Source organism: Pygocentrus nattereri, chromosome 5, assembly GCF_015220715.1.
Source record: "Pygocentrus nattereri isolate fPygNat1 chromosome 5, fPygNat1.pri, whole genome shotgun sequence".
In the NCBI taxonomy this organism is placed as follows: Eukaryota; Metazoa; Chordata; class Actinopteri; order Characiformes; family Serrasalmidae; genus Pygocentrus; species Pygocentrus nattereri.
Genome location: NC_051215.1, coordinates 45279253 through 45567610, shown reverse-complemented (window position 1 = coordinate 45567610; position 288358 = coordinate 45279253). Strand labels below are relative to the sequence as shown.

Below are 288358 nucleotides of genomic sequence, written 5' to 3'. Positions count from 1 at the left end.
AGTAATGAAACCATCGCCAATGGCAACAAGGTCGACTTGCAGGCTGCCAAACGGCTGGCCAAACGCCTCTATAACCTGGACGGCTTCAGGAGGTCTGACGTTGCGCGGCACCTCAGCAAAAAGTGAGAATACCTTTACACCAAATTTCTGTTATATATTTTGTTTATACCTTTAAGATGAATTCTTAAAATCATTCAGATCTACTTTTTTGCTGTTAATAGCTTGATGCACATAAAAGCAAGTAAAAACACACAGGATAGAAACAATAAAGAAGTAATTAAAACTAAGTAACATAACGGAAAATAGTGTGAGAAGATAAATAAAATTAAGACTTACTTTGATTTATTTATCTTCTGATTATAAGTCTGAAGACCTTGTGGTTACTGAATAATAAACCTCAGTATGCAATAAGCCTGCAATTTTTTTTTACCCAGTTTTATCCCCAATTTAGTTGTTTCCAATTCCACCTGCTAGTTAGGACTCCCCACAATCACACAATGCTATCAACGCTAGAAGGGTGAAGGCTAACGCAGGCTTCCTCCGAAACCTGCGAAACCAGCAACCCCTTCTTTTTGAACTACCAACTACACAACGTCATTGGACTGTAACCAACCGCCACTTCTGTTACGTCACTTGAGTGATGGGGGGAGAAGGCGGGCCATCCTACCCACCCAGAAAGAGTGAGGCCAATTGTGCTCTCTTGGACTCCCGGCTACGGACGGCTTTAGCATCACCAGGGTCATCGAACTCACGATCATCGAACTCACAATCTCCTAATGATAAGGCCAACGCTTAGACGGTTGCGCCACTTGGGAGCCCAGCCTGTGACTTTAAGTAGTGAAACCAATCAATAATGAATGCTTACTGATTTGGGAAGCAGTTCCACATGCTTATACGCTTTACTTTCCCCTGTGTGAACATGCAAATGGCTAACATCTACTCTGGGAGCAGGTTTTAATGAGGTTTGATTTAATTTTAAATTACTAAAAGTATCACCAGTGAAGCATTAGGTTTGATAGGGTAAATATGATTTCTGGATGCCCTGATGTCCAACACTCATTCGCTTCACTGGGAAAGGAGCTATTATTATTGATAAATGACAGGTGCATAAACATTTCACTTTATGTTTTCTTTTCCCATGCAGTAATGAGTTTAGCCAGATGGTGGCAGAAGAATATCTGAGTTACTTCAACTTCTCGGGGCTGACTGTGGATCAGGCACTGAGGTGAGAACGCCCACAGTCTTCTTTAATCTATTTATAAGCAGTAAATCACTAAAAACAGCAGCAGCCATCATGAACCCATACTTTTCTCTGTGTCTTTGTTCAACTTTATAAATAACAGTTTGTCTAGTAAAGTCAGAAATAACATTATTTTCATTTGATATAAAGGGTAAAGTATGTAAATTAAATGCAAATTAAGTTAGCAGACAGGTGTCCTCTTACCTAACTTACAGAAGAACACTGTACATAAATCTGATTTATTTCAGAGCCAAAAGTAAATGCATCATAATGAAGTAACACGCCTTTACTTTTTTATCTCTCTCTTTTCTGGTTGTTTCCTTCCCTTTGTTTATACCTTTTTAATATTGCCCCAGTATGGCTATGGTATTTCAAAAATAAAGGGCATAAATATTACTGTATATAAGAGTTATTGACTCTGAAGATGTCCTGCTCTCAACTAAAGTCAGTTAATCTCTGAATATTCCAATTTTAGGGCTGTGTAGTCAAGTGAATGTGCTAGTATAGATATTGATCAGTGTCTCTTCTTCAGAGTCTTCCTGAGAGAGTTTGCGCTCATGGGAGAGACGCAGGAAAGGGAACGAGTGCTGTCCCATTTCTCCAGGCGGTACCTGCAGTGCAACCCCAACACTATTCCCAATGAAGGTAAATCATACTTTCTGAGTCTATGAGGTATTTGTGTGTTTGTGATAAAGGGGAGGGCAGAATGAGGGCTTTACTTCAGAATATTGAACAGGGTGATCAGATATTCAATGGTCCAGTACGAGAAAGGATGGTCATAAGGATGATGGAGGTTGTGCAAATATGTGCACATTTAATAAATGATATTTAAAAGTGTATATATTTTTCATCCTACACTTTTATTTGGCATACAAACACTTAAGAGTATACAAAGCCTTCAAGAAAGCCTAGCTGATCTGGCAACTTAGGCTAAACTTGAGTAAGCTTAGCTGCATTATAGTATCTTTCTGGCTCACCCTCCTGTCTGTCAAGATAGATTATATTTACCTAATTAACTCCACTTACCCTATCGAGTTGATCTGATCATTGATCATGAGTTTGTACAATGCATATACACAATGCAAAGTACAATATGCAGTTTTCCAACAATGAAAAAAGCCATGCATTGTTAGGATCTGGCACCAGGTGGCACTCTTTCTTTGCATTTCAGACAGCGTCCACACTCTGACCTGTGCTCTGATGCTGCTGAACACAGACCTTCATGGCCATGTGAGTATGAGAGTACGACAAAGTGAATAACAGGCACAGATATACTTTCATAATAAAATGCTGATCCACCCTGAAGAACATGTCAGATTTGCAGGTGAAAGTATTTTAAAGCTTCCCATTCTGTCTGTGTCCTGTTCAGAATGTGGGGAAGAGGATGTCCTGTGTCCAGTTCATAGGCAATCTGGAGGGGTTAAACGACGGCCAGGACTTCCCCAAAGACCTGCTCAAGGTGTGAAAATAAACAACACACAAATACACAATTCCACAGAAACGTGTCCTCTTCCTCTTTTCAGGATCTCTCTTCTTCAGTGCGGGGATCTTTATTCATCATTTTCATATTAGCAAAATTAGATGCTTTGACAGCTTCCCACACTTATGCTGCACTTCACAAGTTCACAATTAGAGTCACTGCACGCGCCTGTCATGCATGCAAATTACGTGCAAGATCAGGCATGGGCAACATGTTTTAAATGCATTTCACATAATTAATACTGCTAATTAATACCACTAATACATATGAGTAATGCAAGTAATGGAATACTGTATAGTGCATTCCCCCCAACACTGCTAATAACAATAGATATAGATAGAATGATAAATTTGTCAGAAATATTCTCTTTCTGGCATAATGACTTATTCCGAAAGATTAGCTGTACTATGAGAGAAATGCAGTAAACAAATGCTCACAAATATAATATAATCTTTAAGTGCAACAATATAGCACAGTATACACTGCAGTATGTGAGGAACAGGTAACGCTTAGAAGACTGAAACTATGTAGCTCTGACATGTAGCAGACGTCTAATGAGGATGCAGGTATAATTGCTCTACTAGAAGCAGAGAGTTGAGTCAATGTGGGGCTGGAGGAGTTTCGTTTCATCCCTCAGGGAAGCACTAATGACAAGTACTGGACATCAAAAATGAGCTTTGATTTGATGACCAGAGCCAGATTATTATTCTTCCCCATCCTCATTTCTGTGTGTAGTTTTATTTTTGTTGTTAATTATTCCTGCAGGGGCTCAAGGTGCCAGCAATTGAGGAAAAACTGTTTACCACATTGGCTCAGTTAACCTTTAAGGTTTCTTGTCTTCTATATGGCCTTCTTGACCTGTTCTACTATTGGGAACTGGGAACACATAAGCACACACCCTTTTTTGGAGGTTAAGGGCCAGGGTGTTATTTCTCGGCATATTCTGTCTGTCCTCATTTTCTCTTTTTGTTATTAATTTGTCTAGTTATGGTGGCATCATTAGCAAATAGAGGGTGGCAGGCTGTTACTGTGTTTAACAGTGTAGGTACGTGTTAAAAAAAAAGGATGAATGTGATGATAAGTGAGGTGATGTAACTGTGCAGTCTGGTGATTCCCACTTCTTACGAGCTGCACAGGCTAATTATAAATGTGCTATCATAGTGTGAAATGTAGGGAGAGAGCAGAGGCAGTTCAGTCAGTGAGGATTTGTTTAGTATGTCGCTGAACTTCCTGTGTTTCAGCGTGTTGGTGAAGAGGCTGTCTATTTTTACCAATGCTGCTGGATTACTGGGCTCACTGCACAAGAAGAATGGCCACATCATGACCGCACCTGAACTGCTCTGGTCATGCAGGGCTTTAAATCACTTAGAGACTTTCAAGTATTGTCCTTCCACTCCCCCACTCTCTCTCTCTCTCTCTCTCTCTCTCTCTCTCTCTCTATATATATATATATATATATATATATATATATATATATATATATATATATATATATGTATATGAGAGAGAGAGAGAGAGATATATATGTAGAGAGAGAGAGAGAGAGTGATATATATATGTAGAGAGAGAGAGAGCGAGAGAGAGAGAGAGAGAGAGAGAGAAAGAGAGAGAGAGAGAGAGAGAGTGATATATATATGTAGAGAGAGAGAGAGAGAGATATATGTAGAGAGAGAGAGAGAGAGAGAAAGAGAGAGAGAGAGAGAGAGAGAGAGTGATATATATATGTAGAGAGAGAGAGAGAGAGAGAGAAAGAGAGAGAGAGAGAGAGAGAGAGAGAGTGATATATATATGTAGAGAGAGAGAGAGAGAGAGTGATATATATATGTTGAGAGAGAGAGAGAGAGAGAGAGAGAAAGAGAGAGAGAGAGTGATATATATATGTAGAGAGAGAGAGAGAGAGAGAGAGTGATATATATATGTAGAGAGAGAGAGAGAGAGAGATATATGTAGAGAGAGAGAGAGAGAGAGAGAGAAAGAGAGAGAGAGAGAGAGAGAGAGAGAGAGAGAGAGTGATATATATATGTAGAGAGAGATAGAGAGAGAGAGAGAAAGAGAGAGAGAGAGAGAGTGATATATATATGTAGAGAGAGAGAGAGAGAGAGAGAGAGTGATATATATATGTAGAGAGAGATAGAGAGAGAGAGAGAAAGAGAGAGAGAGAGAGAGTGATATATATATGTAGAGAGAGAGAGAGAGAGAGAGAGAGTGATATATATATGTAGAGAGAGAGAGAGAGAGAGAGAGAGAGAGAAAGAGAGAGAGAGAGTGATATATATATGTAGAGAGAGAGAGAGAGAGAGAGAGAGAGAGAGAGAGATGTAGACTCTGGCTGGCACTGCTTTGAAGCTTGGGTTGCACGTTCTTCCTCTGTCTCTGAGTCTCTCTCTCTCTCTCACATTCTTATCTCTGTCTCTTGCTCTGAATCACTCTCTCTCATCTCTCTCTCTTTCTCCTTTCTCTCCCCTCATTCTCTTTCTGTTTCTTACTCTTTCCTCTTTCTGCTTCTCTATCTTTGTATTTCTGTCTCTGTTTCTTTCTCTCACTGCGACCCTGTCTGGACTCTCTCTCTTGCAGTCTCTCCCTCTTTCTTTATATCTCTCCCTCTCTTTCTGCTTCTCTTTCTTTTTTTTCATGCTTTCTGTAAACATTTCTTTGTCTCTTTCTCAATTTCTCTGTCTTTCTTTATGTCTTTTTCTGCATCTCTCTCTGGCTTTCTTTTTGTCTTTTTTTCTTTCTGTCTCTCTCCCGCCCTCTCACTCTCTGTGCCTCGCTCTATTCCTCTGAACACCATCACCTTCCACCCCCTCATTCTCTTTTCTATTGCTTCTCTTTCTAACTTACTCTCTCCTTATATCTCTCTTTTTCTCCCTTGCTATCTATTTCTCTCTCTCTCTCCCTCTCTCTCTCTTTCTCTCTCTCTCTCTCTCTCTCTCTCTTTCTCTCTCTCTCTCTCTCTCTCTCAACCCCTCAGCCTCTTAAACTATCTGCCATCTTCCACATTGTTTCACCCTATAATCTGTAGAAACGCTCTCTGTTGAACTGTACTTAGGCCGTCTCTGTAATCCTCCGGACTACGCCACTTTCTCTCTCCTCCGCTGCCTTGGCCTCCTTTTACCTCCATGCTCTTCTTTTCCACTCCTCTATTTGTGGGTGTGAGTGTGTGTGTGGGGGCGTGTGTATGCGTGACCTGTCTTTGTCCCCAGGCTGAGCCAGTGATGCAGTCGCGTCAGCTCTGAGTGCTCACTGAAACGTTCCTCTCCTCAGTGAGACACCTCAGTCCTCAATCTATCTATGCTCTCTCTATTCTTCTCTCTCTCTCTTTCTCTCTGTTTCTCTCAGTATCTCTCTCTCTCTCTTTCTCTCTGTTTCTCTCAGTATCTCTCTCTCTCTCTTTCTGTTTTTCTCTCTTTCTATTTCTGTCACTCTCTCTCTCTCTCTCTCTCTCTCTCTCTCTCTCTTTTCCCCATTACATATAACTACTAACCTCTTCTGGGTCTGGTGCACAGATCTGTGTCATGTGCTGTTCTTTGAACTTAAAAAAGCTTCTTTACATGCATGCATGTAATTTACATCATGCTTAAGAAATTGACAGCTTTGATGTTGTATAAAGTGTGACAAGATCAAATAATGCTTGGTCTCTAGGCTATAGGCCCACTCAGATAATCTCTCTCGCTCTAAGGCTAAAGATTCATAGAAGTAGCTCAAATATATTTTGTTACAGATCCAGGGTTCTTAATTATTCATAATTTCTCATTTATAAATTACAATTTTTTTAAGATTCAAAATTCCTATCTAAAATATTTCACACAGTTATCTTCTGCTGTCACTCAATGCACACGTGTTTCTGTGAGAGCATCAGGATCTACTGCTCCTCAGGCTGTAAATTATGGTACGTTAGGCTTCATTAACTTTTGTTCGATTAACTTTTGTTGACGATTATCTCAAAAAAGTCTAAGTTAGCCTAATGAGCTAACCAACTAACCAGTTAGCAAGCTAATGTTAGAAACTTTTGAAAAGGTGTTTGAAGCATTCAGAGCTCCTGTAAAAAACATTTTAAGAGTTCCATGTAGAGCATTAATTGATTCTTCACGTCACAAAGCAAAACACATCCATTCAAAGGTTTTTTAGGGAACCAAAAATGATAATAGCAATTTTTTGTGTCTTGGGGTTCGAGGTACGTTTGAGGTGGCCAAGGCGCCAAAAGAGATACAAATAAAAGATTTCAAATTAAGTTTTTAAAAATGTATTTTTATTACAGTACACTGCATTATATTATGTAAATACTTCACAAACATAAGCTAAAAAATAAATAAAAATTTAGGTTACATGTAGTATAAAATATGTTGTTATCTCATAGGGTCATTTTATGGCAGGCTGAATCATACATCCCCGTGGGCCACACTTGGAGCCACTTTGATCTGTGGCATTGGTCCAAAGAGCCCTTTTTGGTTCCACTTGGCACCTTTACTTTTAAGAGTGTATCGTGTAGGACGGAGAGATGTTGAGATGTTTGGGAGGCAACAGGTGAAGCTTTGCGTTGGTGTGCAGCTCAGCAGCAGAAAGGACTGCCAGCCTTCTGAGCTCAGTAAAAGCTGAGTGTGGAGAGGGAGGGAGGACAGAGGCTTGCAGCAGATGGGAATTTGGCTGCCATGCAGCCTCCTGCTGAGATGAGCCTTTTGTCATGGTGTTATCATAAAGGCGTTGCAAAGCTCTCTCTCTCTTTCTCTCTTTCCCCTTCTTCCCCTCTCCCTATCTCTCTCTCGTTTTTCTTTCTCTCTCTTTCTGTCTCTCCCTCTCTCTCTCTCTTCCTCTCCTCCACCCTCTCCCTTCTCCTCTCCCCCTCCCACAATGTTTTATCACCTCTCTTGATTTATAAATTGTTTTCCTGTCCTGATATATTGTGAGTGGAGTGTAATTTCTCTTTGTCTCCTGGGTTGAGATTATGGAGGATATGCAAATCTGAGCAGAGAGCTCCACATACGTTACCATGCTGCACCCATTGGCCGCAAAGCAGCTCGCCATCACACTGACTTTCATTTGAGCGATAAAAACATGTCTGTGTGTATACGCTGGGTTCAGTTCTAAAGGAAGATTGAGAGTCAGCGTCCCTATGTTAAAGACACTAGAGCTTTTTTTTCTTCTTGAATGGATGTTACGCGGTTTACAATTGAGCTTCATTCTTATTAACCTCAGCAGGGCCTTGTTTATCAGCCGCGTGAATGCACAGTGTGTGTGTGTGTGTGTGTGTGCGTAAATCATGCATATGAAAATTTTGAGCGTAGGCTGTGATTTACCATTTTTTTCTATTTCATGAGAATGTGTTTATATCTATAACCAGTCCTGATCATGCATATGCACAAACCCCCAGTGGTAGAAAAGTGTGATCGTGAGTAAAATCCTATAAATTTTCAGCCACTTCAACATAATTGATGGAATGATTGGCGACTATTGTGTTCATACACTGTAAAAAAGTTTCGTTAGTTCAACCTAATTATGACACTTATGGTGACAAGCAGTTAAATAAATACTCTGTTTGAAATAAAGCAAATGAAAGTAATATTTCAGATGATCAGCAGCGGGATTTTTCATCAATGCAAATTTCAAAAACACTTCAAATTAACTGCGCTATTGTACATTTTGCAGTGTTTAGATGAGGTGCAAGCAGATGACACAGATGACAGTTGATTGAAGCTCATAGTAAGTTGAAAATAAAATCTCATAAATGCACATCTGTGGATTGATTGTAATGACTGTAGACTGTGGCTGGCATTGCTTTGGAGCTTGGGTTGCACTGGGAGCATGTTATCCATTCCTTTACATGTTTCATGGAAAGGAGCCTGGCTGTGCACGAGCAGTGTAGGGTTTATCATTCACTGAGTACTGCTGTGTGTTTGGTAAATACCCATTTTCTAGTGAATAGTAGCGGTTCTTTTGCAGTGTTGTGGAACACGTTCTACATGCACTGATAAATAAATGTCACTGTCCTGATTTGTTTGATATTCCCCTAATCAGCTTCTTAACAAACCCTTAGTGTAAAATTATGATATAAATTTTTATTTTTCACCTGTCATTCCAAGTTAGGGCCTTTCACAAATAAGTGTGGCTTTGATTTGCATAATGCTGTTTGATGGCCGTTAATTTTTTATACGTTGTTTGCAGTGTTATCTTTCTTCACTAAACTATTTCTTCAGCATGTCTCTGATTCATGCTTTGTTTGAGTAGGACGTCCCAAGAGCCGCTAGGCTGGGCAGCAGACAGCGCCAGACAGGGCAGGCTGGTCACAGAGAACAGAGAGAAGCAGGTCACAGTTGAATGAGGAGAGACGCACAGTGTCCCCAAGCTGTCAGAGAGAGAGAGAGAGAGAGGGAGGGAGGGAGACGGGGAGAAGGGGAGAAGAAGGGCAGGTATACAGAGTACAGAGGGGGAGAGAGGGAGAAGGGAGAGAGAAGAAAAGGAGAGAGCAAGTAAGGCAGGACATGTGGAAAGAGAGAGAAGGGAGGATGGGTAGAGAGAGACAGAAAGAGAGAAAGATGAAGAGAGGGGGAGGGAGAGAGAGGCAGGGAAAGAGGAGAGAGAAAGGATGAGAGGAGAGAGAGAGAGAGAGAGAGAGAGAGAAGATACGTAAGACACAAAAAGAAAAAGCAGACAGGAGAGTTCGAAGGAAAGGACCAACATGTGGAAATATATGCCTTATCTCTATTTATGTCAGTGCTGTGGACCTATTGACCTAATTAATTCATGAACCTGCTGCTGTGTTTTATTCCTGTTCGTGTACGCGCAGCACAGCTGCAGGCTTCTAGAGCTTGCAGAGGTTTGAGTTGCTATGAATGAAAGATTTGTTTGCTGCGTTCTGATTCATAGCCTGTTCTGAGAGCTGCTTGGTACAGCCTCTTCATATTAACATGTCTGTTACTCATGAGGGCAGAGCAACAGGTTAAGCCCTTAAACTGCTAGCTGTGGTATGTCGGCTCCTCAGTCTCACAACTGCTTTCATATCGGGTTCATTGTAGTTAAGCTTTAAGATTAATAAGCAAATAGTAATCGTAGAGTTTAAAGGGTTAAGGCAGAGCTCCCCACTTGGTTATCAGGTTATAGGTGAATTGATTTATGAAGTATGTGTGGATTTGTTGCTGTGAGAGGACACCGTCATCCAGGAGCAGGTGGGCAGGACCGGAGTGATTCGAGGCCTGTGATTGGTCAGCTGTGCACAGCTGAGAGAGGAATCGAGGAATAGAGCAATAGAGGGAGGGTGGGCACTCCTCCCTCATCACATCTCCTCCTCCGATTCAGTCCCTGTTCTGTTCAGCACCGAGGAGGAGGTGAGGGAGCGGGAGGAACGGAAAGATAAAAAGATCAGCCAGCTGAGCCTGCTTTTGTTTTTCTGTCCTTCTATCTGTGATGCGTGTGGAGCGAACAATGACAAGATACTGTGAAACGAAGAGCAGCGACGACTTTGATAAAAGAAACGCATAAGGGACGGGAAAGGACACACAGAGGAGCAGAGCAATACAGAGAAAAGGAAAGAGAGAGGGGGATATAAGGAGAAGTGGAATGCCTCCTAAGACTATCATCTTATAGCAATAAGGAGATAACACTTGCACGGAGCAACAGGATCCACTCTGTGTGCCAGTTTACCAGCAGTGCTGTAATAAGAAGAGAACACTGAATGATACCATTGGCTTATAGATGCAATTTTAAGCTAATATTTTTTGTGGAACTTTGGTTTTACATGTTAGCTTTGCTCAGGGCTCAGGATTTCTACAATATTGTTATGTCCAGTTTAGGACAGCGCATTTTGTGTTACTTTCAACCCGGTCAGTGTATATTCTAATTAAGTTTTTAGTGCTATGATGTGCCAGAGATGTGCTGTGACACAAAATATGTTAAAATAACGTAGGTTAATTTTTCATTGTGTATCTGTGCACTCCAGCTGCGCTTGACTGCCTCTCTTTTGATGCCTGCATCCCCGTCCCGAAGGGGGATTGACCTGAGACGTCACAGTGAAAGGGAGTTTTGGGATGCCGATGTGAGAGCAGGTGGGGGCCGAAGACCCCTCTATCTCTATAGCAGTGTTTTGTTTTTTTTTACCTCGACATGTACAAATCTCTCTCCTCCTGCCTCTGCCTGTCTCCCCTGTCTATGATTTATCTGCCATCTGCAGCACACCTGCGAGCGTGGTGTCAGTGCGCACGTCCGCGTGCGTACTGTAGGCGGCATAAATAGGAGGATGAGCGCTCGTAAACAACAGCAGGAGGCTGGCAGGAGAGCCGCAGCACCACTGTTTCCTCCCTCATCCTCATGCTCTCACTCGGGCAGGGGAGTTTGATGCGTGTTGGACAAATGTTGTTTATCCATGCGGAACGCAGAGGATCCATAATGAAAAAGCTGGAGGCGGGGCTCTGAGGCCTCCGCGACTCTCTTTGGGGTTTTGGGAGACCCAGATAGTGTAAGAGAGAAAAACTGAGGCATTGAAATTGTTTTGAAGCCTGAATAATGTAGGTGACAACAACATATTTAGGGTAGCTTTAGTTGTTTGTTTTGTTACTCCAAAGAAAACCCACAGACAAAACAGATGGAACTGACCTCAGCAAATATACTGTAGATGCTAAAAAAAAAATCCATAAGAAATAGTACACTGTGGAGGCACAAGGGCTCTGAACAGGGGGCGTCATTTACAACAACTTATTGCTACAGCTGTCTTTAAGCCATCCTAAAGCCTCCCTTAAGAGTTTCCTCCACTCTCTCAGACTTTTGAGTTCTTTCTCAAAGCCTCTAGTGCTCCTTTCTGAAGGTTCACCATGATCGGCGTGAACAGTATCCACTCAGCGGGCCGCCTGCGCTCACGCTCGCTCTGCTCAGTCAGGTGTGGCCGGGATTTTAGTGTCATGGACCCTTTCCGTTACACCAAAGCACCCCGCTCACGCTCCCTCAGACCTCTCGCCTTCCCTGACCTTTTGGGCAAAGTGCAGGATGGCCAGAATCACCCACAGACTCGGAAGAAGAAGGAGAAGGTACTGAGAGAGCAGTAGCAGGCCTGACTAAGGGCCCCTGACCAACATTACCTCACATTCTCAGTACTCTACCTGGTGGGAGAATCTTCATGTTTACCTGGGGGCTTTACTCTGACTTCTCGTGATAAAGCTTTTAAACTCTAGGCCAGTTACTCTTAGCTTGTACTTATAGATATTAAGCTTAGTCTCAAGTTTGGTCCCACCTACAGGTTATTACAGCATAAGGGGTTTCGTAATGTGTTGTTGCGGATCTGAATATGTTTTGGCGTCTGGTTAGACAGTAAAGTTGATGTTTCATAGATAAATTATTGTGGTTATTTTATAATGCCAGTCAATGCCATCTTCCAAACACATATCTATGTTTATCTCTGTTTTTGTTCTTTGCAGGCGCTCTACAACTCCATCAAGAATGAGAAGCTGCAGTGGACCATGTGAGTTTGACCTTTTGTTACCTTTGCCAGTGAGCTCCATAAAAATAAGAGCATGGGCGCTCATCTCTGAACCTCATTCTTAATATTTCTGACTATTAATGCACAACAACGGCACAGTAGCTCTGGTAAAACAAGGCTGGCCTGTAAGGAGTCAGTTCAGATGCAGTTATGTGGCTGATTGCAATGTGGGAGTTGGTGGTGTTATTCTGAGGCGTTGCATCTCTAACCTAGGCAAAGCTGTGTGATGCCCCTGATTTACACTTTGGCTTTCCAGATTTTGTTGCCATGGCTACAGCTCCCAAGTTGCCTCACTGTAATTACAGGTTGAAATCTCTCACTGGCTAATACACACTCTTACACTCACGCAAAGAGAGAGAGGGAGAAAGAGAGAAAAAAAGAGAGAGTCCCTGCTGCGTGGTGTGGATGCTTGAGGGCTCCGGAGGGGTTTTGGTTGTCTGTGTGCTGTGAATGAGGGAGGAGAGAGCTAGCTTTCTTCTAGTTAGTCTCTTCTCTTATTCTCTTTCATTCAGCAATATTCCTTTCATCTCTTTCTCTCTCTCCCTATATCCCCACACTGTTCTCTTTTTATGCTCCCTTTTTATGCTTTCTCTCTCTTCCCTTAGCCTGTCTCTGTCTCTCTCTCTCTCTCTCTCTCTCTCTCTCTTTCCAACTCTCAGTCTCTTGTACTGGCTCTCTTAGATACTGGCAGGGAGTCCAGCAGTTACTAAGCAACAGATGAGAGCATTACCATTTGGAGGCAAAGGCTACAGTATATGTACCAGTTAGAGAGAGAGAGAGAGAGAGAGAGAGAGAGAGAGAGAGAAAGAGAGAGAGAGAGATAGCAATTTAAAGGAACAGGCCTCAGGGGCCCTTAAGGCTGTAAGGTTGCTGTACCTGCAGAGCTGTCATGCAGTGAGGGGCAGTTGGAGTTCAGCTTCAGCTGTTTGGAACAGGATGAGGAAAAACCATAGGGAGCCATTTCACATCTCTGCCCTTTACCTATAACAAGATCCTTCTATTTCACCTGCAGTTTGACTCCACGCTCACAGAGCAGTCCTACAGTTTGCTCCAGTGAGCTCGTGTGCAGCATCTGGATGCATAATTCATATATGAGTGATATGCGTATAAATGCTGCTCTCACATGCTGTGCTGAGAGATGATGTACAGATCTTTGCCATGTGCTGGATGTGCGTGGGCTATGTACACACTGAAAAATGTTGGAAATCACTCTTTTATGTTTCTATAACTGCCTCTAGCATGTGAAATAATTTGAAGTAGAGGAAGATGTAGACTCTCTTTTCTGTTCTGACTGAAAACAAATAACTAACAAATAATACATTTAACAGTTAATTATCAAATAAATGAATGTGTATACAATTACTGAATAAGAAGTGAGAACTGAGTAATTACTGTGTACTTGTAGGGGTTAAACTCGGTGGTAAACTGGTACTGTTAGAGCTAATGAAACACAGACATTTGAAGCCTCTAAAAGAAGTTTCATTTTGAGCTTGTAACAGACATATTAACATTTTACCTTGGAGCAGTTCAGTAAAGAGACCTGGCAAGAGCTGCCGCTGTTTTCCATTTCTAACACATTACTCAAGCAGCCGCTCATATTCACACTCAGTGACGTATCTAGTACTATCAGAAGACATGGAGTGATGTTTTTCTCACATAATCGATCCCACCCAGTGGAAATCAAAATGTAATTGATTCAACTTTCAGTTCTTAATTATATTAGTGGTTTATCTGACGCATTAGGCCTTCAGTTCAGCTCCTGAAGTCCTAACCTGCGGTTTTATGTACCTCAATATCATTGGATTGGATGACCTTCTGTTGGGTATTTCAAGAATGTCCAACCAAAACTGATGAATTTCAAGAATTACTACAACACTTTCACAGGCTAAATACAACAAGCATGATGGTTATATTAAATTAAAATGAACTAAAATTATAACCATGTTTACATGTATATGTATTTTGTAAATGTATATGTAAGTAAATGAGTAAATGAGGCTTTTATTCTTGCTAGAGTTGTTTCTCTGTACAAACAGACAAATATATTTAAATGTCTAGGCTTGTGGCCTGTGAAATGCCACATGTAAATGTTGTCCAGAGGACTGTATTGGGGCATTTGACCTCATTAAAGTTGGGGTGTCTGGCTGTTAGTGAACTGCCAGCACGCTGCCGGCTGGAGGAGTTTGAGCTGGGCGCTGTGCCAAAGACTCAGAGAGAAAAACATTTCAGCTTACAGGGGAGATCCATGCTGAGAGAGAGAGCTTTCAAAAGGGCAGAGATGTTTCTGTGTAGCACTGAGAGGAAAGAGAGACTGAGAGAGAGAGAGAGAGAGCGAGAGCGAGAGAGAGAGAGAGAGAGAGAGAGAGAGAGAGAGAGAGAGAGAGAGAGAGCGAGCGAGAGAGAGAGAGAGAGAGAGAGAGAGAAAGAGAGAGAGAGAGAGAGAGAGAGAGAGAGAGAGAGAGAGAGAGCGAGAGAGAGAGAGAGAGAGAGAGAGAGAGAGAGAGAGAGAGAGAACCTCTACCTGGATGATCCAGTCCAATCCAGTGGTGGAGCCCCCCGCTTCTGTTATGAATATGATGAATATGAATATGAATATGAACATGAATATATAAAGTGGACAACATTTTTTTTATCTTTACTTAATATACTTTAGTATTTGGAATAAATTTTGGAATTAAACAATATATTTTAGTTTATTTTAGGTTTGAAATACATTTCAAATATATTGTTTTATTCCAAAACATATTTTAAATTGGTATATGAAACAAAAAATACATTTTTGGCCATTTTCATAAACTTTACACACATACATATATATATATATATATATATATATATATATATATATATATATATATATATATATATATATAAAATATGTGTGTGTGTGTGTGTGTGTGTGTGTGTGTGTGGATAAACAGACTTTTCATATATTTCTTTACCGTATGGGCAATTGAAGATCTAATAGTACAAATTACAAAAGTACAAAGTAGAAAACAAAAAAGAAAATTTCATAATTGATAAATTATTAATAATAAAATAATAAAAAATGTTTCAAGTGGCAAATCTGTGCTTTTACTGTTGTGACATAATAATAAATATACGGGGTCTTTGATTAAAGCTACAGCTACAAGCATCAGGGTGACCAGTGTAGCCGTCGCAGAGAGCTCTGTAAAACATTAAAGGCAGATGGAGGCCTCCAAAGGTTTTGAATCTTTGATTAAGTCTTTAAATTTTGATTTAAAGAACATGTTATACAAGATGTGCAAGCTCAGAGTGGTTTGCTTAAATTTGCATTGTTCACAAGCAGCGAACACAAGCAGCTTGTATGGCTTTTGATGTGATTGAACAGCCTTATGTAGAAACTGTACGTATTTAAAACAATGAATTTGATACAACTAAAACAAATTCCTGCTTGTGACTTTAAACATTCTTAATGACTCTTTCACAGGAATTTGCTGTTTGCTGTTTGATGTGTGTATTTGATTTGACATACGAGTTCCCAACATTTAGAACATATTCAGGAATTGGGTGTGTGATTCTAGAGAACATCCCTGTGACAGGTGCAGTGTGAAAGAAGAGAGACGTGCTGTATTTGTGTTCTATCATCAGGACTACAGTAGGTCCTGAAGGTGATGACAGTTGTGTTGTATGTGTTTATATGTGCATGTTTTTTCACAGTGATGAAGAGGAGCTGCGTAAGTCTTTCTCAGAGCTGGCCGACAGCAGGACGGACTCCGCGTCTCACACTATGAAGCGGATCAGCAGTGGAGGAAACCCTCTAGTGAGTCTGGCTCAGCAGTCCAGCGCTCAGGTCTATAAGAACGGCTTCCTCGTTCGCAAAGTTCACGCCGACCCTGACGGCAAGAAAAGTATGTTTTACTCCTCCTGTCATTTCTCAGACCATCACAGATCTGACACCAGGCCATGCACCACTTTCAATCATGCGTTAATGTGCATTCATTATTCTAAAGTAATGTAAATTATGAACCTCTGACCTTCAATTCAGTAATAATTCTTTAGGAAAGGATTCAGTTCATCATGACATCTTGAATTGTTTTTAAGATTCATTTGCTGGTTTTTAAAGCTTTTAATGGTTTAGCATATTTATTTGTTTCAGAATGCTGGACAGAATAAAAGACAAAGTTTTAGGATAATCCTAAAAAGATCCTTAAGAAGCTAAAACATTTTTCTTTAGATTGGCTTTTCATTAGTATTGGGTACTTCATCTTAAATCTATTGTGTTTGTTTTGATAATGTATTGATAAATGGACCATTCTACCGAATTACTTCAGGCTACAGCCTCACAGTAGAAAAAAAAGCTATAAAAAACAACTCCAGATACCAACTGAGATATTTTATTGAATATCATTAAAATAAATGATTATTGATTCCGCTTTTCCCAGATTGATGCTGTTAAATTTCCACTTTTAGATCAATGGTATTATGATTTATTGTTATACTTATTTAATTTTAGTTTAATCACATTAATCACATTTTCTTTCTTACAGCCCCTCGAGGTAAGAGAGGGTGGAAGTCATTTTATGCCATCCTGAAAGGACTGGTCCTCTACCTGCAGAAGGTACGTTTACATTTACATTTACAGCATGTAGCAGACGCTCTTATCCAGAGCGACTTACAAAAAGTGCTTTGTCTATCTAAAGAAAGTATCTTTGCTAGTTACAAAGAAAGCCCGTCCTGAGCTCAGATACTGCTAGAAACAAAAATCCATGTTGATACCTAGAGAAAAAGGAAGTAAGGAGTTAAACACAACACAGTGCAATACAATACATTTCAATAAGTGCAGTACAATACATTACAATGAATGCTTAACTCAGTGCTCAGTTAAGTGCTGTATAAGGAGATGAGTCTCCGGTCTGCGTTTGAATGCCATGAGAGACTCAGCTGTTTGGACAGCCAGTGGGAGTTAATTCAACCGCCTGGGTGCCAGTACAGAGAAGAGTCTTGATGCTTTATACCTTTATACCTGTCCATGGCCTGCACTCGATTACTACACAGGCATGACCCTGCCCTCCCCTGAGCAAAGTGTCCCTCCTGTCCGCCTGCAGGGTGAATATCGAGCAGATAAGCAGTTGTCTGATGAGGATTTGAAGAACGCTGTGTCCATCCACCACTCGCTGGCTATGAGAGCAGCAGACTACAGCAAGAGACCTAATGTTTTTTACCTGCGCACTGCCGACTGGAGGGTCTTCCTCTTTCAGGCCCCGTAAGTCTACCTTTCCTTCCATCAGTCCATTCAGTGAATCTGATATTTTGTCATTTTTGTCCTGCACAAATATGATTTCCAGTTAAGGGTGCTGGTAGGAATTTTGGGCCTTGTGAAAACTTTATTTGTTGGCTCACCTCATTTCCTTCAGTGGAATCTGAAAAAAGTTTTCAACCCAGCTTTATATTTTCTTCTAGACCTAACTAATAAGAAATAAGAACTCTTTGACCAGATTAAACCACTGAACGTTTACACTGGAGGGGTGGCAGAATCTAAGGTGCTTTGCTGTCAGCACTGTATTTAAAATCATAATTATTATTTAATTCAGCAGCTCTAAATGCCTAAAATAACACCACATGCATAAAGGTCTTCCTAATTTTCCACCCCCTTATGGTGCCCCTGTAACCAGTAAAGGGATGATTCAAAGAGGGCATCATCCTTTGCATATACCCTAGTGTGATGCAGTTAAATGCTTCAGATTTCTCTGACACCGGTTTAAGGTTATACAACATCTGGGAGAGAAGATAGGGCAGTAGAACAAAGGGCATTATTTCTGAACATGATTATGAGCAAGATATTGTTAGCTCAAGTTGCTGGGTCATCAGAAAGACCTATATCCAGAATACACACACTTTCATCCACACTTACGCACACACACTTACTTGTTTTTCTGCAATGTCAGGACATGGGGACTCAACCTTAAACCTAACTTTAATCTTAGTAACATTGTAGTTTTTTTCAGGGCATCTTGTCCTGAAAATGTACAAAAACAAGCTTATGCGCACACATTGCCCTGGCTCAGTCCTGACTTGTTGATAAAGTGCATGGCTGGTAGTGCCCTTGTCACAGGTCTCCATTCAGGTGGTAGTTTGATCATGTGGCTCTCTGGAGGACAGATCCTCGCAGTGTGGCCTAGATTAATCTACTGAAACACTTGCTCAGAGTCATGCTGAGAGACATATTAATGTGCATGCAGAAATACACACTCACTGCCGTTCCTCCACACCAAACCCATCAAACCACGTTGTTTTACACCTCACTTTGTGCACAGGAGATCAATCATGCTGGAACAGGAAAGGGTCTTCTCCAAACTGTTGCCACAAAGTTGGAAGCACATAATAGTCTGAATTGTCTTTGTATGATGTAGATTAACATTTAATTTCACTGGAACTAAGGGGCCCTAACCCTGAACAACCCCAGACCATTATCCCTCTTCCACCAAACTTTACTGTTGGCACTATGTATTCTGATAGGTAGTATTTTTCTGACATCTGCCAAACCAGGAATTGTCTATCAGACTGCCAGACAGTGAAGCATGCTTCAACTCTGCAGAGAACACATTCCCACTCTTCCAGAGCTCAGTGGCGGTGTGCTTTTTGCCAATCCAGCCCTGGATTTAGTGAACTTATTGGCGCTGTGTTTAGTGAACTGAAGCTTGTGTGCAGCTGCACGGCCAGTAAAACTCACTTCATAAAGCTCTTGATGCACAGTTCTTGTGATGATGTTGTTTCAAGAGGCAGTTTGGAATTGGGTAATGAGTGATGCAAGAAAAGACAGGTGAAGTTAACATGCTACACGTTTTAGCATTTGGTGGCCCCACTCTTTTTTGTGGTCAACCGCTTCGTGATGTTGCTCCCAAATGCTTCCATTTCTCAAAAACAGCACTTGCAGTTGACTGGGGCAGATTTAGCAGGGCAAATATTTCAGCATGATGCTCGCCAGTGTGGCCGTCTGCTGACTAAAGTAACAGAGTAGGCAGTTTGCGTTCTCCTCCAAGCATGTTGAGTTGTCCAATAATGTTGCATAAGCAACAGTTTGAAAAGATGAGGTGACTGAAGTGTGTGTCTGCATCAGGAAGCCTGTGATGAGGATAGTTAATTATCAGGTGGAAATTGGCTACTACAAAACTGGGAAAATTGGATAAAATGCAAACAAACAGACAAATTAATCAATTAAAATAGAATTTCCTAAATTTTGAGTTTCTGTCACTTGGTAGGAAAGCGGGGTGGGTGGGGGGATGAAGTCACAAGTCACAAGCAACTTGAGATCAGCATTTAAGAGTTACTAAAACACAACCATGCAGCATAAGCTGTCTATCAGTGGGACCTAGGATGGCAAATGGGTTATGCACATCCTCGGGAGTAGTTAAATGAAGAATCCTTAGCTGTGTTGTTCAGTGCAGTCTTTGATTTCATGCTCAGTCTGAGCTCTTGCTTTTTCTTTTTCAGTAATGCGGAGCAGATGCAGTCATGGATCACCCGCATCAACACGGTGGCAGCCATGTTCTCCGCCCCTCCCTTCCCAGCAGCCATCGGCTCCCAGAAGAGGTTCAGCAGGCCTCTCCTGCCAGGCTCCAGCACCAAGCTCTCCCAGGTACCCAACAGCCCCCTCTCCCTCATCCAGGTACATATCAGCTCCCACTGATGCTCGTTAACTTCGTCCGGTAGTTCCTAATCCTGGCCCTGGAGAATCTCTTCACTGCAGACTTTAGTGTGTTTTCCTGCTCTAACACTCCTGATCTAACTACTCAGTTGAGCCCTTCCTGCATCAAACCAGACCAAGGAAAACACTTGAGTGTGCTGGGCAGGGACACTCCAGGACCAAATTTGGGTCCATTAACTTAGTGCCTTCAACCACCTGCCCAACAAATACCCAAACGCCTTACCCTGTCAACATCTAACCACCCAGTAGATCTCCACCCAGCTGATCCTACCCCACTATACTAAGTCCCTATTCATGAACCTCATTCAACACCGGCTGTGTCTGAGCAGCATTTGGTCTTGTTTTGTTCTTTGTGTTCAGGAGGAGCAGCTGCAGGCTCATGAGGCGCGCTTCAGAGCTGTGTCCTCTGAGCTGCAGGAGCTGCGCTCTGTTCCTCAAGAGCGGAAGACTAAAGGGAAGGATCAGGACGAGGGCAAGCAGAGAGAGGAGTACCTGGATTTTGAGGTGAGGTCTCTAATGTCTGAAACCACGACTTCTCTGAGAGTCATTTTTCCAAAGCCACAGTCATTTTTCTGTGGTTTCTTTGGTGTTGAACCACTATTGATTGAATAACAAATATTAATTTACAATAAATTCAGCAGTTTTTTCACAATTCTATCTTCAGAGATTCCGACATGCTATAATTTTTATATAGATCCTGTATTTCCTCTACTGTTGAATGAACATATGCGATTTTATGTTTATGAAATACAAGGTCTAAAACCATAGTAAACATTAATCTTCATAAGTATATCTCTTTGTAGCAACCACACTGGCAAATTGCTCACAGGCTTATATTACTAATTATCTAGTAATATTCTGAGATAAAGCTGCACTATGTGAGATTTTTTTATCTTGAGATTGAAAGAAGTAGCACTACTGAGTCAGGGGGGGAAAAAACACTAATATATGATGTGTATGTGCTGCTGTGAGTCATCCTCTAAAGCCTGAAATAATGAATAGTTATTTAAAAGTCAGCAAGGTCAGATTTGATGGGAATAAATTTCACACAGACAAAAAAATGTTTAGGTCTCAGCTGCAAAATTGGCATTATACTGATGAAGACATAATTCACTCACATCCTCAGAAGATTGGTCCTTTACCAAGTTGTGACTGAGTTGTCTATGAGCACTATTTGAACGTGCTTGCAAATGTCATTCATCTACCTGGGGAAGGGGTCCGAAGCACAACCAACGTTACAAAACCAGGGATGTAGTCAAGGAGTGGCCAGACCTGTGAAGCATGGCCAGTGAGCTATCAGTGAAGTACTCACCACAGAAATATATATGCTACATTGTGTGAATGGTTTTACAGTGAAAATTTACCGTCAGGGCAGCTACCAATCAGTTATGATCTGGCGCCGCATTCAGTAATCATCATATCTCAAGGCAAGTGACCTCTGCTCAAAACCTTAACATTACTCTTGTGCATTTAGCTGAAGAAAGCAGCTAACATTGGCTTTCTACATTAGAAAAACATTTAAAAGCACTTAAATAAAGCTCTGCTTCAGTTTATTACAGTATTTTTTGTTTATTCGTTTGTTCGCACTTTGTGGATTACTGCAACATTGATGATTACTGCAGCATAACTGAAGATTTTAACAATGTTCAGGACGGAGTAGAAATAGTACAAACAACAAAACATCCAAACATCCACATGACATGATGGAAAACAGGATAAATCGTTTGCATGTTTTCAGAGTGGCACTCTATGGTTAAACATTTAATAACACTATTATTTTGTTATTGTATTGTTAAATTATGACCACATTAATTATTTTAACTATACACTTCAGCATACTGCTCTGAGAACCACAATATATGAAGTAGAGTCAAACGATGGTAAGATGAGGTAACTATCAGAGATTTGTAGCTACCAATATTTACTACCATATAATAACAGCCATTGTTTATGATGCTGTAAACCCGTTCAAAATGTTCGTACATGCATTGCATGCAGTTTGCAGTTACACATTTCCATCAGAGAGGTCCCCAAAATAGCATAATGCAGCCTTATGTTAAGCAAAACTGCTACATACAAAGTAAGAAATGCACTCACCGGCCACTTTATTAGGTTTATCAGTTGCTTGTTAACACAAATAGCTAATCAGCCAATCACATGGCTGCAGCTCAATGCATTTAGGCATGTAGAGGTGGTCAAGACAACTTGCTGAAGTGCAGGCCGAGCATCAGAACGGGGAAGAAAGGGGATTTAAGGGACTTTGAACGTGGCGTGGTTGTTGGTGCCAGACGGGCTGGTCTGAGTATTTCAGAAACTGCTGATCTACTGGGATTTTCACACACAACCATCTCTAGGGTTTACAGAGAACGGTCCGAAAAAGAGAAAATATCCAGTGAGCGGTCAGTTGTGTGGGCGACAATGATGTGAGAGGTCAGAGGAGAATGGGCAGCCTGGTTCCAGATGATAGAAAGGCAACAGTAACTCAAATAACCAACCAGAATCTCTGAGGAACGTTTCCAACACCTTGTTGAAAGTCTGCCATGAAGAATTAAGGCAGTTCTGAAGGCAAAAGGGGGTCCAACCTTTTACTAGCAAGGTACCTAATAAAGTGGCCAGTAAGTGTATTTTACCTTAATATCTGTTATGAGCTTACAATATTTTACCACTCTGCATAAGTCAAGGTGCAGCAGTGTTAGCTTGGTGCTACCATAACTTGAATTCATAAATTGAAAGCCTCATTCAAGCACTACTGAAAGCTATCAGTAGTATATCGCTGTTATTTGGGTAAAAAGCTTTCCTTTAGGTTTAATTCTGTATGAAACACTGCTGTATATGCATGTGTGTACAATTATAATATTATTTTTAATTATAATATAACAAAAAGAGTAAAACGCAGATAGAATGACTGGAATATCCCATGAATTACTGTTTTAGTGTGCTCTCTAGCAGAGGTTCTCAAGTTCAGTCATTGTTTTTTCTTTGTTAAATAAAGTTTTTTTTTTCATTTTTTAAAATGTTATTTTATTTAACGTATTAGGTGGTCAAATAGGCCCACAGACTTAACAAAGGTGTTTTAGCTACATTCAGTCAACTAAGATAGTACTACTTGTTAGTGATAAATACTGTAAAAAAAATCATAACATAGGCTATAGAAATAAAACATTTAGGTGCATCGAGAATCATTTTTCGTACCTTGGTATGCTGACACAAAATAGAGATTCCCACCTTTAGTAGTCTTTACACTAAGCCACCACTTTTACTGCTATGCTTGTCTATCAGAGGTGTAACTGACCTGCACCACTAGATGGCTACCTTATACAACTAATCACCTGGTCTGTGCAGCCACTAAAGTGCTCGTAAATCACTGATCAGTATTGGTGCTTTTGCAGTTCTTTTGACTTATGCTGTCCAAGAGGTTCTGTATAGTACCAAAAAAACATTTGTTAACTTGTATCAACAGTAGAGTCCTTTTTGGTGCTAATTTGAAACAATTTTTGGGCAGTTCTTTAAAGAACCAGCTACAACAGATTCTCCATTACAGAGAAGAACCATTTAACCATGCAAAAAACACTTAAACATGGTTCTATATAATATAAGAGCCTTTTTTACACAGTGTATTGAAATCAAATAGCTTTTAACAAATCTGTCTGTCTAACAGAAAACGCGCTATGGGACATACGCCATGCTACTGAGAGCCAAGATCCGCACAGGAGAGTCAGACCTGGCCGCATTCGAGTCTCGCCTGTTTGCAGACGGGGGTCTGCAGAGAGCCCACTCCAGCCCCACGTTGCCCCAGGACAGCAGCCATGCGAGCAGCAGCGGCGGCAGCAGCAGCAGTGGAAAGAAGAGCAAGCGCAGTGAAGGCCAGAGACTCAGCTACAAACAAGCTGTCAAACAGTGAACCCAACACACAGGACGCTTCGTCACCTGCTTTAGGGTAGATCAGGTCCAGACTGAGGGGCTGAGGTCAGCGTCGAGCACAGAGATGAGGAAACCTTAGCGGTTTGCATCATTATGCTGCACCTTGTCCAGTCAGCCCCCCCTTGATGGGGCTCGGCCAGTGCTGGAGGACGTGGTTGCTGCTGGAGGAGTTTAATATGATCAGTTCTCTTTCTCCTGTCAAACGCAGATTTTCCTGCTCAGTGACTACAGCCCTAAACCTTCAGAGGGCAGATGAGATGCTTCTTTGCATTTGCATTCCTCTCTTTAGGTCCGCTTCACCCTCTCTCAGTCCAACATATATGCTGTACACTTGGCACTGACTGCTTACACCTTTTTTGTGCATATTTGTGGCATTTTGTTTAATCAAACAAGACGCCTGTGTAAGCCAAGTACAAGACTGCGACAAAACACATTTCGATGCTATTAGCGCTGTATTTATTACCACTAATCTCAGTCTTGGAGCTGGAGACGAGGATCAGATTGATCAGTGTTCAGTGCGAAATGTTTTCGCATTTTGGTCAGCTGGATTATATTTGTGCTCTCTTTTATCTTCTGCACATCTGAATGGATAATTCCCTTCCTTTGATTTCTAGTTTTTCAAAGAAACGAACCATTCCTGTTTTCTCCTTTCGTCTTCTTACTCAAACACGTCTTTGGAAGTTGTAGGAAAATGAAAGTTTATAGTCCTTGAAAGCCTTTGAACTCTTGTTTCAGAGCATGCTTGTGATGTAAAGACAATCAATTCCCTCATTGGGTCCTTGCATTACAATTCCCATTATATGTATTGTACATGTTTTGTATGTTGGTTTGTTTTCACCATAAAAAAACTGTATGGTAAGGTTGGCTTTGAGCTGACGTTGCGAATTCAAAAGGAAGGTGCATTGAAATCACAGCTCAGCAGGAGAGTACACCAGCCAATGGAGTGCAGGTAAAAGAGCCAGGTGAACTGTATTGCTTTAGTGTCCATGTTCAGTTTGTGTACAGGTGTATGCTGCATTGGTGAATAAGGATGTATGAATTAAGGGACGTAAGGATGTTTCAGATTAGGGGATGTAAGACATGGAAAAAAAAAGACCCTCTAATCGTGGCAAAGCCATTTTCTTCTCAGGCATCTGTGTTCCAAGTACTGCAGCAATGCCACATTTCTGCCACCCGAGGGGGCAATAGAGGCAAATCAGTTTAGAAAGACAACCTATATTACCTCAGCTGCATTTGGAGATGATCTATTTATTTCAGACTGACAGGAATAATACCACCAGTTGATGGGTAGACATTAAAATGTGACTGAAGTTCTGTGAAGTGTTTCTCAATGGTATGAAGTTGCACAACTTTCATAACCTCATGAAATCAGACACTAAAGCTAAGAATCCAATATATTGTAAAATCCATTAACTAGCATTGCAATGCACATATGAGTCATAAAGATCTAACCTGACTGTTAGCACTGCCATCTTATGAATGAACGTTTACGGAGTAAATGCATACATGCAGTTCGGATGTATGTAAATCATTACTTCACATTTAAAACTATGTAGAGCCTAAATCCCATCACTAGCACTTCAATCTTGCAATGCCCTATTGCACTTTGGGTAATACTTGTGTAGATTTTATTGAATGAGGTGAGTTATTTATATATTTTGGACATTTATAATTCATGTCTCTTGTTGAGTATTTGTTTATGATTAAAACTTATTGACGACAAATTTTACGTACTGTTTTTACAGGGTTATATATATATATACACATTACAATACTGTTACTTTTTGTTAGCTGTGTTGCTTTTAGTTGTACATACTGTGGATATTATGTTGAATTTGCTCTGTAAGAAAAAAATGCCCTATTGTTTGTATGTTTCAATGGCATAGATATACAATAAAATGTTAAAATGACAGCTGGTGCATGTCAAGTATCTGGAAAAGTTAGTCTGAGAGTCTCCCAAAATATCAAACAAAAGGTAAATGTTATTTTTCAAAATATATTTAATCTTTTGACAGCAATAACAGCAAACACATAGATGTACAATGTCAATATCAAAAACGCAAACAAAAAGCACAGATTTATTGCACAGGCGAATAGCTGACATCTCATAAATACACAGTATTAGTAATGTACTAATTCAAAACATTGGCAATCCATAAACAAACAAAATCTTATTCTGCAATCGACACAATTTCAGACTCGCACAGATACATCAGCATCTCCCCTCAAGACTTTTCCAGAAACTGACAGACAAAAACCAGTTTATCTGGCGATTTCCAGCACAGAAATGAGTGCTAATGTTTCCTCTCACACTTTGAGAATGCATTAGAGAGAGCAGTGAGAGCACCTTTCCTAACAATGTCCTCATTTCGACTTATTGGGTCTCTCACAGCATAAAAAGCCTGTGAGCAAAGACAGGTCACCAAATGGGCACTGTGACATCAGCCGAGGAAGACAAATGCCCTATGCTGGCACTTCAAAACATCAACCAGAAGCAGTTGAAGGCTTGAAATCATGCTGATCAGTGGTTGGCTATAGCGGGACTCTCTGCCTCCTGACTACCGAAGCCGCTGTCCACTGTTGCGTCTAAGAGAAAAGATAACACAGTCAGTCTTGCAGAAGCTTATATATCATATATCCAGAGGTGACTAGGGCTGAACAAGATTTTGTCTGTTATTCTTTATAGCAGTACTGACCTTTGTAATACGAATAAGGCTGTAATTAAATGAGCCCATACTATGTTTTTACTGAGTGCTTCACTCATCACAGTCCCTTCCTTCACTAAATTACTGTTTAATCAATGTTACCACGTGACAATGATTCAACACCACATTCTTACTATATTTTGAGCATATCCACTCAATACATTCAGAATTCTAGTATTTTGTTTATACTGGGCAGCCAATACAATAGCAGTCAAAAGTTTATTTAAATTATTTATATCATTTATAAACATACACATATGTTAACACACTCTCTACAGGAAACATCTCAATATCTGCATCAAGACAAAGGATGGGCTACTTTCTATTGAATATTCTATAGATTCTGAAACTCATTTTTGATCTCACCATAATTCCACACACATTATATATATATATATATATATATACACACACACAAAATATACTTTGATGTCTTCACTGTTATTCTAAAACATGGAAAACATCTAAAATGTCAAAATAAGGAACCTTTCTATAACTAGGTCAAACAGCATACTGTTAGCTTAATACTTTCAGACACAGCTGATGATTTATCTAGTACGTAAGTTCCTATACTTGGAGCTGTGATGTCAAAACCCAAAACAAAACACATCAATTGTTAATGGTAACAGAACTGCATACCTGTGCTCTGTTTATCCTCTCTGGGTTGGCTTGCTCTAAGCAGTTGGACCCCTTCACTCAATCCAAGAGACTGCAGTGCATCCACCAGCCCCTCCAATGGACCACCACTGATCTGGAGTCATACACATACAGAGAAAGGTAAGAAACAGTCACACACAACTCACACTGAAAAAGCAATCAGCAAAAAAGGGTTCCTAAAACATTTATTCTCTATAATACATAATACATTCACATATATAATACATTTAAATTTAAGCAGAGAGCACACATCAGCCAGAATCTCTCACCTTGTAGTTTTCTAGAAGTTTCTGACAGGGGGAGGAGCTCCTTTGGTACAAATCTGCCAACGTGAGCATGCCCAGTTTCTCTGCCAGATCTCTCCAGGGCACTTGGCTTTGAGTGAGGATCCCACACAGTTTGCTGACCATCTCATCATCCAGAGACTGGCCCACTGCGCACAGAAGTGGACATAAGAGGCTTGGATTAAACAACTGATCAGTTAAGAATACTATCAACAGAAATAAGGTCAAAGATGATCTTTAAGAGGCTGGTGGAAACCTTGCGTACCATCTTCAGTGCTCTTTTTTGTCTTCTTGGTTAAATGATGACTAGGCTTTGGACTCATTCTGCCGTCCAACAGATCTTTAACCTGTACAGGAGAGCAGATCGGTTTCATTACAATCACACTCACACTGTACACAGTATAACTACTATGTACTGCACCCAGTATACAGAGTTTTCAGTGAGGTGTCTAACCTTTTGGCAGTTAGCCAGGTCGAAGGGGGTGTGTCCAGCTGCTGGTCTCTTGCGTGGGTTAACTCTGCATCTCTCAGACGATATCGTCATTTCTTGTACTTGCTCAATCATATCTTTCTGGATTGGCCCTTTTTCTTCATTGTCTCTCCTTTCACCCAGCTCTTCTTCATCAGAGGAGGATGAGGAGCAGAAGAGAGGCTCGTCGTTCTCCAGGCGTTTATCGGCACCTGAGGAGAGAACAGTGATTTGGGATGCCGTCAAATACTACACAAACTCCACAGCTTCAGGGATGGGATGGTATAAAAAATGTCCAACATCAATGACCACAAAATAAAAATCAACTACAGTTTAAATAAATAGGATATTTACTTCCACTTTGACTTTTTCAAAGACAGTAATCATTTACTGTAATCAGAATTATTCGACTTTTAAAGGGTATGATTATTGTTTTTTTACTGCAGCACACCATGAAAACCAGTAACCGTCTTATCTGTAAACTCTTTGGCTATGAAGTTCTAATAAACTCCCTATTAAGGAGGACATGAAAGGAAGGCATCTCCTTTTACCTGCTGCTATGAGCATGGAGCAGAGAGGTGGAGAACCCAGACTGGCTGCCAGGTGGAGTGGACTGTTCCCTCCAAACGTGCACGCATTAACATCTGCCTTTAGCTGCAAGAGAAAGAGGGTTAGGCAACCAGGCTAAAGCTGCAGCTGCTCCATGCTGAATGATACATGAACTGTCAGTCAAATGTTTGGGGGTTTTTATACATGTATATTAAGGACATGTTTAACTGAACTGAACTGAAATTATTTCAGTGACATAGCTGTGAGCTACTGTAGAGGCTGGTGTGAGCCTCTTACCTCAGTGATGAGAGTGCAGGCCACTTTGAAGAGGTTGTCCTTCACGGCGAGGTGCAGCGCTGTGCAGCCGCTCTTCTGCTCAGGCATGTTGATTTTAGCCCCAGCCTCAACCAGAACACGCGAACACCGCTCTCCTCCCTTTCTTATAGCCAGATGCAGAGGATACAGGCCTGGCAGAAAGAGAAAGAGAGGGATTTTAATGGATGCCTTAATTATAGATAACATCCAGTGCCTTGTGAAAAAGTATTTAACCCCTTTATAGGTTTACAATACAAATCTTTTGATAGCACTCTACAATAAGACTACCTTTATATAGGGTGAATGTTTCAAATTTGTTCATTAATGGTTATTAATCAGATCATAAACGCTTTCAAAATTAATAAGCGCTTATAACACATGCAGAAAAAAGGCAAAAATGATCTCTTGCTTGCCAAACAGTGAGCCCACAACTGTCTATCCAGTGAAACTTCAGATATTGCTGGTTATATATATATATATATATATATATATATATATATATATATATATATATATATATATATATATATATATATATATATATATATCTTACTTTGCCTTCTCCATTGGTCGGCATTCATTTTCACAATTAATGATTATTAATAACGATTTTTAAGATGTTTATCACCTACTTAAAACAAACAATTCATTTTAAACCATTCCTATTCTTTTTGTAAAGTAGTACAAATCTATAGATCTCAATCTACAGAAGCAAGTAAGCTCACCCAAGAAGTCTGCGGTATTGATTAGATGGGCGTGGCGTTCTCCCAGCAGGCCCAGGAGCACTCTCAATATACTGTCATCTCCGGTATAAGCAGCCAGGTGCACAGCTGTACGCCCATCTCTGTCCAGCAAACTTGGGTCTGCCCCCACTTTCAACAAGACTTCCACCAACTTCGGCTGCTTTGTGATAACAGCCAAATGCAGTGGAGCCTGGACAGAAGAGAGTTGGCATTTGGAAATATTTAGATAATTATGAAGTAAACAGAAAAGACTTTTTGTTTTTAAATCTGCCCATTAACTAATGTGCATGATGCGGTTAGACGTGCTGCCTACCTGGCTGAGCTTGTTCAACTTGTTGATGACTTTGCTTTGAGGGGTGTTCACGATAGTCTGGATGAGCTGAAGGGCCACCGCTGGCTGCTGGTGGATAATGGCCAAATGTAAGGGCCTACAAAACAGCATCAACAAAAACAAGGAGATTAATCATGGCTCGATCAGTCACTCGTTCCTGTTTCCTGTGGCGAGGTTAAGAAACGGATTAAAGAAACAGACAGAGTGGCATATAAAAGAAAACAGAATGTGCAGTTAATTATAACTTTTAAAACGGTTTTATTTTCAGGTAACTGAGCGCTTGGGTCACTACAAATTCACTACAGTCTGTGAGAATAATTTAGAAGCTAATCAAGAGACTCACGTGTCTCCATTCTCGTCCTGCACTCCGCACAGCTGTCTCTGCATGGCAAGAAGGAGACGCACATCCCCTGTACTGCAGTACTCCAGCAGGACCCTGGCGCTGTGCTTGGCTGCTACAGTGGTTCGGTTTTGCAGGACTGTGGCTGAACAGGAGTAGGCAGTGTATGTTAGCAAGTGCAACTGGATTATGCACTGTGGAGCTTTCTCACCACTACAGTCAAGGGACTTCTCTGGGCCCAAACCCAGTTGTTGTTCCTTACCAATCTGAAGAAGTCGCTGCTGCTCGGGTGAGCCAGCGGGCTGCTCCTGAGCTTTTGATGATTGTGGAGAAGATCCTGACATCTGTGCCCCTCCTCCAAAGCCTCCACAGCCTCCAGTATAGTAACCTGTCCCATCTAATTGATTATTAAACAGGAAACCTGCAGGAAAATGAACTAGTTCAGTCTAATGAACTTTTGAACAGCATAATTGAACAAAGCTACATGGTCGTTCAGTGGAATCAATGTTATCAATAATACAGAATGAACTGGGTACAGATCAATTTGTAAAACTATTTTACATTTTAAAACACAACAACAGCTTTTACTAGTAGGAAACTAGGAGGCTATAAAAATGTCCAGAATGATAAAGTTGATTCTAAAATGACCAGGAAAGTGAAAAACAGTACGAAGAAGAGCATAAAGCATGAAGAGTTGCATTAAAATGAATATCCAAAATGGCTTATATTCCAAAAATGGTGATCAAAATGTGTATAAATGGATGTTTAATCTACCTAAAATATAAAATAAGCCAAAAAAAAAAAAAAAAAAAAAAAACAATCAATCAATGTGGAAACAGTGGTTACCAACCATTGTGTACAATAAGCATAGTTCAAGCCATTTATGTATAGAAATGAAGTATTGAAAACCCAAATGAGGTCCCTTACCTCCTCCCATTCCTCCTCCACCTGCTCCTGCTCCAGGACCTCCAAAGCCCCCTGTACCTCTCCCCAAACCCCCAGCTCCTCCCTGCAGACCCCGCCAGTGGTCGTAAGGATGGGGAAGGGGTTTCATTCTCTTCCTCTGAACTTCCTCTTTATCTGAAGAGAAAACCAGCAAAACACGATCAACTCCACATGCTCCGTACATGCACTACAGTCAAGGGACTTCTCTGGGCCCAAACCCAGTTGTTGTTCCTTACCAATCTGAAGAAGTCGCTGCTGCTCGGGTGAGCCAGCGGGCTGCTCCTGAGCTTTTGATGATTGTGGAGAAGATCCTGACATCTGTGCCCCTCCTCCAAAGCCTCCACAGCCTCCAGTATAGTAACCTGTCCCATCTAATTGATTATTAAACAGGAAACCTGCAGGAAAATGAACTAGTTCAGTCTAATGAACTTTTGAACAGCATAATTGAACAAAGCTACATGGTCGTTCAGTGGAATCAATGTTATCAATAATACAGAATGAACTGGGTACAGATCAATTTGTAAAACTATTTTACATTTTAAAACACAACAACAGCTTTTACTAGTAGGAAACTAGGAGGCTATAAAAATGTCCAGAATGATAAAGTTGATTCTAAAATGACCAGGAAAGTGAAAAACAGTACGAAGAAGAGCATAAAGCATGAAGAGTTGCATTAAAATGAATATCCAAAATGGCTTATATTCCAAAAATGGTGATCAAAATGTGTATAAATGGATGTTTAATCTACCTAAAATATAAAATAAGCCAAAAAAAAAAAAAAAAAAAAAAATCAATCAATCAATGTGGAAACAGTGGTTACCAACCATTGTGTACAATAAGCATAGTTCAAGCCATTTATGTATAGAAATGAAGTATTGAAAACCCAAATGAGGTCCCTTACCTCCTCCCATTCCTCCTCCACCTGCTCCTGCTCCAGGACCTCCAAAGCCCCCTGTACCTCTCCCCAAACCCCCAGCTCCTCCCTGCGGACCCCGCCAGTGGTCGTAAGGATGGGGAAGGGGTTTCATTCTCTTCCTCTGAACTTCCTCTTTATCTGAAGAGAAAACCAGCAAAACACGATCAACTCCACATGCTCCGTATGGAGAGTTAAAAGAAAAGAGAAACAGAAAAGGGAAAAGAAACTGTTAAGTGGATCAAATGACTTAAGAATGCTACGTAATGGCATGCCTTACAGTTACATGCCATAAAACAGTATTGAAAGTGTTAGATGGAACAGCAACTCGTAACTTCTGCCGTTCTCTGGAGCACTGTGACTGACCTAGAATCTGTGGGATGTAGGTGAACTGTTTGGGTTCACTGCAGTCGCCACCCTTCTTCCTCTTGAGCTGCAGAAACACTGTGACCGGACGCTCAATCTCCGTTTTGTGGTATGGAGGTGTCTTAAAAACGATGGCATACTGGAAGAGGGCGGAGACCAATATTGTGTCAGTTCTCAGGTTCACGTACTAGACTAGATAATCCTCTGTACTTTCCAACATGACGTTAAAAAATACCAAAAAGTACATCTAGGTCACAACTGGGTTTGGCTTTTTAGTACTAATTAACTCCATTAAAAGTTCCTACTTACTCACCTGTTTATGAACATCGGTGGGAGAGAAATCCCCAAACGCTTCCCAGCCTCCTTCTTCCTCCTCCTCATAGAAACGAATATCAATATCATCTGGAAACAGAATTTACTTTTAACCTTCTGTTCACAACCATATCATAAAGGGCCTTCATTTCGAGAGGTTTGCCACAGAGATTAATTTTTATACTTTTTTTTTTATACCACATGGTGAGCGAAAGAGTTCTCCCCATTGTTTTTGTCATTTTTGAACAGAAAGTCGATACCCCCTTTTAGTTGCCCTTCATGCTAATTGCGTCTTTATAGTATTACCTTTTTGAACTTTGTCACATAGCAAGAAGATCTCGTCTCCTCCCATCACTGTGCCGCAGGTTTTGTCCATGCGCGAGATCTTTAGATTGGACGCGTTGGGAGATTCTAGAAATAAAGTGTTTCAGTATTACTTCAGTGGGCTGTGTCCAACAGCGTAATCAGTTTCTATGACAGTCTATGAATAAGCTAAAGAACACAGAAACATACTGCTGTCATAGATGGGGTTGGAGACCACTGGTTTCAAAGCTCTGGTGAATCCTCCGTTGCTGTCCTGAAGGTAAGCGGTGAACTTTAGCCTCACAATATTAAGGTCCATGTTTTTGCCCAAGTCTTTTGCTTCTCGCAGGATAGCCTGCTCCTCCGTATCTGCATGATTTAAGATTCAGTTAAGTTTCATTAAATGTAAATTTGTCTTTGGTCAGAAATGACTTGATAAGACAGATGCTACATCCTATGCATTATAGAGTAAAGTAAAAATATAGACATCCACTCAAGTATACACACACCAACACGCAGTAATATTCTTTTAACAGTCGCTAAAAAACATTACATTACATAATAAGAAAATAAAGAGGGAGATAAGGGAGATAAAGAAAGAAAGGCTGAATTTCAAACGGTTTCCTCCAATTTTCTTCTAAACCCAAATAGTCCACCATTTGTCCTGTATGGGGTTTGTGCACACATAGCTAAATTCCAAATAAGAAATCTCTTAGAAATATTACGCACTGTTCGGGTGCACTAAGCAGGGAGTAGGGAGCCGTCTGAGTTTCAGCCAATGATTTTGAAAGTGGAAGAGACACGGCTGAGTGCTCACGCTTGACCATGAGCAGACCCTGCACCTACAAAGAACCCCCATCTCACCAGAAAAATGATATCCAGGCTCTTTCAGTCTCCTTTTCTCTTCACGCAATCTTCTTGTCAAAACATCAACAACTCCTCTTTTAGTCACATGAAGGATCCCCAAATTGCTGAACCTGCAATTACACAAAAACACAAAAATCATGAGGACATTTTTAATGCTTTATTTATAAAACTATTTCATCACCTCACAAACCTTCAAATTACAAATTTCCTCAGTTAAAACTACATATTATTTGCAAATAAACACGGAAAAAGGTAAAAACATGGCTTATTCTAAGTTATTCTAATTTAACGTAGGGTAAAAAAAGCTATAAAATCCCCCTATATTTATATGCTTCCCCTTTACACTATGCAGAATTTTCTCTGGAGTTCTATAAGGCACAGGCTCATTTGACCATTTATTCTTGAAGGTAAATATTAAGGTTTCCAATTTGCTAATGTACACTTCTTGGCAGCTGTTCTGGCTGGCTTCATGAAATGAGGTAAGAATTATTTTGAACCAAACAAGACTTTTTTACACTAGAAATGTCACTACATCATTCTTTCTCTGTAATGTAATGTGTGATTAGTTTTGACTTTTCTGTGGAAGTGTTGACTCACTGGGCTGTGAGGTCGTTAGGGCCGACATCAATACTGCACGTTCCATTCTCATTGCACTGTTTTCCCACGAGACTGTGTGCATGTACACGAGGGGGGTCAATGTGCGTTACGAGCTGCACCTCCACACGAGCGTGACCCACATAGTTACACACCTGAAGATGGAGACAGGCCACCTCAGCATTTCTTCACAACACACAGTTAATTGTCTTTATTGAAAGTAGGCTGCTGGCTGGCTGACAGAGTTTACTATAAGAGAGTATGGTCAATTTTATTAAGAATACTATTCAAGCTATTACTGACTCATAATTATTGCTGATGTTTCATAAATAATTTTTTTTTTACCTTATAAAAAATTGCCTGGGAGCTCAAGTGAGGCCCGACAGGTAACAAGTATTCTCCTTCAACTAACAATACTGTACCTAGCCAGTCACAGCTCTAACTCAAAGTAAGCTTTTACCTAAATATTTCAGTCTGGCAGCTCATGCCGAAGCACTACTGTTTCTGATGCTATTGAGCGCTGTGCAAACGGACCTTAACAGTTGGATATGTCCTCCTGTTCCTTTCACTGGAGGCTCCTGGTAGACCACCATGAGAAGGTCCTTCACACTCATAACGAAAACGAAAGCCTCTCTGACAACACAGAACATGCATGCACATGTAGTTAGCATTATAGTGATGCCCACATTTTATGATTAACCACTTAAAGTATAGGCGTACTATTCAGTCATTAATCCCAATTTATTCATTATTCATTATGACTTATTCAGTAACCACCATGATATTAATGTCTAGCCGTATGTAACTGTGAGCAAGGAAAGTATTTAGGGGTTAAAGGTGATGCCCAGGACTCATACAAAGAAAGCACTGGAATTTCCCCAAACGTATGCCCTTATGGATCCTTGTATTATATCACAAGACAAATACTGTAAGACTGTTGATCAGTCACATGGTTTGCTGCAAGAGCTTAGTCACACAGGTCCCAGATTAGTTATTCCTGTTCGGCCAACAGAAATGTTAAGTGTAGATGATGATGAGTTTAAATACTTAAATACAAAAATAGACTGATCATTTAAGGTCTTAACAGCAAAGCAAAGACATCAGGCGTGGTAAACTCTTTGCTCCAGATCAATTTGGCCATTACAGTCCCTGCAGACCCGACCTGTTAACATTAAAGGGGAATTCCATCTTTTTTCCAAAAATTCGATATTATTAAACGGTTCAGATGGAACAAAGTTACACAGAGTTGTTTGATGTAAAATGTTTCATTCTAGAAAAATAAACTAGATCTACATCATTGCTCATTTAAATATGCATATATTTTTAAAGATTCTCCTCCAAGAAAACCAATCTCTCCATACTTACTTGTTTAGGCTCCTCGATTATTTGCAAGTAAGGTCCATGAACTGAAATCAAGAGAGAGTGTGTCATCACTGACAGTTCAGGCCATCAGACTGACTCAATGCACTGCTAAAGAATTACAGCATGGCATAATGCTCACACACTCACACAGCAGACACTAATGAGGTAAACTCACCTGTTTCTGGAACATAGGGCTCACTCTTAATCTCAAAAGACGGCATTAAGGGTTGATAGGAGATGTCCATCATAAACTGTAAGAGAGTAGTTGAATTTAGATCAACACTTGATTTTGTTTCTTCAGCATGAACACTGACTAACTGTGATATAGCTCATTCTTCATAAACTGCAGACCACTGTCACCTAGACTAAAGCAAACGGAGAGCCACGAAGCATAAAAGCTTGACCATTAAAATCTCTGAAGTCTAACAGCACCAGCTTAAACAACAAACAAAATGTTCTCAACTTGTGCAAGCTGCCTTGAGGCTTTTTGTCCAACTTCCTTTCACTGCACATGATTAACAACCATCAGTACATGGGCTCTTGTTTATGTGATGCAAAGATCAGTCTACGCAACGAACACGCAGTTTAGGTCTTAACAGCTGTAAAGGTCAGATCTGAAATCCAGTTTGTCACATTCTGAGCAACGTTCTGGCTTAGATGCTTCAGAAGACGCCACAGGAAGTCATCTTAGCTAAACACAAAGGCAGCTTCTAAATAAAACGTCTTACCTCACTGTCGAAAATTTTCATGGGGTACTGCGTCTCGTCCATGCTGCAATGTGAGAGAAGAAGATTTGACGGTTAAACAGATACTAGACTGAGAGTCTGAAAACCCCTTGAGATCATGAGGCTGATACAGTCATCGCAGTGAATCAGAAAACACTGAGTGAGCCCTAGCAACACTTAGACCAGCCTAAAATTCCTGCTGCCTTTCCCCATCTTACTATTCTACACTATGACACAAAAAGAGCCCCACAGTGTACCTGACAAACAAAATGGAGAGAAGTTTTCAGGTTCACAAAGGACTTGAACGAGGTTAGTTTCACTTTCAAAAGGCAGAACAAGGATATGCGGTTGTGGTGGTAAGGTTCTTTTTCTTTCTCTCTGTCTCTCTCTCTCTCCCTCTCTCTGGCTCTCGCTCGCTTTCGTTACTTCCAGGAAGTAGGGCAGTGAACAAACAGCGAGGAAAGCCCCAAGAATACCAGCTCTCTGCTGCCTCTGATGTCAGAAGCAGTAAGTTACACAGAGAGCCATAACACTACTCAACCCAACTTTCCAGACGCTGCGTTTTACATTCCCGCAACATCCGTAGCCGCGGATTTAATTTCCCGAAAATTCCTGAAGGGATTTTTGGCTACAGTTCATGCAAAGCCTGCAGCAAACCTATAGCAGTAATCATGTTATAGCAGACCCTCCTCACCCCGCACACGGACTATTTGATCCACTCCCCTCGGGCAGGAGGCTTCGGTCCATTCGGACCAGAACCTCCCGCCACAGGAACAGTTTCTTCCCCTCTGCCATTGGACTCAAGAACAATATATAATCACGTCACTTACCTCTTTATAACCCTGCCCTGGTCACTTTACTTGAATTGCACTACTCCACCTGCACTGTTGTATATAGTACTGTTGCACATGCCTTTTGTATTTTTATTTTTATTCATTCTATCTATATTTTATATTTGCTTAGAGTATTTATTTATGTGGACTTAATTTTGCATGCCTATTACTACTTGTTTTTATGTTGCACCTTCATGGCGAAGCAAATTCCTAGTCTGTGAATCCTGTTCATTGGCAATGGCAATAAAACTTCTTCTGATGACTTACACTTCAACAGGAAGTATTGTAAAAAATTTTCACTCAGGTGGAATTTATTCAAATGAATCGCTCTCTGAATGAAAGACAGTCTCTGTCGCTGTATTAGTCAATGTACGACTCAGATCTGTCAATACGCAACTTCGTGTAGAGTACAGAATACACAAGAAAAGCCGAGGGGATTGTCCCCCAAATTTTGGCGGCTTACTTACTCACTTACTCAACCCCAAATCCCCGAATCATTTTTTTGTTGCTTTTAATGGACACCATGACTCAAACGATTCTTGTAATGTTTGTCATTGATTTGAAATATCACTATCTGAATTCGCTCAAGGTTTCCCAAAACACAGTGCTGCAGTAGCTATAGCCTTATGTCCTTTGGGGTTCAGTACACCGAGTACACCGAGCTGATGATACGCCACAGGAAGGTGGGATTGCATAAAGTTTATTCTCAGCTGCCACGGACAAGAATGGGGAAGTCTCTACATTCAGGATGAGTTCAGCGCTAAATAACGCCGTCCTACCTCCAGACACTACAGGTGATTTACCCTATGAATGTCTATGCATCACTGATTACGTTCTTAATGTTTTATACATGAATTCATTTTTATATATTAATGATTTAAATTGTTTTTTATGTGAATTTATTCTCTGCACGCATGCAGACAGCTGAATGAAATGCCCACCTAAACCAACAAATCATCACCACCTTGCCTGTATATCTGATAAAAGCAGGCCAACGTCTGAGTGACAATGAGTGTTTATTTTTCCATCTAGATCACCATCACATCCTGTTCCACTTCTCTGAAGTTACACTTTCTTGACCTGAATTTACGCACCTGAAGCTGTCAAACAACGCTGAACCAAAGAAGAGCATGAACCTCCTTTTCAAACAGATGCCAGGGCACGAACGCAGATTCATATATTCACAAATAAAGCCCTCCAGGTGGTCAATTACAGCGAGTTTTAGGCGAATAATCACAAGAAATTCATACTCAGGTAGCTTTCTGTAACACCTAACAGGTCTGCTGCAGGTCTGATAGATGTGAGCAGAAAAGAAAAAAAAACAACAGAACCGATTTTCTCTAAAGGTACAAAGGTAACTATGATCATGACACAATCCATACATTACACTTCAAAACTTCAAGAGTTGGTTCTTCAAGAGTTCCTTGGTAAAGGCAGTGGTTACATAACCAAGACAATTTGAAAAGCCATTTGGAGGGCAAATAGGAAAAGGGCCCTTCTCTATGATGAAAAACCTGCGGTATATATTTCTTTTAAAATCCCCTACAATAGTTTCAAGCCACAGAACCCCTTGTGTTGGTACTCTATAAAACTTTCTGCTTACAGGTAAAGTTTCTGAAAAGTTTATGTCAGATGTAACGAGCACCATAGCCTACCTCAAAGCTCCGGCCATCCTGCAAGCCGCACGGTCATCCGAAATGAGCCTGTGCAGTCCAAGCTGGCTGAAATAAAAGGAAACGTTAAGAAGCCACTCATGCTTCTTCCTGTGGATGTGATTCCCCCTCAGCCCCACAAGTAAGAGCAAAACACACAGTGCGTTAACTCCAAGAAGTGCAGAAGATTTTCTACGGGAAATTCCAGCCTTCACCTACCGACAGCTCCCCACGGGTTGCCTGAAAACATCACACTACTTACTCTGCAGGCGAGAGCCAGAAAGCCCAAAAACGCTACTTCACAACATCTCCACGTCAGCTCTGAGACATCAAGGTGTGCTTTGAGAATGCAGATGAGCAGCATCTAACCTGAGCTGAGTAGCAGCTATTGGCACTTTTCAGTGGTACTTTGTGTTTTTTATGAATCCGTTAGTGCTGAAAACTTAAGTGTTTTCAAATGATAAGACTCACTTTGTGACCTGCTGTTTCAATTCAATTCGCAAGTTCGAGTTCAGTCGTTCGCACTGAATTCTAAGGCCCCTCTAAATAACGCTGCACTTCAGAAAAGAGCTAAAACTGACCACACACAGGCTAACTGACCAACCTAACTAACCTACATGCTCGACAGATAAATAATCGTGACCATCCTCGACTCTGTGCAGTAAAGCTGCTGCTCTTACCTGTGAGACAGTTACAGGCCGAGATCTCAGCCACCCGGACAGAAAGCGAGCAGAAAGGTCCAAAAATGAATGATAGGCACAACTGATAAAAAATACAGACTATAAAAGCTGAATTTCGTCGTTCATTCTGACCGTCTCTGCGTCTGCCTTAGATGCAGCCATAGGCGCTGGAAAGCCCCGCACTCTGGGGGAATTCCGCAGTCACCTGAGTCGCAGCACGCTGCTGATTGGCTGGAGAGGCGCCTGGATCTCGATGTGCTTCTGGGTCTAAACGTGCGTCAGAGTTTTACTTTTATGGGTTGAAGTAGCTGCGTTAGAGCATCGAGCTCAGATCTGTTCTCATCAGATGTGTTATTTTATCTAGTGTCATGGCACAACAGACAAACTGACCCCAGATCAACACTATTCTAATATACTCTGAGAATTAGGTAAGAATGAGTCCGGGATTTAGAAATGCTGTTGTTCAGATGACGTTTAGAGCTTGTTACCTCATCCCATGTAGGCTCATATCACTGTAAGAGCATTAGAGGTGAGCACAAGAGCCTAAAAGCACTCTCAAAAAAAAGTGATGCCTCTTTAGTGAAATGTTGGCTTTATAATGTGGGTATCATGTGGGTTCGATCAAGTCTAAAAACTCCACAAGTATTCCCTACAGAACTGCAATGGAATGTAGTACAACTAGCACCTATCAGCAGAGGAACTGAAGTTTCCCATATAGAAATCTGATATATGGCAATACATTGGTTGTAAATGCATGCCATCTATTATCATACATGGATTTCCCTTATAATCTAACTTGTTTTTGTCACATACGGACAAATATTTCAGCCATTTATCAACATATACAAACAAAGGGGTAACATGTAGTTAACAATATAATAGAAATGCACACATGGAATGCATACTCATATATGCTATCTTCGTGTTATATAAGGTTTTTATGCATATTCTTTGTTTCTTCCACAAACGTCCCAATTAAGTGAACTTTAGTGTAATAACTACATAACTGAACTCTAAATACACGCACATTATAAGGTAGAAGCATTAAAAACGTGAAATTCATGAAAATACTGTCACATGACACATAATTAAATTACAGCCCCATTTCCAAAAAAGTTGGGACCCTGTGCAAAATGTAAATAAAAGCAAAGTTCAAAGACGTGCAAATCATATAACCCCTACATTTCATTGAAAATAGTGAAATGACAACTAATCAAATGTTGAAATTTTGAAAAATGTATGTCCATTTTGAATTTGATGCCAACTTTTCCAAAAAGCTGGGATGGTGGCGTGTTTACCACTGTGTTTCATCACCTCCTCTTTTAACAACACTCTGTAAGTGTTTGGGAACTGAGGAGACACTGCTGTAGTTTTGAAAGTGAAATGTTTTCACATTCTTTTTTGATATAGGATTTCAGCAGCTCAACAGGCCTGGACTGCAGGAAGGTCAGGTTAGCACCCCGACTCATTTACTATGGAGCCATGCTATTGTAACACACAAAGGATGTCTTCCTGAAGTAATCAAGGTCTTTCCTGAAAAAGACGTCATCTGGATTGCAGCATACGTTTCCAAAACATGTATATAATGTTCAGCATTAATGGTGCTTTCACAGATGCCATGTGCACTAATGCACCCCTATACCATCATGAATACTGGCTTTTGAACTGTGCACTGATAACAAGCTGTGTTGTTTTTATCCCAGAGGACACAGTGTCCATGATTTCCAAAAAGAATTTCTAATGTTGATTCGCCAGACCACAGGACACTTCTCCCCTTCCCCTTAGTCCATTTAAATGAGCTCAGGCCCAGAGAAGGTGGCAGCATTCCTGGATCCTGTTTATATCATTTCTTCTTTACGTTGAAGAGTTTTAATCAGCATGTGGAAGCAGCGCAGAACTGTTTTCATAGACAGTGTTTTTCAGAAGTGTTCCTGAGCCCATGCAGTGATTTCCTCTACAGAATCGTGTTTGTTTTTAATGCAGGGCCACCTGAGGGCCCAAAAATCACAGCCAGCAAATACTGGGTTTTGGCCTTGAATCCTTGCATACAGAGAATTCTCCAGATTCTCAGAATCTTGTAATGTTATTATGCATCATAGATGATGAAAAGCAAAAGTTCTTCGCTATTTTATGTTCAGAAACATTCTTGAATTGTTGCACTCTTTCACAGAGTGGTCAACCCCTCCTCATCTTTACTTCTGAGATGCTCTGGGATACTCATTTTATACCCAATCATGTAACTGACCTGTTTCCAATTAACCACCAGGTGTTTTTAAGCATTACACAACTTTACCAGCCTTTTGTTGCCTCTATCCCAGGTTTTTTGGAATGTGTTGCTGGCATCATATTCAAAATAGGCATATATATTAAAAATATATATATTCATTTAAAAAATTTCTCAGTTTCAACATTTGATACGTTGTCATTTTCAACTAAATATAGGGTTTAAATGATTTGCACATTATTGCATTTTGTTTTTATTTAGATTTTCCACAGCATCCCAACTTTTTAGGAAAAGGGCTTGTATTAAAAAATGTAATAAATTATAATTTCATATTCAAAAGCAAACAGATAACATAGTGACAATGAATACTCTACTGGTATGTATTCAAATATGTATCAGACACAGATATATGATCCATATATTATGCACATATATCCAATTTTTGATACATATGTACACATATTTTGAAATATGTGCCTTACCCTTTATGATACTGTTCTCATGGAAATATTTTTGAGCTGATGGGGCCACACGAGTGAGCAGTAAAACATTTTTTAGATTTTACTACTACTCTGTTTGCCTTGAGTTACTGCGACTAGACACATGCACGAGAGCAGTCTGTGTCACATTAGCAGAAGCTGCAGGTCTATCCAAGATCCTTTAATTCCCCTAATGTTTGCTGAAAGAAATTTGACAATATTTTTGACTAAAACTTAAAGAAATCCCATGGTAGTAATCACGACTTCAATTTAAGCATGCCACATCAACTAAAAACTCAACTGAGGCGGAATCCATTCAGATAAATATTGCATCATCACAGTCTATGCAGAACTGAGCTGCAAAGTCTGTTTTTAAATAATAGTTGTTTTTGCATGAAAATCAACATATTTACACATATCCCTCTAACCTACTTTGTTGTTTAATGGGCTTTTTACACTGATTCACAAGCAAATGGTGGTGTTCAGTCCTGCAGCTTTGTGCTAATGTAAGTGTTTCCCACTGTCCTGTGCTTTTTAGTGTTTTCCATGCTGTCGAATATTCAAATAGCACAAGCACTCTAGGGCACTTATGTTACATTGGCACACAACTGCAAGACTGAAACAACACTGTTTGTTTGTGAATCATCGTAACAAGCACATTAAACAACAAAGCAGGTTTATATTGTGGAAAAAAAAATATATATATAAACATATACACAGGCCCAATATATATACAATTTAAGAGCACATGAAACGATACTGATTGCTGGTCTGTGTCCAGCTGGTCTGTGTTGCTTCTGTTCCTGATGCAAGTCACAGCTTTGAGGGCACAATGTCGTCATGCTTCCTGTGAATTAAAATCCAACAGCAAGAAGTTCTGAGCGATTGGAATGCTGTTTTCATCACAGTCGAAATGACTGCGGATGGTCAGATGATACGAGGTCCGCAGAGTGGACAGCATGGAGTGGATCCTCTTACTTACAACATGGAAAAACCTCTCTTCTGATGCAGGAGCTGAGGGATGACAGTAGCAGGGACAGAAAACTTTAACCCTAAGTCGGTTTAAATGTATTGAAGTAATTACATAGCTACAATTTGAACTACATTTATATATTTATACACAAATGACACATTGATTTGATTAAAACTCTGTACTGACAGGTTCATTAAGTTCCAATCCTAATAAAACAATAAAACACTTCTCTTACAAACATAAATCGTTTGACAGTTTAGAATCTGCACTTGTAACATAATTTCTCTACTTGTTTGACTGAGTGAGAAATTATGAGTATCAAACTACAATATGATTTTCTTATCGCTGGCTATTTCTAATGGTTAAACAACATTAAGTACAGTGTGCAGATATGGCAAAGATGCTAGAAGATGAGTAAAAGGAAGAAGAGCTCTTTGTTGCCTCACCTACAGGTTTGTTCAGCTTGTCTGGTGGGGTGTTCATCAGGATCTTCTGCACGAGAGTGGGTGGAACCTGCACGCACACTCGACACTCTCCTTCTCTCACAGTCAGAACAGCTGGCCTGCAAAAATAAACAGCTGGTAAAAGGACTGTAGAGAGGGAGAAATATGTCAGTGTAAAGTATGAGTGAAAGCAAGAAATTAAATGAGAGAAAATAAATACTTCTCCACGCTTTTGCATGTAGCACTGCACAATCTTTCCCATTTAAGCAGGGCCAGGATAAGAACTGTTTTTTAGCAAAGTGACCTACATCACACAGTGATAGTTTATCACTGTATGATCTGAATTAAATCTGAATTGGAATATAGTCAAATTATGAATTGCGAGATTTTCACCAATAATAGACAGACAGACAGACAGACAGAAAATCAGGGAGACAGAGAAAGACTGGTAGAGACAGATGTTCAGAGTAAGCGAGAGCGACTTTGATGTGACTTTGAGTGAAGTTGATACCTGTAATAGCGACGTACTCCAGTGTGAGGCAGGCAGGGGTAGCAAGGTCTGTAGATTCCATTCTCGTCTGTGTCCAGTTCAGCACAGCACAAGCCACAGCCGGGGAAAGTGATGTCACCACACACAACCTCCAGGATCCTCTCTAGAGGCGTCTCTCTGTTCATGGGCTGCATTGCTTCTTGGGACGGGCTGCTCTGGAACTGGAATGCTGCGATTTGAACTCTCAGCTCCACTTCACCTAACAAGCAGAGAGAGCAAAGTTGTTGGTTGAGTGCCAGTCAAAAAAGTCAAAGAACCATTTGTGATATTTATCTGTGTGGACTCCTCCGCACCTGTGTACTTCTGGGACAGGAGTGTGTGCAGGTCAATCTCAAAGCTATTGCTGCCTCTGTGTGAGCAGGCTTTGTTGTAGAACTCTCTGCATCGCGTGTCATCCGGGAACAGAGGCTGACAGGAGCTCCATGGAGTGGAGTGAAGCTCCAGCAGACCAGAGGTCACATCCTGCTTCACCAGCAGCAGACGGAACTCCCAAACAGCATCTAAATTAAATGTGGGTATTGTTTAAATTGCTTAAGTACAACGAAGCACATTTTAAAGAAAATATTCCTTTGGAAAATATACACAAATGTCAAAAGTTAAAAAAAAAATTAGTTGAGCTAAAGTTCATTACATTATAGCTGCTCAGCCAAAAGTAAAAAATTCCCTTTGCCTTAGTGGATCAGCCAAGACGTGTTCTAATTTTGCTTATTTAGTTTCGCACTGGAGGATAACGTTAATAAGCAAAGGAAGCTAAAAGCCAGTGTGCAAACAGTATACTTTTTAAGTAGGTTAAATTATATTGCATTCTCAAAAAAAAACTTGATATGATTTGATACTGTATGACATACTGTTAACTTTAAAATCTATAGTAATGTGTAAAAGTCCAAAGCCACCTTCATTTATTTTTTGTGAGACTAATAACTCCAAAATCCGACAGACCACTAAAACTGTCATGTCAACCATCAGTCTGTCACGTCTTTGCGAGGCAGTAAAAAAAAAAAATCATGCTCCACAGATCTGAAAATAATTATGTGTTTCTGTCCAGCCTTCCACTGGCAGAAGACAACTCAATACTGAGATGTGTAGCTGTCAAGCAGCCATTGCTGAGAAAAGGAAACACACAAAAAAGAGAAATTTAGTAAATCAAACAAAGAAGCTGCTGGTGTTCTCAGAACAATGAAGGGACCATCCCAGTCCAGACCTCAACACCACTGAACGTGTTCGGTATTACTCGGATCAGGAGAAGCAGAAAATGCAACCAACTTCTAAGACTGAACTTTGTATGTGTTGAAAAACAACCCTGCAGATTTCTTACAAAAACTAAAGCGAGTCTCCTGAAAAGAATGGAAGCTGTAATAAATACAAAGGTCACACTAAAGACTGAAGGGTTTGGTATTGTATTTAGCTGTTGAGGCTTCTGTATAAGCTTTTATTAAAATATGTTTCCTGCTTTATTTCCTGATGCTGAAGAATGAATCACTTGTATTTAATGGCTGTCATGACCAGCAATTAAATAAATGAAATGTTGTCATCTCTGACTTTCGCACAGTACTGTATGAAATGAAAAAAAGTTGTATTGCATGGCAGCCGTCTTGAAGCCTGTATTTTTCTATACATTTCTCCATGTATGGATACTAAACATGACTTGGCTGATTCACTTTATTTTATTTAGGTGAAAGTTGTGTAAATTAGATATTTGGTTCAATCACTGTTTTTGCTGTCTGATACGACCAAAAGCCATTTATACAGTCAAATCCAGTAGAATTCAATGACGCATTCCTCACCCTTGTTCTTGTGCAAGCGCTGTAGCCAGGCTAGGGCAGATCCCCAAAGAACCACAGCACCCTGTTTGCCGTCTCCCTGATCAACGATCAACACAGCCTTCAGCACACTGCCTGTCCGGGCTACTCCTTCTGCTTCATCACGCCAGGCTAAAGCAACAAACACACACACACAGTTACACAACCTTAAAACATATCATTACCTTGGTTTGAAGCACTGACGACTTCTGCCAGCAACTGGTGTGAGCACACAATTAATGTGATAGAAGTTTACAAGCATACTGTGAAGTTAATGCCATCGTATACAGTATCCACCAAGAATACAGTAGTCTGTGAAACACTAATGTATAATGCAATACAGTATATAGTATATAATATGTTTTCTGTGATAAATTTTTATTGAGATTTGTTTATATGTGAAAATAACTGACCAGTAATAGTTTACTGTCTGGAACATATCAGGCAGTCGTGGTCTGGAGGTTAGAGAGCTGGCCCTGCGACTGGAAGGTTGCCGGTTCAATCCCCAGTGCCGACAGCACATGACTGAGGTGTCCTTGAGCAAGACACCCAACCCCCAACTGCTCCCCGGGTGCCGTGGATAGCGTTGCCCACCGCTCTGGGCAAATGTGCTCACTGCCCCCTAGTGTTTGTCTATTCACTAGTGTGTATGTGGTGTTTCACTTCACGGATGGGTTAAATGCAGAGGTGGAATTTCCCCGTTTGTGGGATTAAAAAAGTAAAAGAGGTGGAAGTAGGGGATAGATGGCAGATGGTTTTTTAGCTCAAATGCCATGTTGTATTTTCTTAATTGATGTTTTTTCCCCAACATTGTATTCATATCTTTAGGGGTCACAAAAAATTTTTGTGTGTGTGTGTGTGTTTGCGTGTATATATATATATATATATATATATATATATATATATATATATACATACATACATACATATACATATATATACATATATACACACATATATATATATATACACACACACACACACACATACATACATACACACACACACAACCCCAATGTTCAAAAGGATACTTTAATGTTTTTGCAAATATTCAAGCATTTTGAATTTGATGCCTGCAACACGTTCCAAAGAAGTTGGGACAGGGGCGTGTTTACCACTGTGTTACATCACCTTTCTTTTTAACTACACTTAATAAGCATTTGGGAACTGAGGACACTAATTGTTGATTAACTTTGTGTCAGTCCATCTCAGATGAGCTCGGGCCAAGAGAAGCCGGCGGTGTTTCTGGGTGGTGTTGATATGTGGCTTTTGCTTTGCATGGCAGAGTTTTAACTTGCACTTTTAGATGGAGCGACGAACTGAGTTCACTGACAGTGGTTTTCTGAAGTGTTCCTGAGCCCATGTGGGAATATCCGTTACAGAATGATGTCGGTTTTTAATGCAGTGCCGCCTGAGGGATCGAAGGTCACGGGCGTTCAGTGTTGGTTTTCTGCCTTGCTGCTTACCTGCAGAGATTTCTCCAGATTCTCTGAATCTTTTGATGATATTATGGACTGTAGATGATGAAATCCCTAAATTGCTTGCAACTGCATATTTAGAAACGTTCTTAAATTGTTGGACTATAGAAAGTGGTGAACCTCGCCCCGTCCTTGCTTGTGAACGACTGAGCCTTTCAGGGATGCTCCCTTTATGCCCAATCATGACACTCACCTGTTTCCAATTAACCTGTTCACCTGTGGAATATTCCAAACAGGTTTTTTTTAGCATTCCTCAACTTTCCCAGTCTTTTGTTGCCCCTGTCCCAACTTCTTTGGGACATGTTGCAGGGATCAAATTCAAAATAAGTGAATATTTACAAAAAACAATAAAGTTTATCTATGTGAACATTAAATATCTTGTCTTTCTAGTGTATTCCATTGAATATAGGTTGAAAAGATATAAATAAATAAACAGATAAATAAAAAACCCAATCCCAATGAAGTTGTAAAATCAGGAGTAAACCAAAATTGAATTGTTGCTTTTTTGCAGCAGTAAAGCCAGATAATAACATTAATATTTAATGCATTAATAAACTGTAAAATTCAATCTTTTCCGTAAACAAAAAGTAACAGTTTCCTAACGTAATAGGCTCACATTCCCAGAACATATGTAAAAATGTTCATGGAAATGTCTATTTGCTCTTGAAAAAAGTTTCAAAGATTTTACTTAGAAAAAATCTATATAACATACTGATATACTGGACACTAAGGCACAGTGCTCTCATACGGTCAGATCCTGGACATTAAGCTTGTACTGCCACTAATAAGATCTTTTCTACTTCAAACAGACATTTGCTACATCCAAACATCATGAAAATAATAACAGCTGGGACAGATTTATGGAACGCAGCTTGTATCTATATGAGAAAATTACCTGCAATTGTCCTGGCATGTTTGACTCTCAGCAGTGCATGAACGAGTGTATCAGGCCGTAGAGAGCCGAGCCGGATGAAGGGGATGGAGTGCATGTTCTGAACAGTGCGAGGAGGCAGAGACACCAGCAGAGGGCGCTTCTCATTCAGATGAGTACACAAAGCTCTCAGAGTATGAATATTTACATTGTGTGGGGCTGGAGATCGTCATGGAAACAAGCATTAAAAGGACTGAACAAACATATCTGACATATTTAAGAGAAATTAACACTGACAAAAACTGCAGAAATGTAAAAAACAAAAAAAATCAAACAACCACATAGCACTTCACAATCAAGGAAACCAACTTTTCTGTTTGGTTAAAATATATCTGTGTGTCCTCCTAGGTAACTCACTCTTCCGCTTAATGTGCAGAGCAAAATAGAACGGAACTCATAAGTAAAGACAAGGGAAAAAAATGGCTTTTCTCAAGCTTTGCACTAAAACTGAAAGGGCATTGTCCTCCCCTTCTTTAAGTTGTAAGGGAGAATGACCAAACGCCTCCTGTAGTTCAAGCCTATGCTCACAGTAAAGGGATAATACCTATTTAAATAGCGCAGTATCGATAAGTCATTAGTTGTGTTACTTTATGTTACCTTGTGGAGTATGGTCTTGAGTGATCTGGCCCAGGTTTAGTAGCTGGCTGATATAAGAAGACTGTAGTACTGTTTCTCCTCGCCATTTGTCCTCATGCAACATCACACCTGAAAAAAGTAATACATAATGCTAACAGGGACCGAGTACCACAGGAACATAACAGTAACAGCAGTAACAAAAGCTACTGTTACAACAGTAACTGTAGCAATGTAATGTAACTGCAGTTTTAGCATGGAAAGTCTCATATCCTACATTTTTCTTGTATTTTCACTGAGGTACGGTTATTTTCACATGGCCAGTTTCCAAACTCTCTCTCTATCCTTTAGAATTAAACTGAATGTTTTTTGTTGCTGTGTCTTTAAGGCAAATATATCGCTGCTGTCTGAAGAAAACCTTGTATCTCCAAAATAGTAACTTTGAAAGTGAAGTAAGTTTTTTCTTTCTCCTGTAATGTAAGTCAATGGAACCAGAATTTTTCCCATATCATTTTGGGTAATTTCTTTTAGGCCACTCAAAATTTACAAACAATGTAAAGAGTAACAGATACTTTCAAATTATGTCAAAAACTGAAAAATGCCAAAAATGGAGATACAAGATTTTCTTCCAACAGCAATGATATGTAAAAGAACTCTGTTCTGATATGCTGCCCTGTATTGTGCCCAATTCTTATAACTTAAATATGAATGGGTGGGCGAAACTCCTGGGGGCTGAATGAAACATAACATACAAAAGAGTTTTAACTTAGTTTTCAGTCAGGGAGTATATGGACAACGTTCACATACCACATCGGTCTTTATTACTTCATAGAACTGAAGAAAATTTGGTTTTCCATGATATAGACCCCTTAAAGAGCACAATGACGATGCTGCAGAATTTACACACCTCTTGTTTTACATATAAGATTATATGATTACATGACTCCCATCAGAAATTTTAACTACTTTCAGAAAAAAACTAAGTCGTATTTCTTATTGTTTAGATGCATTTTTGCAAAGCATTTTTCTTGTGTGTTGATCTAGAATCTCCGATTATGGTTTTGATACTACTCTCCCTGAACTGCTTTTTTTTTCCCCAAATAATCATGTCATAAATCTGACCTGTGACAAGCAGTATGTCTCCTGGATATACTGACAGGGCCCAGAATGCTGCTGTCCTCCACAGCACCACCTTCATCTCCACTCCTGACTGGTCAGTAACAATCAATGACGCCAGGGCAACGCAGGATCCCGCTGATGCTCCCGACTTCACTTTGATCTCCCTCAGGTGGCAGGGGTGCACCACAGCGACCAAGATGGAGTAATGCACACCATGATTCCTGCACCTAGAGAGAAGAGTGGTGGGACCATCGAGTGGCAGTCCACTTTTCTGTCCCATCCGCTGATGACACTTGGTTGCGGCTGGAGATAGCTTTGCTCGTTTAGGGGTGCTGGGAGCAGGTGAGCTTTCTACAGATGAGTTTGGTGAGCCACCAAGCAGTCCAGGACCCTCCGGCTCCATGGCTACCTCAGCACGGCTTGGAGGGCTTGCCTGAGAGCACAGAATCCCATCGGGTGTGCACTCCAAAACCACACCTCCTTCCTGGTGCCTCTGGCTCAGAGTCCCATAAAAAAGCTCAACTGAACCTTGCAGGGTTCCCCCCAGGCCCCTCAGCCCTGGGCTGACCTCTGGACTATAGAGCTCTGGGGAGCCCACAGAAGCTAAAGGTGTTTGCTTTGGTGAAGTCAGGGGAGGTGTGGGTGTCCCCTGTGAGCCAGCTTCAGGTTGCTTAACCACTCTTCCTCTCAGGAGCAACCCTTGGCTCTTGGTCCAAATGGTTAGATATTCAGTCTCCACAGACATGGCAGGACTTGGCTGAGGATGTCTGATCACATAGTCAGAACTTGGGCCAGGTTGTGGGGAAGGGAAGCAGATGTCCAGGTATTCAGTAACCACCCCAGGACAAAAGTCATCCTTTTCTGGATGTGCATGCTTTGATAGATAAGACTGGCTAATTGAAGGAGTGGAGTCATCTTCAGACACTGCCCTGTTAGCCTCAGGAGATGTTGACAAGCTATGCTTCTCATGATCACTGGTTGGGATTAGTTTACCAATGACTTCTTCAGCAATATCAGTCCTTATACGACTAGACAGGTCAACTGAGGACGTGAAGTCATCTTCAGACACTGTCTTGTGACCTTCTTTAGAACCTAAAGAACTAAGCTTCTCATGAACTATGGCTGGTTTCAACTTACTAATGGTGTCTACAGCATCATCAGTGCCTACACCACCTGAATCTTTTGCCGTGGTGTCTTCATTATGTTCAGATTGTGTTTGGACGTCATTAGACTCTGTCCTAGGTCTCAGTCTACCCTGACTCCAGCAAAGCTCCAAAGTATTCCACTGCAAGGACTCTCTGCCTGGAGCCTTGTCAGTCAGCGATGAGGGATGAGGTGCGCCCAAAAACACATGGATTTTCGGTTTATCCGTCATATTCCTTCACACTGTTCATCTTTCTAATATTCAGTTATGCTCAGCTTTACAGCCCTTATATCTTCAGTTTTTTCTTTAGGAAGAAGCATTTCTTGGCTGAAAAATAAAAACACATCATTACAAAATGATCTAAGAGCTCATGTGGCTGCTTGTTCAAACACAATCGAGCCAACTTAAGCCTAATTACTCCATCAGGATTCACAGATGAAAATCCACTGTTAGTCAATAAGTAGGCTAGTTTAGGCTGGAAAAATATCATCTTATAAGTCCCAATAATTATATTTTATCCTGAATAATCCACATACAAATATAAATGCATTTATTAGCAAATTTACCATTACGACGACAGCATTTTGTGTATTGTGTATTTGTGTAAGTCTCAGAAATTATGATAAAAAAGGTTTACTATAACAAATGTAGTTTTAGTACACATTCTGTCAGTGTTCTGTTGGAAAATTGTTAATTGTATAACTTTTATGAGCTTATCTCTCTATCAGAATAGTCGTTTTGTCTCTCAATGCCTCATCCTCTAAGGTCATCTTAGGATGTTCTGTACTGCTCTATGCCTCTCTATCATGGGAACATAACTTTGAGACTTACGGGGGCAAGTTTGTTTGGGCCAGTTAAGGGTGATAACACTCTCTACAATAGCTGTTTGCTTCTGCTCTCTGTTTGAAGAATGAACCAAAAATGGTGATTTGTTAACATCTCTATATGAAGACATCTTGAAATAAACCTGTTTTTCTTCATTATCACAAGTTCATGACTCCATCTAGTTTATTCTCATCAACTTCTAGGACTCCGTAAGTCAATGGTCCAGAAAAACAGGTCAGGAATTATTCAGCTGCAGCTCTAGTACAGAATCCCACAGCTGGCAATAATCATGAAAACAACTTCACTGTACAAAAAAATCACCAATCAGGTGGTGGGTGTTGGCTCATTTGAGCCAATGACATAACAGAGTCCAATAGATGTTGAAAGCGCAAGAGATTTACTGCATAAAGGCATACAGGAAACTCATGGGGCGGAGGACTGGGGTGGCATGTAGGGAGGAAGAAGGAGGAGAAACAGAATGAAGATCACTGATTCGTCTATTTTCTAAAGAACTCCAGCTGCAGCAAAGCTAAGAGTGTGAATTTTAGTTTAACTGTGGACACTGAATTATGCTCTACTTGCTTAATTACTGGTACACACCTTGCTACAGTCTATACATCAGACATTTTCAATGAACAGGCAGTCATTATTTTCCCCAAGGCTGAAAATGTTACAATCCAGTGACTGGACAATAGTAAAAGACACTGCAATATCACTTCACACATAATTTGTGATGCTTTTAACTGCCCAGATGACCTTCACTTCAGCCATTGTTTATGGTGACAACTTGCATTAATGCCGATGCTTCTACCTTGAAAAATCTGAACTCTGTCTACTACAGTGCCCTCAGACCTGTCACTGATGACCCTTACAGCACTCATCAGCAGGATATTCATTATTAATTATTTTCATGCACAAGACCTTTTTAACAAAACATCACCCTCCACATTTTTGTCTACAGCTTGTACAGCTCTACATGTTTCCTGGCATAAATGAAGGCCTTTGAATTGCACTAAATTTATTTTAAAAGGTATCTTGTACTGAGTAACATCTCTGGCGAATATTTCCTGGAGCAGTACAAACTGACCAGCATTTCCAAAGATGATAAAGAGCCACTGTTTGTATAACTACCAACAGATTACTTCAGACTCAGGAAAGACGTGACAAACCTCATGCTATGTCCTCACGTGTAAAGCATTTGGGTGGATCATTATGTGTGGCCTTCACTCACTTTTGGACCCTGCTGACCAAAGAATTACCCAGCAAGGGTTGGTTTACTACAGCAGTGCAGAGCAAAGGGTCAGTGGTTGAACCTTGCTTTATACGACCTCAGTCTGCAAGATAGACGATCCTCTGCTTGAAAGACCAAAGGACTTTAAATATAGCGTGACTGACCTATAGGACAGCAATGACCTCACAAGCCTAAAGCGTGATAAACATGGGTGGATCACTAACGTCACTGCCAGTACTTGATCACTGGTTGGGCAAATAACAAAACAGTGATGCAAGGATCATTTTGACTTTTTGTCACTCTGTGCATTTTGTAATTGAAAACAATCTGTATACATTTTCACACCATTTGCTTTATTTGTGAAGATGATTCTTTTTAAGATGCCTCAAGAAGTCAAAACCTGTTTAACCTTCCTGTCGTGTTCGGGTCAAATCTGACAGGATTTACAACTTAAAACACTCATAAATATTGTGTTTTACATCTGATTGCCTCAAGGCCTTATGATATCCTCCACACTGTGCACTTGAACATATAAAAGTGATGATCACCTCTTTCATAGAATTTTGAGTGAGAATCAATCGTTGCACCTGTGGTGTTCCCGGTCAAAAGTGACCGCCATAGGAAATGAATGGGTATCCAGACTATATTCATCCATCAGACAGAAAACATCCTCATACACACACCCCCCCCAACTCACTCACTCATCCTCATACACCCCCCCCCCAACTCACTCACTCATCCTCATACACACCCCCCCAACTCACTCACTCATCCTCATACACCCCCCCCCCAACTCACTCACTCATCCTCATACACCCCCCCCCCAACTCACTCACTCATCCTCATACACCCCCCCCCCAACTCACTCACTCATCCTCATACACACACCCCCAACTCACTCACTCATCCTCATACACACCCCCCCAACTCACTCACTCATCCTCATACACACCCCCCCCAACTCACTCACTCATCCTCATACACCCCCCCCCCAACTCACTCACTCATCCTCATACACACCCCCCCAACTCACTCACTCATCCTCATACACACCCCCCCAACTCACTCACTCATCCTCATACACACCCCCCCAACTCACTCACTCATCCTCATACACACCCCCCCAACTCACTCACTCATCCTCATACACACCCCCAACTCACTCACTCATCCTCATACACACCCCCCCAACTCACTCACTCATCCTCATACACACCCCCCCCAACTCACTCACTCATCCTCATACACCCCCCCCAACTCACTCACTCATCCTCATACACACCCCCCCCAACTCACTCACTCATCCTCATACACCCCCCCAACTCACTCACTCATCCTCATACACCCCCCCAACTCACTCACTCATCCTCATACACACCCCCCCAACTCACTCACTCATCCTCATACACACCCCCCCCAACTCACTCACTCATCCTCATACACACCCCCCCCAACTCACTCACTCATCCTCATACACACCCCCCCCAACTCACTCACTCATCTTCATACACCCCCCCCAACTCACTCACTCATCCTCATACACCCCCCCAACTCACTCACTCATCCTCATACACCCCCCCCCAACTCACTCACTCATCCTCATACACCCCCCCCCCAACTCACTCACTCATCCTCATACACCCCCCCCCCAACTCACTCACTCGTCCTCATACACACACCCCCCAACTCACTCACTCGTCCTCATACACACCCCCCCAACTCACTCACTCGTCCTCATACACACCCCCCCAACTCACTCACTCATCTTCATACACCCCCCCCCAACTCACTCACTCACTCATCCTCATACACACCCCCCAACTCACTCACTCTATTTGTATTTTCACTGCAGTTATTTTACGTCTAATTCTTTAAATTCAGGTTAAAACACTACTTTAAAACATTGTTCACAGCTAAAGAATGTTGAATAAAAAATACGGTGGTGAAAAATGGTTTTTGTGCTAATTTAAGAGTAGTTAAAACAGGCCGGTCAGTTTTGACCAGGAACACTAAAGTAAGGGATGGGAGGTGAAGAGGGCAGGAGGGTTAAGAAGGTTACTGTTTCTGCAAGTTACTAAGCTAGAGCTCAGCAAATAAATTGGGGTGGGACAACAGCTGTCAAAGCCCCACCTTCACCTTTACTGCAAAATATACAGCATTTCAAAAAGTGCAGAGCATACAGAATCAGCTCTCTACGACAAACCTAAAATAGCATTTACGAATCACTAGTACAGAAAGGTGGGGATGCTAGGCGACCTCTAATAATCCAAACGAGAGTTAGGCTCTCCTGGAGTGACTGACCTCCCAGTGACCGCTTTCTGATCAAAGTGTCCAAAAGGCAGGCGACTTTTTCAACGTATCATTCGGTTTCTCTTACCGCTTTAGTACAGCACAAAACAACGTCCTTGCGTGTTTGGTAGTGAATCCTAGTGATTCGGGGTGTGCTGTTTGTTTTGGAGGTTTGTTATTCAGCTCACAGACCACCTCCCAGAGTGAGGTGGGGACTCGGCACTGCTCGCTTTTTAACAGCCACTCTTTACAGATGGTGCGTGTCAGTTCAGCGCTGAACAGAGAAGGCGAAGGAAGAAGACCATCATTTCTTCTCCCTATCACGCCGGGAAACACCAAACACAGAGAGATTTCCCCAACTATCTAGCCTCTCTGTGCATTGAGACATGTACAGGTATCTGGGGGAGCTGCTTACCCGGGCAGCCGGCAGTGGCGCCGTGGCCTCGGCCTACGCCGACGCGGGACTGCCGGCCTCAGCCTCCCTGCTTCGGCTTCAGCGCTACAGCCAGGTCGTGGACAAAGAGGATGACCCGAACTTCTTCAGGATGGTGGAGGGCTTCTTCGACCGAGGTGCGGCGATAGTCGAGGACAAACTCGTGGAGAGTTTGAAGACCAGAGAGACGCCGGAGCAGAAGAGGCACCGAGTGAGGGGAATCCTGAAGATCATCAAACCGTGCAACCACGTCCTGGCCGTCTCCTTCCCCCTGAAGCGCGATAACGGGGAGTGGGAGATTGTAGAGGGCTACAGGGCCCAGCACAGCCAGCACAGGACTCCCTGCAAAGGGGGTAAGTTAGATAAGCAAACGAGCTCATGACATCGCAGAACTGGGAGGATTTTAGCTAGCGCACCGTGCTAACACGCTAGCTAACGTTGGCTAGCGTTAGTTAGCTGTAAACAGCTCTGAGTTGGGGGGGGAGAGGGGGGTTCAGGGGGCTGACGGTGTAACGTTAGTTATAATGTTCAACAGTCTTAACACCAAACGTTGCTTGAGAGGTCACATTTGGTTCAAATAATCCATGTTTAAAACCTCTCGGCGCTGGTTTTGGTTTAGGTTTCGCTGTTGCCCGTCCCTCTATCCGCATCCTCACTGCTGCGGAGCGGAGCTGGAGTCTGTCAACAGCTGAAGAAGTTAAATCGAAACTTCTGCTAGTGCAGTTCAGCTTATGGCCGATAGTCCAGCAGCTACTTTAGCTTTACCTCAGCAAAATGACCAGCGTCTGCAGGGTGCTAATAGTCAGTGGTGGACAGTAACTAAGTAAATGTAATGAGTTTCTGTACTTAAGTAGTTTTTTCCTGTATCTGTACTTTACTTAAGTATTTCCACTTTGGGCGACTTTTTATTTCACTCCACTACATTTCAGAGTCTAATATCTGACTTTTCACTCCACTACATTGTGAGAAATCTGTCGTTCCTTTTGTTTTTTGTGTCTATAAAAACGTAACATGTCAAAACAAAAGAAGCGCAAAGCCAGAGCGCCAGTGATGAACTAACCTAACCTGTAAATAGACCACAATATAGAAATATTTCCACATATGCAGTCGTGACTGGCCTGTTTCTTTTTTTCTGAGTTCATACAAACACTTTCATTTTATAGTAAATCAGTTTGGGTTAGTTTATGTTTATGAACAGAGGCCTACAGATCAACACAGTAAAGGAGCTCATCTGTGATCCTGAGTTTAAAGCCAGTTTTTATTCAGCTTGTAACTAATTTACAAAGTAATCTTAAACTGAAACTTTGCTTGTGTGTAAAAAGTGATTTCAGAGCCACTCGGTTCTCCCTGATGGAAACTGTTTACCTTCAGTGTTTTGTGCTTATGATCATTTTAAAAGACGTCAGCATCACTAATTAATGACGTTCTATTAAAAGACTGGTTTACCAAGAGAGACGCTGGAGGACTTTCACCTGAAATGAGTTCATGAAGCCAGTCTGGTTATAAAAATGATAAAAGGACCAGATCAGAGCCAGAATTACTCTTTTAGTACTTTTACTTTCGATACTTAAGTACATTTGCAGGCAAATACTTTAGTACTTTTACTCAAGTGGAGGTCTAGAGTAAGGACTTCTACTTTTACTGGAGTAATATTTTACTTCGTGTAAGTCCATTTAGTTACGAGATTGGAATATGTTCTGCTCAAGTGTCTAAAGCAGGATTCAGACAGAACCATCAGCCTGTCCTTTGGAAATGCTGTCCTGGTTGTTCTGTTCTTTATGTTGCTCTTTGGACCTACTCACTCCTCCATGTCTGAGGTATGGGTTCCCTTTGAATATGAAGCTTGAACTGGACAGCATGTTATTCAGCAGCTTGTGATATTTTTCTTTGGTTAGTCAGGGAATGAATATCCTGACCTTTTCCACGGATTGACATTTGAGTACAAAGGCCATCTTATGTCTGTCATAAAGTGGAAGCATATTCCACCTTAACTTGAACATCTTTATTTGTTTGCATATCATTCATTTCTCTAATGCACTAGATACTAATCACTTTACATGTGGACAGTGGAACAACTTTTAACTCCTCCAGCCGGTTTCCAACTTTTGTTCATGTAGTTAGATTTCCAGTTTTTCTGGAAGACAGTGGCCTTGTAGGAAGCAAACTGCCTCAGTTACTGCAGTACAGCACTACTACTTATTATACTTGTGCCAGTGATAGCTTGTAAAACAGTAGCTTAAGTAGGAGTTCAGTGGTTGTAGGAAGGGCTGGACGTCTGCAGTGTTGTTTGAGTTGTACTCTGCTGCATTACTCACAGAACCAGATGCTGAGCCTTAGCTGATGAAGTGCATCTCTTTTCGTGTGATCTGTGTAGTTCATTGTATCATGAACACACCCTGTTTCACTGCTGAAGAGAAACCAACCTTTCCTGATGTCTCACTCACCAGCTAACTGAAGATGGAGGTTATTTTGTTCATCGTGCATGCGTTGACTTATCAGCCTCATTCACAGAGGCTGGAGAATGCTGTTTGTGATTGTATGACTGAAAAGATCACTCTAATAGAGTGAGTTGTCCTGCTGCTGTGTAATCCTTCAAAAGTGTTTTTTTCCCAGTTAATAATGAAGCTTTTTACATCCTCAGAGTTATACTTTTTATATCAGATCATTGTTTAACAAGTGCTTGTAGCTGAAGGCAAGTCTGGGATAGTTATTCTTCAGCCACACCCAGATTGAGGCGCTTCCTGACTTACTTTTTCCAAATAGCAGAGGGACTGAGTCATCATGTCGGCTGGTTTTCTGCCTGCTCTGCCCAACTTTGTTTCCCTTCTTTTGTGGTTCTTTTTTAATGTCCAGCAGCTGAAACCATTTAAAATCTTCCACTGCAACCAAACAACATGCTGCATGAAGCGATGCATGAGTCACAAAATTCAGAGCTTTATTTGAAACAGTACAGTGGTGTCTTTTTTCTAAATTTTATTTTTAAAGATTCGGCGCCTGGAAATGTGCCTTATGTTAATGTTGTTAGTTTATCAGAGCATTCAGCATTATAAAAGTACAATATTTGAAACAAAAGCCATAATCTAATAGCCTCAAACTAACATGCTAGATAGGTCCATATGATCCAGTACATAATGCTGCTGTACAGTTGTGTTCAATATTACATGCATTGTTTCATTCCTAAAAAATGTATTTGCTCTGTGTAAGGCAGTGTTTATCAGTGAAAGTGGAGGATGATCTTAAAATACTATACTTTCTGATTAATAGGATTACAGTGCAGCCAGTGTATTTGTAGGGATCTGACTAATATGGCTAATGTGAGGGGACTTTCACATTGCCCGTAGTTTCCATAATGACCAAAGTGATGGAGCTGTGCTCTGCTTGTGAGCAAAGTGCATACAGAGAAAACATGTATAATGTGCATAAAAGTTGGTCACATTCATATTTTGCACCTGTTTCCAGGTATTCGTTACAGCACAGAGGTGTCTGTTGACGAAGTGAAGGCTTTGGCTTCTTTGATGACGTACAAATGTGCTGTTGTTGGTGAGTGAGGTTTTATTATTATTATTATTATTATTATTATTATTATTATTATTATTATTTAGCTACTGTCTTCAGCTTGAATATCTTAATGTGAACAGGCATGACTAATTAAATTGCTCATCTATAGATGTACCTTTTGGAGGAGCAAAGGCTGGAGTGAAGATCAACCCCAAGGATTACTCTGTAAGTTGTTATTTTTTGTGATATCCATTGCGTTTTGAGTTTTAAAAATTGGGGATATGGTCATGTAGTTGTAAAGGTAATGCAGCTTACTAGTTCATTTATCATGTGCCACCATGGAATGTTAACAGGGCTAACTTCATGTAATACATTTCATGATGTACTTTTGAAGTGAAGGATTGAAGACTTGTGATTTTTACTGTTTTTACTTGTGATTTGGACTGGTTTTCCAGATTTCCTCACTTCCAGGTGCCCGTGCAGCGTATAATTGCCTGTTTGGCATGATTTATTTTTGGCAGCAAGTGCTTGGATGTATTGAGTTGTGGAGTCATCAGTTGGCACTTAATGCAGCTGAGAAAGCCCCCTGACTTAGAGTTGGCACAGCGGATCAAGTGAAGGCCCTATAGCTGGATCTGTTCTTGGCTTTTGTTGATTTATTTTGAAGCAAATCTAATTGTCATATTCGTCAAGTTTACATTTTTTTGGATATCACATGGTAAGTAAAGAACACGACTCCTGTCCCAAAAGATGGTCAGCAAGTCTAGCATTTCTCAAATGATCGTGAAACTATGGGAAAATAATAACTAATTAACTTATAATTTATGGAAATATAAGCATTGATTTAGCACACATCATCTTTTTACAACAACCTGTTAATGTCTGCATGTAAATAGGATAGGAATGGATTGCATATAGTACCTTTTATAAATTTAGGCTGTTTTGTTTTTCATATATATGTTATATTTTTCATAAACAAACAAAAGAACATATTCTTTATCCATTGCATGATGGTCCCTCTTTTCCAGAACAAAGCTATCAGCATTTTGCCTCTGTAATACATATGTCAAATAAGAAAATTAATTGATTAATTAAATAATTAAAGCTTCCCATAATATACTTTTTAGGGAAAATACCCAAAATAAAAAGTTTCAGAGGTAGCTCTATAGACAAAAATAGATTGAGACACTTCTTTCCAGAACTCCTAGACTACATTGCAACCCCACCTGCAATGCAACAGTAGATTTTTCAGCATCAGAAAAAAATCAGGAAACATGTATTTAATGGAAAATTACACAGAACCCTTCAATACTAAGTAAAATATGAAGTTTGGCAGTACTTAATATGTTCACCCTTTACTGATGTGCACCCTGCTGCTGCTTCTATCCTAACCTAATCTGTCCTTCCAATCTTAAAACCAGTCATTTGTAACTGTGTCCTCCTGACACAACCTGTTTCCAAAGGAGTCACTGACATTGTTTGCTTTAAAAGAGACACTAATATTCACACAAGCAACTATTGTTTTGCTTTAACTAGAACTGGCCATTATTTATTCAAAATGCAGCAAAACAGCATCAGTGCACCAGGAGGTCTTTTAAACCAAGACACCTGGCAATAAAACTAATTTCTCAGTAATAGGAGTTAAATGATGATTGCATCTTTATAATCATTGTCTTTTTTTGTCATTTAGGACAATGAGCTGGAGAAAATCACAAGACGGTTCACCATTGAGCTGGCAAAGAAGGGATTTATCGGTAAGTAAATTCGACTTTTGCTTCTTTGCCAGAAGCAGAGAGTGGAGTGCTCTTAAATGAACAGCTTCCGAAGCCTGAAGTGGGTGGAAAAATCAACTGATCATTAGAAAAGAAGTGCTGTGGGGAGAGTTTGTTCCAAAAGTGATGCAGTTTGCTGAGTATGCTTTGGTTTATATGCTTAAAGAAGTTTTATGCTGTATATGCAACCTTGGCAACAGTATCAGTACAACATTGTGGTGTTCATGCCATCACAGTGCAGTATAACGCTGAGTGAATGTGGTTTTGCTGCCCTTTGTTTTTGCTTCTTGGACATTATTAACAAGCTTTAAAGAACATTGGCAAAAATGCCATTTATTCTAATGAGATTGCCATGCACAAAAGTTTTAAGTATGACATTTAATTGCGCTTTATTGATTTCAAGTGATCCTTATTTTGTTGTGTAACTAAACATGCTAGATATACGTGTAGCTAAGGCATCATTTGCTTGGTGGCAAATGAATTGTCCTTTCCAGCCTGCCTACGTTCTGTTAGCTATATCAACACAATCAATCAGGTAAGAAGGGAGGTGGTCTAGCTGTGGTCTAGTGGTTGTTTTTTCCAATATTTTTAATTGCAAAAATATTTCAATTGAAACGGTTTCTTCTTTGAATATCTTGCCGTTCTGCTTAAAGGTCAGAAACCAGTCTTACTGGCGGCTGTTTGTCCACCCAAATATGCATCATCCTTACTAGAATTTTCTGAACTACTGTCTGTCTTGGTAACTAATCATGATGGAATTCTTCTGACTGGTGATTTTAAATTTTCATGTTGATGAGAAAAAAAGCAGAATTCATGCAGTTTTCAACACATTTGAGACGCGTTCATGGTAGCACTAGACTTAGTCATGGAACAAGGTTTATTTATTAACATATGGAATTTTGGATATCAGATCACTAATGTGTTTTTTTTTAGTACGTCTGCTTCTGTTGATGTGATAGAAGAAAAATGGTATTTTAACACAGCGGCTGCTTTTAGTAACACTCAACATTCCACACCTGCTCTACAACTCAACAGTGCATAAAATGGTCATCAGTTTTAACTGTAAGCTAAGATCTGTTCTAGATAGTGTTGCACAGAAAAGACTAGAGTCCACAAAAATGCCATGGAAAAATGAAAAGATAAACCAGTTGAAAAGGGACTGCCACAAAGCAGAGTGGAAATAGAGGAAAACTAAACTAACTTCACTGTAACCTTCTTAAAAAGTGTATTAATATTAATAGCAATGCGGTGCGAACAGAGAGACAGAAATACCACTCGCAACGTATTAATGTCAACGGACGCAGTTTTTTCAGTAATTAATTGCCTGTTAAATCCTTAATTAACCAGTTATTTTCAGTGAGGCTTCTCTGTCAAAATGTATCGATTTTGCAACATTTAGTCACTCCAGAACTTCCAGTAATAGACTCTATTTTTATTCATCAGTAAAACACTATAACTAGTTTTAAGAAGATTAATGAGACAAAACTTCAACAGAAGTTGTCGTGCAAATGTATCGACCTGTATTTCAGATTCAATTCTGACAGCCTGTGTGTTGGACACTGAATTTCTTTGGAAACAAGCACTTTTTTCAGACAACTCAAAACGGCAGTTGTAAGACCTTTTGGGAAGCGTAAACTTGATTTCTCCGTTTTTAACAACTACAGATCTCTAACTTATATTTTTAGTAAAATAATTGAAAAAATCATTAAAATTGTTGTATTTTATTGATATTTTTATCTTGTGCATTTAAATTTGCATTTTCTGCTATTGCTTTTATTTGTTACATTTTTATTATTTGTTCATTTTATGTTTATCTTTTTTCTGTTCTTGCTGTTGTTTTTACTTTGTACTGTAAAGCATGAGCTGAAATTTTAATGTATGAAAGTTGCTATATTCAAAGTAGATTATTTTTATTATTATTATTATTAATAATAATAATAATAATAATAATAATATTTGGTAGCTTACTGTTAGGGGTGAAATAGATTGTAAATTAATAACCCACTCTAAATTTAGATGTTGGGTATTTTCAATCTTAACAGGAGTTCCTTATTAGAGTGTGTTTGTTTTATTGTGTGGTTGTTTTTCCCCCCAAAGTTTTGTAAAGCTTTTTGAACTTCACAACTGTTGCTGCAAAAAATGCATTTGTGGGCAATTCATGAATCATTTGCATTTTTAAAAAGGCTTGGCGTGTCCTTACTTACAAAGGCTTTATACTGCTTTTATTTATTTATTTATTTATTTATTAACTCTGGCCAGTGGTGGATCAATGGTACATTTTAAAGCTCCCTTCTCTTCTTATCTCAGGGCCTGGCATTGATGTCCCTGCTCCTGACATGAGCACTGGAGAGAGGGAAATGTCTTGGATTGCTGACACTTACGCAAACACTATGGGTCACCACGTAAGTCTGCTGTCTTGCTGATTAGTTTGAGCTCACTAAGATATGGGATGAGGTCTGTTCTGTTGACTTTGCTGATAGTAAGTTTCAAATCCTTTGTACAGGGGCTAATTTGTTAACATAGTCACATAAACCATAGCTTGTATCTCTAGAGGAGCAGGTATTTTTTCCATGATGTATGATATGACAATATTTGCCTTCCTGAAATGGTTACCACTGCCTGCTCTCCTTACAATAGAATAAAAAAAAAAACCTTTTAGTTCCACTCATGGCCCCTCCTCTGTTGTCACCCTGATTTAGAGCAGTGATTGACTCTTTGACCTGTTCTCAGGCTTTGAACTCTGTGAACTCTGTGTTACTGTGGTGATGGGAAGGCTTGATGACAATTACCGCTCTGAAACTGTTGTTCTCTGTGCTTTGTAAGTGGAGTAGGTGGGAAAATACCAGGTCAAATCGGTGAAACCTAAACGTAGGTGTAGAAACGGCGCCTAAGTGTTTTGGAATATTGTGATTCTGTGGAACACAGATGACCCAAAATATTTGCTTTTTGTGAACGTGACTGTTTCCCAGCAGTGCACAATATCTTTCAGCCTTTATTAATTCAAAGCCACACAGTGCAGAGTACACAGTCCTGTCCCATGCCTGACTATGTGCAAGGCTCTGCTTTTCACTGTGCTGTTAAGAATAGAAGAATAGAGTAGAATTTACAACCATTTGTCTCAGTGGTTGCACACTGTGAAATTAGACCTCTGCATTTAACCCATCCATGCAGTGAAACACCCACATACATGCACACTAGTGAGAACACACACTAGGGGGCAGTGAGAACACTTGCCCAGAGCAGTGGGCAGCCCTATCCACGGCGCCCGGGGAGCAATTGGGGGTTAGGTGCCTTGCTCAAGGACACTTCAGTCATGAACTGTCAGCCGAGGGGATCGGACCGGCAACCTTCCGGTCACAGGGCTGGTTCCCTAACCTCCAGCCCACGACTGCCCCGTGACTAGATGTCTGCTTATACTGTAATGGGTGTAAATGTATACAGTATTCTGTTTTGGTTAGTAGGGCAAGCTGAAAATTATGGATGGTGTAACTCTCTCCAGTCGTCCATTCATAAAAAGACAGCAAAAAAGCAGCAGTCCGGTATGAATCTTGGATCAAATATCAGCTGTGTATTTTCACCTATTTACACAGTGATGGTACTGCTCAGATTTTTGAGTTGTCATTAAAGCTTAATGTTCAGTTTTATCATTAAAATTACACAAAATGTAAAACTTAAAATAATAAACCATAAACCAAAAGTTCTGCAAGAACTTTTTTATTTAAAAATTACAGGTCTGCAAAAATGAATGGAGGCGTAGGTATTGTAACTGTTGGGGTATACAGTCAGATATCGACAATGATTTCTGAATTATTATTTGTGTCTGTCTCATGATTCATGTCTGTTCTATTTACCTAGCAAATGACCTTGATTTACTAAGATACAAAAGGCATCTTAAGGGTGTTTAAAAATGTGATCTGCTTTTTAATTAGCTTTCTCAAATGCTCTGCTTTCATAGAAAAGCTCCTTTTCTGCTTTTTTTGTGAACGCTTTCTTTTTTTTGATGATTCTTTTGTACCTTTTGTTGCTTATTCACCTACCCAGGACATCAACGCTCATGCTTGTGTGACAGGAAAGCCCATCAGCCAGGGTGGAATCCACGGCAGAATCTCAGCCACCGGCCGAGGAGTCTTTCACGGCATTGAGAACTTTGTCAATGAGGCTGCTTACATGAGTCAGCTGGGCTTATCTCCTGGCTTTGGAGACAAGACCTTTGTTATTCAGGTATGAGGAAACCGTGCAGTAACAATGCCACATCGTGTGCACTGCAGTAACATTTGCGGGGGAGGATTGCGTGTGCTGTATTAATTAGAGCAAATTAGATTAACATATTTCATTAGTGATGAGACGGCTTTGTAAATCTATATGGGCATTAAGGAGCTGGTGACAGGACACATCCTTTTAATTAAAACTCATCAGGGCTGATGTGTGACAGAAGGATAGCAGCAAGAGTGAAAGGGAAGGTTTACAAGACAGTAGTGCGTCCTGCTATGATGTCTGGTTTGGAGACTGTGGCTCTGTCTAAAAGACAGGAGGCTGAGCTGGAGGTGGCGGAGATGAAGATGCTGAGATTTTCGTTGGGAGTGACGAGGCTGGACAAGATTAGAAATGAGCAGATCAGAGGGACGGTGAAGGTGGAGCAGTTTGGAGATAAAGCCAGAGAGGCCAGGTTGAGATGGTTTGGACATGTGTTGAGGAGGAATAGTGGATATATTGGGCAAAGAATGTTGGAGATGGAGCTGCCGGGTAGAAGAAGAACAGGTAGACCTCAGAGAAGGTTTATGGATGTAGGAGGTGGGCATGGAGATGGTTGGTGTGAAAGTAGAGGAGGCAATGGATAGGGCAAGATGGTGGCAGCTGTGGCGACCCCTAAAGGGAGCAGCCGGAAGAAAGAAGAATGTTCTATAGGCCTACTTGTTCTTAAAGGGAGAAGAAGCATATGATGTATAGCAGTAGTGCATTAGTGACGTGATGCAGCTCACGAGCCAGGTTTATGCTTAAATGCTGACTCTGCTGCTGGCTTTGATTACTCAACGTTTGAGAATGCTGCAGCTTACTCTTGATGCACAGTGTACACTGATCAGGTCTTACTCCATTCATCTAGATTTCTGATTTCTCTGTTAAAGTCAGCCTGAAATCGAAATTGATTTTTTTGGCATTATTAGCTCATGTCTGTGGTTATGTTAAACACAACGTATGATTTAAAAGACAAATGAGAAGATTTGCTAAGAGATGCACTAAATACTGACAGTGTGCCGACACTTTGCGCTGGTTGGGGTGGCCAGTTCAAAGTAGTTCATTTGACTTGCATGATTTTTTTATATAGAACTTTAATCCTTGTCTAATTAAGGTTCAAACTGTGACCCATTACATTAAATTTCGACTTAAAATTAGTTATTAGTTTTTGAAAAAGTTTTATTTCAACATGAGTCATTATTTAGGAGGGAAAGATATTATTTTGATATAATACAGCAAAAAAAAATGATGCAATAATCTTGACTTTTGGCTGGTGATATGAGTTGATGTTTCATGCCACGTGCCTTTGGAAAACACATGATACTGTAAAATCCCTGTTTGATGTCACTGGTTTCACTGAGTGTGATCAAAGGCTGACATTTCTGCTAAAGAAGCCACAGTGTGACTAAAATAACAAGTATCTTCAGGAAATCAGGGGTTACAGAGCCAAAAGAGTTTAAATATTTGCTTTTGCAATCCTTTAGAAAAACGGTCCATTTGTTATTTAGGCAAAAGCTTCTCCTCAGACACTGATAATTGTGGTAAAATATATCCAGTGTTAGGACTTATCAGTTGAAAATAGTTTTTCTGAGACTTTTTTGTTTTTTTTTCTTCATAAAATTAAGAATGATGTAACATGGTACCCATTTACAGATGGTTTTCTCATAAAAATAATTAAATGTCTTTTTTTTTGAGCATGGACAATGGCAGCTTTGTTGGCACCAAAACGAAGATGAGTTTTTCTCAGGCGTTAAACGGTGCACAGTCAGTATTTACTCTACGTTTTGGTAAATCAGAGTAGGTGCTTTGTTACATTAATTTCCTCCCAGTATTTTACACTTTAAAAGGAAACACCGCAATAAGGCAAAAGCGGTGGCATAAAAAGGCATAAAAATCTCTTTATGGGTGCCAAAAGTTGCAATAGCCACTTTTCTTTTTTCTTTTATATACACTGCTCAAAAAAATAAAGGGAACACTCAAATAACACATCCTAGATCTGAATGAGTGAAATATTCTCATTGAATACTTTGTTCTGTACAAAGTTGAATGTGCTGACAACAAAATCACACAAAAATCATCAATGGAAATCCAATTTATTAACCAATGGAGGCCTGGATTTGGAGTCACACACAAAATTAAAGTGGAAAAACACACGACAGGCTGATCCAACTTTGATGTAATGTCTTTAAAACAAGTCAAAATGAGGCTCAGTATTGTGTGTGGCCTCCACGTGCCTGTATGACCTCCCTACAACGCCTGGGCAGCTCCTGATGAGGTGGCGGGTGGTCTCCTGAGGGATCTCCTCCCAGACCTGGACTAAAGCATCCGCCAACTCCTGGACAGTCTGTGGTGCAACGTGGCGTTGGTGGATGGAGCGAGACATGATGTCCCAGATGTGCTCAATCGGATTCAGGTCTGGGGAACGGGCGGGCCAGTCCATTGCTTCAATGCCTTGCAGGAACTGCTGACACACTCCAGCCACATGAGGTCTAGCATTGTCCTGCATTAACCCAGGGCCGACCGCACCAGCATATGGTCTCACAAGGGGTCTGAGGATCTCATCTCGGTACCTAATGGCAGTCAGGCTACCTCTGGCGAGCACATGGAGGGCTCTGCGGCCCTCCAAAGAAATGCCACCCCACACCATTACTGACCCACTGCCAAACCGGTCATGCTGAAGGAGATACCTAACTAATACCTGAGAGGTATCCGTGTGGGTGTAATAAGAACAGTTAAATCAGTTTTTATTTCTTTTATGCTTTACTGTCGTCATCCATGTCGTGTTGACAGCAGCTAACTTGATGATGGGTCACCAACACGAATGTGGACAGTCAAGGCAAATTTGTGAGAGTAACTGTGCATTTAGGCTTTACCAGGTACACTGAGAGCTCAATAAAGCTATAGTTCGCTGTGATGGCAGCCAAACAGACATGCAACCTGTGAGTGATTGTATTGTTTTAGGACTGTTTGACCTTTTATGAATTTTTGAGTCACATCTCAAACTTTGCCACAAGGTGGCATTAGTAAATTATAATGCAGAGGTACAAAACGGTTGGAAATTTGACTTGATTTTAACTGCCTGTTTGATATTAGACAGTGTTTTATAAGAGAATGTTATATTCTGAGATTTAAGGACTGGAACATACATGGATGATTTTTTTTTTTTTTTTTTTTTTTTTTTTTTTTTTTTTTTTTTGAGAAGGAGTTGTATTATCTGACCTTGACGTGTTTGATGTAATCCTGTGCCCTTCTATTTTGTCTTTGTCTATGCGGGATCATCGATTATCAAGCATTTTACGTGCTAAGGCAGGTGCATTAGAGCAAAGAAAACCTGAAAATGTGCCATGAATAAGATCTTGGATTCATTACCACTGCTTTGAATGATGAATGTTTAATTTGACCATGACTGATAAAGTCTTGCTGTTTTGATGTTCTGGCGTAGGGCTTTGGTAACGTGGGCCTGCACTCCATGCGCTACCTGCACCGCTTTGGGGCCAAATGTGTGGGAGTAGGAGAGCTGGATGGAAGTATCTGGAACCCTAATGGCATTGACCCCAAAGAGCTGGAGGACTACAAACTGGTGAGTCTATGAAGTTTCAATGAACTAACTAGTTATGCAATCATTACATTTGATTTATATTTTGTGTTGACAAGTTTGAGTCTGCACCTTAGAGATTTCCTTTTGTTTTGATTGTAAGAAATGACAAAATGTGAGAAACAAAAAATGTTTCTATCTATAAAACAAGATGCACAGTGCTGGCTTTCCTAATAAAATATCTTCTACTTAAAAACCCAATCATGGTATGGATTGAAAATTTAGAGCGCTTTGTCTCATTGTGAATCTTTTGGCAAATCAGAATTGCAGGTTGAGCTGATGTGTTTCTCAATAACAGTCAAAGGTTGCCATCTAGTGGTTATACAGTCGCATAAGGACAAGAGTGTGCGTGAAGATATCACTGTATCGATGTATTGTGTTCTCTTTCTGACATAAAATGACAGCTGACCTGTCTGTCTTCAGGCTCATGGTACTATTGTAGGCTTTCCCAATGCCACACCCTACGAGGGCAGCATCTTGGAGGCAGACTGTGATATTTTGATCCCTGCTGCCAGCGAGAAACAGCTGACCAAAAACAATGCCAGCAGCGTCAAAGCTAAGGTTGGATGCCAGTTTTGCTACCTGCGCCGCATCAGTTATGATATTATTTTGAGTTAATGTTCTGCAAGTGGTGGTTTAACTTTTTTTTTTTTTTTTTTTTTTTTTTTTTTTTTTTTGTAGCTCCACATCAAGAGCTTGCCAAGATTAATATAAACATTTATTTAATTCATGCTTGGGTCTGTTAATGTTAAATTTTGTTACGCTCTTCCAGCTGAAGTTTAGTTGTATGAAGAGTGCCAGGCAATAAAGTTGCTGCTACCGTTTTCTTACAGATCATTGCTGAAGGAGCCAACGGCCCCACCACCCCTGAAGCTGATAAGATATTCCTTGAAAGGAACATTATGGTTATTCCTGTAAGTTTAGCATTCATTGCAGCTTTTCTCATCAGTGCCTTTTTTTATTAAGTTGTGCGCTTGTGTGGTTCATTAGAGCCTAGCAATCCTCCTGTAGATCTACCATCCTAAAGACTATTTAGAACATTCTCAAGATGTAGAGTAGCTGGATTGCGTGTGTTAAAGTGTTGGATGATGGGTCTCCTGGTGCAGAGTTGGGTATCCCAAGCTTGGTGTGGTTGTTCATTAAGCTATTATATTTAACAGGATATGTACCTGAATGCTGGTGGTGTGACTGTCTCCTACTTCGAGTGGCTTAAGAACCTGAACCACGTCAGCTATGGAAGACTGACCTTCAAATATGAGAGAGACTCCAATTACCACCTGCTCAGTAAGTCGTGTGTGTGTGTGTGTGTGTGTGTGTGTGTTATAAAGTGGGGTGCTGAAGTTTGAAAGCACAGAAAATGTGGGGTTTTTTTCATTTCAGCCTAGACATAATTGACCAAAAGTTTTAGAATTCAGAAAAAAAATGAAAACAAAAACTTATCACAAATGAGGCAATATTTAAACATTTTGAAGTTTCTAGGTCACTCTTCAAATTAAGCAAATTTGTGATGCTGTGCATAGTAAGTTCTTTGTGAGGAAAAGGGTCAGGGTTTTTTGTTTTTGTTTTTTCGTTAACTTTTTCTGTCCATTGACGCATGTGTTTAAATGACTCTCGGGTGGATTTGATCTACTCATCAGAGGCACTTTTCCGCTCTCAAGCTTGAGCACACACTGTTGCTTAACCATCTTGTTATGTTCAGCTGTGTAGAACATTGGTTGGTTAGTGTAGTGGTTAACACCTTTGCCTTCTGCGCTGGGTAAGCACCCTACTCTATTCATGATTAGAGTGGATCTCAAGACCATCTTCATTTTCAGACTTCTCCTCGTCTCCTTTTCTATTGTGATCAAGGATGTGTTCCAGACCCTCCTGGGCTGTCTGATTTCTGCTCATATTGCTCATCTTTTCAACTTCTCAGAGTACAGATGCATACTGTAGGTGGGTCTATAGGGCTGTATAGGACATTATGTGTGTACTGCAAGTGGAAAATAATGTAAAACCTTTGTGCTTTCACAAGTGGTCTCAGACTTTTGATCCCCATTGTATGTAACTACCCAATAAGATTTTTCTAAACCTAACCCTAACCTTAAATTGAGTTTTTAAATATAAAATAAAAAACACTTTACAAAGCTATGTTTATTTTGCTTTTCTTGACCCTGTAGATTTCCCCTGTTTTCCTTTATTTTTCCTTCAAAGTCTGAACATTTTTATTTTGAAATTGCATAAAAACAAACACACACACTACCCTGTCCTGCTTTTCTGTGCTGGTGGTGCTGGCATTATTACTGATCACATGATGGAGCTGTTCCAGGAAGAGTAGGCACAGAGGGGCGGCTGCTGTCTGCAGTCTGTCTAGCCTATTTATCTGCATCTCTGTGCTGCGGCCTGTGGCCCAATCTCTAAACGCTCCTTTGCCTGCTCTGTAATCCTTGGGGCTCTTTCAGTGAGAGTGTAGGGGTGGTCGAGAACTGTGAGCTTTTGAAAGCTGAAGCTCTGACTGTGTGAGTCTTCTGGTGCTCATTAGGCAGCATCCAAAGGAAAGATTTTCGCTGTGGCTGTTGTTGCTGCCTGGGTCACATTGCTTAATTTGTGTCAGATGGTTTTAAATATTTTGGATGTGTGTGTGGGTTTTTTTTTTTTTTTTTTTTTTTTTGGTTTTTTTTTTTTTTCCTGCATGCTGTGAATCATTTCTTGAAATAAGCTTTGGAATGAGTTCCTAAACATTTTTTCTCTAACTGAAATTTCTCATTATTAAATTTCTAGCCTCTTTCTTGAGATTGTGAATGACCTGTCTGATTTTAAAAGCACAGACAGACAGACATTTAAATATTTCTCTTCAGTGTCCGTGCAGGAGAGTCTGGAGAGGAAGTTTGGGAAGCATGGTGGATCCATACCTGTCGTCCCCACCTCTGAATTCCAGGACAGGATTGCTGTGAGTGCACAAACGTACTTTATACATGCACGCACATTGCATGAGGTTATTATAGTTTTTATTATAGTTTGTCCTCCACTTCTCTACCTTCACATTAGAACTGTGTTTGAATAGCTCATGTGTGTCCAGTGCATCCTTGGGCTGGAACAGGAGCTAGATATGCAACACAGTTCTGGGATTGCAGTGGTTTTCCTTGCTCCAACCCTGTGGATCCATCCATCCATCCATCCATCCATCCATCCATCCATCCATCTATCCATCCATTATCTTCCGCTTCTCCGGGGTTCAGGTCGCGGGGGCAGCATCCTAAGCAATGAGGCCCAGACCTCCCTTTCCCCAGCCACTTCCACTAGCTCCCCGGGGGGATTCCGAGGTGCTCCCAGACCAGCTGGGCAATATAGTCACGTCAGCGTGTCCTGGGTCTTCCCCGGGGTCTCCTCCCAGGTGGACTTGCCTGTGACACCTCCCGAGGGAGGCGTCCAGGAGGCATCCTAACCAGATGCTTGAACCACCTCAGCTGGCTCCTCTCGACGTGGAGAAGCAGCGGCTCTAGTCCCTCCCGGATGACCGAACTTGTCACCCTATCTCTAAGGGAGAGTCCAGACACCCTGCGGAGGAAACTCATTTCGGCTGCTTGCATTCGCGATCTCATTCTTTCGGTCATTACCCAAAGCTCATGACCATAGGTGAGGGTGGGAACGTAGATCGACTGGTAAATCGAGAGCCTCACCCCTGTGGATTCAACTAATCAGTTATTTAACAAGTTTGAACTGAAGGTTTCCACAGATCCTTTAAGGGTCTTGTAAAGTTTAAAATTATGTTGAAAATTTAAAGTCATAACATTTCTGGAAAATGTCCTCTTTTTACCTGATATAGACATTAAATATAGGCATGTCTCGTCCCAACACGTTTTAAGGGAACAGATATTGGCAAAAATAAGCTCAGGAGCGTAGACGGGCATCATCTACAACCTGCAGCTGTGTCACTTAGTAGTAGGCATGGTAATCTGTTTAGGAAAACCTTTTATGAAACTGAGCAAAACCAGTCTATGGTCACTGAGCATTTTTTAGGAACACTTATAAATCTACTCTGTGCAAGTATTTAATCAGCCAGTCGTGTGGCAGCGGTGCAGTGCATAAAATCATGCAGGGGAATTATCTTGGTGATTTAGACCATGGCATGATTGGTGTCAGATGGGCTGGTATGATTATTTCCATCACTGCTGATCTCCTGAGATTTTCACACAACTAGATTTTCACCCTTGTTGATGAGAGAGGTCAACAGAGAATGCCCAGACTGGTTCAGGCTAACAGAAAGGCAACAATAACTCCGATCACTACTCGGTACAATGGTGGTGAGCAGAAAAGTATCTCAGAATGCAGAAAACGTCAAACTGTGAGGTGGATGGGCTACAACAGCTGGAGATCGGGCTCAGCTTCTATCGGCCAAGAACAGAAATCTGAGGCTGCAGTGGGCACAGGCTCCCCAAAACTGGACAATTGAGGACTGGGAAAAATGTAACCCAGTCCATGAATCTTGATTTCTGCTGAGACACACAGATAGAGGGATCAGAATTTGGCGCCAACTGTGTGAATCCCTAGACCCAACTTGCCTTGTATCAACAGTCCAGGCTGGTGGAGGTGGTGTAATGGTGTAGGGAATGATACTCACTTTGGGTCTGTTAATACAAATCAGGCATCACCACAGCCTACTTGAGTATTGCTGCTGACCATGTGCATCCCTTCATGGCTAGTTTACCCATCTGTCATATGTATATGTCATTTATTAGACACTGTAACATATTGAATCTTGACCTCAGAATTGAAAAATAAAATTGAACAAGGAAATGTGTGAATTACATCTTTAGTGTGCACACACTGTAAGTTGTGCACATGGTGCGAACATTATATTAACATATAAACACAAGACACATAATTAGGTACTCATTTTACTGTATAAAATGCATTGTGTTGAGACGCTACAATACCGTTTTGAATTGAATTTTTAATTTTGTGGATCATTACACACCTACTGAGTACTGCATCAGTCAGTATTATCCAACATTAATGCCTGATTTATTATGGTAATTTGTTTTTTTTGTTTTTTTTTCCCCTTCTCACTGTTGTGTTTGAAATTGGTTACAGGGAGCGTCTGAGAAGGACATTGTGCATTCTGGACTGGCATATACCATGGAGCGCTCTGCCAGGGTTAGTAGATAATGTTGTTTTGACATTTATTGTGCTTTCTTTAAGCTCATAGTCATACCAGTGTCTTGGGTCTTCGTGCGTCGTTTTGTGACTTTAAGCCATTTGATTTGCCTTAGTTATTCATTTATTGAAAGAAGTAAGAAGACATGTTGAGTTATATACAAAGTTTAATTTTATTTTTTTCTTTCTACCAGCAAATCATGCGCACTGCCAACAAGTACAACCTGGGGCTGGACCTGCGGACAGCAGCCTACGTCAACGCCATTGAGAAAGTCTTTAAAGTGTACAACGAGGCCGGCCTCACTTTCACATAAGCAGCTGTCTCAGGGCATCTGCATGTCTGTATGTCTGTCTATCCATATGTACAAACTCTATACATCTCACGTAACTCTTCCCAAGCCAAATGCCACCTTCACATCTTAAGTTTACATGACCTATATTAGTATGTACCGTTTATATACGCACACAGCTTTAGCCTCATTTACTTATTTTATTATTGAAAGTTACTCATGGCTTTTATCCAAGCCATAAAGTCAGAGTTGCTTCTCTCTCTCATGATGCTGTCACCACTGCCCTAGTATGACTGTAATACCTTGATAAACATACCAAAAATGGCTAGTTTTTGTACCTTATTAAGCATGTTTTGATTTTACGCTGTACTCTGTGGGGTTATATTAACACCTTAGTGTTAGTATAGTCTTAACACCAGCTGTTTGAGCATATCAGATACAAAGACCTGTTAAGCCTTAATGTCGCAGCAGCACTCTGTAAAGCACCAGTGCTTTTGTTTTCCATGTCTTTGTTTTTAGCACTCAACCAAAACGTGTCATGCAAATGGTCAACAAGGAGGACAAACGCACGAAAGATGACTTACTCAGGCTTTTCATATGTTACTGAAGTTGCACAGAAACATTTACCTTTGCTGCACTTCACCCTGATGGCTTAATCACTTTATTATTAGAATGAAATGGAATTATGGTGCTCTTTTGCCTAACAGGGTCATTTCTTTATCGGAATGCTTCTGTTCCTAATGGTGTGGACAAGGTCTTAATGATTAAAATGCTGAATTTATGCAACTTCTATGTATATGGAAGGGACTATATTTGGGTACAAAGGGTTTATTTCTGTGTCAGGTCACTTCTGAGTATGAAAGAGTTCTTGCATTAATTTGGATGGAGGGGGAGAATTTGTATGGCCTTGTTTAAGATAAAATAAAATACAATTTAAACACAACCGTTTTGTGTTTTATCTGAAATGAGGATGCATATTAAACAGGAAGAAACTGGCCAAAGCAGCCACATACATACATACATACATACATACATACATACATACATACATACATACATTTATATATATAACCACCAGCCACTTTATTAGGTACATATAGGTATTATTGTTCAGTTGCTTGTTAACACAAATAGCTAATCAGCCAATCACACGGCCACAACTCAATGCATTTAGGCTGTAGAGGTGGTCAAGACAACTTGCTGAAGTGCAGACCGAGCATCAGAACGGGGAAGAAAGGTGATTTAAGTTACTTTGAACGTGGCGTGGTTGTTGGTGCCAGACGGGCTGGTCTGAGTATTTCAGAAACTGCTGATCTACTGGGATTTTCACACACAACCATCTCTAGGGTTTACAGAGAACGGTCAGAAAAAGAGGAAATATCCAGTGAGCGGTCAGTTGTGTGGACGAAAATGCCTTGTTGATGTGAGAGGTCAGAGGAGAACGGGCAGACTGGTTCCAGATGATAGAAAGGCAGCAGGAACTCAAATAACCAACCAAAATCTCTGAGGAATGTTTCCAACACCGTGTTGAAAGTGTGCCATGAAGAATTAAGGCAGGCAAAAGGGTGTCCAACCTTTTACTAGCAAGGTGTACCTAATAAAGTGTATTGTGTGTGTGTGTGTGTGTGTGTGTGTGTGTGTGTGTGTCATATGTAAGTCAATCCATTCTTAATGAAATTTACACACAATGTAAAGAGTAACAGGCATGTTCAAATGATGATATGAGATTTTGTTACAACAGCAGTGACGTGTGTGTGTGTGTGTGTGTGTTTCAGTGTGAGATTAAGTTAAATCATGAAAATGTGTGTTTCTTTAAACCTTTTTTTATTTTTTACCAGTGGTGATGATAATTGTGGAGTGGACTGCATAATTGTATGTTAAAATGAATAATTTCACTTAATGTCCATGTTGACTGCAAATGAAAGCTGACTTTGCACAGTTAAATGGAAAAAACCACAGAACTAGTACACTTTTGAACATGTTTTGCAGTGTTTATTAAGGTTTTTAATATTTAGACTATATACAAAAATATATTATATATTATATTTTTCCTTGTATCATTGTTGACATGGCATTATTATAAGTGACCTGTTAAAATTGGCAGATCGTGATATATTTTTTAATTAGCTTATCTTCATTTTTCATACATACAACAACCCACATACCATTCTGCCACATGTTGCACTGTGAAACAGAAATACAAAAAAGGCTCTTTGTTATATGTATATTTTTTTTTCAAAAAAGCTGAGGTTGAATAAAGGCAGTAGTTGGTGACAGGTGGACGTGCGGATGAGTGACTGTCTTCCGTTACTTCCCTCTTCTGCTTATAAACCAGAGAGCTCATCTATAGCCGAATTGAAATCTGTGTCTGAAAGTAACACACACATTTGTGTTATGATTAAACAGCTCTGTAAACAGAACAACTGCAAACACTGACTGAAGTGACTCAGTGAGGCTGAATATGGATACAGTGGTGGACGACTGATATTAAGCAGTGTGTGGTCATGTTTCTTCCAGTGAGATGGATGGCATACACTGTTCTTTTTGAGTCTCTGTGTGACGTAATACGCATGACACAATTTGCAAAACTGCAAATCTGCCCTGATGCCTCTGACATTTACATCATTATATCAGGATTTACATACTAAGAGCAGCTCACGTTCCTAATGTTAATGCTTTTTTTCCTCCTGATTCAGTAATGCTACCAACAAAACCACTACATAGTGCTGCTTTAAGCTAAGCAATGATTCGCCATCACAACTACTGACATCTATCTTTTCTCACTCTACTTGTTTCAGGCACGCCTGGTCCAGATCCAGAGTCAGATGAGTTATACACAGAAATATGCGGCGTCGCGTCACTGTCACGTCTTCAGTTAATGCCATAAACTGCAGGCCTTTTATTCAGTTGTTAGTCTTAAAGGGGAACTCCACCCATTTTTTAAACAAATTAATATTATTAAACGGTTGAGATGAAAACAAAGTCATTTAAAGTGGTTTGGTGTTAAATGCTCTGCTCTACAGGAACTTACTGAAATAGAATCGTCCACAGTGGTGGTGATAAGAACCAGACGTCTGACTGGTTTAATGCCTCTGAAACCTCCCTCAAAGAATGAGTATGCTGTAAGCTATGAATATGCTGCCAGATGTCTGAGACATTGTTTTATGATAGTTTTGTGATTCCGAGTGGAGAGCTCAGAGTGGACATGTTCACACAGAATGTTGTAAGGCAAATAAAACATTTTTTTTTTCATTTTACCATCACAAACATTACATGTAAAATTCAGAAAATACATGTAATTTCTCTGATGGGTCTGGATAGTAAATAAAACGGCCATATTTCAGTTGTAGACGTTGTGACCCCTGGTTCCTATCATCACCACTGTAAATAATTCTGAGTATAAGTTTCTCTATAACGGACCACTTCACATCAAACCACTGAATTTGTTTACATCCCAAGGACTACATTATCCAGACATTTTGAAAAATTGGTGGAATTCCCCTTACAGCAACTACTGCGAATACGATGACAGTGAGGAACTGAAGAGTGGAGCCACCTACAGGTAGTTGGAGTTTGAGGTATGAATGTAATGCGTGTATATGTGATTAAGAGGTAAAGCAGCTTACTTTCTGCTCCTCCGCTGGCTTTGTCTTTTGGCTCCTCCATTGGTGGAGATTTGAGTACATCAAACAGTCCTCCTTTTGCCTTTTCTCCCTTGTTGCTCTTGTCACCTCCATCTCCTGAAGAGGGGAAGAGGCCTCCTATTCCTCCCCCAGACTTGCCTCCCCCAGACTTGCTCTTTCCATCTCCTCCTCCAAACATAGATTTTACCTTCACTTTAGCTACCGAAGCTAAAGAAAGAAGAACATTTCTCAGCTGCTTTCTTTTAGTCAAGAACATGACATTACAAATTAATATTATGATCTGTTATTATACGCAGCATCTTTGATTTACATTCTTTCACGTTTGTTATTAGACATTGGCATTATTCTCTGAAGACTTGGTGTGAAAGACTTAAAACAAAAGGTTAACCAAAGCAACGCTGAGGTCTATTTTTTTTTCTTCAAGGCTGGTTGCACCAACAGTTCTTAACTAAGACGGTCTTCACTGCTAAGTTGGTTGTCGCTATTTTACACCCGAAACAAAGAATGAAAGAAACAAAAAAGGCAAGCAAATTCTTTGAAATATAAAAATCCTCATGGACACCAGCCCAGCGTCCTTTCTCCCTGTCTGGGGGCGTAAAGCACTAATCACACAAACACAGGCTTAAGTTAAGTTTTAGAGTTATTTCTGTTCCTCTGCTCTGATATCAATCTGCACAATCACTCACCCGCTTTGTCAACGGCAGCATCAACAAAGTGATTCAGAGACATGCTGTTTATAGACGCTCAGTCCTCAGCGTGTTGGTCAGAGTGTGAGATGGGCGCACAGGTGACCACAGACACTTAAGTAGGCTTACGCTTGCACCTAGAGCTGTGAGCTTATTGGCTGGTTTGCTGAGGGGCGGAGTGGAAACTGTGCCTTAGTGGGACCAGCTGGACTGGTTTCACAGGTTACTTCTGTCTCAGTATGAAGCTATTCATGATGTTCACTTTTGTTTAAAACCATAGCAAGAGTCATCACAGCGAGAAACCTGTAGCCCCAGTGCTGTCACGAGTGAAGGCGAGGACATTTTTCACTCCTGAACATCCACCCATCTGGAGACTGAGCTGTAATATACCATAAATAATACATGGAAAGGTTTCTTGTATTGTTTGTTAACACTGGAGTCAAGAAGCCTTTGTTCATGGGTTTCAATACGTGTAAATGGCCTAGTAACCTTCAAAATGGCTCTGCTTTTAGTATTAATGGGCGTCAATATAAACCCAAACCAAACTAGTTTTAGTGTGTTCCTAATGGTAGATTTTCGATGAGAGGATTTGAACATTGTCATGATTTGTCAATCACTCAGATCCATTCATAAAATCAGTCACATGGTATCATCAAAAATAACCAGGATTGTTGTGCTTGTTGCCCAGTTTACGGTTTTGTTTTGTTTGTATTTTGGTGAGTGTGTATCTGGCGCTGCTCCAGCTGGGCGTCTGTTTCCTCCCTTAGCTGGAATGTTTAGATTTTCCTTTTCAGATCAAACACCACCCTGTAAAGCGCACATCGCACATCTCAACACGTCAGCAGTCTTAATACTAAGAAACTATTTAGAAACCTACAGGTTCGCGCTAAGTGTACCGTATAGACTTACTATATGAATACATAAACCATTATGCTTTTTTTTGCGTGACATGTTCAGCGGTAAAAACAGAACAGTAAATCATCAGGTGTGTGAGATCATCATGAGCGAGAGAGAGAGAAAGTAGTAAAGTAGCCCTGTGGGCAGGGAGTCTCTACGCTCTAGTTTTCAGCATTTATAGGTCGCTCCTCCTTCAGGTTTCAGTGAATTAAAGTGAAACTGAACTCTATCACTCCTCATTCTTTACAGGCGAAGACTCAGTACACAATGTATAGACACCCAGTTTGAGTTTAGTGTTGGTGTGGTCTTCGGTTAATTGGTTTTCTTTGACAGGGATGCAGATATTTACACACGCTCTCCGTTCTTTGGCCACGAGGCAAGCAACTCATAAACATGAGGCATGAAGATCTATTGGTCAACTACAGTTCTCTTCAAGAGTTTAGATCAAAACCTTCTCTAAACTACCGTGCACTAACATTTCAGACATCAGACAATGTATTCATAAGCATTTTATGTAACAACTTTCTCTGAGAGGGCTTTTAGAGGCAGGCATCCGGTTCCTATCACCACCACTGTGAAGCATTCTGACTTGACACGTTTCTTAAAAGTGGAGCATTTCACATTTCACCAACCTCTCGGAATGACTTTGTATACATTTTAATCATATAGCTGTTGTGAACATTTTTGAAAACTTGTTGGAATTCCCCTGTAAGTGCTTTTGAACATCTACTTTTTCTCTTCACTTTGTTGTGAGCATCTTTTAAAGCAAGCTTTAATGAATTATATGAATGTTTCCTTTCTGTGGGTTTATTATGATTTATTATTTAAAGGGAAAAAAAGACTGGAGGGCATTTTGGTTTTTAACAAAACATTTATTCGAGCCGCAGAATTCATAGAAAACAAAAAGACAGCCTCAAGGTGAGTTTACAGATGGTGAGTCACTGCAGTCATGATCAGTTTGTGTGTGGTGTCTAAGGCAACATGCATGGCTTCTGCACAACTCGCTCATTCTCACTATTTCATCTCTTTCTGTCTCCAGAAGCAGAAGGGCTAGCGGGCTGTTTAGTCATTTAGTAAGTTGAGTAGCTTAGGGAGCCAGAGTAAAATTGTACTTAAAAAAAAAAAACAGACAGGAATTACAGATAATACTGATCATTGTCAACCCAACTCAATAGCATCACTTGTTCTAGGGCAGCTACAACAGACGGAGCCCATCATTATCAGTGTTTTACACACTCTCCCCATTGTTCCGGTCCAGTCTCAGGGTCTGTGCAGTCAGAAAAACACTGTGAGTGTATTAGTTACTTCAAAGGAGAAGACTGCGATGCCATTATAACTGGAATGTTTCTGTACCTTCATTTAGGCTTCGGTCCAAAAGCCTGATGTCATATTTTGGTAGCTGTTTACTTGAACTCTGCTGCATAAAACTGACATAACCATGCTATTAACATGTGATTTCAGATGCAATATGCTGTCATAAAATGAGATTATGTTCAGTAACAGACCAGTTTTCTGTTATCATTAAAGGGAATTTCTACTGATTTTTAAAATTTTCTGTGTAATTCAAGCACTGAGATGTGAACAGAGTCATTCGGAGAGGTTTGATATGAAGAGTGTAGTTGTAGACAAGCTTACAGACTCAGTGGTGCTAATAGGAACCAGGTGTCACATTGACTTTATCACAAATACAGACATTTTATTTACTATCCAAAACCACCCGTGAACTCAGATGTGTCGTAGGTTTTTATGTGATGCTGATAATGGTAAAATAGTGGCAAATCTGAAAAAAGGAAATTTTCTTTGGGGAGTATTTTGCCTTAGAATGCCTAAAACAATGTCTCAGGCATCAGGCAGCGTATTCATAACCCTACCATTCAAAAGCTGTCTGTGAGGGAGCATTTACAGGCATTAAACAATGTCCTCAGACGTCCGGTTCCTCTTACTACCACTGTGAACAATTCTGCCTCACTAAGTTTCTCTAGAGCGGAGAATTTCACATCAAACCACTCTGAATGACTTTGTTTACATCTCAGTAACTTACTTATGCAGACATTTTTGGAAAAACCAATAGAATCCCCCTCTTGATGGCTTACACATATTTGGCTAACTAGAGTACACAGTAAAAATCTGCATGTGACACAAGTTGTCATGGCAACAGACATTATGGCATTGGCTGAGACAGTTACAAGTAATGACAACATTACACTGTTATGTTACTGAACGAAGTCATGGCAGCATTACCATCACTGTTTTAAAAAAAAATAAAAAATTGATCAAACTGCCCAATAGAAATGCTCCAAAACTGCTTGGAATAAAATTAACCTCATCTTTCTCTATGGTGTCAGGCTCTAGAACACAGAGTTAGTACAACACACAGGCTCTTAAGCTTAAGCTAATAATAAACACAGGTGTTATAATAATGCACGAATCAGTAGGAAAGTTAGTCTTTTTGTGTGTGGTGTGTGTGTGTGTGTCTATGTTGATACATGAGTATGAAGGACAGATCTCTAAGAGTTGGTCATTTAAGACCACACTTTCACATAAGATGAAGTGGGACAGGTAGAGGCCTCAGAGCTAGTTTGGTTTGGAGATCTTGGTTGTGTCTTGCTGTAGTTCAATTATCAACATCTGTATATGACTGACAACTGAAGAGGACGAGACAGGGACACGGAGGGTGCACACAACAGACCTGCAAAGGTGGCCAAATGCAAAAGTCCTCACCTACACATTGATCTTTATAGGGCAATACTTCTCACAAACTCCAAAGGCATAACACTCTTTACAGATCACTTTTAGAACGGTGTCTTTCAAGTCACATTAAAAAGCTTCAGAACGGACTATTGGCTCTGCTGTTGGAGGGGTCAGAATACAGGTAATGGTAAAGTGTGGACAGCAGTTAATATGGACACTCATATTGAACAGCCAGCAGACCACGTTTAGGAGGCATGGATTCTAGAGGCAACAACCCTGAAAAGAGAGACAACAGTGAAAATGAGAACGAGACAACATGGCTCCTCCTAATTCAGCTCCATTAAGAGTGAGGAGCTTGCTTCCTCTCTTCTATGGTTGTCCACTTCTGCTATTTTGTCATTCTTTCTCTTTATTTTCATCTCTGACCCTTCCTCCATCATCTTTCCTGACAAACACCCCTCTCCCTCTCTTTGCTCTCTTGCCTAGATCTTCCCACCTCTCTGTCTGTCTCTCTTTCTTTGCTTTTATCTTTCTCCCCAATTGCTTCTCCTTTACATCTCCCTTACCTACTGTCCTGGGTCTGTGGGCTGCTCTGCCGCTCCTTCGGTCTTGGAGAGTTCTGCCTAGAAAGACACAAAGAACAAAAAATTAAATGTCCAGTTGCTTCTCGCCTCGTCACAGCCTGTAGCCCATTTAGGACCAGGTAGGCACATCCCCAGCTTTCAAGAAGAAGGAATGCTATGAGGTCTTGATGGTCATTTTACATTTGTTAACCAGAAATACAGCCGAATGCAGAAGTTTGGGTGCATCTGGTCAAATTCTATGTGTTGTTGATGACGCACTTCACATATTGTAATGCACAATTACTGTTTGTTTGCTGAATTTAACATATTGAAAGAAATTAAACAAACTGTGGTTTATAAAAAGTTATGGTGCAATTTATATTTTATGCCCCCCCCCCCGCCACCAGTAAGTTAAACTCAGCAAATAAATAGCAATTATACACTAGAAGTTGACAAATAATGGCATATTTAAAGGATGTGTTAACTTATTTAAAAAATATCTGACCAGTTCAAACTTATGATGAAAGATGAAAGACAAAAAATGAAAGTCATTCTTTAGGTTGCACATAAATCTAGTCAAAATATCTAATGTTTCTCAGATCATAAGAATCTCATAATAAGAATTATTAGAAATGATTAGCTGTACAATGTTTTCACTTGCCAAGAGAGCATTTTGTGCATTGTATTAATATATTTTACATGTGTGTGCACCTGATTGGAAGAGAGACAATGTGCAAAGAAAATATGCAATGCAATATAGTCGTGAAGTTACAGTGTCCATGGGCAGTTTGGTGTTATTTGGATGAATATGCATGAGTATGGAAATAGGCAACCATTAGAAATATGAATGCATTTCATATGGATAGGCATACAGGTGAGATCTTTGATGCGAATATAGTAAGACCCTAAAGAAACACACAGGTAGGCAACAACATAATAATAAACACACTTAAAATGAAGGTTCCTAATTGGTTCATAGCCTGAACATACAGTTCTAGGAAGAACCTTCAACTGGAATAGATTCTTTATGTGGTGAGGTTCCTTGGTTATTCGCACTTCCATTTCATTTACAAATAACAGTTGCTTATCCATTGGAAAACTCTTTACGGAATTGGCATTGCACAAAGAGTCCTGTTTGGTGCCTTTAATTTTAGAAATAAAATCCCTGATCTGTTTGGAAAATGCGATTCTCTTGAACTTACTAGTCTCAGTGAATGAACATCCCTTACTGTTTATTTTATTCTCCTTCTCTCTGGCTCTGATCCCATAAAGACATATTTTTGCTTCATCACAGTGGATGGATTCCTGGATTCCTTTCATCGTAATCCTGTACTGATCACTGATACCAAACCACCAAACTGGATCTCACAAAATCAGAGCAAGATTCATGAAACACGGCTTTCTTCAGTGCTGGCAGGACTCCCTTTAATTACACTGCCAATAGTCACCCTTGTCCCAGTAATCTTGTCAGGTCAGACTGAGAACCCAGACTGCAGGCTGGGAGACCCGAGGGGAATTTTAAAATAGGCCTCGTTGCTCCATGAGTGAGATCATCCGACTAAAATCACAACATTTTATTGGAAAAAATTGGTCTTCATTGCTCAACAGCCTGGTACAAACTCTGGGCAGATTTGGACGTTAGCATATGTCAGTTCAGGCCTTTATGTCTTCATTTAAATGTGTGAAATGGTTTTATGTTTGAAATATATCAGAGCAAGCGTAAAAAGTCATGCTTGATATTTGAGTTCATGCTAGCACCTCAGTGTCCAGCTGTTCATCCTGTCCACATTCCTCACATGAAGAAAACAAGTCAATATTAGAGCATTGTCATTAACATTGAGCCTTCATAATACTAAAGAAAATGCAACATATTTATAGTTTCCCAAACTTTTGACTGAATTATGGTTATTAGATTCCAGTTTTAATCTTCTGTAACAGAGAAATAGGGTTATTATGTGTGTCTTTACCGGGTTGACCAGTCCAGACGACGCTACCACGCTCTCCAGACCCTCCACGGCCTTCTCTGATACCTGGTTCGCTCCGGCTACTGCTGACTCCCCAACGAGATTGGCCTGCTCAGTTGTCTTCTGGGCAACTAGAGACATTGCATATTTTCTGTGTTTAGAATTCAAAACAAAAAGCTACATGTACGATTTCATAAAGGTGTGCTGCTTTAGGTTGTCTTCTTCACCTGTGTTCACACTTGAGACCATGCCTTCCTTTGTCTTTGTACCTATGAGAAAGGTTAAAAAAGGTTAAACTGGTAAATCCTAGGAAAGCATGTTAACTTAGACAGAACCTTCAAAATGACCAAACTTCTCAGCTGTTCACTTAAGCACTTTGCTTGTGTTTTGCCTTAAACTCAGATGTACTTTGGTTTTTTTTGGGTAATGTATTAAGGTTTTTTATCCTATTAGCTACGCTCTACTACAGCCCTCTGCTCTAGAGTTCAGCCCAGGCTGGCTTACAAAGGCACCTACAGGTGAGAAGGATCAGTCATGCTCTTCCTTCACCTCCAGAGCCTCAGTTGTGCACCCCCATATTGGTTCAACTGCATTAAGATAATATATAGAATATCTATTATTTAGAATAAATAATAGAATAAATAATTCAATTACTATTTTAAAAATAACTCTGAATCTGACAAAAATATGTCAAATCAAACTATGGCTTCCTAAAATCTTAACTGCATTGACTCGCCTTTAGGTTAGAAAGAGGTTTAAATCCCTGATCTGGTCCACTCTGAACAAATCCCACTCTGAACAGCCCCCTTGGCATTTCAAGCATGGTCCATCTGTCAGACACACTCCTCAAGTAAAGCTTTGTCCTCGTTCACTGGAACAATGGGCTGATTTAACATCAAAACATGCGCATTCCTGAGAGCCTGGAGAGAAACATGGCAGCTTGGACTTCTATGTGGTTTCTAGAAACAAACCATGATATTGCAGGATAGTCCACTGGAGCTGCAGCAGAGTGATGTCACTTCTGAAGCTCTCTGAGGACTCATTAATTCAGACGGCACAACACTGTGAGCCATAGCCCACCTAAAAGATAAAATGGAGGGGAAGGTATCTTGCTATATATAGTTCATCCTCAAGGAGGCCTTGAGCCTGGTCAGTATAACTATTTTGAACAAATCCATTTTTTTTACTGAATCAGAGCAAATTTAAGAGAAATGAAGCGTTGTTTTATAGAGAAAAACAATGTCAACTCTGAATCTTTGACTTTCTAACTAAATTAGCTCTTTTTGGCACCAGCCATAAAATGTGTGATTTGCACCTGTTTGGGAGTTTAATAGTTGAACTATGCAATTTTTTTCTTTTTGAAATAACATTTTATTGTGTATGAAATGTGTATGATTTACAAAATCTACAGCCTCTGTTACCTCAGGTAAGCAAGCAAGTCAACCTGTTTTAAATGAAAAACAGTACAAAGACAAGACAATTAATATTGTACTTTATCATCATTGTTTGTTTTCTGTAAATATTGCTCATTCTGAAATTGGTTGGGACAGGGGGAATGTTGGACTAGGAGTTTGTCAAAATGGGAAAAACAAAAATAACAAACAAACAAAAAAAAAACCATCTTAAACAGGTGATGCACTCATTATGAAATCCAGGAAAGGCCTGGTTCTTTATGAGCAAGGATGGTCGAGGCTTGCATAAAAATAGAAATAAGCAGAATAATACAACTATTTAAGAACACTGTTCCTCAACAAGCAATTTTAAGTCTTTTAGGTATTCCACCCTTTGTAGTGCATAATATCATTAAAAGATTTGGGAAATCTGGAGAAATCTGTTTGCAAAGAGGTGCCACTGAATGTTCGCAACCTTCGGTCATTAAATCTGGTGCAAAAACCGATATGCTTCTGTGATTGTTATCACCGTGTGGGCTCGGGAATACTTTAATATAAGCACTTTGTCAGTAAATACAGTTCGTCTCTGTAGGTTAATGTAGGTTAAGACTATGCTATGCACAGTGGAAGCCACACACTGTAAAAAATGGCTCGTCAGATCTACCTAAAAAAAATGACTTCATGTGATAACAAGTAAATTAAATAGCTTTATTCAACCTAAATAAATACTTTGAGTTAATAATTGTTTCAATTAAAGGTGAATAAAACTAGATCAACTAAATCTACAACATGAAGTCATTTTTTTAGGTAGAACTGATGAGCCATTTTTACAGTGTAGATCAACGACATCCAAAAATGCTACTGAAATCTCTGGGATCGAGCTCATTTGAAATGGCCTGATGCACAGTAGAAACGTGCACTGTCAGATTATTTATGGAAATAATGGACATCATGTTCTCCAAAGAAGAAAGGGATCATTCAAAAAAAAAAAAAAAAAAGGCGTCAAATCAACCCAAAAAAATTACTTCATGTAGTAATAAACAATTAAACTCATTTTCTCCAACTGAAATTGAAAAAAGTCATTTGAAATTTTCATTCGAGTTCATTCAACGTATTTATTTAGGTTGAATAAAGCTGGTTCATTTCTGTGTTTAGATTGATCTGACGAAGCATTTTTACAGTGTATGGGAGTGTATTGATGTCCATAGCAGGGTCAATAATGCTGAAGCACATATACACATTTAGAATCAACATACGGGACTCAACCTAGGGATGTCCATGCTTATTTCAACATGACAACAGCAATCCATATACTGTACATATTATAACAGCATGGCTGTGTAATTAGAGAGTGCAGGTGCTTGACCTGCTTGCAGTCCAGACCTGTTTGCTTATTAACAATGAAGTGCAAAATACAGCAGTGAAGGCTTTGCACGGTTGTGCAGCGCTCAGCAAATTACAATTTCAAAACGAGGCCAGTTGGTGTCTTCACTCCCAACATGATTATGATTTGGAGAGCTAGTTAAGTGGTGAAAGGAAAGGTGATGTAACACAGTGGTAAACATGCTCCTCTGCCAACTTGGATTGGAATGTGTGGCAGCCATCAAATTAGGAATAAGACAAATACAAATACAAACAAAAAATTTCACAAGGTGAAACATCAGAGCTCTTTTGAAGGCCGTGCCTTCAACGTATGGTGGTAGTATGAGGGAAGACTGGTTGAGGGAGGGGAGACAACTCTGAGAACTTTCTGGGACGTTCTGGGAGGCCTCTGCCTGAAGCCAGAAAGCTGGACCCCTTTTTGAACTGTGGTAGTATTGATTTAGGCCTGAGGAAATGAGGGGATGGGCTGGGGGTGGGGATTGTGAAAGTTTTGTCAGTGTACAGATCGTTACATTGGAAGGAGAAAGGGGTTCGTCCCTTTTCACACTTCACTGCTCACTAGCAGCTCAACACAGGGCCTCAACATTTCACACAGAGATCCAGCAGTGTCCTAATTCATCTGAAAACATCTTATTTTTTTGATTTGGGGGCAGTCGTGGGCTGGAGGTTAGGGACCTGGCCCTGTGACCAGAAGGTTGCTGGTTCAATTCCCAGTGCCGACAGCACATGATTGAGGTGTCCTTGAGCAAGACACCTAACCCCCAATTGGTCCCCAGGCGCCGTAGATAGGGCTGCCCACCGCTCCGGGCAAGTGTCCTCACTGCCCCCTAGTGTGTGTATGTGGTGTTTCACTTCACGGATGGGTTAAATGCGGAGGTGGAATTTCCCCGTTTGTGGGATTTAAAAAGTATCACATAACTTCATTAAATAAATGAAAAACATCCATGTTGATTTCCATTGCACTACTAGGGGGGCTGCAGAAAGAGATGTGTGCATTTAAAAAAAACAGCATGTGTTGGCTCATCTTGATATTACTCAAGTATAATGTGTATGAGTATGCATGTCATGCATGTAATCAGGGATGTTTAGAGGCACACGGTCTGAATTGTGGTAAACAGAAGCATTATATGATGTTTCTATCACTGCACATTACTGTCTGACCTCTGTTCTTTGATTGGGTAAAGCATGATGTGTGTGTGCATGGTCTAAAGATTTTACTGCTTGCTCTAATGTACTCTTGGCACCACCCACCCCTCTCTTCCTTACGACCATCCCATCAGCCTACAGTTCTCTGCCCTCTGCTGCAACTGCTGGCTTTATGAAAGTGGCTGGGAAGCCGCACGCAAACAAACAATCAGATCAATAACCTGGGTGGGGTTAACAACGTGCAGACACATGTGCCCCCGCAGGAACATGTGGTGCACAAACACGTTGTGTGTTTGCAGCTGTAAGTGGACATTATCCTTGACCTGAATCATGGCAATACAGCAACAAACAAGCTCATATTCTACACTGCTGGACAAAACACCCTCAGCTCTGCCCATAAGCACTTCTCATATTGGAGTCAGAGGCAAGAATCAATGAAACTCTCTCTCTCTTATTCTCTCTCAGCGCATAGACAGCATGTTCCTAAGCTGTTATGGGCATCGTGTGTCGTCACTTCTGCCCTTTCTGCTCATTCCTTTCATGTCCCAAGGCTGGGCAAAAGGCACAATGAGACTTGGGCGTTTCATCACCACTCGCGATGTCCTGCACACTGTTTTGACCTCAACATTCTAGGTGTAAAATAAATACAGAATGCTTAAAGCTTAATCACCAGATCTCAACACAGGAGCACCTATGCAAGATGAAAAACATTGAATACATATACATCCATCCATCCATCCATCCATTATCTTCCGCTTCTCCGGGGTTCGGGTCGCGGGGGCAGCATCCTAAGCAATGAAGCCCAGACCTCCCTTTCCCCAGCCACTTCCACAAGCTCTCCAAGGGGGATTCCGAGGCGCTCCCAGGCCAGCTGGGCGATATAGTCGCGCCAGCGTGTCCTGGGTCTTCCCCGGGGTCTCCTCCCGGGTGGACTCGCCTGTGACACCTCCCGAGGGAGGCGTCCAGGAGGCATCCTAACCAGATGCCCGAACCACCTCAGCTGGCTCCTCTCGACGTGAAGAAGCAGCGGCTCTACTCCGAGTCCCTCCCGGATGACTGAACTTCTCACCCTATCTCTCAGGGAGAGTCCAGACACCCTGCGGAGGAAACTCATTTCGGCCGCTTGTATTCGCGATCTTATTCTTTCGGTCATTACCCAAAGCTCATGACCATAGGTGAGGGTGGGAACGTAGATCGACCGGTAAATCGAGAGCCTTGCCTTATGGCTCAGCTCTTTCTTTACCACAACAGACCGGTAAAGAGCCCGCATCACTGCTGACCCAGCACCAATCCGCCTGTCAATCTCCCGCTCCCTTGTACCATCACTCGTGAACAAGACCCCGAGATACTTGAACTCCTCCACTTGAGGCAAGAGCCTATCCCCGACCCAGAGAGGGCTCTCCACCCTTTTCCGCCTGAGAACCATGGTCTCGGATTTAGAGGTACTGATTCTCATCCCAGCCGCTTCACACTCGGCTGCAAACCGATCCAGCGAAAGCTGAAGTTCGCGGCCTGATGTCCCCAATAGGACCACATCATCTGCAAACAGCAGCGATGTGACCCTGAGGTCACCAAACCAGACACCCTCCATCCCTTGACTGCGCCTAGAAATTCTATCCATAAAAATTATGAATAGAATCGGTAACAAAGGGCAGCCCTGACGGAGTCCAACTCTCACTGGGAACGAGTCTGACTTACTGCCGGCCATGCGAACCAAACTCCTGCTTTGTTTGTACAGGGCCTGAATGGCTCGTAGCAAAGAGCCATGTACCCCGTACTCCCGAAGCACCTCCCACAGAATACCCCGGGGAACACAGTCGAATGCCTTCTCCAGATCCACAAAGCACATGTGGACTGGTTGGGCAAACTCCCATGAACCCTCCAGAATCCTGGAGAGGGTGAAGAGTTGGTCCAGTGTTCCACGACCAGGGCGGAACCCGCACTGTTCCTCCTGGATCCGAGGTTCGACTATAAGCCGGACTCTCTTCTCCAGTACCCCTGCATAGACCTTGCCAGGGAGGCTGAGGAGTGTGATTCCCCTGTAGTTGGAACACACCCTCCGGTCCCCTTTTTTAAAAAGAGGCACCACCACCCCAGTCTGCCAATCCAGTGGCACCGCCCCCGATGTCCACGCAATGTTGAAAAGGCGTGTCAGCCAAGACAGCCCCACAACATCCAGAGCCTTGAGGAACTCAGGGCGGATCTCATCCACCCCTGGAGCCTTGCCACCAAGGAGCTTCTTAACTACCTTAGCGACTTCGGCCTCAGTAATGGACAAGCCTATTCCCATGTCCCCAGACTCAGCCTCCTCACTGGAGAACGTGTCGGTGGGATTGAGAAGGTCCTCAAAGTACTCCTTCCACCGCCCAATGACGTCTTCAGTCGAAGTCAGCAGCACACCATCTCCACTATATACAGTGCTAGTGGCACACTGCTTTCCCCTTCTGAGTCGCCTGACGGTTTGCCAGAATCTTTTCGGAGCCGACTTAAAGTCACTTTCCAAGGCCTCACCAAACTCCTCCCATACACGGGTTTTTGCCTTGGCGACAACTGAAGCCGCAGATCGCTTGGCCTGTCGATACCTGCCAGCTGCCTCTGGTGTCCCACAGGCCAACCATGCCCGGTAGGACTCCTTCTTCAGCTTGATGGCATCTCTCACCTGGGGTGTCCACCACCGGGTTCGAGGATTACCGCCCCGACAGGCACCAACTACCTTACGGCCACAGCTACAGTCAGCCGCTTCAGCAATGGAGGAACGGAACATGGCCCATTCTGAGTCAATGTCCCCCACCTCCCCCGATATCTGGTCAAAGTTCTGACGGAGGTGTGAGTTGAAGATCAATCTGACAGGTTCTTCTGCTAGACGTTCCCAGCAAACCCTCACTATACGTTTGGGCTTGCCTGGTCTGACCGGCATCTTCCCCCACCACCTGATCCAACTCACCACCAGGTGGTGATCAGTTGACAGCTCAGCTCCTCTCTTTACCCGAGTGTCCAAAACACATGGCCGCAAGTCCGATGACACGACTACAAAGTCAATCATTGAACTGCGGCCTAGGGTGTCCTGGTGCCATGTGCACTTATGGACATCCTTGTGTTCAAACATGGTGTTCGTGATGGACAAACTGTGGTTTGCGCAGAAGTCCAAAAACTGAACACCACTCGGGTTCAGATCAGAGAGGCCATTCCTCCCAATCACACCCCTCCAGGTCTCACTGTCATTGCCCACGTGAGCATTGAAGTCCCCCAATAGGACAATAGAGTCTCCAGGAGGAGCACCTTCAAGCACCCTTCCCAAGGACTCTAAGAAGGCTGGGTACTCTGAACTGCTGTTCGGTGCATAAGCACAGACAACAGTCAGGACCCGTTCCCCAACCCGAAGGCGTAGGGAAGCTACCCTCTCGTCCACCGGAGAAAACCCCAACATACAGGCACCGAGTCGAGGGGCTATGAGAAAGCCCACACCTGCCCGCCGCCTCTCACCATGGGCAACTCCAGAAAAGAATAAAGTCCAGCCCCTCTCAAGGAGATTGGACCCAGATCCCAAGCTGTGTGTTGAGGTGAGCCCGACTATATCTAGCCGGTATCTCTCAACCTCGCGCACCAACTCAGGCTCTTTCCCCGCCAGTGAGGTAACGTTCCAAGTTCCAAAAGCCAATTTCAGCAACCGAGGATCAGAACGCCAAGGCCCACGCCTTTGGACACTGCCCGATCCACAACGCACCGAACCCCTACTACTGCCCCTCCCATTGGTGGTGGGTCGATGGGAGGGGGGACTCATGTAACTCCTTCGGGCTGGGCCCGGCCGGGCACCATGAGTAAATGCCCGGCCACCAGACGCTCGCTGGCGAGCCCCTCCCCCAGGCCTGGCTCCAGGGTGGGGCCCCGGTAACCCTGTTCCGGGCAGGGTACACAAGTCCTGCTTTTGTGTCTTCATAGGGGTTATTATGGATCACACTTTGTCTGACCTGTCACCTAGGACCAGTTTGCCATGGGAGACCCTACCAGGAGCTTTTGCTCCAGACAACATAGCTCCTAAGATCATTCAAGCACGCAAACCCCTCCACCACGATAAGGTGGTGATCCAAGGAGAGGGGATGGATGGATGGATGGATCTATCAACTTAAATTAGCCATCATATATTTTATATGGTAAGAGAAATGCTTAAAAATATATTTTAAAAAAAGTAATACTATTTTGATGTTATTAATTCAAACTTGAAAAACACTTTTTATCAACTTCTGCCCTCTTACATGTTTTAAGAGGTTGCCTAACCTCTTTCTCCTACCCAAAACAAAGTACAAAACAAAGAACAGGAACAATGCACACACCTCTTAAATATATAATAATTAGGCTCTAAACAATATATGTAGTTTATTATTTGGCCTCTAATAAATTGCATGAAGCACAACCACCTTCTTTCTTTTCTACCTGCTGTCATTACTGCATTTCCTACACCTCTAATGTCTAAAAAGAGTTTTGGTCAGTGAGCTCTGGGACAGCAGAGAGTGTGAGGGTGCCCTGATGTGACCGAAGCAGGCCGTTTCCTTGATGGACCAACATGGCCGCAGTTCTGGACATGACTGCTGAGCTGAGATGAGGTGAGAGTGACCAGCTTTGACTCAGTGTCCAGCTCAATTAAACATTGAGACATGAATAACTGCTATTTCTTTTCTATTGACTCAGTGAATATCAGAGTTTCATTCTGAAAAAGTCTTTAAAGCGATCTTTAAAGTGTTAATCCTTGCATTTCTTAAATTTGAGTTTCATCTGCTGTTAAAGCATTAAAACATATCATAAATACAGTCCGTATATGTAAACTGCGCTACAAAAACAGCCCATGGTTGTGATGTCAGAACAATGAACACATTTACATGAGCTGGCCTGTAACAGTTTAACCTGAGCATTCATATACACCTTAAAAATAAAGGTTCTTGCATGGTTCATGGCTCAGAAGGATAGTTCAAAGAAGAAACATGACATTATGCCCATTTCTTTGGAAGCCAAAGTGGTTATTTTTAACACTACAAACACCCTTTATTTGTCAGACCTTGGCCATTCAAATGATCCAGACATGCATAAGAAGCGGACGATGTTTACAAGAAAATTGTAGATTATGTGCCCCTTAAAGTCAGGAAAATAAAATACAATTTTAATTCATTTACAATGGTCATAGTTTTGATATCAGAACAATAAACACACTTTCTTTAGTCTTCAGGTCATTTTTATCCATTTGCTTGAGGCCAGTGTATGTAAATAAAAGAAAACAGAAAATGTTCTGACTGGTGCTATGACACCTTTAGAGGGCAGCGGTCAGTAATGTTTGTTTATTTGAGTTTGAGCTGTTTCTGTCTTCAGTTTGGGTCTACTACGTATTGAGAGCCAGCTAATTAAAATGAATTAAGATTCATTATTAATAATCAGCTGCGGTTGTATGATTGTGTGGCCTATTGAGGACATTCTCCTGTTCTGTTAAATGTTCTGGTCACTGCTAGTTCATAAAGTGGCTGCGTCCTGGTCATTCTGGTGTGAATTGATTGCATCACTCTCTGTCTCCCCACCCACTGCGGTCAGTGAGAGTACAGACAGACCCACAGGGCTGGACAGGGCAAGCATGATAAAATGACACAGGGGAACACAACAGGGGTTTTGCACTGTCTGAACGTGTCTGTCATACAGTCTCTGAGGATGATAAATGTGGCAGATATAGCAGTGTGACGGGCAGCTGGTGGACACTGGTTAGTTCACAGACCCTCCAGTGCTGCTCACATCAGGACTATAATCTGATAACACACACCAGCTCTGATGATGACATCAGCTTTTCTCCTGCCATGCTTACCTAAGAGGTATAAAAGAGTAAAACTGGAACTCTCCTGTTGTTTCTTCTTTATAAAAAACGGGCCTGAACTTCAGATTTTGCTCTGTTTATGCATGGCAGAAATGGACATTTCTGGATTTTTTATTACTGGAAATGCAGGAAATTTCAATCTGCAGTGAATTCTGCCAACGGAAATTTGCATAAAACTTCATATTTCAAGTTATTAAAACACATCATGATTTACTACTATTTACACCTCTCTAGTACAAATCTAACAGTTTGAATTCTTAATATCTATAAACTGACATATGTAGCTCTCTAGGAACACGTTATTCCTTACATCTACTGCTGAGACGTTTCAGGTACAGTAAATACCGTATGACATTCCCTGCTCCTCTGTAACTGAAGCGTTCTGTACGTACCCACATACATGACCCCCTCTTTAGTTTTGGCAGCAGCCTCCTCCACCCCGGCCTTGGTCTTCTCGGCTGCTGCTACCACTCCCTCCTTCGCAATGGAGAATCCCTTCTTCAGAACATCCATCCTGACCACTGAGCTGGGCGGTGTCCTTTGCTGCCTGTGTCTTACAGCTGGTCACTGGAGCTGTGTGTGTCGGCCTGTTTGCTGGGCTGCTGGCAAGCGTGTATGTGTGTGCGTCTGAGTGTGTGCAAGAGAGTGGCTCTTATGAAAGTGGGCTGGCGCTCACAGATTGAAGCATTCTTAACAAGAAGACCAGTGGAGCTGATGAGAGAGAGAGAGAGAGAGAGAGAGAGAGAGAGAGAGAGAGAGAGAGAGAGAGAGAGAGAGAGAGAGAGAGAGAGAGAGAGAGAACAAATGGGGTTAAGTAAGTGGGTGAATAAGGAATGTAGCGAAATGCAGACACTCAAAACTCCTAGCACACACACACACACACACCCACACCTTCTAAGCCGCTTCTCCCTCTGGGTCGTGGGGGGCGCTGAAGCCTATCCCTGCTGTCATGGAGTGGAAGGCAGGATACACCTGGGACAGGTCGCCAGTCCATCGCAGGGCAAACAGACAGACATACACATTCAATAACTAACAGCAGTGAAAGTTCATTTCATTTTTAATGCATATATTTTTTTCATAATACTTCTGTCATTCATCTTTTCCCCTACACATTCTGAGAAAGCCTTCATATACATCCATAACCGCTACGGACAGTTAAAGCCTGATGATCCCCCATCACAGTAACAGCAGCAGCACTGCCCTGTTCATCAACTGAAAAACTCTGGATAATCATTTTGCAATGCTAATCCAAAAGCTGTCATCACAATGACAGGGTATATTCATATTTAGTCTAAAAGGGCAAGCAGAGCCTTATAGTTTCTTCCATTACTTTAATTAAATTTAAGTGCTGAGCTGTAACAGACCAATGGAAGCCATCTAAAAATTATATACAGAGGGATCTGTTCACATGAAGGGTGATCTCTGTGCACAGTACTCTATAGGGCTATCAGAGCTGAAAACACACTTTGGTTTTTAAACCGACTTTAACTGACATTAGAATAAAACTCTTTAACTCTGAAGGACCCTATACCATAATCATGTTTATTTTATGAAATCACATGATAACCCAATCATACAACAAAACAAATAATGACAATCCTTCATGTTACACACTCATTTTCAAACTTTGGGACACATTTACTTCAAAACAATGAACTGCTCAGCATGTGGCCATGAGGGACAGGGATACAGTCTCACTTCCTGCTCTAAAATGCAGGGGTGTGGCTAAAATAAGGCTCCATCTATGGACTAAATCGCTTTGCGCTTCGGTAGTGACATGAAAACATAGGACAGCTTTTGTTTTTGTATTTTTAAAAATTGAATCCATGATAAATCTAAATCTTCAAACTTCACTTAAAAGGAAGGAAGTGGGTATTTTTATTATTTTTTATAACTTTTAGGTTGAGATGTAGGGGTCGGGGTCTAGGGCAGCCACTTCCCAATAGTGTATTGTTGCTGTCCAAAAAAACCCAAGTATCTCCAATTTTCTAGTTTTCACTTTTCAGCATTTGAGCAGACCAGCTGCCGTGTACATTGTGTAAAAGTGATGACTGGACCAGTAGAAATGCCCCAAAACTGCTTCAAATTAAATCTTTTACCTTAACTTATATTTAAAGTGAGGAACGTTTTAGCTTCTCCTGTAAAGTTACTATTTTGGAGATATTTGTTTTGTTTAGACAGTGATGACATGTTTAGGTTATTGCTATCTTGATTAATGCATTAGGGTTAGATAGACCATAACATAGTTCTACTAAATATTTAAGGTCTGAATACTTATTTTCTATTTAATTTCCAGTCAAAACAGCCATTATGTACAAGTTATTCTTGATATTTCTGAGGAGATTCTGTATAAAATAATCCATAAAGTCAAAGGAATATAAGTGAGAAAACAGGCATTGTAAATGGTAAATGGATTCAGTCAAGGAGATCTTTCCTTCACCCAGAGAGCAGTAGAGCTATATGCTGTTCAGAAGGCTTATGATGTTTGCCTACCTTTGAGTCTGAGGATGAGGATACATGAGTGCTTTCTTCACAAGGAATACATGTACCCACTGAGTTATTTTGCCCGCCACATTAGATTGTGATATTTTCAGCATTGCGACCTGAGCTGACTCAGCAGAAACGTCCACCCATGGCCTTTAGCTGCTCTGCATCTCTGCCCCGGCCACGCCCTGTCCACACTAACTGGACGATGGCCAGCGTGAGGCTATATATAGAGTGCCGCATTTGTCAGAACAATTAGAGAATGTAAACTGACACCGGCTTCTCTGAACTCAACAGGAATCTGGTCATCAGCTTCATGGATGGAGAAGAGAGGCCCCAGCAATGTTTCTAACCCTGCATGAAAGCACCTAACAGAGCTGTGTGAAAATCTCCCTCCAGAATCAGTGGCGTGTCCAAAGCAATTTTAGAGGGGGTTCTGGTGGGATGGGAAGAGAGGAGTGGTCATCTATGAATTTTTTTTTTCAAGCAAAATGATGCTGTTTATAAAAAGTAAAAATGGCATTACTACATCACTATATTACTACTACTACTACTACACATTCACATTTAGAAGGTTGGTATCCCAGGTGGTTGCTAATGTGCTGCTAGGCCACTGCTATGCTGTCCCAGATGGTTGCTAATGTGTTGCTAGGCCATTGTTATGACATCCTAAATAGTTGCTAATGTGTTGCTCGGCTGTTACTATGGTATCATTAATATGACATCCTAGGTGGTTTTTAAAGTGTTGCTAGGGTGTGGATATGCAGGTAGCTGCTAAAGTGTTGCTAGGCAATTGCTATGGTTTCCCAGGTTGTGTTAAAGTTGCTAGGACCCTGCGATGGAATCCCAGGTGACTGCTAAGGTTCATTAATTTCCTATGGGAAAAAACATGTTTGAGCAAATGCTGTATGAAAACCACTGCATGAATAGGTGTTTCTTGTTGAGTCATCCTTCAATTCTACACAATCATGCCGATATGACCTCTTCAGGCTGTTGTTGAAATTACTACACAGGTAAAACAGGTGAGCATTAGCTAAATAATCGCAAAATAAAAGACATTCTGGACATTTTATTGACCATTTGTTAGTTACGTAATGCATTTGTACATTAAATAATACAAGCTGGCTAACAGATTCAAAGTTAAAAGCTGTGTTTTGCTTATTGCAAATATGCCATAATACTATATGACTTATATGCCAAGATGAATTCAAAGCGATAAAGTTGCGGTTTGCTGGCAGTTACAGCTCAGGGCTACTTTTTTCAAATCAGGTCACTATTTCAAAAGAAAAAAAAAAATCTTTCTCAGTTCTCAGAAGCCTCTGTAGTCCAGTCCACACCCCGCAGTGTCTTTAATTCAACTTCATTTGAGTGAATAAAACATTTAGTGTGCTGTTCTGTATAATGACTCGCTTCATTTCACAGAAGCAAAACAACTCTTCAGCCAGCAACACCATTCACCATGAAAACATCTCAGAAATGTGTAAGGAGAAAAAAACTCTCACTTTTTTAATTCTTGGCCTAAATGCCTCCCAGCCACACTCTCTTAGATTTTTACTTTTCTCTGTACAATTTCACATTTGCTCACATGACTCTTAGGATGAAATTGTCTCAGATGTCTCATTATGTTCCATTAAGTCTCTCCCTCCTGCCCTCCCTTCATCCCTGACCGCTGAATAACAGGAACCTTTGTGACGGAGTGAATACATCAGCTGACTGCGTTTACTGTAATAGTGTGGCAAGGCAGAGCAAAATGACATGGATCCATAATGTGCTCAGATGGAAAGCAGACATCAGCCACTGACTGGCATAAGATCACTGAGGCGAGAGCTTAAAGGGAAAGCCATATCCGTGAATGTCTCTGAACTCAGCCTGCCCTATTATGGCCCAAGGCATAGAATGAAAAGTGCATTAAGAACAGTAGAGAAAATTGCTCGGTGACATCAGGATTCAGGTTAAGGAATGAGAAATTTGTGGATTTTTGATGTACCATAGTTGTTGAATTGGTAGTGTGCAGTTGTAATGCTAATATTAAAAGCTGTTTAGAGAATTCATATTCTTGGTTTTAATATTAATGACAATGAATGACAGAAAAACGTAAGTGGAGTGTGTATGTTTCCAGGTAATAGGAATAATGGTGGTAAACAAAGGCACAATCTTATCAGTCTCGGAATTCCAGAGAAGAAGACACCCAATTAGTACTAACATGCTAAATGGCACTTAAGTGTTTGGAACCTTCATCCTCGGGTCTATGGCAGTTATTTATAAATGGCAGCTGTTACACAGAAGCCTTCACAACATAATGAAATATAATATAAAAGCACTAGTATTTTGTGAGTGCCTTCAAAGTATGGTTGAAGTATGAGAGGAGACTGTGTGACTGAAGGTGGTGTGCGAACTCTGAGAACTTTGGCTGGAGTGCTGTGTGGCCTCTGCTGTGAGCCAGAATGACAAATCCAAGATAAGACTAACAGATAGGCCTGAGGAACCAGAAGGAGATAGTGTGGTGGTGGAGTGCGAAAGTTTCATCACAGGAAAGAGAAGGTAGAAATGGGAAGTATATAGGGTGTTAGATTAGAAGGAGGAGGGGTCTCAGGCACAGGCCTCCTCCCAAACTTCAGGTACTTCATAACTCTAATTAGTTCAGTGGTGCCCAGTCCTAGAGATCTATAACCCTAGAAATCCAGCACACCTGGCTCAAATGTTCAGATGTCCCTGAAGGCCTTCGTTCCCTGATTCAGGTGAGTTAGATTAAGGTTGAAGCAAAATTCCGCAGGGTGGTAGATCTGCAGGACCGCTGATTAAGTGTGGCCACTTTTTGCCTTTATTACAGCTTCCATTCTTCTCGGAAGGCTTGCTTTTAGTTTTTCAAAGTAATCTGAGTTTTTTCTTTGAGATTTTTAAGTTCAGTCTTAGATGTTGGTTGCATTTTATGCTTCTCATAATCCCAGTATTCCCAAACATGATGATGTTCAATGATGTTGAGGTCTGGGCTCTAGGGTGGTCAGTCCACTGTTCTGAGAACACCAGCAGCTGTCTTTGCAAATTTTCTTTGCTTTTGTCAATTTTTTCTCAGTTACAGTTTCATATCCTTTCAGACCCATAAAGATGAGTTGTCTTCTCACAGTAGAAGAATGGACAGAAACACCTGGGCACCAGGTCTTGCATGGCTATTATGAGTCCCATTTTTGCAATATCCTTCTGGTTTTCACTTATTTTATTTGACATTCCTCTTATTTATGCACATGGATTCTGCTATTTCATCCTAGAAATATCTCCTGAAAATTAATATTTAGTACTTAATGTCCAGTTTGACTGGAAATTAAATAAATGAAGGGTGATCTCTGATTTTTGTACAGAAATAGGTAACTTTCCTGAATTTTTAAGTGGTAATCAGTCAGGTCCCTCAGTAACCTGAGCCTACATCCAGATAACAGCTAATGGATTGGCAGTGGTTTCTTCATTGACTCTCTCTAAGAGTCCATAAAGGAATATCAGTATGCATTACTAAACCAAGCACTTCTCTCTATTACTCTATAGAAATCATTCAGCTGCACTGTTAATGCTCTTATCACTCTGATTATAGGCACTGTGTGTGTGTGTGTGTGTGTGTGTGTGTGTGTGTGTGTTGCATTGCTGCAGCCAGTTCCATTACTGTCAGCCAGCATTAAAGTGGGTCAAATTTCAAAGCTGATTTCCGTGGTTTGAATTTCCAACTATGTCTAGCATGATCACTATGTTAGCTTGTTTTTCATGTTTGCCAGGGCTGTATCTCCACAACATGAGTTGAATGACAGTAGAGAGTGGATGGGTGTCCCGGCAGCCCCATCCTGTCATTTGGCTTCTCTGTACATCTGCAGTGGCATTGGAGTAAAAAGCACCTGCTGTGGAACCCCTCCTAGCATGAGACTGATCCATAAGCCTTTCAGAGCAAATCAATAACCGGAGACAAAGTATATTACCTCAGGGAGATCAACCATGAGGGCAGAAAAACATACGCACACACTCACATACACTGCACACACAAAGATAGCGTATTGTCAGATTCCTTTTATGCCACAGCTGTTTCATCACAGACCACGACATACTAATAAAAACCTTTGACTGCAACATAATACTATATGACAAAAATGAAGTACAAAGAAATGAGCAACAGTAGGTTCCAAGCATTTTCACAGTATCATACTAGGACAGCACCAACTCACCAAGGACAGCATCACACCAGTAGTGAACCGTGACAATTTCCACAAGTCAGTTTGGGCCAAATATGTCAAAACTGGAGGAAAAAGTGAGTAAAAACAGCACAGCCTCACAATCTGCTGTGAAAATGTGTAGGCGCCCAGCGCCGGGTGGCAGTATGAAACTAAGCACAACAATAACATAAAATACAGAAAAAGCTAAAAGAATGCCCCTCCTAACCTGGATGTGTATAGGAGTGAATTAAATGCCTTTACATTATAATGTTTAATGCAAAAGCCTTCAAATTCAATTATTAATAATATAATTATAATTATTAATTAATATAAATAGCCTTTGTTTGTCTGATTAGCATCACTACAATGAGTGCTAAGTTCTACTATGTGATTTGTATTGTCATGTAGGCATCACGTTAGCAGATTTCCTGGAAATCAAGAGGCCTACAAGACCCTAAGAGGTCCCCTCTGCATCATACACAGATTACACTGGCCTGAATGCTGCTCACAGTGCTGCACTGCATTTAATGCTTATGTTGCTCTGTAATGCAGTTATTACTGCACATGAGACTATGATTGCACTTATCTTAGTGGCCTACTGCCTTGGTTGAGAAGCCTAATTGATTGAGGAATAAAAGAATTTTGAACTCTATTATGGCGAGACCTTGGGACTGTTTCCTGTCGAGCAGACAGCAAATGTTTACGGTCATACACACACACACACACACACACACACACACACACACACACACACACACACAATTCCTGGATAATGCAGCCAAACTTACGCCATTAACAGCCATAAACAACCAATACCCAACAGGCCTGCTTATCTGCACACTGGACAGTGGAGTGACTCATCACTGTACTATGGAATAAGCATATGACAGCAGAAGCATCCTGAAACTGGAATACTTCCACTCCTCCTGCTCAGTGCCTGTGTGCTGTAATGAGGGAAAAAGCTCAAAGTTGGCTGGATCTGGCTGGAACAGTGTTTCACATCTTTCTGTCTCTGGGGGCAGGAACAAAAGAAGCTTGTTACAAAGAACTGAATGTTGGAAGAGTGCCTGTGACATTTAGCTAGCCACTGGTCAGTAAGTGGAAAAAAAACCACAAGCATTATGCTGTTAGGTATTTAAAGGATCTCTCCTTTAGCCCCAAATCTGTGGCGGAGCTGCAGTGTAACAACAACAGATATAGAAAACAACAACATTATAAGAAAACAGCAGCACTGTGTGAAGGGTAAAAAGGGCAGATGACTCAGTTTAGCTCATGTAATAGTCAATCTGCGGTAGCTAGTTAATATACTTTGTTGCATGATATATCAGATATTGTACATGTAACACTATTCTTAATTACTGCAGACTTGCTCCTAACCTGGTTTTCCTGCACTCAAATTCTGGAAAGACAAGCTCCACCCCTGCTCCAGATATTGTTTCCAGGTGCATGATCTGCTCTCATTCTGTGGAAACTGATCAATGACACTTGCAGTAGAGTGCGCCCTGCCCTCTATAAAGAGGTCAGCAAGACCTTTCATTGTGTAGCACGAACGAGTCTGTAACAATTCTGCACTAGAAAGTAGAAAGTCTTTTTTTTTTTTTAATGTACTGTACTTCTTATAACATGTTCTATATTTCTATACTCTTCAGACTATGTTGGTGGGAGAGAGGTAATAAACAATAAGTTGCAACCTCTGTGGCACCAAGTGACCTGGGACATTTGAATTCACTTCATTCTGAGACTAAAATATTCCTACGCTAGTAGGAAATTATCCAGCTCAGCTTTTATAACACATTAATTACCTGATGCCTTCTGCCCAATGACCGCTGGGATAGGCTCCAACACCCCCCGAGACCCTGAGGGAGAAGCGGCTTAGAAAATGTGTGTGTGTGTGTGTGTGTGTGTGTGTGTATTTACCTGATTTACTGCTTTATGCCTGTCATTCATAATGCGCCTTGTGTTATAGAGTTATGGATTTATGTTCTTCAGGTTTTAATTCCGGATTCCAAACGAACGAATAATGAGGAAACACTAGCACTCATATTTAAAGTGGATTATACTTTACTGTGGGGCAGAGTTTAGGCTCTACAATGAGACGGCAACGACCTCCTGCTGTCTGAAATGTGCTGAACCACATCACTATAACTCCTTCTGATTAATACACACTGTGAAATATATCACAGCTGTTACTGTAATGACACTGCAATTTCCCTCCGGGATCTATAAAGTTCTTTCTTTCTTTCTATCTTTCTGTCTGTCTGTCTGTCTATCATCTATAAAGCTACATCACATCTACATAAGCTCATCTTGACCACTCACATAAACATTTCTGAAGGCTTATTCAAACAGGCTGCTTCTCTTCATGTGTTCATTCTGACATCGATTTGTGTCATGACACACACATCTGGGGGAAAAGATGTAGCACAACTACAACAAGCGACTTTGTATTTCACGCTGACGTCAGTGACGTGACAGCTGAAATCTTATAACTCATAAAACGCCACTCATATTTACAGAAAATGCTCACTTATTTTCAGTCAGCCTGATCGATGTTACATTATCAGCATCATGTGTCAGTTCACCTCAGAAAGTGTCATGGCACAACCAGACAGAAAAAAAACAACATCAATTTGATATTGATGTGCATCAGCTTGATATCACATCTGGCAAATGACAAACAACTGTCGTCATAAGTGCTTATGTCAGTCTATTATGTCAGTTGTCATGAAAGTGTCATGTAGCCTTATGAACACAGCCATAGAGTGACCATACTGTACTATGTGTGTCTTTCTGTCTGAATGCTCATGGAATGCAGGTCTCTTGTTTTCAGGCTGATCTTCTCCCAGTGAGCCACTGAAACAAGCCTGTGTGCCTGGTCTGTGTGTGCTGGGTGTAGAAATGCTGCCATCTGCTGTTCACAGAGTAGAATTTCTGTTACAGCAATTCTCACAAGAAGGGTCTTGCTCGCTGGATATGGTGTGACCACCACATAGTGGTCGAGAGGCTTAGTTGCTACCGTATGTTGTGTTTTATTACATGAAGGGCACGGAAAGCCGTTTTTAACCCCTTAAACATCCTAGTAAAACAGCTACGCTTTCACAACGTTACAACCTATTGTTTTTGTGTCCACATCATTAAAATGTAGTTCATCAGGAACTTGAAGTCGTGACAACATCCTAGGAAGTTATGACTAACAACGTAGTGGTCTGTTGTCAGTAAGTTGTCACAGCCTCCTAGTTTCCTCATGAGCTCCAAATAATTCCAATGAATTTTGTTAAGTTGCTAACAAGCAGTAATTACTGGCACCACTACTCAATGAAGAAATGACTGCTGGATACGGCTGAGACTCAAACGGATCCTTAGTCCCTACATAGTGCACTATGTGAGTTATGAAATTTTGACACAAATATTGTGCACTATCCTGTAGGGAATTGTGCACATGTGGCTGAATCTCAAAAGGTTTGTTAGACGTATTGTTCACTATTTTGGTGCCAGGGTTATTAAGCCCTAGTGGTTGGTTAGTGTAGTGGTTCACACCTCTGCCTTCTATGCTGTAGACTGGGGTTCAATCCCCACCTGGGTCAGCACCCTACACTACACCAATAAGAGTCCTTGGGCAAGACTCCTAACACCACCTTCGCCTACCTGTGTAAAATGATCAAACTGTAAGTCGCTCTGGATAAGAGCGTCTGCCAAATGCCATAAATGTAGTCTAATAATAGGGAGTAGGGAGCCGTATGCCATTCACCCAAGTGATCGTGAACTAAAAGAGAGTTTGCCTGTGTGAATGATCAGCTAATCAGTCATGATTTAGCCTGGAGCACCCGCATACTTTAGTGAATTTGAGTGCTGCACAAAAATTCTGATTTCTCTCATCTAACTCTCAACCCACTGTTCACTCCTGTATTCACGAGAGGCAGAAGTGCGGTTGCGGTTTCTAAATAGAGACGCAGGAGCTGAAAGTGCGGATATGAATGCGTGGGAGCTAAAGATGCTGTACCCCGGGCTCTGGAAATGGACACTACTGATTCCCCCAGGAAGTCCTTCATCATACATTCACTGGTCACTTTACACCTACCTTGAACCTGCACCCTTTGCCCATTTTATCAGCTCCACTTACCATCCAGATGTCCAGTTCTACAACTGTACTTCAGTCTGTCTGTTCCTCTGCACTTTGTTAGCCCTCCTTTACCCAATTCAGGTCAAGACCCCCACAGGACCACCAATGAGCAGGTTGGCCCAACTTGCAGAGGCAGGTCATGTGTCGCCTTGTGTTAGTCACCCCTCATCAGCGGTCAGTTTCTGACCATAGCATGCTGTTGGCTGAATATTTGAATGAATGGGGTAAAGGGGGGCTGACAGTGCAGAGAAAGATATGGACTACAGTTTATATTTGTAAAACTAAATAATGCACCTAAATGGCATGTGGACCTGATAAAATTAACAATGAGTGAAGAAAGAAGTCAGATGTGCCTAATAAAGTGGCCAGTGTGAGTATTTGTTTGGATTTTTTCAGACTTTTATTCTTCACTCCAATAACTTAAGAATAACAAGCCAGTTCACACTGTTCATGCTTTCCAAAAAAAAGAGAAAACATGTTATTCGTCTATTAAAAAAAAAAAAAATAAAAAAACAAAAAAAATTCAACTTTAATTTTTGGATATTATTTGAATACAGCAGTGATCCTTTACATTGTATGGACCATTAGAAATGCTCCTAAATGACTTGAAATAAAAAGTCTTTGCATTAACTTCCGCCTTCTCATGTAAACATCATTTTGGAGATACTTTTTTGTACAACAATTTATTTGTCTAAGGTCAGAGGTGCTATTTGTGTAAGTGCTTCAGAATCAGAGGCAAAAGAAAACACTTCCAGCTATTTTGATAAACAGAAAGCAACCCCCTCTGGCAAGGTTATTTTTATTTATTTATTTATTTATTTATTTATTTTAAGAACTCATAACAAAAACACAAAAAGACTTGCCAAAATACACTGCCACAATACGTTTCCCTAATGAGCTCCCTGTACAAGCTGATATGATTTTGGGAAACAACTGAAACCATCTGTTTCTATGAATGTGGGTCTACAGTAAACAGAGGAACTTCATAGTTTCCTCGAAAACACTGACTCATCCTTAAACTAAAAGGCAACCGTCACTGCTGTTCACTTTCTCAGCCTGCGTTGCTGTAGGAGCTTCACTGGGTAATTGCAAATATGGGGGTCAAAAGATAATGCGAGAGCGAGAGAGCAAGAGAGAGAGAAAGAGAGAGAGAGAGAAGAGCAGACCCAGGAGGTTTGTGTTGCCATGTAAATGTCATTGCCTCTACACCTTCCTGTGGTAACCTTGGGAAACCTCCTTTAGCACATGTCCATTCTCCCCCTTGCCACTTGACGTCCCTTTCCTGAGCCTGCCTGGCCCGCGGGGCAGAGGAAGGTGAGCAGAGGAGAATGATAAGGACAGAAGAATTCCAGTAACAGGCCAAGAGAAATGGACTGTTTCCTCACCAGCCCTGAAGACCACCATGTGTTTGTATGTGGAGGACGGGGGGGAGTAAGAGAAGCTGCTCTGAAGGCTGGAGAGCAACTCAGCCTCATTGTTCAGAGCCCTGTGACCTTTCCAGAGGGAGCTGGCCGAGGGTGGGTGGGAGGCTCATTTCCGAGGATTGTTGGAGGACTTTGAAACGGTTACGAAGTGGAGAGGAGTGGGGCAGTTGGGGGGGGTGCATTTGGGCCGGAAAGAGGTGGTGGTGGGGTCGAGAAAATGAGAGGGAGGGGGAGAGAGAGAGAGAGAGAGAGAGAGAGAGAGAGAGAGAGAGAGAGAGAGAGAGAGAGAGAGAGAGAGAGAGAGAGAGAGAGAGCTTGACAGGGATATTTTTTGCAATGGGGGGCGGGGAGTTTCCAAAAAGCTACACGGAGCAACAGCTTTAAAACAACAAGTTTTCTTGTAGAGGCCTCAAACGTTTGGACCGCCAGTGTAAGCTGTGGATATTGTTTGTGTGTAGTGGATGAGGCAGACAGACATGATGAAGATGAGGATGCTATTACTAGTGCAGGGCCTGCTGCTGGCAGCATGCTGTGATGGCAGGGCTAGGAACCCTGTACTGGAGGAGGAACTGAAGGACACGCAGGACTATGGGGGCTGGGATGATGGTGACAGAACCTCACATGAAGCTAGGCATGGAACTGATCCACACAGGCAAAGCCTAGATGTCTCTGGAACTGTCTACTATCCCTCGGAGTATGCCCATGCTGGCACTAGCCATGGGCATGCCTCTTTGGGCATGTCTGAGGGGACAGAAGGTGCTTCAGCGGAAATGGGCACCCATGGCACTCCAGCACGCACTGGGTAAGTCTTCATTTCCATTTGCTAAAGTGAGTGCCAGATACAGACATGCTGCCTCTCCAGGCTCCATGTTCTCTTCCAAGTATCTGTGATTCATCATCACTTCAACAATGTAAATATTAGACCTCGCAATGACTCTATTCTAGTACAGTTCTTCAAGTGCATCATGAAATCTTACATTTTTCGTCATGATTTGATTGGATGAGATTGTATTAACTTGGTAAACTTCACAAAAAAAAACATGTCGTTTAACGTGTCCACATTCTGCATTGCTTTTAAAGGGGAATTGTACTGTCTGCATACATGTGAACAAAATCCCTACCAGTGGTTTGATGTGAAATGGTACATTGGAGAGAAAGTTTCTCTGATGATGGAACCAGGGGTCACAATGTCTGTCATTAGCCACTTTGTTTGCTATATCAGCCAGTGTTACTGCACATCTTTTGAGTCTTTTTAAATGGTAAAATAGTGGTAAATCTGGAAAAGTAGGCTTTCTTCAGGTACTACTTTTCTTTAAAACACGCTGTATGAACGGATTATGGAATATGTTTTATGCCAAAAGGTTATTACAAAACATTTGTAGAACCATGTCTAAGACACCAGGCATTTCATGTAACAGCCTTCTGTGAAGAAGCCTTTATAGCTTCAGATGTCTGGTTCCTATCACCATCACTGTGACCAATTCTGAAAGTGTCTGTAGGATGGAGCATTTCACGTCAAACCACTCTGAATGACTTTGTTTATATATTGAATATGTAATTATGCAGAACAAATGTTCTGATTTTTAAGAAAAAAGGTTTTACTTACATAATCTTTGCCAGCAATATGCTGTTCTTATGTGTACATGTGTTTTTCTTGTTAACACATCATTTTTGAGTATTCGGCATTAAAAAAAAAAACCTTAAAATACATTGAACAGACAAATGTGACTGGAAGATCTGTCTATACTATAATATACTACTATAATATAGACAATGGCCTTCTGAGGGAAGTTTGAAAATACCTGAAGAACTGGCCCATAACACATATTTGATTATAATCGATTCTAACATCACTAAACCAATGCAGTTAATCCACTAGCTTGAGATGGATGCATTCCAAGGCTGAAAAAGCATCAAATATGTCATGCATTATGTGTAGACGTCTACCTGTTTGGTAAGGAAAGAGACAAAAGTGATTCCTGTGCTTGAGTGAGCACTAATGCTATAACGTATAGTATTATAAGCACACCCACCAGCGTAGACCTGCAAAACATGAGGGCATGGGCTGATTCCTACCATCCGTACCATAAACCTTGCATGAACTGATACATTTTGGAGCTCATTATTTTTGTTAGAGAGCCACCCAGCTTGAAGCAGAGGAGCAGATGATGAAGCAAGAGCTATAAAAACACAGAGAAAGAGGGGGGTCGGAAATCACCAAGGCAGTTTTCCATCAGCCTGAACCACTCCGGTGAACCTCCGCAGGCAGTCAGCTATCTTCTCAATCTCTGCTGTAATTACTGTTAAGCTGACAAAGAAACTAAACAACAGGCCAAGCACTCCAGCTAACATGCACAAGTGTCTTCGACGGAGCCTAAAGTGTGTACGTAAACGCAGCTCTTGACTGGCTTAGTATTGCCCTCTCTCCGTTTCCCCAAAGTCTCCGATGTACACATATGTTTCCTCTTAAACCAGGTTTAATCAATAGTAATTCATCCTAATTGCACAGAAAGAAAAGACAAGTTTCCATTGAGATCAGACCCAGTTTGCTGCTGGCGTGTGTTGATCTTTGCATGAGACCCAGGTCACTGCACACTATCAATGTTTAAATTTAGGCATGTCCATTACTTCCCAGATTGCACTGAAGCAGGTCTGGCTCTCTGATATTGAGGGTTCATTTCCAAACTGATGCAATTAGAGAAGCTACATAAAAGTCTTCCTAATGATGCTGCTCAAAAGGAGGTTTCAATCAGCTGTGTCATCAGTATTACTATAATGATATACAGGTCTGGGCTGAGAGCATGTGGTTTCTGGCCTGTACTGTGCTAGCTCAGTAAGGTTTATGGCTGCCAAGGGGTTTAAAGCAATCATTCCGTGGGAAACCAAATTAGAAACTACACCACTTTTACCACAAGTGTAGTCAGTCAGCCAAGACATGTTTGTTCCTTGAGCTTCCTTTTGCTGCTTTTGAATTGGAGCTATGAGGCTAATGCAGCTAACAAGTAAAGTAAGCTTAGAACTATTATTTAGCATTGTGAAAACATCAAACTGCACTGAGTTGTTAAGTCCATCTCCAACAGGCTTACTTATGGTTTCTAACACTGTATGGCACACTTATCTACACAAATGGACCGGTTTAGATGTCACATAGCTGAAGACAGAATCTGCTATCTTGAAGCATTAGATTTGGTCTCTGGACAAAGCCTTTGCTACAGAGAGTAGGTCATGGCACATTGCTTTACTTTTGGATGGTGTTTCTGGCCAGATTTCGAAGACAATGTAGGGTACAGCAGGGCTTGCACAATAATTGTAAAAGTATTTCAGCAAGATTCATACTTTTCATAGAAACAACACACACATTTTTATACAAATGAATATAGAAAAAAAAACTAAAACAATGCACACATATTTATTGTAATATAAATGTATTTTGTTTGAACATGACAAGCTTTCCTGAACTGAAATATATACAAATTTAATAATCAAAATAAATGACTAGTGAACAAAGGCTGAATGTTGCAAACTTTTGACTACAAAAGTAAGCCACATATCAGCAAAATAAAATTGAAATATTTTATTTGCATTACACCTGTGGTACGTTTTTGATTAATCTGTGCATAAAAACATCCAAACAAATGTCCTGTTTTAAGGCGGGCTATGAACTCGGATTATTATGATTATTTTCTTTGGCAGGCTAAGTTGCACACTGTGTTACCCTTAACCCCATAGTATGGACGCTGTACTTCAGCTTGGCTGGTTTTCAGTGCAAGTTGTTAAATACTGCTGTATAATAGCCAAGAGGGCGATAAAAAACAATATACAGTAGGTGTGAACTTTGTGTCATATGCACACAATTCAGTGACTTAAAAGCAACTTATGATGACAAGGTCTCTTTCATGGTATAAAAATCTTTGCTCTGAGAGCATGAACATTTTTAAGCCTAATCCTGGACTAAATTTCCACTGGAGCGTGCTTGTTGAGATGATCATTTAGGACAAGACTAGGCTTCATCCGTGATCAGAAAACACCCATCATGAAATTTAAGCTGTGCCTATGCTTTATAGGAAGACTGGTTTATTAAACAGTAGCTGGTGCTGAGAGGAGGTCTAGGATTGCACAGGGGTAGACAAAGGAGCTTTCTGGAGTTGGGTCAAGCACTGGCACGCTCTGAAAGAGCTAGTACAAGGGTCTAGACCATAATACACAGGTGCATAAAACAGAAGTAAGAACAGAGGAGCTGCACTGGAGAAATAAAAGACCTTTTTAGAGGAGATATCAAATCAGAAAGATACTGAAAAATAAAATATTGGTTACGAAGACAATAACTGCCACAGCACTCAGAGTTCTGCATTGCTTAGTGCTGCGGTATCTTAGTAGTGCTAATGTATTAATATTAGAAACCTCTAGCTCCACTCTCTGAAGAAGCGTCAACATATGTATCCTTAAATCTCTCAGTGGACACAGTACTGCTTTCTGAAGTCCACGGTTTCCCTGTGCCTTTCAGGTGCCCCTCATGAACCTCAAGGTTGGGGACATTCTGACCTGTCTCTCCTGCCTACTCTCTCCATGCCTTTGTGCCCTGTTGCTATGTTCCCAATCCCCTCTTGACTCATTCAATTCTTTGCACTGGCTTTAGTTAATCTGCTTTCATTTTGGAGGAGGGTCTCAGTTCGCTTTTACAGCTTTGGAGCTGCCAATGAGCGATTATTGCATGCAGTTTATTTTTTATTCAATACCAAGCAGATCTCAATTGTTCATCTAGCTCTATTTCTTTTCACGCTTAGCCCAATGTTAGGTACACCACTCATGAGCATTTGCTGTATTGTAAGGCTTTGTAATGGAACTAATACAATACAGCCTTTCTTGAATTCAACAGACCAGTTTTATCCAACACAGCTGTGCTGCTGTGGCCAGAGTGAGTCAGAGGCCTTCATTACAGAACCCAAGCAAAACAAAGTATAGCCTTACTTTAATACTGTATCTTAATCATTCTCTTGACCGAAAGCCATGGATCTGAAGTGTAGATAAAAAATATCTTGTGATCATCTCTTTGGAACAGAGCAAGCATTCAAAGCTGTAGACTAGGAAAATGTTCCTAGACCCTCGTCTCATAGCTGAGATAGTAGTAGATGGCAGTAATAACAGTCTGGAGTAGATAGGTCTGTTATTTTATAATCTGTGACTGTTATTTGTGCTGCATAGCAAACTGTAATACTATGAATAACCGTGTGTACTTAGACAGCAGCGTCACTGGAAACTCAGTGACTCAGAAAGACTAAAGGTTAGAGGTTCCACTGTTCTCAACGTGTGTGAGAATATTGATGGGTATCTTCTGTGGGTGAGAATCCCAGGAGAGGGGGAATCTGAGAAAGGAGCTTCCGTCAGACGCTTCCTTCCTATGAGGAGCCAGGCTAGGGGCAAGGAAAGAGCGAGCCAGGGCATTTGGAACATGACCATCAGAGAGGAACACAATAGTCACAGGGATGTCCATCCATGATGTCAGGCCTCTCAGTGGTTATTGAGGAACTGAATGGGAAAAGCCAAGCCAAATCCTGCAGAGCAGAGGTCTCAAACTCAAATGACAAAAGTCAAAACAGGCTTATTTTTCAAATAAATAATACAATTTCAACATTTAATTAAATATGTTGTCTTTGTTTGATTTATAACTAAATATAGGATTTAAAAGATTATTTGAATAACAGCTACAATCCTGCCTTCCACCCGATGACCGCTGGGATAGGCTCCAGCACCCCCTCGCAACCCTGACGGAGAAGCGGCTTAGAAAATGGATGGATGGATAACAGCTACATTAAATATTGCTAAATTACAGCCAGGCCCACTCAATGTGCAGCGTCACATCACACTTCAGGTCTTTTTAAACCGTTCCTTTTAAATGCAGTCTATTTTTGCGTTAAACAATGTAAGCATCAGCTTAAGCTGATTTTCTATTGCTTATGTTAGGTAACCCACACAATGTGTGGTGGATGATGTAAATTTAGCCACAGAAAATAAAGAGGAAAAATGCAGTTTGGATTTACGGATAAACTCGCGGGCTGGATATAAGAGCCAAGCACGTTGAGAGCCCTGATATGGAGTCATACAGAGTCCAGGGTCAATGTGGTGAAGAGTGTCTATGAAGGAAATGAACACAGTATATACAGGGATGTCTGCCCATGATGTCATGGTCGAGAAGCAGGAAGTGACACAGTGTAGGATGTTTCGGGGCATGCATGACAGGTCACTGATTGGGGAAAGAAATTCCAGTCAACTCATAAAACAGGTAATGAGGTGTGCAGACATACACAACACTTAAAGACATTCCCAACCATGACATCATAGTTGGGGAACAGGAAATAAAGAGAAGAAATCAGCAAGTCAGCAAGGCCAGAAGCTATAGACCAACAATAAAAGTGCTAACAAAGGCAACATAGAGCATCTATGAAGATACTGATTGAAGGTCTGTGAAGGTACTGTTCTACTGTCTATATGCCATTGATTAACCATACATTTGGGGGACTCATTACCAAGTGCCGATGGATGGATGGATGGATGGATGGATGGATGGATGGATGGATGGATGGATGGATGGATGGATGGATGGATGGATGGATGGATGGATGGATGGATGGATGGATGGCAAAGGAAATTTAGCAGCCAGTAGCAGACACACAACACCATACAGTAACCGTAAACGGGTGTAGACATATAAGAAGAATAAATAAACCAGATCCTCTCTACAGGCATCGATACAAATAGAAAAAAATACCACAGTCTGTGATAATATCTATAACCTGAGATGAGAGATGCAGTGCAATAATGACTGTATAAGAATTGACAGATGACTGCATATAATGACCACAGAATGAATAAATAAATATGTGCATGTATTGTACCAAATAAAGTGTCTAATGTCCAGATGTGCAAGATGCGCAATGAGGTATGCAGAAAGTGCAATATGTGCAGCACGCTGTCTATACGTGCAGATGAATCGATATCTTTTAGATGAAGGATTAGAATCAGTGTTTAATTGGAACGGCTGTCAAAAGTCTAAAACACTTCAAATCAGGTGCATCAGACTCTAGTTCTGAAATGCCACAGTGCTGGGGCGTTTAGTGTTGATTTAACCTGATTTAATCATTAGAAAGAACACAGTGCTTACAGGAATGTCCAGCAAAAAGGTCATAAGCTAAGCAACAGGCCCTTTATGAGATGAATTAGGAGTTTTAGAACAGAGAAAACAAACAACACTATAAACCAAGTCCACTCTCAAGTGTCTGAATGCCGTTCTCCGTGTTCTTTACGTAGACTCTGTATTGCACAAGAAGGCAGCATCCTTCCTGTGTATTCACCCTTTTTCTGGGAAGTTCTAAACTTCAAGACAAGTTTATTTGTCTTGCTGCACAATCTATTGGAAATGAGAAGTTTGCATAAGCCGGAGAGGTTGGATGGGAGAAGAGGTGTTTTCATGTTTCTTCATGACTCTGAATTTTCTGTTGCACTGAGAATTAGATGTTCCTACAGTCTACACAATGCACATCTGCTTGAATGGTGACTGCTGGAGCAGTAGTTGCTTTACACACCCATGTATGAGTAACACAAAGGCTTGCCTGTGGGTCTCACTCTCACCCATGCAAAACGATTTAACCCCTGACCAGTGACTAAGCTGGAAACAATCCCACACAGTCAAACAGAGGGATTTGGCTGAAGACGACAGAGTTTTTTTCTGTAACATACTCATGGACTCCAAGAGGAGTGAGCAAGTAAAAACAACAAACTGTCATCTGAGTCTCCTCTCTCACGACTCCCACTGAAAAAGCATCAGTTGAAGAGGCCTGTTCAGACAGCCTCACGTCTGTGTGCTGGGATCAGATCTCTGACTAAGTTCATTAGGGTTATTATTCTGGTGGAAGACTGTGGAGAAGATGTGGGACACATCAACCAAACCTAGAAATAAACTTATGAGGTTAGTCGGGTGTGCTTGAGCAGGAGCCTTGCCAAACTGCAGGATTTCAGCCACCCTGCTATGGAGTATTCTTCTGGTTCAGATGCCGTCATCCCCAGATCTTCAATCCAAATTCCAGTTCTGGATTGTGTACTCACTGGTAGTCAATTGAACTGTTAATGCAACTGTTGCCATCTAGTGTCATATCAATCAACAATTACAAAATCCAAGATTCAAGACCACAGGATTAAAGTCCTCAGACTGCCAATATGATAAATTGTCAACTGCTGTTGTTTTAAACATATGATTCCACCAAGGCTTCATCCAGAAACAGGGATACTCCAGTAAAATCTAGCCATGTGTGCCTCACAGACCACCCATGCCTGAAATGTTCAGCAGTGAGCCCTCAGCCTCTGCATTTAGTTCTCTTAATGGAGCATAGTAGAAGAATTTAGGCTATGACATGCTAAATGCATTGGGCGGCTCCCACCAGAGAGAGAGACGCCACTCAGTATTCCACTATTGCTGTACTACAATAAACCCAGACTAAGATCACAAATCAGAGTAGGCAAAACATGGCTTGAAAAGAAGGTGTCTGTTTTCGCCTCAGCTAATGTTTGTCTGTACTTTTTTGGTGATGCTTCCTATGTGCTGAAGATGCGCTTAGTACTATTTGCCAGCCAGCGCCCGAAAGGAGCATGTCTGGCGTGTGGGGGCCTTTAGGCGGCTGCAGTAGTCTTTCTATATTTACTTCTTTTGGACTAAACAGATAAGAGATAATTAGAATGTAGGACAATGGCTCTGTGTGTCACTCTCTATGTGGAGAGCCTAATTTTATCCACAGAGGGTTGGTGTGACTGCAGATTTTCATTCTGATTCCACTTGTTTAATCAGCTGGTCTCAGCTGTCAGAGGTGGTCTCAGCGGTCTCAGGTGTGCTTCTGCTTGGGGGGAGAAAAAAAAATCTAAATCTACCCTGGCCCTTTGTGGATAACACGGCACACCCAGTACAGTAGCTTTGGACTAAAACCTGAATATAGGATAAAAAAAATCTGGTCTCATGGAGAAGAGAATCCAGTGCAAATACAATGTGGGACAAGGGAAGAAAGACATAATCCACATAATATGGAAATAAAATCTGAAGCAAACATCCGGTCATTGACTAATTAATCTTAACTGCATATAATGTGTTCCAAAAAACACACTGCATGCTTTACAGTGGGAAGACAATATCATGTCCCTCTGCGCAATGCATTGTCATTAGCCTTTAACCTGCGAGACAGGAAAGGAAGGTTCTTGACCCACAAACAAGCAAACAAAAATTAATTAGGACAAAGAACCTTCCACATGCTCCACAGACTGCTCTGATCTAATAACATCTAGGGCTCTCTAAAAAGCAACACACAGTATGCACGGCATTGTATAATGGATTCCTGTTGTTGTTCTCTCTTCCAGGAATTGGTGCGCGTTTGTGCACAAGCGTATAGTCACTACGGCAGTGTCTTGTGGCACGGAGAAATACACCATCAAATCCCAGAGTCCCTGTCCTAATGGAACCCCAGATTGCCAGCTAGTAATGTGAGTGACGTCCACATCACCAAATCCATGTAGATCGGTGAAACAAATGCTGCACCTGAAATACAGTGACATTCTATGCACGTTTGCCACGCAGGTACAAGCTCTCCACTCGGCCAGTGTACAGAGAGAAGCAGAAGATCTTTACTGCGCTCCTGTGGAGATGCTGCCCAGGTCACGGGGGGGAAAACTGTGATGAAACAGGTACTGAGTGGTCATATAGGCATAGCTTTTGATTTGATTGACAGTGGTCCCTGAATCAGTACCCAAATATATCTCTCATCATGTTTTGCTTTGGCATTGAAAGACTAGTCTTGACTTTTGGCTGTATAACTGAAGAGCACTGCAGCCAAATCATTATAGAGTTGCATCCAAAAGTCAAGATTTATGGCCTGTCTTTCAGCAGCTAATTTAGACCAGATTTCCTGTGCATTAAACGGCCCTAAAGTCTCATGGCTGATCTCTTGGGAAAAGGGCTATGTTTACAAAAACTTTGGGGAGAAACCAAGAGCGGTGACATTCTGCCTTCACTCTGTCTTTTTGTCCTTCAGTTGCAAGCAGCCATGTCTCTGAAGCCGAAGACTCGAGCACATCCGGAAGGCTTCATCCTGGAGGTCCGGAGATCCAGCATGCAGGTGCAGATCCTAACCTGGTCTGCTTTGAATGTTCACCTGCTCCAGGAAGGCAGGCAGGCTGGGAGGGAGCCCTGTTCGGTTCCACTGGCCGTGTACACTGACGTTCTGAAACAAAATGAGGATATGATGAAGTGTGGTTGTGTAAACGGTAGCGGGCTGTGGGAAGGTCATCACCCTAATGCGAGAGCGGAAAGGGAGTGTGGAACCAGAAGTGCTTTCTGGCCACTTGGGGGGAGTGACCAGCTCTCATGTGGACAACCCAAAACATAAGGCGTCTCCAGCATGTTAACACAAAAACACGCTCCTTGAAATAATGGTGTGCTTCAGTGCAGGCTGCAAATACCTCATGTCTAAAAATACACCGTTCGGCCTTTAGGCTTGCGTAGCACACAATGAAGAGAGCGTACACAAAATTATTTCCCTGATACCCACCCACTGTCCCTACTGAACACACAATGTGGAAAAGATTAAACAATTGACCAATGTCGCTGTTGAGAAGTAACTTCCAAACAGCATTTAATATTTGAAAAACAAGGTCAGTAAGTACTGCTGCCCTGCCAAACTCACTGTTTATCCTGCTCAAACACGCTTGTTCATTAGCCGATTAGTTTAATAGAGCAGGACCAGGAGTGTTCAATTCCCTGGTTGGACATGCTGGGGGGAAAAGCAGCTTTTAACATTAGAATATTGATAGGTAGGTGCAATTCCACTGAGACTTTTCATTCATTTGTTCTTCTCAGGTTCTGAGAGGGTGATCCACAATCAGAATGAGGAAGAGAATGACCATGATGATCCCAGCAGCTCTCTATACCTGAGCTCTAGAGAGAACCAAACAGAAGAGCACGGCTACGACTATCCTCACAGCCAACATGATGGCCGCGAGTACCACTATGAGAGAGCCGGTAGGTGCAGAATTGATTCATTTCAGGTAAACACATGCACAAGAGTCTCACTAGGAACTGTAGGAGACGCAGAACTAAAGCAGAAGTGTTGGTGAGTGAAGACCATTAAACACAACACCTGTGTCTAATCTTAAACACTGGATATGCATTAATCACATATGATCTACATCGAGGCCTTTCCAGGTTTGCCTTTGACAAAATAACGTATTAAAGCTATATCCTTAGATTCAGCACAACCTCAGGTAGTGAGATGTTACTTGATATACAATTTTGAATTATAAATCTTATTTGTCTTTTTTTTTAACAAACGCAAGTGGCATTTTTTTTGATGACAGAAGGAAATATTAGCCCTTTTAGCCTGATATCAGATGCTGATAACACATGAAACAGTAATAATGTAAAAATGAATACAAACCTCAATTCCAAAAAAAATGGGACAGTACATGAAATGCTAATCAAAACAGAAAGCAGCAATTATGTTACACAATATTTGATGTCTTACCTTATAAATTTGTTTTTTTCTTTTGTATGATCATTCTAATTTTGATGCCTGTAACACATTCCAAATAATGGTACAGAACCATTTCTGCCACTGTATTACATCACCTTTCCCTTTACCTCAATAATACACTCAATAACTGTTCAGAGACGAAACACACCAATTGATCCAGTTTCGAAAGTGGAAAATCCTGCAGTTCTTCCATCAAGTCTTCAGCTGTGTAACCATACAAAGCTTTCAATGCCATATTTTGCACTTCATAATTGCATAATGCACAAAGTTGGAGACAGTTGGCAGGCCAGTGTAGCACCTGCACTCTCGGATAGTGCAGCCATTTGAGCAGAGTGTAGCTTGCAGCTTGGCTTATTATTGAAATAAGCATGGGCATCCTGGAAAAAGACATCTAGAGGGCAGCATATGTTGCTCCAAAATGTGTATATATCATTCTGTGTCAACCTGTGCCTTCACAGATGTGCAAGTTAATGTGTCACTAATATGATCCCATACCAAGACAAATTTTAGATTTTGAACTTTATGCTGGTAACAATCTAAAAGTTTATTTTCCTCTTTGGCCCAGAAAACATATGTCATTTCCATAAACAATCTAAAATGCTGACTGTCCCCAGTACATATTTTCAGTGTCCATCAGTCCATTTCAGGTGAGCTTAAGGCCACAGAAGTCAACAGCGTTTCTGAATGATGCAGACATATGGCTTCCACTGTGCATAGTGCAGTCTTAATTTGCATTTGTGGATGCAGTGATGAATGTTTTCATTGACAATCTTGTGTCAAATTACTCCTGAACCCATGTCATGATATCCATCACAGAAACTTACCAGTTTTTGATTCTGCTGGATCAGTTGTATTTTTTGGCCAGATCTATTAATAACATTAGGCAAAGTAGTCAAATACATGAAATACAATCGTGTGTTGTTAAACTGACGGATAATTTGTGCACTAAAGTGGTGCACCTTGACCTATCCTTGCTCATAATTGGCCTAATAGTTCCTGGATGCTCCGGTTATATCCAAGCATGATTGCATCAACTGTTTAAAATGTGTTAACATTTCACCACATCCCTAGTCTTTAATCACCCCTGTTCTGCCTTTTTGGTTTGTATTGCAGGTATCAATGCGCATCTTTACAAAAAAAAAAAAAAAGAAGTTAAACATTAAATATATTTTCTTTGTCATGTTTTGTTAGTTAAAGATTATAGTGGATATACAATATAAAATCACCACTTTCAGTTTTTATTTGCATTTGATATACTGTCCCAACTTTGTTTGCAATTCAGGTTTGTAGAAAAGAATGAAATTGAAGAGAATGAAAGAAAATAAAATACAAGATAAAATGAAAAAATTGAACAATGAAGCTGCATGAGAATTTTAAATGAAAGCTAAATTGTTGGATATTTATCTAAAGTTTGTACCAAACTTGACTGCCTACTTGTGAAATGTAATGGGTCCCACAGTTATAATTAGAGAATATGTAACTTATGGAGAGTATTTACAAAAGGCCTGTATGCCTGTAGAACTATGACAAGTTGGATGATAATCAGACATTCTGTGAAATAAAGTGCTAGACCATTAAGAGCTACAAAAACATTCAAAAAGTCATTTTAAATCTTTCCTAAAACATACAGGTAGCCACTTCAAGATGGGGGTGATGTGCTCTCATGCTGAGGACAGAGTTACTAAACCCCAACTGCCTTAGCTATGCCTAAAAACCAACACATAGCTGTTTGAGCACTGTCTGGTTCACAGCCTGTCTCTTACATATCCTTACAGCCAGAGAGCGTCGGATTCCTGCAGCAGTAAATAAGACAGCAGCTGACTTGGGAAAACCTTTGTTGGCTGTATTTCCAGACTGCCATTTCTGTGCAGTGACACCTCCTGTTCACCGTCCATACTCTTTACAGCTTCCGGCCAGGATATCCGCTCTTTCTCTGGGAGGAAAAAAAAAACCTGCATACATTGTACATGAAGAATGATGCAATGGTCTAAAGGATTGATATACACAGCTTCCGATATAGGATGAGAATATGTTCTGTCAACACAAAGGTATCGGTGTGAGACCATTTCCAGAGCAGCTGCAATGTGTAAATATACACAAAACAACACATTAATTCCATCCAGATTAGAGAAGGAAAGTATGGGATAATCTCAGAGGCTTGGGCATTTCACACTAAACTCTTTGTGGCCTGAATGAGCTCCTTAGTACTCAAAAAAAACAGTATTATAGAACGAAATGAGGGTTGGAGCAATGATTTCAGATGCCTAACCAACCGAAACCAGTTTCCCAAATACACCTTAATGTTATATCCATCTGAACCTCCTGCAGAGTGTTTACAGTAACAGCACTGTTGCACTATCATCCAACAGGCACCTTGCCTCAGGCTTCTGAAAACTGGGGCCAAAATCATGAGGGAGGTCCTGGAGAGTGACCCCTTTCTCTTAGAGGGGTAGCAGGAGTTTTCCTCTTTGTGAGAGGCTGTAACTCACTCAGTGTAAAAAGTATCCACTGGATGACGAGCACTCCCCTATCGCTTGTATCACACTTTAACCCCTGAGAGGAAACAGGACGGAGTGGGAGTCTGGACTCTTTCCAGACATCTAAATGACAGCACATGAAAAACAGAGAAAAGTTCGCAAGGCCTGCACAGCTCCCACGAGGGCAGATCAGTCTCTACATGGACGGCTGTATACACAAACACACATACATGCTCATAAAATTCATTTCCTTTTCTCACCTCACATTTCCTTAAAGGCAAATAACTTCGTCTTTTATGTTGTCTTTCTCCCTCCAGCATGGAAACACAGAAAGGGTGATGTGCGTTAACCGTTTAGGATCTACATCAAAGCTTTCATCTGAGCTAATGACAATGAACACTCTCCATCTCCAGAATAAGAGATCTAAAACCACAGACAACCAACACACCAAATTCCTGATGCTGCACTGCAAAAAATGATCCTAAATCTAGTCGATATATCCTCATCCTTTTGAGTCGCAGGCAATGCTGTAGCCTACCCCAGTGGTCATTGGGCAGAAGGAAGGAAACACCCTGGACAGTTTGTCCGGGCAATGCAGGACAGACACATAGACATAAACAATCACACACACTCATACCTAGATAAATAAATTAGCAAGTCCAACTGGCCTGACTGCACGTCTTTGGACTGTGGGAGGAAACCCACATGAACGGGGGGGGGGGGGGGGGGGGGGGGGCAAGTAAACTGCACACTGGTCACCGGGCTGGGGAATTGAACCCAGGCCTTTTTTGCCATGAGCCAACAGCCTTACCCACTGCACCTATCATGCTATATTGGCAAATAATTTTTCTTGTCTGAAACATGCAAAATTATCTGCTTTAAGAATTAAAACTCTCAGTATGAGAAATATTAGATATTTAAACTATTTTAAGATTATTTAACTTGTTAACACAATTCTTTCAGTGTGAACCAACAAGGATGGTGGATTAAACTGATCTACATATAAAATGATAGCCCAATGTCTATTTCTACTAATTTAAGAGGTAGTTTGAGGATTAGATCAGTTAGCACAGTATCTCTAGTTTTATGGGGGGGGGGGGTGCATTTAAAAAAAAAAAAAAAACATTTTTTAGACCTGTTAAAGTGTGTTCAACCTTAGTCAAAGGGTCTAGGTTGGAGGAATGACCTCTGCATAATTTAATGAGTCATAAATCATTCGTTCATGAAATACCATGAGAACAAATTTACTATGTTGACAGTCTGGGCAACCAACACTGCAAAACCAATTTCCTTTCCTGGCAGTTACTCATAACAATAACAGAAACTTAAGAGTCTTTAATAAACTTTTCTGAGTGTCTAACAGTTTTCTTAAGTGCTCCTAACTGGTTTTCTGATAAACATGACTGTCATTCCACATTAACTGGAAGTAAATATCAGTTGGACCATGAAGGTCCAGCACTTAAATAAACAAGATATTTTTAGTCTGATCTCCCACTTCGAAAGCTGATGGTTTCTGTTGAGTTCAGTCATACATTTTTAAGATACCGTTTCTCATCTCAGATTCCTACGGTGCAGATGATGAACGTACGGAGCCTCCTCCAGAAGCACCGCAATCAAACCCTGAGCTCATGCCCATCCACAACTTAAAAGAGATGATAATGTCTCAACTTCAGCCTGTGCTTGATGGCTTTAACCTCACGCTGGAGCGTCTGTCTCAGGAGGTGAGGGGTCTGCAGAGGGACATGAAAGATCTGCAACTCCAACCTGAGGTGGAGGGAGGTGGAGGAGGAGAGGAGTTGCAGCAGCATGAAGACAAACTAAAAGACACCTTCCAGCACCTGGAGGAGCTCAGGATGCAGCTTAGCCTGCAGCAAGATGAGATGGAGGAGAGGCTACATGCTCAGCAGACCATGCTGCTCTACAACCTGACCAACCTTAAGACTGACGTGGATGTCAAAATTAAACACAACCAGATGATGATACAGGTCAGAAAACAGTGGGGAATTTAACGTGAATACCATGCACAGATAAACTGAACATGCAGTAACGATAGACACACGTTTTGGCTCTTCATGTTTATCATACAACATGTGTAACACTGAAAAAACTCAGTTTTTACACATATTTGTGAGTAAATACAAAAATAAGGACTAAAATCTTTTCCCCTGTATGCTGTATTTCTTCAGAGCTCTGGGTAATATTCCTGATCCCTAAAACCTTTGGACTTTCCTTTCAGAGCCAAATCCTCATCTTAATCGTTACTGGAAAAGCTTCAAATTTGGGATCAGGTGAATTAAGAAAATGTCAGTAACAAATCCACAAAGTCCTCCGACTAGAACTTGAAATATTTGTCTGAACCCAATGAGGTTGAAGTACTCATGTGAGGTTTGGATGTAATTTTCCAAATATATGTCAGTCTCCCACTTTTAATAGGCTTCACATAGCATTTCCACCTGCTTTAGATTTCTCCTTACGTTATTCTTCCTCTCTACATTCATTACCTCACATCAGTTTTCTGGTACGCTGGTGTCACCTACATGTCTTCTTGACAGACTTTAGCACCACAAGGGCCCATACTTGTGAGGGGGGGGGGGACAGTTTAGTGCAGGCAAAATGATGTTTAATATTTCATAAAGTATTTTTAGATTTTTAATTTGTTTTATATAATGTTTTATGTAAAGAAAAAGAGCTTTCGTATTTAAGATGCTGGCATGTTATTGTTGTTATGCAGTAATTTAACTAGCGCTGATCTGTCATGTTTTATTCACCACTTTGGGCAATGAATAATTTTGGGCCAGTTCAAATCTTGATTTAAGGTGGGTTCAGAATTTATCTGGGCTCAGGACGGCTGCAGCCAGAATTCTGACAGGCTCGGTCACATTTAAACAAAAATTTGTCTGACTTGTGTCAACTTTTGACAGAATTTTGTTGGGCTCCGGTCGACTTTTGATGGAATTTTGCCGAGCTTGGTTTGGCTTCCAACAAATTTTTGTTGGCTTTCTGATACAATTTTGCAGGACAAAATTATATCAGACTTGGCTTTTCACAGAATTTTGTTGGAATTTGGTCAGCTTGTGATATAATTTTGCAGGACTTTGGTCAGCTTCAGACAGAATTTTGTTGGGCTCGGGTCAGCTGCAGCCAGAATTCTGTCAGGCTTGGTCACATATGGACAAAATTTTTCCTTACTTGTGTCAACTTTTGACAGAATTTTGTTGAGCTTGGCTCAGTTTTAAATAGAATTTTATTGGAATTTGGTTGTCTTCTGACAGAATTTTACCAGGCTCAGGTCGGCTTCTGACAGGATTTTGCTGGACTGTTTGCTTCTGACACAACTTTGTCAGGCTCTGAAGGGTTTCTGACAATTTTGTGGGGCTTGGTTAGATTCAGACAGAATTTTGTCAGGCTTGGGTCAACTTAAAACACAATATGGTACTTGGACAAAAAAAAAAGTCTGCATACAAGTTTGGATCAAACTTTTCTGAAAATTCATTCTCGGTGTCATGTACACACAATTGAGAAATAGGCATTTTCCAAGCTAATAAACATTTGCATAGGGACATTTTAACAGGATGTACTACATGGTTTCATGCACTTTACAGGAATGTGTGCTTGCCTTCGTATCATAGGAGCCCTACAGCTGTGGAAGTTGGCAAAACTGAACAAAGAATTTTAAATTTTTTTTACACATTCAACACATCAAATTGAGTTTGTAATAAAACGAAGAATCTTCAGAATATGTAGGAACTAACATTCATACTGAGAGAGCCATATAGGATTCACAGCTCTTTTTATAGATGGTACTCCTGTCACTGGGGATCAACAGTTATTTGGATTGGCTGTTCAGTTGTTTCTTGGCCAGGTCTGTGCCAAAGTGTGGAGTCTTATGGACAGATAAGATTTACATATACAACAGTAATGAAATGAGAATATTGGGGAGTGTGGAGCGGTTGTGAAACAGTTGCTCTTAATGATAATATTTGATCTTAGAGACACAGTGGCAGGGACATGTGTGGCTGAACTGGATCATATGTCTTTACTGATGATGTGCATGAAGCCATGAAGCAGGACAATGATGTACAAAATACTGATAGAAGGGGCAGAAAGTGTGTTTAGGTTTCTCAAAAGCATCTCAACACAAGAATGATTCTTAAAAGGTAGAGCAAGAATCACATTTACCTCTCTGTCCACCAGTTAAGGTGATCTTCACATTACGCTACTTTTTTGAAACTGGGCCCAGGTCAATCAGCTAATCTGAATCACAGTGACCAAGCCTGAAAAAATCCTGCAGGAACTCAAAATGACTGCAGATGTGACAGCACCTGGATGATGAAAACAGGATTTGTAGCTTTAATTTCTGCAAATGATGTGTAAAGCAGCTAAACAGGACCATGTTATTTAAGATTATGCTTTGTCCAGTTACTTTTGGTCCCCTGAAACGTGGAATTTAAACAGACAAATAATCCCATATAGCTGCAAATACTCTCATGCATTCATCATCATTTAATAGTGAAATGAACTACAAAAACAATAGTTACACTATTATGGACGCCACCATACATTTTAAAAGATGCGTGTCATATAAAAACCCACATTTTAAAAAATGCTTGTATTTTCTGGTAAGAAATATAGAGATGGCCACTTAATTCCAAAGACAAAAGAAACAGCAGAACATATGCCTGCTTGCTAAGCCTGTCCCAGTTTATAGAATTCAATAGTGTTTTATTCTCACCACCAAATACCATGTAGGATTTTTTAGTCACTAGGTTGCCATGAAGGATATTGTTATTGTCCATACATTGATGGAGTTCTTTTATGATTTACTGTATGGTTATGTGGCTCTTTAAGACTAACAGAACTGTTTGTCCTGTCACAGACAAACCTCCAGTCCCTGAATTCCTCACTATCAGAGTTAAGGCAGGAGCAAGAGCAGCTGGAAGAGGAGCTTCAGATGGTTCAGACACCTGAGAGAACAATTCTCAGCCAGACACCCCCTCGGGAGGACACAGCTGTTTGGGAGGCCATTACCCGCCTGGATAATAAAGTTGTCAACAACACTGTGAGACTCAGTGCCTTAAACGAAGAGCAAGTCGAAATGTCTCAGAACATCAAACACCTTCAGAAGGTCTCCAAGAATCTAGGGGACCTCATAACCCAAACTGACCGAAAGAACGAGGACAGATATATTGAGGCTTTCCTGGAAGTGGATGGAGTCAAAACGGCAGTACAGAACCTTGTTGGTGACAAAGTCAGCAATATCACTACCGTCCTTCAGGAGATGGAGGATGACATTGACTATTTATTTAAGCAGTTCTACAAGAACATAAGCTCTGATAGTAGAAACTGTGACTGTAAGGCCCTCAGCACCTCTGTTGCTCAGTTGAAACAGGATGTGGCAGATGTCACAGTGCTAGCTAAAGAAAACAGATTAGACCTCGACAGTGCAGCAGAAGAGAGAATAGATAGTTGGAGGGATAGTGACTGGCGCCCATCGGTGGATGATCTAAAGTTTGGTTTACAGAACGTGCAGAACTCCCTGGCGTTTGAGCAGCAGAAGAGCAGGACACTGCAACAAAATGTATCTGTGCTCCACACCTCTCTCTCAGGCAGTCAACTGGACATTGAAGCTCTGCAGGGCCAAAACAGAAGCATGGCTATCGAGATAAGACGCCTGGCCAACTCCTTCAGCTCTCTGCTGAATGATGCCACACATCACTCGGAAGTGCTGGAGATCCTGCTTGGTGAGGAGGTGTTGGAGTTTATGGACAGGTCTGTCCAGGACCAGGAGGCCCATTCCATACCTGTGCTGAAGGACAGTATCAGGGACATGCAAGAACAGATTAACAGACACAGCAAAAGTCTGGCCTCCATGCTGAACTCTGCTTCATCTAGGGATATTGCTGCAGATGAACCATCGGTGCTGGCAGAGCGGACCTCGGTGGATCTTAAAAGGAAACGAAGACACCAGAGATTTGACCGTTTGTCAGAGAAAGCCTCAGACTACACTGATGTTGACTTCCTTGCTTTGGAAAAAACAGTGGAACAGCTTCGGGAAAAAATTCTCCAGCTTGAAGAGCAGCGCTGTCCGTGCTGCTGCAATTGTACGAAAGAGGCTGCCTCTGGAGACATGCAGGTTAAACTTCAAGCAGAGATGACTAAAATGCACAAGGATCTCAAGGAGCATCTCAGGATTTTTAGCAGCCTTTTCACTAATATAGATGGTCTAGCTGGTTCTGAAGCAACGGTAGACTTGGACAAACTATCTGTTCTGGTGAAGAGAAAAGACACAAAACAGCAAAGGAAAAGGCAAAAGAAGAGAGCAGACAGAGGAGTGGAACAATCTGGGGAACACAAATTTCGTAGTAAGAGGGATGCGTCACTTGAAACAGCAGGTAAGATAGTAGAGACATAATGAGGGATTACAATTCATACAGAAAAAAGTGTAGAAAGTGTTGCTTGTACAGTTTTAAGAGTAGGATACAAAAGGTGGTGTTTTAAGGCTATATTTTATATAACATTATATAACATATTGTATTTATATATTGCTTTGTGAGCTATGCTAAAAGCTGATCTGAAGACAATCAGAACCAGGATGTTAGACATGAAAACATGTTGAGTGTAAAGCTGAATTACTCATTCCTGAACAAGTTAGGAGTTTATGCATGAGGGTAATTACAAATCAGGACAGGAGGTAAAGAGGGATGTGATGATAGACTATTCATTAAAACCTCTGAGGTGCCCAGGAGAGACTTTTTATTATTATGTCAGGAGAGCGAATGGCAAACAGGCAGAACCAGAATACTCTCTCAGAATCCCACATCAACAGCAAATCAGATAACAGGAGTATTCACAGAGGTCGGCAAGAAGATTTAACAGATTTAAGGAAGAGCTGCTGGGGATGCCAGTAATTGTGCTGGTTTGGGTCCAGATTTCTCCTTGATGCCAGCCATTGTGTGGACTAAATTCTATGCTGATTGAACTTGATTTAATAGCCAAACCATATACTGAATGACTATAAATAATATTGTGGAAATGGTTAACACACACATTGACATGCATTTTTGTAAGAAAGTATTTGTGCATATTCTAATATTAGTGTTTGTCCGAGCATAAAAAAACGCTTACTGCCCAAAAACGAGCCTTTTAAATGACGCACCTTTGCACAGGACTGTACATTTCCCAATATTACCTCAGTTTGAGCTCATGATTCCCTCAACGGTTCTGAACTTTTAAGCACCTGGGGTAAGAGAGGGTTGGGTATGTTGTATGTCAGTGATGTAACATCTCCCTCTGGTGAACAGCAGCTGCAGTTGCAGCCTTGAGGGCCTAGATGAGCATGATGAGGTGCTCAAGCAACTTGCAATTTAATTGTGAGTTTTGAGTCAGCTGGTTTTAGGTTTCATTTCGAAAATCATTGGTGTGGTTGCTGACCAGGTATGGTTAAAAAATATTAGGTATAAAAAAATTACATGGTCATTCTTTCAAAACATCTTCAATTTCTAACAGCTGGTACAAAACTAGTAACTGGTTAACAGTGCTATACATCCATAGGGAAAACTAACTAGACTAACATAGCTGGGTTAGTTTTCTTATTATAGCCAGAACACATGGGAAAACATGGGTAATCATTAGGATTAACTGTGATTGTTCCCTTCCTTCCCTTCCTAGTGCTCAGCCAGCTTCCAGATAGCCCACTCATGTTCCTGGCCAGCAGGAGAGATGGCGTCAACATATCTGGCACAATCGTGTTCGAGACGGTGTCTCTAAATCGAGGGCAAATGTACTCACCCAAGACAGGTGCATTCCGGGCACCCACTGCAGGAGTTTACCTGTTTGTGTTGACACTGGACTTTGGGCCTGGGCCCTGCTTAGCACAGCTGAAGAGAGGCGAGGAAGTGGTAGCTTCCCTACATCAGAGCCAGAAGAAGCCAGCAGGACCTGCTACTCGTGTCTGCCTTCTACAACTGGAACAGGGTGAGGAGCTCCAGTTGGAAATAGTGCAGGGTACACTGGAGCCCAGCAATCCACAGGACAATACTTTTGCAGGACTGCTGATTCTACAGACCACCTGAGGGTCCCTCTTCTGACCTGAAAGCGTAAGCAGAGACACACTGGGATGAAAAGAGATGAATGACTGACTGCGGTTCCTATTTCAGGTTTATGCCTACACACCTTTCGTTCTGTTTGATCAGTGAGTAATTAGTCTCCAGAGGTTTATTGTAAAAGTTGGCATCGTTATATATGACCGCACTTCATTTTAAAACAAAGATTTAACACACATTCTTGTCCATGTGTAATGAAAGCCTGGCCGTATTTCCTTTCCTTCCAAATACTACGTACATATAGGTCATATTAAAATGTTGCCTCAGCACCTTCAATAACAAAGAACAGAGACTTATAGACCTGTGATGCAATGTATAATAAAATAACCGGGCAGTTAGGACTAGGCCTGGCCAATATACAAAAATAACAATATCTTATAGTTCTGGAAAAAAGTTAATCATCAATTATATTGCACCCCCACCAAAGCAATACACACGTCCACTGACCTGTCCACATGCAGGACAGTCTCACTTTCTATTCATTTTTTTTTTTTTTAGATTGTATGCTTTTTAAGCAACTGTTTTAATGAAACCTTCAATTAAAAACCAAAAAAAAAAAAAAAAAAAAACACATAGAAAACCACGCAGTGTTATATTTTTATAATTTACTCATTTGAACCACTGGGACACTTCAGCTGCACAGAAACGTCTTTCACGAACGGCAAATCTCACTCCGGTGAAACCAATCCACCATAGCCCAAGGCTCCATATTAACACTGTTTGAACAGTAAAAGTGCCTAGGATGTTACGAGTATCACCAGAGGGACCAGAACACTCCGTACATCTAAAAGCTTCAAGGTAAGAGCCAACTTGGCTTCTATATGGTTAAAACTGGTCATTCAACTTGGCTGTTTCGGTCACAGTGAAGCTGAAGCTCCAAAGCTGCATTTATGTTCATGGGACAGAAATAACAGGCAGCTTCTAACAAACGTCTCTCAATCGCTCTCATAAACAGAAACTATTGTTGCACACACTTCTGAAAGGAACATGAACCTCAACTCTCCAACATATTGTCCTTTAAACCTCAGCATGGGGGTCACTTGTCAATCATCAATGATACGCAGTTACACAGTACTATCACTATAAGCACACAGTAATATCACTAATGATATGTTTACACAATCAAAAGCTCATATGAAATGACCCACAAACACTCAGACTTGTGTAGTAAAATGGAGTATTTACTGAATACATTGGGCAAATATTATACATCTTATATTTGTATTCTCTTGGCAAACTCATAAGGCACCCATTCAGCCAGGAGCTAGATAAAATGTGTGTTAATTACATACTGGGGAGTCTTTTAGTAGCTATGTATTAGGTAACACAGGGAGGGGCTGGGTAATGCTTTGGCAAAGCACTTTCCAATATCTGCATTTCAGAGATGCTACATTTCAATTGTTAAGGCTCCAAAGATACACAATTTCATAAAGACGTCAAATGGGGAAAAAAAACAAAACAAAAAGAAAAACGAACAAGAAGAAAGTGTCCGACAAAATGTCCTAGCCCATAGTTTAGAGGCCAGCCTTGCACTGAGGGCTCACGTTTTAGTCAGCATCATAAAGTAAGGCCACTGTGTGAAACTCTGTTAGGAACCCAATTTAGACGGTTAGCTTTGATGAATGAAATGTGAGAAATGAAACACAGGTGCTTGTACAGGAAATACAGCTGGCTGCTCCTTTAGACCACAGATTACATACACAGCAACTGTTTGAAAGAAATTTAAAGACATATTGACTTATATTTCATGTGCTCTCTACATACGCATGCAGATTACCATTAAAAGTTTTAAATCATTTCCCATAAGGAAATTTTTTTCCCAATAACTTGTACAATGTGGATTTAAGCATTACAATTTGCCAACATGTGTATTTAGATGTTTGATTCAATACGTCCATAATTCTGCTTATTTACAAGTAAATAATATAATGTAAATATACTGTAAATTTTTATTTTTTACATTTTTTCCTCAAGTTATCTGCCAAATTATACCTTTCTGTTCATCATTCTGGACACATCTAACACTTCTAGCATAGTAGATTCATTTTCCGCATTCATCTATATCCACATTTGTTATATATTACTGAAAGCACTGACTCCAAACTTTTGAACAGTAGTGGGTAAACATATACAGTACTGTGCAAACGTCTTAGGCATTATTGTAAATGGGTAAGTAAGCATTCATTTGCTCAACCCCCCCCCACCCCCCTAAAAAAATAATAATATTGTATTATTATTGTTTATTCAAATAAGTAGTGATTTTATGCATCACGACATAGCTTAACCATTCCTCATATTACAATATAGATTACGCTCTCCTCATGGAAGCTCATACTTTAAAGAGTTTATTCCGGAATGCCTTATATTCCTTTGTAACAATTTTGGATAGATCACGTTTTTGAAACGAATAGCTCATTATAAAAGAAACACGCAAATATGTATCAAACGTGGTATTAATCCTCATCTAGCACTGTTTGTGTAAAGCCCACGCCCAACAACGTGCATCATAAAAATGGTCTAGAACGCTTTTTTTGAATGTTATCACCTGCTTTTTTTAGACTGTTGTAACAACAGAATGAATACAAGTAACAGCATTTTTGCTGGGAAAAAACACCCAAGACTTTTGCACACTACTGCATACACGTCTGTGTCATATTTGCTAATGTTATATATTTATATTTTTAGAGCAAAGTTATTGATTTATTTTTCTGAAGAGCATTTTAAGACAACCTTAATCATTTATTTTTCTGGGTTTTATTTTACCCCTCTGCATAATATCTTGAAAATGTTGGCATCATTTGACAAAGCAGCATAATTAGTCTGGCACTAAATGGAAGACATACTTTGTAATACACATTCTGTGTGTAGAGATTCATAAAGTGATTAAACAGAAAAGATGTTATGTATCGGGAGGAGTGGGGTAGCGGTTTCCTGTACCACTAAATAATAAACATTTGGGAAAGACAACAGAACCTGGACTTTTTCTGACCAATTATGTTGATAAATTAAAGTTATATATTTAGTATGTGGAATCATTTTCTCAGTAATTTATCTTTCTGTTTGTTGGGGGCCGGTGCATTAACAGTCCATGTGACACTTTCAGAAATAAACTATATATATATATATATATATATATATATATATATATATATATATATAAAGTATCCAAGGAGCCAAGGTTCTTTTTTTTCATAATAAAATATTTTCTTTAAAAAAAACAAAAAAAACAAAAAAAGAAAAGAAAAAAAAGGAAAATATAGGGTTTAGCTGAGTAGAGTACGTTAGTGTTTCTAGATATAGTTATTGCAACCAGTCTGCTGGATGGTATCCACATACATGTATCGACTAAACTGAACACACACATACACTGGCAATAATTATTTGACAGTCTAAAACCTGTTGCAGTCTGTGTCCCTTTGGACTATGATTACAACTTTTTGCTCTATTTAGTTTGCATCCAGTCTAACATTACAAATTTATTTGCACATTTTATCACTACAGCAAGTCAACATATTTACTCTTTGCAAATAACCATGAATATTTCTCCATATGGCAGGAATTGAGGTTTATCCCAGAAAATAAAGAGACAAATGCATAACACATCTGACACAATAACATCTGGCTTAGTGTAAATTTCGCTAAGGCAGAAAGGTCAGGACTTCATCTTTTCCCAAGACATCTGGAAGATTCATCTCGGCAGTTCGGATCTGTTCGAGTCACCTTCTTTCAAAGCCTGTAATCTCAGCAGCTTTCACAGAAAGCAAAAACACTGCTCCATGTCTTATCCACAGGTGAAGTGGAAAAGGAGCGAAGACGGCATAAAACTGGATCGAGTGTTTCAGCGTCTGATTTTAACCTCTCACAGACCTCGTTATGCAAGACGTCACCTGAAGCCGTTTCTCATTTTTCCCCATTGCCCCAGGTAAGCCGACGTGTTAACAACAAGGAGTGCGGAGTCAAACGATGCTGACTGTTCCTGCCAACAGACTGAATGACGTCGTGGCTCAGATTTTAATGTCCTGTGATTCTACCATTTTGGCTAATGTTTTCTTGACTCGCAGGATGGTGAGACGGGATGCAGGATTGTGTGCCCAGCACTCTGACATCAGCTTCAGCATGGCCCTCAAGCACTGAGGAAACAGGATCAGTTTAAGCTCATTTATAACTGCCTCACAGTATTTGTAAAGTTTCTCAACAAAAACAAAGCTCAATATCCTAAACAAACACTGAACTTTTACAACAGAAATATTTAAATAGGTTAGATAAAATAGATTCTACACAAGAGAACATGCAAAGCGGCAGAAGAATTGAGTCGCTCCACACTCACCTCATCGCTATTCCACCTGTTAGATACAGTCGGCCGCAGGCCTTTGATACACACTACCTGCAGCATGTCTTCGTATGAAGGGTCTGGAGGGACCATCTCGTAGTACGGCAGCTGGTAGTCCTCGACTATACCTGAGAACAGTAACAGTGCAGTAAGTACAAGAGTGTTCTGCTTTTACAAGCATTTATCCATCTAGGCTAATATTTCTGTTCTACTAAATCAGAGAATCTCTGGTTTTAGCCAGTTTAACCCAGTAATTTAATTACTGGTTCTGTTGTCATTATATGAAGTGCATTCTTCAAAGGTTTTTTGCATGCTTTAATCACTACCTCCTGTGATGCAGCGTCTGGCCATCTCCCATATAACCAGACCATAGCTGTAAATATCAGCCATAATGTAGGCCTGGAAGTGGTTCTTATTCAGGGTCTCATCAAGAACCTCTGGAGCCATGTAGCGGCGGGTTCCCATTCGAGTGCTCAGAGGAATGTCCACTTCATTAGTATCACTGAGGGAGAGCAGAAAAAGAAATCAGTCATGACAAGTAGACAGAAAAAGATATCACAGTAATTACATGTCTGGCAGGAAGACGCTGATTAAAGCTACATTTAAGTTCCAGATCAGTTCTGAATGTTTCCCAATTTATTACCATCATTACCAGGTAAGATGAATACACACTGAGTGCAAGTTGAGGCCAAGTTAAAATGCCAAACAAACAAACAAACAAAATCTCTCAACTCTGATGAGTTGCTTCAAGCTGTGGTTACCAAACGGACCAAACATGAATAAAATTTGCTTGAATTAGCTAACGTTGGCTGCTCACTGGATTATATGTTCCCTCCAAAACAACATCAGACCTAGACCACCCATACTTGTAAATGACTGCGATGTTTTCTTCCTGACAAAGAAAGTTAAATATTTAAAAAGTTGGGCTTCAAGTAATATGAGGCCTGGATCTGTAGGCAGTGATGGTGGTAACAAAAGATTTCTCTTTCTTTCTTTCTTTCATTCATTCATTCATTCATTCATTCATTCATTCATTCATTCATTCATTCATTCATTCATTCATCAATTAAAATGCAAAATGGCACACTTGACCAGATTGAAAATTAAATTGAATTATTATTAAATTGAAATGATTATCTATGCAATTTCATTTAAACATTTTATAACAGAAACTGAATATATGGGTAACTATTTTATTCAAATGAAAAAGCAACTAAAGAACCTGTTGAATTTGACTGCCAGTCCCAAATCAGCAATACAGCAGGTGCCGTTTTTCTTAACGAGGATGTTCTTGCTCTTCAGGTCTCTGTGAGCAATGGCTGGTTTGCCTTGCGTGCCGTATATCTCAGTGTGGAGGTGACAAAGGCCGCAGGCTGCCGAGTAGGCCAGTTTCAACAGAGCCTGTGTGTCAAGGGTGGTAAACTTCAGGTAGTCATACAGAGAGCCATTTTCATGGTAGTCTGTGATCAGGTACAGCTGGGTGGAGGCTCCTGTACCGTTTATATCTGCGGCTATGAAACCTGTGGAGGCAGCATTGAGAGATTAGAAAATGCAAAGTAGAACAAAATAACAACGTCAGCAAGAGTTAAAAAATATTTAGTAATGAGCTCAAAAAAAAAATTAAATAAATAATCTAATCTACATATAGACTATATTTAAAAATGACATATTTTGTGGCCTACTGTGCTGGCAACAGTCTCACCTGATCCAAATCACACATACCCAGTATGTTTTCATGTCTCATAAGTACAGTCTGGTAGATTTCGGTCTCTCTGAACCAGCTGGCCTCTTCGCGAGTGAAGAACACTTTCACTGCCACTTTCTCCCCTCTCCAGCGACCCAGCCACACCTCACCATACCGGCCTTTCCCTATCAGACGCACTGTCTGGATCTGCTTTGCAATAGTGCGCTGCACCTAAAAATGGAAACAGACACCACACAGGATTAAGAACATCATCATTACACAAGACATCAGTTCGATAGATTTATAAACGCAGAGTGCATTTGAAGCTGCTCACCAGCAGGGGGAGCCCAGAACCACTGCCTGAGGTCTGTGACTGGTTGATGAGGTCTTTCAGAGATTCTCCAGCTGGAATGAGGTCTTCATTCTGCTCCAGATCTCTGTGGTAGTGCTGCCTCTCTGTCTGCCACTTATACCTAATCAAGATATACAGAATTTAGTGACAGCGCATGATCTACATTACTAACCACAGTCTCACCAATTAACCACAAACTATGCCTTTCATCCAAAGTGAAACACAACATTCACTATTACTCAGGCACAAAAAGCTTTAAATCGGCAAAACAACTTGCTTCAAAAAAACGGCAGCAGTACTATAATGGGGGCTCCATCTTGAAAGGTGTTGATCAAAAACACATCTTTGTTTTATATGCTTAAGTTCCGATTTGAAAGATGAGCCAAATTAATGAATTAATCAGTTCAAACTTCAGATCAAATTTATTTTCCTGAAATATGTTTTAGCAATTTGGTTTAGAAACACTTTTTTCCCCCCATGTTACAAAACCATGTTGGTTCCAACACAACACAGAAAGCAAAAAACAGAAAATAAAAACATAGATGCAAACAATATAAATGTATGTGATGAGCGACTGGCTAAATTGGTGGAAAGATTCCCAACTTGCTTGCTAAACTCGACCAATGAATATTAAACATTCCTGAAAGCAGGAGCAGCAGCCATTGTATAGGTGGAGGGTGGATGATGATGTCTGCCTGCAACAACTGAAAATTCCATGTACTGATAATAAATATTGCAAGTATATTACAGATGATCAAAATACTAGTTTATCCCAGCAACTATAGTGCTTATTAATAATGCAAAGCACTGCAAATCCCTATCTGGAATGAGACTTGTGCTTTGGGTTGGGTTCAGGTCTCAAATTTAGCAGTACCATTCAGACTTGACTGGGCCAGGCTTTAAGGTCATGGTTTGGGGGGGTCGGTTTTGGTGCTTTAATTTCATGCGTGTGTAGACCTTTAAGCGCTTACATGTTGTATTACTGCATAAAATTTCATGCTAATGAGGCTTAACATGCACAAGACTACTACAACTCACTGTTATGCATTAAAAGTGCACCAACATCACCACTGTGCTCACAATGTTGCTTAATTTTGTATTTAAAAAAAAACTTTCATAAATATTTAATGCACTGTCCTAAAATCTTCACGATTTAAATTTTACTTGACACTGATGTTACAATGCAGACAATGGCTGTTATAATTTCAGAATCTCCCAGATGAACAATTGTAAAACTACCTCTCTGACCTGAGGAGTGTGTACCAGGTGACTGACTTGCCTGTAATAACAGATCACAGTGACGCAGACAAGAGTGCAGCAACACACGGTGACCGATATGAGGAATGCCAGCCAGTGTGGGCTAAAGAATGTCTCTGCAAAAAAAAAAAAAAAAAAAAAGTAAACACAACCAAATTTTCAATAATATTAACTTGGAGCAAAGCCTCTGACACACTTTGGCATAAGTTTATCATCACAAACAAAATTTTCAGACAACATGACAAAGCCATATAACAGTGTTCCTGTGAATTCTCCTGATAACAAAAGCAGGGTAGAAGAATGGAGCAGGGGATGTGCAGTATAGTTCACTTGCCTGCAGGTGTTCGTCCCATGCCGACCCCAGAGGGTTCACTGGTGCTATAGTCAAGATAATGTGATGGGGTGGAATCTCACCTGGGTTTCGAGGAGGCAACTCGGGCTTCAGATCTCGATTACAGAAGTCAGACTGGCAGCATTCGATGGTTCGTCTTGTCTGAGCATACTGTGAATCCTGGGAAATTTAGTTGATTTGCTGTTAAATACTATTCTACATAATACATATTTGACTATGACCGCTGTATGAGTGACTGCCCATCAATAAACCACGCCCCCAATTTTACCTTGCACTGAAAATGTGAGCCTTCATACTTCATGCAGCCAGAGCTTAAGAAAACATCACCATTTTCATCCTCTTCAATAATGGCAAAACACTGGCCATTTGTCCTGCAACATTAATGGATGATAAAACGGAAAAGATTTAGATCTTTCAAAAGTGAATGTTTGGTTACATGTTTGAATGTTTGTTTCTTTCACACAAACACACATAGCTCTGAGGTGGTCACTCACAGGCACGTGTTGTTCTTGGCATCCTCCGGGCAGTGGCCAGAGCAGTAGCAGCTAAGGAAGCGTGTAGCGTCCTCGGGCTCCACAGTTGTATCGGCCCCTGGCCTTCTGGAGTCAGGGCTATGCTTCGCACCCGTTCCCTGCAGCACATGATCTGGATTCTGTCCAGCTGCTGGAACAAAAGAGGAGAAAACACTTTATACTGACCACAGAAACAACAGTAATCCTTACCTGTAATAACATCACAGTGACGCAGATGAAAGTGCAACACAGAGCACGTAAAAAGCAGGTGTAATTAAAGGCAACCAAAAGGTTTTTATACAACAGTCCTTCAAACAGCACAAAGGTTTCTAGCTGTGATGTTAACAGCATAGTCTTCTCACAACTGGATCATTCTGATGAGCACCAGCTTCTAAGTAACAACTGCTTTGCAGCTCATTTTAGTACATTTCTACTTCACCACATACAGAAAAAGAAAATGACATTTGCTGGATATTTGATTTTCTCTCCTTGTAAAACAAAAAAAAAAAAATTACAAAAATATCAAACCGTAGAACCATCTACAGCACGTTCTCCTTCAATCTGAGGAACGCTTTAATCACGCAAATAGTTCGAGTTCATGGTCCTATACAGAACCATTTTCTCTGCTAGAGAACCCATGAAGAACCATCATTTTTAAGAGTATAGGTCAATACCTGCTACTGTATACTATATTATTCCAGGTCCTATAATGGGGCAGGTCATTGATGATCCAATCCAATTGCGATGGTCCGATGGAAAAGACACATGGGTACGTTCCAGTGCTGCGCTCCACCACACCAATCAGGAACATGTTTAGGAGCTCGCTTTGATGTAGTCAAATTTTGATTTTTAGGGCATAAAATCCTCAACAGACTGGAATAAAGACTGCACACTGACCTGCAGTTAAATAACAGCTCCTTAAGGGGTTGCGGTGGTTGTAATTAGACTACAATGCAAAGCTCCATAGGATATGACATCATTTAATCACATCCATCTCTACACCAGTGGCTGGAAAAGTCATATTTTGTTGAACTCCTGTTCATTTTCTCTTCTCCTCCACACTTATTTGCCCTGTTTTAAGGTGGTAGTTCTTCAAACACATGCAAACAGGATGTGTGTGTGTGTGTGGCTGTTGCGAGTTCTTCATCTGAAGCATGACTTTATGCCAGTCCTTCTAGTCCAGACTTGTTCATAAGACAGCTAATCACTCCCCAAGCCGCTGTGTGAGGAACTCAGAGGCTCAGCAACATGGCGCTCTGGTTATCAGACGAATTCCACTCTCAGATCTCATTACCAGCTTGTTTTCTCTTATTCTGCTTTGCCCATCCATGGGCTGCTGCTACTGATCTGGAATTCTGGCTGGATTCTACTCTTAGGGCTAATTCTATTAGGGCTCAGTAATTAAATTGTGACTGGGGGAGATAAAGGAGCCTCTGTTGCACTTCGGCTCACTTTATAATTCACTTTATACTGTGCACACTAAGAATTGAGGGTTCTATTGAAGTTCAACAGACTGCACTCTGGCTTTGCATGCCACCATGCAAAACACACTTCAAACACAAAATGCAACTTGTTCAACTATGCAAACAGAAGCTAGTTATGAAGCAAGTGCCGTTTGTGAATTACAAATTGAACCAGGAGCTCTGAAATTAAGCAGTACATTTTTTTAAGCCGTCTTTATAAAATATCAAATCAAATTTATTTGTGTAGCGCTTTTTACAACGGATGTTGTCACAAAGCAGCTTCACAGAATTCCAGAAAAGACAAAGTTTTAACAAGAATGTAAAAAAAACCCTGCCCTGGCGGGCAAGCCAGGGGCAACAGTGGCAAGGAAAAACTCCTTCAGAACTGAGGAAGAAACCTTGGGAGGAACCAGGCTCACCAGGGGGGACCCATCCTCGTCTGGTCAAACTACCTACAAGTGATTATACTACTAATATTAATAGCAGTAGTATTAGTAGTAGTAATAGCTAGGAGTCTATGAAAACAGTGTAGGTTAGGCAGCTAGTCCAAGGTAGGTGGTTGGTAGCTGGGGAGCTCTAAAATAGGCTGTAGAGAGACCATATCGTCCTACCCATTTACATTACCGCCTGGTTTTAGTGCGCAGTGAGGCACGTTTTCAAAGCTTGTATAGCAGTTTCTCAGCACTTGCCTGGTTGAGTGGTACTCGAACATGCAGCATACCATTTCAAAGGAAACAGTTTACTGTACACTGCCTGTAGACAGACGGAACATTTTCATACAAATGTGAGCAATTTTTGCAAATTGCAAATATCACAGGAGTTCTTACTTTAGGACTTTAAGGTGGAAAAGTTAGAATATCGCTAAAGCTGAAATGCAAAAAAGGGTGATGGAAAAGGATTTTCTGAATGAATGTTGACTGGAAACGTCTGGCCCTACCGATGGTCCAATCATTCACCATAAAGTTTAAAGTTGCGTCATACATTCTGAAATGCTTAATCTAAAGCCTGCTTGAAAAACAGTTCCGCATAATGCGCTCCCAGAGTGGTCTGGTGCGTTTGTGTTCCTGGACACAGGGTGGATGTCATTGGGATCTGACAGAGACTTCAGCCCTCATTAGCTGGGCCACTGCTCGTCCTGCGCAATGTCTTTGAGCTGCAAACACAACCATAAAAAGATGGCAAATAGTAAACAGTAAATATAAAGATAATTCTACCTAAAGCAAATGGAAATCCAGCTTTTGTCTGTACAACAGACAGAGGGCTGCATTCTACAGAATTTCTAGGTACAATAAACTTGGTGCCAATGTAAGATATCACTACATGTACACCCTAAAAATTTTATTATATTTATGTATGGGGATCTTGGTGCCCTGCTGTGGTGTAAAATAATCCCCCCACCCCGAAGTAAATGACTTAGTCACTGGGGGCTGTTATAGGAGTAAGGATGGCTTAGCATGGTAAAATTTTCATTCAATTCAGTTGCTTGAAACATACATGAAAATAAACAAGTTGCGTAATTTCACCTGAAACTTGGTCTCAACTTTGTGACACACGTTTCATGAAACAGCCAGTCAAAATGGCAATAACACCCCGACTGACCAAACATTAGTAGTTTTATATGAAGATGATAAAAGGTGCTCCAAAAAAAAATGTGAATTGCACCTTGTGGATGACTTTATAGTGAAAGTGACACAATGTATCAAGATATGTGAGCTAGTGGAGTAACTAAATGTGTTAAATTGCTTTACATAATTGTCAAGTTGGAAGGAAATTATGTTGCAGGAAGCTCATTGCACATTTAATTGTGTAAAGCCAGTGTAACTAGCCAATGGGCACATTATATCATCAGGGCTTGGTGATAAATTATGATAAAGTAATATGCAATAAACTATGTGATGGGAGGAGAAAAACACCAGACAGGGTTTATTATTTAAGCTTTTTTGACTTTTTTTATTTTTTAGTTTTTTATTTAAAAACTTATAACGAATAACGCCCCCCCTTTGGTCTCTTGATCAGTTCATGTAAAGATATTGTTATATAAATCAACCTATACAGCTGAACACTTCAAAAAGACAAACAAAAAAGATCTACAACTGTACGAATAACAGGGTGGGGAAAACTCCCTAAGAAATTATGACCTAATGGAAGCAAAGCAGTTATACAGACTGATAAAATGTGGTCTAATCACAAAGTGGTGAGACTTTGCCTTTGAAGTGTACTCTCTATCACACAGGGAAAAGAGCAACAAGACTACAAACTTAACTGTAATGAAGCATTCAGCACAGTGCTCTGCTGGGACCAGGAAAGACTCCATGGTCCTGGGTATCAAACCTCTCAGAGGAAGAATGCTGCTCTGCCATATATGGAAGGTGTACACTTAGAATACTTTGTACATGTAGGCCCATCCCTCTCAGCACACCAACTCCATTGCATACAGCCTCCCATTTCACAGTACCATGACGTAAAACACAGAAGGACAGTTAGGTTGTCTAGACTTAATACAACTACTCAGGAAATGTAAATGAGGTCATTTTTGTAATCGAGCTAACCGATAACCCTTGCACAAGTGGTGGCACAGCCTTGAACCCAGGCTGAGAAAAACCGGCCCCCTGATGACGACTGATGACTTCAGGACTGAGCATGAAGCCTGGGTGGAAAGTTAGAGTAAGGAAAGCCCTGGAAGGGGATCAAACAAGTCAGGCCTCAAATAGAAACCAGAAAGGCCTCCCACTCTCCTTTGCTTCCTTGGACTCCCACTCAGTGCTTTCTGACCCTCCCTTTGGGGCCTGTAAGTCATGACCCAAAAGTGCCCGAAAGCGAAAAACTATATTTCATGCAGGTCATTAAGACGAGAGCAACGTTAACAATGATGACAACACGCTACGTCCTACTGTCAACATCTGGATGGACTGCACTCAGACAAAGTCAGCACCTTTCCAGCTCTTCAAATTAACAGTGAGGACGTCTAGCTTAGTCCCAGTTACTGGCCTGTGATTGGCCGAGGGCCATGACAGACAGAGATGAATGCCTGTCAGGCTGCCAGGAAACATCTGAGCTCCCAGCCCCCTATCCACATGTGTGCTTCATTCTGCCTGCAGTCACAGTGGAGTCTGAGGTCTGGCAAAGCACACTCCCCCCATAATGAGCCTCTCCACATACTGCCAGATATACACACTCTCTCACTCACACACACACACACACACACACACACACACTACTGCTGCTGTTTTCTTAAAGAGAAATGGGGCAAAAGGAGGCTTGTCTCATTGCTTCAGTGCATCAGAAAAACAAAGCAAAGGGGGTCCATGAGTGCTCTAAACTCATCTGTGATTGCATGACAAGTATTTATAAACACAGTGCACTGATTTCATATACTGAAAATTGCAAACATGTTTTAATAAATCTTGAGATGATGAACATTTGATTCAGTGTCATAATCAACACCTTCTCTATTTGCATATTTATACATATAGGCTTAAGTGTAGGACCACCACTATCAAAGACTTTGGAATTAATCTACCAATTATTTTAATGAATAACCAGAAATGAAAAAAGTCAAACAATAAAACACATCTACTGGTTCTAATGTGCGTTTTATCTCACAAAAACAACAGAAAATCTTCTAAATAAGTCTGGCTATATAGGAAACTTATATGAAACCTATATGAAAACTTATTTTTTCTATTATGGACTGCATCTAAAATGGTGCGTATGCTGGACACGTCCCAATCTACAAGAAAAACAACAGAGTGCCACAGCCTCTTCGCTGAAGGTGCAAAAGGAGCAATTCTGCAGGTATTTCCACAGTGGGGGGAATTCAAAGATTTGCTTCTGCCTGTTGCTCCTCTTATTAAAAAGGAGCCAATGAACTCCAGGTAAGTACAGTTGCTGTAATATATTCACCATCGTTCGTACACGTTCCACTATATATGACAATTTCTTTTAGTCAGCGTTTAAGCTGCAACCATGACAACCGAGCTCTAAATGGTCAGTCTGACTTTAATACTCCGATGAAAAATGTAGGCAGTGTCGCAGTCGGTCAGTTTTAGACTCTCTGTGAAAGCTGGCATTAATACATGCACGCTCATTTTTGAAACTTGACAGCCATTTTTTTGGTCCACAATCTGACTCTGTAAATATGCCTTAAATCCCTGCAGTCAAAATGTCTATTTTCATCTAGCATTTGAACGATCAGCCGAGTCTTGATCACATATTTGGGCTGAAAATGGGCAGATATTAATACAAGCCAATTGATCATTCCATCTCTAGAATATTTACCAGCTACAGCACAAAACTTTGAGGCAAGTTACAATATTGCATCAAGAGTTCTGGCACTGGTCCAAAAAGATGCACTCCTCTGTATGTCTACTACTGGCTTCATTATGCTGATATACAGTTAAATTTCCACTACGGACATATCATCAAATAATGGCTCAACATGCTGAACCTCGAAAGGGCAAGCTGGACATTTCACAGCATGTTTCTGTCTGGTAACATCAGATGCCCCTCACTTTGAGTTTGTGATGTGCTGCTGTAGAAAATTATACTTGTCACTTTTGCATGTACATACCCTGCCATATATATACACAGCAAGAAATGCAGCTTATAGGCTGAATCTTTTCACTGTGAAGGAAGAGTTTCTAAAAGGCCTCTCTCCTTTTCTGAAATATGGCACATTACCGTAATATTTCCTGTATATACAATTCCTGGTACAGCAAATTATTTCTGTAATCAATTTATGTGAATATATTTTAGATGAATCAAATAATCTAAAAGCCTGTGTCTCAGACAATGGGTAATTTTTTTATTTCTGCACATCAATGTTTGTTATTTGTCTAAGACTAAGACTACAAGTGTAACTAAGCTACGATTATGTGAATAAGTTAAGTGATACTTTTTTTAATCCCACAACGGGGAATTTCCACCTCCGCATTTAACCCATCCATCGAGTGAAACACCACATACACACTAGTGAGCACACACACTAGGGGGCAGTGAGCACACTTGCCCAGAGCGGTGGGCAGCCCTATACACGGCGCCCAGGGAGCAATTGGGGGTTAGGTGTCTTGCTCAAGGACACCTCAGTCATGGACTGTCGGTGCTGGGGATCGAACCGGCAACCTTCTGGTCACAGGGCCGGTTCCTTAACCTCCAGCCCACGACTGCCCCAGACAGTTAATAAGACCGTTCCATTGTCATGGCCCAACTAAGATCTTAGATAGGGCTGGGAACAGTTTATTAACAATGGCCATAACATCTGTAAGAGGAATTTACCATTTATCACTCTCTAATCCATTTGGAATTACAGTCCTGATTTCACATGCTGCAGTGAGCTGCATGGAGTAAGCTCAGTCAGCTCACTAGGAAAACACCATCAGACACAGGATTATTCATTCTTAATTTTAGTTTGTTAGTTGGTCACAAGGACTTTTCAAACCGAGTCAATTTAACAGACGAAAAGAGTGATTCTTAACAGACTAAATACACGACATCAAATCAGACATGCTTTTGATCTCTAGCAAACACTCTGAATACGGCAGAACTGGATCCACTGAGTAGCATCAGAGCTGAAGTAATCAGTTTTTAGCCTGTGTGACTCAAAACAACCCAGACACTTGTTATTAGTGCATTCCAGAAAAAAGGACCAGAACCACAGATTCTCATGGAAGCTCTACAGAGCTGATGCAGGCCCTACAGCAGATAGCCTTTTAAATTAGAATAGAGGAAAAAAACAAAACTCTCTCTCATACTCTCAGAAATGTAGTCCAAGTTTCGGATTTTAATATCGTTTTCCAAATTGACTTGACTTTTATTTTTTGTTGTTGGACCCTTCTTCTTTCGGCTGCTCCCTTTAGGGGTCGCCACAGCGGATCATCTGCCTCCATCCTGCCCTATCCACTGCCTCCTCTACTTTTACACCAACCATCTCCATGTCCGCCTTCACTACATCCATAAACCTTCTCTGAGGTCTACCTCTTCTCCTTCTACCCGGCAGCTCCATCTCCAACATTCTTTGCCCAATATATCCACTATTCCTCCTCAACACATGTCCAAACCATCTCAACCTGGCCTCTCTGGCTTTATCTCCAAACGGCTCCACCTTCACCGTCCCTCTGATCTGCTCATTTCTAATCTTGTCCAGCCTCGTCACTCCCAACGAAAATCTCAGCATCTTCATCTCCGCCACCTCCAGCTCAGCCTCCTGTCTTTTAGACAGAGCCACAGTCTCTTTGTTGTTGGACGCAAACACAGTTAAATATTTCGTCTTCCCTTTGCCCATTTTTTCCTGATTTTTACTTCTCTTACAGTTGTTTTTCCTTATTCTGTTGTTTAATGAGTGATGTAGGTCTGAAGTGAGGTAGGTGTGAAAACATCCTTACGGACTACTCCATCTAAGGAGCAGGGGACTATGTGCTGGCAACTTCAGCAAGCTCAGCCATCATTCTGACCTGAAGCATTTCCCTTTCAAACTTGAAAATAATGGCAGACAAAGCATTTTATAAGCCCTAACAGAAAAACACTTTAAACTGCAACTGCAATTTCAACAAAGTGTTCTTTACATCAGTTAATTCTGCACTAGCTAGCTTCTAACAGCTCAAGACCTGCCCTAGTTTTCCAAAAATAATTATATAACTACCACAGGGCTTGGAAAATAGTGATTTAAGCAAAGTGATCCATTTTAATAAATGTGGCTAATATAAAGAAATGTATTATTTCTAAATAACAAACTGTGTGCAGCTGCCTGACGGTGAGCATTCAGTGATACGAATGAACAGCTATCTTGACCTTTACTACACTCCAGTAGGACAAACTGTTAACCATTAACTGTGCGTGAGAAATTGTTCATTAGCCTACAGAGCTCACCCTGATGTAATAACAAAAACAGTGAAATGACTGCAGCTAACAAGAGGGCTTTCCTCCTTTTCCCCATTGTGACCCTGCATTATCCTCATGATTAAGTTTCAGGGTTTTAAAGATCTGCCTGAAATTTCACCTGAGCCATTTCTGAGGAGTTGGGGGAAAATGGGTACATCATAGTAGTGCAACCCAACAAAAAGTTTAGCAGCTAGTTTAGCAGCTTTCTGTCAACCTGGGCTGGATTTCACTCCCTCTGTAGTTCTTGACATGTCTTTTGGGTAAAAGTAACATTATAAGACTGTCTCAACTGTTAAGACTCCAATGCTGAAACTGGGTGAGACAAAGGCTCGCAGGAACAACGTTACCTAGCAGCAGCTCCTTTACAAGATGCTGCTACAGCAACTCCTCATTAAAACGTCAGACACTTGAACAACAAACAAATAACGGAGCGACACAGACCAATTAACAAGCATGGGTGTTCTGTCCGAATTCTTAGGGAGACAACACGCCAATATCTCAGCCAAAAGGTGAGGTGTTAAAAGACGCCATGGCAGGATCAAAAGGTCCCTTATTAATTAAGCTGTTCTTGGAATGTGTCCTGCTTTTATTCATCCTGAAGAGAGCAAGTGAAACCACTGAGAGTGAGTGTTTCCTGAGAACAATGGCCTGGAAGAGTCTATACCCTGGAGCGAGTCTGACAGTGTTAAACAGGAAATAGTCTATGTGCAAAAAAAGGAAGAGGGAGCAGCAACAATCAGTCCAACAGCTTCCTGAAGTGGTGCTGGTCTGGGGGACTTCAGAGAAAGCATCGGTCTAGGAGTCACTGAACAGGACTCGGGACAGTCTCGGAAATAAACAAGGACAGCAAATTAACACTGCACTGGACATTTTTACCCATTAAAACCTAAACACAGAGACAAAAATGCCCCCAAATAATATGGAAGAGGGACGGAACTCCACAACTGTACTAATAAAACGGTCACTGGTTTTGCTCATCCATACATAAAACGGAGCACTACTGTTGCAACTAAGATTGCTAGGTTGTATTCTCATCAAGAGACATTGATTTTTTTTTTTACCTTGGTATGTATTCCCATTTGTGTTTAAAATGAATTTTAGGCAAAAACCTCACCTTAAAAATGTATCTTACACCCTCACAGTCACTTTCAAGGCAGGGCAATTAAATAAAAAGAATAGTATTAAATTCAAAGTAAGACCAGCTTACGCCAAACGTGTACGATCTAAACGAAATCAAGCCAACGCTGAACATGCTGTTGTAATTACACTTAAAAAGAACTCTGCAACTCTGCACCGCGATGCAGGCTGGAACAGGATACCATGCTGACCAGTCACACAGTGGAACAGACGATGCAGTGATTAGGAGTTTCACATCATTTTGGCCAAAAAGATGCAGTTAGATCCAGCCACACAAGCTGATTGGTTGAGAGGCGTTCTATCCATGCTGATTTTTCGCATCATAGGTTTTTCACCAACACCATCACACCGCTAAGACGCTGTTGCTAAGCAACGAGTTTGACAGCTGTAGGAGACGCTCAATCTACTTGAACGTTTTTACTTCTTACTTTGAACAGAAAGAGAAAATGGATACTTTTAAGATCACATTTGACCAACAGCCGATTTGATCAGGTGAGTCTACACTAAATTCCCCAGACTGTCTGTCGGTCTGTGTGGAGCCGGGGAACGAACTGCTGGCTGTGCAGCAACTGGGCGGAGCTCGTTACCCTGACTTAGCAACGAGCCGCTTGTTAAGGAACTACAATTAGGCGGAAGGAACTGCCAAAAATAAAATACATTAAATGACACATTCACGGACCAATTCATTTATTTCTTACTTTATTTAGCTGTTGTAAAAGAGCAAGAGAACTCTCGAGTTTGTGTGTTATCACTATAAATCACAGCCATGATATTTCACGATAACACACTCCCTCTCGTGTTCTACTGCTTAACTGAAGGTTACTGAAACGAATAATGAATTATTCAGATTATGAACGACTACATTACCAAAATACTGTTATGTACTGTAGCTATTAACTTTTAAATTGAGTTTGTGGTTGTTTGATGCATTTTTTTTATGCAACAATGAAGAAAATCAATGAGTAACATTCAAGAATTCATTGTTTTAATAAACTTTCCTGCTAATACAAAACACAAAAAAATAAAACTCCTATGCATTTCTCCTGTCAAAATTTATAACCAATCTCTTGGGGTCAGTAGCATCATGTGATCTGGAGAGTCCTAACTAGCTGGTGGTGAAATAAAAAAAAATAAAATAAAATAATAATTATATCCAATGATGTGCAAAATAGCAGCAATAAAATAAAATCTTTCCCCTTTAATCAAGTAAAGAAAATAAAATGAACCTAAACATTAACTTTAATGTTAGATTTAAACAGTGCAGTCTGTGCTCTGCTGTCTGTCCAAACTCTGTTGGAAAATTTAGTAAAGTTGCAATCACAGATTTTTATTGAAATGGAGGGAAGGCAGTATCTCTCCATATCTTTGAGAGTCTGAATATTCACTGCTGCAGAGGAGACGCGCTCTGATGGAGTGGAGGGGAAAGTGACGAATGTTTGTGGCAAACTGCTCTATAAAGAGGTCAATTTGAACGATTTCGTTCAAACGCTTCATTTCAACAGTCACCCTTGGTCCAGCTGCCCCGAGTGTTCAGACTACTTCCTTTAACCGTCAGCGAATGGTGGCAAAAGTTTGCGCAAAGCAGAAAACTCTTTGCAAACGCTCTGTGTTCAGGAGTCTGACCACACCGGCGGCCTCGACGTTAAGATGATGCCGTGTTTAAAAGTGTAAATGTTATCCGGAAAGTGAACAGGGTCGCTGTGAATAAGTTACTTAACTAGCTCGCTGGCACAACTATCGCTGCGTCCCAAACCGCACACTTCAGTACTTCACACTCCACACTAACGAGTGCACTTCTAATGCTATATGTGCTGTTTCACAAACCATTTAGGTTGCTAGTATGCGGTTTGGGACGTGGCGCATCTTATCGAGATGAATCTTCTTCATCCAGTGAGCTGACAGGTTTCCAGTTCAGGTACTTCAGGTGTGCTCTCATGCCAACTAAGGCCGGTTTTACAAATAGCACAGCTACAACCTTTTTTCCAACATTTTGTTCTATAGGCTGCCATCGCGCTGTTGTTAAGCCTCCAGTAAGCGGTAACGTCAAAACATTCCTAGTGAGCGCGAGAAACATGTAATGACGTCGCCAACTAATCGGCCACTAAATTAGTTGCAGACTAATTTGGGGGTTGATTTTAGTCGACTAAGTCGAATAATCGCTGCACCCCTAAACAGCACAGATACTGAAATCTGCTTTTCAGTTATTTCTGCACATCTCACATATTGTTCAGATGCAAGCATTCACGAGGTTTGGAGACTCCTCCCTGCAGCCGCTTCAGAGGAGTTTATGGTGCAGAATGAGAGGACTGGCTCGGGTGCGCCTTCCTGGGAGCAGTAGCACAGCAAGCCCTTTTTATTGACCTCTGGCAAACAACGATATCAGTTTCCCCGCACACCACAGTCCACATTATATATAATAAAAAACAAAAAAAAAAACACTGAGGCATTAAAACCACAACCATATCTCGTTCCTGTATCCCTATGACAACAAAGCTACATTAAAAAGGGAAAAAAGACACAAAGTAACAAAAGGACTCTGGTTTCAGACGCAAAGTCAATGTGAAATTTGAACTGAGTCTAAAACTGAATCATTTAATTGGCGACTATTTGGCTAAAGCTTTTACAATCATGCAATAACAAAACAGTAAATGGACCCAATGTTATTCGATTATATTTACCAAAGTGACAGTAGACTACTGAACTTTTTATGTGTCAAGGCAGCAAATTTGATCATAATTACACAGCTATATTTTGAAGACACTAAAAAAAGTGTAGTTATTATAGTGTTGGGGGAACAACAACAACCACAACAACCACAACAACAACAACAACATTTCATAACAGTCAGTGACCATCTCAGTCAGTAAGTTATTCTGACAGTCTATATTTAGTCCAGTTTATTGATTAATAGTTCCTGAGTACATGTTTATAAAATAAATCATACAAATGAAAAACAGGACATCAGCCTTACCTTCAGCTGTAGGACACAGAAGAATGCAGACTCCAGCCAGAACGACTGTGAAGAAATGAAACCGGGTCATTCTCAAACAGCAACTCTGGGTAAAAGCACTAGGGCTAGCAGGGTTGTCTGACTCCTGGAGATGTCCGAAATGTGGCTTGAGAACTGAAAGAGGGTGTCTTGGACAGAAGACTGGAGAGGACGAGTGAAAAGGTTGTGACGGCACTAGAAACTCAGAGCTTTGTCCTCACAAGGTCCTCTATTCCACGGCACTAAAGAGGAAGACGAAAAGGGATATCAGGGATATGCAATGAATCAAATACGCATACGGTTCTCTTTCAAGGTCAAACAATACATTACTTCTTTACTGCTTATTGCATAGAATCCTGGTGATCACTCAAGATTACAAAACTGGTAATGTTCTTTTCCAGAACATCATTTAGGTGACCCTGATAGAGTTAAAAAAAAAAAAAAAAAAGATAAAAAAATTTTATATTTATATAAAGAGTATAATTAGAATTGCCAGGAAAAAACAAAGGATAAAGAAAAATACATAACGTGGACATAACATTTACAATGTCGTCACTAATCGTTATACAAACACAGCAGACAAAAAAAAAAAAAAAAAAAAAAAAAAAAAAAAATAAAAAATATCTGTAATAAAAGAACAAATAATAATAATTAAATATTAAAGCATAGAAGACACTGAAAAAAAACTATATAAAAACTATAACCAAAACAAAAAACAAAATAATTTAGTAGAAAGAAAATCTAATAAAACAACAGAATAAGCAGTTAGAAATTTAAACTTTTAAATGTCCTGTAATAAATTCCAGCTCTCTGGTGCACCGGAGCTATAAGGAGAATACTGTCATGATGCTGCATGAACAGCCTTTCACACCAAAGGAGTTTAAAAACTTGCCTAGTCCCATCCATCATAAAGTTCATCATGTTATAAAGCGAGTCTTCGTGTGCACCACACTTAAATGACGAAGGCAGTAAAGTCCACCAAGTCATATTGTAACAGACACATTGTTCAGAAGTTTGGAACCACTTGATCATTTTATTATTATTATTATTTATTTACTATTTTCAAAATATGAGAAGTTCTGTAAATAACTTTTATTATAACTTTATTCTTGATGCTACACAGCTTTTTCTGTCATTATCTATTGCAATGCTCATCAAGCATAATGCTTTTCACTCATTTCTACACATTACTTGAAACCTTTGTCTGTACCGGCATCATATTCACCTCATTTTACACTTTCACATTTGTACCTACAACAAATCTTATATTAATGAAAAACAGTGATTCCAAACTTCTGACCAGCAGTGTACACCAGGATACGATGATTGGCTTGTATCTGAAACATGCTGCCTTTCTCTGTGAGTGAATCCACAGTCGGCTCTGTTCGTCCAGATGACACAGACTGCCCTGGGATTATGGCTTCTTTAAACAAAAATGAAAGAATGTATAACTCAAACCACAATATACTCTTAATCCCTTCTCTTCACTACTTGCAACTTGGGAGTACTTGGCATCTTGACGAACACCTTTACTGAAACAAAAGGAGATTAACAGATACACCATCACTGATGGAAGATCTCTGGAAGGTAAGGTGCTGGATGACTCACTCAGTCTTTTTCTCTTATTTTGTAATGCTGATCATCACTGCCTCTTGTGTTTTTCCCCCATTTTTTTCAGATTTGACCAGACAACCCCCATCAGACTGGTGCTATTCTTGAATACCGTAACATGCCCAAATTATTTGTTGAAGGATGTTCCACAATTACCCGCACTGGCCCTATCCAGCGTTAATAACATGATGTGTCTGTTCGATTGTAGGCTTGTAGGTCTCTCCGCAATTAGTGGCTCAGAGCAGAGCCTCTGCCGAAGCGGGGGTGGGGGGCAAATTAGTGGCAGTGTGGGCTGGTGTCTGTCACTTTTGATTTGCCCGAGGGGGACAAAGAGCCCCGACCTGTGCCCCACTTTTCACACATCCCTGACTGGATAACAAGTGAACAAAGTGGGCCTCCTCAAGGCAAAGGCCCAAGACAGCCATTGAGGCACCTTCACAAAAGGGCCAAGTAACATGACTTTGTGGGTCCAAGTGTGTGCTGCTTTGCTGAAACAACAGATTACCATCAGGGAGTTTTCAACAAGACTGCGGAGAAGCTCCAGACCTCAAAGACTGTTTAACAACCTCTCACTTTCCAATGTCCTTTAGCCATGTGGTGGCCCAAGAACATCAGAAACATCGACCACTGACACAGACCCATCCATCCTCTGCTGTTGTGAGGCTGGAAAGATTTTACAGAATGTTGGCCAAAAATACCAACAAATTAAATTCTGATGGAGATCAAAGCACCTACATAATTTAAAAATTTCCAAGAAAGCTTGTCCATGTTGTTGTAGCTATTCATAACCACACTGGTTGGAAAAAAAAAAAAAACACACTAACATTAGTTAAATTCCTCCAGAGTCAATGACTCTGACTGATTATACTGTTACTAAATCTGTCACTGAATTTCACTTTTTCTTGGTTGTTAATCTTTCCACAACCTCTTTACAAACTCGTGTGAGAAAAAAAAAGAATTTAAACCTGATGAAAAGATTCTGCCAAATAAGTAAGTAAATAAAATGGATAATATTATAAATCTTGGCAAATCTGCTAAAAAGAATTCAGTCTTCAACTGAATTTTTCACATTGTCCACAGCCAACAAACAGTTCTTCCCAGCCTCTTCCTCAATCACAACCCTCCATCAAGGCTGCCTTTGGCAACTCCACTAAGCACGACGGAGACAGCCAGAGGAGCAAAAGAGATTTTTCAGCACAGATCAGAAGGCCACTTTAAAAGAACTGCTTACATCTCTCAATCATTGAAATGAATTAAGAAGGCTCAGGTACTTCACCCAAATGGCCATTCCACGCTACTACAACCAGGTTCACCCAGATGTAGAATAAATGGTTTACAGTGCCCAGTTTTTGGCACTGACTTTAGACATGTGGTCAAGTATTAAATTACAGTCTAATGTACTCCGCAGCAGTGAGTCCAGCCATTTCCCAGAGACGTACCAGAGTGACAATATATAAGCCCTTTCTATAAGCCCATCAAAAACCTCAACTGGGTATGGCGGAGTTATTTCTGATATCTCTGAGTGACAAATTCTATAAAATCCAAGAGCCCGAGATGCATGTCGATGAAACCACCTCACAGCTTGGAAAGCAATAAGAATTCAGACTTCCCAGTTTGAACCCAGCAAGAATAATTTCAACATTTTGAGAAATTTGCCAATTTTTTTCTTTGGGTTATTAAAATAACAATGTTCATTCTTTTTATGCAAAACTGCTTTAACAGATGGGGATCCAAACCAATATCTGAAGTAGGCCCCAGCAACCAAGCAGGTCTTCGCTAAAAATAGGCATCCTCCCGTTACACTAACCTGGCACAATGAGGCGATGCTTGAGAGCCTCAATGCGGCTCTGAATCCTGTAGCAGACTTTACAGATATCCTCTCCGGTGAGGATTACATGACTGGCTACCAAAGGTGAATCTCCTTACACAGAAGACAGCTACACCCCAGTAAGGAGATGATCCACTGACCACAGAAATAAACAACATTCTGGCTAAGCCTTAGGCAACATATGAGACTCAAACAAACAATTAATGTGAACCACTACTTTTCTGGATCCTCTGTAAAGGACATGGAAATCTGAAGGAAAAAAAAAAAAAAAAAAAAAAAAAAAAAAAAACTGACTTTGGTCAGATGAAAATGCTTAATGTCGGTTAAGAATGAGAACTTCTTGGTAGAGAAACCTAGGAACACTAACGAAACACCATTTTTATCACTATATTTTGAGAACAAAATCATGAGTGAACTTGGCATGTGCAAAAAAATGTCACTGATGGTGAGGAAAACACTAATTTGGTGCAAAACACAAAAGATGTTTCTCTTTCTGGCATAAACTGCCTGCGATTACCAGCGCATGTATGCTCCTCCAGCACTGCGACAGAAAGACTGTTTAACACAGCTGGTATTCTCACACTCCCCTATAGCCCTCTTAAACCTGAAATGTAGTGATGGGGAGTTGATTCCAAAAGAAACGATTAGTCAACCTCAACACGTCTAGGAGTCTGGGTTGACTCTTGGCCAGTAACTCAAGAGTCAAAATGCTTGAAATAGACTTCTTGACTGTGATTTTTCATCACAGCTGGCTTCAGGTACATTCTGATGGAGCGTGTGTAAAGCAGGAAAGAGTACAAGTTTAGGTAACATGATCATCAGGTGTTGTCAGAACAAACACACGTCCTGCACTGCTCTGCCCCCTTTGCACTGTCTGCAATGAACAATGATTAGAGGCAGTACAAGGAACGAAAAAACAAAAATAAACAATACTTTTCACAGAATGTCACAGAAAAGAGGGTGAAGCTTAAACTGACTATTTGCCAGCTTGATATTCAAATTTTCCATTCCACCTTAAATGGTGCTGTAGTTACCTTCTCCCGTCAACATGCCATTGAGGTTAAATGGTGCATCATTCAAGGTGGAATGGAAGAGCTGAAATAGAAAGTGGTGAATACACTTTTACAATGCAGTACAAAACTTTTTTTTAAAATCAAAGAATTAAAAATTACAGTAATTATTTCCTCAGTACATTAGCCCTCATTACATGAAATAGGCTGATGGTGAAATGTGTTGAAACAGTCAGTTGCAATCATTTGACAAACTACCTGATGTTACTCTGTACCGTTTATTAATTTATCAAACATTTACAATTTGATCATTTTATACAGGTAGGCGAAGGAGGTGTTAGGAGTCTTGCCCAAGGACTCTTATTGGTATAGTTTAGGGTGCTGACCCAGGTGGGGATTGAACCCCAGGCTACAGCATAGAAGGCAGAGGTGTTATCCACTACACTATCCAACCACCACCAAACCAGTGTGATCTGTATCTACTCAAAATCTGAATTTATTACCAGCTCTGCTGCAGTTTTATTAAGCAGTTTTGATTTGAACACAGAAAACCTAGAGCAGTACCTCACTACTGAAATGGTGGCTCAAGATTGTGTTGATTGCTAACTAGTTGGCACCACTCCATGGCTTGATGCACATCAGTTTAACTGTTCTTGATAACTAAATTGTTATAGGAGATGATAAATCATATTCTTAATGGAAAATCATAATCACTAACTAAAAACTAAGTGTGACCCTTCCTAAGATCATTTCAAATGAATGAGTTTTCAAAAATCTTGATTGCCTACAGAAGTGGCTCCCAATCGCCGTCTGAGACGACCCACTTGCATCAACAAATCTGATTCAACTTTAGCACTCTGAGTAAATCTGCAAAGCAGACAAAGGTGAGGAATTATTTTAGATTTTAATTTTATGAAAACTTTTCAGACAGATGTTGCATAATCCCTCTGTATGAATGGCTCAGCCAGCACAGACAAGCGCTGGGTTGATGGAGACACAGCTTACTGTAAAGCAAAACAAAACTTTCACCTACAATGTGTGTGTGTGCGAAATATTTGGCTGTTAGGGGGGATGAAATCAACAAAAGGCTATTCAGAAACCTCATACCACTTAAACCACACATCAAACCAGGTTAACTGAGGTTAAGGGTTTACCTTAAACTCCGTTTACCCTAAAAGGAAGCATTTTCAATCTGGACGTGATCATTATGTGTAACACAGACTGAGTTTTAAAAAAAAATTGTAGACACCTGCTTACCCAACATTCCTTTTTAAATCTAGGGTATTAACAGGACGTTTTCTGCAAGAAGAGCCCCTACACTTCTGAGAAGGCTTTACGCTAGATGCTGGACACTGCTGTGAGGATTTGCTTGCGTTGAGCCACAAGAGCCTTAGTGCAGTTAGGCACTGACCTAGGATAATTGGTTCTGGATAACAAAGGCCACTCAAACTCTTTCTAAAAGGTACTGGATGGAGCTCCAACACTCCAGAGAACCCAGTTCCTTTGCTCCACAACCCAGTGCAGGAAGACTTCATACCTCTCAACACTTGGCACAGGGCATGGTGACCTTAGGCTCATGTGCAGCTGCTCCACAGCGCCCTGTTCCATTGGTAAAGGTTTTCTATGGAGATTATACAAGCTGCATGTGCACAGTTGAACAACTGCGTCTGCAACTGCTGCACCTTAAAGTAGCTGATTTCGTTCATTTGAAGATGTGTCTGGAAACATCTGGATCTTAAGTGTGTGGAAGAGTAAGTTAAAAGAGGATGACAGCTAGTTGGAAAAACATTTTTTTTAATAAAAAAAATCACAGTATTTTAGGGACCAATTACCTGCAGAGTGCAAAATTAAGTATTCATGCGTGCAAATACATTAAATAAAAGGGGAACAAACGCCTTGTCACTATAAACAGTATCCATGCAATCGCTCAATCAGTTCACTATTCTATACCACACTGAACTTGGTGGTTTTAAGATGAGATATAGTTTAGTGTTTCGTTACACATTGCTGAAAGTTGAGCGCTCACTGGCGCCATACATTTCTGTAAATGGCAGAAGAATCAAAGAAGGTATTGTACTGTGTGACCATGGTGCACCTGAGCAGAGCCTTACAGCCAGCCAGTGACGTCTAGCCATCCTCAGGGAGGAATATGGTCTACTCCCCATTGTGAAAGGTTACACAATGCAGGGGTCCCTCAAATCAGTCAGCCAACCCGTTAATGTTGGTGTTGCGATAGTGAAATTTGTTCTCGCACAACTACATGGTCTATACAATAACAATTATGCATATTTGTATAAAAAAAAAAATTGTATTAACAAATGCTTCCATTAGCAATCTGAAGCTCAATCTTGCAGATATTAACTTGTATTTTATTGTAGTATCAAAACAACACGGCACATAAATAGACTACTTTAAACACAGAATACAGCAGTGCAGTGAACAGCAGAGAACCGTGTATCAAAGAAATACCACTTCTCCTTCAATATCACAGCTCATTTAGTTGATTCTCCTGCCTGGCCAGCATGGTCTGGTGTTTGTCTAACCCCCTCCTCTCTTCGCCTGCCTTGGCCGGGCTCCCTGGTCCCTCCTGGGGCCCCTCCTTGCAGGCAGCACTCAGTGTGCCGCGGCTACCTTCCCTCCGTGTCGGCGTCCTGCCCGACATGCCTTTCAAGGCTTGCTACACTGTAGGGCAGACTTTCTGGCTCCACTGCCATTGTCTGTTTGGCTGCTTTGCGCTTCATCCCGGGAATGGATTACCATAAGAATACTGAAGCACACTGAAATGTGCCCCTTGACCAGCCCTCTCTCCATCATCCTCGCTTTTCCTTCTGCATCTCAACTCTGGCTCTCCATTAGTCTAAAAGCCAGTACTATTAATCATCATAAAGCTGCCTCCTGTAGAGCTGGCTGACCAAGCATACTTAAGTCTACAAAAGTGAGTACATTGGACCGCAGTACACAGCAGGCAAGGAATAAAAGTTAATTGGTGGAGCACCCAGGTGCAAAATGAGCTATTAGTCAAGTCTGAGAGTCTGAAATAAGTTGATAGAGGAAGTCTAAACTGTATCCAGCTTAAAAGTTCATGGGCATTTAACTTAGATTTCAATTAAATTAAGCCAGGGCAGCACACAGAAGGAGCAAGGGCATAGCTAAACCCACGGTTAGGACTATCAGGCTAGGCAAAATGCTAGGGAAAAATTTCTGAAACGCATTAGTATTTCTTCCAAGCAGTATGTACATCCCAGTACACTCAGGGGTACATCCCAGTACCTTTAGTCAGGGAACATGACGATACCAGAACCCATTGAAACGATGTTTTCTAAACTGTACTGACTCCACATACACCGTCTCGTCTCCAGGTTTTTTTTAATTTTATTTTATTGTTCTGTTTTTAAAAATTTGGTTACGAAAAGGTACAAATACCTACATTTCCACTAGGAAAAACCCATGTAAGGTACACCATTGGACCTTGAAACCACTGTTGTACCTTTGAGGGTACACTCAGGCCCAATCACATCTTTTTTTTTTTACCTTTAACCCTTGTTTGAGTGTAACCCTCCCCCTTGAAACTGAGTTAGAAGGGGTAGTGGTTGAAATCTTCCCCCTATGAAATGGGACAACCCTTCAAGAACCGGAAACGTCATCAGTTGTAATCAGCAACTTTTACGTAAACAGACGAGACAAGGTTTTCCGGACATTTCCAATATGCCACCTCCAGCTGTGGTGATCTCACTTCTGTGTCACATGAAAGGACGGGAGGATCATATTTATAATAGCCTGGAAAAATATTCAAGATGTGTTTTCCTGCTTTGTCTCCAGACTATAGAAATAATGGTAAAATCGCACTGATATTTGCTGTTTATCCAAAGGAGACTGAAAAGTACGGGTGCTTGCGATTCAATCAATCCAACGAGCCACCAAAAAAAAAAAAGAGCACAAACAAAAAACTGCATCACTTCATTAACAGCTACCAGCGCTGCTCTGTAGGTGACCCTGCCGGTCTGCAGTGACAGCAGAGGAGGGGAAAGTTCAACTCCTCACTGCTTAAATACATTTAGGGCATCATACGCCTTCAAAGAGGGGGGCAATTAATTATCGCCACCAAGAATTCTTCGGTGATATGAAGCTGAACTTGGCTTTCTAATCGCCAGCTTCATGATCGATTTCCCGTTCCACCTTAAATGGTGCAGCAACCTCACATACCAGAGCGTAACTGCTGCACCATTTAAGGTGGAACGGGAAAATTCGCCAGGTAGCGAGCGAGACATCAGAGTATTACTAGCGATCTTCATGCGCGTTATGAAGGAAATTACCATAAAACGCTATTACAATGGTTCTTACAATACAGCGGCTTTTTAATAGAGAAAAGACTTATATATGCGCATATATTTATGCGTCTCTTTGGTCGCTTGTGCAGCCATCTTCCCAACGATTCGCATAGCATGCTGGGAATTTTCTCATAGTGCTCCATTTGTAGTCTTGCCTCTGAAAAACCTCCGTTTGAAGGGTCATGTAGCCCTAACACTTCACCCTACCCCTCCATCTCAACAACAATCGGGACAACCCTACCACTAGACGTGAGCGCGCAAAACGGAGGGGTAGGGCTCAGCGTTAGGGGCAAGAGGGGAAATGGGATTGGGCCTTATTTTGTTTGTAGCTTGATGAATGAATCATGTACCTGCATAGTTTGCTTATTTCTAACAGTGTACATACTAACAGAGGCACAGCACTTAAGTCACACAGCAAAAAATACTCTCAGAGCTTAAAATTGTAATTTATGCTCTGCTACTATGTAGTATAAGAGGTCAGCATTTACCTTTTCATGTAATTCAGCCTCACGAGCTGCCAGGTTTGGCTGAGGTGCAGACATAAGGATGTAACTGCCAGACAAACGTTTGTTTCCAAGTGTTCAGTTTTTCAATGTGGTGGGCACTCGTTTTTGAGGAAAATTTTCAACCTATTTTGAAATGCAAATATGCACCAAATTTAGACCCAATAATCCAGTTATTCTAGTGCCAATCTGATTATTGATACAGCAATGTGATATAACCATGTGTGGCACAGGGGGAAAATCTAGCTCTAGCATCTATCCACTGATGGCTAGACAATGCAATTTCTAGGTCATTAAAGAAATAAAAAAGTCTTTTTTCTGCAATCTGAAATCGTATTTGAGTATTTTTATGAAAATTTGGTTTTGTATACCTGAATGGGTGATTACAGACAGACAGACAGACAGACAGACAGACAGACAGACAGACAGAATACAATCTGCACGGTTGACCACCACAGTCAGAATGCTACCATCACAGTGATGCGGTGATTGCAAGTTTGCTGCTGACAGTGAATCATGATAGAGCAAGTCTGCTTGAATCCGTCATGTATGTGTGTACACATACAGTGTCCGTTAGTTAGCTAGGCATTTGCACTAGAAGGTTAGATACTAGAGCTTAATCGGTTAACATCTACAGCTGGTTGTTAAATTAGCTGATAGTCTGGAAAGTCAGGGCGCTTAAAACAGTAAAAACAAAGATAAATAAAATGAAATAATGTGGGTAACACAATGGTTTACTAGAGATTTACAGATCTATCAGTATCAATACATCCTTACACAGCACAGAAAAAAAATGACAACAAAGCCACTTGAACAGAAGACATTTTAGTCCCACTGAAACGCTGTGCCATGATCTGAAACAGGTCGTCCCAAACAGTTTTGCACAGAAAAATAGGCGCTAAACATGCGTGTATTGTTCAAGTGTGTATTATTTAGACTTTTAGAACACAATTAGAAATATACTGTAAATAAGCAACTTTTGACCTCATCACAATGCAATGCCCCCTAAAGCAATCGACCCCCCGCCCCCCCAAAATTCCCTTAGACTGTACATGGTAAACTACACCAAATCAAGTCAACTTTGAGAAACTAGGTAAAACTACAAAATGTAAAGCGCCGAGTTGGAAGGCTGGGTGCAAGTGTAAGAACCACATCACTTACACCACCTGCATTACAGAGTAATGTACATACCATGATGCATCCATTTCTTGGAGCCATGCTGCTGAAACGTGTTAAACGGTGGCAGGTTGTTGATGTCATTCAGATTTAAACAGAAATGTCCAAGTGGCATCTGGATCCTCACTGCAACAGGTTCAGAACAAGAACACAGAAACAGTATTTTGTCAAGAACTGCAATCAAATCTACTTAAAACACTGTTAAAGTGGGAAAAGGGAATATTATTTTCATTCAAGCCGTTTTTTGTTTGAACATGCAATGTACTGTAGACTCCTGTTGGTGAAAAACAGCAATAAATAGTAACAATTTCAACACAGTATTAACAATAAGTTCAAAACAGCACCAAAATTCAACACAGTATCTGGGGAGTATATAATTAGGGTTCTGTAGAAATCAAGAAATTATTAACACACACTGGAGCCGATTTAACAGACTCCGGTAAAGTCGAAGCCTATGATTTTCTATTGACACTGAAATTAAGTTTAGGCTGAACTCATGTCTGGCACATAATATTGAAAATCAGACTGAATCTCAATCTTAGAATCAAGAATCAAACCACAAAAATGTGTGACGTACAAGAACGCAAAACATCTTTGGACAGAAATACATTACCACTGTGCCTTGCCAAGACTTTTCAGTGTAACCTGAATAAATGTGTTTTCATTGAAGGCCAAGTTTTAATAACTGTGCTGAGTCTTTCAGCATGAACGACATGATCTATCCTACAATTTTCTTTTTATCCAATTTACCAGACACAACACTGTAAAAGAGGAAAATGGAAAAGTGAAGTCACTACTGTTTGATACTGTAATAAATAACCCATTAGACACATGAATATAAGCCCACTGTGTAACACTTACGGGCAGAGCAAATATTTGAAGAATTATTTGGGGGTCCCTGAGTTAAGTTGAACACCACATACACTCTAGTGAACACACACACACACACACACACACACACACACACACACACACACACACACACACACACACACACACACACACACACACACACACACACACACACACACACTAGGGGGCACACTTGCCCGGAGCGGTGGGCAGCCCGATCCACGGTGCCCGGGGAGCAATTGGGGGTTAGGTGTCTTGCTCAAGGACACCTCAGTCATGGACTGTTAGTCCTGGGGACTGAACCGGCAACCTTCCGGTCACAGGGCCAGTTCCCTAACCTCCAGGCCACAACTGCCCCCAAAGGACTACTGATTTAGATTATATCAATATGTAGAATGCGTTTATACCTTTGCCAGAGCAAAAATTAGCCAGCAAGGGGTTGTGTATTAATAGCCGTAGAAGTTGTTTTAAGTTAAAAGTTTAACTTAAAAACAATTTACACAGTAAAGCACCACCAACATTCCCCTTGACAGACAACAGACAAAATACAAAATGAATATAGAATTCTTGCAGCCAAGAGTAAGAACTGATAACACAATAGTTACTATGAACAACTGAATAATAACCATGTCTATCATTTTTACACTGTATTTACAAGCATGCTTCCATACCAAAACACTAAGGTTCTGATTTGATTAATGAAACATTTATTCAAAACCTTACATCAATAAGATGTTGCCTTTGTGGTGACTGTTGTATTTCCCTTTACAGATGCAGCCCGGCCCGGTGTCATCAAATCTTGATTATGTCACTAGGTACCGTTCAGCTTATTCAACACTTTGTTAAAGTTGCACTACGTAAGATTTGGGGATTTAAAGACAGTAGGAATGTGTTATTCCATGCCATCATACAGAAGAATGTTCAGAAAATGTTGGATGTGCTTAGCAGCCCATAAGCGATCAATCTGAAATCTGCAGGTGCGTTCACAGCCCACAAAATCCAACTCAAAACACCTGACAAAAAATTCTGACAAAACACGTTTTGAGGCAATTAGCAAGATTTTCAAGTCCAACCAAACTGGCTTGCTCACAGTGAAAAATAATGCAAAAAAAAAAATCTCCAAGGCAAGCAGCCGCTCCGGCCACACGTTCTGTATTTTTGGTGGCCAAATGTTGAAATAGTGAAACGTTATAGCCAGGGGGCTGGGCAATAGACAGTGTCAATTTTAAAATTAATTACCACAAGTTACAAACTACAGGTATTATGCAGAATAAGCCTTTAAAAAGTGACTCATCAAAATATGCCAACCCCTAGACGAACAGTACGAATAAAGTCAAGAAATGCAATGTGAGGGAAACAAAAGTGACCAAGCGAGTTAAAAGGGAGGTTAACACAAACACATCTAACACTAACTAATAATCCAAAAACACAATCTCAAGATGTTAAAATAGTGGAAAAAGCATGCGGGACTTGCTGTTTTAGATAAACAGCTACATTTACAAAAGTAATGAATACTGATTCAATCATACCCATTTCAAATAGCTGTCTATCTTGCTGTTTTGGTATAAAAACAGAAGTAGGTTACGGTTTAGGCCTTCAAGCACTATTTATCTTTTGTCCCCAACTTATTCTTTATTTGAACTCTACCAGAACAACATCCCGTCAGCAGTTCAGCAGGTAAAAGGCACTGAAAAAGCTCTTTTTTGCTGATAACATGGCTTTTCTTTTAATACACACGCACAGTCAACTCAATTTTCCACTCCACAATCTCACAAACAAACCTAAAATAATAAGGTGAGCTTTCTAAACTCTGTTAGTATAAAAGACAAAATCCCGAGTCCTCTCAAGGTTCCATCCCATCCGTGCATTCTGTGTATCTGGTGCCACTCTAAATAATTTACTTTGATAGCTAAGAGTATTTAAAGCAAGATCAATACCATTAAAGGACAACTGGGGGCTTATTCAATACCCCGAGACCACTCTCCTAATAGAAGAGGTCATAATTCAGTCTCCTTCTACACAGCCTCACAAAATCTCCACTTTTATTGTTTCATTTTACTGATGGATGTTGCACAGAAAGTGAATATAAAGACTCACACTCACCCTTCTCCTTGCACTAGAAACCATCCTAAATCTATCCTCAATAATAACAGGTCAGTCACACGGTTTAGGGAGATTTGCTTTTATGCTGCATGCGAGGCTCAGCCCTGAGGTAGGTGATATAAGAAAGGGAGTGAATGTTTTCCTCTCCTGCTCAGCCATCCTGTCTCCACTGTTAGTCAGAGTGGTGGGGTGGAATGGAGGGGGGGCCGACTTTAGAAGGTGCAGAGGGCTGAAGAACGCAAGCAGGGATGTGAAATCTGATCCAACCAACCTCCCCCACCTCCTCCAACAACCACCTTCCTCCCCAGTGCCACCTCGTCATAGCCTCCACAAAGCAATCCGATCCTCTCTCCTGCTGAGATTGAAATACACTCCTAGACAGCTCTGAGCAACACAACCTGAGCTGGAAATGACAGATATTCAAGCAGAACTGGCAAGCTAAGGAAAAAAAAAAAGGTTGTTTGATTTCATCGTCACTGCTCACGCAATCGTCTTTTATCGTTTCAGTACTTCTCAGTAACGATCATTTGTCTTGGCACTGTTGCGTTCACATCGGTCCATTTACGTGACCCCTTCACTGAGCATGTACGGGCAGACCTTGCAACATCAAGAGAAAAGTCACAGGAAAAGACGCACCCGATTCACAACCAACCACAGACCACTGAGCTCCGAGTGAAATGCCATTTACATCGGCATCTCCAACTGAAACTTCTACAGTGTAAACCTGGTAAGCTAACTGATGAGACCCTACAGGTCAAGAAAACTGTTGAATTATTAGAGACGTTTGACAAGCCTAACTGAAGCTATAACTTCCTATGGCCTGGGTTTGTTATGTTTTTGCTACTTGAGAAATGACGTCAATAACACACGTATAATACGCACACAAATTTAAAATGAAATCATTCTCCATCAGCCACGTCTCGGAAAGTTAGCCAAACACAATGACGTTGGCTCCATAAGCAGCAAATTGGAAATTTCACACTTTTTTTTTTTTTTAAGATTTCAAACAGCCTCTATACTCATCCTCATCCTAGTATTAGTGCTAATACATGAACTACAATCACAGCAACATTTAACCAAGTGAAATCTCTAAGTGCTCAAATATTCTAGTCAGATCCTAAAACATTACACTCAGTCAATAACGCTTCATTGTAAGACACACAAGATATCGGCCTCAATAAAACATACCGTAAAAGTGGGAATTTATTTTAGAATGTCTGAAAGTTCCAAACGAATTGCACTAGAATTAACGGAGTGAAAGGGGGTCCTTTTAAAAGGCTTCCCCAAATCACGAGTACTGATGATACCAATGACATGTTCAGAAAAGCATATTGTATTGTGACTTACTTTATCATGATCCCTACATTATATTGTTTATACTGCTCACAACGTCTGAACTAACTAATTGACTTGTTTCCAGCCCCTTATTGAGTTGTCGCGGGTGTGTTAAAGCACAAACAGCGCTTAATGTGCCAGGCATGCACCTACAGAACCAGGGCTGGGAGTCATTGCTCTAAGGTATATGAACTTGTTGTGCATGGTTGGTTCATAAACATATTTAGGGCACACCAGCTCCACATTCTTCAAAAAGCCCATTTATTGGCACTGTGTACCTATTTGTAGCTAAAACACTGATCATCTGCATGTTTCTTCATAAAGAGAGCTTAACTGGATGAAGTATACCAAATACTGAATAAAAATCCATACAAAAGGTGTTTATATATATATATATATATATATTTATATATATATATATATATATATATATATATATATATATATATATATATATATATATTTTTTTTTTTTTTTTTTTTTTTTTTTTAAATGCACACTTCTAGTGCCTTTTCCTTAGTTTCAATGGATCATATCTCTGACAAAACAGATATTGTGACGTCACGTAGTGTGAAAATGTCAAAGTATCGCAATGTTATATTTCTACCACACTGCCCACCCCCAATAAAACGAGCAGGGCAGCGTGCCTCCAGGACCAGGGCTGGGAAACAGTGCCTTACTGCAGGTGTGCTCAATCCTGGTCTTGGAGATCTACCACCCTGGAGAGTTCAGATTCAACATGCCTGGCTGTAATAGTCAGAAACCCCTGAAGGCCTTCTTCACCTTTGCCAGGTGTGTTAGATCAGGGTTGGAGCTAAACTCTGCCATGCGGTAGATCTCCACAAGCAGAACTGGGCACCCCGGTCTTAGGAAACATCTGCAACCATGTTCAATAACACAAAACACACATTCCAATTCTGACCATTTTAATGGACAAAACTAGCCTATCTATCTAAATATGTATCTAAACTAAGTATCTATCCAAATATTATAACTGCTATCCTTTTTTCTATGAATTGCACAAGAAATTAGTAGAAAAGGAAATCAAACACAAGAACAAGAGAAATCAATAAGACAAGAGAAACACACAAAACCCATAAGTCATAACATCCATCACCGAGTTAAGAAATAGAACCACGAACATCAATACACCTCTAAACCACCTCAATCTGGAATGTATGCAGCTCAGTCAGCGACAGAAGTTAATATCGCAAGGATTATCCATCAGAAACGCAGAACTACACATTCTTACTCCGACAGGCGAGAATCACTAACATCAAGCAGTAAAAACAGTAGCAGACAAGAAAACACAGCATGTTAAAATATTTCCCTGTGCGTTTAACGTTATCTTGTACTCTCACTCTGCCTCATTTCTACTGATTTTGTCAGATATTGGCTGGTGCAGTTTTTTTCAGTAATGGAGAGTTTGGAGGAAGCTGTGGAATGTACAGCTGTTTGGCATCTGTACACAGCAAGCATTTACCCTTCATTTTTTTCCAAAGAGTAAATTCACTGGTTATTTTTCTTTGCCTACAGTCCTTTTGAATCAGTTGTTTGGTGCCATCTGTTTTTCTTACCCCCTATCGCCTTAGCTAGTTTTGACTGGTATGAGACGGTAGGCGAAGGAGCAGAAGGCAAAGGCTCCCTCCCACCCCCAATGTCTACAAATGAAAAACAGCTTTTTAAAGGAAAACTCCAGAGATTAAAAAAAAAAAACTCTACATAAGTAAATGGTTGAAATGTAAACAAATTCAAGTTCAGGTTGTAAACAAATCCCGAGAGTTCTGATGTAAAACGCTTATGTGTGGAGTTAGAAATGTTCACAGCGGAGGGGATAGGAACCAGACGTCTGAAGAGTCCGAAACGTTGAGCAGGAAGTTGTTAGATATATGCTGCCTGATGTCTGACACATTGTTTTATGATGGTTTTGTGGCAAAGCTTTGGATTAAATCCCATTCATTTACATTTATGGCATTTGGCAGACGCTCTTATCCAGAGCGACTTACAGTTTGATCATTTTACACAGGTAGGCGAAGGAGGTGTTAGGAGTCTTGCCCAAGGACTCTTATTGGTGTAGGGTAGGGTGCTTACTCAGGTGGGGATTGAACCCCTTCTACAGTGTAGAAGGCAGAGGTGTTACCCACTACACTATCCAACCAACCTACCATTCATGGTAAAAGGGTTCAGGCAAGGAAAAATAGTCCCCAAAGCAAACTTGTTTTTCAGATGTATGACTATTTTGCCATCAACATCACATATGAAAACTCAGAAGACACGTGCAGGTTCGCTGGTGGCTCTGGACGGTAAATAAAACGGCTATATTAGGGCTGCAGACGTGGTGACGTCTGGTTCCCATCAGCGCCACTGTAAACAAATCACCCCGTTAAACCACTCTGACTGACTTCTGTGTACATCGCAAAGACCGAGCTATTGAGAAATTTTGAAAAACAGAAGAAAGGAAAAGTCAGAACCTGAGAAGAGTAACTTTACCCATCAAAGTCCCTTGAACAAACCAAACAACAAGAAAGTTCACTTCAGCCAACAGTACTAGGCTGATTATTTACTTTTAACGGTTAGCGCGCGTAAACCAAAGCTCACGAATGTCAAATCTGATCATTCTGTCTACAAACCAGAAGTAACCACTGACAAACCCAGTAATACAAGAACGTCTTGCTATCAACAGGCCACATTTCCACATTTCTTCTGGGACGAAAATCGCGCTGACTGGCAGGCTAACGTCAAGCTAGCAGGCTAACTCTATCAAACTAACTTCATGCTTGAAACTGGGTGGCTGAGCAGCTAAGCTAAAGCGAATGTTCATCACTTGGTCGAGCTAACCTAATTTTAAAAAACCTAATTAACTCGCCAAAACGAACGCATTGAAGATTTCTCAAACTGTAAAGTGGCGTTAACTCTCCAACTTCAGGTTAGAGCAACGATGCTGTAACGTAACTAACGTACGTTAGCCGTTAGCCCAACGTTATAAACAAATGAAAGCTGGAATAAATGTCGCCCTGCTGGTATACTGAGAAAGGTTGTCGGTAACGACTTAACTACGTCCTGTTTAATTTGTTTTAGTTATAAAGCAAAGAACAAGAAAAACAACCAGAAACGTTACAAAGCCAAGTTAGCTTAGGTCAGCTAACCTAGCGCACTAGCAGCACCTCTTCACCTCACGTTAGCTAGCAAGTCAGTCCACAAACCTGCTTGTGGGAAAGTTGGATAAACCCCCAACACACACGGACATGAGGGTCACAATCGTGAAACGTCCGAACAAACATTTTCAAATACCGTCACCGAGCGCACGGGAGAAGGCTTCTTTCATCGCCCGACAGGTAAGATGGCCAGTCAGTCAGAGAAACAGGTAAACATGCAGGGAAACGCAGCGTAACCAGAAAAAACACGAACAGAGCTAAAAAAAAACCCGAGACGCCCTCTCGTCTGTTCTCATTCCGACTTACCTGATAACTCCAAATAAATGCCTACTGACAACGTTAAATGAGGTCTGTATATCCAGATAATTTGATTCGCTTTTTTCTAAACAACTTCTCACATGGGGCCAACAGTGTGAGTGCCTCGATCCAACGGACGGAGGGTCCCCTGCTTTGCTGACAGCGCAGCTGCTGGAGCCAGTTTAGCAGCTTCGCACAGGTTTGCGAGTATCCAGCACTCATCAAAATGAAAATATTCAACACCATCGAGCAGCGACGACGCAAGAAAGCCAAAGTTATTTACCTTGGTGAGTGTACGACTCAGCAGTGCCTCCCAGCGAAACGCGCCTGTCTCTCTCTCTCTCTCTCTCTCTCTGAGTAAAGAATACAGAGTCACGGCGCAGCCTCGCTTTTCCATTTAATACTAGCTGTGATGCGGAGTCGATTCCAAACGAACCGATTCTTCGACTCGGGAGTTGGGGTCGAAATGACTCGAAGTGCTTGGAGTCGACTCTTCGTTACTGGCTCGAAGGACGTTCTGGAGGTGAGTTGGAGAGCCTGAGGTCGAGTAGTTTGTTGGAGTTTGTTTAATCAGCAGCTTTAGACAGCTCTCCAGCAGCTGTGAGCAGACATACAAAGCGTTTTCGATACGCTCTGCATCTCCTTCACGGTTAGGTTTGCGGGAAACAATGATTGGAAACAGTATGAAGAACAAAGAAGAAAAACAAAGATAATTTTAACAGAACGTTGCGAGAAAGAGGATGAAGCTGAGGTTTCAGGTTTTTCGTTCCACCTTAAATGGTTTAAAATGTATGCAGATGTTTCACTTCTCACCTTAAAAGTCCTGCATGACCTCCTGACCTCGTGCAGTCCCTCTCGCTCTCTTAGGTCTTCTTGTAATAAGTTACTTGCTGTCCCACACACCAGACTTTCCGCCTCGGGTGGGGGGCCCTTCAGTGCTATGGCCCCCAAACTCTCTTGCTCCATCTCTCTGTGACTGCTCTTGATCTAAAGACTTTTCTTTTTCATGAGAATTTCTCTTCATCCTTTACTGCCTAGTCAAAGTTTGTGTGTGTGTGTCTGTCTGTGTTCTTTGTTGTAACGAGACCTTGGAATTGTGAAAGGTGCTATACAAATTTAACATATTCTTCTTATTTTTATTACAAATATGATTATACTAAATAACAATAAAGTATGGTGTACTTTTTCAGTTCCCAGAAATCATTAAGCCTTGTCGGAAGGCCTAGAAAGCCCTGATGGTTCCCCACTGCCTTACATATTAGTAAAATAACATTTTGTATTCGTTTGTTTACATTATGTTTCTGCAGATTAACAGTAGCTTCCGTTTAGTCATTATTTTTTATCACATCTTTCCTTCTTGTTCCAATACTGATCAATCATTGTTGGATACACCAGAATTATTTCATTTTTTCATGGCAGTGGTTTTTAGAGACCATTACATTGTTTTCCAGACCAAAAAAACATTATATTTAGACAAATTTTAGAATCTATGGAATGATTTAGGTACGTTCTATAAAGGGACAATGAATTCTAGATTTGGCAAATGTAAATAGCCTACTTAGCACTATGATGTTTTAATAAAATACCACAGTCTGTAGAGCTTTAGTATTCTAAGCCTACAAAACACTAATGATATAAATGTTTACCATATGGGAAATCATGTATAGCTGTAGTCTAAACTAGACTGTACAGAATATGAAACCATCTACAGGACAAACGAATAATAATGCAGAAAAGAGGACAATTGGTTACATCCTTGCGTTGGATGGAAAGTCGGAGCGGATTCAGAAAACCCGGAGTCAAGCATCACTACACTGACCTGCAGCACTTTTTGTCCCAACGCAAAAACCACAGTAAACGTCAGCAGTATTGTGAAACCCTTTTATTGATGACACACCGGAAACGTTCGCAGCTCTGAAGACTTTGAACAATCTGATGATTCAGTGGCAGACCTTTCAAACAATGTGCTAAAGTTGTGGCAATATTCATATAATATGGATATACTTTTCCCAAGTTGTTTGGAAAAAATGGGAAGGCTATGGAGTAGTTCTTTTTCTCATTTTCTAGAGAAATACTCGAGTTCAAAAGTTTAAGATCACTTCTCATAATATTGCTGTTATTTTATGTGGTTTAAACTTATACAGTACAGATTATAATACAGTTATCTAGATGATTGATATCATTGAACGATAGTAATGCACTGAAATCATCTGTCTTTGCAGTAATGTCTGGATAATTATCTGCTTGAGATTTGATCACCACCTTTCAAGGCATTATGGAATCATTTACAGCTCTGATCGTTCTGGACGGTCCCTCTTTTTTTGAAATCTGTGAGGTTTTAGAGTAGTACAATCATTTCGTACATATATATGCATCATTTTGTTCAAGTTTTTTTTTCTAAACTTTTGAAAAATGCCAGTTTACATAAAATCAGATTGTTTTTACAGTCACCGCATAGTTTTAGACATCTCTAATCATCCTCCACTCGTGTCCATTGAGTCATCGCCTATAAAAACTCCAGTGATTGGAAAATGTTAAAAAAACTCAGCTGTAAGTTAAGAGAACATATATAATGTGGGGGAACAGAACACATAAGCATTGAACTCAGTTTTGTTCTTATTGCAAAATAAGTCTAAGCCAATCACACCTGACTGTTTTCAGCAGCCTGTAACTGTGTGCCACGTATAACTACTTATCAAAAAACAGAAAATTCCTAAAAACAGTTACTCAGTGACACTGAGAGTAATCTTTACACCACTGAACCACTTAACACCACTCAAAATGACCATAAGGCATTACAATGCAATTTAGACATAAATAGCTATATTAAAAAGGCCTGTCATCTGAGTGATCAGGCTGTTAGTAGTGGCTATTAAACACTTTTCACATTTCAAGTTTTAGTACATATTATAGGCCACTGACAAAGTGTAAATACATAATGAACTGTGACATGATAACGACAGTCTAACAATGAATAAAAATCAAATGCGTCAGTTTGTAGACACCTGCTCATTCAACCTTTCTTCTTAAAGGTATTAAACTGGAATTCCACCAATTTTGGCCTAATTCGGTAATTCAGATATAAATCAAGGATGGAGACCTCCAGATTCTGACATAATTTGATGATCTTCCTGCTCAACCACACCTGATTCAGCTCATCAGCTAGTTAACAGATTTGGTAGAGCAGAGAAATCGCCAAACTGAGCTGGACTCAGTTCCCCACCACAATACAAAGTCAGAGTGGTTTGATGTGAAATTGCTCCTCGTCGAGAAACTGCCAACTCTGATTTACAGTGGCAGTGATGGGAAACGGGGGTCATGATGTCTACAGTGCAAAAACCTCCGTTTTATTTGCTGTCCTAAATGATCAGTGAAGCTACACGTTTACTGAGTTTTTATCAGGCAGCGCGTCCGTTTCCATTTCACGTCATAACTTTCTGTGAGGTAGTTATATGAGGCGTTAATTGTTTCAGATATCTGGTTATCATCATAACCACTGCGAACAATTCTGACTCGAAAAGTTTCTGTAGGAAGGCAGATTTCATGTCAAACCACTCTGAATGACTTTACATCTTAATGACTGAATTACGCAGAAATGTTAAAAAATCTGTGGTAAAAAAAGTGGAATTCCCCTTTGGTAGGTGGTTTGTCGCCCTTTGCTGCATCAAAGGGCCTTTTATTGCTGTTCAGTGAACATTTGTGTTAATAAATGAAACAAGCAAACAATTTGACTCATGATAATTTAAAAAAAAACTGCTCTCAAGCACTTTAGATCACAGCTATGATTGCTGTAGTCTTGATGTTAGCAACAGTTAATATTACAAGCAAATGAAAGCACAACAACAACACGAATACATTTTTAGTAATATCGACAAAGGTTGACAGGAACAAGCTCGCTTGTTTCAGTTAAGTTTATTTTAGTGAGCCAAGATAAATAATACCACCAGTATGTTAGCAGCATTGGGCAAGTCAGTTCTCCAAAAGATTTCTGGAAAAGTTGATCAAAAAACTATGAATAATCTGAAAGCAAGCATCCCAAACTAGACTACTCTGAGTGCAGTTTACAGGAGTGCAAGGAAACTTACAGCTAGCCTACATATAGGCTGGATAGGGGTTGCTCAATCCTGGCCCTGGAGATCTACCACACTGGAGAGCTGGATCAGGTGTGTTAGATTAGGATTGGAGCTACACTCTGCAGGACAGTAGGACCAGGATCGGGCTAGATTAACAACTGAAGGAGCCATTTAGAAACCAAGTCTTACTGTTTGGTTAAACATCAATTTTGAAATTTATAATCAACAGGTGTGAAAACTTCAGGACAGATAAAGGTGAGTTTAATTGTTCTAGAGGAAAAGGGGCAAATCCTGGAAAATGTACTAGTTTTATGAATGGCTTTCAATAATGGGTGATGAAAATAACGCTCAAGACCTGCTGTGTCATATTTCTCCAGTAGCCATGTAACAATGCTGTATAAGAAATATAAATCTGAAGAGAATATAGTATCTCATCATGTATCCATTCAGTTTCTTAAAAAGTGTTTAAGAAATTTTATACAGTCCTTATCTGGACTGTGTAAAGACATAACTAGCATTAATGTGTCTATAGGGTTTGAAAATAAAATTTCCATTCACAAGAAATGTCAGATACCCTCTATTTTTGGTAAAAGGCCACAGGTAAGCAGGTATGTGTATGAAAAGCCACATATCTAAAACGCTTACAGTGGGGTCCAAAAGTCTGAGACCACTGTCTGTCATCACAAATCATAATATCAGCATATTTGTGTGAAAAGTAAAATCTTAACATGAATGTCAGAACGTCCTCCTTTCGCTTTAATGAGTGCACACACTCCAGCTGGCATGGACTCCACGAGATTTTTTATACAAAGGCTTTAACATGTTCAGTGTCACAAATTTGATGAAATTTGAACAGTGGCCTACTTCTAAATTTCCAGTTATGAATAAATAACCCCACAGCTTTGAACCCCACTACTGTATCTGCTACTGAAACACATGAATAGGGGAACTTTTGAAACTTGCATATCCCAAACACAAATTAATACATGGCATGGGGCAAATATACAATATTTCAAAACAAGATAGCGTACCAATCAAATACCTCACCTAATTTTTAAATAGTGTCTCAAAGTCACTTAGCTAAAGGAATTAAGCCAACCAGCTACCAAAAACAATAGATATAATGTAAAAAACATTATTTGTGTAAGTTTAAGTAATCACACAATTACACAATGCAATTAAATAAAACAGCATTTTTTACTTCAGGCTACAAAGAATTGACCATTTTAACCAACAGATGAGTTTTACTTTTGAGACGCTGATTTAAAAAGGTGAGTTTGGAATATGATCCATATATGAACCTGTTATAATGCTCAGTATTATTGGTTGCACTGTTAAGTAGTGAAATTGTTACTTAACTCACGCATATGCACAATAAATAACAAGACAGAACGCACTAAAACCTAATGGCACATACATACACCTCAGTAGTTGTAAGCAATTTAAGTTAATTCTGCATGCGCTAACTAAGCATCAGTCTCTCAACCAACCAGTCAAGTTCTGCATGATTTTTTAATGACTCTTTATATTTTTCTCATCTATCTCATCTTAAAGTGTAACTTCAAGTCAGGAAAGACACATTTTGATTAAAGGTGCAAGCATGTACACAGAATCAAGGGTGAACATGCCAGATGTGTGACGTGTACAAATAACACTGCTGCTGGGCGTTACATATGCACTCATGAGCAAATCCATGCACTGACTTTCAAACACATACACAAGCAAAAATAGTAGTACATTAGCATACAAAACTCCATAAACCAACAAATTAACAATAACTATACACCAGCATACCATGAGTGAGACTACGGTGCTAGTGTGAGAAAGATGACTATCCCTTAGGTCTCATAAACCTTGGTGTATACAAATAATACACTTATTAAATAAAAATAAGATTTTTAAGGTTTTCATTTAGGGCTTAAGGCACACCCCAATGCATAGGTACTTTACAGGCTTTCATTAGAATTTAAACATCCAGTCACAACAAGAACTGGACATCAGCAATTTCTGAATATTTTGCCTAAAATACACACCCAGCACCCAAATATATTAATTAAAAAACACCGTTAAATCAAATGAATAACAGCTTCCTTCTCTACAGGCTTGTGTTGCATGAACTCACCAAAGAAAAATAACCACAACCCAAAATCCTCAAAAGAAGCTTATCAAATTCTGGTTTAAACGGTTATAATTAATACAATATCACCCCCAAATAAAATCAGCATATTGCATCCATATATAAAGGCAACACGCATGATTACACAATCATATCAAGTGAGTTTGTCTGAAAAATATATTTTTGTTGCTTTTTACTCAGAGCTCTCAGTGCATGTTGGCCTCAGGAGCAAATTGCAGTAAAAAAGATCTATGCCCATGCATCAGACCACAGTGACTGCTCATTAGTTTAAATTAAATGAAACTAAAAAATTGTTTTAATATTAGTGTTTACATATGTGATTTTTGCTGTTTTCACCAATATGTTCCATGTAATCTAGACTGGCTCTGAGCCCTTTCCCAAAGGAGCCTGAGCCAAAACAAAGGCAGTGGCCATCAGGATCACTTCGCTGAGGATGGTTCTAGACATTGATAGCGTGAGCGTGCTTCTTGCACAAAGGTTTGTCCTTCTTGGAGTAGAAGGGCTGGCCCTCCAAGTTTATATGGCAAACCTGTGGACGACAAGTCATCCAGCTATTTCTTTTGAAATGCACAATGTAAGAAGTAAGTGAACAAATATTTCGAGCACTGTTGTTCTTACCGCACAAACAAAGCAAGTGTCATGCCATGTGTGGCCAAGAGCCTCAATAAACTTGTCCCCGGCCTCCACTGGGAAGTCACAGCCATGGCACTTGGTGCTAAACAGAGCAACGTAATCTGAGGAAAAAGTCAGTGTTATACAACAGAAAATATGATGCAACAGGACAAAAAATACTCTGATCATACACTACACAGACGATGCTAATCAAGGGTGGCACATCATTTATTAGACTTTATATGGTTCAATAGTAAATTAATTTAATCACTAAGATGTAAACAGACATTCATGGTGTTTTGATGTGAAATGCTCTGTTCTAGAGAAACTTTCTTAATTATTCACAGTGGCCAAGATACGACCTGGATGTCTGAAGTGTTCTTCTAAATTCTTCTAAATGTTTTCAAAATGTATTTTTTCACTATTTTACCATCATCAGCAATACACATTAGAACTCAGAAGGCATGTCTAGTTTCACTGGTGGTTTTCAATATGACCAAAATAGTTATATTTGTGTTGTAGACTTTATGAACCCTGCTTTTTATCGCCACCACTGTAAGCAAGTTTCTCTATAATGCACTATATCACATCAAACCACTCCGAATGTCTGTTTATATCTCAGTGACTGACTTCTGCAGAAAATATGTATACCATTGCTGTCCAAAGAAAAACAAATGGTCCAAAAAATCTCCAAAATGGTAACTTTACAGCAGAAGGCAATGTAAACAGATTTTATTCCAATCAATTCTGGAGCATTACTACACACAGTGAAAAGCTGCCATATTCAAATGATTTAATATATATATATATATATATATATATATATATATATATATTTATGTATGTGTGTGTGTGTGTGTGTGTGTGTGTGTGTGTACATATATATACACACATGAATGAATGAAGCCTTTATTGTCACAGTCACAAGTACCAGTGAAATTAGCCATCAACCCGTTCATGCACATAGAATATGAAAAGGGAGGGAAGACAGGGATGAGGAAAAATACACAGAATACATGGGGAAAGGGAGGAGATAAAAAAAAAAACACCCCCCAGACTGTGTTCCTAAGGGAGTACAGTCTGGGAACAGAAAAAAACACCTCAGCAACATAGGCACATAAGTACACATTACAACACGAAGACCAGGACTTGCAACAGGGGAGGGTGAGGGGTGAAGACAAACCCAGCACAGCAAGCAGTCATCCAGTTCTGCAGCCATATTCGGCGCTGATCGACAGACCCGTCACGCCACACCAGGGGATAAAAGCGGCGAAGGCGTAAGGAAGGGGAGGGGGGGTATGGGGAGGCCTGGAGAAGGCCCTTCGCCTGGCATCCCAGTTAGACGCCTCAGTCCGCAGAGTGTCATAGCGATAACACAGCAAATTGCCATGGAGACAACCTTGATCGGTCCCAGGCAGAGTGAACAATCAGCAGGTGTCCGGGGAAATGGGGAAAGGGATAAAAGAGCGTCTCGCTGCAGTGTCCTTTCCGGAGGAATTGTTGTTCCAGCAGCGGCCTTGGCCAAGGCCAGTCACGATACGGGGAGCCGAAAGCAGATTAAGACCGGGATTGTTTGGGCTTGGGGCGACCAGTCTCATTTTTACACTACTACACACCTTGTCCATTTTGGTCTCCCAATCGATCCATTTTCCTTTGCAAAGCCGCCAGCTTCTCCGCGATGTTATCCAGGGTGCGACTTACGGTCACAGTCTGAGTGTTGACAGCTCTGCCCACCACGTCAATCATGTTGGGCAGCTTTAAGGGGCCTTGGACAGCTGTCCTCATTCCTCGAATCTCGCGATAAACCAGGGCAATGCCTAATCCAATCATCAAAACACCTGTAATCATGGTTCCGAATAGGTAGACATCCTCAATGTCCTCCATGGAAAGAGCCGCCAGGCCGACTCGCCACCTCTCTATCCATCGTGTAGCCAGCTGCAAACGTTCCAGCAGGACAGGCTGGTTCCCCCGAACCCAGACTTCTCGTCGAGAAGATGGTGTCAATTGCGTTGAGAGACCATTTGATCAAATCCATTTTTCTTAGTTTGAAGAGCAGCGTGGAGAGAGTCTCTCAAGCTAAGACAGTAGACTACACATGACCGTAGAAGCGAAGCAGGAGAGATAAGGGAGAAAGTGCGACTGCCTTCGTTGAGAGCCAAAGAAGATACATACACACACGCACATATATATATCTATATATATATATATATATATATATATATATATATATATATATATATATATATCGACAGGCCAAGCGATCTGCGGCTTCAGTCGTTGCCAAGGCAAAAACCCGGGTGTGGGAAGAGTTCGGTGAGGCCTTGGAAAGTGACTTTAAGTCGGCTCCGAAAAGATTCTGGCAAACCGTCAGGCGACTCAGAAGGGGAAAGCAGTGTGCCACTAGCACTGTATATAGTGGAGATGGTGTGCTGCTGACTTCGACTGAAGACGTCATTGGGCGGTGGAAGGAATACTTTGAGGACCTTCTCAATCCCACCAACATGTTCTCCAGTGAGGAGGCAGAGTCTGGGGACACGGGAATAGGCTTGTCCATTACTGAGGCCGAAGTCGCTAAGGTAGTTAAAAAAGCTCCTTGGCGGCAGGGCTGCAGGGGTGGATGAGATCCGTCCCGAGTTCCTCAAGGCTCTGGATATTGTGGGGCTGTCTTGGCTGACACGCCTTTTCAACATTGCATGGACATCGGGGGTGGTGCCACTTGATTGGCAGACTGGGGTGGTGGTGCCTCTTTTTAAAAGGGGGACCGGAGGGTGTGTTCCAACTACAGGGGAATCACACTCCTCAGCCTCCCTGGTAAGGTCTATGCAAGGGTACTGGAGAAGAGAGTCCGGCTTATAGTCGAACCTCGGATTCAGGAGGAGCAGTGCGGGTTCCGCCCTGGTCGTGGAACACTGGACCAACTCTTTACCCTCTCCAGGATTCTCGAGGGTTCATGGGAGTTTGCCCAACCAGTCCACATGTGCTTTGTGGATTTGGAGAAGGCATTCGACTGTGTTCCCCGGGGTATTCTGTGGGAGGTGCTTCGGGAGTACGGGGTACATGGCTCTTTGCTACGAGCCATTCAGGCCCTGTACAAACAAAGCAGGAGCTTGGTTCGCATGGCCGGCAGTAAGTCAGACTTTTTCCCAGTGAGAGTTGGACTCCGTCAGGGCTGCCCTTTGTCACCGATTCTATTCATAATTTTTATGGATAGAATTTCTAGGCGCAGTCAGGGGATGGAGGGTGTCCGGTTTGGTGACCTCAGGGTCATATCGCTGCTGTTTGCAGATGATGTGGTCCTATTGGGGACATCAGGCCGTGAACTTCAGCTTTCACTGGATCGGTTTGCAGCCGAGTGTGAAGCGGCCGGGATGAGGATCAGTACCTCCAAATCCGAGGCCATGGTTCTCACGCGGGAAAGGGTGGAGAGCCCTCTCTGGGTCGGGGATGAGCTCTTGCCTCAAGTGGAGGAGTTTAAGTATCTTGGGGTCTTGTTCACGAGTGATGGTACAAGGGAGCGGGAGATTGACAGGCGGATTGGTGCTGGGTCAGCAGTGATGCGGGCTCTTTACCGGTCTGTTGTGGTAAAGAAAGAGCTGAGCCATAAGGCAAGGCTCTCGATTTACTGGTCGATCTATGTTCCCACCCTCACCTATGGTCATGAGCTTTGGGTAATGACCGAAAGAACGAGATCGCGAATACAAGCGGCTGAAATGAGTTTCCTCCGCAGGGTGGCTGGACTCTCCCTTAGAGATAGGGTGAGAAGTTCAGTCATCCGGGAGGGACTCGGAGTAGAGCCGCTGCTTCTTCACGTCGAGAGGAGCCAGTTGAGGTGGTTCGGGCATCTTGTTAGGATGCCTCCTGGACGCCTCCCTTGGGGGGTGTCACAGGCAAGTCCACCGGGGAGGAGACCCCGGGGAAGACCCAGGACACGCTGGCGTGACTATATCGCCCAGCTGGCCTGGGAGCGCCTCGGAATCCCTCCCAGGGAGCTAGTGGAAGTGGCTGGGGAAAGGGAGGTCTGGGCTTCATTGCTCAGGATGCTGCCCCCGCGACCCGAACCCCGGAGAAGCGGAAGATGATGGATGAATGGATGGATGGATGGATATCAGTCCTGCTCACCATTATTGGCACCCCTTCATTTTTTGCATAACCTGTACAATATCTTCAGAAATAAATGGAAATGTACCAAATTTATATTATCAGGATTTTTTAATTGGAGGTTCAAAGTAATCTAATGAAGAACATTGTTTTTCAGCTTACATGTTGTCATTTTAATGAAGAAACAGAAAAAAAACGGCATGTGCATTAATAAAGGCACCCCTCCTTAATATTTGGTAGCACACCCTTTGGCAGTGATGACAGCCTCCAAACGTTTCTTGTAGCAATCTATAAGCTTCTTGCACTTCTCAGCTGGTTTTTTCTCCCACTCTTCCTTTACAGTTTGTTCAAGCTCTTGAATGTTTGCAGGGTTCTTTTTCCCAATGGCAGATTTCAGCTCCCCCCACAGATTTTCAATGGGATTGAGATCAGGACTCATTGCTGGCCATTTTAAAACAGTCTATTTCTTCCTTTTCAACCATTCCTGTGTGCTTTTGGGTGTGTGCTTTGGGTCTTTGTCTTGCGAGAGGACCCATGATCTTCGACTCAAATGAAGTTTTCTTACCCTGTTTTGTATCAAACAGAAGTTCTCTATAGAAAAAAGCTGTTACACTTGATAATTTATTCCCAGGAGATATTCCACATTATGTGCTTAAACATCATGGGTGCCAATAATGGTGAGCAGGACTGTATATGTTTGTGTGTGTGTGTGGTGTGTGTGTGTGTGTGTGTCCAAAGCTAACAACCTAACAGGAGAAGGTCAAAACAGGTAAAACATTTTTTTGTCCAAGTCACTTTAGAGAATTTCTATTGATCCTCTCAGTAAGTGATCAAGTGATGCTCACACAATGTAAAAGGATGATGCTGGGCTCACATTATGTAGTTAAGTAGGCACCTGAGGCCTTTATCTATTAGCACCTTTAATATTCAGTGTTCTATTACCTTTTTCACAGTAAGGCTCTCCATCTTCCATATGGAAGAGGCTGTTTCCAAAGGGTTTCCCACATGCAGCACACACAAAGCAAGTGGTGTGCCAGGTCTGCCGCAGAGCATGCATCACTTCCTGTGTTAGGGTACAAATGACATAGTTAGTGCCTACGCATTTTTCACATGTAAAGAAACATGTATGGATGTCTACCTGGGTATGTGTCTCTTTTTTTGTGTGAGTGCTAGAACTCACCCCCATGATCTTAGTGCTGCAGCGGGCACAAGTAGGGGCGAAGAACTCTCCGTAACAGTTCTCACAGTAAACATTATTCTGCTCTTCCACAAAACTAATGTCAGCCAGAGATGTGTGGCAATAATGGCAGTTGAACTCCTCTGGATGCCATGAGCGTCCCAGTGCCACCAGGAAAGGTCCCCTGCATGGACAGAAAACAGCAAGTGAATGACTGAAGCTGACTCTAGCATTATGCTAATCTTTGATTCAGACTATTCTTCTGTGAACTGCATACAACTTCAATCCTTATAACGTAACTATACCTAAACATTTGTCATAGATTATTTTGTGCATAGTGTGGTGTATTTTTTATTAGAATTTATATTGACACCTTTAACACCTTGTACATCTTGTATCTGACTGAAGGAAAACTTTCTATACTGATCATAATTGCATCCAACTCAGCCAAAAATTTGGGTTCAAATCCAAGTGTAATGTTTTCACACCTGATAATATTGTTGCAGCATCCACACATAGGTGTCCTGTTACTGGCTGCAAAGCGCTCCGCTCTCTGGGCAACTCCACGTGCCACTGGTGGGAAAGGGGCAGGATTGAAGGGAGAGGGGGCAGGGTTGAAAGCAGGGCTAGGGGCAGCAGGGGGCACTGGAGCAGGGGTCGTGTTGGGGAGATAGACAGGAGCTGGTGGGGCAGCTGTGGGAAGAGGCTGCACTTTGACACTGGTGGTAGTGGTCTTACTGGGGTCAAACTTCTGGGCAAAGGTGTCATCAATAACCCAAGGGGGTCTGTTGGAGGGTGCAGCGGGGGCAGGAGCAGACTGGGCAGGAGCATGGACAGGAATGTGAACTGGTGCTGGTATAGGGGCAGGTGCTGGGACAGGTGCTGCCAATGAAAGAAAAAGAACGATGAGAATACTTGATGACAAACGGACAAATACAGCCTTTTATATTCATCAGACATTCCAGATCATGACAATTGTGTGTGTGTGCAGCAGGTACCTGGAGCACCAGGATAGGCCGTAGGCACAATGGTGGTGGTGCTGATCACTTTAGGTGGAGGTGGACCTACAGGAATCTGTATGGAGCTGTGCTGCTTGGGCAGAGGCTGCTGCATGGGTGGGGCTGACTGCATGGGAAGTGGCTGCATCTGAGGTGGCTGCATCGGAGGTGGCTGCATGAGAGGTGGCTGCATGGTAGGTGGCTGCATGGTAGGTGGCTGCATGGTAGGTGGCTGCATGGTAGGTGACTGCATGTATGCACTGCAGGAAAATTGAGTGACCTTATTTCCACTTGGACTATAAACACACACAACTTAAGCTCTATTTACGCTGAATTCCTTTTAATTGGGGGGGGTTCTTTGATGTAATTTGGAAGATTTCTGACTGGAAAATTTGTACTGCATAATATAACATAAATTATAAATCAATATACGTGTTATTTCTGCAAATTACAACAGAAGGCCCAGATTGAAATCTCATAGCCTTGGTGTATGTCAGCACTATGTAACAGCAACCACACTCAATAACAGTAACATGGTGCACAACAGGTTTTATTATTACATTACATTGATTCAAAAAGGATTGCTATTACTGAGGGGGCTCCAACTTCACTGAACTATGGAAGGTAATTTACTTCAGAATTACTACTAGACTACACAAACATACAATTACTTAATTTACAGTATCTCCCCTGGTAAAAACTAATTCAGCTCAAATAGGCTTTAAAAAATGCAGTAAAAACTATTTATCCTAAAAATGCATTCCCTTTGCACTCTTCTTTGAACCATTCAAAAAGTTTCTACGTTTCTGTTATGTGCCAATCTAAAATCTATGGAGGTTACATAGGAACGTCAAGGTGACGTGGACGCCTTACCTGGCATTTTCCACTTCATCATAAAAACGTTTTAGCGCAAAAGTTAGTGTTGTTTTTAAACAGCTGAGACCCACAGAGAGATAAAGAGAGACAGCCTGGTATCAAAGAGACAGTGTTAGAAGAGAGAGCCTCCATTGCCACAGTGAGATGGGTAGATAGCAGAGTTCTTTTACACATACATATTGGTCAGAGAGGGTTAAAAGACATAAGGTTAAAGAAACATCATCAAAGCATAAGTAATGTCCTTAGAGTCAGTGGGCTGGAAACAGAAAGGGAAGAAGGACTTGAAAACATGGTTATTCAGACAGTGGGACAGAGAGTGGTGGTGGGGGGGGGGTGCTGGGGAAAAACCTGGACCATGGCAGTACCTGGAAGTGGAGGTTTGGTACTGTGATCTGTAACCAGACGCGGACTGCATGGTGAAGCTACAATGTGAGACACGGCAAGAAAGAGAGAGCGGATGAGACAGACAGTGAAACTGTATGTGTTTGTGAATCAACATACATGTACACCCATAGCTGTTATTGTTATATTAGCTTTAAGCTACTGATTTGGGTTTGAACTTGCTATTGTTTTTCAATTTGTAGATAGTATTTCGTTAGTTGTTAGTTTGTAGTTTTGTACCCTATAGTACTTCAGATCAGAACATTTTCATTAGTGTAAGTTTTATCAGTGAACACGGCAATAAAAAGGCCATCATCTGACTTTTTCATTTCAACACATGCACTTACTGACTCACTCAGTAACCGAACCAACATGTACTGATTTGTCCATCTACTCAAGCTTGTCAAGCTACAGACTCTTTCCGACACAAACATGAACTCTGGCTTGTTTTCACAATCTTCTTCTTGAGTTATGGCCATTAATTCAGTACTAAAATTAGCTAAAGGTGCTCATTGCTGATGTTAGTTCAAGTTATAAGCCTGATAGCCAAATTCAGCATCTCCTCAAAACAAACTTAATCTGGATTTAAAGTTTGAGACGGTGGTTCAGTGATCAGCTAATAAGTTAGTTTGTTAGTTGCTAAAGTGAGTGACCTCTAGATGATGTTAGCCAACTAGCTAACTAATATCCAGCTTAATAAGTTAATTAAAATAGCTAGATAAAACAGTTTGTTTGCAACTGCACTGATCCAACACATCACTACTTTCACTACCCAAGTCCTCTAACATTCTATTAAAGATGAATGAATCGGTCATTTAAGAATTTTATTCATGACCGCTCTTTCAACAAGTCATCATAATTCATTCAACATGCTTACATGATTACCAGAGAATAAAGCGCCTTCAAATGTTAGAAATGCTTAGAAATGTTAAGAATAATTGCAGAGACAACGGCAGTGAAGCACGATCAACTGAGAGAGAAAGATAAACAACAACACCACACACACACACACACAAATATAGCTGCAGACAGAAAATTGTCTAATGTTGATGTACTACAACTAAATACATATTAATGACTAAGCATCTTAGAGCCTGTTGTTTCTTCCTATGGCTTTTTCCCTCCATAAATGATGTAGCACAGCCATCCCCATCCCCATAGTACCAAATACTTACGCTGATGTAATGCAATACACTATTCAATTAACCTGTGTAAGATGCTTACTGATGCTTCATAATTTTCAAAATAATATAACACAGTATGCTATTTTATGTTACACTGAATCAAATGCCTGGACATTTACTCACATTTCAAGCATTTCAAGTATTTATGACAAAAGAGTTTGTATCTGAAAGAGTCTGGTGAAGTTTCCATTCCAGTTTGGGTTCGTTTGCAGATATAACTCTAAAATTAAACATGAACTGAGCTCTCAGGTCCTAACTGCATTTGGTCAACACTGCAGAAGGTTATTTGTAAATATCCTGGGACTGTACTGTCAAAATTATCTCAAGGTAAAGACTTGGTTAAGATATTAAAGTGAACTGTACTATATAAGAGTTTTGCTATTTTGAAAGTGAAATCTTTGATCCTCAATGTCTCCAAACTGCACTGAATGCAGATGAAACCTCAGATATCTAATTCCAAGGTTTTTAAGGACTGCATGGTCAAAATAAGTTTTTAAGGGGTTAATAATTCTGTCTGTTGTGGGCATTTTCTAACACAAACCTATGAAATCGTCTTCTTATAATATTCTATTAAAATTAGCTCAGTTATTTTATTCTGTAAAGGCTGATTTATACTTCTACAAAGATGCACGTGAATGTACTCTTGTTGAGAAACAGAGAAGGGGCTCATGGGTAGCACAAAAATCAATTGAAGCAGTTTAAGGACTGGCAGCAATTTATACAACCCATCCTCAAAAATGACAAAAACATTAAGGCGAGTATTCTTGGAAAAAACCTTTTCTTCTCATTTTCTGTACATTCTGTTTTGGGCTCCAGACTGAATGCACATGTTTGCAGATACACAGATGTAGAAGTAGAATTCAACCTTAAGCAGTTAAATTCAATATTTACCATGCAATTTGAAGCATCAAACTTATATATATTAAATATATATATATATATATATATATATATATATATATATATATATGGATCACAGTTATGAAATTTTGCATGGTTGATGAATTCGCCAGAATATTTTAATAATTCATGACATGACTTATCAGGTCCCTAAGTAAAGCGGTGTAAGACACCCAAAGTGTGTGTATATGATTGTCAAAGTCTCATCATCCAATTTAAGTTTCACTCATTATCCAATTTCAGTTTCACTCCAGTCCACATCAACCTCAACAGGACAATGAGCATGAAATAGGCAAAGCAAAGAGGTTATGCAGGCATGCAGCACATTCTATTTTACATAAGTGAAAGTGCACTGTAAAAGCTTGTTGGTTCAGTTTATTCAATTTGTGGATAACTATTGTCATGACTCATTTGAACTCTTACTAAAATGAATTAGCAGCCTGACAGAACTACTGAGAAGAACAGAAACAACTAGTCTGAAGCAACTCATATTGAGCTAACTAACTAGCTTTTACAGTGTGGAGATCTGGCAGTTAGTTGGAGGGTGTGTGAGCATGCAGGGTGTAGGGGACGTGCAGAGTGAACGTTGGTGAGCGTGGGATGAACGAGCTGTGCACTACATTCACTCTCACTATCATTCCCCCTAAAGTGACTATCTCTCTACATCGTTAAGCAGCCGTGTTCCTTGTCATAAAGCTGTGACATCATAAAAACTGTCACTGCACTCTTCATTGGTCATAAGAGTGACCCGAAGGTTAAGTGCATTAAATATATCAAGCTGAATACTCATGAAAACAGAAACAGTGCAGATAACGTGTCGGGGCTTGTTACGAAGAGTAGTATAAAACCTCGTAGTAGAGACAACAAAGTCTGCTAATGTGCCTAGAACAACAAAGGGGCTACTGACATATTTAAGTGGTTTTATTTCAGTTACATCATTGCAAGCATTATATATATATTCATTTAGTATTGTTATGATAGGACATAACAATTGAATATATGCAGGGAAAAGTGCATAATGCCAACAAGACTCTGATTCACAGGCAGTTTTAGGTCAGGTTGGAACTCCACAGGAGCTCCTCTGATGGCTTATCAAAGAGCAAAACACTAGCTTCTTACAAATTAGGGATGGCAATATTCATTCTTCAAAATTGCTGATGGAACTTTTTTATATTTAAACTTTTTTAAAAATATCCTAAGACTTTATTACTGTTCTTATGTTTTGATTAAAGAAAAGGTTTATTCACTTAAATTGCTCATTTAAAAAATAAATGAATTAAAAAAAACATTATTTGGGAGTTGATGGTCAAACGTGCTGAGCATAGTCTACAAAAAACCACTAAAACCAACCATTTCCTTTGCAATGAATTCTAAAATTGGCTGACTGTATGAGCCTGACTTGTAGACAATCTCTTTCTCACCATTAAACACACCCAAACAATTAACGGGGAAAGTTGCTGACGTGATTCAAGACTGTTGATAACAATAATATCGCCAAATTGCCCAGGCCTAGTACAAATACAGTACATCAACCTACAACATTAGTTCTCAAACTCAGGCAGACCATAGCCATTAGGAAGCCATACTGACTAAATACTGACTACATGAAGTTCAAGATCATTTGCGTCAACCCTATGAAATTACACACCACTTGAAAATCTTGATTAGCCCTGTATCCCAGCGTCCTCAACCACTCTGCACTTCCCTCTATTTTGTTTGGTCAGCTATGTATGTGTACCTCAGCTGCTTTGGTTTTCCTGAGGGAAGGGTAGACTTGCGTTTGGGCAAAGTTCTGGTACGGAAGAATGGGGTGATTGACAGGGCCTCCAGCGCAGATGTAGGGGGTGGCCCTTTCTTATAAGCATGGTTTCTTAACAAGAACCAGTGAGAAAGTCATGAAAGATTCATCACAGGTGAATCTGAATTGAGTTCAACTCAGGGTCACCTCACCTCTTCATCTGATCAACATCAACACAAGCTTCTGAATCTGAAGAAATGTGGTGGGGGTATCAGTTACTAGTATAGTCTTCTGAGCACACATGGAGATACCACCGTGGGAAATTTGGACAGATTTGTGAACAGTAGGATATTTGGGCTTCTATTCTTATTTAATATATTCAAGGTCAAGCCATTCAGGAGCTCCCTTAATGTTACATGGTAGTCTAAAATGCAGATATAACAATGGCTAGACAATAATATCAGTCTTCTACTTGATGAAGAGATGGAGAACAATGAAGTCACACCAGAAAGTGTAATTGTTTCTCAACTAGGTGAAAGTAGGAACAGAGACTTGAAGGGGACGATGGGTGTACCTAGACTGAGCAGACAAAGCAGTCGAAATAGTTGAGGCTGCATGTGACAGGTGTTGGGGTCCTGTAGGGGGAACAGCATGGACTGCTGGGGCAGGGGGAGATACGGGCTGTGGGTCAGGGGGTGACACTGAGCTGCAGAAGACAGAGCAGAGTTATGAAAGCCAGTGGAATGGAGAATGATGAGGAAGCCACCTGTGGGATCACTAAATGCAATGTTATCACCGTCTATCAGCTTACACCCACAAAAACTAAAATACCCCAGCCTGACCAAAGCTGCAAGGGCAACATATTGGCATTGGCTCTGAAAGATCTGCAACAAGCAAATTATTTCTCCTCTTAGCTTCAAACAAAACTGAAAAAATTCAGATTGATTTTAATATGATCCCTGTGAAAACACCATACTCTATCCACCCGTCCGCATGGGTCTGTGGGATATGTGTAGCAGTGAAGAACATCTGTAGCACAGAGGCAGCTGCAGCACTGGGGACTGTTAAAGTCAAAGCTGAGCATGTTAAAGTTATAAGGCAAAGGTTGCAGCAATAACTGGACTGGAGGAACAGCTCATAACTGCAATGGAGACGCTCTCTGTTCTAACAAAGCAAAGTTCTCACACCATCTCCCCATGGTCCCTCCCCAAAAAATAGAATTCCAAATTACAAGTAAATATGAATGTAAAAAACAATTTACACAGCACACCTCTTTGAGTAAGTGACAAAAAAAAAAAAAACTTATAAGGAGCATTTTGTGATGAATTTCTAATATAGTTTAGTACTTTAATACTTTTTTTTGATGCATTATATTCTTGACACATTTAAAAAAAAAATGTTTATACATCAGGGATGGGAGAACAAAACCCATGATTGCACAGAGAAAAACCAAATATGATATCACAGTATTTTATGTTTAAGCCAAAGAATCATTATTTTATTATTAAATTGTTAAAATATGAAGAATTTTAATGCATGATTGGCTCACTGTTAGGCTGATAGATTATTAAAACACATTTTCTCTCAATCCACAAAATATCACTGTTGCTTTCTGGTGAGATTTCTGTAAGTGGACACATTGCTAGGGACAGCCAGGTATATGCACTTGATTGCACTCTCACCCCACATACAGGACAGCAGGGTTTGGTAAACTGGGGTAAGACCAAGAAACATTGCTTTAATATGTCAATAAAATTTCAGTAATGCAAGACAGCTAACAGTTCATTCACATGCCATTGTAAACTGTTCTGGATAAAAGCATTTGTTAAATATGTAAGCATGTAATAATGTTAAATATGTAAGGCCTGTTTTGAATGTTTGTGTACTTTACAAACAAAAGCATCTTTGAAAGACTGAAGTGAGAAGAACAAATAGTAAACTTCTCAAAAGTAGCTTTCATTTAAATGAATAATAAGCAGTCAAAAGTAATAAACCGCAGTATTTCACATCACAGATCGATCTTAAAATATCATAAACAGAATTACATGATGTTTCAAGTACTATGACAATATTGTATCGTCACCATCAAACATAGTGATGTAATTATATCATGAACAATAAAACAGCAGTTTAACACTAAATCAAACATCAAACATTGTGCAGAGACCTATTTTTCATATTACACTCACACGTACCTCAGGCTAGTGCAACAAACCACAGAAAGGAGAAGCAATAGTTGGCACGTTATACACAGCGAGCAGATTCAAAAGCATGCGGCATTACCTGTCTCGGGTTGAGGCTACAAGGGCAGATTCTGGAGGCTGCTCAGCATCAAGCTCAGGCGCCTGATTGGCTATCTGCAGCTCATTGGCGAGCTGATTGGGCAAAGCTGCAGTAGCAGGCAGAGCGGCAGACGTGATGCTGGTGGAGACTGGAGCATGCTGGACAGGCGTACTGCATAGGAGGTTGGGGTGGATTGAAAAAATCATACATACAGCCAGAGTCATTTATACAGACAACCAGCAACCCTGTGTTGCTGTCTGCATATAAACACACAACAGGCATGTGTTTACATGCTTTAATTAGAGAGTTAATTTCTGCAGCAGGCAGTCTGCAAGGCAGCTGCCTCAATCTCACACAAATTAGAGGCCTCACTATTGCTCAGCATCAGTGCAAGGAAGTCTATCTAAGGGGAAAAGCAGAGATACAGGAAAGCGTGCAAGAGATTTTCCAACTTTATCTATACAAAACGGGGGCTCTACATCTAAATGTTCCACTATTTACCAACGGATTGAACAGAAAAGAAATCAGTAGCCTAATCAGTCAATGCACAGCTTAGAAACAAACTGCTTTCTCATGATCTTATGATGACTATGTACGCTTAAAAAAGGTGCCAGAAAGTGTTCTTTGAGCAATGTCATCAACAACCACTTTTATGTTCCCTAAATAACTGGGTTTAAAGACACTGAATGTGAAGAACCTTTTACACGTTTAAAGAACCTTTAGATTATGTGAAAACCACAAGTTATTTCTAGACTTTCTGTATCTTATGGAAGCCCTTTAAACTTGTTTCATTTCATTTACAAACAAAGTTCTCCAAAGAACCATCCACTAAATTGTCTTTTAGGGAATCATACGTGGTTATTATATAGCATCATGCAAAGAACCTTTGTTGCAGCTTAATTTTAATAGTGTAGAACGTGAGGATGCGCTGGGGTTGTGTAACTCTGCAGTGTTTCACTGTGAATTATTGGCATCTTCTATTAATATGAAGCAATAAATGGATAAAGTAAATTTCGTCATATATAACTAATGTTATGCGTATATAATTTTGCACACACGCATCTAATATTCAGGGTGGCACAATAGGCACCTCACAGCAAAAAAAGGTCTGGGTTTAATAGCTGGGTGACCAGAGTCCTTTCTGTGTAAAGTTTGCATGTTCTTGTTTCTTCCCACAGGTCAAGACATGCAGTTCGGTGAATTGGAGATACTGAATGTGCATGTCTATGATGGACCGGTGACAGGATGTTTCCTGTTTTCTGCCCAATGGCTGCTGGGAGAGCACCCTCTGTGCTCTATCCCCAGGAGGATAAGCATCTTAGACCAATGAATTAATCTAGTATTCTGTGTGAGGATTTTTTTTTTTCACGCAGAACATTTCCACATCACTTATTTGTGGACTTTCTTCTTTAGCAGGTCTTTACTTATTGTATGTAGCATAGCCATTGCACACATTTGATTCAGTGGTCAATGAACCATTTTTATCAGCTCATGGAAGAATAATAAAATCCTTTTCCAAGCTGGTTTAGCAAATGTTACCCTGACTGAAAGTTAGACTTCTCTCATTTTATGAGACTGATCTGTTAAACAACAATGACACATACTCAAACATACTCCTTTTTTTGCTCATTTTTTAAAAAGGGTGGCAATAATTCTGGAAGCACTGCAACTATTTTTCATTCTAAATCAAGGACTTATAGCTCACAGGTCCAATGGAAAAGTTTGGGCTTGAAATTTAAATATAGGCGCTACTGTGATGTCCAGCACACCTGGGAAAGAGGCTATAAAATACACAGAAGTGTTTATACCACCTCAACACAGCAGGACATCTCAACAGTTTGTGGCAAAATGTTACGAAAAGCTAATATACATCATCCTTAAACTCTCAGGAGTGGAACTGTTTCTATAGCAGATGACTTGGTACCCCAAAAGACCAACGGAGGATGCAGGGGGAAAAGGAAAGAAAGACACCATTCTCTGTGATTAAAGTGGGGTGAGCAAAATGTAATTTCTCTCTAACTCTAACTATGCAGACAGATGAACTGCAAACCGCAATCTTGGTGGCTGAAAAACGGTGAAGTGACTTATGCAAACATTTGTTGAGTAAGGTGAATATACTGGTAAGGGAAGTTGCCCAGGCAGAAGAGAGAAGATAAAAGGCAGGCACCTAGCAGCAGCAGGCTTGGTGGTGAACTGATGGCTGACCCCTTCTCATATACATAAACAACCACCTCTCCAAATTCTCAAGTTCTGCTTTTATTACTCCCTATATCTTCCATACATCCATTTAAAAAAAATAAATGGATCCCCTGGAGATCAAACCTAATCAGACTTAAATGTAAATTTGTTTTAATCAAAAAGGCAAAAGAGGCTGAGAAGTCTGGAAATGGTGGTTGCTAGTATTCATGAAGCCTTCATCATTTTCTGTGGTGAACTTGTCAGGTGGCTCAGTGCATTTATGTTATTTCTGTACAAGATCCAAGTGTGCTTTACTAAGGCCCTGTACACAACTGGCTGTTTCTTGGGTGTGTATCTTGCCTTCCGCCCGATGACCGCTGGGATAGGCTCCAGTACCCCCCTGCAACCCTGAGTGAGAAGCGACTTAGAAAATGTGTGTGTGTGTGTGTGTGTCTTCTTGTAAACATTAATAGCACTTTGTGTAATAACACCTTGCAAAACTATTATTTTAATTTTATTATTAAAAGAAAAAATGAACACAAAGAACTGGTTATTTTAAGTGAACTGATTTGCATATTATATGCTCTTTAACGGTCAGATTTCAATCTGACTAACGAGAGATGCATTTCATTACCAAGTAAAAATTGGGTTAACATCTTATCAGTTTACAATCCAGATTCAAGTCTCATGAAACGACCAGGTGCAAATGGGGTATAGAGTCTACGCAGGAAGCAATATCATATGATTAGTATAAGTGTGTACTCATGTTGTTTTTGTGTATTGCATAGTGTATTGCACTCTGTATGCAAAGTTTTTGTGTTGTATTTAACGTAACATGAAGTTGTACACCAATTTCCCCTGGGGGTCAAAAGTCTACCAGCAATTTTAAATCAATATATAAAGTATCTGTCTAATCAAGTGGAGGCAGGAGGAATACATAGAAAGACAGTGGTGTGGAAGTGAAGGGAAATAGAGGCAGGGAAAATTCAAAGAGACCAACAGCTAGAACCACTGGTACTATTTCATAGGCACTGAATCAGCTTTCTTAAAACTGCTATACCAACATACACACACACACACACACACACACACACACACACACACACACACACACACACACACAAAGGTAAAGGTCAATGAAAATGTTAGAAAGCCCACAGAGAAGCCAGTACAACACAAAAAAGCACAAACATAAAGACACACCATAACTTGTGTATCACGAAATAGCCTGCCTTCACTAATGACCAACTGATCAGCCAATTATTTGGATTTTGGCCAATCTGTGTCGCATTTTTACAGTGTATATGATGTGCGCCAGGTTTGTGCAGTCACGCTGTACTGAGTGCTGCTGCTATTTCAATACCAAAATATCATAACTATTTATTACTCATTGAGCTAAATAGCTAGTTGCCCCTTACTTTCTTTATTAGATTCATGTTATTTAAATAGAGAGAAATCAAAATTTTAACTGGACAAAAAAAATATTACAAATAGTAAATCCTCATGAAAGAATAAACAAATGTTGAACAGATGTAATGTGTAGGCTTAAGCATACATAAGAATCCCAACACTAAAAAAAATGGGCTTAGTTGTTATTGCCAATTAACATCTTATGTAAAACCCACTATTTAGGGTTCAGGCACTGTAGTGCCACCTGCTGACTCAGAGCGCATGGTGCAGGGACAAACAAGAAAAAGCTCACACTCTATAGACCAAATATTGAGTAACGTCCCACCGTTTATTTATTCTGATCTGATGTCAATAGTGCGTTTGCCTTGGTTACTGTGATCAGGTTTTGCAGTGCACAGCTAGAGTGACCAGTCTGAAGCACTGCACAGACCCAGTTACACTGTGATCTGGTCCTGGTGTAGCATTGCTCTACAATTTGGTGGTTACTCCTAGGATAAAACACCTGATACATCCCAAAAGAATTGGATGGTGCTCTGTTACTCCAGAAACAACCCTGGAGGCTTTATACTTGTCTAGCTGACGCTTAGTACTGGATATGGTGACCTTAGGCTCATGTGCCAGAAAGTCCCTTTCTATTGGCAATGATTTTCTATGGAGATGTGGTGTGCTGGTGAACACCTGTTCAGTAACTGGTGCACCTTAAAGTAGTTGAATTCAATAACAAGAAGGAGTGTTCAGATACTTTTAGACATATGGTGCATCAGTAAAACCAGAATTTGTCAGATTTGCTACAAGAACAATCTGAAAGCAACAGACAAAGAACATTTAAGAGAGGAATAAAAGAACAAAATGTTTTGAAGCACTAAGTTTGGATTGAGGGCAAAGAGAAGTTAAGATTACACCTAAGCTGGGTGACGTTTGATAGTTTAAGACATCAAACTAACTTTGAAAAAAGGCAAAAGTAACATAATTTTCAAATGAACCTTAAGCTTGTTCAGTGTCAGCCTACTGTGGCTTGATGTTACTCGCCACTGTTTTTGAAGGTGCTGCACAGTAAGGGCACGGATATTTGATTGCCACCATATGAACTATACTTCTTGGATTAAGTTTTCATTGGACCATACAAAGAATCCCATAAAAAATGTGACACGTTAAAATATTCAATTTGAAGGTAATATTCTGTAAACAATGTGTGTTTTGGTACGTTCTGTAAAATGGGTTCCTCATAGTATGTTTCCAAAAATATAGATATTACTGTGCTGACTGTGCATCCTCACATGGTCGGTGACAATTTACGTCTTAAAAAAAACAAAAAGGGAATTTTAGTAAGGAACCATATAAAACCATGAACACTCAAAGAACCTTTTGTATGCCTAAAGGGTTCTTCGCAGCATGAAATGGTTCCTCAGATCGTTGGAGAATGTGATGTATATAGCTCTGAAAAGGGTTCTACATAACACCAAACAGCTTTTTTAAAATACAGAAGTTCTATAAAGAGCCCTTTTCCTGCTGGTAAAACTATTAAGAAATCAGTTTCGCAGAATTACTCATACCTTAAAATATTAACGTCTATTTAAGAAAATGGGGACTGTGAATTGTTTCAGGACCTGGTGTGTAGTATATGCTGTTTATTTCGATGCCCATATTAACAGCATTAAAACTCTTAACGCCAGTTCTTTGTTGACCTTTAAAAGCTCCTCTTTTTAGGTCATGTGCCATGAATGGCATAAGACGGGGTCTCAAAGATACAAACTACCCAAGCCCCCTCGGAGAACACATACACACTCACACATACACACCTGCATTACTACACTTCAGAAGCAAATACTAACATGGATACTAGTGTAAATAAAATAAAATCTGTGTAATTTCAAGACTTAACCTAACCCTAACCACGGACCTAACATAAACCCATGACTAACTGTAAACCTAATCAAGTCCTGAACCTAAGCATAAGTGTAAGGCTATCCATAACACACACTAGAAATGAAGGATTTAAACCAACCAGGAAAATCATAAAAATTCACTCTGCAACAAAGAAGAACATAAAAATAGAAAATGTCTATTAGGTAATAACAGCAACACGACTGGTCTAAGAATCGAAACATGTCTTAACTATATATTCTTAGTTACTGCCCAGAACAGAACAGTATAGTAATCTGCAGGAACTGATATGGAACTAGACCTGCGCAGACATGAAATGGGGTGCAATAAAGACATTCAAATGTTACTGGTGTAGGTCAGCATGTCTCAGTAAACTAGTTAGAGAGCAAATGATAAATGTTGCCACACATATAAATGTAAATATGCAATATTGTTGTCAACATTTAGTCAAAATAAAAAAGGAACTGGATGAGTATGAAGACTGGCATTACTGCCCTGTATGTGTGAAGATGAATGGATGAGGGAGAGAAAAAGAGATGAAGAGTGAGAGGAGGGCCAGCCATCAAGAGACACAAACATACTCTACTTTGCATGCACTGCATGTAGGTAGGGTGGAAGCAGGGTCAGAGGAAGCAGAAGAAGCCCATTGTGGAATGAGATGAGGGTGACCAGGCGGTTAGCAAAGACATCCGTTTTAACCAACACCAAACAATCCAGCCAACAACAACCCGTAGCACAGCCAACACCATTTCCCTAAATGACAATCAGACAAGCAGGAATTACCTTAGGAAAAAAGTCCTGGAACGTATACCCACTCGTTCTACTCACACATACAGACTTCCTTCTCGCCTCTATTATCTCTTTTGCTGGAAGGACGAACAGATGGCCAACGCTGTAGAGATCTTAGGGCTCCCATCTCCTTCATATGTCCTCTCAGCCACAACAGTTCTACATAAAAGTTGCTAATCCTTGCAGAAGAACCCCAACATGTAGGTATTTAGCTTTATGGTTCAGCCCTTCTGATAACTAACTTGATACAGCTCAGCTTCTGTCCTTACAGTGACTGTATTTGGTCTTAAAACAGCAGTAACTGTAAAAGATGAGGAATGTTTTTGCAGAAATACTGATTGTGTGGATCTCCATTTCTCTGCTGAGCTAAAGCTCAGTACTTGTAGAACAGCTTAATGCATATCATCCAAATCTCCCAGTTTAACACTGTGATGCCGATCATTATGTCTTAGTTAGTCCACATTCCCGACTGGATGAAAGACATGGCTGCAAATTTTCAGCATTGACTCTGACTAACAACTCGTGTTTTAAATGTAAGCAATTTAGAAAATGGTAGCACATTTTATTTAAGATCTGCAAGAAAGAATTGAAGGTTGTAGAATATGGGTCTGCAGTACATGGTCTTTACATTAGCACAGACAATCAGCACTGTAAGTCTCCTTCTTCTGCAAACGGACTGAATGATAACAAAAATGTGTTCATTATGCAAATTACATTTAGTTATCTGCATTATATTATCAACTCTAAACAATCAATAGTGGGCTGCTGAGAAAATGTAAAATGCATCTCTTTAAATTTCAAGTAAATTCATAATAGCTCTGCTACTGCAGCCTGGTATCAACCTAATTAAACTCAGTGGCTTCATTCAACCACTGCTCCTCTCAAACTCATAACCCAGTTCCTTTTTGCAGATCTAAATAGTTCCAATTTTGATCCAACAACAAGCAAACAAAGCAAAATGCCAACAAGCCTGCCCACTGGCTTGATTTCAGTTCACAGTGCAACAGCTTTTATTCACTTTGCATCAGAGACATTTATAAGGGACAGCATGAGGGAAGATTACATGGTGGCTTTTAACATTCCAAAGAACAATCTACAATCAAACCACACCACAGAGTGAGCATCATGCTAAGACATCTGTCCATGTGATGGTGCTGAATGAGCCACTCGTCTCCCTTTTTATCCTTCTTCTCTTCTCCTCTCTCTCACCCCTTTCTCTCACATGCTTTGCCTGCCTGCTTTCTGGAGCAATGCCACCTGTCTACCACTGTCTGTCCTGAGCTCTTTATTGAGATACGTTAAGGATTTGGGCACACAGGCCATGGTGCCAGTTTTTCAATTTAGCAAAACGAGGGCCTTTAGATTCCGACTCAAACTTTTCCCTGTGGCATGAAGACAGATACAGAGGGAAACAGAGGGATAAGAGAAAGAGAGGAAGAAACGGGGAAAGAAATTAGTTAGGGACAGTGACCTCCACTCCCCTGCCCAATATCAGTGAGGGTTCAAATGCACTGAGCATCCTGTAGTGGTTTTCTGTCCTGACTAATTGCGCTGTAATTAGCTATAATGAGACGGCTGCTATTCTACAGAGCAACTGTTATATATGATCTTTGAGATTTTACTGACTTTTAAATGTGAAGAAGAATGACGAGACATTTTGTGAGCATCGCTTTAGCACAATCATTTTATTGTGAGAATAAAATAAAAATCTGTGTGTGTGAAGTATAAGGACTTTTTTCAAGTTCAGCACAGAAAGGGGTCAGACTAGGTCAGTTAGGGTAATGGGGCGCTCTGATCAAAAATTAGCTTTCCTGATCAGCTCTTCATGTTTCAAAGTGGTCTCAAATTTGGCTCTCAACACAAGTGCCTTTAGTTTCCAACTCAAACCAATTTATGCTGTTTCTGACTGGCCACCAGGTGCTGCTGCTAGCTGCCTACCTTGATCTTGCAAGAGCTTCCTCATCTGGGTCTTGCACTGTACAGGAGAAAAATGAGAAGACAAGAGACAACAATGTTACAGTTGACAAGGGCTGACTTAACTAGTAGACGCAAGTCCAGCTTAACAACTAAGAATTTCACCTGTATTTACTGTGACTTACAGTAATTTCTTAATTTCTCACTTCTGCCATCTTATGTCCTCAGTCCTAAATGATCCATATCAGGGTTGCAGCACTGTACAGTGGAACGATTACTCTAAAACACACCCGTTTCATTTCATTTATAGCATTTGTCTGACGCTCTTATCCAGAGCAACTTAGAATTTTGATCATTTTTACACAGGGAAGCGAAGGTGGTGTTAGGAGTCTTGCCCAAGGACTCTTATTGGTGTAGAGTGTTTACCCAGGTGGGGATAAAACCCCAATCTACAGCGTAGAAGCCCGAGGTGTTACCTGCTACACCAACCAACCACTTGTTTCAGATTAACCCTTCAACTGTTGGCCTTTTATTCAGTTATTACTACTATTATTATAAACGGTTAACCAATTCACAACAAATAAACAATTGTTCAACTAATGCTATAAGTTAAAAAAAGTGTTTAGCTACTTTTATTTAAATCCTAACAAACATCAGTTCCTATCTGAACAGGTGGGTTTATCATTCAAGTTGAATTGTATGCCTGAAGGTGCAATAGGCAAATGGGTCTGCTTGATAGGGCTACTAAAAACGAACACAATTGAAAATAGTGGTGTTCGGGTCCAGTTACGAGACAATGATAGCACAACTATAACAATGTTCCGTACTGAAAGGAAACGAGAGTAAACGTAATGTGTGGTAGGGTGAGGAAAGTTTCTGGTGCACACAGAGCCAAACCTACCCCTGGTCATAGCATTCACAGTTGGGCTAGTAATGAATGCTAAATATAACTTTAGAACTTGAGAACACAGAACTTTCAGTAGCCCATTATTGTATATTCCAGTCGATTTGTCAACTTTTTTGGTTAAATAAACAATATATATAAACATTAACATATAGTTGTCAGCCTCTTGGTTTTAATAAAATCAGGTTTGTATTTAGGGTGTGTTTAATATGGTTTTGGGCTGTTTAATTCATATACATGTGTATGTCTGGCCACACCTATCATTACACAGCAACTGCACAGTCCATTCAAGGGAAAACTTATCTAAGCACATTACAAAGGAATCAGTTGTGTGCTCACAGGTGTGTGTATATATATATATATATATATGAAATATTTTACAAAGGCTTTGAACATGCTTAGCAATTGAGATTTAACAGCCATAACTATCTATTTTATAACTCATAATGTGATGGGACATGCCCTTGATTTTGGGATTGCCGGTTAACGCTTAGTCACAGACTAATGACAGTCGGGTATTGGTCAAAACAATATGCCAAAGTTTGCATGCCTATTCAATTATTTCCTAATTACAATTAAACTAATATGTCAGTTATGCAGTTACAAGACTGAGGTAATCAAATGTGGGCCTCAATTTAAAGGGTTAATAACTATATGAATCACTTGTAATGAGCACATAAGATGCAGACCTTCCTGCAAGAATCTAATGGTCATCAATGAAGCATGATGTGAGACTTAAATGAAAAAGAGATAAAAAGTCTTTGTGAGTGGGATGAGCCTGGAGGGCAGACTCACTGTATTCAGTGCCAGTGATGTGAGCGAGGACGCGGAAGGACTTGGACTGCAGCTGGGCAGCTCTTCTGGCCCATTCAGCAGGCTCCAGCTCCTGGTCCTCACTGGGGACCACGGCCTGATACACTGGGGAAGCACTGTCTATAACACGGTCTTTAACTGGCAGACTACTGCAACCACAGAGAGAGCCGCAACAATAAAACACAGCCAGCATGGCCAGAGGTCGAGTTGAGTGATTGGGTAAAATGTTGGAATATACTCAATGTGCCAACTGCAACTGATGCTAATTATACATGAGTAATTGTAACTGTAGTAGTGCTAACAAAGTTACATTGTAATAGAGTGTATGCCACTTTTTGTTGCTGCAGTTTCATAAACTGTGCATTAAAATGTATTTAAAGACACAGGGAGAAGAGGCAGAACCTAGCATAAGCTCACAAAACAAAAGAGGAAAAAGCATGGGACATAATCAACATCTAAATAGCAGAAGCTTGCCTAATTTATCACTACTAGTGCAAAAATTCATGAGTTTATCGCAATCTCTTGCCCAGAAGGATGACAGAGTACAGCAGTGATACTGTGGTTTCCAGATTTAGTGTGTGCTATAAGCCTAAACAGCCTGAACAAGCCGGCCTAAATAAACAACTGAAATTAATCACAACACCAATGGCCCAAAGCGACCAAAGCCCATCTCTACAGACCCTCCTTCAGCAATCTAACTCTAACAGTCAACGTTTCTTCAATGCTACGATGATGACATGGAATGATAAGGACAACCAACATCTTTATAAACAATATCAAGGCCAGGACACAAACACTGCTACCTTACAGACCACTCAGAGGACTATGTGAGGTTACAGGAGAGAGGGAAACGTGAAAATTATATAGGACTGGGAGGTGAGTGAACATGCCATGTTGCACGAGGGAGACTGAAAAGGCCTGAGAGCACAGTCTGTGCTCTTGGAGAAGGAATGAACAGAGCTACTTACGAAAGAGGAGAGCCAGAGGGAGCCTCATCGCTGGGAAAGATCACCCAGCCAGGGCAGTAGAGGGGCAGGGACAGGGGGAAGCCGTGAATGAACATGAAAGGGGATGGTCAGAGTGTATAATTCAATGGATACGGATGGACAGACATTTAATTAAAATTCCCTCCCACAAGGGAAAAAAACATGAAATCTCTCTCTTGGTTAGGACCCAAAACCACTGAAAAAACAGCAGGATTTTCAACACTAATATCTGATACATGGTACACCAGGTGCACAACACGCTGCTCATGCCTGTGCAGTCAAAGTTCTATCAAAAGAATTTGATAATCCTTTGATATCACTACAAACTATAAGACATATTTGACTGTCATTAACTGCAAACCTAAGATTTTATTTGGGTTATTCTGTAGAGTCTCAGTTTTACTAGCTGCTCAGCTCAGCATATGATTTTGCAGTTTTCTTATGTATGTTTAATTCACAAGAAAGCACTGCCACATACATGAATTCTGCATAATTATCTAACAATACACTTCTAAATAAATACCTACAGGAACGTTTCTGCAATACTCTATGTAACTAGAGTTCTCTTGATCACCCAGCATATATTATCGTTCTATTTCCAAACACTCTCAGCTTTACTTGTACTCAAAGTGCACACAAAGACCAACTAGCACTAAGGATCACTACAATGAGAATAAGAAGAATGAGTTACGGAAAGAGAATCAAGTGTCCTGAATCACTTTAGTGCAAAGCAGCGGCCTGATAAAGCAAGGCTATTTTAACTAGCGTGGGAGGAGGCTGGCTCATGCAAGTGGGAGAGAAAAGGGAGAGGGAGGTGCACAAGGTCTTACCCAGACAGCTCTGCACCCCTGGCCTGAGACTGACCAGCAATGGCATCCATAATGGCATCCTGTGAGTACATGCTAATGGGGGTGTTGTACTGGGCATGGATGATGGTGGCCTTGCCTCCAGGCCCCTTCACCTCTATGGGCTTGTTGGTAGAAAGAGCAGTGTCCTTCAGGGCAATGGGGTTGAAACTGGGGAGGTACTCAGTGCTGTGGCGGTCGAGTTATTTTGATATAGGGGTAGTGGTGGAAAAGAGAGAGGAAGGGAGGATGAATTGGAAATGAGAGAGGCAGCGGAGGTGCTGCAAGATTGATGGCTATAGGACAAGACAAGCAATAGTGAGAGCATAAGTTTCTTTTGCAAAAGTGGAAGTTTTAAAGGAGCTACCACAAAATGTAAGTTAGTCCTTCTTCCAGCATCTCTTGTTTTCTGTACCTATTCTGAGGAAACTTATATTAGGATAAGAAGAGCAGGCAGCCAGGACTTATCCAAAGCCAATTTTCAAACAATGAGATGAGCAAAGACACTGATTAATGTTTCCTGGGTAATGATCCCGAATAACATGTAAAGACTAGGGCTGGATACTATTAAAAAAAAAAAGATACTGATAACAACTGATAACTTGATTTCTTGAGTCCTGATTCCTGAACAATGCTTTATTCCATACCTTCTTTTAAATTACAAATTATAGCGGTTGTTTTAAACCATAAATGACTGTGAGGTGCTGAAAGTGGGTGCTATTTTCTGAATGTGATGCACGTCAGACTGATCAAAAAGAGCTGACAATAGCAGACAGAATGTAATTTAGACAGCCAATCTGCAGTCTAGAACCATGCCTGTTGGCTCACAAAGACTCAGTATTTACGTACTGAAATTTAATAGTGAATGACATAATATTTGATATTCTGTAATGCTGAAGTCACTCAGTATCATAATTTACTGAATTTTGATATTCAGCCCAAGTAATGACTGTTATGAATGCCATGAAGTTCCCATAACAGTGCTTACATATTTAATCAATGTAAAATATATGAACTAATATAACATAGCTCCTTTAAACCAGAAAAAACAAATTACCAATACATGCAAATCACATCAACAATTCTGGGCACAACATGTCAGGTATATGCCATCATCATGCTGGCTGCAACCCATCTTCTGTAACTAAGATTTGAGTATGACAGACATGCAGCAGCAGCGATCATCAGGCAAACCATTCTGCAGTCCTTTCATTCCTGACCCCACCACAGCAGAGCACAGTGCCAGACACCTAGACACAGTCAGGAAGCTCATCCCAGCACAATCCAGGAAATTTCTGCTGATTTAATGCTGCAATTTTAAGCAGTGGCACGCTGATACAAGTACAAAGCAACTGCAGAGTTTAACTAAGTATCTAAAAACAAGGTCCTAAGCACACAACAGACACAGTACAGGACCATGCATATAAACCACACAAAGCACTACAGCACCCAGAGGGCGTTGTACTAACTTGGCAGGTGTGTTGGTAATAACCTATGGTTGTGAAGGGAAAGAGAGAAAGAGAGATAAAGAGAGAGAATCTGTTAACAACTTAGTCACAATCTAACTTTAAAGGCGTATAAGGTTACTGAAGGATGTATAAAGATGCTCCATAGTAAACAGAATTCAGATATCTAGAGGTTAAAGACAGAAGGAGAGACAAAAAAAAGGGGGGTAGTGATAGGGTAAGATATTCCTACACACAGCAGCCACCTGGCAAAGACTGTAAATAAACTCCTTTCACAGCAGCCACTTCCATATGTTCTTGGATGCATATGCATCCATATGCACATTACTTCTATGCATATTTTTCTGCAGTTATACAGGACCATCTGATATGAAGAAAGCAGTGCTGTGCTGTCCATGTTACCTTGGCACTGCCATCTTAGTGGAAAGTTGATAATTCTCACCCCTCTACTTTCACCTTTATTGCCTCTCCACTTTCTCCTTTATAGCAGCTCAACACACCTTCACATCATTTCATTTCACATGCAGACAGCCAACAGTGTCCTAGTTAATCTGTTACAGGGGAAAATACTTTGTTTGATTATATTAATTTACAATATCAGAGTCTGCTTCCATTATGCTGGTGGAATGGCCACTAGGGGACCTGCAGAGAGAAGCTAATAAACAAAAGCAAGCAGAACAATATGAAAACATGAACAGCATATTTTGCTCAGTGGTGACTATAAACACCTGGCCCTGGGGATTTGAAAGCTAAATAATGTATTGTTAAAACAAAAACCAGAGGAGTTGAGCTGTGAAACGTATGTGAGAGGGAGAGGGTTAAGAGGGATATATTGGTGTGATAGTTAGGAATGTGATAGTTAGAAATCTGAGCCCTGACATTCCCCAGCCTTTTATAGAGTCAGCAGCAACAGGTGTTCTCTCTCTCCCTCTCTCTCCCTGCTCTTCATGGTAACAGGATAACTGAATCACTATATGGTTATGGGATTCCCACTGTGCTGGATATTTCTTACTCTGTCTCTCTTTATCTTTTTAAAGGGACTGAAATGTGGACAGCACACACCAGCTTTTCTGCCCTCTATTGATTATTCTCAATGTCTGTGTTTGTTACTTCAAAATGCTGATGTTTATATTGAAGAGGCAAATAAGACTTCTTTGGTGAAATAGACCATCCATCAGTGTAAATCACAACAAAAGCAAGTTATGCTTAACTGAATTCACTTCACTGATCAGTATCTAGGTGTGAATGTTTTGGTGGACGCATAGATGTCAGTCACCTAATGCAAAGGAATAAATTTGCCTGCAGGGCTGCTTATACTCAACCATACACAGCCCCCTGCAGGGAGTGAACTTGGTTGTTAACTTAATGAGAGTTCACAGTCTAAATGCTTTGGAAACCACAGCCATAACAGATGACTAACTGCCTTTTTCACTGCTGTCATCCTTCTGTCATACAACAAAGCCAGTCAGCAACCAGGTTGGGTGGAACCCCTTGGTCTTTATCCCACATAAACAGTCAACATTGGATATAAAATAAACTGCTTCAAAAACATCAGAGTGTGTAGGCACACTTCTTGTGCAATTTCACTTCAGTATCTGCACACCTCTAATCAAATTTCAATTTTAACGGTTTAGTGTAAAGAATATTAATGTTTTATGTAATTTTTCTCCAGCATCCTCGCTGCTCAGTTGGTAGAGCCTACATTTTGCTACAAACCTAAAAACGCAAATTTCCCCATTGATGAGTTCTAAACCTTAAACCTGGCAGTTTGTACTTCAGTGGGACTTGCAAGGGGTTCCCACACCTGCCCTGGTTGCTAGCTCTATAGCTCAGTGCCTGCTTACATACCCCAAAGGCTCGCCTGAAGCCAGGCCTTTTGCTCTCTCCTGCAGCGTGACCATTTCTCTCAGCGTCTCAGCTGAGTACAAGCCAATCGGAGAGTTATACTGCTGTCTCTTTTGGGTGGGGGTGGATTTGCCCTCTGGGGCAGGTGGTGATGCAGGGGACTGGTTGAGCTCCTTTTTGCTGGAGTAGTAGGAGTTTGTTTCAGCAGAGGCATAAAGGCCACCATTTATTTGATTAGGCTGACCCTTTAAGGGGGAGACATGTGGATAAAGAAAACAGAAAATGAGCAGGTGCTCTAGATATCATTTTAACTTCTAAAGGATAAAGTCCAGGGTAATAATGGACAGATTCCATGAACAGGTTGCATCTTGTGTTTAATCCACTAGGGGGCATTACAGAACTTTCCAGAGGTGCTAAATGAAAAAGTGTGAATTCCTCTGAGAAAGAGTGGAATCCAGGAGCCAAAAGCTCTCATAATAGCCATTTCAACAGACACCTCTAGGAAAGCCTCAGTAATAATCCTCTCTCTACCACAAGGACTGGAGCTAGGGCTTACCCTCGGGCATCTTGTTCATAACTGAACCTTCAGAAACATCACTGGAGCTCAGAGATCACAGAATTTACCATGTGCTTGGACTGAAATGGCTTTTTTGCTGATGCACAGAGTCTTGAATACTAAGCCTTACTGGTAGTATGGACTTTCTGCTATGAATGGGTATACCTTCTGATGAGGGATGACAGGCATTGGAGCATCAATTCTTGGCGTCGCCATGGGTACAGGGGCGGGGCGCTTTGACCTACAATCAAACAGAGGACATAAATTGTTAAAGGAGAGAAATACACTGCATATCAAATATCATCATGCAGTCATAAACCACAAATCAGTCGTTCTTTGAACGTGAGCTTGATCTTGCAAAGAAAAACCATGTACCCAGATCAACTTAAGATTTACTTGATTAGATTTATTTGGGGAGCTTAGTGATGGTGGGAAAATTAACCACCCAAGCCACATCCAAAGTCTTAGCTTTAAGTAACAGCATTATGTCAGCGACGCTGGCTGTATGTCAGAGCAGAAAGCTTGCTCAGAATAACACCATAGCCCATTACCCAGAGCATGTATTTGATCTCCATAGAGACACACTATTAATTATTTATATTAATCAAAACAGTGTCTTGGGCCTTGACAAGTAATTACTTAAGAGCTTTACATTGGGAAGACCACTGCATAAAAACGAAGCTTCATTTGCACAAACGGCTTTAACCCCTAGATGAATGCTCTGTAAATAACACAGTCCAGTCCGAGCTGATTGGTCACAAAAGTTCCATCTGAGTGTTTAAGGTTCACCAGTCAAGCAAGTGGCCATCATTTCTGTGGAGTGCACTGCAACCTCGTCTGTCGATTAACATTTATAATGACAACAAAAAAATAATGCTGGTTATTGATTTACACCAAACTCTTTAGTCACTAGTCTGCATAAGTATGTCTAAGTATGTCATTCAGAGTGGTTTACAGTGACTCTTCTTTACAATGGTGACGACAGCAACCAGGGGTTGTGATGTCTGCGATGCGAATAAAGCCACATATTTACTATCCAAAACGAGCAGTGAACCTACATGTATCTCCTGAGTTTTTGCATACAGTATTAATTTTTTTTTTTAATAAAAGTTAAGCTTTCAAAATCTTATGCATATTCCTCAGACCACATATAAAAAATAACCTGCAAAAACAGCCTGTTTTGAATTTGCCACTTTGTTCGATGTCACAAAAAACGATGTATACACATATATCCGCCTACTGCTTTCTGAATCTGCCTATCTAGTTTTTGAATGAGGCACCATACAACTTCAGATGTCACTGGGGCGGTTCCTCAGTGGGGTGGAGCTTTTAGTTGGGGAACATAACTATGTACCATAACCTATGGCAATTAAAGCTGAATACAGGAAAAATATATATTTTATAGACCCTTTGAATAAACTCCGTATTCACTCATGCTTGGTCTGAATATCTTGTTTTTCATGAGCCAGCTTGGTTTTTCAGTTGGTGTTGCACATGATTAACACTTGCTCTATTTGTGTGTATGCCTGAGTGAGCATGGTTGTGGAATGTCAATGTAAACAACCAATGCATCAAGAAAATTCTTCAAAGCCTTATGGGAGCTTTAAACTTGGAACCTAGAAACTGTTCACAGCTCCTAGAAACTGCTGGCATTGAATAAGCTCTGAAGGAAAGATGCTTACTATCTCTCATGGTCATACAGCTTCCATGTCACCTACTGTTTAAGAAAACAATCTCATCTTATGACATAAGCATTTTCTGCTAACACACAAACTGAAAAACACAAAAAGACACATCTCTTAAGTATCTTGACATCTGGCTGTAGAGCCTGAAAACACAATTGGTGAGTAACCATTTATGCCTTCCACTTAGAAGCAGACGTCATTCTTTTCAAATGCACCTCAAGCAGGGGAGACATTTCATGCTTCTAGTGATGAACTATGCTATGTAAAGTGGCAAATAACAAGCATGGACCATCTGGAGTGGAGGAGAGGAATGATTCCTGAACCACTGAAGATTTGATAAGATTCTGTGTTATATCCATGCCCACAATTCCTGAGGCTTGTCAGCTATCACCCCACCACACTGCAAAAATGTCTTGCTTTTTCATATCCACTTAAATCGAGCTACATTGGGCTCCTGAAATTAGTTAAACAACTGAAAAAACATTAATATATTAGTGATATTATGTGTGGAATACTGCAAATTATATAACTTCATATACTGTTAAATCTGTGTAAGTATATCTCTGTGTTTGTCTCAGGGGTTGCAAATAGCAGAGCAGTAAAAAAAAAGCCAAAAGACTGAAGAAAAGTTGTTCTCTTTCAAACTTCTCTGAAGAAAAAAGCTCTGTAAAACACTCAAGTGCATGTAAGTCAATCTGCACTTAAGAAAAGACATAAGACACAAACTTAAGACCTATTCTGTAAGAATACTGTGAATGGACAGTAATACCTACGGTACAGCACTGATAAACAGTATTATGTCCTTCATTTATTTAATTACCAGTCAAAACAGTCATTAAGTATGTATCTGAGGATATTTAATGTAAGATAATCCACTTGCATGAGGAAGGAAAGTCAAAGAAAAATACGTGAAAAACCACGAGGATCCAAAGCTCTAACTTAAAAAATAATTGAAAAATAAAGAGAAAATTGCACTCCTACTCGAGCATGACCTGGCAGACCTCCAACACTGTCACCATCAGATAAATCATACTTCTTAGAACAATGGACTGTCCACCCCACAGACCTCAACATCACTGGATGTGTTTGGGATTATTTAGATCGTATAAGCAGAAAATGCTACATAATTCTAAGACTGAACTTTAAAGGAGTGGAAAAATAAAAATATCCCTGTAGATTTCTTTTAAAAATCGAAAGCAAGTGTATGCATGCATCACTGAGGTGAACTGAGATATAGGAAAAGTAATTGTGTGTTGGACATAGAAAAGTACAATTAGAGAAACAGTTGAGAACTGGTTGACGTCTGCAGAACGTGGACAAGATGATGAAGCAGCAGCCTGTGCCCGGAGTGACTCTGCAGTCTGTATGTGGGATCCACTTCATATCTGTCCCATTAAGCTCAACTGCTTGCAGTCTGGCTAATTGACTGAGACAAAACATGGGGGGAAATTAAGCTCTGTGACCTTCTCTCAGTTTAAACATCGCCACCTCCTCTTAACACAAGCGCGCGCACACACACACACACACACACACACACACACACACACACACACACACACACACACACACACACACACACACACACACAAAAAAGTCCAATACGCTCAAAGTCACCTAAAATCATTGCTGGCATTTGTAACTCAATATAGATTAAAAAAATAAATAATAAATAAATAACAGAATAAGAAAAACCAGAAAGAGACACTGAGACTAGGGAGAAACGTTTAACATACAAGAAATAGAACAGAAATGCCAGGTCTACTTTAGACTAAACTGAATTACCATGGGGCTTAAAGACAAATACAAAATTGGGTCACCAACCCAATGGTATGAATTATGTAGCAAATAAATATAAACATTGCAAAAACCAAAGAACAAAAAATGGATTTACCAGATATTCATTAACACAATGCCAAAAGAATCACATTGAAAATACAACAGAAACACATAAGTCTGAAGCAGATCATAAAAGAGCAGACATGCTCCCATTTAGGACTGGGCGATAAAACGATCATGATAATTATCGGGAAATAAAATTTTCCTCGATAGAGCGATAAGAAAGGTTCGACATAATACACCATTCTCACACTTCCACGTTCTAGCAAAATCCCTGATGGCATTTTCTCCTGCAGGGAAAGCCACACTACTCTGCTGTCGCCAGGAGAGGGCGTACTTCTGAGTTTTTCAACATGATTAGAAAATAAAAAATGGGTAAAAAAAAATACTTTAGCATCGTTTGAAACGTGGTGTTATACATTCCCTGTATGAGTGGAGCGACAGGCGATCTGTTCTCCTGCGACCAAGTCTGAGTGACAAGATAAGTGGCGTAACTGTGCTGACCTACAGTGAACTCACCTCTTCACTAGTTAACATCCTAACAAGCTTTAGCAGCGTTAAATCATCACGCACCACACAACTCCAACGGGATGTTACAGCGCTCAGTCATATTTTAGTATTAGTGCATTCCCAAGCCACGAAGGTGAAAGAAAGAAGTGGGCTCATGCAAGTTCCAGCTTTGCATTGGTAAAAATAATATTTTCTTTCTTAAATTATGACTACTACAAAAATTGCGGCCGTGCTTTTCCAGCTTTTTCCAGGATAGTTTTAAACAGCAGTTTACCACTCAGGAGCAATGTCACAGCAATTTATAGCAGATTGAACCCATATTAATCCCTAAAGCGCATTTTTATCAGTTAGTTTATATTCTATGTAAGGACTGTTGCAATTATGTCTAACTCCAAGTTAACTGTGCTGGACTGCTGGATATGTTACATTGTCCAAATGGAAGCATGAATCTGTCCTAGGAGAAAGGGGCTAATGGTGTATCTGGTTGTATTGAGAGCCACTGCCCTCTGAAAGCACGTTCCCCAGTTCAGGCCTCACTTGCTTGGTCAGCATACCACTATGAAATTTAATATCACCCCTAGACACATAACACTTAATCTCCCTGTCTGATCTTCTATTACAGCAACACTAATCAAGACTGACAGTAGTTTATTGAGAGCATGTCAGTCCAGCTGTAGCACCCTGGCACACCATTTTACTCCCTTACATCTCTTGTGTCATTTAAAATGACTTTAGAAATGACTGTGAACTTACAGAAGAGGTTCATATATTTTAGTGCAGTGAAAGACCTGTGATTATATAAGCTTGTCATCATCAGTTATAAATACTTCTATAATTCTATGCTTTCTCACGCTGTAATTTTTGGCCTATGAACAGTTATTGACTTTATTAATAAGCTTTTGTCTTTTGTTGGTAATTAACTTACCAGTTAACCTACACTGAAAATCCCACATAAATAAAATATATCAACACAAATCTTGCCAGCAGTAAGTAAACTGAAAGACAACACTGTGTTAACATGCTGCGTTTTATTTGTACACGTGTGAATCACATAGTAATCAACAGTTAATCCTGATCAATTACATGTCTTATCTGACCTTAAAAATCCTTCCTTTTGAAAAGCAGTGCATTTTGTAATAACTATGATTAGAAGAAATAAACTACATTAGAATTTACTTGTTTCTTCTACAATTTATACAACAAAAGAATAATGCATAACACACAATACGCAAAGTCAAAAGAATTACAATGACATTAGTGAGAATGAGTAAACATGCCGGCATGAGCAACAGAGTGCTTATGGTCACACAGACACTGTCTCTCCTTTTCTCACACACACACACACACACACACACACACACACACACACACACACACACACACACACACACACACACACACACACACACACAAACGTTGTACCTTGTCATGGTGAGGGCCAGGTTAAAGTTGGCACTTTTGATCTTGTTCTGGGCCTCAAGATGAGTCATCCCGTCAGTGCTGACTCCGTCAATGGCCACGATGATGTCACCTTGAACCAGGTTACCTGAAGCTGCTTTACTCCCAGGTGTGATCTGTGGATGGACAATACAAACAAGTAAGCAAAATGTTTGTGTATCATCACATTCATAAACATAGCTCAGCAAGCTTTCCGGCTGCATGCTACTATGCTGACCGTAGCAAAGCAGAACAGCAGCAGAGGTAAAACAGCAGGTAGTTGGAGAGTGGGTGTCACCCCCCCCCCCCAATCTTTTCGCCCGTAGATTTTGGAAATCAGTAACAAACTACTGATATATATGTTTTTAGGGGATAAGGAACGGGCAAAACTATGAAAAAGTCTGATGGCGCTTGCATAATTATCTTTGTGTTCTTTACTCAAACCTCAAACATTTAAAGCAAATTAGTGCTGTTAGATTGTTTTCTATAGTGCTGTAACGAGCCAACAACTATATTTTTTTGCTACAAATCATTCAAAAAGAGAGGGAAAATAAGAAAAGCATTATGTTACTATTTATCTTCTAAGCTCCTGTGTCCTCTATTGCTGCAAAGGGCCAATAGAGTATCACAGCCACCTTCTATTAGCATTGCGTCACAGCTTTTATTCATTAAAACGACCTACATAGAAAAAAAACAACAATGAGTTATCCATGATAGCTGGGCCCACAATATCCTAATGAAAGCATATGTAGAGATATATTGTAAGGTGAGCTCAAAATAAGGCTAATTGTAATTGCAATCCATTAGCACCATCAATAAATGCATTCAATGTCAATAACATCTCAACACAGCAAGTTATTACACGGCATAAATCCACATGAATGTTCTTTTTACTTAAATCATGTAACACTACGTTTACACGTCTCAGTCTCTTTTACATGCTGCTCAAATGTCTTAGAAATCCTTCTAGAGAGAAAGCGCATATCCACTCATGTAATGAATATGGTAAATTTAGGGCAAGTGTCCTGACAGACCCTTCTCGTTAAGAAGTAAAAATAAGATAATGCCCCCTCGCACTCCTGCTTCCATCCTAACAGCCCTGGGTATGTTTTCACACTTCTTACACAATAGGCACAAGTTGGCTGATCAACAGATCTTTAAACTATACTTAAAATACCACAGTGTACTCACAATTACTGTCACATAAATAAAAATAAATTGGACAGTCAGATGTTAAGATGCAGCAGTGTAGGACTGGGCGGTGACATTTTTCCTCTGATCTGTAAAATCCACTGGGCTTATCAGCTGTGTAGTTTATGACACACACCCCCCTCTTGACCAAGCCAAGTAAGGAGGGCCACGTATCAAGCATAGAGGTTACATGGCAGCAGCATCTATAACAAGTTAATTAAAATACAATACATTATAAAGCATTAAAGCCAGGCTCCACCAAATAACTATAGGGAGTGAAAAACCAATAAGGTCCCAATGATCACAGATTACATTTGGCAGACGTTCTTATCCAGAGCGACTTATATGACTTTACACAGGAAGGCGAAGGCAGTGTTAGGAGTCTTGCCCAAGGACTCTTATTGGTATAGTGTAGGGTGCTTACCAAAGTGGGGCTTGAACCCCAGTCTACAGAATAAAAGGCAGAGGTGTTACCCACTACACTATACCAAGTGCAACACAACAATGGAAGCAAATCATTTTTCCCCCAAATATTGCCATATTTTCCATCAGGCAGGCATCAAGCATTTTCACATGATTTCCACTGTCACTAACTCATTTCGTATACATGCTGATTTGGGTTAACCTTCCAGATGAGTATGAGTGGAGCTAGTAATAACCATCTGTGGCATTCAAACTAAATGCAGCCTAAAATGTGTCATCATACAAAAACTACAGCCAATCGGAGTCAGAGCACTGCTGCATGAGAGCTCAGCCGTGTAAAGTGTACAGATTATACTGCGAGAGAGAGAGTAAAGATTGTGTTGCATTTTCATTAAAGCAAGTTACTTCCATCACCAGCTTAAAATGGAAGGAGGTTTAGCTGTTCAGAGTAAACGTACAAGTAGAGCTGCAGATTACAGATTACTTCTGTGGCTAATACAATGCAGGTGACAAAAGGTCTAATAAAGTGCTGGTGGCAACAGGTCTAATATTGTTTTAGTGCTATATTACAACAATTTGGCTTCTCATTTGCAATACCCACCACTCACCGGTGGTGGTATTGCATTTCAGTGTTGAGAATTTTCCACCACAGCCCAAACGTTCCTGCACTTTCTCCAGAGCTTTGTATATTGTACTTTTTAATGAACTATTTAATTGATATCACAGTAATAGTACTTCTTCTTGAGAACGCTGATCCACCACTGAGCTAGAGTGACTTGCCCAAACTCAATGCAACCACCACTGACTGTCGTTTGCAGAAAATCATTAGTCTACTTTAAAAATAACAACTGTGCAGAGCAACAACCACTAAATCTGTACACAACAGCTGTGTTTCCTCAAAGCATTTCTTTCCAGCTTGTCATGAACAATACAAACCAACACCAGGCTAAATCATGTGTCTTGGTATTATTATCCTAATTAGTCTAAGCCACTGCTGGAACACTTTATATCCACTTGCTGATACTGGCATGGTCTGGTTTACAAGTGGCTTTGCCCTCATTTTGCCGCTATTAATTACCCTTCTCAAGTTCGAGCCCACCACTCAAACTTTCTATAACTACGCTTCGAGGCCTGAGGACTGATTAACTGCTGGCATGGCTTTACAAATACTTTATGACTGTATCACACACTCACATAAGTGTAGGCGTGTCAAAATAAACGATGATAATGATAATGAGGAGCTGAGTTAATTAAATAGTCATCTGGATTACCTTTACTCTCACATTCAAATGCACGCAGTTGAAAGACTGAACGAATCAACTTCAGAATGTCAGGTGCAGATCTGGTCTGGAAGAAGATGGACAGAAATATCCACTACAGCTGAGAGAGACCCTCTGTCATTTTGTCTAGAGCAGTTTTAAAGCTAGCACTTTGTGTGGTGATTGCTAGTTTTTTTTCAGTCCGACTGATGAGTTATAGTCTTGGCATCATGGTCAGGAGACGGACTGGTTTTCGAAGAATCCTCCATACTGTAAATGTCCTTCTCCGTACTGTAAATGTCATGGCTAACTGACACTTGCACCTGTGGGAGACTACTGACATCTCAGTAAAGGTTACTGTGGTGACAGCAGAGGTGATGCCATGCTCTTCTAATGACTCACTGTTGCGAAGGAGCCTTCTTGGAAGCATGTGAGTGACATCCGTCCTCTGATCACTGGCTGCATAGTGTGAGATCCTGGTTTTCTGCTCAGCTGTGTGGTTGGTTAAGCCTCTAACAAGTCACTTTCAGTCAAACAGTGCATGCCAAATTCCACTTAATACCTTGAAGACAGCACTAAATTAGCCACATCTCACATTTTTCTTGTACAGTATTTCTATCCTTGATATCCACTTGCAATGTTTGTGTGGGTTTACATGCTAAAGACAATCACAGTCTCTTAATTTCTTAGAGGCTGTTTTTGTTACTGTGCCTTTTAGATAGATAAATATAACTGATTTCTGCCCTAATCAGCTGCCACATACTGAGCCTCATCTAAAAAGTAGCCTGGGGTGAAACTTGTTATAACTTCAGTGTGAACGGGTAGGATTAACACTGGTTTTCATGACATCGCAAATACATCAAATTCTAAACAGGCTATTTTTGCAAGTCAGTTTTCTGTAAATGGCCCGTAGGACCTGGACAGTCAGAGGCACATTTTGAAACTTTAATAATAAGTGTGCTTACATGCACTCAATAATCCGACTTAATCGGATTTCTGCAGTTATCTGATTATTCAAATGGTCAAGTAAACAGTATTCCAATATCTTACATTGGAGTAAGGTCTAGAAATCAGATTAAGAGAGCTGGATTTTATCGTAGTAATCAGATTTCTCAGAGCATGCATACTCTTACTCAGATTTCTTTCAGATTTCTCAAGTCTGTGCATGTGTGAAAACAGACTGCAGTACCAGGAAAAAAAGCGAGCTGCGTTACTGCAAGATTGCATCAAAACACTTGGAGCTACACTGAAACCAAATACATGCTTGACATATTTGAGGATGATGGATTTAAATTTTCTTTGTCTTCTAGATCACGCATGTTCATAATTTCACGTAAAGCTGCATGATGTTTTTAAAGATAAATGAAGTTAGATTCTTCTAAGAGTTTACTGGCTGGCTGCAAGCAGAAATCCGACTACTGCCAGATGTAGACATGCAGACCCGGAGTTTTCCCATTATCTGTTTACTCGGGTGCATGTAAATTACTGAAAAAATCAGATTATTAAGTGTATGTAAATGCACTCAACGTATACGTGCTATGTCAAACTGTTTCATAGTAAAACATCAGATTTTTATGGGCCCTTTAAAACAGACCAGTGTACATTACTTATCATCCTCCACATCCTGTACAGTAGATCTAAACTCTCTAATCAGTACAGCAGAAGTCCTTCCATTGCCAAAACAAGTACTTTAAAATGAAATAGCATAACATCCGCCACTGGGTTTAAAATCCGGTTTGTTGTGCCTGATATAATACAGTATAAATGTTTTGACTGAAACCCAATGACTACATGCGCATACAGCTGGGGCCAGTGTTATTTGGATAAGTACCTAGAATTAGAGACAAGCTATTGACCACTGTTTCATTTCAACTCTGCCCTGGTTGCATCGATAGTTCTGCTTCGTGCCTAGTTTAGCAAAGCCAACAGGGAGAGGAAAAGGAAGGGAGCATGGGAAAACAAAGGCTTTGAGAGGGTGAGGGGAGGATTACCAGGACCGGTTCACAAAGCACACTTTAACTCTCCACTCTCAGCTCATTCCAATTGATGCCTGGGTGAATGGGTGGCTGATATGCCAGCTCAAATCTCCTGTTCTCTCACAAACACACACAAAAGGCCTGTTCTGTGGGTCAAAAAAGCAGACAGGGAGAAAGTGGGGCACCGAGAAAAAGAGGGAGGAGATACAGATAGCAAGATAACAGTTGAGGAGATTGAAACTGCTAATTGAAATTGTTGTTGACATTTGCCACTGTCCATCTGATAGCGGAGAACTCGAAGAGAGTTGTGTATTCAAAGAAAAATGATAAGGACTTGTCATCTTCTAGACAGTCTTTTCTCCTAAGTAGTGGAAATGCCAATATATAACTTTGTCACTGTTTCTGGAAATAGCCTCCATCAGCTAGAATAGTTAGGCTGTTTGGCGAAAAAGCTGCACTATCACTACCTTCTTAGTCACATATGTAACAAAGCGTCCTTGGCAACACATTTATGTTCAGACACTCAAGCTTGTAGTAGAATCTAGTTAATATCTACAATTAAATAAGGTTTTGTACCAACTGGGTGACTATCACGCTTCCAGGAGATCTAACACAGCCACCAGAGCTGGGATAGAGCTGGTTGATTCGGATGGGTGTGGGAGTGCACTGCTGGTATATATAGCCCTCATAGTCTCTCCAGTAGTACTGACCTGACCTTCAACATCATGCTAAAAACAGTCCTTCCTGTCAGCACGCTAAGAACTGCCTGTCATGGTATAGGCCAGGGGGATACAGGGCTGCTGATATGCAGGTGGACTGTACAGGGGTGGCAAGCATAAGCAGCGCGTTATCTAATGGCTGGCTGCAATGGCTGAGATCCTGGAATGTACAGCATAGTTTTAAGCTTGTTCAAGAACAGAGAGCTGTTGGTGTTAAGGGGCACAATATAGGGCAGCTAAGTGGGTACCACTGAAGGATTTCTATGTCCCATTCTACTATATAAACTGTCATGACATACTGGAAGCATTCAGGGTGTCTGAGACACTTTGATTTTCATTCACATTGTGATCATAAATGTGCTTCTTAAGGGGTTTGTGATAAGGTCTGTTTGGCTGAAGTGTATTATGCCTTGTGCAAATGCAGTCCAGGCTAAAATGTGGTATATAAAGTGTTCAGTTCAGACTCTATAAGCGAAAACCCCATGTATAGGAAGACTACAGTGATATATTTGCTTCCTGGCAACCAGAAATAAGAAGCATTTTAATCATATTTCTCACATCTTCCACTTCAGTAATAGGTTAATACTGAGTACCGATACCAGTACTAACTGTGTCTAACCTAAGTAGCTTATAACTCCTGATATACCGTTCCACTTTAAAAATAATCCTATCTTGGTAAAAGCTGTTTTTTGTGACACTACCATAACATATCAAGCTTGAATGAATGCCATTTACCAGTTGGTTTAAGCATATTTATATATACGGCTGCAAAAACGGTGCTGAATGTGGTTTCACATCTGAATTTCTCAAGTCATTTGCCTCGTATGTGCATCCCATGCTCTTTTGTACATCTCTGGGCTTTGGACTGCTGGAGTTCAGTAAATACAGGCTAAAAGCAGCAGCCGTTGAGCCACAGATTTCTCGGCTTTGCTGAAGGAAAGGGACGCAAGACCGTTCCATCGCTTTTTCCTGCTGCTTGTCAATTCACATCGCCGATGTGTTGTTAAGTTCTTTCTAATGGCGCACATGCACACTTCACGGTAATGGTCTTAGGTATCCGTATCAAGCTCATCACTGATATCGATACTGCATTTAAGTGCAAGCACCAGCGCTGATACCGCTACAGTATTGGTATCAGTGCAGCCCTATATGTGACCATGGTTGTGACATCACATGCTGATGTGAATGATGTTGATGACAAACAGCCCTGCTGAGACAAAGTAGACATGAGCATGAACAGCTTAAATAACTCTTCTGAAAAGAGTGTTTTAGAGTGATGCTTGCCGTTGCTGAAACATCAGCATAGTATTTATACCGCCACACACACTGCAGACACGCACGCACGCAAAGTGAGCGTATTGCAAGAAGACACTCCGCCGACCAAGACATGCCATGATTTTTGCTTTGCAGAGGTTTCCATTTTTACTGTCGTTTTGCTCTGTTGGACAAAACTGGATTTGACTGTTGCGCATGATGAAATAAATCTATCCAACAGGCAATGTGATAACTTAGCAAGCCTGAAATAACAAGCTGTCTTCAATAGATACAGGAAAGAGTAACACATTATGCAAGTCACCTAATACAAGGAGCAAAATGGAACTGAGGATGAGCACGGAAGGAAAAACAAACATGAGGCAAGGCAACTCAACAACTGAAGAACAACTAAAAACTGGTTCTACAGGAGCACATGATAGTGTTTACACAGTGAAGAACACATTTCAGTTGCAAACAGTCATACCTTTTTTTTTAAGTTAAGAATGAAGCTTTTTTTTTACTTTGAAGGGCTTATAAAATGTTATATTTTATGTCTTTTATAACAACAATAATTATTGTAACAGTGGCAAAAGTGAAAGTACTATTAGAACAATAATAATTATTTGCTGTTTGTTATTATTATTGCTACTATTATAAATGTGTTTATAGAGATATCATCATCATCATCATCATCATCATCATTCAAAAAGTAGAAAATACAGAAACACTGAGCCAAACACTGAACACTGACTCTGAAATTCACTTTTGTCCATCAGTGGATAGAAGCTCCCCATTTTTCCCATAAACTTGACAAAACATGGTAGAAGTAGACAGATGAATTCATGGGCAGGGTAGCTGATTCTTTAGATGATTCAAGGATATGTGCATGGATGGATGGATCGACTGACTAGCTCGATTTTTTTAAATAGACCTTAGACCTATAATGACAGGAAGTCAGACAAAAAAATTTACAAAAAATAATTACTTAAAAATTTAAATGGTTGACAGTGTTAATGAAGATGTATCAGTTCAGCATGTGATAAACACCACAAGCACTGTTTAGTGTCTAAATACCATCAAGTATGCAGAGCTGGCAGGTCAGTTCTGTTCCTCTGTATCAACTGCTGCTTGGAAAAAGAGAATGCAGAGATAGGAAGACGAGAATAGCACAGATAACAGTCCAATTAACTCTCAAATTTATAGATATGCTCTTTATTAACTGTACACAAAGGTTGACTAAAATGCCACAGACTAGAGAGCAGAAGTGTTAAAAGAACAAGTGAAAAACTGATTCCAGAAGCTAGGACAAAAACTCAAGAGTAATTACAGAAGCTAAGCTAATCCTACATTTTAAAAAGGTACTCAATCTTCTCTCCAGGCAAACTGTCATTAATAGCACAACACTGCTCATATACACATCATAAAACCATTAATGCACTAATTATTGCGCCTTGGGTCTTTAGCTGTGGGGACCAATCCAATAAATGCCATTTCAATAATAAGAATTAAATGGGTAAGGACCTGTTTAAGACATAATGCTCAGACGACAGTGGAATGGTATGTGTGCAAAAGAAATTCAAGTTATATATATCATATATCATTACACACACGTACACACACATCTTATATTAATTTTAAATTGTGCATCATAAATAGAAAAGCATTAAGATGGTAAATCTCCCACCCGATGAAAGCCCAGTAAATATCTGACAGTACTGTGGGATCACATCAAATGTCACAAGGCTTTGTTATAAAATATCAGGAAATTCAGCCCCTGCTGAGCACATACTGTATAGACTAACCCTTTCAGTCATTTTACTAACGACCAGCTGGACAGTGAGAAAAGTTCAGTACTACAAAAAAGAAAAATTGTAATGCAAGTTTACTCATTCTGCTGGCAATGTCATGAGGCAGATATCTCATAGGCTAACTAATAGTTTGGGAACCAAAGGCATTTCTGCTGAAAAATTGTACTTGGGAAAATGCATGAAACATTTTATGTTTTCTAAAGCAATTCGTTTAAACTAGACCTAACGAGGGTTTGCAGTGCAAACAGAAATCATTTTGATTCTCAAAATGCCAAACAGATGCAAGCAAAAGCTAAGAGTTAGTCTGCGAATAATACAATATTCTGCTGTGTTTAAGAAAATGAATGATAAACAATGTACTACCAGTAGAAAACATTCTTTCTCTCAACAATATTTTTGTATTTTACAAAGTCTACCGTGCCTAGATGTGCCGGTTTTCAGTAATTCCGTAAGCCGCCATATTAAGCATGCATGATAACGTTATTGTGGATATTCTAAAATACACACACTGCATTTTAGTCAAATAGCGCACGTTGCAGTTAAAAAGAAAAAAAATGTAAAACTTACACTGGCTTAAACCAAGAATTCAGCTATGTTTTCAGTCAAAAACCATGTATGATGTATGTATGATGCATCTTTGGGCATTATCTTCAAGGAAACTATCCTCTGTTTCAATGTTTTTCCACATCTTTGTCACTCTTTGTACTCAATATTTCCCCTTCAAGAATCCCAAATATGAAGTTCAGAGCTGTTTGATTATTTTATTAGTTCAAGAGACCTAAACAGTAAGACAATACGCAGAAACCATTGCAATCTGATTCCAATTATTTCGGAGACATAGAACGCTTTGCTGTTTCTGATTTCAACAATTAACTTGTTAACATCTGGTCCGGTTCCATCCACTCACAAATCTGTTCAAGTGGCACTGCTATTCCAGAGACTCTTCTCTAGACCCCACAAATGCTACTCTCATTTTTGTCCAAAACCCTGGACTGTCCTAGCACAGCTATCTTCCCATCTTGAGAGGAACAAACGTCTTCACACCAACTAGCCTGAATACAAGTCAGGACACTCCCCAGAAACTACTTTCTTGTCAGTCAATCTCCCCAAAGCCAGAGACAGATGCATTCAGTTCTCATCCTGTATTCAGTCCTCATCTGGACCTCTATGTTACTAATAACCCCTTCACAGTACAATCTTCATACAGACCTTGAAGTGCTACTAAACAATCAAATTAATTTTTCATTAAGTCGATCACACTACTCTCCCTGACTGCAGGGGCTGCTCACTTGTTCCCTCCTTTCAGGCCTCCCCTCATGCACCATTTCTACTCTACAGAGTGTTCTGTGCCTCACAAAGCTCTACAATGTGTTTCCTCTGCTGAGATCACACAACTGAGTTCCTGTGGAAACACGAATCAGATACAAAGCTCTGTATCTCACAGTCTAGGTTTCAAAGTGCTCAGTCTGTCACTACCTCTGCACTTTGGTTAAGAAGTGCCCCACTGTACATTAGTTTATTTCTTTGACTTCTCAACTCTTCATGTGTTCTTCCTCAAAAATGAAGCCTGCTCAAAAGGCTGGGTCTCACTGCTTTAGTGTCCTTGCCCCAAACTTCTATCTGAACTACGCACAGCACAGTAACTCAGTTCCTTCCACAGGCCCGCGACACAACCCTCTTCAGCGGGAAATGTATTAGAACTTTCTATTAACGTTTCTTAATGCGCTGCACTACAGCATGCACTTTTTAGTAGTTCTTTAGTTGTCGAGTTATTCTTGAGTTTTTAGTAGTTCTTTAGTTGTCGAGTTATTCTTGAGTTTTTAGTTGTTTTTTAGTTGTCGAGTTGTTCTTGAGTTTTTAGTTGTTCTTGAGTTTTTAGTTGTTGACTTGTTGAGCTTTTAGTTGTTCTTTAGTTGTTGAGTTATTCTTGAGTTTAGTTGTTCTTTAGTTGTTGAGTTGTTCTTGAGTTTTTAGTTGTTCTTGAGTTTTTAGTTGTTGACTTGTTGAGCTTTTAGTTGTTCTTTAGTTTTTGAGTTTTCAGTTGTTGAGTTGTTCTTGAGCTTTTAGTTATTCTTGAGTTTTTAGTTGTTGACTTGAGTTTTTAGTGGTTCTTTAGTTGTTGCGTTATTCTTGAGTTTTCAGTTGTTCTTGAGTTTTTAGTTGTTGACTTGTTGAGCTTTTAGTTGTTCTTCAGTTGTTGAGTTATTCTTGAGTTTTCAGTTGTTCTTGAGTTTTTAGTTGTTGACTTGTTGAGCTTTTAGTTGTTCTTTAGTTTTTGAGTTTTCAGTTGTTGAGTTGTTCTTGAGCTTTTAGTTATTCTTGAGTTTTTAGTTGTTGACTTGAGTTTTTAGTGGTTCTTTAGTTGTTGCGTTATTCTTGAGTTTTCAGTTGTTCTTGAGTTTTTAGTTGTTGACTTGTTGAGCTTTTAGTTGTTCTTCAGTTGTTGAGTTATTCTTGAGTTTTCAGTTGTTCTTGAGTTTTTAGTTGTTGACTTGTTGAGCTTTTAGTTGTTCTTCAGTTGTTGAGTTATTCTTGAGTTTTCAGTTGTTCTTGAGTTTTTAGTTGTTGACTTGTTGAGCTTTTAGTTGTTCTTTAGTTTTTGAGTTTTCAGTTGTTGAGTTGTTCTTGAGCTTTTAGTTATTCTTGAGTTTTTAGTTGTTGACTTGAGTTTTTAGTGGTTCTTTAGTTGTTGAGTTATTCTTGAGTTTTCAGTTGTTCTTGAGTTTTTAGTTGTTGACTTGTTGAGCTTTTAGTTGTTCTTTAGTTGTTGAGTTATTCTTGAGTTTAGTTGTTCTTTAGTTGTTGAGTTGTTCTTGAGTTTTTAGTTGTTCTTTAGTTGTTGACTTGTTCTTGAGTTTTTAGTTATTCTTGAGTTTTTAGTTGTTGACTTGTTGAGTTTTTAGTTGTTCTTGAGTTGTTGAGTTATTCTTGAGTTTTCAGTTGTTCTTGAGTTTTTAGTTGTTGACTTGTTGAGCTTTTAGTTGTTCTTTAGTTGTTGAGTTGTTCTTGAGTTTAGTTGTTCTTTAGTTGTTGAGTTGTTCTTGAGTTTAGTTGTTCTTTAGTTGTTGAGTTGTTCTTGAGTTTTTAGTTGTTCTTTAGTTGCTGAGTTGCCTTTTCTCCTATTTTTTTTCTTCCTTACTCATCCTCAGTTCCATTTTGCACCTTGTATCAGGTGACTTAAATAATATTTTACTCTTTCCTGTATCTGTTGAACACAGCTTGTTATTTCAGGCTTGCTAAGCATGCAAGTGACCATTATGAGTACTCCCTCATATTACCAAACACGCTAGTTGAATTTCAGCTGTAGTTCAACCAATACAAACACTTAATGTTAGCACAGCAGCTCAGAAATTGAGCCTTAATGAAGTCTTAATGAACTTGAAGCAAAGAATGAATGCCAGGTGCCTAGTTCAAGCAGGTATTTTGCTTCCACTAGATAAGAGGGTCTGATAAATGACAATGACACCCACTTTGTCCATCCTTTAATATTCCAAAACTACGACATTCAATTTGCAAATCAATTTTTGATTATTATATTTAGAAGTTCTTTTATTTTACTGTACATGCACAGTAAGTACAATAAAACTACTACCTATTGTACATTTATTGTACCTACTGTATATGACTATCATTTAAAAATATCATTCAGAACAAAACTTATACTTAAACACAATCATATTTTAATATGATTTTTTTATATCAGCGCATATCTTTTCGCGCCTTATGAGACTCCTGTGCCTCAAGACCATTTGATTTCTTCAGCAGTTCCTTTTCCTCCAAACCTCGTAAAAAGGTATTTATATCTTTCATCTGCTTTTTTAGATTATTCGAGAGCTGCAGGCTCATGCTTTCTATATGCCACCTGTTTCTCTTTTTTTCACCATTCTATGCCTTTAAAAGTCCTAATTTCAGCGCCTTAATTTCATGAGTGCCAATCAATCCTCAGAGGTAAGATGACAGACACAACTTAAAAGTACATTAATATTTCTTCATATAGCACCTGAACTGTGATCATTCAAAGCGATGATGATGAAATCGTCAGATTATGATTTAAAAAGTAACAAACTGAAGGAGAATAGAAATTAAGATATGATTAAATCACAAATAAAACAGGTTTTAAAAAAGAAGAATCATTATATTTAATGATTCTTCTACAAATGAAATTAGAATAATAAAGTGCAGTTACAGGGGAGAAGTGCAGTAGAGCTAATGTTAAATGGTCCCACCATGTCCCTGTAAATCGGTGTGACTTGTCAATGTGTGACTTATTCAAGTCTTTAGGGGATCTTGGTGACAATTAGCACTAATGTGTTAATTAGTTTTAATGTGTTTTTCTCACTTGTCCCCTCCATAATGACCCATAATGTCCCCAACAGCACTGTACTTGGCTCATTACAAATGCATGCAGATCAACTCTTACATCTGAAGTAGAACTGTCATAAATACTCAACTAAACTCAGTTTAAAAAAAGATTTACTTTCTTTATGAACTGATTTGTTGGCATTGTGCATGATGATAATGCATATTTTGAAATCATAAAGATTCTTTCTTTACAGGCTTTTGCCACTTTTTTCCAGTCAAAATATTTTGGAATCTTTTATGTACTGTGTGTAGTTTATTACTGTTTAGCTCACTTCATAACCAACAATGACAGCACTAATCTACAGCTAATCACACAAACGCACACAGACATTTCCTTCTGTCTCATTCACACCTGGTACCCCCTGGCCGTAGCTGATATTGTCATTATTCAGAGGTATTTTTAGAGGAACATCCCCTCCCGTCTCTCGGGCGCCTTGAGCTGAGCAAAGCTTTGGGTCTCACCTGTCACTGCAGTGACTGACTAGGCCTTCTGCTACTGGGCTTTTACTGCAGGGGGAAAGCCTTCAAGCCTCGGGTCTGACTCACACACCTACATTTAGCCATGCTTACTAATTGCCACGGACAGTCAATCAAGCCAAACTCACTCCAAACTGTCACCTAAAACAATGACAGAGAACAGGGGTGCAAAGGGGTCCTGGCACTGAATTATAGTGATGCATATTGAGATTTCGATGCACAATAAATGTGAATATTCACAGTGTGAAGAGGACTATCACTATATGGGTCATTCTAAATTATTTTACAATAAAATAACTTATTTTTGTGTTTGAGCACATGAGCACATTGATTCATCAGAACAATCTGCAAAGATTGCAAAGAACAATTAACAAACAATATATTATCCAGACTATCAAAGCTCAGCTATTTTTAACTGTAGAACTCGAGTACTGCACTTGCGTGGTCATTGTGGCAATGATGTGTCCATTGAGAACAAATGGCACAATCACTTTACATGACTGTCCACAAATGGATGTTTACGTCACTGGAGTGGCAAAGGTGGTGGCAAAGCATGACCACAAGGTATGTCAGGAGGGGTGACAGAATGGCACTGCATCACTGCCAGTGGACCAAATCCAAATAACACTGGATGCCCACCACCTTATCTTTTTACACATGCCTATTTTTTCAGGATCCTTTAATGCCAAACTGTCAATTGAGTAGTAGAGCTTTTTCTCACCAGAGAACAGCAAACGTCCAGGATTCATAAAAGTAATATTGTTACAACACAATGAGAAAACCTTCCTCTTATGTTTAGCGCTCCATTCCTGTCTAATGTAACAGCCCAAACCAAAGTGACAGTTTACAATATATAAACTCACTGTCCTTCGCAAAATCCTAAGCTCTATCACAGTAAACATACAAAACCACAACCATATTTCAGAATAAACACTATTCACAACTATATAGGCCACAAGCAAGATTTTTTTTTATGAAAACAATCAATTGCTCAATTTGAGGTCACTTCTCCATGAAGGATAAAGTCAGCATCTCATACATTATAAACAACATCAGACCAACATCGGAACCTAATGGAAAATTAATTCATTAACCAGACACAGAAATTTTGCGATGGAAACTCTTTTCTGGGAAATCTTTACGTTATACATCTTATTCTCTCATTCAAAGACAGGTCACGCCCTCAGAGGAGTCTGAGGGGCTTCTCTACAAACTATAACCCTAAAGTGGACATTTGCAGTTCCTATTTTTGGGGTTTCTTACCCGGGAAATGGTGAGGGGCATGTTGAAATCCTTGCCTCCCTGCAAGCGGAAGCCCCATGGCGAAGGTCCGTTGAGTGTCACAGTGTAAGTACTCATTGTTAAAAAAATGTGTGCAGCTGTTTTGTTTGGTTTGTAGTTCTTCCTCCGAATGGATGGGAAAATAGAGGTGGAGGTGTGGCAGGTGCCAAATAGCCTCTGAAAGAAGAAAAAAGTGAAAAAATGACAATAATTTTCACACAAAAATGTAACAAGCAAAAAATAAATGAATAAAGAAAGAAAGAAAGAAAGAATAAATGATGACGAGTAAAAATCTACACGACACAAACAATTTAGGCCCACCCAAATTATGTACTTTGTGTATAACTAATACAAAATAGAGTGCAAAAGTTAGAAAAGAGCTGGAAAGTGGAAGAGAGTGCTTGCCTGCTCAGATGAGCTGGAGTGACAGCCTAAGAATAGCTGGCCCTCTGCAGAAAACGATAGCACTGTGGCATTGTGGGGGGGGGCCCTTATATGGTGTGTAAGGGGACACCCAGAATGCCAGGCCTCCCATGATTCACAGGGCTAATATAGCCTCCCCTTAGACCAAAGGATGTTTCTAGACCAGTTTGCTAGGGTGCTTCATCGACCAAAGTGGCCTACGCAGTAGCCAGAGCAGAAAATGGGCTGTGTGATGAAGACTAATTGACAAAATAAGGTTTTGCAGATTAGGCCAGTAGAAACAGGCCATTAATTGACACTTGAAACACATTATTGTCACCAAGATAGATAGATAGATAGATAGATAGATAGATAGATAGATAGATAGATAGATAGATAGATAGATAGATAGATAGATAGATAGATAGATAGATAGATAGATAGATAAGCAGGCAGACAGACAGACAGACAGACAGACAGACAGACAGACAGATAGATAGATAGATAGATAGATAGATAGATAGATAGATAGATAAGCAGGCAGACAGACAGACAGACAGACAGACAGACAGACAGACAGATAGACAGACAGACAGATAGACAGATAGATAGATAGATAGATAGATAGATAGATAGATAGATAGATCTCAGACGTCTCAATCTGATACAACACTGATCTCCAATAAGGTAACAACTGATGTTACATTAGATAGATAGATAGATAGATAGATAGATAGATAGATAGATAGATAGATAGATAGATAGATAGATAGATAGATAGATAGATAGATAGATAGATAGATAGATAGATAGATAGATAGATAGATAGATAGATAGATAGATAGATAGATAGATAGATAGATAGATAGATAGATAGAAACCAGATTTTCAACAAACCAGAGAATAAGTTTAAATTATCTCATTAGTTACTGATGAATGTATGTTTCCTTAATTAAGTACAAATTATTAGCAGTTTTATGTCAGTTTTATTATCAGCACTAATGCTATGCTGGGATATGGTAAGACCATGCGCTACAGTTGTGGGGGGGGGGGGGGGGTTGGGGGGGTGAATTGGCCTTTGGTCAGGCCTCCCCTCCTCTAACACACAAATAGAGTGACCTGAAGAATGGTATGGTGGGCTTCCCCCAATAAACACACTGTCCACTGCCAGTACAGACACTACGGTTCAACCCCCATAACCCATACGATAGCGAATTTACCACTTAATGCAGAATCATTCAGAACAATATATCGAAAGAACATATCGCTGCAGTTGGAATAAAATCTCCATTTCTGTTGTTTTTCAGTTTTTGACATAACTGACTTACATCAAAAGTAAAGCAGGTTTTTTTCCTTTTCCTGTAAAGTTATCATTTTGGAGGTTTTCTTCTAAAAACAGCGATATGTATTGCGTCAGCAACTAATACCTGGTAATATGAATCAGAAATTACAATATGATTGACAACAATAATTAACATTAATTACATTTTAATTACAATAAAACAGCTTCGCACATTAGGAGTTGGCAATATGGCAAAAATATAATATCACACGATTTAAAAACATTTTCATGATACATGATATGTATTACAATATTTCGACACACAGACAAGTCATAATTGTTCTTTATGTACCGATGATATTCACAATAAGCTCATAAAAGCATATTCTTTATCACATTAACAAAATTGATCAGGATAACAATACAATATCGTCACATTGTCCTCTCAACTGAGAATGATCGTATTTTAACAACCAACCCAGGTAAACCTTTGGCTTTTACCTACAAAAGGTATTAATGAGATTAAATATATGCAACAAAATGTAGTATTATTGTAAAGACACATGTATGTAAACTCAGTAAGTCAAACTTGGCTTATTCATGCACAGAAAACTAAGAAAAGACGACTGCCAAACAAAAAGACTAATAATACATTCAAAAATGATTCCTTTAATAGACTTGAAGGCAAACACTGGCGATTTAACCAGGTTTGTCAGGCTTATCTGAAACCCGTCTTCTGTCCTATCACTTCTGCCTCAACTGTCTAGATGTGCTGTTAATTTGAAAATCTGGCCTGAATTACCACACAAATCAAAAAGCCACAAGGTAAAACAGGGTCACTTGTAAATGCCTATCTGTAAAAGCACAGCTTTCTAAACGATAAGCTCAGTAATATTTTTGCTACTCCCTCTTTAGGGCGCTGTAATAAGGTTAAGAAGGGTCCCTCAGAATGAAACCTCTGAATGATGCCTGTTCTACTCTTTCTGCTCCCAGCAAACAGATATGAGAGGGCAAGCGTGCTGTCAAAGGGCTCAGGCCGTGATACAGAGAAAAGAGATAATCATTTAAGGCCTGTCTGTTCACCCTGCCTAATTTGAGCACCTCCATTGAGCAGCTAAATTTAGACCACTTTGTCAATGGAAGAATGTGAAGCAACTTGATGGGAACTTGATCAAAGTGTTTTCTAATCAAAATCCCATTACAATGGGATTAGAGAGAGCAAGGCGGTGCAGTAATGTGACAATGTGAAAAACATCGTACATGACATCACTGTTATGCTGTTAGGCTTAGTTTTTACAGTGCCATAGGGCTGGCGGGCTGCACAAGGTCTGAAGCCGCTTTACTTTACTTTCGCAGACTTTAAGTAAGCTTCTGCTTCTGACACACATGGCTAAGCTGAATTTTATAACCAATTCCTTCTGTTGTGGTGACTTTAATGTAAGCATAATTATGTACCAACACAATATTGTGAAAAAGTCTTAGGTGGTCAAGAAAATATTTTAAATGATTTATCTTGGCAGTAAGTGTGTTCTGCCAGTAAAACCACAATATAACATCAGAATAACTACAAATAAGCATGAATAATTTTAATAATAATAAGCTATTATTCCTTCGGAATCAATAAAGTATCTATCTATCCATCTATCTAAATACAGTAAAACTTAACACTAGTTTAATATTTTTATTAATATGTTTGACGGATACAGTCAGAAGAATCTGACTGTACTGTATCATATACAAAATATAGTAAAGTTTGAATAAAAAAGACAGTAACGTGAGAAAACGCTGCCGGAAAAATGCTATCCGAGAACTGCCTGGATGTGGCCTAATATTCCGATGAGCAGGCATGACTGACATTCCTCCCCACTGAAGCAGAATTAAACACAACAGCACAGAGAGGTGAGTGAAATGAGTTCTACCTACACAGGTGGTGTATTTGTAGAATGTGCTCATGGCTCGTTAAATAACTTCGCTGCGACTTAAAAAAAAGCTTTTCTTATTCACTTTACTGCTGGATGTCCATCCAGGGAATGCCGGCATGGCTGGCTGAATGAATGAGCATGCGACAGGCAGACGGGTGAGGTTTGTTTTTGCTTTGTTTGCTTCGTACAGAGACAGACTAAAAAAGTACACAGTATTGCTCCTTCAAGAAATTTTTATGATACATGATATGTCATATTTATGTTTCCAGACATTTTATGAGTTGGAACAGAGAGAGAAGAACCAGTAATGCTACATTTAAAAATACTATCAAAAACTATGAATACGATGATTTTCATTCAATACTTTACATACTGTGTTGCCATAATTCCAGTTAAACAAGACTAACTTTGCTATTTTTATACTGAAACATGCAGCTGGTCAGTATACAAATACTGACAGGCATGACATGTTCAGAAAAGCAGAGTGTATTTTACAGTGACACAATTTATCACAATAACAACATATATTATTATATTGCCCAGCCCTAGTTTGACGGTAATGTCAAAAATACTTCTTGAGGATGTTTTAATTAATTAAGAGACCCTTATTAGTCCCACAATGGGGAAATTTCACCTCTGCATTTAACCCATCCGTGAAGTGAAACACCACATACACACTAGTGCGTGCACACACACACTAGGGGGCAGTGAGCACACTTGCCCAGAGGGGTGGGCAACCTAATCCTCAGTGCCTGGGGAGCAGTTAAGGGTTAGGTGTCTTGCTCAAGGACACCTCAATCATGTGCTGTCGGCTCTGGGGATCGAACCGGCGACCTTCTGGTCACGAGGCTGGTTCCCTAACCTCCAGCCCATGACTCTAATAATGTATACTGATATTTAAAAAGCATATGAGAAACTCCAATATGCCCATCAGTTCACAACAAGATATTCAGTTTCACCAAGTGTGTTACTATTTCTGTTGTAAACTAAGACCTGATAAATAACAGAATATAGTTACATAACTCACCCAGGACTCTTTTACTTATCTATACTTGTTTAAGGGTTGCAGGTACTGATGCATTCCTACACATCATTGCTTTCTGCTTTCCTCCCTCTCAAGCAGACCACAAGTAACCGAAGCTTGAACGACCACAATACTACCTATTACGCTCATAAGTAAATCCAAATTTAATAATCATTCACAATAATATTTACAATAATAGTTCATAATTCCCATGAGGAATGTCACGTTGGACATCTCAAACCAGAGCTCTGATGTAGTGTGATGCCCAAAGCAGTTCCGAAGTCTACAGCAAGTTTGCTTCATGCTGTATCTTATTTTAGAAGCTCATCATTTTAGCCTTTTGGGTGGAAAACCATAGATCTGCTCCTTCAAGACGCTTACTCCAAAAATGGACATTCATTTGTCTAGTGTCAGCTGAAGATGGCTTTGTTTGTTTTTATTTAGTCATCGTCAGTTAGTCAGAAGGCGACACTAATCCCTCCGAACCAGAGCCAGGACAAACACACACAGGGGGACGATCACGGCGGACACTGCAGGGTTTCCTCTGAACTGTTTACTACACAGGCTACACCATTTACCACTTATTCTGATCAAATCTCAGCATATGTTCACCACTAACCCCTAGAATGGCCAGAGCCCACCAGCAGGCCCAGAGTTTTATTACACGAAGAACAGCTCGGCCAGTCTGCACTGGAGTGGCTGGAGATACTGGAAAATAAGTCTTAGTATGTGATACGCCTGGGATAATAAGGGGTTAAACAAACTTCATTTGGAAAAAAAAAACGTTCCTGGTATCTGAGGCGTTTGTTTAAAGGGATCTAAGTGAACACATCATGTCTGTATTTATAATTAGTGGGTTTGTGCCAAAGAAATAAAACACTAAGAATTGGATGTCAGGTTAATGAACGCAGGCAGATAGGGCAGCAGCTCTGTGGCAATGTTAGTGATGCCGGGAAAAATAAAAACAGACCTAAAAAATAAAACAGAGAATTCTGAGAGAAATGCAGATTAGAAACAACTACTTTTCCCTCTTTTTCGTATGGTAACTGGTGTGCAGCACAGGAACAAGAGCAAAACAGAAATCGTGGTATTTGGTAACGATAATCTCCCGCCCAACATAAACACAGTGTGCCATTGGCCCAACCTCCTCTCATGGCAGCTCCCATGCAAAAAAACCTTGGTGTGATCTGTGATTCAAAGTTTAAATTTGATAAGTTAGCTCAGCTGCGAAGACGAGCTATTTTCAGCTGAGACTTCTCGCAACACTCAAAACTCATCTGCCACAAAGGGAGCTTGAGAGAGCTATCCATGCTTTTATTACATCGCGGCTGGACTACTGCACCTCCCTCTATATCGGTGTGGATCAAGGCTCTCCGGCGCCTGCAGCCCGCCTTCTGACCTCATCAAGAAAACGAGAGCGCATCACCCCTGCACTGGCCTCCCTGCACTGGCTCCCAGTTGCTTTTAGAATTCATTTTAAATGTTAATGATTGTTTTTAAATGTTTAAACTGTTTGGCTCCGGCATATTTGACAGAACTGCTGCAGCCTTATTGTCCAACCGGAGCTCTGAGGTCTGCAGATCAGCTTCTTCTAGCTGGTCCCAAATCTCGGCTCGTGTCTGGAGGAGACGGAGCCTTCTCGGTAGCGGCTCCAAAACTCTGGAACCGTCTGCCTTTAAATGTGCGATCACATCTATTTTCTTTGCCATTTCACCCAAATTAGTTTCCCATTTCTCCTTTTATTCTATGTGAAATTTTTTTTTTTTTACTGAATTGTTTTTAATTACTTTTTTTTACATTAGTCTGTATTTATTGTTTTATATTTTATTTATATTATTCAATATTATCACTGCAGTTTGTACAGCACTTTGGCCGAGTGACGTTGTTTTTAAAAGTGCTTTATAAATAAATGTGGCGTTGCCGTTGAGGGGCAGAGGGCAGAGCCACGGGCGCAGGGCAGAAGCACCAAACGCCAACGACGTAAAAATGAGCCACAAACACAACAACTACGAAAAAAATGACTTAACTCAGGCTGAGCAAGAAGGTTTTTGTTCTAAATGTAAAAATGCGGTTATTCGCATCTGAAAACCTTCGCGACCTCCCGCAGATTGGCCTCATTAACATTTATACCCCACCCTCGTAAACAGGGCAGAGCTTCACGCCCCGAGATGCTGACCCTCACCAACAGCAGCTGAGCCTCACAGCACAGCTAACAAACGTTGAATACTGGTCAGGGTAACCCGGCGCCGGCCGCTGCAGGTCACGACTACACACAGCTTCATAATAAAACCGTCTGCGCCATTTCCAGTGCATATTATAACTGAAAAGCTCTAAAGTGTGTAATGCTACCTAATGCTAACTGAGAGCAGGTGCACCGTCAGTGGTGCGTTAGCTCGCCGTGTGGAGGTCGTGTGAACGGTGGTGTCTGTTGTGCCGCAAAAGTTTCGAAAAACTACTAAAAGTAACATTACTCGTTCAACATACACTTCATGGCTGCTGGTTTTTAGACGGTGGCGGCCCTGGAGAAGTGGAGGTCCTCTTCTTTCCTCCCCGAGGCGAGGCGAGGTGAGCGGTGTCACTCAGCGACGGCCAGCTTGATCCGATTCCCCGGAGACCGGCGCTGTGTTTTCTCCACCCGCTTTCCGACTAGCACCGCCCACCGGCGACACGGATTGGCTAGTAGAGCGAACTCTGAAGCTGTGCGCTTATTGGCTGTAGGAGGAGACGCTGGACGTTTCTGGACAAGCCTTCAGTAAGTAGGCGGTCCTGACGGAGAAGACACCGAAGAATAAGACTGGCCTATCCTGGTCTGCTCGTCAGAGACGGGCATCATTTCTGCAAGTTGTAGCCTCCAGATGAATGAATAACATTATTATTATTATTATTATTATTATTATTACTAGTGTTGTTGTTAATAATAATAATTATTATTATTAATAATTATTATTATTATTAATAATAATATAGTAATTTAATCCAACCCGCATGCTGAAATGTTAAAGGATTTTTCCCTGTGTAAAAGTGCAAATACCTACTTTTTGTATTTGTATTTTTTAATTTTTGTACACAAAAATATTATTATTATTATTATTAAAATATGCATTAGGCGGATTTTGCATTTACCAAGAACTGTATGAACTACTGACCTATCCGCGCACAAGAGGCGGGACTTGTCGGAATACGGGTGTGAAACAAAGACGGCGGGAACCTGACCTACGTAAGCATGCGTGAGGAGGGGCGCGCTGCTCTTCATTAAGGAGAATTATTAAAGAGACAGAGAGGCACTGGCACTGAAAAGCCGTACCGCCTGCCCCGTTTTGGCTACAGGTCTTCTCCTGGAAATACGACTTCATTTATGTCCACCAGTGGATCCAGCAGGTCATTCTCTGTCCAGGACAATTGTGAACTGGATCAGGATGGTGTGATGTGAGCTAGAGCTGAACTGTTGGATCTCCAGGAAAAAGTTTGATCATCACTGCACCGAGACTTGGACACAGACAAGCAAAACTGGAGCTAAACTACAGAGGAGTGACATTCTCTCTGTGTGGTGATGAATGAGCTGAACATGATCCGAGCAAAATTCTGCAAAGGGGCCCTTCCTGTTTAACAATGCCTTGGAAGCCCTTTACAGACACTCAAAACAGTCTGTTAGAGACGCATGAAGATGATTAAAGATTAGCAAAAGCAAGATCAACTCATTTTAAAAACCCTTTTGACTGCCAGTTGAGGACGAGGCAGCACCCATTTTAAAAATACAACGGTGACCACTTTTATTTCTTCATGTTTGCCATATTTTCACTGATGTTTTAGAGGAAGAACAACTTTAAGATGTTTTGCCCCTTCAGGTCATTGAGTTGTCACCACCTCTGAAGGGCCAAGCCAGTGTTGATTCTGGTCTTAGATCCTCTGCCAGTGTTTCTGTTGGTTCCTGATGGTTTTGTAATGCGTTTTCGTTTTTCTTGACAGGGTGATATTATCCTAATGGTTTAACCGTTGATCCTTGGCTGATTCTAAATGTATTTAATGATTTCCTAATGGGATTTAAAGGTGTTTTATAGGAAAACTAGAGATCTCCTTTGGAAACCATTAAGCCAATTCCCATTAAAAAGCAAAACAACTAGGTTTTAATCCTATTGGTTCCTAGAGGACCTGTCACTCTCTCTCTCTTAGCTTCTCTTGTCTTCAGTTCTACGTTGCTTGGCTTTGACCATGAGTAACGCTGCAGGGGACGGCTGGGTTTGCCATTCCTGTGTCTCCATATTCAGCGATATCTCTCTCTTTCCTTTCACTGTGAGTAACGCCCCCACCAACGCTGCTCAGGTAACCAGACCATATCATGCTGGACCTTCTCAGCCTTCCATTTGAGTCTGTGTGTGTGACATTAACATGTAAAGATGTTTGATGTGGTCTGAAAAGATCCGACCAAATCTGACTGGAAAGTTCTGAATTTTGAATAAATATTTCAGGATTTACAGGGAGACTTGCAGCAACGCATGAGCACCACATTTTAGAAGGTTATTTTCACCTCCAGACTCAGTAATGTGAATTCCTTTCAGACAGACAAGTTTTACATAGTGCAGCTTTGACCAATGACGTTCTTTAGGATCCTTCATAAAAGATTTAACAAGGTGCTAGTATGATGTGTTTCAGAACACATTGGTCCAAACATTGGTCCTCATTCACTGACCATTCTGAAGAAATGTCTTCTTAAACCCATTTCTGCAGTTTTCACAAATATTCTGACATTCACCAGTGTTTTCTTATATGGGGTTTCTTTTTAAGAAAGAACAATATCTGAAAACCCTCAGGGGCACAAAGATGTGAACAGTTCCGTGGTTTAAGAACGCATTATGAATCTAACGTAGACCTGTTCTTAGGACTTTTCTCAAAAAACAAATTTAAGAACAAACTTACAATGATATTGGTGAACGAGGCCCAATATTAGCACAACACCAAACAGAGGGCAGATTCTTTGCGTGGAGAAAACATGGAGAAGAATTCCAAACAGACCGCAATAAGAATACAGTGAAGCACAAATTAGAAAGTCTGGGTTTTTCTTACAGTAGCGTTGGAGAGCTTGTTTGTGTTGAGGGAATCACGCACTCAGAAGTGCACAGCAGCATTTTGGATGCTGTAACGGCTGGGAGCGTTGTTGAGGTGGACGCATGTGTGGAGACGAGCGACTTTTATTGTGGGCAAATCCAAAATCGGGGTCGAGACAGTGCAGGGTCAGAGAGCCAACATGAACAGATCGGGGTGCAGACATGATAAACAACACAGAACCTCAAACAAGAACCAAACACAAGAATACAATACATACACCCAACACAGACCAGGGCAAACACAGGGCTTATATATCAGAGGCAGGACGAGCGACAGGTGGGAAACAGGTGGTAACAATCAGGGGTGGAGTCAGACAACAAGGGGGCTGGACTGAACTACAACAAACACATGGAAGAGCAAAAGTAAACAAAAAGCACATGGTGGAGTGGGAGGAGCCAATCGTGACAGATGCAAACATACAGAAATCTGCCTCACTGTGAAATGTAACAATTGCACTAATTTAATTTAAGTGAGTTTGCTTTATTTATCTGTTCACTGTATATCTGACACATACACAGTAAAACAGTTATCTGAAGGTCTGTTAAAAGCTTTGTTTGTCCAAAGTCCATGTTTGGACCCATGTGTGTGAAACTTCACCACTGTTAGCTTGAAATCTCGTACTCCTGCTTGCAAAGTCTCATTGTGAGTGTATGTGATAAAGAGAGGCTACTAATAAAGTAAAGGTTTGCACCTTAAACTTACTAGTGCCAATCTAATCCTACAGACTGAAGACTAGTTTGCCCAAAAAGCTCCCCAGCATTCTTTTCCAGCATTCCAGTTTTATGTGTTTCTGTTAACAAACTGTTAATTAAGGCCCAATGTTTGTTGCAAGGTGCAGTTAGATGAGGGATTAAGATTAAGTGACCCTTATTAGTCCCACAACGGGGAAATTTCACCTCCACATTTAACCCATCCTTGAAGTGAAACACCACATACACACTAGTAAGCACACACACACACACACACACTAGGGGGCAGTGAGCACACTTGCCCGGAGCAGTGGGCAGCCCAATCCTCAGCACCTGGGGAGCAGTTGGGGGTTAAGTGTCTTGCTCTGGGGATCAAACCGGCAACCTTCTGGTCACGAGGCTGGCTCCCTAACCTCCAGCCCGTGACTGCCCCTAAACAGGTAAAGAATCCAAACCCTAACTTAACCAGGGGACCAGCCGCATGTCTGGAGAAGTGAAGTTTATTCATTGCGCGCAGGTACCAGACACTTAACCACCCCATAAGACACTGGGCTGACTCAGTTTTATAGCTGAACTAATGCCAAGATTAGGCTCAGCCTATATATGACAAGTGACAGCTGTGACAGACGTGACCATGTAGGGATAAACAAGAATAGGCAGAAGAATGTTCTAAATACAGTCACAGTGCAGAACACACACAATATTGAATATGACATATAACACATTACAGAGCAGTATATTTCTACACAGGCTAATTCAAGTTGACCTAAATACATCAAGAGCAAACAGCTCTAAAGAGGAGAGTGCCTTCAGCTTGATTAAAATAATTTAAAATGACTGGGCTGTTTGAGTTAAATCGGCAGTTTGAGTTAACCTTACTTGATACGCTGTTAGAAATAAAGGTACCATGCAGGTACATGGTTCATTCATGAAGGTACAAACAATGTAAGTGTACCCTCAGAGGTGCAACAGGTCCAACTGTGTACCTTAAGGAAGTTTTTCCTAGTGGAAAAGTAGAAATTTGTATCTTTTTATAAACTAATGGTTTAAAACAGAACAATAGTATAAAAAGCCTGGAGGCGAGACAGGGTGTGTGGAGCCAGTACAACTTAGAAAATATAATTTCAGTGGATTATGGTTCAGTCATGTTCCCTGTCTAAAGGTACTGGGACGTACCCCTGAGGGTATCACCACAGCGACAAGAGGGGTACTGCCCCAGTGATAGTGTCATACCTTTTTTTCTGAGAGTGTGTAGAAAGGTGGATCATAACTCAAATGTAAAGTTACAGAGCTCTCATTGTATTAAATGACAGCTATAATTGCAAAGTAATATTTACACAGCAAGACACATCCTCAACATAAACATGCAACGTACCCACATGCATGCAAAGCACACAAATGTGTCAGCAAGCTAATGTGGTTGGTTAGTGTAGTGGTTAACACCTCTGCCTTCTACACTGTAGACTGGGGGTTCAATCCCCACCAGGGCAAGCACCCTACACTATACCAATAAGAGTCCTTGGGCAAGACTCCTAACACCACCTTGGCCTACCTGTGTAAAATGACCAAATTGTAAGTTGCTCTGGATAAGAGCGTCAGCCAAATGCCGTAAATGTAAATGTCTCATAGCGTCATCGAGAGAGAGAGAGAGGTGCTTTGATATAAGGGATTTAACTGTCAAATGAAGCTGAAGTTTGACATAGAGGAAAAACAGATAAAGTCACACCACAGTACGATCTCTCATGCAGCAGATTTTAACTATTGTTTCTGTACAGAAAATACAGAGAGATATGAGATCCCGCCTGGAGTCTTTGAACCAGCGTTATCTTGAGCAGTGAGCTTATTCTGCCACAGCCATAGCAAAACGTCTTACAGCTGCCTCTGTACAGCTCCGATTGCTCTGCTGCTTTAGAGCAAATTGCTGAGCTCTGTTTGCGTGACAGGCCTAAAACACCACAAAAGCTGTGGATATCCTGCTAGCTTAGAAAACCTCAGTTGAGATCAATGACCTCAGGCTGCTTTACAGATGCGGCCTGACCTGCTTACTCCAGCAAAATATACTCCTGAACTCCAAGTATAAAACTGAAGGTTGGTGAAGGTGATGTCAGTGGTTCATTTTGGAAGGGATTTTCAAGAGGCTTCATGCCTTTCTTGTTGACTTAAGGCTTTCATGAGGATTTAGAGAATGGGGCTCATATAGCGTTCAGTTCTCATTCTGGCCAGAGGAGGTCAGAACAGCTCTACCTGTGGATTCACGCACACCAGAGCCAAGAAATCCTGACATGTTCAAGATTGAAAGAGTGAAATGTGATGACTGAATCTACACTTTTACACCAGCCAACTACAAACATGTACACTTACACAAATATAGACCACAAGAAAGTACAAGGTTCTATTTGATTATCTTCTATTTAGGCTTTCAATAGTTTCAATAGTTCAGTGAAACTGAACTATATAAATGGGTTTTTATGTGAATGAATAAGTTCTGGCTCAGAATTCCAGCCCTGATATCATCCAGACAATGGTGACCATGGTGATGCAGAGTGGAGACTGAATGGATGTGGTCGGCATGACTGATGCCAGCTGTATTTTATACTGGCAGGAACGTCTGAGGGATTCCTCTTGATTTTTCGTTACAAATGAATGGAAATCTGGTCTGTGTGTAGGATCTACACCCAGGACCACTCAGAGAGACTTTATAACTTTATTTAGAAAAATAAATAAGAACAACCACATTTATAGAACAGTGATAATAATCTACTAATCTTTTCAATGTCTTTTAGATGTTTGATTCGTATTCTCATATGCATATTTACTCACCATTACAGATGTATACAGAGAAATAAACCACACAGTACAGTTTAAAGAAAGTGACAAAGCTACTGATCATTCCTTTTCCCCCATTCATTCCATTTCTGAAAGAAAACACAGTGCGCTCTTCCAACGGTGCCAGGAAAGGGTCTTTGCGCAATGCCGTAGAATAACCATTTTTGGTTTCCTAAGGAAGAAAACCTTAGGAGAACCATTTTTGTAAATGAGTAAGTAATATGTAAGTAGCACCAAGTAACGTAAAGGTTCTAGGAAGAACGATTTAATTGGTATTCAACAGTGGATATTGGATCTTCTATGGCATCACTAAAAAACCTTTGTGAAAAAATAAAACATCCAAAAGCAAAGCCATCCTAAGTGGGCTTCTACTATGCAAACAAATGTGGATGAAACAAACAACCAATAATTTAACAATACAGCAAAGACAACAGTAACATAACAGGTCCGCTTGCTGGCTGATTTTACAGGATCATGTGCCTAATTACATGAACACAAGATAAACTGGGACAAGTTGAAGGCTTCCTGTTGAGCAGTGTGGGTAGGCCATGCCTCTATAGTGATTCTCAAGGCTTTTCTAATGAGGGGAGTGATTATTTTCCCATTTTATAACTGGCGTGCTTCACAATGGTCTAGATCAGGGGTCAGCAGCATGCAACACTTTTACTGCCCTTTTGCAGCTCCACAACAGAATTAGATTTTTAGATAAATAAAATATCCTCCTGTGCAGAACAATAAAGATCTGCTGATCGTTCAACACAGTTTCAGCAATAAACGGTCTTCAACGCTGGAGGTAATGTAGCCCATATCTGCTAATTCACCCTTTAACCCTGAAGGTTAGACTGCTGGTCACCATAGCAATGCAGATAGCAATCTCATCTGTTAGTGGCTAACGAAAAAACAAAGAGAAAGATTTAAGATGAATGTCGATAGTTTAGAGACAAATGGACTTATTTGCATTCATAAGCACTCTGCTGGTTTCCTCATAGGTTTAATCTGCAACAAGAAACAGTCAAACACTAAAAATTCATGAAGCTAAAGTCAGCTTGTCGTTCATCAGCTTCATCAGTTCCACCTTAAATGGTGCAGCAGTTACATTCTGGCACCTAAGGCTCCATTTAAGGTGGAACGGAAAAAAGCTGGTGAATGAGAGGCGAGTAGAGCCTCATAAAAAGTCAAATGACATTCTACAAGAAACTGTTTTACATTTGTGAAATTGTTTCCTGTTGGAGATGCAAGAAAAGCAGCATTTTCATTTGAAAATGAACTAAATCTTATTTGAAAATAAACATCTGATATTAACACAGTGTCTTGTTCTGTTGTGCTTCATTACTGCAGGCCTTTGGCTTATCGTTGGATTACTGGTCCAGTCACCAATATTTACATAAAAAGTTTCAGAGCATCACAAGAAAACATCACTAATTACACCAAAAACTGAAGTTTAAACACACGGACATTACTAAAAAAAAGCACAAATAATCAAACTTGAAATCAATTCAAGGAAACTCCTGAAGGGAAATGCCATTAAGAAATACCAAAAAGCACAATGAAGGCTCTTTTGGCTTTCAGGTAAAATACTTGAATAAATAAAAAAATAATAAAAAAATAACCGGGCAGCTGAATTGGGTTACAAAATGCCTCCTTTCTCAATGGGACTAACAGGATCTCCAAAGAGAGCCTTACCTTCATCTGATGGGCAAATGTTTTCGGTCTATACATTTCTGTATGTGGGACTTATGCCTAGTTTGGTTTTGCTTGTGACTGATCACCTGGAGCATGAGAAAGGAGAGCAGGCCATGGATTTTCAGCACAGCCGGACGTCCTCACCACCCACTGAGTCACCACAGGCAAGCAGCTCTAAGCAGCTCAGCCTAACTAATAGAACAAAAAGCCTCAATTCTGTCTGCGTAGTTTCACTCCCTCTTATTAACAAAGAGAGCATCCAGCAGGTGGATACAGTATACTGGCCATTACAGTATCAGTAACAAACAGGATACCAGTAAGTTTCATCAGTATGACTGTAAAATGATAGGGCTCAGCAATGCGGCACATGTGTCTAATTTTAAAATAAATTAACCTTTAACATTTAAACCAGCATAGAATATGGCAATATGGCTTACTTGGACCTTGAGGACAGACATAATGAAACATATTGTTACTATGCTATACTAAAACCTCTAGATAACCCTTGTTCTGTTTTAAATTGATTTACACCATTTGAAAATGCCAGCTGCCCCGACAAATGAACCAAATAATAAAATAAAATAAAAACATGAACAGAGAATAACGTCTTGCTTTCTCTTGTAAAGTTACCTTTTCAAATACACACAATTTTTGTTACAACAGCTGAGTCAGAATCTCTGGACTAGAAATGTGACACAACACTCTCCTTTCTGCATTATTACCACATGAATGTGCCCCAAGGACCACAGACTGGTTAGAGCTCTAAGCACCGAGAGAGTGGCCTTAGTGAGGGAGAAAAGTCTGACTGTGAGCAGACACAGGTGAATCCGCAGCATTGGAATGGAGGGCTGCCCCCTGCTGGACTCCACCTGTTGCATCTCTGGCAGAGGAGCCCGTCCCAACATTGCTGTTGGAGATGCGAGAGCGTGCATTGTGGAAGCTGGACCTCACAGAAGTCAGGAAGGGGCTGGACTCGGAGGTGATGACAATGCCTGGGATCCGGCCAATCATGCCTCTTGAAATCATGCCTCCATCTGTGCTATCAATGCCCTGCAGAAAGCAGTGGACGTTACAGAGCAAATCAAGAGCCCATGTGGCGCTCACACCCACAAACTAGTCTAATATACTCCCCCATAATCAACATGAGGTCTATGATATGTGGATATACATAGCGATATTTAGGTTGGGCACCCTTGGTCAAATGACATGTTTTGTTGAATTTCTAAGTGAAAATAAATGAACACAAGCTCTACAGAGGACACACTTCTGCATATTTTAATACATGACTACATTTATTTGCTGAACTGAATATACTGGGAAAAAATAAAACCTTTCCGAAAGTTATGAATATTTTATATTTGTAAATAAACAGAAATGGTAGCTCTAAAATGTGCAGAAAATGGCCTATGTAAGTGTATGAATGCAAAATGTAAATGTTAATAATGTACGTTATTTAATATACAGTAATAACTTGTACAGTGTAGATTCATATTACAAATGATACAAAATATATTTGTATTTTAGATGCTGTATTTACTACTTCAAGTACTCTATGTATGATCATTTTTGTTAAGTTACTGGCCCAAACGTGAAAAATGCTTTTAAAATGTGTGCCACGTGTTTTTTTTTTTTTATTGTAACTTTATTCTTGAAGCTATACTGCTTTCTTAGCTCCATACGTCATTCTCCACAAGTCTACAATTTCGGTAACACTTTATTTGAAGGCTACCTACATAAGGACTTCATGACGCATTCATAAGCACTGAATAATGCGTTTATGAAGCACTACTTGAACATTTATTAAGTGCTTTTGTCGGTTCTCGCAACCTGACATAAGATGTTTTATGAAATAAATGACATTGTACTGACATAATATGAATAAACCTTGAACATATTTACAGCGTTTAAAACACTATACATAATTGCATCAATCATCTTATCCATGCCATGGAGGGAAGAGGGGGTGGTTTCCAGGCATATTTCACCTGATATCAGTACAATGTCATCTTAAGAATGCTGACATAAGTTACGTATAGTGTTTTAAATGTTTAGTGCTGTAAATATGTTCGTTTATTCTTATTATGTCAGTACAATGTCATTTATTTCATAAAACATCTTATGTCAGGTTGCGAGAACCGACATAAGCACTTAATAAATGTTCAAATAGTGCTTCATAAACACATTATTCAGTGCTTATGAATGCGTCATGAAGCCCTTATGTAGGTAGCCTTCAAATAAAGTGGTACCACAATTTCTTACTTTTAAAAGCCTCCTAGTTTTAATAATAATTATGGAAACCTTTAAAGCTGCACTGTTACAAATAAAAGTCCAGTTCAGGTATATTTTTTGTTCATTAAAGTACAAACAATGTAAAGGTACCTCAAAGGTACAACTGCGGTTTTAAGGTCCAATTGTGCACCTTAAACAAGTTTTATCAGAAAATATGACTTCAGTGGATTATGGTACAATTATGTTCCCTGACTAAATGTACTGAGATGTCCCCTTGAGGGCACCACCCCTGTGACAAGAGGGGTTCTGTCCCAGTGATGGTTTCATACTGTTTTTTCTGAAAGCTTTCACAGAACATGTAAGAATCATTTTATCTGCAGACAAAGTCACATTCACATTCCAAACCTTTGAAAAATGATGTGAATATTTAATCCTCCTGCAAAACTTTCCTTATCTTTTGGATGAGGATTCGAGAGACTATAGACATGTGAAGTTCCATCTAAAGATGTTCAATCTGTTTCATTCAAAGTCAGGCATGTATGAATGACTCTACATAGACCTTTATTGCTAAGATTTCTTTGGGAGCACATATGAAAATATGTATAAACAGCTACTTTTGAAAACCTATTCGGCATTCCAGTTCTCCTCATTTACTGATGTTCAAACAAGGGACAGTGCTTTATCAAACACATTAGACTGAAACGACACTGAATGCTAATTTGCCCTTGAATCCAGCAGTATGGGTGTAAGGAGAGTATTCAGCCTGTAGTGCCAATAGTTGACTAAAAGCTGCAGCACCAGTCATGTCGTCCATTACCAGTGGTGCGATTAGCTGGTATTGATGTTAGTGACAACTGCATCTGTAGTACTTACAGCAGAAGCAAAGACGCGGTCAGCATAGGCTACAGCAGCCACCGGCACATCATCCATATCACAGGACGTCTGGCAGCATAATGAGAAAATCAAGTCAGCTCAGCACATTCTCTCTCATTCTGACAGCCTGAGCTTTCACTCTGCAGTTTTCTTATGGCAGTTATAGCTTGTTTGATAATTGCTGTGCAGTGATCAGTGTCATTATTACTGTTGTGGATTGGTATTAGTCGAGTCCGTCGTCATTGTCGGACGGTGCTAAGTGATGATACAGAGCAAAGTCCTTAATTATTGGTCATTTTCTGATCGCAGACCTGTTATTGGCTTTATATTTTTTAGTGGTGGACCACTCTCAACACTGGGGTTCCTGATACACACACTGTATAGTCTGTGTAGTCCACCATGAAAATAAAATCCACTCATCAGTGGCCCTATAATCAGATACAGTGGAGCTATAAGGTACAAGGTAGGTGCTACTAATAAATTGGTGCATAAATGTATGTAAATACAGGCAAACTCTACATACAGTATAAATACAGCATACAGTATATGTATTAGTGTGTGTTGCGCTGGTCTGAGTGGGTCAGACACAGCAGTGCTGCTGGAGTTTATTATTTTATTTTATTATAAATAGTCTATTTATACATATTTTTAAATGTAACTCAATCAAATGAGATTTTGGACCATGTATATGTGTATGTATAGTAGAATGTTTGTCCCAACAATGGCATTATATTAGATTACAGGTTCATTAGCTCTGTCTACATCAAAAAGAGCTCTGTAATGGATTTCAGAAGGATACAGGAGCCTTCTTAACGCTTGTGCACAGTCATGTCTGTTGAAGGGAGCAGAGAGTTCTGCTTTGGGCTGATTCATGGTTACTACTGAGCAAGAGATTAAGACAAAAGAATTGCAACTGGCTGAAGTTAATCTTTAGGGGAATTTGAGACTGGAGGAATTTTTGTATTTGACTCATAGAGGATTATGCCACAGAATGTGCTCAGATGATGGTTTGTCTTTCATTTGTTATGGTTTTTATGGGAATTTCTAATTCAGATGATAATCTATAGCTGTCCATTTGTTAAAAGACTTGATGGGATCAAAGCACAGTCTGCCCAGTATTTATGCTACAGTCTGTAAGTGATTATATAGTTTGATTCAGGACTACATCACATTAGATTACAGTCAAAAACTTTCAGAAGTGTCCTCAAGCCTTGTAGATAATGCACTTCCACTGCAAAAACACCATGCAGACGTTTCTTACATAACCCAAATTTGTAGCATTTATATAACAGGCCTCACACATAACTACACAACCTAGGTGTGCGCTCACCTTTTCAAATATGCCAGAGTCATGGTTCCTAAGTTTAGACTTGAAGCTCGACGAGCTGCTGGGTTTGAAGTCTGGGAGTTCAGCTGTGTCCCTGCTGATGTCACAGGACACCTGCCGGCTGGCTGGCCTTGAGCTCATGCTGGACAGGTCAGCCTCTGTGTCTGTCCAGCCCTGTTTGGGCAAAAGCACATTGCATAAATATACCAACACAGGTTCACATACACAAAATATGAAAAAACGTCAGTTTTTACAAGTGATGGTTCAGTTTGAAATCATATTTACACAATTTTCCCTTTACTTCAAATGTGGTAGATCAACCAAGACAAAGTGGTGTGCCAACATTTGAACAGCCTTGGTAAAATAATGTTGATTTTTTAAGTGAAAATAAAGAAACACATCCCCTTACTTCTACAGAGAATGCAATTGGCATGGCATATTTCTGCAATTTTTTTATTCAGAGTTAAATATATTGGAAAAACAAAACAGAAAATATACAATGTGCCATAACTTTTGCACAAGCCACATTTTATGTTTTTTCCTAATATGTAAAATTAAAGCAAATAAACAGTAATTGTGCATTTAAATGTGTACATGTGTTTTCTCTGTGGAGGATGTGTTGATTTTTTTTAAAAATTTATACTGGGGCCACTGCCAGGGACAGACAAAGGCTGCAGCGCATTGTGTGCTCCACTGAGAAGGTGATAGGCTGCAGCCTCCTATCTCTCCAAGACCTGTACGTCTCCAGGACTGTGGGGAGAGCGGATCGGATTATAGCAGACCCTTCTCACCCCGGACACGGACTATTTGATCCACTCCCCTCGGGCAGGAGGCTTCGGACCATTCGGACCAGAACCTCCCGCCACAGGAACAGTTTCTTCCCCTCTGCCATTGGACTCAAGAACAATATATAATCACGTCACTTACCTCTTTATAACCCTGCCCTGGTCACTTTACTTGAATTGCACTACTCCACCTGCACTGTTGTATATAGTACTGTTGCACATGCCTTTTGTATTTTTATTTTTATTCATTCTATCTATATTTTATATTTGCTTAGAGTATTTACTTATGTGGACTTAATTTTGCATGCCTATTACTACTTGTTTTTTGTAGTAATGTTGCACCTTCATGCCGAAGCAAATTCCTAGTCTGTGAATCCTGTTCATTGACAATGGCAATAAAACTTCTTCTGATTCTGTTTCTGATTAAATTAGAAATTAAATTAAACCTGTCATTTGACAAGGGGCACCATACTACTTCATTTGGTGTCTGGCTTCTTCAGTTTTGTGCATCATGCAAAATGCAAGGCTAAATCCCCACCGTCTTGCCTATGTTGAGGTGTTTGGTAATCTTGAGAGATGGCACTGATCAGCAGAAAACAGAGGAAAAAAGAATGAATCTGATCCAATCCTGTAATGAATCTATCCTGAAATAGCACATACTCACATCATGTGACACGATATCATTAGCTGTGTGGTTCTACCTGTGTGGTAGTAGAGTGTTCGAGGAGTTTGAGTATGAGTCTATAGATGCTCATTTTAAGTGACATGCTTCCATTACAAACACTTCATTTCAAAGCTTAGCAATTTTTTGAATGATGTTAGATCAGTATCTGCTGATAAAGTTTTCAAAATCATTATTATTATTATTGGAAAAGGAAATGTGGCACCATCTCAAGTATTCTGAAATAAAGTTGCTTATGTGGTTTCTGACACTGTCTGATGTCAAAATGACAAGAATACAGATTTTTCAGGTTTAGATTTTAAGATGCCTGCTGCTACTGTTTTTAGCCATGTAACATTTGTCCATGTTTTAGAATATTCTACATAACAAAAGGTATTTGGCCGGATATGTGCAGGACCAGTTGTTGGTCCACTTGCACAACAGCCCAAATCCGACACGGATTTGGATTCTGGACTGTACAATACTGAGGTAGCACTGGCCGTTTCTGTGTTCCTCCAGATGCTCTCACCACCATCCTTCTCCGGATCACCTTTGGTTCAGTTCCGACCCATTTAAGGTAAAAGCTTAAAAATTTTTAGTCATAGGCATTTATAGCAAAATACAACCCCATTTCCAAAAAAGTTGGGATGCTGTGCAAAATGTAAATGAAAACAAAATGCAATGATGTGTAAATAATTTAAACAGTATATTTAATTTGAAAATAGTATAAACTGAGAAATATTTTTTGAAAAATATATGCCCTTTTTGAATTTGAACTTTTGCTTTTCATCATCTACAATGTATAATAACATTAAAAGATTCAGACAATCTGGAGAAATCTCTGTATGCAAGGGACAAGACCAAAAACTAGTATTTGCTGGCTGTAATGTTTGGGCCCTGAGGTGGCACTGCATTAAAAACAGACATGACTCTGTAGTGGAAATCACTGCATTGGTGCAGAAACACTTCTGAACACTGCTGTCTATGAACACAGTTCATCACTGCATCCACAAATGCAAATTAAAACTCCAAAACACAAAGAAGAAATTGTACATATACAGGATCCAGAAATGCTGCCACCTTCTCTGGGCCCAAACTAATTTAAAATGGACTGAGATGAAGTGGAAAAGAGCTTTTTGGTATTTATGGATATGGATCCTCTGAGTTAAAGATGACTCAGCTTGTTAGCGCACAGTTCAAAAGCCAGTATTCGTGATGGTATAGGGGTGCATTAGTACACATGACATGTGAAGGAAGCATTAATTCTGAACAATAAATGCATATTTTGGCCACATATGCTGACATCCAGATGACTTCTTTTTCAGGGTAGGCTTTAATTATTTCAGCAAGACAACTGTATTAAAAGAGCCCAGGAGCTAAAATGCCTGCAGTTCAGACCTGTCACCACTGATAACATTTGATGCATTATGAAGTGAAAAATATGACAAAGGAGACCCTGAACTGTTAAGCAGCTGAAATCCTATATCAAACCAGAATGGGAAAGCATTTCACTTTCAAAACTACAGCAGCATCTCCTCAGTTCCCAAACACTTACAGAGTGCTGTTAAAAGAAGAGGTGATGAAACACAGTGGTAAACATGCCGGAACATGTTGCTGGCATCAAATCCAAAATAGCCATATATTTTTCAAAAACAATACAATTTCTCAGTTTCAGCATTTGATGTGTTGTCTTTATAGTATTTTAGTTTAAAAATATGGTTTACATGATTTGGAAATCATTGCATTCTATTTTTATTTACATTCCACACAGCATCCCAACTTTTTTGGAATTGAGGTTGTAAATGTACTCCTCAGCTCCTCAACTCACAGAGCACACACACAGCCTGAGATGGCAGCACACTTACAGATTCACTATCGGAGGCAGAAGACAGGCGGGATTTTCCAGTGCTGGTTCTCCGGATGTTTCCAGACATGTCAGAGGTCTGGCTGGTGACAGTGGAGCGGCGAGTTGATATGAAGCTACTGTGGAGGGACTGCAGCTCTCTCTGAGGAATACACAGCAGCACACGTAGGCACGGAATATACTTCGCTATAGCCAGTCTGAAACATACACACACGGCATATTGTGAACATAAGACTTGGACTGTTATAATAGCACTTTAGCCAAAATGTAACCTTCAAAACATCTATTGTGAATCAGTGACTAAAGTGAGATTTTCCAGACTAAATACACGGTGAATGCTTTTCTGATGATGTGGTTTGAAGGTAAAAGGAAATCTGAAAAACTACAGCTGCTTTATGGTGGATAGTTGGGGGCAGGTTTTTTAAAGAATATATAAATATTGTAGACTGCTTCTACAGACATTAGTGGAAGAATGGGTCGCTCTCAGGAGCTCAGTTAATTCCAGCGTGGTACAGAGATTGGACGCTATGTCCAATCGGACATCCAGTCATGAAATTTCCTCACTACTAAATATTCCACAGTCGATTGTCGGATTATAACAAAGTGGAAGCGATTGGGAACGACAGCAACTCAGCCATCAAGTGGTCGACCATGTAAAATGACAGAGCAGATTCAGCGGTGTGCAGAGGTCACCAACTTTCTGCAGAGTCAATCACTACAGACCTCCAAACTTCATGTGGCCTTCAGATCAGATCAAGAACAGCGTAGAGAGCTTCATGCAATGAGTTTTCAAGGCCGAGCAGCTGCATCCAAGCCTTACATCACTAAGCGCAATGCAAAGCGTTGAATGCAGTGGTGTAAAGCGCCACTACTGGACAGTGGAGACGTGTTCTCTGGAGTGATGAATCATGCTTCTCCGTCTGGCAAAACGAGTCTGGGTTCGGCAGTTGCTAGGAGAATGGGACTTGTCTGATCGCATTGTGCCAGGTGTAAAGTTTGGTGGAGGGGGGATCATGGTGTGGGGTTGTTTTTCAGGAGTTGGGCTCGGCCCCTTAGTTCCAGTGAAAGGAACTCTTAATGCTTCAGATTTTGGACAATTTCATACTCCCAACTTTGTGAGAACACTTTGGGGACGGCTCATTCCTGTTCCAACATGACTGCGCACCAGTGCACAAACAAGGTCCATAAAGACATAGATGAGTGAATTTGGTGTGGAAGAACTTGACTGGCCTGCACAGGTTCCCGACCTCAACCCGATAGAACACCTTTGGGATGAATTAGAGTGGTGACTGTGAGCCAGGCCTTCTTGTCCAACATCAGTGTCTAACCTCAGAAATGTGCTTCTGGAAGAACGGTCCAAAATTCCCATAAACACATTCCTAACCCTTGTGGAAAGCCTTCCCAGAAGAGTTGAAGCCGTTATAGTTGCAAAGGGTGGGCCGACTTCATATTAAACCCTATGGATTAAGAATAAGATGTCACTCAAGCTCATATGCTTATGAAGGCAGACGAGCGAATACTTTTGGAAATACAGTGTATGTGCATATATGTTCATACATTAGATTTCCACATGTGTCTAGCTGTACATCTGTAGTAACTTCAAGTCATTATTACAGTGGAGAATATAGTTTCACCTCTTCTAGTGGTGTTCAACTTATCATGTTAAGCATGATAAATGGTAGAACTGCAATGCAGGCAAAGTCTGCACCCATTGCTTCAGCACAGTAAGATAGATTTCCTGGAACATACAACAGATAAACGTTCTGTCACATAAACATATGTCAAAGTTAGAATCATTAGAGCAGCACCTCTTTAGGTCAGTATGTTCTTGTTCAGGTTTGTCCTGGTTTTAATAAATCACTTTGTATGCTTGAATTAATATTCAGGTTAATTACATCAGTGAAAATGGAGTGTAAACTCTGCATGTGCTTCTCAGAAGTGATTGATTATTACACTACTGAATGGTTCAGTAAGCTAAACTCACATTAGTGAAATTAAAAACAGCTTTCCAAGTGTTTCCTTAGGTGAGATTTACAAGCCAAAGTGAGGTCAATGTAGATATGGCTTATATTCCTTTATAGATTTTTTCAATCCCACCTGAGGACAGAGTAACTGCTGTTCTGCTCAAATACAGTTACACAATTTATGCGATAAGTTATGCAATGAATTACATTTACATTTGATTTGTTTTCTACAGGTTACAGTGCAGAGTTTTTTTCACTTGCTTTGCTGTCAAGAAATCAGATAGATAGATAGATAGACAGACAGACAGACAGACAGACAGACAGATAGATAGATAGATAGATAGATAGATAGATAGATAGATAGATAGATAGATAGATAGACAAATAGACAGATAGATAGATAGATAGATAGATAGATAGATAGATAGATAGATAGATAGATAGATAGATAGATAGATAGATAGATAGATAGATAGGTTATTGATCCCGAAGGAAATTTAGCGTTCATAAACATGGCAAAATACAAAGAACAGTTTTTCTAACTGCAGAACAAGACAATACACTTAACTATTACTACTATAGAAAATATAAACATTAACCTTCATCTTGTCTTCATATGCAAATGTTTGGGCTCCTCTGTTCATATTATGTTAATACACAATTAATACAGAATTTTTTACACAGTTACTGTTTATTAACCAATATTGTCTCCAACCTGACTGCATGCATTTGTGTGTCCAGAGAATGCTGTCATGGCCACAGTTGAATAGACAGACCTAGTCAACATATTAACACTTTGGACAAACAACATAAAACATAAAATGTGGCCTTTGCAAAAGTCATGGAACAATTTATGTTTTAAGATGTATTTTTTCCTGCATGTTAAACTCAGCAAATAAATAGAAACTGCACACTACTGCAGAGCATGAGTTCATTTATTTTCACTAATGAAATCAACAAAAACGTAATTTGACCAGGGGTGTTCAAACTATTTGTATTATGACTGTATGAACATAAATATCACAAATAGCTACAAGTGAGCTACAACTGAATCGGTAATCAATGCTGAATTACTCCATGCTTTTGTTGTTGGTGGTGAAAAATGAGTTAAGCCAGTGCTGGAGGACGTTCTGCTGGTACCTGTATTTGGGGTGAGTGATGGCATAGATGATGGGATTGTGGATGGCTGAAGCTTTGGCTATCACAGCAGGCACTGAGTTCATATACGGCGTCAGCATATCTGCATACCTGTGAGAGGATACCCAGAAAAAGCCATAAAAAAACTCATCAGGATGTTCAGAGAGCTTTAGGTTATGCGTGTAAAAGCATTAATAGGGTTGATTTCAGCAACAGTGTTTCCAAAGAATCCAATTTATCTTCACTTTGGCAAAGTGCTGGACTAGGTATTGATCAGTTCTAGGCAAGGCCGGGAAAGCTACTGAAAAATTAGTAGTTAGCTACTTTGTAGCTACTTTTTCAAAAAGTGTAGCTAGCTACAATTTAGCTACTTTTCCAGAAAGAGTAGCGGCTACTTTTTAGCTACTTTTTGAAAAGTAGTGCACTACTTTTTAGCTACTTTCAAAGCACAATTGTCAGAATGTTTGTTTGTGAATCTTCACCTGACACACCAAACAGGCCCAACTGACAGTGTGAACAAGACACTGCATTTAATCCTGTGCCAAAAAGAAACACACAACTGAAAAGCTGCAAATATACAACAAGATCACCAAAAAGTGTTACCAACAATCAAACTTACACACCCAAAGGCGTGATATCCAACAAAAATTAAGATGAAAGGCAAAGTCAATCTTTCCAGGTTTTTACTAAGAAAAATCTACAAAAATAACTGGATACAAACCAGAGAATTTTGTGCAAAGTGTTGTCAACTGTTTAAATAAAAGTGCTCTAATTTTAAATTAGAGTTTAATTTTTAAACTCTAATTTCAGCAAGATACATATATAATAACATTCTGACCACCTCCTTGTTTTGATGTTCATTATCCATTTTATCAGCTCTACTTACTGTATAGCTGCACTTTGTAGTTCTACAGTTACAGACTGTAGTCCATCTGTTTCTCTGATACTCTGTTACCCTGTTCTTCAGCGGTCAGGACCCCCATGGACCCTCACAGAGCAGGTACTATTTGGGTGGTGGATCATTCTCAGCACTGCAATGATGTGGTGGTGGTGTGTTACTGGGTGTTGCGCCGGTCTGAGAGGATCAGACACAGCAGCGCTGCTGGAGTTTATAAACACCTCAGTGTCACTGCTGGACTGAGAATAGTCCACCAACCAGAAATAACCAGCCGACAGTGTCCTGTGACCACTGATGAAGGACTAGAGGATGATTAGCTCATACTGTACAGCAAGTGATGTATCTCTCTTTTTACATCTACAGGGTGAACCGACAACACAGGTGTATCTAATAGAGTGGACAGTGAGTGGACACAGTGTTTAAAATGAGCGTAGAAACAAGGAGATGGTCATAATGTTATGTCTGATTGGTGTGTGTACAAACATTTACATTCAGAGTCTTTATTAAACTTCAGCAACACTTTAGCCTCTAAATCCTCATCAGTGACTGTGGTTCTGTTTGGGGTGAGAATCAGGTCTGAATGATCTCTGCACTGCTGCTACAGCTCCACAGCAGAACTAGATTTTTGGAGTTAACATAACTGCAAATTCACCAACCTCGACGCTGAAGACTGACGCGCAGACTGTTGATCAAACAGCGACGCAGAGAATGAAACGAACTGATCATTTGGAGATGAATGGACTTTACATGAATTTACATTTATAAATCACTGGTTTGCTGAGACGTTTAATCTGCAGCTTCTCATTCGAATTCTCCCGTTCCACCTTAAATTGCGCAGAAGGACAATCTGGCACCATTTAAGGTGGAACGGGACAATTTGAACGAGAAGCTGGAGGATGAGAAGCGACTTCAACCTCATAAAAAGTCAAACATTGAGAGACATTTTACAAGAAATGGAGAAGTTTCCCGTGATGCGAGAAAAGCGGCTACAGCTGAGCTAAAGGTTAAAGCAGAGCAAAGTGAGTCTGAGTTTGGGTTTATATTTTCAGCCTGTAAGTTACTACAACACCAGCTCACACTAAGACATACTAACAGCCAAGATGGTAAAACGGACAGAAAATGTCGTGCCTCCCAAGGAGGTTTCATTATTGCTGAAAGGACAAAACGGCTCTTCTTCACATTTCGGTTGTGACCCCTGACTTAGGGGTGATAAGCGAGTGAGGCGCACGTGCCCGTTTGGTTGAGCTGTCCGCGGCTCAGTCATGACTGCCCAGTCGCCTCCAGCCCAGTGATGGACAGCTCTCTATGGTTCAGGTTTTTCTCACGTTGACTGAAGCCTGTAGCGAAATTATAGCGAAAATTGTTGCTATAGCTACACAAATAATTGTAGGCGCTACAGCTACAAGCTATATTTCATACGACTGTAGCGGCTACAGCTCATAGCTACTAATATTTGTAGCTAACTACGTGCTACTCCCCCATCCCTGGTTCTAGGTAAACTGAATGAAAAATGACTCATTTGCTCATATTGTGTTTTGAGTCATGTCTGTCTGTTAGGAACAGTTTGGCATTCAAAATGACTTCTGACCTCCTCTGAAAGGTACTGATTGAGAGGTTCTGGTGCACTGGGTGCAAGCAGTCCTGAGGCCTGAAAATAGGATATTGTCTGTAGTCTGATGCATTTGTCTGCTTGTGTAGATGTGCATGCGCGTGTGATTACCCAGCAAATGCTGTCAGGGCCACAGATGAATAGGGAGACCACGAGATGACGTACAACAGTATGACGATGAGGGCAACCTTAGCCATCTTCCATTCACTCCTCAGCCTGTGGAATCTCTTAATTGTGTCCCTGGTATTGTTCCCATTGATCTTCTCCACATCTCTTTAACAGACAAAGAAACGTTAATTTAGTTCAAGGGCTGCATGGAGAATCTCTTTCACAATAGAAAATGAAGACATGGTCAGTCAAGGAAGAACCTTGTAAATGCATAAATGAAAGCAGTAGTTCCAGGAAGAGTGCAGGACTACAGCCTACTCACTGGTTAGTGGTGCGAATGGCACGGAAGATGAAGAAGTAGCAGTAGATTATAACGATGAGGGGGATGAAGAAGACAAAGATGAAGAGCAGCATTGTGTAAGCTCGTACTGAGGGGGTGAAGGTCATGTAATCCCATGTACAAGAAGTGAGGAGGCCTTCAGGAACATAGGCACCTAATAGGAGACAAAAGAGACAAACAAACAGAGACAGGGCCATCAGAAAATGAGTGCATGAGCTGTAGGTGGAGGACAAATGCATTGTTTCATATTCTTTGGTTGATGAAGCCTGATTTACCATTACTGAGCAAAAACAGGGGCGTTCAAAATGATTCTCTCTAAGCGAAAGAATCGGCTTGCCGATCAGTGGAAACCAAGAAAAGCAGCTGTCAGAAATGTTTAAAGAGACGGACGTTGCTCTCACAGCAGAGAAGGACACTTGATTCTGGCGACAAGATCAGAGACAGTGCTCAATGCATGAAGACAGCGTGCACCAAATGGGCCAACGTAAGTGCCCATCATCAAGCAAATAAGATGTAGGCTATTGCCTTGGCTTGCAGCCTGTCCAACCACTCCAATCAGAATCACATAGCATGCTAAGATGCAAAGCCTTTCATCACCTGCCCCCCTCACTTCTAAAAGTGCCCGCCAGCTGACATAAAGCCTCACTGCTGGCCTTTGGACTTACCTATAGGTAAGGACCAACAAAACTGAGTTAACTGGCTTGGATGGAAGTGAAGCAAGATCCAAAGAGAAAAAACTGTGGAATCAGTCCATCATGTGTCTACACAATTGGGCACTCACATATGTGGGATATACACGCTCAAGATTCCACAGAAGAAAGAGTAACATTTTCTAAGGCTACTTAACAGAATCAGAGGTCATATTACCTAGTTAGGGACTTCATAACATGTGCATAAGCATTCAACAATACATTTATGAAGCAACTGTACGTAAATAGCTTTTATAAGAAGCTTTAAAATTAAACGACACTGTAATATAAAGTCCTTAATATAAACTTAATATACTTAAGTAAAATATATATAATATATACTTAATATAAAGGTCCTTAAAGTGATGGACATATGTTCCATTCATACAGAAGAAAACCCTCAGGACATTCTTGGCCTTCAGAAAAAGGCCTAATGATGTCTGGGAACTAAAAAAATTTTTTTTTTTCAGTAGAATTATTCTTCAGTATACACCCTGTATTTGGAAACTGACAACCTATCACACTTCTAATAGGCTGGACGAATTTAGTGGAAAAAAGATCACTCTGGGCCTTCTGGGTGTCCCAGATATCCCAGTGCAGTGTTCAAATCAATGGGTTACCCAGCATTATACCATTATACCTTCATTGAAAGAGTCACTGTGAAACTACTACAAGGTGAAATATATGTTAATGTGTCTGTTACAAGCTTCAAGTAAAACATGGAATGTTTTTTAGACATTTTGTTTAATCTAGGAGTTGAATCAAGTTCTTGTGAATCACTGTTAGCTTAACACTAACAAACTACAGGAATCCCATAGGGATGCTAGTAGAAGTTAACCTCACTGTAGAGGTGAGCGTTGACATTTATGGCTCGCACTGATGGCACAGCTTTTATAGTCACTGTACAACAATGTATTTATAACACAGTTATGAAGCATCATTTCCAAGGAATGGAACCCAGTTGAAAATACCATATATCAGTTTTATCATTGTCTGATTATTCAATTATATCTATAGGATAAAATAATAAGTATATAAGATATACGATATATGATAATATATATGATAATGATAATAAAGATCATTTTGGGGCTCGTGGGATGGTTCTCAAAAAGTACATAACTAACCTTTGTTATCTTTATTATTATGATTGTTTTTAACTTGTGTCATTACAGTTGTTAATAGTCCATATTGTTTCATTTTAATTTTTGATTTTGATTCTGTTGTTCAGAGCAAATCTGCACCCCTGTATATATATTCCCATACAAAAATCCTCTTCTTGAGTGAAAGTAGAAATATCTTTGGTAAAATATTAAGCATAATCTCTCTGTATTTTTACTTGAGTAGAAAATGACTTGCTTTTAAATGTGCCAAGAAAGTATCAAAAATAATAGTACTGGTAGTCATTGTGGACATTACTTTGAAGAACCTGTTCTTGTGTGAGCTTTATGAGTAGAGATATGATGAACACAGTTAGTTGTTCAGGTCTGCAGCCACACAGGACCCCCTAACAGCAACTGTACTTTTGCGCTTAAGCACTAGCTGGAATATACAGAACTGATCTGTGGCGTTCTTAACTAGGCCTCTGCCTTATGGGCATCATTACTTACAGTATATTAAATAGAACACATGTCTTAGGTTAAGGGCCCTGATGTCAATATAGTGTCATTTACTTCATTAAACATTGTGTCATCTTGCTTGACCAGCCTAATCTGTTTAAAAATATTGAAGTATTTCTTGTTATTAATGCTTATGCATGTGCCATGAAGTCCTTAAGTAGGTACCCTTCAAACAAAGTGTTACAGAGTAGTAGAATGACGGCTTGGATTAAGTGGTTGGTTAGTGTAGTGGGTAACACCTCTAACTTCTATGCTGGAGTCTGGGGTTCAATTCCTGCCTGGCTAAGCACTCTACACTATACCTATAAGAGTCCTTGGGCAAGACTCCTAACGCTACTTTTGCCTACCTGTGTAAAAATGATCAAATTGTAAGTATCTGTGGATAAGCATCTGCCAAATGCCGTGACAGTCCTGGTTCATGTAACAAAAAGTGAGACACTTGATCACACTTGATCAGATAGAATTAGATTTGTTTGCCACTAATGTGCAGTACAAGGTTTTCTAAATGGTTCTTGACATGGACATATGGTTCTTGGGGAAAACTAAACTGGTAGAAGGGTTCTTCACATTTACACGTCATTTACAAAAAATATTAATTCAACTTTCTTCCTTGGCACAGCACCAAATAAACGTTTTTAGCACCTTTGTTTTTAAATGTGTACTCATAGAATGAGCTTTGGAAACCAATGAAGACCTTATCTGTTGGAAAAACTGCCCCAAATGCACAATCTTGGTCCTGGAGATCTATTACTCTGCAGAGATTAGCTCTAACCTTAATCTAGCACACTAGATACAGGTAATGATGGCTCTCAAGAGCTTCTGAGAATTAAAGCCAAGTGTTTTGGATCTAAACTCTCCAGGGTGGTGGATCTCCAGAACCGCAATTCAGCAAACTTATCCCCCCAACACTCACTCCAGCCAAAGAAGGGAGGCAGGCTCCAACCAAGAGAGTAAGCCCAGGCGCAGGTCAGGATCAACAGGGCTCTCTTCTGGGATAGCACGCCGATGGAGGCCAGGGGCCGTGTGATGACAAAGTAGCGGTCCACGGCGATGACCATGAGGGTGATCATGGAGCAGATACCGAACAGAGCTCCGCAGAAGGCATACAACTCACAGCCTGAAAAGGGGACCGAGATAGAGAGCAAACCATTGATTACAGTCTACAACTTCAGATCAGGATTAATACTATTGCACTGGTTTGCAGGCCTGGTTAAGGGGTATCTCTGTCCTGCACATCTTAGTGTTTTTCCTGTCCAATTGCAAGCACTCATATTTAGTCCTACACTTCAACTCTTCACAGTCACTAAAAATGACTTGCATATTAGTTTAACGTGGTTACCAAATGTTAGTTTGATGAGTATTGGATCAGGTTCCTTGGTCACAATATCATTGTTCATCTTCATCGATATCATTGTTGTTCTATGCAGATATTGCTGCTGTATTGTGCAAAATGCACTAGTAACAGTAGAAAATGCTGACCACTTCCTTTGCCCATTGTGTTCCTGTACACTATTTGGTTTCCAAGTAAAGGAAAGTAAAGAAGTAAAGCAGTAAAGAAGATTATTGCAAAGACCACAGTGAGGCTGTACTGTGCTGATAAAGATAGACATGACTGCACATCATTGCGAATATTCAGCTTTACTGCAGTCAGGTATGGACAGTGTAAGGGGTTCTAGCAGAGGTACAGTTGATCATGGCTGAAAAGTTGTGAACAGAATAGGGGCAGAGGCACAAGTCTCTGCTATTAGATTGATTTCACACCACTGAGCTCAGTTCAGAGGGAACTTGGTTCTCAGAGCATGTTATGGAAGCTTGGCGAAAATCCAAACCAACAGGCACTGCTCTTCTCGTCTGTCTTCTCAGAAGATACATTATATTTACACTTCTGTGTTGTGGTGAAAAAGAAGCTATTGCTGCTTTTTGATCCTATAAATGGCCCGGATGTTCCAGCGAGTCCTTCTATTGCACACTTCCGTAACTTCCTGTTGGCACTGTAATCAATGTAGCTACTGAATAATAAGCCTTTGATAATGTAGTAAACTGGGAATTTTATTCTTTAACGTTCTTAAACTGAGCATTTTGCCAACGATCTGTTCAGAGAATGTGGCAGTGGTGCTTTAACTCATTTAAATCTGCCACAGAGGAGTTACAGGTCCACATTGGCGAGAATGAAAGTGCTGGCGTGTGGGATCAGAGCTTTCTGTTTGTTACTGTGTTTCTGTCAGTGCGGACGGGCTGCCTTTATTTCTAGATGCAATGTACTTTTTTCAGAGCAAGTGCAGAACCTCATTCAGAGCACAGTTTGGATTGGTAAGAGCATGTTAGTGACTGGGTTTGTCAGAGTAATGGATCAGGTCAGATCATGTTAACGCGATTTCTCAATGCTGTAGTCTGGGTTGAGATTTAGAATATATGGTCGAAATACAGAAGTTAAGTATCTGCATTCAGTCCAATTTGTAAAGGCACTATTCAGGATACAGTTAACTTTTACATTTAGTGCTTTTAAATGCTTTTGTGAATTAAAAAATAAAGTAATTAATCAATGAATTATTTCATTTATTTATACAGTGCTGTGTGAAAGTCTTAGGAACCCAAGACACATTTTCAAAATCTATTTATTTGCTGAGAAAAGTGTTACTTTGAATAAACAAAATTTATTAAGTAATATCGAAAAAAAAAGAAAAGATATAGATATATATAATAAATAGTGATTTTCTGGATGTTGGTGTGTTTGTTTAACCACTTCCAAGCCTCTCCTCGAGGAAGCCCAGTATTATATATAGCTAAAAAGCAACTCCTGGTTTGACCAATCAGTGCTTCAGTAAATTGAGCTCATGATGTAACTGATGATACTAACGAGTCTCTGTGGCGGCTGCGAAGGTGTCAAGGGAAAATATGGACGCAAGAAGTTCTTGTTTCTTTTTATTGTTTTTATGTTTATGAATATGACTTTATTCTAATGTATATTGTGATAAACCCACTGCTGAGCTAAATTGTTTAAAAATGTATATATATATATATATATATATATATATATATATATATATATATATATATATATATATATATATAATGTGTGTGCATGTTCACACACTGTAGTGCATCCAACAGTAAAGACAGCATGGTTTTTCTTTTATAGAAAACACACTAGCGCACAGAAAGCTCCAGCTGCACATGCTGATCCGTTTTACTGCTCAACATGACCATGCATACAGTTGAACAACTCAGGAGGCAGTATTGACTTGTATTGGGTTAAACAGGACAAAGTCAATGCCTTTTAGGTAGATTATTATATTATAAATTATATATTTGGTCTTATGATTAGGTAAGACACAGTTACAACATGACACTCATTCATATCTCTGTACGGCGCTATGAGAACGCAGCTGTGAGACACTGTCAGTGACAAAACACAGAGTATCTGCTCTACCAAGTGGATTATGTTTTCATGCTAATACATTTGAGGAGAGTGCATTATTGATTGCCTGACTGAATGCTTTCAGGGGGGTCAAGCATGAGTGAGCAGCCGTAATCAATTTAATGTTGTTCATAATTGTGCACAAATTTCACCACATGGAATCATGACAGGAGACGAGAAGTGTGCTTCATTACAGCTTTCTTTATCGATTCCGCTCAACGAATTTGGGTGACCTGGTTTCCTGACCATATTGTCTCAGTTGCATGAGGTTTGTACCTGATCAACAAATGAGCTAGAGGCCAGAGATTACGATCAGAGGCAAAGCAGAGTTCTAAAGCCTTTACGTGCATAGAATGTTTGTATTTTACTCAATACCTCAGTGGCTCCCTCACCCAAAGCCAGACCTAATGAAAGTAATTAAGATTTTTGCCCAGATAAGCACTGACATTTACAGCAGCTCAGAACATCAGGCTGAATACCAGGAGGTGCTGCATTTCAATCACTGTGTTGTGAGTGTGACTCACGCGCTGCCGCCACACCACTGCTATGACAGCAGAATCAAGGATATCATAGATGGCATTAGACAGCTTTACAAGAAATCCAAAAGATCAGGAGGAAATCTGAAACGAGGGTTCTTGTCCTGACTGCCTGAGCTGCAGAATGGAAATTCAAGCTAGCAATTTTTCTCAATGCAAATACAAACGTTTCCATCAGAATCTGCACACTAATGTTTGACATATCTAATAAAATGTTTTAGTATATTTACATATAAAGCTGAGGAGATAAAGCAGATGAAACTTCACTTGTGCAATGCAGTTCTAAACCAGTCCAGGTCAACCTTGCACAAGCATGACATGGACTGCTGTCTATTTAGTGTTTGTGTGTTTGTGTGTTACCTTTCTCTCCAAAGATCCATCTCTTGCGCATGCTGGTAGTGAAGAATATAGGCGACTGAGTGGCACACATGAGGAAGTCTGCGACGGCCAGGTTTATTATAAACATGTTGGCGGGGGTCCTCAAAGTACGACTCCTACAAACACACAGGCACACTGAAACATCAGGTGGGCTGTAGAACTCTGACACCAAGTGCTTCATTGCCATCAAACGCCTGCTCAAGGCATCTACTGAGGTAACCAGTTAAATTTTATTGAGCTGCATATCACATACTGTACTGCATGAAAGTCAAAGACCACCATTCATTTGTTCAATTTCCAGTCAAAACAGCCATTAAGTACAAGTCAGGACATTTCTGAGGAGAATCAATGTAAAATGCAAGACCTGGGAGGGCACCAAACTGTCCCCATCAGATAAACAGCACTTAAAGCATTCAGAAGATCAGTTTCTAAGACTGAACTTTGATGAAGCGCAAAAAATAGCTCTGCAGATTTTTATGTTACACTTAATTGTTGAGGCTTCAGTGTAATTTTCTAGTAAATATATGTTTCCTGCTTTTTTCTGATGTAGCAAAATTGTGGTGCTGTACGATCTTCAGAAAGAAAGTAAGAGCAGCCCCACATCACTGACACAGTTCACGAAAAGTGAAAAGTGACGACGTATTTAGTGCTTTTAATTATATTGAGCACATTACCTAAAATAAAATAGATTAGATTAACCCCATTCTGCAGGAGGAGGTTCAGTGGCCACTACCCTTTCACTGTCCTCACCTGCTGAAGGCATAGATGACAAGGAAATTCCCAACCATGCCAGTGATGCCGATGGCCAGAATGACCGCCCCGATGGTGTAGTGAGCATGGTCAGGAACGTCCACTGTGGGAAAAGGCTGAACGGTCTGCTGCACCATGGTAACCTGCAAACACACACAGAACAATTAAAGCAAGGACAAACCAACAACGCTTGAAATGCCACTGAAAGCCCATTCAAAGCCCACCTTTAGTGCAAGTAAGGCTTTTTAAAAGTTAAAGGAGATGAGCCCATTTGGTACAAGTGAATTTTTACACATGCATAATGTACATCTTGTACTATGTTCTGTGTAAAGCTAGTAATAGATGGAAGTCCTTTAATGGAAATCGGAGACCAACTGTGATGTTTTTCATCTAGTATTATCAGCAGGTATATGGTTTGGGGGCACTGATGCTATTCCTGTGAATTATTGCCAACTTCTGCCAGCAAATAGCAGATCACTGGCTAATTCAAGCTTGTTAGCCCCTTAAGTGGCGAGGGCCCACTGCTGGGACTAAACTTTTACTACACACTTCTGCAACCTAAGAACAGCTCTGCCAGTTTGCTTTAAAGTCCCTTATGTGACTGAATAACAATCCTTAGTATGCAATAAGCCTGTGATTTTAAGGGGGTTAATGAACAGAAGAGGGGGGGCTCTAGAAATCTGAAGGATTTTGAACAGGCAAGAGTCAGCAAGAAGAGTTCTTTGGCTTGTTTTGAGTATTAACAGAGCATTCTTGCATTAAGCTCTTTTAAAGGCATACACATAACAATGGCTGTCATGCTACTTGGTTGCAATCAGATTTTTTGCCACTGACCACTGATCTGATCAGTGTTAATGATAGAACACGAAGACAATGTCCCCAAAGGAAAGCTGGGCAAATCTTCCCAAAATCCGCTCGAACACAGAAATAGCTCTGATGTTAGCCAGACTGACGAGACTGAAACATTCATTTACCTTAGATTAGGCATTTGTAAAGCTATATTGTACATCAATAACATATATTTTATACATATTAGTTCTTAGAGCTCATTTACAGTACTGTACAAAAGTTAGACACCTGCCAAAATGGCTATATAAGTTATAGCTGTCAAGGAGTTGTTACTGTCAAGGGTGGATTTAGTATTGGTGTGGCTCCAAGCAATAGACAGGAGTGGGGCCCCTTGGATGTACATTTTTAAATTAGTTGAAGCTCTGGGCTCCTGAGTGGTCTACACCGCAAAAAGGGATATATAGGCATGTAAAATCATCTAATATTTCTCATTTTTAAATTATTGTAAATATATTATACAGTTATTTCAATTATTTCTTGGCATCTTTCACTTAGGTCAATTTATTAAGTAAAATGATCTCAATGTATTGGCAAATCATTTTCTTGCTTGAAGAAATATGCTTAAAATAAGCAAAATTTTTTGGCAATCTGTAACGTGGAGCGAGGAGGCGGACGCATGTGCTGAGGTAAGCGAGGTCTATTAAGGGCAAATCCAGGGTCATAGTCGCAACACTGAGAGCAGGAGGGACAGACATGATGAAATAAACACTGAATCGAACACCAAACACCACGAGAATACAATACATCCAACAATTCAGACAGTTCAGACAAAGACCAGTCAAGACAAAGGGCAAACACAGGGCTTAAATACAACAGGGCCAACAAGGGATCACAAGACACAGGTGGAAACACAGGTGGGAACAATCAGGGGCAGAGTCACTAAACAAGGGGGCTGGACTACAAAACCAAAACAAAGAACACGAACACATGGAAGGACTGGGAGGGGCCAATCGTGACACAATCTAGTAAGAACATTTGGTGAGGTTTACTTCATTTACTTCTCTTCAAATTGAATAGGATTACGTCACTTATTACTTATTAATTTTATTACTACACTGAGCGACTCATAATGGATTAGAATGTCTGTTCAGTTAGGTATGACTGGTAGTAAATCAGGAGCACTCAAGTGTGCTGGAAGCCTAAAACACTTTCACATTTAGACTTAATTAGAAATGCGGCACACAAATGTACTCAATTTGCATTCAGGAAAAATCGTGTTCATTAGGTCTTATGAATTTTAGAACCATATGAAAATGGGTTTTCCCCGCTGTTGTGTTTTGCTGTGGTAAAAGTCTAATTTAGAGACATTTTACTTGATGCTGCTCTGTCCTGAGGCGATGGCTTCCTGTTGCGATGCGTGAGAGAAGACGCAGGAGAGCCCAAATCAGCACAGATCACCACAATGAAACTATGTAGCAATGCCAGAGAAAACGCTCTTAGGCATGACATACACTGCCTTTATGAGTATTATGAAATAAACAAGGCATTGTAAGAAGTAAACATGGCATTGTACACTCTGCATTGGTTAATTCCATCAAGATGCTTTAAATCAGTGTCATATAAAAGGCAATCAGGCTGTAAAGGCTTCATGTATGGGCCCAACATAATGAATTGCAGCCTCCTTGAAAACCAATCTGCAAGTTACTCAACACATAGATCCAAGATCATCTGCCCGTTCTGCATCAACCGACATCCACCGACAGCCCACTACTAGTCAATAACAGCAGCTGCCCTGAATCCCGTCACCAAACACATCTGACAGCAATGTAAGGAGACAGTTTGTGTGAATGTCTAGGTCAAACAGGCCTGGGAAATTACAAAGTAAAGCTAAGATTAACATGGCTTTCTCACAGAGTTATGCAACCAATGAGATCTGAGAACATAGTCCCCTTTATAAAAGATCCACAGCACTATCCGCATAGCAGAGCCAAACCTCTAAAAAGCAAACTTCGCTCAAAGCACTCAAGGCTCATTTTCTGCCATCAAAACATTTATATAACCACCTGTTAGGCCAAAGTGCTTAGTTTTGTTTTCACAGACGTTATTGCACAATATATCAGTCATCGTTATCAACTCTTTCCATTCTCGTTATCTATATCTGGGCTCCAGCATCGCCACAAAATATGTCGAATAGAGAGATGAGCTTTAATGAGACTAAAAATAATCTAACACAACAGATATTGGATTGGCTTCACTTACCACCTCAGACAATAAGACATCTGTTCTTGATTATCTGCTGGTAAGATTAATGAAAGGTGTTTCAATAGTAGCTTACTTCTTATGTCTTCTGCTCTACTGTCTTGCGGAGTTGGCAAACATATAAAGTCATAAGGAAAAGTTTGGGCTCACTTGATTAAATTACGTTTTGCTGATTTTCTAAGTGGAAATAAGTACACATCCACTACAGAGAACACACTTCTGCACATTTGAATACAATTACTGTTTATTTGCTGATTGTGAAACATGGCCTGTGCAAAGGTTATGCCACATTTTATAGTTTATTTGATTGTTTTTCCAATATGTTAAATCAACATCCTTTTGGGAAAGTCTGTTCACTTTGCATTTTTGTAAAGCCACTAGGCAGTTTTTTCCACTCAAGGCCAGACTCCCATCTCTCCGAATGGAAAGAGACCTAAAAACTTGAAACTGAAGGTCAGATTACTGTTCCAAAAACAAAATCACTGATAAAATCTAATAAAAACTTCACAAGGAGTTTGTATCATTTGGCCCAATAATGCACAAAAAACGTTTTCCCAGGCTGTGCTGGCTACTGCGCAGATCTTGACAATGAGCAGAGGGCTTTTGCTACTCGCTGACTAAGTAGCAAGTTGATTGGCTGTTTTTACTGAAGGCTGGAACTCTGAGAGACTAGAAATTGCAGAAAATGCCAGATTGAAGTTTGTTGTCTGCAGAGGAAGTATCACATGTAATTTGACCAGGGGCATTCAAATGCTTGTGTACAACTGTATCAGAAAGGAGCTGAGATCAGTAAACAGGACACTATACTACCTACACTGTAATGGCTTTTTGTCCAGGTACATTTCATTCATTAAGATACAAACAATGTAAATGTATTTTTAAAGGACGAACATTGCTTTTAATGTCAACAGTGTACTTTAAATAAGCTTAAATCTCTTTTATCCCAGAGAAAAGGTACATATGTGTTCACTTTCACAACCTAATGTTTTATAACAGAAAAATTCAATAGAAGCCTGGAGAGGAAACATATTGTGTGGAGTCAGTACAATTGAAATATATAACCGCAATGGATTAAAGTACAATTATTTTCCCAAATTAAAAGTATTGGAGGTGTATCCTTGAAGATGCCCCTCTTTTTTCTGAGAGTGTGGCAGCACGGCATATCTACTGGATTTATATTAGATAAACAATTTGACTGCAAATCAAAAAATGACCTTTAATCATTTGGCACAATCATTTTAATCATTTCCACAGTTCCAGCTTGTACATTTGAGCTCTGGGGAAGTGCAACATAGACAGAAAAATATCGTCACTGGACAAAAATGACCACAAAAATAAACAGGCTCTGATTAAAAATGTGCCTTGGTAACATTGATGGAAACTCTTAAAACTGGGCCACATGTCAGAACTGTGCTAAGCTTATATCTTTTCTTTGGATTTTTCATCGTGCTAAAAGCCTAATAATGACTGATTATAATAAAGATGAAATATTGATAATAATAGAAGCAATAAACAAATGTCCATCAGCATTTCTATAAATATGTAACAGATATAGCCATCTCTGAAAATATTTAGGCATTTACAGATTTGGTGCTGTTGTAGTTTTACCCCTTGATTTCGAATGACACCATGACTGTGAGCTTTAAAAATAAAGATAAAGAATAATTATATGAATAAAAAGGTTTGGATCTCATTTTAGAAAGGAATATTTGAATAGATAAACATTATGGTCAGAAAGGACGATCGCCATCTAGCAAGTATAGTTTCCTGTATATTGTGGCATTCGCTGTAGCTCTGTCTATTCAGCTGAAGGAGCTTCTGGACATCATGGAGAGATTTTTTTCTCGCAATTGAAAGGATCCGTGGTAACTGTGACGTCTGAAGCCATTAACATCCACCTCTTGACTTCCCTCTTGATGGATTTGTCATTGTGTGTGTGTGTGTGTGTGTGTGTGTGTACCTACCTGCTTATTCTTTGAATTCCTGCCCATCTTGTGGACAACAGTTGTTGGCAAGCCCCTATAATAAACCTACTCTCCACATGCAGCCTGCCTTAAAGCTCCTCTCATTATACCACCAGTCAAGATATTATTGAACAGAAATTAGATGAAAATGTCAATAATATAAATACAATGTGCATCATACAAATCAAATCATACATTTAATTAAACCCTTTAAACCCTTCAAATTTCAGGCTTATTACATACTAAGGCTTATTATTCAGCAGATGGACTACAACGCAAACTAGTTGAGGTCTTCTTAGGTATGGAAGTGTGTAGTGAAACCGGTAGGCCCAAGCCATTGAAGAGGTTAATGATGCATTGGTCTATGCCTCTGATTGGATTATTCAGATTTGTCAGAATCATGAAAGCCTGCTTTGCTTGAAACTGATGTTTCTTTGGCCCTCAGCAAAAATCCCAAGAGCAAAGCTGCTGCTAATACTGGCAAAGTTTGCACTGTGACACAAGCTGTCAAGACTCAAGGTTTACCCATGAGATTCATGTCTTTTACTTTTCCTTCAGTCTCACTGCCTTGAATGTAAACGTCTGGGAGGTTTTCACATTCTCAGAACAAGCTTGTTTCACAAAAGTCTGGTATCATGACAGTAACAACTAAACTCAGACTCCATACTGATTGTATGAGCCACAGTTAAGTGTTTTAATGTCTTGTTCATATTTGTCTTTTTTGTTGGCTTTGTGACTGTGTGCCCTCTATTGGTGGTGGGTGAGATGCGTGACGGGGAGGAAGGGAGATCGGCAATACCCTCAGTTGGTACTCAGTAGGCGTACCCCAGTTCTGCTCGTTGCAAGGCTGCTGCCAATGGGGCCTGTTAGCCAAAACAAACTTGCTCTACCCTGGGATCGCCTAACAGTTATTAATGCGATTTATACGGACTTCATGTTACCACTACATATTTAATTTTGTATTTCTATTTATTTATAATACATTTCCGGCAACATTTTGCATCAAACACTCTTTTTGGATTTCTTGGAAACCAACTGTGAGTCTGACACTCAGTCTGTCTTCTCCTGTGTGGTAAAGACAATTGGAAACTGTAAACAAAGGGTTACAGGGCAAACTCAAACTGTTCTTACCATTACACTGATTCTGTGCACCAACAAAAAGGATTATGTTTTTTCTTTTAAATCAGACTCTACAGGTTTTCCATCACGCATATCAGTAAACACAACTAACAGTAAAAACTGCTTGACACTCAGCTCTGAATTATGAGCCAACAAGTCTTATTTATCATACAGTATGGATGAAAACAGCCAGATCATACAGAACACTTCTACTGGTGCAGACAGAAAATCAGTTTTATTGACTTGTGCTGACAATGCTTTAGATCCTGAATGAACTACATGACCTTAATCCCTCAGGTAAATCATAATCACACATGTGAAACAAATTCAGTCCATCTGCTCAGCTGTGGCAACCCACAGCAAAAGCCCTGTCCCTGTTGCCTTTGTTCCCTTTTATCACTGACGTATGGACATACTGTCCTAATCCCTGTGTTTCTCTGCTCCCACTTCATCTGGTGTATAACATGATGATTATTAGTGCTCTGTTACATAGAAAAACTGTCCCATCAAGCCCAAAGCTCAGTGCCTCATCCTCCAGCTCTTTAATCTGAACTGGTCCTCTTCCCCTACGTGACCCTCTGCCTGCTATTTTCATCTTCAACTGCACCTTCTGGGGGCATTTTTTATTTTCAGATCATTTCAGAGAAAAGTGTTTGAAGAGGACGTCAGGATCCTCTCCTCCAACGGCTGTTTTCACAGAAATGCGGAGTGGGGGTTGGGGGGTGGGGGGATAATCCACATATATGCAGAGTGCTTGCGTTTTGCCCGGCTCTGTCTTACACCACACTCTTAAAAAAGATGGTTATTCGAGGGTTCTTTAGTAAAGGCAAAAAGGCTTTTATTTAGAACCGTGAGTTCTATACAGAGCCAACTGCCTGTCAAAATGATCCTTTACATGGTGACATGTTTCTTCAGATTGAATATGATTCCACACAGAACCTTTTTGAAAATAAGTCTAGTTAGCACCAAAAAGGGTTCTGCTGTTGTTAGAGGCTTGTAACAATAAAAGAACCTTATAGAAAACCACTTTTGAAAGGAGTCTATACAGAGCCATACACAACACGTTCTCCATCAATTTGAAGATGCACTGAGCCATTTAAGCATGAAATGTTTCTATTTAGAACCATTAGAGCTTTCTACTTACATGGAAAACTTTACACATAATTACCTCGAGTGCACAGTTCATAAAGCTTATATGAGGTGCCCTATCCCTAAAGAACCCTTGAAGAACCATATTTTAAGTGTGCAGGACCCATGATTGTAAATAGAACCATTATATTTACTAAAAACCTTTGTAGAACCATCTTTTTAAGAGTGCATGTCAACTGGATAGAGATTTTGACTGGTAAAAGACTCACTCTTAAGGCTTTAGCGATAGGGCACCTCATAAGCTTTTTGAGCTGTGCACTTGAGATTATATGTTAAGATATTTATATGAGCAGTAAGCATTTCTTTACTCAAAAACCCTTTAGACTAACATTAGAATCAAAGCAAATGAATAACCCTTGTAATTTTATGTGTGTGAGTGTGTTAGCTGAACCATTTCCCAAGGAAGTCCAGTATGTACAGTTACCATCCAATACCTGCTTCAGCCAATCAATCCTTCATTAAATTAGACCAGGTCCTGCTGATTCTTCCATGGAGACTCTGTGGGTAACCAGACAACCAGTTCTGAAGTGCACACAGGGGAATCGTGACTAGTAGGGCCTGTTCACATCTTGCATCTTACATGCATTTTTGGTGATCAGATCATGTGCAGATTTTGTTTGACCACATGAATCGGCAGGTGTAAACACACCCAGGACGACTGTGATCAGTGTCGGATCAGATCATTTAGACCTGAATCTTGACCACATTCAACACAAGTGTAAACGCAATGCATTTTCAATATCCGTATACAATTAAGTGAGCGGAAATGCGTCTGCCTAGCGCTAATTAGTAGGTGAGAATCAATAATAAAACAAGGACACACAAGTTCTCCAAACCAAGAGCCTGAAAAAGTACAGTCTGATCTCATTAGCCCACACATTTTAGCGAAAAGTGAAAATGGAATATGATCCGGACATCAAACACGTGGTAAAGCAAGGAGTAAACAGATTCTAAGAGCTAGGCCTTCAGTTCGTGCCATAAATGTGAAAAAACAACACCTCTATGATCACGCTGTCTTTTGCTAGCACCACTATATGATTCAAGTATCATTTTAGTGCTAAGATGACTTTTTTGGCCATTCTAGATTATGAAAAGGCCATTTCACACGTTTTATTTTGAACCCATAACAGACTTATTAACATATACAATAGGATCCAAATAGGATCCTTTCGAATTTAAGACAAGGTTTTCCATTACAAATTATATTGCTGGCATAACAATTCCAGTGAAAAATAGTCTTTGGAATTTTAACATCAATTTCAGAATTTAATTGAATATCAATGAGCACTTGTGATATCCACAAGTTTGTACAAAAGCCTCTGATGATCACCAGTGGTTCAAACGCAAGCTTCAAAGGAAGCAATACGACTAAAATAAGTCTTCCCCTTGTGAGGAAAGCTCATAACGTGGCCAAGGTCACAAATCTGCTTGAATTTGGATAATGACCTAGAGATTGTGCAGAATCCTGAGTACTTCTTCATCATGTTCCAAACATTTGTGTTGTTTATTTTCAGGGTTCTTTTTCAGTAAAGAGCCCTGGCTGGAGCTCCACTGACTTCCATACGTGACAACTGACTGAAGCGCTATGGTCAGGCTACCACTCATACTTGCAGTCAGTGAAGTATCTAGGACTTCCATGAGCCTGGAGTGGTTTTTTTTTCCCACAAAATTTTCTGCAGCCAAAGCTGTTTCTTCTACCACCCTTAGACCTCAACCATAAAGACACACAGTCCTTTCACTGAAAAAAGAATCATCACGTCCATATTGGATCATTAACCCCCACTTCATGATACACATATATCATGTCTTGAAGTGCTTACCTGTAAGTAGTGATTAGTGGCTTTGTGGCTCAGAGTTGATTACTCCCTCTACTGAATATTCAGGATGGGGCTCAATGATTTTGCATGAAATGGTACAATTTAGGAATATCAATGTGTAATAGTACCACTAACGAATTGATTCGATTAATCGATTATTCTTCACTGTTCAATGTCTGCATCATTTCTAAAGACACCAATTGTGTTTTTATTCATGCTCGGTGCATTTTAAATGCGGCCCAAACACGGATCTGAAAAGGCACTCAAGGCGACATCCAGTCTTACATAACTCGGTATTAGAGAGTCAGCAGATAAGAAGTGACCTGTCTGTCTTAAATGAAATGTATTTAAGCACCCAGATACCCCAGGCCGTTCACATTCTCAAGAGCTGCCATGACCTCCTGCTGTCACTGCAACTGCACAACAGGGAGGTGACAGAGACTAGGTCACTGTGTGGCTCAGTTCACTCATGCAGAAATTATGACAGATTAAAGCACTTTAATCTTAGGCCAGTCTGCCTATGCTGAAGAAAAAAAGATCATCTCAAATCCCTCAGAACATGATGTGTTAAACTTCATGCCAATGACACCAAACCCGAGAAACCTGACAGCTCAGTCAACTGCAGAGACCTCCACAAACGTTCTGATTAGCTACAGATGTTCGACCACAATAAACAATGTTATTAGTCTATCAGTGCAGATTTCACATTTCAGTTGTGTGTGTTGACTGCAGGATGAGCCTCCTGCTGTGCTTAATGTCCCTGTGGATCTCAGAACACTGAAAGGAACTCATACGCACAACATCTCTAATAGCCTCCCTGTTACTATATCAATTAAGAATGTGATTTTTTTTAACCGTGGGATAAAATGATGATATTAAGTTTTATGCAAGGAGAGTCACACGCTTCACCTGAGAAAGGGCAAACAGAGAAACGAAAGATGTCCAAAAGTGGTGCAGCAGGAGATTTTGAAGGTGAAGCTGGAGTCCTTTGCTGTCTGCTGAGCTGAGATGATAAACATGATTGAAACATTGTGTGTGTGTGTGTGTGTGTGTGTGTGTGTGTGTGTGTGTGTGTGTGTGTTTGGCCTCACCACCCATGTCTCTCACAACTGTCTATCAAATCATTACACTAAAGCATTATTATAGACCTAAAAAGCAGCAGAAGGTTTCCAGCAAGGTCACAAATGTACTGCATTAAACTTTAAGGGCATGCATGATGGCACACACATCAGTTTGTACATTACTTACACATTCGTTTTATAGCTGCTACCAATTCATTTATAGTCCATACTAAATAATAAGGGCTCAAGTGGTGAAGGGAAAGAAAGCTTATCGTCGCTATAGTAATGTAAACTTCTTATCATCAAAATTTATTTGTCTTGTGACAAATATTTCATATATTGTGTCTCATCAACTGATCAAACATTTTGCTATCTACTTATAACAAAATCTGGCAAATTTGACTATAAAGTGGACAGGAGTCCATCATCCCTCAAAGGGCCCGGTAACGCTGAGATAAATAATTGGCTCATTACAGTGATTTATCAGTCCACTCAGGCTTTAGCAGAAACTTTGTAACAGTGTTTGTAAAAAGACATTTTTATAGTTCTTCTTCTGAGTATGAAGCTTATTTTAAATTGGATATAAACAAGCATTATGGTCATTTTTTTAAGACGGTAAATATTTTTACATTTAAGTATTCCAAAATGTAAAAAGTATGTAAAAGGTAACTGTATTCTGAATACATGTTATCAGTACTACAGGCCTTTTATAGCACACATAGCACAAATAATGGCGTTATACAGTTTTCAAAATAGGCTATATATATATATATATATATATATATATATATATATATATAAAATTACTATTGATGAAGGGTCTCCATGAAGATGCCTACCAGAATGAACCTTTGACTTTTGACTTTTGTGTCACCTACCTGTGATATTGCTCTACAAAACCTGTCTGCCTTGTGCAAAGTTCAAGAATTTTTTTTTTGTACATGAAAACCTTACAAGCGGCATAAGTAGATTTTGGGGGAACATTCACACAATGTAAATGACAGCTGGCAAGCAAAAACTGAAAAATTTGAAGGGTGCATGTGAAAAAGTTAGCAATATAGTAAAATAATAATAAAAAAAAACTTGTAGATAGAAATTAACCATTTGCTTCAATATAACCGACCTGCATCCTATAGAAAAAAAGGTTTAGCTTTCAAAAAAAAAAAAAAGCTAGAACTATTTTTCTAGTAAATCTGAGAACTCGCCACATCTGCAGCCTCAACACTACTTGCACAGACTCGTTGAATAAAGCGAATGGAGGGAAACGTACAGCTGAAAACAGAAAGAGCTGGGCAGTGTTTATCTTTCTTCATGATGTATCATTCTAGGCCCTGAAAACACACCCAACCCATTCTCCAAAGTAAAATCAAAGCATTTTCTAAAGCTCAGCCCAGATAAACAGTCTGGACAGACTAAGTGCTTAGCTGCAGAACTCCAAGATGCTCAAATAACTGAACTCCTGATCTTATCACCAGCCTCACTCAGACAGGCTGTGCTGAGGAGAGGCAGCACAGGCTCCTTAACACTTCTGCGCTTGATAAAGCTCCTTAGGACATTCAGTACATCACACCGTCCAGTGAAGCAATGATATAACCTACTAAAGCTTCACTACTCCAGCTGAAACACAACACCAGAATGTTCACTCACCTCTAAGTCTTCATTCACTCTCAACCCTTAATCTTCATTCATTTGGTAACAGTTTATTTGGATGATCAACTGTAGAAGCTTAAAGAGGAACTCTTCTTATTTTTCAAAATTTCTGCATAATTAAATGGGTAAGATATAAACAAAGACATTCAGAGCTGTCTGGTGTGAAATGTTCCATTGTAGAGAACTTTACAAAGTCAGAATTGTTCATAGTGGTGGTGATAGGAACTAGACGTCTGAATTGTTTAATGCCTAAAGCTCTCTCACAGACAGTTTTTACATGAAATGGTTACAAATGCACTGTCTGATGTCTGAAACGCTGATTTATGAAGATTTTGAGAGTTTTTAGGCCTAAAACATGGTTTTTAAAGCGCTATTATGGCAGAGACATCCGTGCAAAGACAACATATGTTTCCAGATTTAGCAGATTTTACTGAACTTGCATTTTGACTGCACTTGCATGGTTGGCATTGATTCCTATCGCCACCATGTAAAGAAATCTGAGTTGGTAATTATGTATAATTAATGTGTCACTTCACATCAAACCACTGTGAATGACTTTGTTAACATCTCAACCACTGAAAGTCCTCTTTAACTTGTTGTTGAATCATAGTCACCTAAATCTCTACTAACATCACCTTGATTTCTTTTACTCTAATCTAAACACTCAGTCTAAATCCTAAAACTATCGTCTCTACACTGTCAAAAAAGGTACTGTGCAAATACTTTTTTTTCATTCCTCAAGGTATAAACAGTTTAAATGTAATAAAAACAAAGTAAAAACCTTTGAAGGGACAACAATGGTTTTAAGGTCCATCTGTGTACTTTAAATACATTATATTTAAGGTGAAAGGTGCGTATTTGTACCCTCTCATAACCATTTTTTTAAAAACAGAACAATAAAAGGCTAGAAGCAAGACGAAGTGTTTGGAGATAATGCAACTTTTCATGTTCCCCAACTAAAGGTATTAAATAAATATAAAATAATATAAAATCACTTCCACTGGCAGAGAGAATGCATCAGCTACTCAAGACATGATGTTTAAGTAAAGGATGCATGTCTCTGTTCTCTATTCCGCAGTCACTCAACGCTTTGAATTGCCAAACGAAGCCAAACATCATCCTGCACAAATGTAAAGGGGTCACAGTGTAACTCACGGTAGCTGCAGGCTGGATCTCCAGCTCTCTGTGGTTCCACGTGGTGAGAGTCTCCACTTGTGCACAGCTCGGATCAGTAGTGGGACATGAGACCTTCACGACGGAGCGCAGCGCTTTACTACTCATCCTCACTCTATCTGTCTGTCTGTCACGCTCTCTCTATGTGTGGGTCCCTGCGGATGGACAGAGTGTGTGCAGCCTGTGAGGAGTGTACGTCTTACACACGCTGTGCTCGTCTCTCTGCTGAACAGATGAGGAGGAGCTGCACTTTCATTATAGCACACTATAACATTCATAGGGTTAGGGTTAGTCTCTCCTCCCTGGGAGGCTCTGCTTCGGCTGTGCAAGCTCTGATTGGTCCTCTCCTACTCTGGCTCCAGCCTAGCCCAGCCCACTTATCATCACACCCACCTGTTTATCACTCATCACGGCCAGCGTTGGGCAAAATACCTAAAAAAATGAGTGATGACTGAATATCAATTACACTGTCCTGAATATGTTCAGTAATGTGTTCTGTTACAATAAACAAAACAGTAACACATCCAGAAAACATTTTGAACACATTTACAATCTCAGTGAAGCAGATGGGATTTTTTCCTTTTTTTACTTAGTTCACACAGTTCTGGGCAGTTACTGGTTGGCAGTTTTCTTCATGTGATTCTCCACTGTTTTTTCGCACTGCCTGCTTTGGTCCAGCGCTGCACCCATAATCCCCTGAGCAAGAGTCCAGTACAACACAGAAGCTAAAGTTACCACTTGCAAACATGTCTTCTGAGTAGGTTTAGTTTGATCATCTTTCGAAAGAACTCGAGGAAACTGAAATTTATAACTGGCTCATCACCTTGATTTATCAGTCTACTCAGGCTTTAGCAGGAACGCCAGTGTCCAGTGAGGTTCTCTTTAGAGTTCATCTAATCAGCATGTTTGCAACATGCCATGCACTGTTTCTAAAACAGCTAATAAACAAGCATTGAAAATGTTGCTTTTGAATATTGTGTTGTATGTTTGATTTAGTGCATAAGTATTTTAAAAACATTCTCCCAAAAATATAAAGGGTAACTGTATTCTGAATACTGCCTTCACAACCTGTATTTACTAGTATTCTTTTACTCTCCCACCCCGATCACGGCTGGTGTATGTCCCTCTGTAAAGTCTTCAGTTTAAAATCTTGCATGTGCATGAGCTGAAGTACAACCCCAATTCCAATGAAGTTGGGACGTTGTGTAAAACATAAATAAAAACAGAACACGATGATTTGCAAATCCTTTTAAATCTATATTCAATTGAATACACTACAAAGACAAGATATTTCATGTTCAAACGGATAAACTTTATTGTTTTTTGCAAATATTCACTCATTTTGAATTTGATGCCTGCAACATGTTCCAAAGAAGTTGGGACAGCGGCAACAAAAGACTGGGAAAGTTGAGGAATGCTCAAAAAACACCTGTTTGGAACATTCCACAGGTGAACAGGTTAATTGGAAACAGGTGAGTGTCATGACTGGGCATAAAGGGAGCATCCCTGAAAGGCTCAGTCGTTCACAAGCAAGGATGGGGCGAGGTTCACCACTTTGTGAACAATATTGTTGAGAACGCTTCTCAACATGCAATTGCAAGGAATTTTAGGGATTTCATCATCTACAGTCCATAATATCATCAAAAGATTCAGAGAATCTGGAGAAATCTCTGCAAGTAAGCAGCAAGGCAGAAAATCAACACTGAATGCCCGTGACCTTCGATCCCTCAGGCAGCACTGCATTAAAAACCGACATCATTCTGTAATGGATATTCCCACATGGGCTCAGGAACACTTCAGAAAACCACTGTCAGTGAACTCAGTTCGTCGCTCCATCTACAAGTGCAAGTTAAAACACTGCCATGCAAAGTGAAGCCACATATCAACACCACCCAGAAACGCCGCCGGCTTCTCTGGGCCCGAGCTCATCTGAGATGGACTGACGCAAAGTGGAAAAGTGTCCTGTGGTCTGACGAGTTCACATTTCAAATTGTTTTTGGAAATCGTGGACGTCGTGTCCTCCGGGCCAAAGAGGAAAAGGACTGTCTGGATTGTTATCAGTGCAAAGTTCAAAAGCCAGCATCTCTGATGGTGTGGGGGTGTGTTAGTGCCCATGGCAGGGGTAACTTGTACATCTGTGAAGGCACCATTAATGCTGAAAGGCACATACAGGTTTTGGAGCAACATCTGCTGCCATCCAAGCAACGTCTTTTTCAGGGACGTCCTGCTTATTTCAGCAAGACGATGCCAAGCCACATTCTGCATGTGTTACAACAGCGTGGCTTCATAGTAAAAGAGTGCGGGTACTAGACTGGCCTGCCTGCAGTCCAGACCGTCTCCCATTGAAAATGTGTGGCACATTATGAAGCACAAAATATGACAACGTCAATAAAAAACAAAAAACAATAAAGTTTATCTGTTTGAACATTAAATATCTTGTCTTTGTAGTGTATTCAATTGACTATAGGTTGAAAAGGATTTGCAAATGATCATATTCTGTTTTTATTTATGTTTTACACCACGTCCCAACTTCATTGGAACCTACCTTATAATTCTTATTACAGGCTGTAGCCCCTTTAACTCTAAGCCATTCATCATTGGTCAGCTTCTGACCACAGAACTACTGCTGAGCAGGTACAGACACAAAAGTGACATAGTTGTTTGAGTGACGCTGGTACACGTGGAGTTTTTACACACATCGGTGTACCTGCTGGGTTGAGAGCAGAGACACAGAGCGCAGCCTATGCATCATTCCCTTTTCCAAGAAAATATAGAAAATATATAATGTGTTTACTATGTTGTATTTCGCTGTGTGTTTGCTTGGTGAGGATTGAAGGGTTAAACATTTGACTGAACAGTACAGTAAGTGTGCTTTGAATCATCAATCTTGCCATAGTTTAGTAAGAATTAGACGTAGTTTGTTCAGAACAATCAATATAATTACCGGAATATTTAAATGAGATTTTTTTAAATAAACATATTTATTATAGTTTTCACTGAAACTGCAAAACAAATGTTTGCCTGGAAGTTACGTGTTAGCTACCTCCTTTGGTGAGTTCACTTTATCGCATGTCTTCAGCTGCATCAATAAATCAAGAAGTGCTGCTTTCTCTCTCAGAGACCGTTACTGCTTTAGGAACTAACAGTGTGTGTTTTACAGGGTAAGATAAGATAAGATAATGCTCCGCAGCCTCCTACCTGAGGGGAGTGGGACAAAAAGTGTGTGTGCTGGGTGAGTGGGGTCCTTCATGATGCCAGTGGCCCTTTCCCTGCATCTGGAGGTGTAAATGTCCATGGTGGTGGGAAGGCTGACTCCAACAGTCCTCTGTGCAGCCTTCACCACCCTCTGCAGAGCTTTCCTCTCTGCCACAGAGCAGCTTCCGTGCCACACGGTGATGCTGGAGCACAGAACGCTCTCCACCACAGGGGAGAGGGGAGGGGAGGGATGGTGTTGCCCCTTCTGAGATCCACAATCATCTCCTTTGTCTTCTTCACATTGATGCAGAGATTGTTCTCACTGCACCAGCTCTCCAGGTGTTCCACCTCCTGCCTATAGCCAGACTCATCACTATTTGCGATGCATCCAACCACTGTCATGTCATCTGCAAACTTTACAATATGACAGCCTGGATGGATGGCTGAGCAGTCATATGTGAACAGTGTAAACAGGAGGGGGCTCAGTACACAGCCCTGAGGGGAGCCGGTGCTGAGGATGATGGTAGAGGAGGAGATGTTGTGGATCCTGTTAGCAGCTGAGATTAGGCTGAACTTCTCTGGGTTGTGATTGCAGAAACACAGTCTGTATTAAAAAAGTGCTTACTTGCTGCATTTAATCAAATTCTGTGCTTGTTTATTAGCTTGTGCTTGCTACAGGGTTAATAAACTTTTCAAAGTAGAATTCCATGACTTTTCCATAAATTTTCCATGACATAAAATGAAATTTCTATGCCAAACATTTAATGTAGTTCTGAGCGATATATCATCTATGCCAGTATACCGTGATACTGACATGCATTATATGGACAAAAGTATTGGGACACACCTTCCAATCATTGAATTCAAGTCATTCAGTCCCATTGCAACAGGTGTATTAAATCAAGCACCAAGCCATGCAGTCTGCCTTTACAGACATTTGTGAAAGAATGGGTTGGTTTAGAGAGCATGAAGCAGCAGACACTAAAGGCAGGGTCACCGAGTGCTGAGGCACATTGTGCACAGAAGTCACCAACGCTCTGCTGACTCAGTAACTGCAGGGTTCCAGACCTCCTCTGGCATTAACCTCAGCACAAAAACTGGGCATTGGGAGCTTCATGGTATGGGTTTCCACCTGCATGCAAGCCTTCCATCACCAAGCACAATGAAAAGTGTCAGATGGAGTGATGTACAGTACGCCACCACTGGACTCTGGAGCAGTGAAAATGCATTCTGTTGAGTGACGAATCACACTTCTCTATCTGGCAGTCTGATGAATATTTTTAGAGATATAATTTTAGAGATTTTAGTCAGTGAGTCTAATCCGCAATATCAGTGAACTTTGACGCAATTTTTACAGTATTTAGGAGGGATGTAACGAGAATGAGTTCACAACATTGAGTATCCAGAGTACAACAAAGACTGTATCAAATCAGATCAGTGAGAGTACCTCGGCAGTCAGCTCATCATTTCTTAAAGTAGTTGCAGCTGATATTTGTTTAGCTGCCACTGTGCAGACCAAGTGGTATGAGTTAATGTGTACAGTTTAAACATGCTGGCCTTTCATATAAATATATGTGCTGCAGAGCAGAGCACTGAGAAAGCTATACCAGAGCTGGCTAATGAGGAGCCAGGCCTCTTCCTGTTTCCACCGTTATGTCAAAAACACTACTGCAAAATGCCAGAGGGCACCCCTGAGTGAGTCCTCAGTGAATGGGGGAGAATGGAGCTAAACAGCTAAAAATGAAAAGTTAATCACTTGCCCAGAACAAAAAGTAATCGCTTGCCCAGAACTTGCCTTTAATTTTACTAGAAAACAGAAGGATGTATTTTGCTAAAAATAAAGTAGAAGGATGTATTTCACTACAAAAAGCAAAGAACACGTATCTGTATGTGTCCTTTTTGTCTACAGCAAACAGGTTTTGGGCAGCAAGACACTGGCATTACTATTACTGAGTGCTGATTGGTTGGCAAGCAGATCATCTCACTGGCGGTTTGTATACACTGAGTAAAAGAGTGAAAAAAAAACAGCAGCGTTAAAATAAAAACATTTTTTTAAAAGTAAATTAAAATGATTTAAGATGATTTTCCGTCTTCAGGAAATTAATGTATTCTTTTATATTAAAAACGTGTAAGCATTTAAAAACTATGGTCTTCCTCAGATGTTCCATCTTATACCATTCATTCTTATACTGTTCTCTAGTGTTCAAGAAGCCCAGAAGACATTACAGAGTGCTAATTCTGCGGACATACAGACATTCCGTTTTCCAGATGGATAAATGATCACATCAATCATCAATCACTCAATAAAAATATAATTTATAAATGTACATGGTATAATTGTTTATCCTTGACATCTTTCTGACTTGTGATGAGGCAAAAGTATCAAGCTTGGTAGATGTCAAGCACAAACCTAGTTTGACTTATACTGAAGAAGCTATTCATGCAGGTCTTGGTGCGAGAAGCAGCCGCAGTGTGTTTTCCGTTGACATATGGCATGTAAATAAATTTTGCCCAGTGTTCGAATTTCAAAGCATCAGAAACAACAGAGAAGTAAGTAGAACTTTAGAAGATATTAATGGAAAATGCAGTCTCACATTATTTATTCTTAAAACAATGTAACGATGGGGAGCGAGGAGGCGGACGCATATGCGGAGATAAGCGACCTTTATTATGGGCAAATCCAGGGTCATGGTCAAGACGGTCCAGGGTCATAGAGCCAACGCGAACAGATTGATAGACATGATAAACGACACCGAACCTCAAACAAAGACCCCACAACAGGAAAGACAATAGCTACATCCAACAAACAACAAAGACCAGCAAAGACAAGGGGCCAACACAGGGTTTAAGTACAACAGGGATGATGAGGGACAGGTGGAAACAATCAGGGGCGGAGTCACAAAACAAGGGGCTGGACTAGGATCAAAACAAAAGGCACATGGACTAGACCAAAAACACAACATGAACACATGGACAGGACTGGGAGGGGCCAATCATGACAAACAAAGAGTATATTTGCAAGGCTTTTTGGGGGAGGCCCATTCAGGGAGGGCCCTGGTTAGTCAGGTCCATCATTACTGCAGTCTGATGCCTCTGGTGTGCAATTAAGTTTCATTAAATAAAATAAATAAAAGAATTAAATCCACAAGCGAAATTTTAAGTATTGTAGTGTTCTGCTACTGGCTGACGCTGGGACTCATGGCAGTGCGTGTCCCCTGACACAGGGACTAACTGTCACAATGTGATCAGGGCTATTCCTGTGGTGCTTCTTCTGCTGAAACTGCAGTATCATAGACTCCACAATACATTGCAGATACAAATAATGAGAATTAAATCAAACTTAATTCTTCAACAAGACTGCTGATGATTTGGAGCGACAGGTCTCCACAGTTGACCAATAGAGAGGCGGCAAACAGCATCAGCAGATTCAGTATCAACAGGACTACAGTCTTAACTGCACACCAGGTGATTCTACAAATGGGTTTATAATAAAGTCACTGAGAATATCTCCTGCAGGTCTAAGCCATGCTTTCTTTATTCTAGACTTACTTTGTTTCTGTCTTTCGCCTGGTCTCTGGGTGTCCAGAGCTGGATGTATGGACTCACCTGTGCTAACTGTGTTTTGACCTCTGCAGAGTGTGATAATGCTGATTCTTGGCTGAACTCTCGTAAACCCACTGAGCTCATAGATCAGTAAGAGTGGCCTGACACACATCGTGAGAGATGTGGAGCAGTTTACAGGGTCACTGAGTTTTTACTAATAAAATAATCCACTTGCATAAGGAAGGTGAAAGCTAAAGGAAACTGAGCGAAAAAAAAAAAATGCAAAAATGACTCTGGCTGTTTTGACTGGTGGAAAAAATGAATAAAAGATGTAGAGAAAATAGGATTCCTAACAACTGTACAAGATCTGATAGACCACCAAAAACAGAACTTACAGCTTTCATCTTTGAGAGAGAAGCGAAAGCCAAGCTCCAATCTTTCTTCAAATGTGGAAAAGTCCACAGGTGTTTCTGACCATTCTTCCGATGTAGGAACACAACGCTATGAGTCTGAAAGGATGTGAGAGAAGGAAATAGGCAAAGAAGAAGAAAACTCGCAAACCAAAAAAAAGCAGATGTTGTTCTCAGAACAATGAACTGGCCACCCCAGATTCCAGACCTCAACATCCCTGAATGTGTTTGGGATTATCTGGAACGTGAGAAGCATAAAATATGATTTCCCTTCAGATTTCTTTGAAGAACTGAAAGCAAATCTGTTGAAAAGAATGGAAGCTGTAATAAAGGCAAAGTGTGGACACACTAAATACAGAAATTTACAAATAAATTGTGATGCTGTGCAAAATGTAAATAAAAACAGAATGCAATAATGTCCAAATCCTTTAAAACCTATATTTAACTGAAAGTAGTTAAAAAGAACAACATATCAACTGTTGAAACTGAAAGTAATTGTATTGTTTTTTGAAAATATTTTGAATTTAATGCCAGCAGTACATTTAAAAAAAGTTGGGACCAGGCCATGTTTACCAGTGTGTTGCCTCATCTCTGCTTTTAGCAACAATCTGTAAGCTTTTTGGCCTGTAGTTTTGAAGTGAAACATTTTCCCATTCGTGTTAGACACAGGATTTCAGCTGTTCAACAGTTCTGGCTCTCCTTTGTTGTATTTTTCATTTCATAATGTGCCAAATGTTTCCAATGGGTGACAGGTCTGGACTGCAGACTGGCCAGTTTAGCATCCGGACTCTTTTACTACAAAGCCATGCTGTTGTCAGTGCTTTGGCGGTGTGGTTTGGCATTATCTTGTCGAAACAATCAAGGCCTTTCCTGAAAAAGACATTGTCTGGATGGCAGCACATGTTGCTCCAAAACCTGTATATATCGTTCAGCATTAATGGTGCCTTCACAGTCACTCATGCAATGTGCAGTAATGCACCCCTCTGCCATCATAGACGCTGGCTTTTGAGCTGTGCGCTGATAATAAGCTGGATGGTCCCTTTCTTCTTTAGCCCAGAGAAAACGATGTCCATGGTTTCCAAAAAGAATTTAAAACTTTGATTTGTTGGACCACAGGACATTACTCTACTTCACCACAATCAACTGTGTTTGTGGTTTTCGGATGTGTTCCTGAGCCCATGCAGTGATTTCCACCACAGAATTGTGTCTGTTTTTAATGTAGTGTTGCCTGAAAGCCTGAAAACCAAAGGCAGACAGTATTGCTTTTTGGCCTTGTCCAATGCAAACAGAGGTTTCTCTGGATTCTCTGAATCTTTTAATGTTACTATATACTGTAGATGATGAAAATTTGTTATGCAATCATTCACAGAGCGGTGAAACCCGCCCCATCTTTACTTCTGAAAGACTCAGCTGCTCATTTTACTGACCTGTTGCCAATTAGTTGCTAATTAGTTGAAATGTTCCACCTGGTATTTTTATTGCATTACACAACTTCACCAGTCTGTTGTGGCCTCTGTCATAATGTTTTTGAAACATGTTGTCGGCATGAAGTTCAAAACCAGTATATTTCTTTCAAAAAACAATAACATTTCAATTAAATATAGGATTTAAATGATTTGCACATCACTGCATTTTGTTTTTATTTACATATTGCATAATGTTCCAACTTTTCTTTAAACGTGGTTGTACATATAGTTGTTGAGGCTTGTTGAGGTGTAATTTTCTTCTAAATGTACATTTTCTGCTTTTTTCTGATGTTGAAATTTTTTTTTATTTTTTAATGTGGATTTTGACAGGAAATGTAACAATTGAAACATAGTCTCTGACTTTTGTGCCAGATAGCCACAAAAAGCTTTCTTTATTTTACAGCCATATTTGACTTTTAGCTCCAAACAAGCTAATTCAGCAAACTCTAGAGACCAAACACATGTTGGCTGATCAGCCTCATCTGGGCTAAGATGAATGTATGCATTTTATTTTTCACTGAACTCTCCACCGAGAGAGAAGTAGCGGATTAAATGCCTCAGCTGTTTCTTTTGTGTTTGGTCAATGTTTCAGCAGGTGGCGAGAGGCACAACCGAGTCAGAGAAAGATGAGCTCAGGTCAGATTCAGTCAGACAGCAGGGGTTTGCTTTTGTGTGGTAAGTGGTGGAGATGCCTGGTGGGCTGCAGCTCTAACACCCCTGGGCTCAGGGAGACAGGATGAAATGCATGCTGGTTTGCACATCCATCAACACATGCTCACTCACTCAGAGCTGAGGTCACACCCCCAACCTGTAGGTCTCAACCGTTCTGTCAGAAGCTTCCCTGAAGCATCTTCACACAGCTTAATTCACTCACACGCTCATCACAGACATTCATCAGATCTGTGTCCATCTGCTGAACACACACACACACACACACACACACACACACACACACACACACACACACTACCAAAATCTATTATATAGGCCACTGTTACTCCTACATTGTAAAGGTAAAACCTGAAATCCACCTTCTGCATAGCTCTTTTTAAAAAAATCAGCTCAGTGTAATCTTAGAAAATATTTTTTATATTGGTCCAATATAAAAGACTTATATAACAATATAAAGGACAGCCTCTGTGTGTAAATTATGTGCAAAAAAATTCAACTTTATGAACATGGTGTCACTTTTTTACACTCTTAAAAAAGATGGTTCTTTAGTAAAGACAATGGTTCTATTTAAATAACTGAAGGAACCATTTGTAAGTCTAAATGAACTGAAGATCAGACATTTCTGCACCCAAGACACAAAGAAAACGGTGAATTAGCTCAAAGCAATGTGATCTGCGCTTGTTACTGTCTGCACGTATTATCAAATGTCAACATGTTTTTGATACTTATTGGGAATACTTTGATAGCAGTTATGTGAAGACGGGGCCAAAAACCCGGGACTAGTTTGCAAAAGCAAGTTTTGCATGTTATACAAATTAGAAAAATATCTAAGTAGGCGGAACTTCTCTAACTTAACTAAGTGGCTGGTGCTTTTTTACATGATTTGAACCAAGGAATCAGTAGAACTTTTTATATGTTTGACTCATAGAATACATACAACGCTGTGTTGTAGTGCTCTGAAGTGGTGGGAGGGAGTACTTGATCAGGTTGATCAGGTTTCATGTCTGTATGATCTACAGTTTGGTCTGCAAGATTTGTTTTAGAAAAAGATGAACAAATGCAAGAATAGGAAAAATTCCTACAATTACAATGCTGGAGCATGACCGGCCTCACTAATAGCCCTCAGATGAATCTCTGATGACATCTTAGCTCAAGTGAGGTTTGTTAGGTGAGCACTAAAATGGGTGTGGGATTGAGTGAGTTTGCACTGAAATCATTGCAATCTTAAGTAGTTTCCTTTTAAAACCCCAAACCCCTACAATTCGCCATGTTTCTGTCATTACATTTACATTAAAAGAAACAGATATAAGTTGTACAAACTTGTCAATGCAGAATGTAAATCCAATGTAGGCTAAATTCATGAGCAATTCATGATTCAATAACCTTTGTAATAACCTATTCACAATCATATAGTGACATTATAGCAAAATGACAGTAAAACTTTAAAATATTAACTTTTAAAGATTAATATTCTTGTGCTCAGAGCAGTTCAAATTTGACCTTCATATGGAAACCCAATTGCTGCTGTGATAACTGACTGTTATGCAATACAGGGCAGATGCAGGTCAGACACCTACAGACGGAAGGATTACTGTTCACACCTACTCCACTCAACTCTATACTCATCAGTCTAATGGAGAGACCATCTTCATAAACCCCACTGACCTACTCCACAAAAACCACCCAAACTATGTCATACTGAGATAATAGTGACACACATTCAGCAGAAATTCTTATAAAATGACCCATGCGCTATGACCTTGAAGCTTCACATTGATTTTATTACAGCTTCGATTCTTTTCAGGAGACTTATTTTCAGTTTTTCAAAGAACATCTCCAAAGTTCAGTTTTAGAAGTTGGTTGAATTTTCTGCTTTTCATGATCTAAATAATCCTACATTCTGTGATGTTGAGGCCTATCGTTTTGTCTTAACTTAAGGTCCGTCAGGTCAAGATAAGATATTTCACAGACTCGTATTGCAGAAACAGATCTTATCTGGATTTAGGAATCAAGACAGGAGGCTGAGCTGGAGGTGGCGGAGATGAAGATGCTGAGATATTCGTTGGGACAGAGTCACAGTGAAGGTGGAGTAGTTTGGAGATAAAGCCAGAGAGGCCAGGTTGAGATGGTTTGGACATGTGTTGAGGAGGAATAGTGGATATATTGGGAAAAGAATGTTGGCGATGGAGCTGCCGGGTAGAAGGAGAAGAGGTAGACCTCAGAGAAGGTTTATGGATGTAGTTAGGGTGGACATGGAGATGGTTGGTGTGAAAGTAGAGGAGGCAATGGATAGGGCAAGATGTAGGCAGATGATCTGCTGTGGCGACCCCTAAAGGGAGCAGCCGAAAGAAGAAGAAGAAGATCTTACAGCATCTTATGTGAAGTTAAGAAATCTCAAATGACTCGATCAAAGATCAACTGCCATGTTACCTGGCAACCGGCCATACGCACACATCTGAAATGCAAACACATAATTAAAGTAATCAAGCTAGTTAGCCAGGCAGCTGGTACAGTTAATGATGTACAAAAAAAGGTCAAACAAAATTGAAGAGCCATAAACTTGAATTTAACAATGTTGTGTCAGTCCAAGCTTTGTGCTGTTTATCAGAGCACTGCTGCTCTCCAGGATCAGTTTCAGTTTCCCAAACAATTTTGCTGACCGTGCTGTTATTCCTCCTAATAAACACACGTTCAGTTCTGTCTCTTCATTTTTCACCACCATCACTGTAATATTGTATCTGATGAGTTTTCATAAGCATTAGTACACAATGGTAGTAAGAGGGTCAAAGGGTCATTGATTTTAGTGTAGATTAATATATCGCCATTAGAGAACTATGCTGCCTAGCACTGCATAAAACAATAGAAGTAGATGGTTAAAACAGATGTTAGGACAGATCTGGGGTTGTCTTAATGTTGGGGCAGTGTTCAGCAGATTTTGCCTAGTCAGGATGTTTGTGTAACAAATGTTGTGTAACGTTTCTTTGAACTGTACTTTGACTTTTTTAATAATCTCTCCACTGCAGGTAAACCAGTCAACCACCACAGGCAGCTTTGAGAATGCGTTTTTTTATGGGTCGTCTCTGCTTGTAAAGGCTGCAAAGCCTAAAGCGACTAACACAGGAGGTGTGAAGTTCCCTGTAGCTGCAATTTGGGTCTTTTGATCTGTCGACCTTTGGTACAACACAGCCAGCATCACAGGGGAGTGACACTGCAGAGCAGAAGCAGAAGCACTTTTCCAGTAGTGTATACAAAATAGAAATACTTCATTACTGGACTTAAGAAGATTTTTAAAATGATCGTCATTATTTTTTCACTTCACCAGACCCCCAGTGTTATTTAGCCCCACAATTAAATTATTCAACAGTTAATTAATCAACAGTTTTTCTCATTCATTCTTTCTTATGCCATTGTCTCAAAATCCACAGTATACTGTGACAGCGTGAACTGGGGGAGACGCTGCTGCTGCTCTTATCCAGCCCTGCCCCAGCTGTGAGACTTCCTGACATAACATAAAAAGAGAAAGCAGCCCTCTGCTGTGCAGTGTTGGGGGAAAAAGTGCGTTGCCCTATGTAACGTAAATAGTTGCTGCTGTCAAAAATACATTAAACTTAAACTCCGGACAGACATAAAACCAAAAAACAGACAATTTGATGAACTTTTTTTTGTTACTGTTTTCCTTCTGAATGGCGGCCTTTGAGAATCTTTTTTGTGGGAAATTTGCTGGAACCTCACTTGGTCTTCTACCAACAAATTCAGCAAATGCAGCAATGAATAGGAAGCAGACAGAGGAGTATATTTATATAAGCTGCATGATTTTCTTTTACTGAGCAAATTGCCTGTCATTCAAAAGGGAAGGGAGTTCTTATAGCCAGTTAATTGGGTACATTGGCCATTTCATCTTAAATACCAGGTTCATAGGCTAAATAGTTTATGGTGTCAATTCTTTGTTACGCCAGGTCAGCCAGTCAAATCAGACCTTTTAAGCTGAAAGCCAATCGCATAAGACCTTGTAAGTTGTGAGCCAATCATATCAGACCTTTTAAGTTGTAAGCCAATCATATCAGACATCATAAGTGGTAAACCAATCAAATCAGACCTTACAAGTTGTAAGCATCATATATGTCCTTGTAGGTTGTAAGCCAATCATATCAGACCTCTTGAGTTGTAAGCCAATCATATCAGAGCTTATAAGTGGTGAGCCAATCATATCAGACCTTACATACTGTGGCCAATTATATCAGACAGAGGAGGGCCTAATTTGGTGCAAATTAACATCAGTCAGCAACTGCTGAAGGTGTATCAGCATTTTGGCTGAAAGATTTCTATGATAAGCGTTTGGGCTTCACTATTACATCATGTAAACAGTACATAGTAAGCAGTTACCAAGTGAAGACACCTACCTACAGTTGTTTGTTAGCAAGCTGACCTCAGCTTTGTGTGGAGCAAAGAAAAGCTGATAAGGCTAGATTAGTGGTCACCAGCCTTGGTCCAACCAGTCTGCCACACCTGCTCCAGGTAATCAACTTCTTTGATGTTCCTGATTGGCTGAATCAGGTGCTTTAGCCAGTGTGAGCCAGATTCTGGTTGGAGCTAAACTCTACAGTAAGGAGGGTTAGAGACTACTGGGCTAGACATTAGCTCACTGACCTGCCAACATTTTTAGTAAGCGTGAATTTGAAGAACGGCACTATAGTGAGAGTGTGAATAAGCTAACGGTACAGGCAGCTCTTTAAATTCTTTGTTTTCATATCTGTCTTCAGTATTTGAAAGTCACATTTGTGGTAGCCAGACTGTTGTCTAGATGATGTCAAAGAAAAGGTCACAGGACTGACAATTTTATATGCCTTGGTTCCTCAATCTGTTGATGGACACACAGCAGCATCTGAAGGCCAATCAAGTGAGATTTTTTCCAGTTTAGACACTAAAAATGAACTGACTGATCTCTCAGTAATCCTTGAGCTGTAAATCTGAGTTTCATGAAAAGGAACGTCCTACCGCGTTACTGGACACAGGAGAGTAGAAGGAAAGAAATAAGCTGAAGTAGAGCGACAGAGCTGAAGGAATTACAAGCCCCCCCTTAATTCCTTATTTAATAAAGAAAGGAAAACTTTATCACCAGTATATTAAAGAAATGCCTCAAAATAAATTCTAAATTATTACGAATAAACTTATTATGAATAAACCTCTCAACATGAGAAATATTGGATATATTGCCTGGATTTAAAATGATTTCACATGCCAAATATATTTTTTGCA

At 40.3% G+C, this 288358-nt stretch overlaps 11 protein-coding genes across 27 annotated transcripts in view; 3 read left to right on the top strand and 8 right to left on the bottom strand.

The window, feature by feature from the left end:
* Positions 1–25682, top strand: part of psda (pleckstrin and Sec7 domain containing a) — a 62736-nt gene extending 37054 nt beyond the window's left edge. For all 4 annotated transcript variants that reach the window (XM_037538542.1, XM_037538540.1, XM_037538541.1 and 1 more), the window contains 12 exons: positions 1–122; positions 1145–1225; positions 1773–1885; positions 2412–2470; positions 2610–2699; positions 12119–12162; positions 15862–16052; positions 16692–16762; positions 17250–17407; positions 19636–19780; positions 20210–20353; positions 23508–25682. The exon at positions 1–122 is cut by the window's left edge and continues 64 nt beyond it. In XM_037538542.1, the coding sequence (XP_037394439.1) occupies positions 1–122; positions 1145–1225; positions 1773–1885; positions 2412–2470; positions 2610–2699; positions 12119–12162; positions 15862–16052; positions 16692–16762; positions 17250–17407; positions 19636–19780; positions 20210–20353; positions 23508–23750 (1461 nt within the window). In that variant the 3' untranslated portion in view covers positions 23751–25682. The remainder of the gene's footprint in view (positions 123–1144; positions 1226–1772; positions 1886–2411; positions 2471–2609; positions 2700–12118; positions 12163–15861; positions 16053–16691; positions 16763–17249; positions 17408–19635; positions 19781–20209; positions 20354–23507) is intronic.
* A 70-nt stretch (positions 25683–25752) lies between these two features.
* Positions 25753–39907, bottom strand: nfkb2 (nuclear factor of kappa light polypeptide gene enhancer in B-cells 2 (p49/p100)). Of its 4 annotated transcripts, none has more exons than XM_037538544.1 (26): positions 39716–39907; positions 39039–39104; positions 36554–36596; positions 36001–36076; positions 35829–35869; positions 34998–35096; positions 34467–34618; positions 33867–33979; positions 33213–33371; positions 33006–33110; positions 32701–32789; positions 32388–32526; positions 32010–32162; positions 31345–31503; positions 31091–31243; positions 30426–30584; positions 30167–30308; positions 29806–29920; positions 29475–29682; positions 28732–28901; positions 28437–28539; positions 27871–28097; positions 27682–27763; positions 27402–27565; positions 27115–27226; positions 25753–26356 (listed from the first exon to the last, which is right to left on the bottom strand). In XM_037538544.1, the coding sequence occupies exons 2-26, from the start codon at positions 39053–39055 to the stop codon at positions 26292–26294; spliced, it is 3045 nt and encodes a 1014-aa protein (XP_037394441.1). In that variant the 5' UTR covers positions 39056–39104; positions 39716–39907; the 3' UTR covers positions 25753–26291. The 4 variants fall into 4 exon arrangements, with proteins under 4 accessions (XP_037394441.1, XP_037394442.1, XP_037394444.1 ...); XM_037538545.1 differs by having other exon boundaries at positions 39039–39100; XM_037538547.1 differs by lacking the exons at positions 39039–39104; positions 39716–39907 and adding an exon at positions 36808–36980.
* A 2396-nt stretch (positions 39908–42303) lies between these two features.
* shld2 (shieldin complex subunit 2) lies at positions 42304–56327 on the bottom strand. 4 transcript variants are annotated; one of them, XM_037538549.1, is made up of 9 exons: positions 56189–56327; positions 50288–51755; positions 49190–49297; positions 48557–48751; positions 46169–46315; positions 44678–44884; positions 44346–44583; positions 43838–43953; positions 42304–43432 (listed from the first exon to the last, which is right to left on the bottom strand). In XM_037538549.1, exons 2-9 carry the CDS (start codon positions 51657–51659, stop codon positions 43257–43259), a joined length of 2559 nt encoding a protein of 852 aa, XP_037394446.1. In that variant the 5' UTR covers positions 51660–51755; positions 56189–56327; the 3' UTR covers positions 42304–43256. The 4 variants fall into 4 exon arrangements, with proteins under 4 accessions (XP_037394446.1, XP_037394447.1, XP_037394449.1 ...); XM_037538550.1 differs by lacking the exon at positions 56189–56327 and adding an exon at positions 55862–55987; XM_037538551.1 differs by having other exon boundaries at positions 43255–43432; positions 43842–43953.
* On the top strand, positions 55724–75673 carry glud1a (glutamate dehydrogenase 1a). The gene is made up of 13 exons (XM_017715874.2): positions 55724–56559; positions 59666–59746; positions 59874–59929; positions 61395–61458; positions 63784–63878; positions 65518–65697; positions 69152–69289; positions 69728–69865; positions 70138–70218; positions 70465–70588; positions 72142–72233; positions 74378–74440; positions 74635–75673. The coding sequence occupies exons 1-13, from the start codon at positions 56160–56162 to the stop codon at positions 74752–74754; spliced, it is 1632 nt and encodes a 543-aa protein (XP_017571363.1). The 5' UTR covers positions 55724–56159; the 3' UTR covers positions 74755–75673.
* Positions 75674–76721: 1048 nt separating this feature from the next.
* On the bottom strand, positions 76722–79163 carry zgc:193505 (uncharacterized protein LOC559113 homolog). Its single transcript, XM_037538910.1, has 3 exons — positions 79061–79163; positions 78357–78581; positions 76722–77098 (listed from the first exon to the last, which is right to left on the bottom strand). Exons 1-3 carry the CDS (start codon positions 79101–79103, stop codon positions 77055–77057), a joined length of 312 nt encoding a protein of 103 aa, XP_037394807.1. The 5' UTR covers positions 79104–79163; the 3' UTR covers positions 76722–77054.
* A 1645-nt stretch (positions 79164–80808) lies between these two features.
* Positions 80809–95638, bottom strand: sncga (synuclein, gamma a). 2 transcript variants are annotated; one of them, XM_037538266.1, is made up of 6 exons: positions 95336–95638; positions 85403–85444; positions 85179–85306; positions 84970–85002; positions 83215–83271; positions 80809–82924 (listed from the first exon to the last, which is right to left on the bottom strand). In XM_037538266.1, exons 1-5 carry the CDS (start codon positions 95454–95456, stop codon positions 83215–83217), a joined length of 381 nt encoding a protein of 126 aa, XP_037394163.1. In that variant the 5' UTR covers positions 95457–95638; the 3' UTR covers positions 80809–82924. The 2 variants fall into 2 exon arrangements, with proteins under 2 accessions (XP_037394163.1, XP_017571361.1); XM_017715872.2 differs by lacking the exon at positions 84970–85002 and having other exon boundaries at positions 95336–95629.
* Positions 95639–107493: 11855 nt separating this feature from the next.
* On the top strand, positions 107494–132273 carry mmrn2a (multimerin 2a). The gene is made up of 8 exons (XM_017715871.2): positions 107494–107963; positions 116558–116680; positions 116775–116881; positions 117229–117312; positions 118053–118214; positions 122763–123187; positions 126079–127594; positions 128871–132273. Exons 1-8 carry the CDS (start codon positions 107623–107625, stop codon positions 129272–129274), a joined length of 3162 nt encoding a protein of 1053 aa, XP_017571360.1. The 5' UTR covers positions 107494–107622; the 3' UTR covers positions 129275–132273.
* A 209-nt stretch (positions 132274–132482) lies between these two features.
* Positions 132483–168817, bottom strand: bmpr1aa (bone morphogenetic protein receptor, type IAa). 5 transcript variants are annotated; one of them, XM_017715864.2, is made up of 13 exons: positions 168738–168817; positions 160728–160838; positions 150239–150498; positions 137774–137942; positions 137548–137650; positions 137342–137438; positions 136950–137043; positions 135653–135791; positions 135357–135549; positions 134857–135154; positions 133961–134136; positions 133632–133762; positions 132483–133434 (listed from the first exon to the last, which is right to left on the bottom strand). In XM_017715864.2, the coding sequence occupies exons 3-13, from the start codon at positions 150306–150308 to the stop codon at positions 133309–133311; spliced, it is 1596 nt and encodes a 531-aa protein (XP_017571353.1). In that variant the 5' UTR covers positions 150309–150498; positions 160728–160838; positions 168738–168817; the 3' UTR covers positions 132483–133308. The 5 variants fall into 5 exon arrangements, with proteins under 5 accessions (XP_017571353.1, XP_017571359.1, XP_017571354.1 ...); XM_017715870.2 differs by having other exon boundaries at positions 137774–137939; XM_017715865.2 differs by lacking the exon at positions 168738–168817 and adding an exon at positions 168464–168711.
* Positions 168818–170321: 1504 nt separating this feature from the next.
* On the bottom strand, positions 170322–186783 carry LOC108438194 (LIM domain-binding protein 3-like). Its single transcript, XM_017715856.2, has 8 exons — positions 186629–186783; positions 182791–182847; positions 181550–181809; positions 181040–181433; positions 180555–180735; positions 180317–180437; positions 175283–175398; positions 170322–175193 (listed from the first exon to the last, which is right to left on the bottom strand). Exons 2-8 carry the CDS (start codon positions 182838–182840, stop codon positions 175104–175106), a joined length of 1212 nt encoding a protein of 403 aa, XP_017571345.2. The 5' UTR covers positions 182841–182847; positions 186629–186783; the 3' UTR covers positions 170322–175103.
* A 9371-nt stretch (positions 186784–196154) lies between these two features.
* On the bottom strand, positions 196155–231959 carry ldb3a (LIM domain binding 3a). 3 transcript variants are annotated; one of them, XM_037538583.1, is made up of 10 exons: positions 231834–231959; positions 224702–224896; positions 209955–210106; positions 204667–204742; positions 202104–202126; positions 200620–200823; positions 199772–199801; positions 198786–198952; positions 197111–197147; positions 196155–196554 (listed from the first exon to the last, which is right to left on the bottom strand). In XM_037538583.1, exons 2-10 carry the CDS (start codon positions 224795–224797, stop codon positions 196458–196460), a joined length of 882 nt encoding a protein of 293 aa, XP_037394480.1. In that variant the 5' UTR covers positions 224798–224896; positions 231834–231959; the 3' UTR covers positions 196155–196457. The 3 variants fall into 3 exon arrangements, with proteins under 3 accessions (XP_037394480.1, XP_037394483.1, XP_037394481.1); XM_037538586.1 differs by lacking the exon at positions 199772–199801; XM_037538584.1 differs by lacking the exons at positions 199772–199801; positions 200620–200823; positions 202104–202126 and adding an exon at positions 203949–204190.
* A 7238-nt stretch (positions 231960–239197) lies between these two features.
* On the bottom strand, positions 239198–273924 carry opn4a (opsin 4a (melanopsin)). Its single transcript, XM_017715884.2, has 11 exons — positions 273799–273924; positions 260836–260978; positions 260068–260201; positions 256667–256870; positions 253428–253599; positions 253109–253270; positions 250494–250601; positions 247391–247586; positions 244083–244253; positions 242753–242821; positions 239198–240700 (listed from the first exon to the last, which is right to left on the bottom strand). The coding sequence occupies exons 1-11, from the start codon at positions 273922–273924 to the stop codon at positions 240434–240436; spliced, it is 1752 nt and encodes a 583-aa protein (XP_017571373.1). The 3' UTR covers positions 239198–240433.
* Between the last annotated feature and the right edge of the window lie 14434 nt (positions 273925–288358).

Coding starts and splice junctions, on each gene's coding strand:
- bmpr1aa (XM_017715864.2), bottom strand. CDS start 150,308: ATGACCCGGTTTCATTTCTTCACAGTCGTTCTGGCTGGAGTCTGCATT. Junction 135,550..135,652: donor GTTCTGGGCTCCCCCTGCTG/GTGAGCAGCTTC, acceptor TTCCATTTTTAG/GTGCAGCGCACTATTGCAAA. Junction 134,137..134,856: donor CTGGCAGTCAAATTCAACAG/GTTCTTTAGTTG, acceptor GCTCTCCCTCAG/TGATACTAATGAAGTGGACA.
- zgc:193505 (XM_037538910.1), bottom strand. CDS start 79,103: ATGTCTCTGAATCACTTTGTTGATGCTGCCGTTGACAAAGCGG. Junction 78,582..79,060: donor TGCTGCCGTTGACAAAGCGG/GTGAGTGATTGT, acceptor TTCTTTCTTTAG/CTTCGGTAGCTAAAGTGAAG. Junction 77,099..78,356: donor AGCCAGCGGAGGAGCAGAAA/GTAAGCTGCTTT, acceptor TGTTACTTTCAG/ACACAGATTTCAATTCGGCT.
- nfkb2 (XM_037538544.1), bottom strand. Junction 36,077..36,553: donor TGAAAATTTTCGACAGTGAG/GTAAGACGTTTT, acceptor ACTCTCTTACAG/TTTATGATGGACATCTCCTA. Junction 35,097..35,828: donor TAATCGAGGAGCCTAAACAA/GTAAGTATGGAG, acceptor CTGTGTTGTCAG/AGAGGCTTTCGTTTTCGTTA.
- LOC108438194 (XM_017715856.2), bottom strand. CDS start 182,840: ATGCAGTCCGCGTCTGGTTACAGATCACAGTACCAAACCTCCACTTCC. Junction 181,434..181,549: donor GGCCTATCCTGGTGCTCCAG/GTACCTGCTGCA, acceptor TTTCATTGGCAG/CACCTGTCCCAGCACCTGCC. Junction 175,399..180,316: donor AGAGCCTTACTGTGAAAAAG/GTAATAGAACAC, acceptor CTTTTTCCTCAG/ATTACGTTGCTCTGTTTAGC.
- opn4a (XM_017715884.2), bottom strand. CDS start 273,924: ATGAGTAGTAAAGCGCTGCGCTCCGTCGTGAAGGTCTCATGTCCCACT. Junction 256,871..260,067: donor ATGGATCTTTGGAGAGAAAG/GTAACACACAAA, acceptor TCCCCTTTTCAG/GCTGTGAGTTGTATGCCTTC. Junction 250,602..253,108: donor GCCCTGACAGCATTTGCTGG/GTAATCACACGC, acceptor ATCCTCTCACAG/GTATGCAGATATGCTGACGC.
- ldb3a (XM_037538583.1), bottom strand. CDS start 224,797: ATGAGTACTTACACTGTGACACTCAACGGACCTTCGCCATGGGGCTTC. Junction 199,802..200,619: donor AGGGGTGCAGAGCTGTCTGG/GTAAGACCTTGT, acceptor GATCTTTCCCAG/CGATGAGGCTCCCTCTGGCT. Junction 196,555..197,110: donor GAAGCTCTTGCAAGATCAAG/GTAGGCAGCTAG, acceptor TTCATGCCACAG/GGAAAAGTTTGAGTCGGAAT.
- glud1a (XM_017715874.2), top strand. CDS start 56,160: ATGTACAGGTATCTGGGGGAGCTGCTTACCCGGGCAGCCGGCAGTGGC. Junction 65,698..69,151: donor ACAAGACCTTTGTTATTCAG/GTATGAGGAAAC, acceptor GTTCTGGCGTAG/GGCTTTGGTAACGTGGGCCT. Junction 74,441..74,634: donor CCATGGAGCGCTCTGCCAGG/GTTAGTAGATAA, acceptor TCTTTCTACCAG/CAAATCATGCGCACTGCCAA.
- shld2 (XM_037538549.1), bottom strand. CDS start 51,659: ATGACGGATAAACCGAAAATCCATGTGTTTTTGGGCGCACCTCATCCC. Junction 48,752..49,189: donor TCAAGACCATACTCCACAAG/GTAACATAAAGT, acceptor GACGATCTCCAG/CCCCACACAATGTAAATATT. Junction 44,885..46,168: donor GCGCTTGCACAAGAACAAGG/GTGAGGAATGCG, acceptor CATTTAATTTAG/ATGCTGTTTGGGAGTTCCGT.
- mmrn2a (XM_017715871.2), top strand. CDS start 107,623: ATGAGGCAGACAGACATGATGAAGATGAGGATGCTATTACTAGTGCAG. Junction 107,964..116,557: donor GGCACTCCAGCACGCACTGG/GTAAGTCTTCAT, acceptor TCTCTCTTCCAG/GAATTGGTGCGCGTTTGTGC. Junction 123,188..126,078: donor ACAACCAGATGATGATACAG/GTCAGAAAACAG, acceptor GTCCTGTCACAG/ACAAACCTCCAGTCCCTGAA.
- sncga (XM_037538266.1), bottom strand. CDS start 95,456: ATGGATGTTCTGAAGAAGGGATTCTCCATTGCGAAGGAGGGAGTGGTA. Junction 85,445..95,335: donor AGAGGGGGTCATGTATGTGG/GTACGTACAGAA, acceptor CCTTTCTCATAG/GTACAAAGACAAAGGAAGGC. Junction 83,272..84,969: donor ATGAACAGCTGGACACTGAG/GTGCTAGCATGA, acceptor GTGTCTTTCTAG/GCAGAACTCTCCAAGACCGA.